The sequence below is a fragment of the Engystomops pustulosus genome, chromosome 8 (assembly GCF_040894005.1).
Source record: "Engystomops pustulosus chromosome 8, aEngPut4.maternal, whole genome shotgun sequence".
Lineage (NCBI taxonomy): Eukaryota > Metazoa > Chordata > Amphibia > Anura > Leptodactylidae > Engystomops > Engystomops pustulosus.
The window spans coordinates 27,776,200-28,032,589 of NC_092418.1; the positions used below are offsets into that span (position 1 = coordinate 27,776,200).

At 43.1% G+C, this 256,390-nt stretch overlaps 7 protein-coding genes across 19 annotated transcripts; 2 read left to right on the forward strand and 5 right to left on the reverse strand.

Moving 5' to 3' along the window:
- Positions 1–3,387: 3,387 nt before the first annotated feature.
- LOC140075020 (cytochrome P450 2W1-like) lies at positions 3,388–18,825 on the reverse strand. The gene is made up of 9 exons (XM_072120448.1): positions 18,646–18,825; positions 15,692–15,854; positions 13,796–13,945; positions 13,164–13,321; positions 11,633–11,806; positions 10,501–10,648; positions 9,309–9,493; positions 5,627–5,768; positions 3,388–3,739 (listed from the first exon to the last, which is right to left on the reverse strand). The coding sequence occupies exons 1-9, from the start codon at positions 18,823–18,825 to the stop codon at positions 3,552–3,554; spliced, it is 1,488 nt and encodes a 495-aa protein (XP_071976549.1). The 3' UTR covers positions 3,388–3,551.
- Positions 18,826–29,202: 10,377 nt separating this feature from the next.
- On the reverse strand, positions 29,203–36,484 carry LOC140075019 (cytochrome P450 2W1-like). Its single transcript, XM_072120447.1, has 9 exons — positions 36,254–36,484; positions 35,804–35,966; positions 34,864–35,013; positions 34,467–34,624; positions 33,178–33,360; positions 32,606–32,753; positions 31,671–31,855; positions 31,386–31,527; positions 29,203–30,318 (listed from the first exon to the last, which is right to left on the reverse strand). The coding sequence occupies exons 1-9, from the start codon at positions 36,431–36,433 to the stop codon at positions 30,131–30,133; spliced, it is 1,497 nt and encodes a 498-aa protein (XP_071976548.1). The 5' UTR covers positions 36,434–36,484; the 3' UTR covers positions 29,203–30,130.
- Positions 36,485–50,792: 14,308 nt separating this feature from the next.
- LOC140075021 (cytochrome P450 2K1-like) lies at positions 50,793–90,274 on the reverse strand. Of its 2 annotated transcripts, XM_072120450.1 has the most exons (10): positions 90,206–90,274; positions 80,993–81,061; positions 62,523–62,685; positions 61,235–61,384; positions 60,597–60,757; positions 59,552–59,725; positions 56,286–56,427; positions 53,631–53,818; positions 52,532–52,673; positions 50,793–51,199 (listed from the first exon to the last, which is right to left on the reverse strand). In XM_072120450.1, exons 1-10 carry the CDS (start codon positions 90,257–90,259, stop codon positions 51,012–51,014), a joined length of 1,431 nt encoding a protein of 476 aa, XP_071976551.1. In that variant the 5' UTR covers positions 90,260–90,274; the 3' UTR covers positions 50,793–51,011. The 2 variants fall into 2 exon arrangements, with proteins under 2 accessions (XP_071976551.1, XP_071976550.1); XM_072120449.1 differs by lacking the exons at positions 80,993–81,061; positions 90,206–90,274 and adding an exon at positions 66,216–66,447.
- Positions 89,491–94,328, forward strand: COX19 (cytochrome c oxidase assembly factor COX19). The gene is made up of 3 exons (XM_072120454.1): positions 89,491–89,654; positions 91,474–91,585; positions 94,041–94,328. The coding sequence occupies exons 1-3, from the start codon at positions 89,573–89,575 to the stop codon at positions 94,126–94,128; spliced, it is 282 nt and encodes a 93-aa protein (XP_071976555.1). The 5' UTR covers positions 89,491–89,572; the 3' UTR covers positions 94,129–94,328.
- Positions 94,329–105,954: 11,626 nt separating this feature from the next.
- On the forward strand, positions 105,955–193,558 carry ADAP1 (ArfGAP with dual PH domains 1). The gene is made up of 11 exons (XM_072120451.1): positions 105,955–106,278; positions 140,642–140,772; positions 149,003–149,094; positions 150,249–150,331; positions 182,032–182,144; positions 183,072–183,218; positions 183,905–183,988; positions 187,198–187,260; positions 187,378–187,449; positions 187,714–187,942; positions 190,280–193,558. The coding sequence occupies exons 1-11, from the start codon at positions 106,194–106,196 to the stop codon at positions 190,306–190,308; spliced, it is 1,128 nt and encodes a 375-aa protein (XP_071976552.1). The 5' UTR covers positions 105,955–106,193; the 3' UTR covers positions 190,309–193,558.
- Positions 193,559–195,015: 1,457 nt separating this feature from the next.
- On the reverse strand, positions 195,016–203,744 carry GET4 (guided entry of tail-anchored proteins factor 4). The gene is made up of 9 exons (XM_072120452.1): positions 203,489–203,744; positions 200,838–200,916; positions 200,324–200,405; positions 199,123–199,272; positions 198,839–198,977; positions 197,802–197,942; positions 197,060–197,135; positions 195,889–195,961; positions 195,016–195,768 (listed from the first exon to the last, which is right to left on the reverse strand). The coding sequence occupies exons 1-9, from the start codon at positions 203,638–203,640 to the stop codon at positions 195,677–195,679; spliced, it is 984 nt and encodes a 327-aa protein (XP_071976553.1). The 5' UTR covers positions 203,641–203,744; the 3' UTR covers positions 195,016–195,676.
- A 5,178-nt stretch (positions 203,745–208,922) lies between these two features.
- Positions 208,923–240,601, reverse strand: SUN1 (Sad1 and UNC84 domain containing 1). Of its 12 annotated transcripts, XM_072120455.1 has the most exons (23): positions 236,187–236,374; positions 232,072–232,168; positions 227,108–227,305; positions 225,686–225,873; positions 222,931–222,954; positions 221,997–222,206; positions 221,059–221,181; positions 219,936–220,019; positions 219,117–219,227; positions 217,963–218,061; positions 217,464–217,557; positions 217,172–217,230; positions 215,421–215,566; positions 214,876–215,109; positions 214,388–214,462; positions 214,262–214,302; positions 214,034–214,172; positions 213,713–213,958; positions 212,638–212,722; positions 211,566–211,681; positions 209,889–210,056; positions 209,714–209,806; positions 208,923–209,063 (listed from the first exon to the last, which is right to left on the reverse strand). In XM_072120455.1, exons 2-23 carry the CDS (start codon positions 232,146–232,148, stop codon positions 208,941–208,943), a joined length of 2,733 nt encoding a protein of 910 aa, XP_071976556.1. In that variant the 5' UTR covers positions 232,149–232,168; positions 236,187–236,374; the 3' UTR covers positions 208,923–208,940. The 12 variants fall into 12 exon arrangements, with proteins under 12 accessions (XP_071976556.1, XP_071976560.1, XP_071976559.1 ...); XM_072120459.1 differs by lacking the exons at positions 232,072–232,168; positions 236,187–236,374 and adding an exon at positions 240,474–240,601; XM_072120458.1 differs by lacking the exons at positions 232,072–232,168; positions 236,187–236,374 and adding an exon at positions 240,298–240,467.
- Positions 240,602–256,390: the final 15,789 nt, after the last annotated feature.

Sequence of the window (256,390 nt, forward strand, 5' to 3'; positions counted from 1 at the left end):
GGCAAACTTTTACCATTTAGGGATATTATTTCAGCGCTTCTTGCGCATCTGTTTACATTCCCCTCACCCGGCATATCCTAAACTTATAAGAACGCTACTACACTTGATCTTATACAAAAGGTTCTTAGAAGTGCTGTTTGGGGAGTAGCCTAGAGACAGGGGCTTGGATTGGCGAAAGCTCGCCTGGCAGCGGAACGCCAGCTCCATGCGCATCATGCGCTTCTTGCGCATCTGTTTACATTCCCCTCACCCGCCATATCCCAAACTTATGAGAACGCTACTACACTTAACTTGGTGCAGGCTGGGACCGAGTCTGACCCTGGGGCTGGTCATATACTGCCGACGCAGAGAATTGCGGGGCCTACCTCGGTCCAGGTCTCAAAGGCCTACTATACCTCCTCCCACCCCTCCTCCACCTCCTCCTCCTCCGAATTACCATCCGTGGGCATGGCGCCATCAGTCGGTAGCTCTAGGCACAGCAGCAGTGCCGTCGCTAAGCGACAGCAGGCGGTGCTGAAACTGCTGAGCCTAGGCGATAAAAGGCACACCGCCCAAGAGCTATTACAGGGCATTCCACATCAAAGTTGTTAACTTTGTCGCCACCCTGCTGTGTAATCCCCAAAATATACTTGCAAACTTTTACCATTTAGGGATATTATTTCAGCGCTTCTTGCGCATCTGTTTACATTCCCCTCACCCGGCATATCCTAAACTTATAAGAACGCTACTACACTTGATCTTATACAAAAGGTTCTTAGAAGTGCTGTTTGGGGAGTAGCCTAGAGACAGGGGCTTGGATTGGCGAAAGCTCGCCTGGCAGCGGAGCGCCAGCTCCATGCCAAGATCCAACTAACATAGTTTTAACTGCAGCACCTTTAATCTACTACTAGTTCACTGCCTCCATACATCGTCCCCTTATCAAACGAGCTGTGTCAGGCAGAATTTTGGGTTGTTTTCATGGCTTCCATGTTAACTTTGTCGCCACCCTGCTGTGTAATCCACAAAATATACTGGCAAACTTTTATCATGTACCGATATTATTTGAGCGCTTCTTGCTCACCTCCTTTGGTTCCTCTCTGCCACCCATTGGTTTGAAGCCTGAGTCCATTTAGGGTATGTCGCCATGACACTCTCTAGCCTGCTGCCGCTGCCTCTGCATGCCGTCCCCTATAGTGTCAGGGTCAATTATTGGATGTTTTAGATGCTATCTAGCTTCATTCTGTCACTCTGTCATGGCCATGCTGTTGCCCATAATTTTGGCATAATGGTGCGATTATGCAGCCTCAGAGGCATCCATGCATGCTGCCCCTGCTGTTTCCTGTCCATTTCCGTGGTGTTTCCATCCTTTTCTGAGGTTCCCAGGTGTTTGGCCAAGCTTCCCTGTGCAGAGCCTTGGTCCCCTTGAAAAATGCTCGAGTCTCCCATTGACTTCAATGGGGTTCGTTATTCGAGACGAGCACTCGAGCATCGGGAAAAGTTCGTCTCGAATAACGAGTACCCGAGCATTTTAGTGTTCGCTCATCTCTAATAACGACGCATAAAGACACAAGTGCCATTTAAAGGGGAAAAAAAAGTAAAATTTTGGATCAAGTCACATCTTCAGAACTAAAAGTATTCATATTTTGCAATGAAAGGCATCTTGACCTCGCTCAATAAATCAACCATTACAAAATCTTCTGGTAAACGATGAATTGGATTTTAAAATAACATTTTAAAACTCAAAAAAGAAAAAGGATTGAAAAGAATAGTGTTCATTTACAAATCAGTGATAAATATTTCTAGTTTCATGGATTCTAAACTACTAATCACTAATCCAAAGTAAAGGATACCAGTAGATGATCAATCGGTGTGGGACACCCGACAACCCCACCCATCAACTGTGTGTTGGACCCCACCAATCTGATGTTGAGGACCTAGTCTCTGGATTTTTTATCAATATTTTTAGCCCAAAAAACCACCGTGATACCATTTTGTGTTGCTTAAATATGACATCTATTTATTTTTTTTTTACTATTCATGGGGGGGGGGGGGTCATTTACTAAGGAGCCGATTTGTGTTTTCCCGACGTGTTATCCGAATATTTCCGATTTGCACCGATTTTCCCTGAATTGCCCCGTGATTTTGGTGCACGCAATCGGATTGTGGCGCATCGGCGCTGGCGTGCAAACGACAGAAATCTGGGGACGTGGCCGTAAAAAAAAAACCCGACGGATTCGGAAAAACCACTGCATTTTTTTTTTAAAAGTGTCACTTGACACATGCTTACCTGCACCCACGTTAGGACGGTGAACTCCAGTGCATTTAGATGAACTTCAGCGCAGTAGCGACACCTGGTGGACGTCGGGGGAACTACCTTAGTGAACCCAGCCGGACCTGAATCCTTCGCAGAGAACGCGCTGCTGGATCGCGAAAGGACCGGGTAAGTAAATCTGCCCCATGGAGTTTTATGGGGACTCGTGTTTTGTTTTTTACTATTCATGAAGTTATATAGGGATTTGTGTTTTGTGAGATAAGCTAAAGTATGGTATTTCTTGTTACCATACTAGTATACATAAAGCTTATTACATTTCTCAGTGCCAAGTGACTAAAAAGCAGCAAATCTGGCATTGTTTTTAACAGTTTTTTATTAGAAAATGACATTTTTCTAAATATCTATAAGCAATTTGTTTTAAACGAGTTGTCTAATTTGGTCCCAGTGTGGGGCCTAAACAATGGACATACTATTGGCATGACTGTCTAATGGTCACAGTTGACTATGGCACTGAAGCAGTGAAATGACTGTGATCAGCTATACAAACAAATATGCTGAAAAATAAAAAGTAAGGAAATAGCTACAAAAAAGAAAACAATATTTTCAAAGAGTTTTTATTGAGCAAAAATAAGCATAGTAGAACATAAAATATTACAAAGATGAGGTATTTCGTTATTTTTATTACCATATAGAATAAAAGAAACATTTCATAGATATGGCCTGGTGAATGCTGAATAGTTACCATATTTTTCGCACTATAAGGCACACCGGATTATAAAGCGCACCATCAATAAGTGCCTGCTTAAATGTCTAGATTCATTTATAAGGCGCACCGGATTATAAGGCGCACCTGATTATAAGGATGAATGACCAGCAGGTGGCAGACCTGTGCACAATTCAAGGCAGCTGTTGTCTGTAAGTACGGTTCATATATAAGGCAGGACTATAAAGCGCACCCTTGATTTCTGAGAAAATCAAAGGATTTTTGTGCGCCTTATAAAAATACGGTAACATATAATAATAATAATAATAATAATAATAATAATAATAATGATAATAATAGCAATTGCAAAATCATAATTTTTTTTTTCTCATTTTCACAGTTTTTCAATGTATTGTATGTACCGTACTCCAAAATATTGCATTAAAATACTAATAGTCCTGCAAAAAACACAAAATAAAGTTATGGACAAAGACAAAGAAAACACATTAAAATGTTTGTACATAGTAGAAATAAACCAGAAGCTGAGTTGCAGTACCCTGGCACTGCCACAACTCATTGGATGGAGCTATCTGCTTCTTACTGCCTGGGAACTGCACAAACTTTGTAACTTTTAGCTCTCATGGTGAAGGTCACTTCTGGAGTGAGATCCAAGTCTTCTGTGCTCACTCCCGATGGAGGTGTGAATGTGAACTTCTGCAGCAATCCTGTGATGAAGATAAATAGCTCCATCCTGGCCAGGCTTTCTCCAGCGCACACTCTGCGTCCTGAGTATAGAGAAAATTTTTTTTAGGATTTTTTAATCTAACATATAAAGCTGTATGTGTGTGTATGTTCGCTAAAGGAATCTGCACCGTTGTGTTTATAATCACCAAATTTTGCACAGCCGCTCTCTGTGACTCAGTGAACGTCAAAGACTCAGTTTAGAGCCAAAATTTTCACCCCACGCTTTCCAAAATCCACCTATTAACCACCATATACAGGAGCTATTGTCTGTTGCTGCTGCTGTGGCAGTTAGCAACTAATCACAGCTCTGTTTCGATTTTGCCACAGGTCATTAATATGAGCTCTGAGCTTTGATTGGTTACTATAAGTTACAAAAAGTATAAAAAAGTTGTGTGAGGTAATATATAGCGATAGAGACAGAGAGAGACAGACAGAGAAAGACAGAGATAGAGACGGAGACAGACAGAGAAACAGACAAAGAGAGGCACACAGACAGAGAGACAAAAAGAAAGACAGACAGAAATACAGAGAGAGAGAGAAAGAGATATAGATAGATAATATTTTTGTTAAAGGGGTATTCTCACGAAGACAAGTTTCTTATATGTACTTAGGATAACAAAATAACACTTTCTCTAATTCACTGTTATCAACAAAAAATGCAGCATTTCACAGATATAAGTCCATCCTGTCTCTATCAGTCCTGCTGTGTACAATTTTATTTGCCCCTAGACACAACCCTGTAACTTCTGACTTAGGGTCGGGGAAGCCATCTTGGATTTGTGTGTGACAGCCATGCTGCTGAGTTTTTGTGCCTTTCTGCTCTGAGCTTGTAGCCATGCTCCCTGGCAGTCCTAGCACAGTGCGCACACTGATACACAGACACTCCCTCACTTCCTGCCAGCAAGCACATTTTGAGGAGAAAGAAGCTACAAACTACAAGGAGTTAATTGATCTGGGGGAAGGGGGAGGCAGGCACATATCTGTGAGATGTAGAAGTGCTGACAGTGTAAAAGTCTGTCATGCCTCTGTGTAATAGGCATCACGCATTATGCATCTCATCATCTCTGATCTGTCCCATCTCCGTTTCTATGTGTCACTGTGTTAGTACAATGTCAGAAGCCAGATGAAAGTGTATATAAACCTGTACATTGATAAACTAACCACATTGTCACCCCACAGAACTAGATGGATCATGAAGATTCTGCTTAGAGAGGCCCACACCCTGGGATTTTGCACTGAGCAGCTGAGGGAGTGATAGGAGCTAAAACAGCAATAAAACTGAGTAACATTGTAAAGTAAGAAGGGTTAAAATGATCTTTATTGTGTTAACATCACTAGTGAATTGAAATGTGAGAATGTTCTTTCATGTGAAAACCCTTTTAACCCGTTTTGTTGCAGCTAAGAGAAGTTATTTACTATCCTGGGCAACACTGGGGGCTATAGCTAGTCGTTCTATAAAAATACATCAGAATATTGCACTACCAGGTGAAACATATGTCTACAGTTGTATTATTACCAACAGTATTTATAAATTTCATAAGCTCCCTCTAGTGGCGACATCAGTCTACCAGAATAACTTAAATAGAATATTTCCGCTAGGGAGTTGGATAAGGTCAGGTTTAGGATAGATTCACAGGAACTTTCAAAATCTAAATATTTTTTTTATAAGAATCACCCAGTGTGGACATCCATTTTTATGCACCTAGTCTCTGCAAAAGCAAACATCCTATTTATAAAAAAGAGTTGCATATACTTTTTCTTAAATTACAGACAGCACACAGCAATGGTTCACTTCAAGGCACACACAGAACCTCATTCACAGTAATCAGCATTCCCTATTATTCCCTATACACAGATAGGACTAAGTGGGTTTAGTGAGGACCCTCAAACACGCTAACATTTTCCTTAAATTACAGTGGTCTACTCACCTTTGGAGAATGGAAAAAATGCATCTTTCTTCAAAAAGTTCCCATCAGCATCCAAGAAATGATTGGGGTTAAACCTTTTGGGAGTCTCCCATTGGGTTTCATCGTTGAGAACAGACGAGAAGAGGGGAATCACTGTGGTGCCCTATTAAATAATAACAGATATGTAATACAGGCGGTCCCCGACTTACATACAACTCATAGTTACAGACAGACCCCTCTGACCTCTGGTGAAGCTCTCTGGATGTTACTATAGTCCTAGACTGCAATGATCAGCTGTAAGGAGTCTGTAATGAAGCTTTATTGATAATCCTTTTCCCTTTACAGCAAAAAATGCTTAAACTCCAATTGTCACAGGGGCCAAACATTTTATTGTCTGGATCTACAATTATAAAATATGCAGTTTCGACCTACATACAAATTCAACTTAAGAACAAACCTCCAGACCCTATCTTGTACGTAACCCCGGGACTGCCTGTACCTTCCAAAGCCTTAGGACAGGGTCACATGGTCCAACAAATACATGCGACTGAAATCTGAGCCATTAACTGTGCACCAAAAGCTGATGTATCGGGTGACCATGGGGTTGCCCCATTTTGTTGCTATGAATGTGCTTTCAAATAAACAAATATATCCCTAAGACAAAATTATGCTGCCCCAGTTTTATCAATGTATCTGATGCTTAAGGAAAATCTAAAAGATTCTTTGTACCATTTCAGCCAGTAGTCAAATTGATGAAAGTTGAAAGTCCTCAGATGTTGATACCTTATATTGTCCAACACACCTCAGATTTCCATCCCAAACACAAAAAAACTCCATTGTCCACATTCAAGCAATAAGATTCGACCACATTTGCTCCAACACTACAAATTGAAAGCTTCCCATAAACAATTTGTAGGGTTATCATCCAAGTACCATCAGATTCCGAGAAGTCAGCTCCTCCAATACAAGACAAAAAGAGCAAACCACGGAGCCTCCCTTGTTTTCACCTAGAACCAACATCTGGAAGTGCTAAGAGGAACTGTATGTACCATATGTCCTACTGAAGGCCTCTATGTGGGTAACACAGGGAAGCAACTGAGAACAAGGATGAACTCTCATCATCACACCATGAAACAAAAGAAGACCGATCTACCTGTGTCAAAACACCTTTGCAGCCCTGACCCCAAAGTCCTTGTATTTAAAGGTAATTTCAAATCCCAGAGAGAAAGAAGGATCTGGGATTACAAGTTTATGATAACATTTGACACTCTCAGAACAAGAATGAATGAGACTTTTTATGACTCCGAAGGAATCTGCTCCTCAGACCTAGTGGGGTCATCACTGACATGGACCAGATCTAAATCGAGGGACAATAAAAACCATCTCACTCCCTAGTGTTACAATATTTACTGATAATAGTGTTTACTCTTCTCTTCTTACATTGATTGTTCTGTTTCTTATCACTTGATTAATCTACCATGGTCTCACTGGGGGTCACTTACTAAGGGCCCGATTCGCGTTTTCCCGACGTGTTACCCGAATATTTCCGATTTGCGCCGATTTTCCCTGAATTGCCCCGGGATTTTGGCGCACACGATCGGTTTGTGGTGCATCGGGGCTGGCATGCACGCGACGGAAATCGGGGGGCGTGGCCGAACGGTAACGCGAGGGATTCGGAAAAACCGCCGCATTTAAAAAAAAAAAAATTGGTCACACGGGCCGTACTCACATGCACATGAAGACGATGAACTCCGGGGCACCTCGGCGGACTTCGGTGCAGCAGCGCCACCTGGTGGACATCGGGCACAGGACCTTCATGAATCGCCGGAAGACCCGAACGCTCGTCAGAGAAGCCGCCGCTGGAACGCGAATGGACCGGGTAAGTAAATGTGCCCCACTGTGTCCATTTGTGTATAAATTTATGTTCTATTCAGATGTTGTCTTATACCAGGCCTGAAGAAGTAGTCTCAAAAGTTTGCAATAGTCATCATTTTTTTTTAGTTAGCCAAGGTATCAACAACTGAGGAATCCTTACTTTCATCCATAATGCTGAATTATAAATTAGGCGTAATTGAAGGCAAGCTTTGCACCATTTATTTCCTGTGAAGCCACATCCTGTGAAGCCACAACCCTTAATAAATGTGGCCCAAGCATTGAAGACTTTTAAAAAAAAATAATACAACCAACGTAAGGTTTGATAAATCTTCCCCAATATACATTGTTGATTACGCGGGATTTATCATAGGCATAGTATGCCAGCGCATGATGTAAAGCCCGCCTAGTGCATGCACCAGATATATCCAGAAGCTCCGGCCTCCTGATATATCATGCAGACAGATGCGCTGCCGTGCCATTCTACACTATCTCCTGATTTCCTGGGCAGGAATACCCAGTGCTGGCCCACTCCCACGGCTAGGGATGGCCCGTTCTCATCCCTCCACGGCCGCTTGAGGGGGGAAATAGTCACATTTCCTGACCGTACACTAGGAATTGCAACTATTTCAAAGTATGTATGCCAGAAAACTGGAATACCAGCACTGATGGATCCCCCCATTCTGTTTATATACATGAGCAATTCACATTCCTTTCTATTCTAATGTAGGCTGTACGTTCAGTACCATCAGAAGTAATATTTCCCATAACATTTACATGATATATTTGTATACATGTCCATGTAGCATATGTATGCTGTATTTTACATTATCTATGTATAATTTGAAGCATAAACAACTTTCAAAAAACTTGTGTGTGCATATGAGGAGCAACACTGTTTTTTGTATTTTGTTATTTTCATGTCCTATCAGGGTTTAAGACATAGCTGCTGTGACTCATTATTCCCTCCCCTATGTAATGTTGAAAAGACAAGATGAAAAGAAGATGAAACTCACCCTCAAGTAATATCCTTAGAATGGACAGGATTGTGAAACATGGATTTATATTCCAGGATTGTATCTGGACTGAGTGCTACAGCGGAGTGTTCTCTCCCTGCTGTGCTGTGAGAATTGTCCGCTGACCTGTTCCACAACCCCAACTCTCTCCTGCTATTACTACGTAACAGATAATCTGTATGGTATGTACACATCTCTGTATATATCAACCCCCAGGGGCATTGATGTAGCAGGGCCCAGTAGCAGGCTTCCTACCCCTCAGAAAATAAACATATTTGAATACTCTAAAATTTATACACTCTTACCCACATGTAAATACTCATACGCACACAATTATTCACTTACACAGATCTGTCCCAGTAGCTGCTGACCACATGGGGGAAGTAGATGACAGGAATTAGAGATGGAAGATTCCTAGTCCTGTTGTTCTGCTGTCCCTTCCCTCACCTTATCTTATCTGAGCTTCTGTACTGTTATATACTGTGCATATTATGATGTACAATGTGCAGAATTATATATATATATAATGGTTCACATCCTCCATTCTTTAGTGTGGAAGGTCGAATGCCAGGGCCCCATGACACTGCGGGCCTCAAAGCAGCTGCTATGGATGCTATCACTGTAGTTAACCCCTTTCACCCCCTTTAAATGGTACTGCCCCACTACAGTATATATTGCTGTGAAGTAAAAAGATGAAACCTAATAACTCTCTTAGTTTTCATCTCTGTGAATGTTGTTAGAGGCTCTACGGCCTCCATGGCTAAGGCGGAACGAGGAGCTAACTGCACTCAAAGTAAAACTTTTCACAATCATACCTTTGGTAGAAAGTAATCTCTGAAATGGACATCTGTAGGTGTGGAGTGTGGTAAATACTGGAGGATATTGGCAAAGCGCTGAACTTCATGGACTACGGCCAAGCAGTATGGAAGGACTTTCTGGTCGTCCCATCGAGGAGGTCGCTCGAGTCCAATCACATTTTCAATTTCATCTTGAGCTTTTTCTGAAAATACAATATAAATATATAATATAATGATGGAGGCAGGTTTCATACTATTACATTGATCTGATCACAGAAAAGAGAAAAAATAAGTATAGTGGGACATGTATCTTTATTTCTGCTGATTTTATTATTTAATTTTTGTTATTTCTTTCAACTTTTCATTACGACTTTTGATTCATCGATTCTCAGGTACATCTTTATCTGCATCTTGTGCATTGTGCTTGTATCTTTGAGTATTTTCCAGATGCAACTTTTGACTTATGTATCATTTTGTTTTTCTATTTTTGGGACTTTTTTGGTGCAAATCTGCACCTGGCCTGTGACGGGTCCACTATTGTTGTACAGCTGCACAGCTACTTACCACACAAGGGTGTTATACTGCGTATGGAAGGATGTGGCTTTTTTCCCTTGGACTCTGTTTAAACATGTGCAACAACCCTGCCAATGCGTAGTGTAGGTAGTTGTTGCTAATAGTGCTCTCTCCATGTTAGGAGCTGTCTAGGGAGACTGATCACCTCTCTAGTAACGTTGTACATGTTACTATGGGGGACATGTATCTTTTTTACCTCATCAGTCATTCATTCCTGACCATAAAATGGCCGCAGATGGAGGATCATGTGATCTCTATCTGTCCATGAGCAATCGCCGTGCCAGGACCTTGATCTTTTATTCATGAATACTATCATAAGGTCCTGGCAGGGCAAATGTTCATGGACAGATACAGATCACATGATCCTCCATCTGCGGCCATTTTATGGTCAGGAATCTCTGGCTGATGAGGTAAAAGACAGGAGGTTTCACTTTACATATCAGGAAAGTGGAACAGAACCTTACATACATGTATATTAGTAACTTACCTCATATCCTGCCCCTCACACTTACACAAATTACAAAATACATGAGGTAAAGTGGGCAACCCCTAAAGCCGGAGCAGGGTAGCTATGCTTTATTTTCTTATTGTCACCCTTTCTCCGTTGGGTTTTCTGTGGACTAAGTTTTTAACTTACTCTGTATATCCGGATGTTTCATCATGAGCAGAATACCCCACTGTATGGTGGTGGACGTGGTCTCCGTCCCACCGAGCATAAGGTCAAACGCAGAAGCCAAAAAGTTCTTTTCTGTAAAGATTTTCTCTTTTCCTTCTGTTACAGATTCCTATATGACGAAGACATATAAAAATAGAAAAACATATGAATTAACTGCGTGACGACAACGGTTGGGGATTGTATATATGTGTGTTGCTCTACATACTCAGCACTCCCCCAGAAGAAGCCCATCATACGAAACAAGTGTCGGGGTCGTGCACATGCTCTTGGTCTGTATATAGTGACGGGTTTTCCCTCATCTTACCTTTTCTGTATTTGGGATATACGGGTTACCCCTACCTACTGTAGGGCTCCCGGCTATACATTTGTACCTTTGTGTGTTAACTCCCTGCTGCTGTTACAGGTGTGTGTGGATTCATTATGGTCCACACTCAGACTTGGCAGCTTTCTTGAGTTTGGGATAACTTTGCTCATTTGTCTGTCCCTTTATATCTGCCTTTATTTTAATTTCCTTTATGGATAAAGATGTATTAAGCGCACAGTAACTAATAAAGTATATAATTCTTGTAATCTATTATATGTGCTTTGCTTGTTTTTTTGCACATAGGGAGTAGGTAATCTACTATGCTAGACAAAAGGGTCACCGAATCCTATAATAATTGGGCAACTGGGCACGTCCACACCATGTGCCAAAAGTCTGCATACGGGGCTCTGCAATTAATGCGTTCTGGGGTGGGAATGTGTCCCATCTTGTGCAATCTCTCCGGAGTGCGGTAGCATTGATGGGCGATAAAGAGCTGTATTAGTTTGTTATTGGCGGAGGGTGACACCGATGTTGGGGACTTCAGGCCTGACACATACATTTCCTCTGTCAGGGAGGGGATTAGAGTCTTCCATTTGCGTCGCATCACTTTCGCTGTAATCAAGTGGGAGTATAGATATCAGACCGGGTAAGTAAATGTGCCCCAATATGTCAAAGGTTGTCTCTTTTCCAAGCACAATTTTTTTTTCCCGAGCAAACGCAGTAAAACAATACGATGGAAATTTGTCTTTTACTTTTTGCATTAACTGGCTTGCTATTTAGCCTCTTTACCCTTTTATCTTTTTGCACAAAGGCTTCGATGTACGTCCTAAATGAATCTTCACATTTTGCTTCTTCCGATTCCTTGAAGAGAACCTTTAAGATTGCATTAAGTTGATTAATCCTATCCATAACAAGTCCGGGTTCTTTAAAGAAATACTTCAGCTTTGGGAAGACGTTGTAGTACTAAAATAGAAGAACATAAAATTAAATATGCAATGAACTAGTATCTGTCACCCAAATCACAACTGAAACAATGTGCGATGCGATACTGATACATTATGGGGGAGATTTATCAGTGCTTCTATGGTGTAGAAGTGCTTAAATAATCCCAATTTCTTGTGTGGTGCATGCCCTATGTCTGTGCACTTCCTACAAACCTGCGAACATTCATTCACCGTTTTTTACAAAAAAAATGAGTATGAGAGGAGATAGGTAAGAGAAAGATTGTTGTCGTCACTTTTGCAAAGTTTATTGAAAATTTTCAATTTTATTATTGTATAAAGAAAGTACCAATCTTGTAGATTCTAGTCATACAGCCCTGTAATAAATATTTTTAGGTACGCTGTGTGGCATTGTAGTAGCAGTCAGTGGGGAGATTGATTAATCTGTCTACTACAGAATTCTGTCATAATATGCACTAAAAAGTGTCTGCACCACATTTGTAAAAGGTTTTAGACAGTTGTCTGCCATTCTCATGAATAGTTTGACAAAGGGGCATGGCCTATAAAACGGGGCATAGTCTTGCGGCAAAAAGATTCGTGCACCAAAAATACTTCTGACCCAACAGAATTTTGTCCTAATTTTCTGGCATAAATTAAGCCAACTAATAAGAGGTACAGAGTATGACAGATACTCTGACAGATTTATCATCAGGCATTATGGATCTTGTGTAGAATAAGACCGGCTAGACTAGTTCTGCACTGTCTAACCCTAGGACAATTTTCATAAATCTGCAATGTCTTTTCTGCTGGATGGCCTTGTACCTGCATGTGCCATCCGTGCCACATTGTGATCATCACAGTAACACACATAATTCCATTATGTACTCACAAGTGTTGATCATTTAGATTTAGATAAAGTCTAATAACCCCCCTCTTCCAAGGATACAAGACTCAGAGGGAACATACAATAAATACAAAATGCCAGGTACAGTTAGTCTTTACCTCTTATCTGTTATTATTGTGTTGTTTAAAATGTACAGGTGGTCCCCTACTTAAGAACACCTGACTTACAGACAACCCCTAGTTACAAAAGGACTACTGGATGTTGTTAATTTACTGTACTTTAGCCTTAGGCTACAATAAACAGCAATAACAGTTATTAAAGGTGTCTGTAATGAAGCTTAATTGTTAATCCTGGTTCTTATGGCAACCCAACATTTTTAAATCCAGTTGTCACAGAAACCCAAAAAATTTTGGCTGGGGTGAAAATGATAAAATATACAGTTCTGACTTATATACAAATTCAACCAAAGAACAATCCTACAGAACCTATGTTGTACGTTAACCCGGGGACTGCCTGTATATGGTGTGTACTTTACCTTAGCACCGTGGGTACCAGTATTGACAACAATGTCATCCATGATGGTTATAATCTTCTGGAACGTTGGGTTATCGTAGTCAAAACGTCTCCCGAATAACATCCCAAAAGTTATGTTAGGAGGGGCAAGATAGAAGACTTTCTTATCAAAAGGTTTACCTAGAATGTAGAATAAGTAATAATGTTACCCATTGGCTGAGCTGAATGCTCCGATCATGTATGTCTGCATAGAGAGAATGCACTCGGAGTAAAATTTTTGTTGTGCCAGCCCCACTCCATTTTCAGGTGTGACTTTGGCACCTTTCCTGGGACATGACTGACACATGAAGTGCCCTACTGACATATGAAATTGCTCAGCAATGGAGCTTTGAAGATTTGCCCACTTTTTATACTCTGGGCGGTCTTCTCATTTTGAGAGAGAATACTGGACATTCTCGGAAAATTGGCAAGTATGCCAAAAGCTACGGTCGTATAAGGTCATCTTCTGCCAACATATCACACTAGAAGGGTTAGTTTTCACTATTACAGAAGGTTGCACCTATCAGTTATTATGTAGAAATATTTCAAATCTTTCACAGACCAGTCTTATGTCTAAAGTCAGAAACCTGTCCAGTTGTATCTAATACCACTCACCATTATAAGACTGGATTTTTGCATTCAGGTACTGTAGCTCCTCAATAATTCTGCCTTCAATGGGTTTCTTCCCCATCCCAAGATCTCTAAATATGGAAAGTGTAAATCTTCGGGTCACCTTCCATAACTCCCCATTGGAGAAAAGCACTCCTAAAAGTGAACAACAAATGTTATCATATATTTTACACATATTCCGGGCTTTTACCTTCCACTTCCACTTTTGTTCAACTCAATGGGGCTCATTTAATAAGGGTCCGTCGGACACATTTTTGTCAGGATTCCCAACGATTTCCATTTTGCGCTGAATTGCCCCAGGATTTTGGCGCATGCGATCGGATTTTGGCGTATCGTCGGTGGCTTACACACGACAGAAATTGGGGGGCGGGCCATCGGACAACCTGACGGATTCGGACAACGCGCAGAATTTAACATTTAGAATTGTGTCGCAAGACACGCACTTACATGCACCGGGAAGAAGCAGGTGAACTCCGGCGGACCTCAGTGCAGAAGCGACGGATGCAGGAACTTGGGCGCACGAGCTTAGTGAATCACACCGGACCCGAATCCTCGCCGGATAACGCACCGCGGGATCGCTACAGAACCGGGTAAGTAAATCTGCCCCATTATTCTCATCTTACTAGTCTTGTCTACACACAATTTTCGAATCTACCTACACCCCACAAAAATATCAAAAACCTTCACCAAACCTACACCTCCATTATTATACTTTTAAGATACTAAGAACCTTAAAAGTTCTTAGGATGAAGGATTGTAAATCAAGCACACTAACATAATGGTGTGTGCCCCCTCTGGCGGTATCAGCTCTTCTTTTAGCTTCTTATGCACTTGTTTTTATAAAAAAAAAGGCTTTAAAAAAATACAAATCAGCCAGAGGGGCTTCAGAGTCAATGAACAGCTATGGAGCCTGGAACCCCTCAGGTTCATTTGCATAATTGTTTTTTTTGTAGAAACATGGGCATAAGAAGTTAAAAGAAGATCGGATCCTGACAGAGGAAGCACACATCTATATGTCTGTGTGCTTGGTTTACAATTCTTCATCCTGGTGGTAGATTCCCTTTAAGCTCTTCTGCATCCATACTATTGTACTTGGCCTGGTGTAACAGGCCAGTGTACAACCCCAGCCCAGACTCTACCCAGGGTTGAAATGGCCTAGCCCAGATTATACCCCAGGTATAATAAACACAAATTTTATCATTTAAATGAGCGTTCCGGTGCTCAGTCGGAACGTGAGCCACATTCAACATGCAAAGTCAGACAGAAATGCGTCACACACCCAATGTTAAAGGTTTACCAAAAAAACCCTGTTCACATTGCATTTACACAAAACAGTGTAAACATAATGGGGCACATTTACTTACACGTCCTATCGGGATCCCCAAGGTGCATTGTCCGACAAGGATTCGGAGCTGCCGTGATTCAATAAGATTGTGCATCCAATTTCCTGCATGTGTCGCTTCCACGCTCAGGTCCACTGGAGTTCACCTACTTCTTCCCAATGTATGTGAGTGCATTGTCTTGCGACACAATTTAGAATTTCTGTGCATAGTCAGAATCAGTCGGGTTGTCCGACGGCCAAGCCCCCCGATTTGTGTCGCATGAAAGTCCAATCACGTGCACCAAAAATCCCAGTTAAATGCGGTGCAAAACTGTAAGTCAGGAAACCCGATGAAAATGTGGTCCGCGGACCCTTAGTAAATGTGCCCCATTGTTCAAATTGTGTTTACGTAAATGCTGTGTAATTGTCCTCTTGATGTAAACCCTGACACTATCTTCAGGTTAGAAAATTACTCTATAGCGCCGTACATCAAAAGGGCCTTGTATCTAATGACCTCTCCCAGAGATTTCAGATTGAAATTAATTGATGGAGTAAATTACCATGATTCATCTGGAAGTCATCAGCAATAGGCAATGCAGCACGATTTCCAAAATCATAATTGGCCGAGACCAGAGCTTCTCTATTGGCTTCATACCCAACCAGAACCACTGCTTTAGTAGAGCCAAAATGGAAGGTGAAGAATGGACCATATTTGTTTGCAAGCTGAAAAACAATATTTTAGGGGAATTTTTTATAATTAACTATATTGTAGACATACAAACATATACATTAAGAGTAAAGCAACATCTTACCACCCACCTCTAACCACCTCTGATGAAGAGCACTAAACAACCCCAGCCACTTAAAAAGGCAACAAATATTTTCCACTTTTTGATCAACCTTACCATCACAGAAATCGTACACCAAATGTGTTCATAGAGAAACATGTATTCACTGTACACCAGCGTATGATTTAAACTCCACCCCTCTGCCGCGCCAGATATACCACAAGGATCTGGCCTCCTGATATATCCGATGGCTGCCTACACTGTTGCACAATTGTACGTCAGGCCCTGTCTGGTGTTTGATTGCGCTGTAACCTTCGCTTGAACGAGCACAACCTATAGTTAGTAGGAACTTTAATTATTTCAGGGCATGTATGCCACATACCTCCCCCATAGCATCTAATTTCATATTAATATAACTTGCCATGTGGATAAGTTTATACAATTTACACATTACAGAAAAACAGTTGTTCGTTGTGCACAACTTGCCTCCTGAGGAGCTACTCAGGGCACAAGACCGGTCTATACAGTTTTAGAGAAATCCAAAGGAATACAGAAAGAAATATTTCACTATGGCCGGAGCTCTCAATATTATTCTTCTCCCTCGTTATTTTTTCTTTAACCACCAGACAGTGAACGGCACCAATCCGTAGTTCCTCCTGCTGAAAGTGTGTCACCATTCAGACTAGCACCATCGCACTTTCTTTATCCTCCTTTAATTCTTTTGTACAGAACTTTAACTGGATGAAATATGCAGGCAGATGGTGTGGTACGTTCCAACAAAATGAAAATTTATTCAAGTACATCATACTCACAAAAGTCAGTTTAAAATGTGCATATCACAATTCAAATAGAGGGACGCTAGCTTTCTTGCCCGCCCGACCCAGGGTTTCGCCAGCAAGGCTTCTTCCGGGGCGTTGCAACAAGTAAGCTAAGCCCTGGAAGAAGCCTCGCTTGCAAAACCCTGGGTCAGGTGGACAAGAAAGCTGCACCCGGAAGAAGCCTCGCTGGCAAAACCCTAGGTTGGGCGGACAAGAAAGCTACACTCTGGAAGAAGCCTGGCTGGCGAAACCCTGGGTCGGGTGGACAAGTAAGCAACGCCCTGGAAGAAGCCTGGCTGGCGAAACCCTGGGTCAGGTGGACAAGAAAGCTACACCCGGAAGAAGCCTCGCTGGAAAAAACCCTGGGTTGGGTGGACAAGAAAGCTACACCCGGATAAAAGCCTGGCTGGCAAAACCCTGGGTTGGGCGGACAAGAAAGCTACACCCGGAAGAAGCCTCGCTAGCGAAACCCTGGGTCGGGCGGACAAGAAAGCTACACCTGGAAGAAGCCTCGCTGGCGAAACCCTGGGTCGGGCGTACAAGAAAGCTAGCGTCCCACTATTTGAATTGTGATATGCGCATTTCTAACTGACTTTTGTGAGTATGATGTACTTGAATAAATTTTCATTTTGTTAGAACGTACCACACCATCTGCCTGCATATTTCTTCCAGTTAAAGTTCTGTACAAAAGAATTAAAGGAGGATAATGAAAGTGCGATGGTGCTAGTCTGAATGGTGGCATACTTTCAGCAGGAGGAACTACGGATTGGTGCCGTTCACTGTCTGGTGGTTAAAGACAGAATAACGAGGGAGAAGAATAATATTTGGAGCTCCGGCCATAGTGAAAAATTTCTTTCTCTATTCCTTTGAATTTACAAATTATCAGTTTCTAAATTTTTGGGTAACCATCTTGCCATTGAGTTGCTAGCAATTTCTCAGCCTGTAATGAAATCTTCCGTGTACCCAGCTTGACCCAGTGAGCCCAGGAACAAGGGGCAGGGTTGTTGTGATATGAAGTAGGAAATGCAATAAATGAAATACAAAAACCCAAAAATCTTTGTTTAGTCGGACATTGACACAACTTAAAAATTTCTGATGGCTCCTGTAGCATAATGTAGACAAGAGGCATCCAATGAATCCTCATACAACCAATCTACCAAAAACAACTGAAATGAGATATCCTATGGATATCTAGTGGAATGGTTAGTATGGTCTCCAGAATTTCCTTTGAGGTCATCGAGGAGATAGCTCCTTAGTTTTGCTCTCACTTCCATATGGGAACCAATAACAGTTTCATGACCAGGCCATAGCATTTGCCCAATAACTGAGCCCTAGGTGATTGGCACAAAAATGTAAGCCATCCATAAGTCACCTCTGAACCCCATCATCTCTTCCCATGTCATGGCAGGTGTCATATATTAATTATAAAGAACCTACTTGTCCTCGTGGACAAAAGACATAATCACTGCCCCTAGTCCCACACTTTCGCCAATATTTGAATATTACTAGAGAGCAGAGAGTTTGTATGTTCTCTGTGTGTTTGCGTGGGTTTCCTCCGGGTCCTCCGGTTTCCTCCCACCCTCTAAAACATACTGGTAGGTTGATTAGATTGTGAGCCCCATTGGGAACAGGGACCAATTTGTCATGCTTTGTGCAGCGCTGCGTAATCTGTAGGCGTTAAATAAATAAAGAATTATTATTTATTATTATTAGAGACTAGGGCAATGGGGGCAGTAATACTTCTCAACAATGGAAATAACATTTACCTAGATATCTTTATTTAGAAAGATGGTTTCCCCTTAAATCTGTGTACAACCCTTTGAATAGTAGGTCATATTTACAATAGTAGGTCACTTACGGACAAGTGAAATTGTTTCATTGGCCATCAATAATAAAATGATTATTTACCTCCATGAAAGTCAGGTCCTGTCTGTCTACATCCAGTATATGCAGGTTACCAATAATGGGGAGCGGGGTTGGTCCAGGTGGGAAATGATAATTCTTTCTTTTTGTAAAGCTGATTAGGATCTTCATGATCATCATGATAACGGTGCCTAGAAGGAAAAGGGTCACTGATTCTGAAGCCATGGTGGTCCTACTGGTGTTGCAGTTAACCTTCAGTTTCTAGTAGAGTTTTCCTCTCAATTTCCTTTTGTTTTCTATATAAATATATATCTATATATATACATATATACAGTGATGTCTTCACCCAGTGCAAAGGTCAGTTCTATAAATCCGAGAGATATCATTGGTTGGCAGAAGTATAAACATTTGTGTAATAAACTCTATTTTTCAGCCAAGATGTTGCTCAATACACTGAAGTGCAAAATACAGAATAATCCTATTGTATAAACCAGGGTATAAAAACAAACACCATGAAGTGGATATGAATTTTCACTATTTGGGAAAGACTATAACCCTTCCAACTGATGGATGTCACATCTCAAGAAGTCTAGTACCCATAGTTTGTAATATTTAAGTAGGCATTCAGTCCCTACTTCACCTTGCTTGTTGGTAAAATATTTAAAATTTTTGACATCTGAAATAAAAAGGAAATTTTTTTAGGAACCTTGCTGCTCGCTGACTGGAACTGACTTAGGTTCAGGCAGGAAGCATGCCGGCTCTCACTGGACCGTGCTCTGACACCTCTCCGCCCTCCAAGAACCTGAGTATTATGGCTGCCACCACCCGTCATATATAGGCTGACAAGACAATTAGGATACCTCATCCACACATATATAATAGAGTCACAAACTAAGCAATCAATGTAGAGAACGTCACTTCAGGGTTATGGGGGGTCATTTATCATTATTTTTCTTCCTGTTTTTTCTGTCTTTTTGAGACATTTTTTGGCGCATTGCATTTTTTGCGCCTTTTGGGGGACATTTTGAAATTTTTTTTTCATCAGTAAGACACATTTATCTTTTATTCCAGATGTGCTAAATGTCGTAAATGACATTTATCATTTCAAATTGTCTCAAATTTGCTATGTTTATAGGCGCAAAAAACTTCAGACTAGACCATACTTAGGCTGCATTCACACTACCGCAAGGGGGACGTATATACGGCCGACGTATATACGGCCAATATACGTCCCCCATAGACGGAAATGGGCGCGGACGCGCGACGCATACGGCACTGTGCACCATGTATCCCTATGGAGAGGGGCGGGGGTGAGCAGCGCTCTCCCCCTCCTCCTCTCCCCGCGCGCTGCCGTGTGCCCGCCGTGCTATGGTACGGCGGGCACTGGTCCTGTGAATCCAGCCTTAAGGAAAACTTAGAAAATGGATAGAATTGACTTGAGACATTTTGCGACGTTTTTGTGACATTTGTAACAAATGTCTCAAAAAATGAGACATTTAACACAAGGAAAAAGTGAGATTGATAAATTACCAAAGAAGCAGACAGAAAAAAGACAGGCAAAAAGTAGCCAAAATAAACAGAGATAAGAAAAATTACCCCCATGGAATCGTTAGAACACAAGAAGGCTCTTACTAAATGAAAGTTTAATATCAAAAGGACAGTGCTTACAAATAAAAAGGGTTATTATACAAAAAACAGTGACAAATTAAATAGAAATAAACATACAATGCAAAACAATAACAGTTTCGTAATATGAAAAGGGATAAAGAAAACCAAACTTTTTAAGATTGGTGCCTGGAGAAGTAGAAAGGCCTGATCAAACAGTCCACCTGGGACCCCCAAAGAATGACTATCATCTAACTAGATTCTAAGATTCACTGAGAAGCCCCCCTGCTTGTGATAACACCAGGAGGATTGGCATATGATAATTGCCTTGCATATAAAAAAGCCCTTGTCCAAACTTCCATGCATGGCTATTCCCCTGGTCTCTGGTCCTTAATTCATTTACTAAAGAGTAAGAAATGTGCGAACCACAATTATTGTAGGATACTTAATGAGAACTGGAGAGAGATCATTAGAATTAAAGAACATCTACCACCAGGATGAAGGACTGTATGCAAATGAGTCTGAGGTCCTCCAGGCTGCATTGACACCTAAGGAGCCTGGAGCCCCTCAGGCTCATTTACATACAGTCCTTCATCCTGGTGGAAGAAATCCTTTAAGACAATTATATCACATACATTTGTTTTGGGGGGGGGGGTGGCAAAAATTTTAATAGATCACCAACCTACATCCAATATGTATCAATTCCCATATTCTGGGTTGTATGTAGAGCAAATATTGGCATATTATTTGGCATAATTCAAATAATATTTCATAGCTTTTTCATATTTTGCCAACTCCCAAATTTTGGACAGAAAGTAAGCCAAAGTTCCCATAGTTCTCAAAATTGTATTAAAGAAAATATCAGCTCATGCTGCAAAAACTGACACCTTACAAGGCACCATATACCAAAGTATAAAAAAAGCCAAAGGTGTATAGACTTTTTTTTTTACTTTTGGAAATTTTTTAGAGGTATTCAGCCAAAACAAAAATTATATAGATTTGGTATCTCTGTGATTGTATTGTCTTGATGTCACGTTTGTGCCGTAAGACTGAAGAGACGTTGAAATTCTTTGTGTATCACCTTGGTTTAGTTGCTGGGCTGTTGATTGAATTGGCCACATGTATCTTCTCTCCAGCCTTGCTTTGGGTCAGCAATAGTTAACACTCTGTGAGCGGCAGCACTTCCTGTTTTCTTTTTGCCTCTTGCTGGTTAAAAGTTTGCTTTAACGGCTCTATTTACTGTATTTCTGGTTATTCAATTTTGGCTCTCGTTTTCTGACTATCCCTTTGTATCTGTGAGTTTGTGTCTTATATGCTGTGTTGTCCTGTTGTGACCTGGACCACTGATTACTCTTTTGTGTTATTTGTCTGTTTGCCATGTTTCGTGTTTCTACTTTGGTGTGGGGAGGGACTGTCTTTGTGGTTGTCCCATATTGCTTAGGATATATAGAAAGTAAGCAGATCGGGAATGTGGGGGGCTGGAGCTTAGGGCTCTCAGTCCTCTCTTGTCTGTCCCCCGACAATCTAATCTAATCTAATCTTTGCCCACTTTTTTGATCAATTCCACTGCATTTTTTAGATTTCACAGAACATTAAATGGTGCCAGAAAGAAATACAATTTCTCCTGCAAATAGTGCACATATGGCTACTTCAACAAGAAAATGTAAAAAAAAAAAAAATTATGTCTTTTGGAATGTAGGAAGTAAAAAACGGAAATGCAAAAACGTAAAAGGTCCTGGTCTTGAAGGAGTTAATAAATGTATTCCACTGTATCTATCTGGCCAATTCTACTTAAGTCTTCATTTGTATCTTTATATGATGTTGCTGCCAATACCAATGTTAGCAAACAAACAAAAAGAATATCAGATAAGTAAAAATGATAATCAGATGACTCTTGATGATCTTTCCGCATCCCTTACATGTTGTGCCATGATACTTACTCACTAGATTACACAATACTGTCAACTGATCAAAACAGCAAACAGATGCAGTGGGGCAAATAAGTATTCAATCCCAAGCCAATTATTCAAGTTTTTCCACTTACAAAGAATGCAAAAGTGTGTTATTTTTATTGTACATACACTTAAACTGTGAGAGACAGAATCTAAAAATACAAATCCAGAAAATCACATTCTATGATTTTTCAATAATTAATTAACATTTTATTGCATGACATAAGTATTTGATCCTATAGAAAAACAGAACTTAAAATTTGGTACAGAAACTGATTACAGAGGTGAGACGTTTTCTGGATTTCTTGACCAAGTTTGCCCACACTGCAACAGGGATTTGGCTCAGTCCTCCATACAGATCTTCTACAGATCTTTCAGGTTAGACAAAATTGAGTCTCAGCTCCCTCCAGAGATTTATATCTGGTTCAGGTCTGGAGACAGGATAGACCACTCCAGGATGTCAAGGTCGGAGGTGGTGGACCCACTGAACCGCCGTGAGCGATGATGTAAGCCGACACCTGGGTGCAAAGTATAAGTGGCACCTGGTATTCACCGGAGCCCGCCGCAAAATGGGTTGGATTTGCTGCGGCGGGATACCACCAGGTCGCTCCACAGGCATGGTAGTGGTCAAGGCGAGGTACATAATCAGCAGGCTGAATCAGAGTCATAAACAGGCAGGAGGTCAGGACAGGCGGCACAGGATCGGATTCGGGGACGTAGCTGAAGGTCAAGACAGGTGACAGAGAATCAAGGTCAGCAACAGAAACGGAGGTCACAATGGATAATCACAGGAATCACAATATAAAGCGTTTTCTACTCTATGAGCCACAGGGGGTTACAGGAAGAGGCTGGCTATTTAACCAATCAGTATCTGGCCCTTTTAATCTCACAGAGCCTGTGTGCAAGCAACGGCCACATGAGACGCTGCTGGAGCAAGAAGAGGTGAAACTTGTGTGGTGCCGCTACACTGGGGAACACAGGTGCACCTGTGACTCAAGACATGGGTCGAAGAAGCACCCGCGACACAGGACCTTGAAATGCTTCATACGGAGACGCTCCTTTGTTGCCCTGGATTCATATTTTTGGTTATTGGCATACTGGAAGACCCAAATTCCTGACCTTTCTCAGAATCATCCTTACCCCACAAGGTGAGATCTTGCATGGTGCCCCAGGCCGGGGAAGAATGACGGTCTTCTAGTGTTTATTCTATTTTCTAACAACTGTCCCAACAGTTGTCGTCTTCTCACTACTTGCCTATTGTCCTGTAGCCCATCCAAGCCTTGTGTAGGCCTACAATTTTGTCCCTGGTGTTCTTAGACATCTCTTTTGCTCTTGCCTTTGGTGGAGAGGTTGTGGTATGATTGATTGAGTGTGTGGGCAGAAAACAAGTTCAAAAAGGTGCAATTTATACAGGTAATGAGTGCAGAGTGGGAGGAGCTTCTTAAGAAAATACTGACAGAACAGAGACACAATTCTTGCTCATTGGTTCGGGATCAAATACTTATTTCATGCAATAAAATTCTAATTAATCGTTTAAAAATCATACAGATTTTCTGGATTTTTTTCATATTCTGTCTCTCACAGTTAATAAGAAGAATAACAATTACATACGTCTCAAATTTTTTTTAGGTGAGAACCTTGCAAAATCGGCCCTGGATCAAACACCTATTTCCTCCACTGTATAATTTAGGTTGCCAAAGGACATTCGAAAGTGACAAAAATATCAATTCGACAAAAGGGTTCATCCAATTTTTTTTATATATATTAGAGAGCTGTATAAGGGTTTGTTTTTGGCAGGACAATTTGTACTTCTATGTGGCAGTTATGTCATTTGGAAGTTGAGCATGGAAAAACAAAAAAAAAGGTGTGTGTCCTGAAAGCCATTTTAGGTCATATCCTTAAAGTGTTAAAAGATCTATAGAGATCTACAAACCATGAACCGCTCCCTCTGTATGTGTCATTGTTTAGTGCTATGTACTCATTCTTTTGTTGTGTACTGTCGTGGTGCTTTGTGTAATACCAAAGGTTTTGCTATAGATAATTCTTCCTCAAACTCTGACCTCATTGCATCAATTGACTTTACATGAGGTCAACACTCTATTCCTGTTAATATGTGGAAAAAACACTTTGGAAAGTATTTTATATTCTTAATCTGTAATCTTTAAAAACCCCAGTAAGGACACACTTTCCTTAAAATAAAAAAAAGTATTCCCCTAATACAAGGGTTCACAACCCATGCCCAGCGGGTCACATGCGGCCTGCACTCAACTGCCTGGAAACACCAATGACAGCTTCCATCACTGATGATGCAGGGGGTCTCCAGCATTAGTTTCTGCTCTTGGGTCTCCATTATTAGTGTCTGTTCTGGGAGTTTCATGTACTAGTGTCTGTTCTGGGGTCTACAGTTTGACATGTCTGAGGGTCTTCGATATTATGCTCTGGGATTTATGATATTATAGTCTGCTCTGCGGGTCACCGATATTATCTTCTGCTCTGAAGGTCTTCAGTATTATTTTTATCTACTCTGGGGGTCTCCTGTATTATACATATGCTCAGAGGTCTCCAGTATTATAGTCAGTTCTGGGGGTCTCCCGGATTACACATGTCTTGCTTGGGGTCATCAGTTTTACAAAACCGGTGGTCTCCAGTATTATAGTCTTCTCTGGGGTCTCTGGTATTCTAATCTGCTTTTGGGGTCTTTGATATTACATTCTGCTCTGGGGTCTCCAGTATTATAGTCTGCTCTGGGGGTCTCCAGCATTACACATGTGTGCTCTGGGGTCTCCAGTATTATAGTCTGCTCTGGGGGTCTCCAGCATTACACATGTGTGCTCTGGGGTCTCCAGTATTATAGTCTGCTCTGGGGGTCTCCAGCATTACACATGTGTGCTCTGGGGTCTCCAGTTTTACATGTTAAGGGTTTTTTTTGGTATTTTAGCTTGCTCTTGCGCCTTTGATATTATATTGAAGAAAAAAACATGTATTCCAGCACTCCAATGGATGGTGAAATAAAAGTCCTTTGTATTATGACATTAAAATTCCATAGTGCACACAAGATCTATCTTTAATGTCATAATTAAAAGGACTTTTATGTCACCATCCTTTGGAGTGCTGGAATACATGTTTTTTTCTTCAATATAATATCAAAGGCACCTGCTTCAGGCGGAGTCAGGAGGGCTGAGTTCAAGGACTTGCTGTTAAGGTCTCCAGTAATATTATCACAGTGGCTGAGTGAGTAGCACTTCTGCCTTGCAGCGTTGGGGTCCTGGGTTCAAATCCCACCCAGGTCAACATCTGCAAAGTTTGTGTGTTCTCTCCGTGTTTGCATGGGTTTCTTCTGGGAGTACTCCGGTTTCCTCCCACACTCCAAAACATACTGTTAGCTTGTTTAGATTGTGAGCCCCATGGGGACAGGGACCAATTTGACATGCTTTGTGAAGCTCTGTGTGCGCTATATAAATAAAGAATTTATACCAGCACTTACTGTAAATCCAGTAAGTCATAGATAATTACCAAAGGAGTCTCTTTCTTTTTCTTTCTAGATGCCATTTCAGCTTCTCCCAACCACGACTCGTCTTTGCAGATTTAGCAACAGAAGTTTTTTATTTTCCCCACTTAATCATCATCTCCTCCACCTTCTTATCACAAACTTAATACTATTTATTGTTCCCCTAGAAATAACTATTATTTCCTCACTGTAGCCAATATAGTCACAGTGCCCTCCACACAGAATCTAAAATAGTCAGAGTACCTCCATACTTGCTAATATAGTCAATTTACTAAGGGTCCGCGGACCGCATCTTCGTCGGGTTTCCCGACGATTTCCATCTTGCGCTGCATTTAACAGGGGGTTTTGACGCGCGCGATCGGATTTTGGCGCAATCGCACAAACTTTAGTGCGATGAATCGCAGCAGATGTGGATTCCGACGGACAACCCACCTTGGGGATCGCACAGGGACTAGGTAAGTAAATGTGCCCCAATGTGTCTCCACACAGTACCTAGTATAGTATAGTGCTTTCGCACAGTAGCCAATAATCACAGTACAGACCCACAGCAGTCAATAGTCACAATGCCACCACACAGTAGCCAGTGATAATTGTACCAGCCCTACAGTAGCCAGTAGTCACAGTAACAGCCCCACAGTAAGCAACTGTCACAGTGCTTGCCCTCAGTGTCCAGTAGTCATAGTGCTTGCCTCCAGGAGTCATTAGTCACAGTACCTGCTCCAGTAGCCAGTAGTCACAGTACATGCCCCACAGTAGCCACAGTGCTTGCCTCACAGTAACCATTACTCAAAGTGCTTGTCCCACAGATGCCAGTAGTCCCAATATTTTCCCCCAGTAACCAGAAGTCACAGTGCTGCCTCCAGTTGTCAGTAGTCATAGTGCTTGCCTCACAGCACCTAGTACAGTATTAAAGTCCACAAACAGACATGTTTCATGTAGCAACAGAATCCCATCTTTATTAATTCATTAATAAACATATAGAAAACCAACACCACAAGAAAGGTAAAAACAATTAAAAAACATGTACGCAAATGTAGTAGACCCAATAATGCTTGAATAGTCACCTAATACAACCCTATACTCAATACACTGTAACAACCCAATATAGAAAAACATACAAAAAGAATATAAATGGTATAGTCATAAGGGCCACTGTAATTCAAATGTATCCCAATACAAGATCAAAAATATATAAGTAAGGATGGGCAAATGTATAAAAAATCTACGGAGAACAAAACCCAAGAACAACTATATGGAGCAGGTTCGGCTAACAACAAAGAACATGCATGTTTGAAAGCTGAGAATACCAAATAGGAATCCAGACAAGCCTCAACAGTGTCAGGAAATGGGATTGAGGATGTCCCATGTGAATAGCCACATATAGTGGATTCCTCAAAGGTGATAGGTGTTGGAAAAGTCCTCTTCTCTAAATATCTGTATGGGCGATTGAGAAGGTAGTCAGCTGTGACCGGTATGCTGGTGAACACCATGTGGTAATGGCAGCACCGCGGCTATCATGTGTACTGCGCACACATGTGAACTATCACATCCTGGTCAAGAATCCAAATGTGAAGGTGATGATAGGAACGGACGTATGTTGTATGCAAAAAAGCACCCACTGAATAATACATATATATGATGCGAGAACCATTTAACTTGGACCAAGATGTATAGGTAAATTATCATATACTAAAAAATACCCCCATGTCTAAGTAGACAGTAGTGCTTGCTTCACACTAACCATTAGTCACAGTGCTTGGCCCGCAGAAGCCAGTAGTTCCAATGTTTCCCCCCCAGAACCCAGAAGCCACAGTGCCTGCCTCCAGTTGTCAGTACTCAAAGTCCTTGCCCCACAGTAGCTAGTAGTAACAGTGCTAGCTCCACAGTAGCCAGTAGTAACAGTGCTAGCCACATAGTAGCCAGTAGTCACAGTGTGTGCCACAGTAGCCAATGGTTACAGTTCCTGACCCCAGTAGCCATGGTGCCATCAGAGTAATCTGTAGTCATGGCGCCTTCACCCATTAGCCTGCAGTCACAGTGCTAACCCCCAGTAGTCTTAGTGCTTGCCTCTCAGAGGCCAGAAGTCACAGTGCCTGCCCCCAGTAGTCATAGCACCTGCCCCCAGCAGCCTGTAGTCATAGTGGGTGCCTGTCCACAGGACACACATGCCTCTAGTAATGATACCTGCCCCAGTAACCTGTAGTCAAAGTGCCTTCCCAAGTAGGCTGTAGTCACGGTGCTGCACCAGTAGGCTGTAGTCACAGTGCTTGTACCCAATGGCCAATGGAAAATATATATATATTCTTCACTTGCAGCCCTCTTCTTTGACGGACATGCCAGCTTCAGGTTATCGCCAGCTTGAGGCCTCAGTAGCCTTTTACCTGGCACAAGTAGATGGATCATAACATGTCCCCTGTGCTGCATCTACTACCACACAAGCTACATATTCACAGTCTGTTTGATAGATAGAGAGCAGAGGAGCAGAGAGCTAAAAGCTCACAAGCTTTGATGCCACCAGTAAGAGGTAGGAGCCAATACTCTTCTCTGATTCTAACCTCCTCGGCGAGTTTGCTGTGATTTGCTGTTAGATGGCTTGCCAGAGCTGGAGACGAATAGCTGGATCCCACTCCTGCCCTGCTCTCAGGCATGAGGAAGTTGAGAGAGATGCAAGCTGTGTGACTTGCTGAAGAGAATTCCTGAGAGAGGGGTGAATACAGGGGTTGAGAGAGAAAAGGTCTTTCTTGCTGAAGAGAAATCAACTCTTTCATCATACCTCCCTCAGGAATTCCCTTTGGCAAGCAGCATCTCTCTCAATCATCTCAATCGTCTCTCTTTCTCATTCACCTCTCCCTCAGGAATTCTCTTTAGGGAGTCAGACAGCCTTTGGCGCTCTCAACTCCCTCATTCCTAAAGAGGGCCGGGACAACATTGTCAGTGTCAGTTACGGGGCAAGATAGTTGATTGTATGCTGGAGCACCAATAAAAGTCTTTTTTAGATGAAAAGTGGCTCTAATTCCATGGATAGAGACCTCAGCGTAACATGTATAAAGACATCTAAGATGTTTTGTGTGTTGTTTGTGGGGGGGGGGGGGGGTTGGCTGGTGACAGGTTCTCTTTTATAATTTTGCTTGCTTTCTCTTCTGTAGCTGCTTTTCAAATTCCCTAGAGGTTGTTTTTTTATACAGAAAAAATCTTTCAAATAAGCAGCCTGATGTCTCAGTATATGCCTCTAACCTGCTTTAAGTAGTTATAAACACTCATTTAAGATGTCTGCATTGAGCTTAAATGAGTATTTCTAAAATGTCAGGTTTCTTCTTTGCTTCTTTGACAGATTTCTGCTGCTTATTCCTAAAGATGGTAAAGGAGGAAGCTATAAAATCCCATGTGACAATGACATTTACATTGCTATTGTCTGCATTATTTTGTGGGTTGGTTTGATTATGCAGGAGGGAGATTTCTTTTTGGTGTACTCTGGAATACTTACAACTTTTTAACCACTTTCATTCCAAATTTTACACTACATTATAGCCACAATAATAACTTGTATAGTACTTTATTGCTTTTTTTTTTTTTACATAAGAAAGCGGTGTTTGTCTTTTTACATATTTTTGGATTTTGTTCATTCCCACTAGGACTAGAACAATGCCATTGCATTGTTCATTCTCTAAAGTGTTTGTCTTCCAGGGACGTTACTTGAAGTTGCTTTGTTTTGATGCAAAATTTGTACCACAAAATTTAATGTATATACTATAATCATGTACTGGTCTCTTCATATGGGAAAGAGACACCTGAAACCCAGTGGCGTAACTTGAAGCTGATGGGACCCAGTGCAAAATGTGTGCCAGGCCCCCAATTATGATTTAATGCTTATAGTACTAGTCTTCTCATATAGGAAAGGTACACCATATGGGCCCCCAACCCTCTTTGGCCCGCTTGCAACTAGACCCTCTTCCCACCCTCAAATTGATACCCCCTGCTGATACCCCCTGGGCCTGGGTGTGACTGCACGCTCTGTACACCCTACAACCTTCCTGCAGTCATCCCTCCTCTTCTGAAGTAACACTTTATAAGAGGTGCTAAACAATAGAGTAGACACGGCCAGTGGGGTAACTAGAAGCTGATGGGCCCCAGTGCAAAGTCTGTGCCAGGCCCCGACTATAATGTATGGTTTATAGTAATAGTCTTCTCATATAGGAAAGTGACACCTTATGGGCCCCCTAAGTCTTTGGGCCCAGATGCGACCGCACCCTCTGCACCCCTTCTAGTTACGCCCCTGGACACGGCGTTGTCAAGCTCCCCTAGGGCCACAATCTAAAGGAGCCGGTATAGCTGCTATCACAGTAGTTAATCCCCTAAACTCTATCAAGTTTAAGAGATGTGTCGATGATAAATGCAGTTTTTGTTAATAAACGTGGCGATAGATTTTCTTTAAAGGCCTGAATACAAATGGGATTTTTTTACGTAACTACTGCCTCGGTGTGGCACAAACTTTGTAACTCTTGGTTCTCATGGTGAAGACCACTTCTGGAGTGAGGTCCAAATCTTCTATAGTCACACCTGGTGGAGGTGTGAATGTGAACTTCTGCAACAATCCTGTGATGAAGATAAATAGCTCCATCCTGGCCAGGCTTTCTCCAGCGCACACTCTGCGTCCTGTATATAAATATTAGAGAGTTATAAATTATTTTTATAAAAACACATGCAAATGTGGATGGAGCACCGGGGAAGACTGCTATATAATGTATAGAATATGAACAGTATTCATAAATCTTGAGCTCCCTCTACTGGTAGCTCTTCTCTATCAGAATTATTTGACTCTGTTTCTGCCAGGTTTATGCTTAGAAGGCTTTAAGCTTTAAAGGGGTTTGACACTCTTTTACATAAGTTTCCTATGTGATCACGTGATTGAGTATTCCTTTAGTTTTGTCAGCAAACTCTCTGTAGATCTTTGTTTACATGTCTGAGCTCTGATGAATAGGAGGGGCTGAACAGTTAGGACTCATTCGTGCTCCCCCCCCCCCTCTCCCTGTGCCTGTCATTGAGAAGACTGTGAGAGGAAGAGGGACAGTGGGTGATGCCATGAGGATGGACTGAAGGAGTGAGAAACAGGAAGTTGTGTGTATATGCAGAGGGCAGCATGGTGAGAACAGGGAAAGGCTGAAGCTATCACAGGAGGCAAAGACAATAGTACATATACATGCAGAGACATGTCTAATGGAAGAGATTTATTGAAAAGTGGCCAACCCCTTTAATGATATCGGGCGCATGATCTTAGTGAATGGCGCCAGAGTGCATTATAGTTGGACAATGCACTTTCTGTGAACTCCTCGGACCAGGTAAGTAAATGTGTCCCTTTGTATTATGCAGTCTGAGTTTTACTTGGAAACACATAGCGAAACGGCCCTGGATCTGAATTATCATAAAAGACAAATATGTTGAACAGGGCTGGTGCCATCACTGGGCATACATGGGCAAGTGCCGGGTCCCAGATTTTCTGGGGAGGCTCACATAAGACTGTACATAAGGAATCCATGTTTTAGTTTCTTATTTTTAATGGGGCCATGTGAGTTCACTGCAAAGGGGACCACTGAGGCTCTGTCTCCCTGGAGCCTACTGAAACCTGGAGCCGACCCTGATCTTAAAGATGTGACTGCCATAACAAAAGCAATAATTTCTCATCAGCAGCGACAATGATTAGTTACTGCCATGTATCTACTCACCCTTGGAGAAAGGATAAAAAGCATCTTTCTTCAAAAAGTTGCCATCAGTATCCAAGAAATGATTGGGGTTAAATCGTTTTGGAGTCTCCCATTGGGTTTCGTCATTTAGAACAGATGAGAAGAGGGGAATCACTGTGGTGCCCTAAAGTATAATGTAATAAAATGAAATATGAAGCTATGTCCCTGATGACAGACAAGGGATGGCCATACTGGATTATCTTCTGATCGTAACAATTTGGAACATGTTCTTATCACAATATTATTTGCCAAATAAAAAAAAATTACCTTTGGTATGAAATAGTCTCTGAAATGGACGTCTGTTGGTGTCAAATGTGGTAAATACTGGAAGAGGTTGGCAACACGCTGAACTTCATGGACCATGGCCAAGCAGTATGGAAGGACTTTCTGGTCGTCCCATGTAGGAGGACGCTGGAGCCCGATCACATTTTCAATTTCATCTTGGACTCTTTCTGAAAAATACGAAAGGTTATATACAATATCCTGTCTGTGGTGGTTTTGCTTAACATGAGAGTGGCGCTAATTCTCAAGTCCACTCTCAAGGACATACTGCCATTACCAGAACATCAAATGATACAGTGATAAAAGTTTTCCCTTTCCCGAATATTTTAGTCTCCTTCATCTATTGCTGGTCTAACAACTCCCTTGGGTTGAAAGTCAGATAACACCCGGTACCGAGGTCCCCATATGTAAAGATCTCTTCATAAGCGGGCTAAGTGTAATTAGATCTCTCTACAAGGGGCCACAGTATATAGATCAATATTCATCACAGGGGTCACAGTATATGTCTGTATTCATTATTGAGTGTACTATAGATATATATATGAATTAGAGTGTTCTGTAAAAATGTAAAATCATTTGGTATACTGTATATATGTGTACAGTTACCCTGGTGTTGTGTTTCTGGTGCTGTATGTATTGAGCTCAGTCCTGGTGCTGTATTTCTGTGTGGTGGTTCTAGTGATGTATTTATGTACTGGGCTATTATAATTACTCATTGCAAGGAGTTTATTGTATTTGAATGATACTGTACATGCTTTAATTTAAGGATGGGGGTGGGTCAGTGTAAATGCTAAGTGCCCAATGCCCGCATACGGATCAAGGCTCCACAATATAGGCGCCGAATCTGCGTGGGAATGGGTTGGTACAACGCACTATACAAAGAAGCAATGTATCGGAGTTTGACAACGCCTTAAACTTACTCTGTATATGAGGATATTTCATCATGAGCAGAATAGCCCACTGTATGGTGGTGGATGTGGTCTCCGTCCCACCGAGCATAACATCAAATGCAGAAGCCAACAAATTCCTTTCTGTAAAGATTTTATCTTTTTCGTCTGCTACTACTTCCTAAAATAAAAGAAAAAACATATAAAAGTGATGTTATCTACATAGCAACAATATACATAGCGCTTAGAGATCACAAAATAGGGAGGGAATCATAAAATATTGCTCGGATTTCTCAATTTCTATACTTGTTTGCCATTTCACAGCAAGATCTTAACTCACCCCTCATTAGTGATAAATAGGAGGCTTGTCCCCCGCTGGTATATTAATAAATTTAGCTAAAAATAATCTGATGAGGAAGGAATATGTTTGTAATGTTCATAAATTCATTGTAACTTTTACCCAATAGGGAGACTGTAAAGACACCTGCTATTATATGATGAGAAATATGAGCATTTCCATTCTGTCTCCACCTAGTGTCTTAAAGCTATAATTACATCTATGTCTTTTCTATATTGATGAATATTTAATATTTAACTCTCTTTACCCTTTCATCTTTCTGCAGGAAAGCCTCAGTGTACGTCCTAAAAGAATCTTCACATTTGGCATCTTCAGATTCTTTTGCTTCCTTGAAGAGAACCTTCAGAATTTCATTAAGTTCATTAATCCTGTCCACAACAAGTCCGGGTTCTTTCAAGAATTTCTTCAGCTGTGGGAAGATATTGTAGTACTGAAAGAGAAGAACACACAATAAATCAGATAAATGACGAGCAAAAAAATTGAAAAATTACGATCCTGTACTCCTGTATATGTGACTATATTTATACATGAAAATAGGATAAATCTACTTGTAGCATTATTATCATATGTGCATGAGCTGGGATGATACAATCCTACTATACCACCTGCTAAAATGGTGCAAAGTCTGTGCCAGGCCCCCGACTAAAATGTATGGTTTATAGAACTAGTCTTCTCATATGGGAAAGTGACACCTTATGGGCCCCCTAAGGCTTTTGGGCCAAGTTGCGACCGCACTCTCTGCACCCCCTCAAGTTAAAGGAGTGTTCCCATTCTGGTAAATGAATGTTATTGCTTGTATGATGAAAAATGATACAATTTTCCAATATACTTTCTGTATCAATTCCTCAGGTTTTTTCTAGAACTCTGATCTGAAATAGGTTGAGCATGTGATACAATCATTTTCTGATAGAATCTTTTGGAAAGGAAAAAAAAAGCTAAGCCCAATGCAAAATATATGTGAAAGGCATATGATATTAGTGGTTGAATAGCGCCGGTATAATATTAAGCGTGCGCTCACGGTGTAATATGAGTGGGCAGCATGATGGCTCAGTGGGCAGCACTTCTGCCTTGCAGCACTGGACTCCTGGGTTCTAGTCCCACCCAGGTCAACATCTGCAAAGAGTTTGTATGTTCTCTCCGTGTTTGCGTGGGTTTCCTCCGGGTCCTCCGGTTTCCTCCCACACTCCAAAACATACTGGTAGGCTGATTAGATTGTGAGCCCAATGGGGACAGGGACCAATTTGTCATGCTTTGAGCAGTGCTGCATCATCTGTGTGCGCCATATAAATAAAGAATTATTATTATATATAACATATAATATTGTATTATCAAACTCACCATATATGAACGCCCACACATCATTCTAATTGAGAACCTCACTGATAGGTGGATAGTTGAAGTATATATTTACCTCTAGACCCTATAGAACTGGTGTGACCTCTATCACCATAACAGGTAACTACTGGGTCCTACCATCACAGGGAATGCCAGCCCATTACCAAGATTTATCATTATTTTCAATAGGGTACACTTCACCTTTGCAGCCGGAGTACCAGTATTGACAACAATGTCATCCATGATGGAGATCACCCTCTGGAACGTTGGGTTATCGTAGTCAAATCGTCTTCCAAATAACATCCGGAATGTTATGTTAGGAGCAGCAAGATATAACACTTTCTTATCAAAGGGTTTACCTAGAATGTACAATAGGGAATATTACTACTCATTTCTGGGCCATATCAATCTAATGTAACCTAATTCTAACCTATAGCCTATACCTACGGTCATGTATAGTCAGCATCTACCACCATATTATGCTAGAACCAATAGCTTTGCTGATCACTAACCCTGAACTAGAATCCAACTACTACACTTTTGGAGAATTCATGTAAAACTAGAACCAACAAAACCAGTTGTATCTGATTCCACTCACCATTATAAGACTGGATTGCTGCATTCAGGTACTGTAGCTCCTCGATAATTCTGGCTTCAATGGGTTTCTTCCCCATCCCAAGATCTCTTAATATGGAAAGTGTAAATCTTCGTGTCACCTTCCATAATTCCCCATTGGAGAAAATCACTCCTAGAAGAGAACAACAAATTATATTAAATTTGCACAGAGGTAAAATGTGGCACTATATGGGTAGGGGGGTGCATGTGTCAGTAGACGCTCACATTATGGGTGCATGTGTCAGTAGACGCTCACATTATGGGTGCATTCATCAGTAGACTCTCACATTATGGGTGCATATATCAGTAGACGCTCACATTATGGGTGCATTCATCAGTAGATGCTCACATAATGGGTACATGTGTCAGTACATGCTCACATTATGGGTGCATGTGTCACTAGACGCTCACATTATGGGTGCATGTGTCAGTAGATGCTCACATTATGGGTGCATGTGTCAGTAGACGCTCACATTATGGGTGCATGTGTCAGTAGACGCTCACATTATGGGTGCATGTGTCAGTAGACGCTCACATTATGGGTGCATGTGTCAGTAGACGCTCACATTATGGGTGCATGTGTCAGTAGACGCTCACATTATGGGTGCATGTGTCAGTAGACGCTCACATTATGGGTGCATGTGTCAGTAGACGCTCACATTATAGGTGCATGTGTCAGTAGACGCTCACATTATGGGTGCATGTATCAGTAGACGCTCACATTATGGGTGCATGTGTCAGTAGACGCTCACATTATGGGTGCATGTGTCAGTAGACGCTCACATTATGGGTGCATGTGTCAGTAGACGCTCACAGTATGGGTGCATGTGTCAGTAGACGCTCACCTTATGGGTGAATCTTTTTCCCCCTATATCTCAGAAACTAATAATTTGAGGTTAGAATGACATGATGGAGTTAATTACCATGATTCTGCTGAAAATCATCAGAAATAGGGATAGGACCACGATGTCCAAAATCATAATTGGCCGCGACCAGAGCTTCTTTATTGGCTTCGTACCCAACCAGAACGACAGTTTTTAAGTGGCCAAAATGGAAGGTGAAGACCGGACCATATTTCTTTGCAAGCTAGAAAACAAAAAAGATAAATATTCCTGGCTGAATGATGACCCGCCTATGTGTTATGCATATGAATTAGTCCTTCTATACATAATTATCATACGATAATTCAAGAAAAAGCCCCTAACAATTATATATTAAGTACTAATAGATCAAAATCTAAATAAATAAATCTCATCCATAGGGACTTGATAGGATCATCTTGATCAACTCTAAAAAGTTTGCTGTGTCGATGAATACGAAGAACAATTAGAACAAACTAATTGTGGTCATCAAAACTGAAATTATTATTTTACCTCCATTAAGGTCAAGTCTTGTCTTCGTATATCCAGCAGATGCACGTTACCTATAATGGGCAGAGGGGTTGGTCCTGGTGGGAAATTATAATTTTTTCTTTTGGTGAAGCTAATCACAATCTTCATGATCATCATGACGACCGTGCATAGAAGGAAAAGGGTCACCGACTCTGAAGCCATGGTGGTCCTCCTGGCGTCCTCCAGTCAATGTAAGGGCTCTCACAGGTAAGGTCTCATCTTTATATACGAAACCTTCACAGCTGGACTCCACCCAGAGCAAACTAAAAATCTTCATTTGTTGTGCTCTTCTAATAGTTATGAATTACATGGACAGTTGCCAAAAAATACTAACTAACTAACTATTACTCAATATGCAAATCTATACTAAATCTGCCAATATTCTAGGCCACATAGTATAATGCTAGGTGTATTCATAAGCATATAACTAGTAACTGTAAGGTCCTTATTCACATGAGGTCAATATGTGCCAAAACATAAACTGCATTGAAAAGTAAATTATGCCAGCTCAAACTGAAAGGCTTCCTTACAATGTTGTATTAGGGACGCCCTTTGTGTGCTAGCGTATGATGAAAGTCCCAATCCTCTGGATACATCAGAAGACCCCCAGCTTTCTATGGCACAGCTTTGGTCCAGCTTCATCCCTCTCCTCTTTCAGTAGTGGCAAACAGTACTACTAAATTATTAGATTTGTATCCTTCCTTTTCCCTATCCCCCTGTAAACTGAGCTATAGAATTCTTCTACAATGTATTATGAGCTGCTGTGAAAAATCTTCTCCCACGTAGTATTGTCATCTGGATATAAATTACTGTAAATTATCTTCCCCCTACACTGTGCAGTGGACTGGCTGCTGTAGATGATCTTTCCTCACATTATGTGATTTTGCAGTGATCATGCACAGAATTGATATCTTATGCAGAGGATTATGGATATAGTTCTATCTAACCCTTCAGAATACTATTTTATCTTTCTTGCTAAGTAAAAGTGTTAGATGTTCACGTCGCTTAACGATAAAGTGGTCACCTTAGGTGCAGATTAGTCATAAACTAGTTAATGTCATATCTCTTCAAATCTCTTAAAGCACCGAAAAGGTGAAGGTTAGATTTAACCAAAAGATCTGTGGGTCTGAAGTACTGCAAGAACATATTCTGCTCAGATGAGACTAAAATTGGTATGCAATAATGCACATCATGTTTAGACATCAAGAGACACTGCATATCACCCCAAAAACACTATACCAACAGTGAAGATTGGAGATAGGAACATCATGGTGTGGGGTTGCCTTTCAGTGTTTTCCGACAGAAAACTTTCATATAATGGAAGGAGAGATGAATAAACTTGATAAAAAGCCATTCACCAGTATGATGAAGAGGGTGGAAACTTCAGCAAGACAATGGGGCACATTTACTTACCCGATCCTGTCGCGTTCCCCGATCCGGACGGTCCGACAAAGATGAAGTCTGGCGCTATTCACGTAGCTCGTGCGCCCGAGATCCTGCATGTGTCGCTTCCCCGCTGAGGTCCACCGGATTTCACCTTGTTCTTCCCGATGCTTGTAAGTGCGTGTCTTGCGACACAATTTGAATTTTAAATCCCGAGCGTAGTCCGAATCCGTCAGTTTGTCCGACGGCCACGCCCCCGATTTGCGTTGCATGCGCCCAAAACCCCTGTTAAATGCGGCGCAACACGGAAATCGTCGGGAAACCCGACTAAAATGCGGTCCACAGACCCTTAGTAAATGAGCCCCAATGACCTCAAACGCGCAATACCTGCAATACACAACTGCACCTTGGGTTAGGTCTGCTGCTGCTTGTTAGATAATGTTAGCCATGTTTTTTTATTAAATAAAAATTACTGCACAATATAATTGTTTTAACTGATGGATCATACGGCGTGCAGTAATGGAGTGATGGGTCCATAACACACGGATCTTTTTTGGAACATATTGTTGGAACATGTGATTTCTAATTTGGACTTTGCTGTGCAATCTGACCATGTCATGAGGACACAGAGTACATCAATATGATAATCTCGAATATTTATCAAGCTGTTTATGACAAAAATCTGCTTTAAATGGCACCAAATAGCTCTAAAACGCCTTGCATCCCATCCATTAAGGGTTTTAGACAGTTTTTAGAATCTAGTTTTAGAATAAGCAACTCCGTTAAACGGGGAACTGTCTAAATTACGCCATAAACTAAGCCAACTAATTGGAGATGAACAGTTAGAATAGACAGTCTTATTCTATGATTTTAAGAGGTTGGCCATTCTTTTACATAAGTTGCCCATGTGCCTTTAAATGATTATTCAGCATTCCTTCTGCTTATTTTAGTGCTGCCTACAAACTCTCCGTGGATCCTTGTTTACATTTCTAAACACTGCTGAATAGGAGAAGCTGAAGCAGGAGAGTTATGACTCAGTCTGCTCTACTTTCCGCCCTCTCCATGTGTCAATGAGAAGGACTGTAAGAGACAGAGGCACAGTGGGTAATGCCTAAGCGGCGGACTAAAGTAGGGCAGCATGGTGAGAACAGGGAAAGGCTGAAGCTATCAAAGGAGGCAAGGGTACACACATCTCTGATGGAACAGATTTGTTAAAATCCAGCAACATTGATACATTTATCCCGATGTCTTCTCCGGTGGGTTTTATAATTCAGTGGTTGTACCCTTTATGGTCTTATAATTACTTTATTAAATCTGCACATTGACAGGTGAGTAAGCTGAAGCACGTCAGGCCAGACATATTACATACTTAAAGATAGTACATTGCGTGCAAAAGCAATATATGCATGGTAATAACAGTTTCAACATATTGTAGGAAAAGAGAAAAAACTTATCACTTATGAGTCACTCTGCCACTGACTCTGCCCCCTGCCCCCATTGTGTCCAGAGAGGACATAGCAGCTCTCTGCAGCATCACTGTTCTCCTGCTTATGCTCTGTGGAGAGGCCGGCAGGTGCAATCTGATGATGTCATCATGTCTCCCGGCATCAGTGCACACAGACAGCGGCAACAGAGGAAAATGAGAGGGGCAACAATTTGAGGGGGAGATGAGGGGCCAGAGTAAGAGCAGGAGATGAGGGGCCACAGTATGAGGGGGAGATGAGTAGCCACAATATGAGGGGGAGATGAGGGGCCGAAATATGAGGGGAAGATGAGAGGCTACTATATGAGGGAGAGATGAGAGGGGGCAACAATATGAGGGGGAGATGAGAGGCCACAATATAAGGTGAATATTAGAGGAGCCACAAAATGAGGAGGAGATAGGAAGGGTCACAAAATGAGGGGAGATGAGAGGGCCCACAATATGAGGAGGAGATGAAATGCCACAATATGAGGTGGAGGTGGGGGGCCACAATATAAAGGAGATATGAGGGGGCAAAAATATAAGGGGGATTGATGGGGCTACAATATGAGAGGGAGATGAGGGAGCAGAAATTTATGGGGAGATAGATGGGGTTAGGGTTTGATGGGCATTTGAGGGGGATATGGGAGTGGTGACAATATGAGGGGGAAATGAAGGGTCACAATATGAGGAGGATATGACAGGGGCAACAATTTGAGTGGGAGATGAGGAGCCACAATATGAGGCTCAGATCAACGGGTCACAATAATGAGGGGGACATGAGAGGCTACAATATGAGGGAGAGATGGGAGGGGGTAACAATATGAGGTGGATATTAGAGGGGTCATAATATGCAGGGGAGATGTAAGGCCACAATATAAGGAAGAGATGAGAGGGGGCAACAATTTGAGTGGGAGATGAGGGGCCACAGTATGAGGGGGCACAATATTAGGGGAAGATGAGGGGCCACTATATTAGAGGGATCTGGTGGAGGACCTACCTTATGCTGGACCCTAAATCCAAGTACACACTATGCAATTGATTCGCGTTTTAAAATGCGTTTCAAGCAGAACAAGTGTTTGTTTTTTTTTAACATGAAAACCCATGTTGCTTCTTACCAAACATCAGCATGTAGCTCTACACACATCTTTGTTCACTGAGGAGATCCAGCTGTGCTTAAAATCCATTTTAAAACACAATTCATTTGCGTCTTGTGAACATGGTTTTGGGCTGAGTTCACACTATGGCCCAGATTTATAAAACTAGCTCCTGCCTTTTCAGGCGTACTCATAAAGTGTACAAGGTATGTATGGTGGCTGGACTGTGTCTGTCACTATATAAAATTCTGCACATAATGGGGGGTTCTGGTGCACCACATTTATGTTGAAAGTCCAACAGAATTGTGGTGCACACACATTAAACTCAGTTTAATTTAAGTACAATTGGCGCGGGCAGGGTGTGCCATATTATTGAATACTGTGCACCAGTGTTTAATAATCTGGTGCACCCTGCACATTAGTGAGGCAAATTGCATTATAAATTTAATGATAAAGCTGGGCCTAAAGCTCCTGCACCAGTTTTCTGTCTGACACATTCTTTTCAGTGCAAACTGCTAGCACATGTATTCAAGAAGGGTCCGAGACACATTTGTGTTGCAGCTATACTATACTGCACTGAAATGGGCGTCCGGTGCTTGGTCGGACCGTGTGCCACGTTTATCATGCAAAGTCCGAAGTGTGCCGCACACACTATATGATAAAGGGGCACCAAAAAAAAAGCGGTGCACTCTGCAAGCCATTTCAAAACTCAATAATAATGCTATGTGTGAATGTGCACTAAGAATGTACAAGTAATATTTCCATGTATCAGTAGATGGGCCCACAGAATCAATTTCACTGATGAGCCCTAGGACCCTCAGTCCGACCTTGGATACAGAGTCCCTTGTTCCTTCCCATATCAGCGTAGCAAAGACCAAAGAGATTGTGTATGAGTAGGAGTAGAGGTAGACTAGCACAGTTTGGCATGGAACACAACCCAGATTCAAGGAGTATATCACCTACACAAAGTAGGGGAATGTGGATCAAGTTGTGTGGACAACAAGTCAGGTAGGTCAGGGTTGTGGGGAAAGTGGGCATGGGGAAAGCCATGATCAACACAGAAGAAAATGCAAAATTGCTTCAAGATTTAACCGGTTCTCGACCGCCCGCCTTGTATTCACGGCGGCGGTCGCGTTCCGATGCATGGAGAGGGCTCGCGGGCCGAGCCGTCTCCATAGCCGGTAAGTCTCTGCTGCATATTGCAGTAAAGGCTTACCGGTAACACCCGCGATCTGTGCTGATCTTTCCGAGGATCGCCGCTCCCCGTGACGTCAGCGGGGAGCGGCGATCCGTCGCCATGGTAGCTTCGGGTCTCACGAAGACCCGAAGCTACTTCGGGTTAACCCATTCATTACAATGTGCTATCAGCACATTGTAATGTATGAGGAGTAAAATCCCCATATACTGCCATACTATAGTATGGCAGTATATGGTAGGATCGATCAGACAACCTAGGGTTAAAGTACCCTAGGGAGTCTGAAAAATAGTAAAAATTAAAATTAAAAAAAAGTTTAAAAAAAAAAATTATAATAAAAAAACCTAAAAATTCAAATCACCCCCCTTTCCCTAGAACTGATATAAATATAAATAAACAGTAAAAAACATAAACACATTAGGTATCGCCGCGTCCGAAAATGCCCGATCTATCAAAATATAATAACGGTTTTTCACTGTGTTTAACCCCGTAACGGAAAATCGCATCCAAAATCAAAACTGGCACTTTTTTGCCATTTAAAAATTTTTTTAAAATTCTATAAAAAGTGATCAAAAGGTCGTACAGTCCTAAAAATAATATCATTGAAAACATCATCAAAAGTCGCAAAAGATGACACCACCCTCAACTCCATACAACGAAGTATGGAAAAGTTATAAGCACAAGAAGACGGCAAAATAAAAAAAAAATTTTTGTTCATGAGGTTTTAATTTTTGTAAATGTATGAAAACATTATAAAACCTATACAAATTTGGTATCCCTGTAATCGTACTGACCCAAAGAATAAATTAGATGCATCATTTGTGCCGTGAAGTGAAAGCCGTAATATCCAAGCCCACAAGAATACGACACAAATGCGTTTTTTCACCATTTTCACTGCATTTGGAATTTTTTTCCCGCTTCCCAATACATGGCATGGAATATTCAATGCAATCACTATGAAGTGCAATTTGTTACGCAAAAAACGAGCTGTCACATAGCTTTTTATGTGTAAAAATAAAAAAGTTATAGGGAGAGGCGATGGGTCAGAACCCTGGATGGATGTTTTCGGAGACCACCAAAAGGCTCCAAGGAGCATTGGTGCGATTAAGCTCTAGTTCCATCAAGAAAAGGTTGAGTACAAGGTGGCGATGGCAGCCCAGTAATATGATGCAAAACTGGGCAGCCCGGTGCCTATATCAGATTTGTTCAAAGTCAAGCACTTAATGCGGAGCCCCTATGTGTGCCAGATGAAGGACTGCGTAATACATCAGAGCCAATCAAAGAATTACCTCGGGAGAGGGAAAGGAATAGTTTGGAATCGATAGAGAAGAAGGGGGAACACATTCATCTTCAAGATGTTGATTGTGCCAAACAGACGGACAGTCTGGACCATTTCTTGAGGTCCTACTCATTAGAACCCGAACAGACGGACATAGTTTAGGCTGAACAAAAATCCAGGGTCTGCAGGGATGTATGTTCCCAGATAGTGAACAGCGGTATTTGCCCTTTTAAAGGGAAAGGCAGATTGTAGATGATTCTGTTCCTCAGAGGGAAGGTTTAGAAGTTCAGGTCTGTGTGTATTAACTTTAAAGTTACTCAATGCACCATGATTACAGAATTCACCTATAATTGACGGGAGAGATACTCTCAGGGAAGTGACAAGGGAAAAGGTTGTCCGTGAAAAGTGTAAGTTTGCACGCTTTGTTAGTCCCTGAATGTCTGGACTCCTTTGCCTAGAGGTACAAAAAAGGTTACAAAGGGCAACCCTGCCTTGTTCCATTGGCAATGCAAAATGGGCCTGAGAGGGTACTGTTGAGCAGTAGGATTGTGGTAGAGAGCCATTATGCCCTTGAAGATTTTTGGGCCCTATTTTGCTTAGAACTGCTTTTAGGAAGATCCATCTTCAGTTGGATTCAGTTATGTTGGCCTTTACGGTCCGTGCCGGGAACAGAGTCCCCCTCGCCACTGCTTTAAATGTCTGGAGAAGCATAGGTGACAATTTCTCTCTGGACAGCTTAAAGAACCATCAGGACCAGGGCTTTTCCTGTTTTAAGATCCTTAATGATTTGTTGAAGTTCTGTTCTAGAGAGTCTGCCGCCCCTAGGAGGGGCAATCCGTGGCAAGATGGCAGACGCCTATGCGCCGCCATCTTTTTGAAGCCGCTGGCAGCATTGCCGGCAGCGAATGGCAGGTGTTACCAGTAATCCTTTGCTGCAATATGCAGCAAAGACATACCAGCTATGGAGTGGGCTCGGCCCACTGAGGCAATATACAGCAACCTACCATCGGATCTACCTTATTAGGTAGATCCCAGATGGTAGATTTCCTTTAAGCAACCACAGGACAAGAAACTACAAAACCAGTGTAACAGGAGTGGGAGCAGAAAGAAATAATACGGCTATCAATAATGCTAATACTCAGAGGTTTCTCAAGGACAAGAGAGAAACTGGTAAAGTTCAGGTTGGCTGGGTTGATTTCATTCGTATTTTGGCGGTTGTGTAGTCAACGAGGTAGTTTGGGACAGTCAGGTAGAGAGATCATAGGTAGCTTGAGGGTGCCAAGAAAATTTGGAAGGTCCCCTAATGATCGTAACACTGCCTGTCTTTCCAGCATTGCGTGCTATCTGTTGGAAAGGGTTTCCCCATCTGTATAACATACTCATTTCTCTGAACACGGTGAGTAGAGGCTTGAGGGCCTCACAAAGTTGTAGCATGTGTCTCGCCAGGTCGGGTAGGATAGCAAGGGGAGAGTCCTTACGTGATAATGGTTCCCCCTCTCTGGCGCATAACAGGATTGTCTCTTTATCCTTGAAGGAGTGGATGAGACATATGGTATCACGTGGTCTTGCTGGGTCAGTGGCTTTTGGGCCCAGGGATCTCTGAATGCAATCAGTTTCGATGGGACGGCTGGGCGGTCACCTTAGCAGGGATGAGAAAAAGTCTTGATCGCAGGCTTCTAGATGTAAATGGTCAATCGCCTCTGTGAGGCCTTGAATCCTGAGATTGTTGCGCCGATGCCTGTTTTCAATATCATCTATGTGGGTCAAAAAATCAGAAATCTGCATGGCTTGTACCTGTATGACATGGCAATGCTCATCCAGAAGGCAGAATGCATGATCTCGGGCTTCCTCTACCAAAAATACTCTAGAGCCTACATGGTGCAAGTCTAGCTTTATTGCTGCCATATCTCTTTTGAGAGGCTTCCAACTTGTGCAGGAGAGCCTCCAAGTCCCACTTTATGGGGATAGCTCTAAGGTGAGCCTGCCAGTCCTGTTCCTGCCCCCACTTGGCTGTGCATGTGAAAGTGAGCCTTGGGAGGGCATTAGAGAGTGATAGGCCCCGGCCAAGGGTCAAAGGGGGGGGGGGTCACTGGTGTGGAAGCAGGGCTAAATATCAATAAGAGAGAGAAGTCTAGCAGTGGAGACAGGGAGTTTGCAGCACCTGGGGTCCCGGGGCAGTCATGGCGTGGCTGGGATAGCAGGAGGGGGCGAGATCCTACCCAAAGTAGGCAAGGTCCTCGTGCTGCAGTCACTGGAGCTGCCACCACAGGGGCTGGTAGTGGTAGGTACGCCAGTTCCTCCACTTCCTCATGTGTTCGCTGTCCGGATGGTGTTGATACCAGAGCTCCGTGTTGCGGCATTTACAGGGCCAAGTAATTGACTCCCTGTGAGTCGCTGTATGCGTGATCTGCCATCTTTGATTCTGGTTCAGGAACTAGCAGGGAAGTCGAGATAAGTCTCCATTGAGCCTTGCAGCCCACCCCGGGCAGCCCAGTGTCTGGAGCTGTTTCTCTAATAGGAAAAAATTACAAGGGATGAGCAGTCCTGTGGCTGTGGTTTGAGTGAGCAGATGATGGAGCTTGGGCTCAGGTGCATCTCTACTCCACTTGACCTAATTTCTCACACCAGCACCATAACTCTTTGGCCTGTAGGGCAGCCAGTCCTACCCATAGAAGACCAATAAGACAAGGATTCTACTTTATTACAAACAGGATCTGAATACCACCATCCAAGGTGTCAGCACATTACTGCCCATACTGGGCTGACCATTCACATGACATCTCACAGAACTACCTGCAAGAGTTGATTGGGGACGTATATCGGCCGTGTATACATCAGCCATATATACATCCCCCATACGTTCCTCTGAATGTAGCCTTAGCAAGAGATGGGTCCAGTGCAGTGCAATGGACACATCTCTGCTACTTCCCATACTTGCACTTTGCTTCATTGAAGCAGATATAGAATACTAAACCACCAGTCCATAAATATCTGTGACCACAGTGTATAATGTTTGATTGCCATTGGTGCCAAATAACTACTAATGACATATCCTATGGATATAGGGCAGTGATGGCGAACCTTTCAGAGACTGAGTGCCCAAACTACAACCAAAATCCACTTATTTACCGTGAAGTGCCAACACGGCATTTCAAGCAGTAACTTATTGCTACCTGTTCTTCCACATCTTTCAATTGTATCGGCCGCCTAATGCCACTACTACAGTTGAAAGAAAAAGGGCAAATAGCTTCTCTCCAGGGTCTCTCTGTACATGAAGAATGGTGGGTCTAGCAGGATGACCTCCATAGATAATGCAGTTCTGTCAACACCTTCTCATTTTTCCCGCAGTTCCAAACAGCCAATGAAGTGTCGCTTATAAATAGCACTGAGAGCAGAGTCTCTTAAGTTGCTTGAGACTGCAGAAAGATTTGGTGAACTCTGTCCTGCAGTGATGGCCTGAGTGCCCACAGAAAGGGCTCCGAGTGCCACCTCTGGCACCCGTGCCATAGGTTCGCCACCACTGATATAGGGGGTAGGAATACTCCTCATATAAAGTTTACGGTCAGATAACTATTAGATCTAGTCGGTGGAATTGTCTGCGTAATTTCTTGTTTCTCTATTTTCCATTGCTGCCAATACTAACATCAATGAAAAAAATTAATTCCGTCTTATCAGATTACTCTGGCAAATCTACAAAATTCTCTTAGATGTTGTGCCATGATGCTTATTGACAAACTGGTGCAATGCGGCGATAAGCTCAGCAAGCAACAGCGTTTCATGATGTTCCAGGGCAATGTGATTACAAAACTTAGAAAAAATGTAATATAGTAATTTTATTTTAAAAAGTTGTATTTCATAAAAAGCATCCACCTTATAACAGTGGTCTGGTTTTCTTAAGACACGCAGAAAAACTCTGGGAAATGGTCTAGTTATCCATAGAAGGAACATAATTAAATCATGGAAGTTCTGTCAAGATCAAGTAATTTGTGACTTAAAATAAGTTACATTTCTGTTTCAGCACGATAAAGTGAAAACTGAATTCCTTGAAAGCATTGCTAAGTGACTCGGTGACCTACTGCCAATTCACACCTAATTAAAGATATGTCCAAACTCTGCCCTAATAGTACATGGTTTTCCTAAATTAGACTCTTATTGACTACAGGCCTAATGCTCATATTTCATATTGTCCTAGATGAGTCATAACCATGGCTCATAATGTTTTGATTAAGACAAGTTCCAAGGATGAATGATCTTCAAAGGACTTGAATTGAGGAGTCAAGAAAACCTTGACGTAGATAGCAAATGTCTTCTGTTCCCATTGAGATGGTTGGGATGGAACACCTATTGTGACCATCTAGGCCAGTGATGGAAAACCTTTTAGATATCGGGTGCCCAAACTTCAACCAAAACCTACTTATTTACCATCAAGTGCCAACTTGACAATTTAAACAGTAACTTATTGCTCTCTTTTGTTCCACAACAGTCAATTGTATCAGCCCCCTGAGGACACCAATACAGTTGAAAGCAGGAAGGCAAATTCAGACATCATTGTTCTCTCCTGGGTCTCTCTGTACAGGAAGAATTGTGGGGCCAGTAGTAGGACCTCCAAAAATATTCTACGTCACAGGATACGTCACTTTAAGAGTGCCAAGACCTCCATCTCAATTGTCTAGGACTGCAGGAAGATTTAAGTCCTGTCTGGTGAACTTTGTCTTGGGGCGACAGCCTGGGTGCCCACAGAAAGGGCCATAGGTTCGCCATCACTGAACTAGGCTAATCCTGCCCATACACATAAGAGTGTGATTGGCCAAAATTCAAACAATCCGTAATCTAAGGTTCCTAAATAGTGTTAATTGCCATGGAACTTATTTACAAGGGTAGTCCTCAAAGGGAATCTGTCAGAAAGTTTGGGACCAAATCAGGGTTCAAATATAGATGAGCCAACCCGTTTAGGTTTGGTTTTGCCAAGGTTGGGTTCACCCCCACCGTAGAAAACTATCCCAAGGAATCTACCATCAGAAGTAGGTCTGATGGTAGGTTGCTCCTTCCTTGCTCTACCCTAATCTTTAATTTGTTAATCCTAGCCTCTAACCTAACATTTTGAAAACTTTAATAAAGTAATATGTAAATAATTTGTAGAAGCCAATGAGGCGTGGAGTAGCCATGGCGGCACAGGCTGCTCCATGACACAGTAACCTTTGCAGCCCCACCTCCTAGCTGGCTGTCATCTTCCTTGCAGCTATTCGCAATGTTTCGCTGAGCAACTGCCCATGCTCCCGTCCCGGGTTGAGAAAAGAGGCGGGCGTGCATAGTGCAGAGTGCACATCTTTTTTTCTCAACCCGGCACAGAAGCATGCGCAGTACCTCCATAGAAAGCCGGCAGCACAGCTGGACCGCAGGACATTGCGCTACTGGGGCTTGGAGTAGCTTGTCTTTCTGTCTATCCTTCCTTTAAAATTTTAAACTGTCTAGCCCAGTATTACAGTTCGGTCCAGAAACATTTGAGTCAGCATTTTCTAGTTTTACTTCTGTACAGTGACTCAAAGGGGAAGATTTATCACTGCTTCTACACCAGTTTTCTAGTGTAGAAGCAGTGAATTATTCGCAAATTCTTGCGCAGTTCTAGAATTTGCAATTCAAATTGCAGAAAATGCCACCTCCAATCCCCCATGGGATGTGCCGGCTAATAGAGGGTGCAGGCCCCGTACCTGCATTCTTTTGAGAATCCAGCAAACTTTTGTTCATTGGGTTTCATACAAAACTATGCCTGGTCAGAAATGGCGTAGTTTTCCCTGGTAGCCGCGACTCCCGTCGGGTATATCAAGAGGTCTAAGCGTCTTGAAGTATCTGGCCAGACGTGGGGAGTCATGGGCAACGTCAAACTAAAGCATTTTAAAACACAATCCCTTCATTTCAGGGGCTCAGAAGTAATTCAACAAATTAATGGTAAATAAAATGTTAATTTCTAATACTTGAAGACCCTTTGTTGGCAATGACTGCCTGAAGCCTTGGACTCGTGGACACCACCAGACATAGCTGTGTCTCCTCCTTTGGCCTTTACTGCAGAGGTTCTCAGTTGTTGTGTGTTTGAGGCCTCAATTACCTCAGAATGAATCCTGCTACTTCTGTCCTGTGTCACATCATTAATAACCATTAGTGACCCAGAGCCACTGGCAGCCGTGCCACGGCCATCACACTACCTCCGCTGTGTGCATACAGATGATGGGAGCCTTCTGAGAGCGACAATAATGACAGAGATGGTGGCACCCACGTGCCGTCTTTTAAATGTTGGCGGGACTTCCAACGGTATCGGAAGAGTAAATTTTAGCACCAATTGCGGGTATTACCGTAGTGGTGGGTGTTTGCTGCAACCCCCCATCTCAGTATGAAGAGGGCTCATACAGCCCCCAAACCTCTGCCTCCCAAAATTTCAGATCAAAATCTAAAAATTATTATTCCCACATTGTGAACACCGTATTGGAAAGAAGTGTCTTAATTGACCCTTTTTGCCATGTTGCCTCCCATTAACCCCTGGCAGAGCAAAATGGCCATAATTCCCTGTTTCGTCTGACTTTGATGTCATGTGTATGTATGATGTGCATTTATGCTCTGGCAGTATTACTACTTACACATCAGAATAAGGATTTTTGAAAAAATTTCCAAACACAGTTTTTGGATGCTTTGTGTGTGTTCTGGAATTATTCCATGACTGTTGATATCATTGTTTCATCATTCATGATATCAGAACCCTGAAGTCATCAATAATTTGTTTTGTCGTGATTAAATAACTCTATAATAACCATCACTACATGTCCATAGGGGACCCTGTAGAGGTCCTCAGTTTTTTTCCTGGTACACTGATATTTCCATGTTCCAACACTATGGTTTTCTGTGTCACAGAAAAAGCTGAAATATACATAATATGGCCATCTCACCATCTTTCCACCCCCTATACTACAGCTGCGTTTTGTGGCTTGGAAATTAGTCCGTTAGCGTACCCATGTATAACAGGAGCCTTCCATAGGGATAGAGACAATGCTACCTACCAATTGTAAGATTTTTTTTATTGTTGTTGGTATTTTCATGAGTCCGGAATGGGGTGACCTTTATGAAGCTGTTTAGGCATTTTTGGCTGAATTTTTTTCCACTTTTCTGCCACATTTCCAATGTTTTTAAGGGGAACTTGGAGCCGGCCCTACAGCAGGTGGCCAATGGTTTAGTTATTTTATGGGACATAAAATCCAGCAGGATCTAACAGTTTACTTTGGGAATCGTTGCTGCTTTACAATATATGGCTGTGGTAGTTATAGCCACAGAACAGCATATTTTATTGGATTAAGTGTGGACAGTGATTGGTGCAAGATGAGTGTGGTGCCAGCTCTGGAAGGATTTGTGTCGGACACAATCCTGTTGGAGGGTTTTAGAAGAAGATTTGTGGGATTGCAGTCTTTGAGTTAGTAACTAGAGTAAGCAAACCCATAGTTTTAGGTTGGGTTTGGCATTCACATTTAACCACGTGACCCAGACATATTCCCAGATTGGCGGCCGAACAGCTGGCACATTGACGCCCCTTGCTACTAGCCATGGCCTTGATAGGCCAGGGGGTGTCACTCCGGCAATCCGGGAATAGAGCAGTTATTTCTTGTCAGATTCTCTCATCACTCTCTTGTTCTTCTTAGCTCCAGGTGGCCCTGCCCTGGGCCCTGATGCCAGTGTCATGACCCCCAGCACAGCTGTTCATGTCACATTAGAAGACATGTGTGATGAAGTGGAGAGAAGAGGAGCCATGAGGGGTGAGCATTTATTTTTATAAGGTTTTTTTCGTGGTCTGAGGTCTGTATCATTATTTCATGTCTACCCTAGGGGGTCTCATTATTCCTTTTTCATCTCCATTGTTAATTATTTGTCTTCACAGGAGGTTAAAATTGTAACTTTTGGTCTAGGATCTACGTTAATATTTATTGTCTAGTCTGGGGTCAAAAATATTGTAATTTTTTCGTTTTGTTACACATCTACTAAAAACCAGTGGCATAAAGATTCTAAAGAACACAAAGCCGAGCTTACAATAAAATTATTACACTCGAGAAATTAGGAGCACAGTCAGGTTTTCATTTTTAGGTGGAGATATACTTTAATCAACAAAACTATATACGTATAATACTGCGCTATTGAAACTATAAAATGTTACTGAAACTATGTTTTATCCTGTGATATGTAAAAGTGAGATATAAAAAACTGTAAAAAAAATGAAAAGTGTTAAAAAATATAATGACCAAACACTATAGTCTTTGTTTCTTTGAGCTATCTCGGTTGTTCGCCATACATTAATAGTTTGGCTTGGCACATGTCATGTAGGGTTGAGGAACTAATGTAAACCCAACGGCCGGCTTAAGATTCAGGTCTTCTCTGGAAACTCCAGGTGGTGGATAAAAAGTGAATGCTTGGAGAAGTCCGGTGAAGAACAGGAAAACTTCCATCTTTGCCAAGCTTTCACCAGCACAGGCTCTTCTCCCTGTAGAGAGTGGTAGTAATGATATGTACCATGACATGTACTGGTATATAATAGAATATAATGGAATATGAAAACATTCATTCTATAGAGTAGAGACAATTGGGCAGATTTATCATGCTGTCTGAAAGTCAGAATATTCCTAGTTGCCCATGGCAACCAATGAGAGCTCAGCTTTCATTTTACCAGTGCTCATGAATATTTTAAAGAGGAGCTGTGATTGGTTGCCATGGACAACTAGGAATATTCTGACTTTCAGACAGCTTGATAAATCTGCCCCAATGTGGCCACTGTTGATATCTGGGGAAACTTTAGAAGTAAATTAACTGGTGGATGCCTATGCCCCTGTCACTGTACCAGATTTGGTTAAGTGCCTAGGACTGAGCAGAAGGTAAGAGGGAAGTTAATAAAGGTAAGTGGAGAAGAAAACAATTTACTTTTTAAAAGGTCCCAGTAAAAATCTATTGATTTATGCAAAGTCTGTTAAAAAGTTACCATTTGTAAACTACAATAAGCTGACCCTAGTATAAGCCAAGGCCGCTATTTTTACCACAGATAACTGGGAAAACTTATAGTATAAGCCGAGGTTGGGAAACACATTGGTCACAGCCACCAAGAGTAATGTAATGCCCAGTAGCCTCCCCAGTAATGAAATGCCCTGTAGTAGTCCCCCTAATGATGAAATACCCTACAGCCCCCTAATAATTAAATGCCCTGCAGCCCCTCGGTGTGTAAAACAACAAACTTCCATACTCACCTTCCAATGCTCCATGCGGCATTCTTTCTTCTTCTCTCCTCTTAATTACGCTGCAGCCCCCTATTCATTAAATGCCCTGCAGCCCCCCTATTAATGAAATGCCCTGCAGACCCCCTATTAATGAAATTCCCTGCAGACCCCCTATTAATGAAATGCCCTGCAGAAGCCCCCCTAGTAATGAAATACCCTACAGCCCCCCAAAGGAAATGCTGTCCACCTATTAATTCAATGCTCTGCAGTCCCCCACTTAATGAAATGCACTGCAGCCCCTTGATGTGTAAAACAATAAACTTCCATACTCACCTTCCAATGTTCCCTGCGGTTCCTTTTCTGCCTGCCAACGCACACTATGACTTAAGAAGCGGTGACATCACCACTTCATGGTGTGCGCTGGCAGGACACTCGCTCTGTTACGATTGAAGAGAAGAAAAAAAAGAGCTGTGCGGAGCATCGGAAGGTAAGTATGGATTTTTTTTGTACTCTTGTATATAAGCCAAAGTTGGGTTTTCCAGGACTTTTTTTGTGCTAAAAAACTCGGCTTATATAAGGTAGTCATCATAATTTGTTTAATTACTAACCTGCTGAGAAAGGCATAAATGCATCGTTACGCACAAATTTCCCATCTTTATCCAAAAAGTGATTTGGATTAAATTCATATGGAGTTTCCCATTGAGTCTTGTCAAAGAGAACTGATGTCAGCGATGGAATAACCTCTGTGCCCTGTAAACAATACTCTCATTATCATTATGATCATCATTACCATCCTTCACTATATACAGTTCACTTTCAAATTAATTAATAACTGGGGTGGTAGAAGACCACTTTTTTTTTCAATTTTATCTTTTTTTTTTATCCCACAATATACCCACTGTAACTTTGTAATCACAAATCAGTTTTCTATCAGATGAGACAGCTGTCTGTCACATTAACGGACCGTTTACACGCAACAACTATGTTGATTATGGTCTAAAGGAACCGAAATAGGTAAGAAAATCTGCATGTGTAAAAGAATTGTTACATTGAGGAATCAGCGCTCAATGTTCACCCTGTTTCTTGTAATATTTCTACTATCATACCAACATGTTTCCTGTGACTTCTCTTTCTCATCCAGCTCTTATGAGGTCTTGTATACTAATCAAATGGTCTACAAATCCTTACTCTGTATCCAAGATGTCACTGTTGAATGTGTTAGGTGAGCATGTGAGGAATGTGCATGTTACAGTTCCTGTGATAAACTGTATGGGTCAAGAAATGTGCAAGTCTTTATGGGAAGTGTAAACTGTATGGGTCAGGAAATGTGCAAGTCTTTATGGGAAGTGTAAACTGTATGGGTCAGGAAATGTGCAAGTCTTTATGGGAAGTGTAAACTGTATGGGTCAGGAAATGTGCAAGTCTTTATGGGAAGTGTAAACTGTATGGGTCAGGAAATGTGCAAGTCTTTATGGGAAGTGTAAACTGTATGGGTCAGGAAATGTGCAAGTCTTTATGGGAAGTGTGAACTGTATGGGTCAAGAAATGTGCAAGTCTTTATGGGAAGTGTAGTCTATTAAATTTCACAAACAGTGAAATGTCTATTACATTTTTCAGAAACTGCTGGTAATAACATTAATTTTATAATAATGGGCCTCTAATTCTACTAAGAAGGACACTACATGATCTTTTTTTTGCTTAACTTACTTTTGGAATGCAATAGCCCCGAAAATTGATATCAGTTGGAGGTGCGCGTGACAGGTTCAGTGGAACAATATTGGCAAACCTCTGTACTTCATGTACTACAGCATCAGTATAAGGCATTTTCCTGCGATCCTCTATTGTCGGCAACTGTCCTGGCTTAATGTGTGTCTTAATTTCGTCTTGTACTTTCTCTGGAAGACAAAAACATAACACATTTGCTACATAATGGTCTATTTAAACATCTTCCTAACAGAATGAAGGTTTTAAAGGGTTTTTTTGGACTAAAAATACTAATAACATATCCTCAGAATAGGTAGTCAATATCACTTATTGTTAGGGGTCCCAGACCCAGCAAGATACAATGGTGGTGGACATCTAGACTTTTAAATAAAGTAAGTGGAACAAAGTTCTTAAACCTGGTACTAACATGAAATATTTTTGGCCATAAGGTGTGTATTAATATCAAAAGTCAATATAAAGTTACCGTATATTCCGGCATATAAGACGACTTTTGAAGAAAGAAAAATCTTCTGTCTAGTCTGGGGTCGTGTTATACGCTGGTAATCCCGACCGCCAGTCGTGTATTCGGTCGTGTCGCGCTGCATGGAGAGGGCTCACGGGCTGAGCCCTCTCCATAGCCGGTAAGTCTTTGCTGCATATTGCAGCAAAGGCTTACCGGTAACACCCGCGATCGGTGCCAGCACCAATCGCGGGTGTTTTTACAGTGATGGCTGCCGGCATGGGCGCCGCCATCTTACCTGGGATCGCCGCTCCCCGTGACATCATCGGGGGCGGCGATCCATCTCCATGGTAGCCTCGGGTCTACCGAAGACCCGAGGCTATTTCGTTTTAACCCCTTCGTTACAATGTGCTGATAGCACATTGTAATGAATGAGGAGGAAAATCCCCATATACTGCCATACTGTAGTATGGCAGTATATGATAGGATCGACCAGACAACCTAGGGTTAAAGTACCCTAGGGAGTCTGAAAAATAGTAAAAATAAAAAAAAAAAAAAGTAAAAAAAAAAAAAAATTACCTAAAAAACCCTAAAATTTCAAATCACCCCCCTTTCCCTAGAACTGACATAAATATAAATAAACAGTAAAAATCATAAACACATCAGGTATTGACGCGTCCGAAAATGCCCGATCTATCAAAATATGATAACGTTTTTTCAATGCGTTTAACCCCGTTACGGAAAATAGCGCCCAAAGTCGAAAATGGCACTTTTTTGCCATTTTGAAAAATATAAAAAATTCTATAAAAAGTGATCAAAAGGTCGTACAGTCCTAAATATGATATCATTGAAAATATTATCAAATTTCGCAAAAAATGACACCACCCACAGCTCCGTACACCAAAGTATAAAAAAGTTATTAGAGTACATGGCATGGAATATTTAATAAAATAAAAATTTAAGGTACAGTATGGTAACATTTACAGTAAAATGGACGATGCTAATGTTGTTGTTGTATGCCTTATGTTTATGAGCGACAGTTTTCCTGCTATATACCTGCATGTCATAAGAATTTAAATTAAAAAAAGGACCATGTTAAATTCAAATCAGTTTTTTTTTTTATTTTTACCGGTGTTTTGTATGCGTTGGAAAAGGGGTAGTCTTATACAGCGAATATATCTTAAACTCTATATTTTAACAGGAAAGTAGGGGGGTCGTCTTATACACCAGGTCGTCTTATACGCCGGAATATACGGTATTTCCTAAGATCTATTTATCCCCGGGACCTTCTGCTTTCTCCTTTATGGCTCATTTTACACTACCATTCCTTCCTTATATTCCTTCCCTCCGTTATAAAGGTAAATAACGGAGGTTTAACTTTTCAATGTAAATTCGTTAAGTTCCGTTAAGGCAGGGATCCGTTAACCATGCATTTTTTGGATGGAAAAAATTACGGAGGCTGTCGGACTTTTCCTCAGTTTAAAAAAAATTGCATGGATAAAGGATCCATCAGAAACTGACCATAATGGATGAAATAAAATTTACATTGATGTCGATGGGATTTTTAACTGATTTTTACATTAAACCTCCGTTAATTCTCCATTCTTCACTTTTTTAACTAAGGGAAAGAACAGTACAGTCAGTCCCCGGGTTACGTACAAGATAGGGTCCGTCGGCTTGTTCTTAAGTTGAATTTGTATGTAAGTCGAAACTGTATATTTTATAATTGTAGTTCCAAACAAAAACATTTTTTTGCCCCAGATTTTCAAAATTTGAGCTGAAACGGGACCAAAGATTATCAATAAAACTTCATTACAGACACCTTACAGCTGATTATTTCAGTATGGGACTAAAGTAAAACATCCAGAGAGCTTCCCCAGAGGTTCCATTGGGCAGAGGGATCCGTCTGTAACTATGGGTCATCTGTAAGTCAGGTGTCCTTAAGTAGGGGACCGCCTGTAATGTGAATTTAGCCTTTTTGCTTTGGCATCCATGTCTATAGCATGAATTTTAAATATTCCTCGAAAAAAAAAAATATTTTTTTTTATGTTTTCGCTTCTTTATATTGTAATGATGGATATTTATCTATGTATGTCTAAATTTAGAAAAAAAATTGTAAAGAATTAACATGGTAGCTATAAGCTATACATACAATTTTCAACAATCATCATCAACAATTATTATCTAGCAACATTTACTCTGAATCTCAGGGTACTTCATCATCAATAAAATTCCCCAGCGGATGGTCGTGGATGTAGTTTCAGTTCCAGCAGCGAAGAGATCCAGAACTGAAGCAAGGAGATTTTGTTCATCAAAATATGTCTCTGTTTTTGTTGACTCCTGAAAAACATAACATGTATAATCTGTAAAATAAATTGCTTTACATAGTTGGTTGTACCAGTACCAATAAAAAGGACTATAATTTTTTTTATCGGACTTCCATATCAGGCGAATTTGCTGGATTTTACATTCACATCAAGTGCAGATAATTCCCACCCTAAGGTTCTCTATATAATGGGAGTCCCATGAGTCAGGACACATTTGACCACATTTGATTCCTTTACAAATATATGGAATAACTGTCAATAAGCTCCTGTATAAATTGAGATTGTGCTTAAAGGGAACCTATCATCAGGAATTGGCCTAATAAACCACTACCAGAATGTTGTCAAGGAGTTGAACAGCCTCTAGATCAAGGGTCAGGAACCTTTTTGGCTGAGAGAGCCATGAGCGCCACATATTTTAAAATGTTATTCCGTAAGAGCCTTACAATATGCACATGCCTCCCAGTAGATAGGTAGCCCCAGCACATGCCCCCCAGTAGATAGCTAGCCACAGCAAAATAAAAAAAGAATATTCACCTACCTGCGCTCCCATGCAGCCAGCTCCTCATCGCTCCCACACTCTTCTCTTTGACCCAGGATTCGGCAATGGCGCCAGGGTCACACAAAGGACGTAGGCAGCGGTAACATTGCTGCCTGTGTCCATTGATCAGTTTAAGACGCACAGAAGCCATCACTATTTATTAAAGATCTGTCTGAGAGACAGATGCAGCCAACAAAAGAGCCATATCTGGCTCCCAAGCCATAGGTTCCCTACCCCTACTCTAGATCATGTTTCTTTCTTGACCCAACTTGGTGGCGTCATCCAGAAAATCAACTAAGATGTAGGTTAGATGTATAAAGTCAGGAAGGCGGAGAGTTTAATATTGAAGTCAAGGAGGCGGCGGACTTCAGGAAATCTGATCAATGATATCTGAATGATGTCTCAGGAACATCAATTGTGAAGGGGGGACAATGGAGGGGACATTCTAATGCAGGGAGAGCTTGACTTCAGTGTTAAATTCTCCGCCTCCTTGACTTCATAAAACCAATTAACATCTCACTTCAAAGTTGATTTTCTGGGTGATGCCACCACACCAGGCCATGAAAGAAACATAGGGGAACATTTACTTACATTCCCGTTGTAGTTCACGCCCGATATCCTGCAGTTCACCATCTATTTAGTGGTGCATGTAAGTGCTTGGGCTTGCGCCACAATTTGAAAGTTAAATCCTGCGCTCAGTCCGAATCAGTTGGATGATTATATGGCACGCTAACTAAATTGTGTCGCATGGAAGCCAGCGCAGCTGCGCCAAAAAAGGATTACGCGTGACACAATCCCACCGCAGACACATCTTAAATAGCTGTGAAAGCCGTGTAATCCCCGAAAAAGATGCACAGTCCCACAAAAGTGCACAGCGCGACCCTTAGTAAATGAGCCCCATAATCTAGATGCTGCTCAGCTACTTGATAACATACTGCTAGTGGTTTATTAGGCCAATTTCTGATGACAGGTTCCCTTTAAACTCACTCCTATTGCTTCATATGACTGTTTGTACTGTGTAATGTAATATTATATTTGTATATCTCCCCTATGATTTGCAAAGAATATGATAGCGCAATATAAAAAAAAGATTATTAATATTATTGTTATTCACACAAATAACAGAGGAGTTTACTAGCGTTCAGACTCTCCTTGGCTGTAGTCACTGATTTTGGCTGATCCATAATAAAAAAGAGCAAAGAAAACAGCAAACACAGCATAAACTGCAAGTATTTATTAACCAAAGTTACTCATTTACAAATAATTTTGCAAGATGGATATCAAGCTTATAACTTTATTTGGATCTTTTTTTAGATGTTCTACCCTGCAACTGCTGGATTGGTATGTTATTACAAGAGTGGTTCGGATAGAAGTAAAAGTTGTTTTTTTTTTCCGTAGAGGGATTTTTTCACACAGTATTGACGTTTTCACATTATTCCGTGATCGTCTCTGCTACATAATGGGGAAAAAAGAACTTAGCACATCATATATCAATATGAGGCACGGAGTTCAGTCCCCAGTAGAGTGATGGTTCAGTGTCACGGCACTGACACGTCTGTGATCACGGAATAATATGAAATCGGCCTATAGCAAATAAATAACTAGAGGTCCAACCACTGGGAACCCTGGTGATTGATAGAATAGGGACCACACGTTCCAATAACCTGCCCCATTGGCAATGCTGATGCTAGAATGTGCCATCCTGTTAGATGTCCTGGAAGTTCCATTAGAGTCAAGGGTGCATATGGTGGAACTCCATTATTCTGAACTTTAGTATGATCATGGCAATACCAAAATTGTTTATCCAATTCCAGCTGCTGATGCTCTAATTTTTCTATAATCGTGTGACATACTGTTAGAGTAACATTAATGTACTGTGTATTTATTATGCTTATATTATAATATCATTATACTTTGATTATATTTACAGATTATAATGCTATACATAACAAAACAAATAATACTGACTGAACTAATTCTACAAGTTATATTATGATGACATACTATTTAAAAAAAATACTTGGATAACAAGCCATGGGATATGGACCCATTGTGCCACCACAATGCTTTAACTTGGTTAAAATCCTATGGGTATTTCAGGTGACCCGGTCAGTATTCACCCTCTAAACCCCATATGGGTATGTGGGCTCTACTGGTACATCATGGAGTAGTCCTGGTACTGGAAGAAGCTGGCACAGTCAGCAAACATCGGTGAAAAACAGCAGGAATCAGGCAGAGAGTAGTCAAAGACAGGCTCGGGTCGGGGCAGAAGTTTGTTGGGAATCCAAGGTACAAGCCAGAGGTCAGGGCAGATAAAGGTCACACAGAATGTAAAAAAACAGAAAACAGAAATTGTAGAACAGAAGGAGAATGGTCCAGCAAAGATTACAGGAAAGAATACTTTAGCATAGATGAATACAAAGTACTAGCAAGCTTGGAACTGTAACAAACAGGCACCTATAAGGCTTAGGGTTTTTGATAGGAATATATATGGGCACATTGGCTTTTTCAAATCACAATCAAATGTTTGGAACCAGGGTGCCAGATGCCAGCACAGAAGAAACCGCCAATCTTAGAACATTAAAGAAACATGACTCACCTGTTCTTGCTTCATTAGATAAGCATCAATATATCCCCCAATGTCATTTGCATCAAACTCTTGTCTGCATTTTTTTATACATTTCAGAATAAAAGAATGTAGATCTTTTATGTTCTGCGCAACTTTGTTTTGTAGGCCAAAGATTGATCCAATAAATGGGTAATAATTAAACAGCTGCAAAAACAAAAGGTACAGACGTTCAATCCAATAAACATCACAACTAAATATAAAGGATAAAGGTATAATGCAAAATGAATTTATATAATTTTATAGTTGATACGGCAGCACCCTTGACTTTTATCCAGAAATGTCTAACATTTGCATTAGTTATGTGTTTTTCATCAATGTAAGTAAGGGTTTCCTCTGGATTCTTAGAACTTTTTACCAGATTTCAAAAAGCATAGTGATGGGTCCCATTTGTTTCCTGTGAAACTGGTCTCCATGTGTATGTAGTTGACACGGATTGTCTATAAAATAAGACACTGATTTTAGTAGCCCCATGATGTGAGTGGGGCGTTCCAGTTAGGGTCCAATATTGAGGTTAAAGTCTTTGATAGCAATTCTAACTCTCTGGATAGTGATACTGGGGGATATTTATCATATGCTGGCACTCGTGCGCCAGTGTAAGATTGGCCCGCTGCACCGCTGCTTCAGCTTCAGCTTTTTGATGTATCAGGCAGGCAGCTGTGCAGCACGTGAAAAGTCGGCGGCAGCAGCGAGTGCACCGGGACACTAACTCCCTGCATTGGCCCACTCCCGGGTGGCTGATACCTCCGCTTGGCCAGCCACGCCCCCCCTCCCATCCATAAACCCCCCTCTCCCTTCCCGTCCCTGCACGCCCCCCTCCTTCCCATCCCTGCACGACCCCCCCCCACGAGCATGAAGGTGGAGGATTAGGGCAAATAATCGCAAGTGCTAGCAATAAGGTAGCATTTGCGATTATTTCAGGGCCTCTACGCCACTGATGTGGCCCAGAGGCCCTGATAAATACGCCCCACTAACTCCATACTTATGAGGCTCGATATTAATCTAAATGTTTTCTTACCATCACTTTGGGTGTTCCAACCAGTTTCGCATTCTCATCTAACATTCTGATTAATTTTTCAAACGTCGGGTCATCATACTCAAATCTTTTCCCAAAAACAATGGAGCAGATTATGTTGGATATTGCACTGTTTGTTAAAATGTGTGTGTTAAATGGTTTGCCTAGATGGGGGGAAAATAAAAATCATAAAAATATGCACAAAATTAGCTTAAAAATAAATTAAAATGTCATAGAAATTTGTAACTACTGAACTGGAAAAGTACCACAAAACCTTAGCCTTGAGCTAGACTACATAAAGTCAATGAGGCAGGTAGCTGGCAAAGAAGCACTGAAATAACTGCTTATTTTTTTGCACTGCATGTGGATATGGAGGGGGCATAGAAGGGCACTGCCCCAAAGGGGGTGGACATACATGAGACATTCATACTTTTCAAAAACCTTTTTTACCCAAAACTATGCCAGGTCGGAGCTGGCGTAGTGTTGCCCAGCGGCTGCACCACCTGGAGTATACATCAAGAAGCCTAAACCTCTTGATGTATGGAGCAGGACACCGTGGGGGTTTGGCCTTCAGTGCCAGCGTATGATAAATTCCCCTCTATGTGACACAGGCTTGGAGATTAATATAAGATTTATGTTACCATTGTAAGATTTAAAACTTTCTATATAGGGATGTAATTCTTCTTGGATTTTGACTTCCACAGATTTCTTCCCCATTCCGAAGTCTCGAAGTGTTGATAGTGTGAACCTCCTCATAGATTTCCATATTTCTCCATTGGCAAAGATTATACCTTAAATATAGTTAATATAAGAAAAAAGGACATTATGATAAGGTGAAGCAATGGATTCATCAGCCATGTACATTACATAGAGAAAATAAATTACAATATACAAGAGTAGAAAAGACTGCCATGAGCTGAGATGCTGTCGTCTCATACACGGGGCCATGGAAGCCACAGCCAAGCTGTTGAAACAACAACTAGAACACTTGATTGGTTTGCATTAGCCATATGTACATAAATAATCTCCATCTACTGACAAATTCTCCTCTTCCCCTTAGACTCAACCAAGCTATAGTAGAGTATGTGAGGAGGGGGACAGTTCTATGGCTATTGTGGCACCTAGAGCAGTAGCTCAAATAAACATCCAGCTATGTATAGTGTGGAGCTACATCTAAACCAGCATCAGGATTGAACATGATGCAGACCTTGTGGGCCACATAAAACGAATGATGGGCCAGACAGACATGTATGAAGTATGTGAAGTAGAGGAAGCCAAAGATCTAGAATAAGTCTTTCTTTAGCCGAAATACTAAACAGTCTGAGCATTAGCATTATGATGTGAAGTCTTTAATAAAAACTAGATCATTGATGGAACGTTCACAATGGTGGATCCTTCCTTCTTGTCTACATTGACCATCCAAATAGCCTTCGGATTATCCATGCACTGGATGGAATCAGCGGATGAAGTTAGAGAATCCAAGAGAAACCAAGAAGTAGATGAGAAAGCCAAAAAGGAAGTAAAAAGGAAAGTGCAGAATGAAGATGATTGTAACGTTGAAAGAGGAAGGAAACATAAAGCAAAGGAAAATAATGAAAAATAATGATTCATTTAGAAGGAGATATTGCTAAAGAAGATAGGGGAGATAAGAGAGAGAATGAGGAAAAGAGAAAATTTAAGAATGTCATTATAATTATATGTTAAAATATAAGAAGAATAGGAAGAACAGAAGAGAAGAAAAGGCAAATGAATGAGAAAGAAAATAGTTAGTAGAATAGAAGACATTTGTTTTTTTTGTGTGGATCATCATTTAGCAGAACCAGTAATAGTCAACAGAATATCTAGAGGTAGATTGTAAAGTATTCGCTCTGCTAACAGGTAGTGAGTAGTAAGATTTATTCAATACACAATATTCAGTGTAATAGATACCATGTTCATTTGATATTATATCAAAGATTGGAGAACTTGCTCTTTCTCCAAAGTCATCCGCCCGCGTGACCAGCGCCTCTTTCACGGCCTTGTAACCGGAAAGTATCACCATTTTCTTAGGTCCGAAGTGCAGAGTAAAGACTTCACCATATTTCTCAGATAGCTACAAAACAAAATGTGTTAACCTTAGCTCACATATTCAGAGGACTGTATCAATGTAGCGCAGGGTCCACCAACGTAAAGTCAACACTATACAACGCAAGTTTTTAGATGCACCAGATTTATCACTGTGATATTAAATTCTGGTGCCGTTTAAAACGGTCATGTTCTATTTTGCACCACCTTTGAGTTGGTCTAAAATTGTGCGCCACAGTCTTATTTTTTGGATGGCCTATTTTCCACCCAACCATGCCTTCTTTTCTGAAAACCACTCCTTCCTTAACTGGCCATTCCCCCTCTGTCGGACAAGGCGGAAAAGTGAAGAAAAGAGGTCTAAAAGCCTTGATAAATGTGGCAGAAAACATTTTTGGGTGCTAATTACACCAGAAATCTGAAAAAAATGGCTTAATAATTAATAATAATAATAATTCCTTTATTTACTGTATATAGCGCATACAGATTAAACAGCGCTGCACAGAGCTTGCCAAATCGGTCCCTGTCCCCAATGGGGCTCACAATCTAATCAACCTACCAGTATGTATGTTTTGGAGTGTGGGAGGAAACCGGAGGACCCGGAGGAAACCCACACAAGCACAGAGAGAACAGATAAAGTCTTTGCAGAAGTTGACCTGGATGGGAATTGAACCCAGGACCCTGCGCTGCAAGTAGTGCTAACCACCGAACCGCCGTGCTGCCGATGCATTCCCCAATAATATTTACCACTTTCTGACGACCTGATGTCTACAAATATTTGGTCAGTAAGTTGGCAGTGACTTCTAAATTGTGCCCATTACACTACACTACAAGAAGCGGTCTTACTCTATCCTACTCTAGATTTGGAACCTTTCCTGGTTTTAGACCAATTTCTTAAGATTTCAGCTAAGGTCACCATGATGTTATTAATCCATGATAATGATTATATAGCCATTAATGACATCTAAATTCCATGAATCTGCGCTTTTCAGAATCATCAAACAGGTAACTAGCCTGTAATATAACTGTACTGTGTTATTGCATTAGGCCAATTTTGTAAGCCCTGCCTAGTTAGTGGAAGATATGCCACATGTGCAGCCTTCAGGGAACCTGTCAGCAATGTAGACTGTTGCCATCTAGAAAGTATAAAAAACTATAATATCTACTAAATTGTATTTAAGAGGAAGTATAAATGTTTCCGATGGCTACCATGTAGGAGCCTAAGATGCATAAAGATGGCACTCAAGCACTATCCGGGTTTATAAAGCTAAAATATGTGCCCTGGTAGAGATTAAAACAGTTTTCAATTATTGGTGGCAATGAGACTGGTGATCCCCAGGCTTTAGAAATCCATGTCCCCCACCTATATAATGAATGTGGGTTGAGGAAGTCGATCGCATTTAGGCATTCCCCTGCCTTTTCCCAATGGCTCCAGGTGGCTCCTTAGCACCGGGCGATATCTTTAGAGATAAGTCTTAAATTACATACACATGCTATCATGAGGCACACCAACCGCCCTTCTTTCCCCTCCCTTTTTTTGTTGCCCTTCTTCCCTGCTGTGACCTTATATTCTTGGTATTTTGTTTAATGTTTCTCTTTTGTAGAGCTGGATGCCTACTTGAACATATTTTGCTCTTCTTCCATATCTTATTATGGGGCTGCAACCCAAACAATGGCGCATCTTGTGGGCCTCCTGCTCTTCTAGTTATTTTGTTATGTACATTTCAATAAAGATATCGAACCATAAAACAGTTTTCTAAAAAAAACATTTATAACTATTGACTGTTGCTTTGACTTCGGTGGTCGTTAATAGAAAATAAAAGATACAGTGGAGTTCACATCGGCACTGTTTTCAGTCCCACATTAACCACCCACTGGCTGCTGTCCAGATCAGAACCAGATACAAATAACCTAGTGAAATCGATGCCGCAGGGTGTGGTAGAGACTTAGAGACAACAACACAGGAGAAAATCCGGAACAAATGCAAACTATACCAAACCACCACAGTCAAATGATACAGCTGAGCAAGCAATTTTCTCCAGAAAAGGAGACCCTTGCTTAATCTAGCTTTATGGTCCTAGGGACCTAGCTAAAACAATTGTATAAGCAGTCACCAAGGAGTAAATGGAAATGACTGTAGGTCAGTCTACTGTGCATGTGCAATTTATTGTATACACAGACAGCACATGGGCTAAAAGTATAACCATGTACATGCCATATATGCCATCATTGCCTGACAAGAAGGCTTGATTATGCACAACCATCTCTCCCATGACTACAGCTACAACATCTCGGGAATGTGAATCCCATCTGCATGTTTTTGGCATTTATTACTTATTCTAAGGAAATGCAAGCAGGTATGAACTGGCCCACATGATAGGCCAGACCCTGCATTAGTAGTGCTGGACAGGGTATTCTTAATTTACTTCATACACATGCAGTATCTCAACCATCCCATGTAAGCTGTCCAATGGTTGCCCTCAATATTGAATTTTACAGATGGGCCCTTGGTGATCTCAGTCTGACACTAAATGTAAGCAATGCCTAAGATGGACTCCATGTTACATTCCTACAATAACAAGAATATGGTTTTATTGGGCACCATGACCCCAAACCCAACCCAACTGAATAGATGTTCCTATGCTTGGGAATTAGATTCCTCGAATGAGGAATTACCGTCATCCAAGCATTTATTCAGAATACTATATTTTGGGTCAGAAAGGGATATTTTTTTCCCACTTTGGGCCAATTGGCACCATCCATATGGGAATTTTTGGCTCTACTGGATCAACACTGTAATATGATAGGCTAGACCTGATGGATCTGTTTCTATATTTAAAGGACATGAGGTACTCGGCAGAACCTCTCTCGGCTCTACCGTGATTTAATTTTTTTATGCTCCTGGTCCTGCATTGTCCTGCCTGGCACTGCCTACAGAGCCGGATGCACAAGGAATGTGTAATCATTGTGCATGCGCCAGATTTGAAAAGAACCGGTGGCGTCACCAGTTCTCTGCAAGCTCTATAAGTGGTGCCAAGTAGGACAATGCAGAATCGGGGGTGTGCACAAATTAAATTCTGGCAGAGCCGCAAGAGACTCTACCGAGCGCTTCAGCCTAATTTGCATAATTTAAAAAAGTGATCTTCTACCAAATGCGGCCGTTCCATCACATAACAAGCACTGATTACAGTACAGGGGATCTGAGTACTAATAATCTATGTCTCAGGGCCGGCTTCAGGTTTTAGTGGGCCCCTTTACAGTGAACTCATGTGCCAGCATTAAAAATTCAGAAACTAAAACAGTCTCCTGTTCCCTAAAATATTCCATAATTCATCATACCAAACAGCCCCCTCATGGTTATTTTACATACAGCCTCCTCACCCCCATTTAATTCTTATATACAGCCTTATGTGCCCCCCACCCCAGCAGCCCTGTGCCCTGACACTTGCTCGGATATGCCCAGCACTTGCGCCGGCCCTGCTATGTCTAGAGGTACATCTTTTGCCAATAATCTAAACTGCTCCATCTTGACTTCTATACATAGTAAATATGTAATCCTACCTCCATCAGTGATTGGTAGGGCTTATTCAGGTCAACCAGGTGGAGGTTACCAATAAATGGGAGAGGTGTAGGTCCGGGAGGCATATTTGCTGTTTTCTTCTTAGATCCATTGATCCAATAGATTAGAAATGCGATACAAACTGAAATAAATAGTAATACATCGACTCTAGACAAAAAGTATGCAATAAAAGCCATAGTGAAGTACTGTCAAGAGTCCGCTCTGAATGTGCTCTGGGTGTTATATTTATACACATGGACTTAATTCTCCTCAATGTGTTAATCTTTACTAGGGCACAAATAACCTATAATAAACTGATTGGACCTTTGCCATTCAACACAGTGACTTGTTCTTGTTTTTGATTGTACAACCTTTGTTTTACATACATTATATTATGTTTTACCCCATTTCAACCGACTCAATTTTGGCCAAAGTGTTTTATAATGTAGTGTGTGTCCGATAAAGTTATATGATTTGCAATTATTATCTTATCTCTTTAGTAGTTGTACCAATGCCATGGTGTAAAGTTCACACGGTAATGTTAGGAGATTCAAATAATGTTATACTCGATACCGAGTTGTAGTATTATAACCTCTACATCTCTTATTCCCTATGGCATCATACTTTGTGTATTATAGGTTTTGTGTATCACATTTTTTGTGATCCGTTTTTATTCTCCAATTAGAGGTTTATTTTCTACTATTTTTTTCACATGATTATGGGGGCTGGCATCTTGCCTACCGTACTACTACTACTACTGCTACTACTACTGTAGTAACTGCATTTACTGATATAATTTACACCAGCCTCATGACCATTAGCCGAAGTCAACTCATTGTAAATTTTGAAAGAATAGCTTCCCTTTAAAGGAAATCTGCCATCAGAAGCGGCGATAAATCTCTCCCAATATATACAATTTACATAATATACAGCATCACACTACTTTTACACACTCACCTATCCTGCAGACATATTGGGGCACATTTACTTACCTGGTCCAGTCGCACGTTCTCCAACGAGGATTCAGGTCTGCCGGGATTCACTAAGGTCTGTGCGCCCGATGTCCAGGTGTCCAGGTGTCGCCGCTGCGCCGAGGTCCGCCAGAGTTCACCTGCTTCTTTCCAGTGCATGTAAGTGCTTGATCTTGCAACACATTTTGGTTTTTCCGAATCCGTCGGGTTGTCCGACGGCCACGCCCCCGATTTCTGTCGCGGAGCCGATGTGCCAAAATCCAATCGCGTGCGCCAAAATCCCAGGGCATTTCTGGGCAAATCGGAAATCGTCGGGTAATTGCGACAAAAGTGCGTGATTTGGACCCTTAGTAAATGAGCCCCATCGTCAATAGGGGGCATCACCTGTGCCGTCCCAGGCAAATATTTGAGGAGAAGCAAACCTGGGAGCAGGACTGGTGGAATATGTGCGGGAGACAGGAGGAAGCCATCTGAATGTTCCTGCTTTCTCCTCTTCTGACTCTCTATACTTTGCTCCAGCAATGTGCCTCCCATCACCATCAGTCTCTTTATATATATATATATATAGAAGCACAGAGGTAACCTCATCCCCATAGTGAGCACCCACTCCAGGGCCTGCTCCAAGCCTTCTCCAGGCTGCAGGCATTGGCCACTTTGGTCATGAGGTGACCACTGTTAATGAATTCATATTGTAGGATTGGTTCTTGTGCTGTATCATCTTATTGTAGTAAGAATCAAATCATTTTAATTGATTGCAGACCATAATCTTCATGCAGCCCAGCACCCATGGTACCTTCAATCCACCACGGGGCATTGTCCATGTAGTCACCTAGTTTTCACCCTTAAAGTTCTGTACATGAATCAGTTTTTTTGGAGGTATCTACCCGCTCGCTGTCACTGGAATAGTCCCAGTTTTGTAGTGCTTTTGTCTTGGTACAACAAGGAGAGGTCTGGGCAGGCGAAACAGTTTTGGATACAGTAAATGGGAAAGGGTTAGGTTAGGCAGAACAGGCTCAGGCATGTTTGTATAGTTAAAAATTATACAATTTTCTCAATATACTTTCAGGATCAATTCCTCACAGCTTGCTGTCATTCTATAGGAAACTTCTAGGTATACATCCAGTTGATAGAAATCTATCCATGGTCACACAGGTGCACGGCTTGTTATATCCCTGGTTACGAGGTGTCACACAGGTGTATGGCTTGTTATATCCCTGGTCATGTGATGTCACAGAGGTGCATGGCTTGTTAAATCCCTGGCTATGTGATGTCACACAGGTGCACGACTTGTTATATCCCTGGTCATGTGATGTCACACGGGTGCAAGGCTTGTTATGTCCCTGGTCATGTGATTTCACACAGGTGAACAGTTCGTTATATCCCTGGTCATGTGTTGTCACACAGGTGCACAGCTTGTTATATTCCTCATCATGTGATGTAAAACAGGTGCACAGCTTGTTATATTCCTCATTATGTGATGTCACACAGGTGCACGGCTTGTTGAAGCCCTGGTCATGTGATGTCACACAGGTGCACGGCTTGTTATACTCCTGGTTACTTGATTTCACACAGGTGCACGGCTTGTTATATCCCTGGTCATGTGATGTCACACAGGTGCACGGCTTGTTATATCCCTGGTCATGTGATGTCACACAAGTGCACAGTTTCTTAAAACCCTGGTCATGTGATGTCCCAAAGGTGCACAGTTCGTTATATCCCTGGTCATGTGCACAGCATGTTTTGACCTAAATGAAGGTATTTTCCAAAAATAGTCAAAAGTTTCTAAATCGCACTTCCATTTTGTTTTAACCCATTTGAAAAGCTTAAAGGGTTAATAGACTTAATAGAAGTTGTTTTACATACGTTGAGGGGTGTATTTTATATAGTGGGGTAATTTATGGGGTTTTAATTTTATTTAGGCTTTTCAAAATCACTTGAAAGCTGAGTTGGCCCTCGAAATGTGAGTTTTGGAGATTTTAATAAAAATTTGAAAAATCGCACCTAAGATTCTAAGCCTCATAACATCCTAGAAAAAGGAGAGTACGGATAAAATACCATACTAACATAAAGCAGACATTCCAGAAATTTTAGTTATGTAGCTTTTGGAGTAGTTTTACTACCTGCTTGGAATGCAGAACATTTCAAACTTTGAAAATGAAGATTTTTTTCCCAAATTTTGCTAAATTTTCATTTTTTTCAAGAATGAAACACAAAACTTATCACTTAAATGTTACCACTATCATGAAGTACAATGGGGCAGATTTACTTACCCGGTCCATTCGCGATCCAGCGGCGCGTTCTCTGCGGTGGATTCGGGTCTTCCGGCGATTCACTAAGGTAGTTCCTCCGACGTCCACCAGGTGGCGCTGCTGTGCTGAAGTCCGCCGAGGTCCGCTGGAGTGCACGATCCATTGCCTGGTGAAGGTAAGCACTTGTCCAGCGACACTTTTTTTTAAAAAAAACCTGTCGGGTTTTGTACAGCCATGCCTCCTGATTTCCGACACGTGCATGTCGACGCGCCACAATATAATAATAATAATAATCTTTATTTATATAGCGCCATCATATTCCGTAGTGCTTTACAAATCATAGGGGACAGATACAAATATAAAATAAAACATGACAGAGCACAAACATTCGTATGGAACAAGAGGAGTGAGGTCCCTGCTGGCAAGAGCTTACAGTTTATGAGAAGGAGTGGGGAAACACAAGAGGTAAAAGAATATATAATGGTCAAGCCATTCTTCTTAAGGGAATAGAATAAAATATTATAAATGGGATTGCTGTCGCTTGAACCAATCATCAGCTGTCATCTTATATACAAGGTCCTGGGTGAATGGGACCGCAGAGAAGTATGGTCCCTGCTGGTTGCTGGATAACAGATGGGAGGAGGACACAGGATGGGTTAGTAGAAGAGTTAAAACTTCATGCAGTTAATGAGTGTTATAGGCTTGCCTAAAGAAATGGGTTTTAAGAGCACGTTTGAAACTTTGGAGGTTAGGTATTAGTCTGATAGTCTGGGGCAGAGCATTCCATAGAATGGGTGCAGCTCTAGAGAAGTCTTGAAGACGCGAGTGGGAGGTCAATCGAGTCTGATCATTGAGCTGAAAACAAGCGTCGGTGATAAGGGGTTAAAATAGGGTAAAATACATCTTTTTGTCATGTGGGCCTTGTATTCCAAAAAGCATTATTATTTTCCTCTTTTTCTATCCACTTTTTGTTTCTGCAAAAAAAATTTGCTTCAAATATTTTCAGAAATATCTACAAAGAGTGGATTAATATGTATGTATTACTATAGGGTGAACATTCCTACAACGAAAAAGATGACCATCTAAATGTTCCCTTTAAAAAGTAAACTTTGCCTTAAGAGTTTTCTGAGGTTAAGTTGGCAGCTTCCGTAACCTCTACTCCTTTTAATTCTTTACATATGAAGGTAGCAAAACACCTGGCAAGTAATACGGGACACGGGACAAAAAATCTTTGAACTCATAACAGGATAAGGTTCACACAATGTTAGTGGGTAAGAGAGCTGAGGCCTCCAGCTTGTAATTTTCCGTATCACAAGCCAAGTTTCCCGAATGTAATGTTATGGTAGCTGAATGTAAAGAAATCAGCAGTTTAGGTGAGAACTCAAAAAATTATAATAATTACCATGAGGTTCAAGATTCTGGGGAGAACCAGACTTTGCTAGAAACATAGGAAATCTCCAACACCTCTGAATACGGTTTATCTTCGGTGTCATTTAGAATATATGTCTATAGGTGGTGTACGGCAGTGGCTGGAATGGTCATCGATAGCATGTACAGTATATTCCAGCTAGGTTTTTCACCTATACATGGGAAGGGTTGGCCATTGATGATTAACCCAGGTTCTGGGACAACCTTATTGCACCTGGACCAAGGCTTTCATTAACCTATCTGCACCATGGGAGGGGTCTCACTAGATAGACCTGGAGGTTGTGTTGAGTGAAGTTTACCAAGAGGTACAGACTGCCACTGTGGTTTTTTTTGTGAATTTATTAGGTTAGATAGGGAAAGCTATGGTGTTAGCTAGTGCTCAGACAAGCATGTCTTTAGTTTGTATTTTGTTTTGTTTCTTGTTACGATCTTGTATATAGTTGGGTGTCATGGTTGCTCCTGCCACCACACCTAAATGATCACACAGCTCCCTACAACTACTGGGTTTCAAAGCTGGACATGTGGCACGAACTGGCGCTGTACGCCTTGGAGGTTCTTGCCTGCCCTGCCGCTAGCGTGTTGTCCGAGCGGGTTTTCAGTGCAGCTGGTGGCATCATCACCAATAAGCATACACGCCTGTCGACTGACAGCGCTGACAGGCTGACGCTTATCAAGATGAATAAAGCCTGGATTTCTCCGGATTTTCATTCTCCACCAGGTGAAGGAAGCTCAACCTGAATAATGTATGCACTCCTCCTCCTCATTGTCCTCCTTCTCCTCCTCTTTGTACACTAAAGCAGAGGAAACTGGCTATTTTTTGCCACGGCCAACTGGCTCTAGCTATAGTACTCTATGTATTTAATTTTTCTGGAGGGCCACCTACCCGGTCCTCTGTTTTAAACAATTTTTAGGAGTGCCACATACAGGCACTCAATCTATTTAATTTTTCTGGAGGACCACCTACCTGCTCCTCTGGTTTGTAAACTTTTTTGGACTGCCACATACAGGCACTATCCAAATTAAATTATCTCCATAGCAGCCTCCACATGTCGTCTTTTTAGCTGCCTCCACACGTTGTCTCCATTGCTACCTCCACACGTCATCGCCATAGCTGCCTCCAAAAGTCATCCATATAGCTGCCTCCATACATGGTCTCCTTATCAAATGAACTGTGTCAGGCAGAATTTTGGGTTGTTTTCATGGCTTCCACATCAAACTTGTTAACTTTGTCGCCACCCTGCTGTGTAATCCACAAAATATACTGGCAAACTTTTATCATTTACCGATATTATTTCAGCGCTTCTTGCGCATCTGTTTACATTCCCCTCACCCGCCATAACCCAAACTTATAAGAACGCTACTACACTTGATCTTATACAAAAGGTTCTTAGAAGTGCTGTTTGGGGAGTAGCCGAGAGACAGGGGCTTGGATAGGCGAAAGCTCGCCTGGCAGCGGAGCGCCAGCTCCATCCCAAGATCCAACTAACATAGTTTTAACTGCAGCACTTTAATCTACTACTAGTTCACTGCCTCCATACATCGTCCCCTTATCAAACGAGCTGTGTCAGGCAGAATTTTCAGGTGTTTCACCAGATACATAGTGGAACTCGGCCCATCTGTCGCCGCCATGCTGGAGACCTGAAGTTGCAATCATAGCAGCGCAATATGGATGTGCAACGCCCTCGCCGATGCAAGGCGGAGGAGTGGTTGCAAATACGTCCCACCATGTAGCTTGCAGCCTGTGTAGGGTCTTGTCAGCCCCACAGCATGTCACTACATCACACTACATAGTCCTTATAGGACACAGGGGAACATTGCAGTGGTAGATCCTGCCTGGTAAGGCAGGAGTTAAGTGTTTTGTGTGATGTAAGATGTGTCATCCAATCACATGTATTACACTCTGTTTCTGTGAGCTGAGAGGTAATTGGAGGAGTAGCCACCACCTGACCAGTGGGAGTAACAAAAACCCTGGCCAGGAATGTTCTAGAGGACACTTGTAGAGAGCAGTCAGACCTAGGAGTCTGCAGAAGCAGACTGGAGTTACTCCAGTACAGACTCTGTGCAGCTAGCATACCAGACCAGAGCAGGAAGAGCCTAGCCCCTGCCTGAAGAGTGGAACGAATAGCTAGTATAGTGAGGAAAGGGGTATCATCCTACCTTTAAGGGTGATACCTGAAGCAATCCAGGATAAAGCTGAAGCATCCTTCCAGGACACAGCTACCTCCCAGCCTGCCCTCTGCATCCAGGCTGATGATCCCTCCTGTGGCTCCCTCCAACTACATCTCCAGCACTCCACCATCCTGTTAAGGCACGTTGCTGCGGTTCCTGTCGGTTCCAATAAAGAACTGTAAGTTGTTTTTGTTCAACGTATGCCTCCGTCTGGTCCCTGCTACTACGGCTGTCACCATCACGGGCACCCTGTCCACCACACAGAGACCCATACTCTAGACACCAAAGGGTTGCCCCAGGGAGATCTGCTATAGCAGCTTCTCCCTCATCATTTCTTGCCAACACCACCCTGCTGGAGGCCTGCCAGGCTGTAGGACAGCCCTCCGGTTCCCCATACCAAGCACCGTGACAATAGCGTGCCTAGGCCGCAACCGCCAGCCACTCAGGTACTGCGGGCCCCGGCTGACTCCAGGCCCCGAGAAAAGGCTAGGCCCCGGTGGGGGATGTTGCAAGTGGCGTCACGAACAGGATATATACTTCTTTGCCTTATTCTGGCACTATAGACTGTACTTTATTACAAAAACTGTGCTGCCTAACCCTGTTGCCATTCGGGTTTAGGCCCAAGTGATTGTGTGCATTACTACTTTGAACTGTGTTATACTGCTGCCACGTGCTGTCGAGCTCCGCTCCAGCACTCAAGAGGTTAAACCCAACAAAGAACTTTGTCAGCTCTGCTACATCCAGCGCTGCCGCGCCTGAAGCATTTTACCTCACGAAACTGTGGCGCAACAAGTAATTCCTCCAGCCCGCCAAAACCTTCACTGGCGGGAAAACCCAGAGGCATTGCTAAGCTCCGCCCTCTGCGCATATGGCGCGAATCCTGCCTCAGCGTGCTGTGGCGCAGCAGAAAATTCAGCCCGCCACAGCTCCTGGCGGGAAAGACTCGAACTCCGCCCTCTGGCGCGAAACTCTCCCGCGCTGCAACGCCAGTGAGAGCCCACGAGGTACCTCAGAGTCAGCGCAGCCGCCATCCAGCGAGGTTAATCGGCGATCTTGGATTTCTCCACGTGCTGTCTCCTGTCCTGCCGACATGCTGTACAGCCGCCAAAATGAGGAACCAAGTGTCACATGGTCTGTCCCCGAGCCTCGGGCACCTTCATCTGCTGCACCGCTTACTGCGGTCTCCTGTACGCAGTCTCCAATGGCGGATTCTCCACAACGGCTGCCTCCTCCGATTCCGGACCTCCAGAGGACCACTGCGGATGTGAGTACCGTGGCCCCCAGGGCCTATATCACAGTGGCGGTCACTATATCTCCCTTAGCCCCGGCTACAAAAGGGACTCTCTTAAAGGGGCCTGACCCCTTATCTAATGCTGCTGATCGTCCTGTGGAGTATCCAGGACCACCTGCTAAGAGGCCCAGGCTGTCCGGTGAGAACGCCCTGCCAGCTACCGAGGTTACCACCGCCAGCGCAACAGTGCCCCCAAGAGCTACAGGTCAGTCCAGGAACAACAATCCTTCAGCTGTCAGCAGTGAAGAAGTTACAGCTCCTGCGGTCATCATCATGCGCTCCACAGCGTCCCCAGCTACAGAAGGTCAGCCAGAGAAGTGCCTGTCTCCTTCCTTTGCTGAGATGCCTGCCGCCGCAGGTGACCTCCCTGCTGTTCCAGCTCCAGCTTCTGGGTGTTCCATGTCAGCAGTTCCAGTGTCTACCACCAGATGTCTTCAGGTGACAGATCTCAACACTGCTTTCTTCACCCAGGCTGATGATGTCCCTGCTGCAGTTCCTGCTCCCATGCCTGCAGCCATTGCTCTTGAGCAGCAAGATTAACCCCTGAAGGGCTGTAGCCCACTTCAGGTACTGTGAATATTGTACATATGTATATTTATTACTGCTATCCCATTTGGGAGAAGTGCCCCTATTCCACAAGAGCCAGAGACTTTCCTGGGACTCTCACCCTTATTTATCTCAGTCAAGAGATTCTCCTTGAACTGCCCACTGTCATGTGCTATGAAAGCACCCCTTCCTCTGCCACAGCAGAGATTCCTACAAAGGACTCTGTCCCTCTAGACAAAGAGGAGACCCTTTGCTTCTTTTATTGCACTTTTCCCCACATCAAGGGCTGTACCCAGAAGATGGACTTTGCCATTAAAGACCTTCTGTGAGACTTTTGCCAGATACTACAAGGAAAAGTTGCTATTTCATTGCTATTGTCTTGCACTTAATGCCTTCCTTTTAGGTATGGACATTATGCATGCACTTTTATGTAGCCTACCTATGCAACGTTTGTAACGTTTAAGATGTGTACCTATTGGGCTCCTAAGCCAATGTGAGTTTGCAAAATGTTTGCACACTGTCAATTTATGCCAGTAGTTTGCACTAACCTTTTATAGGCTTTGCAGATTGTAAGGTGGCTGTGTCGGATCGTCCAATATGTAAACCCTGACCGCTATCTTATGCCTCAAACGGAAGTTTGTAAGTGGGGGTAAACTGCGGGTCCTTAGGGGACCGGGGTTGTGACAGAGATAGCACCTGGATGCCACTCATACAAGGGTAAGAATGTCAGTCGGCAGGTACTTATACATTTATATAATGTCTCATTGGGGCACATTTACTTACCCGGCCCATTCGCGATCCAGCGGCGCGTTCTCTGCACAGGATTCGGGTCCGGCTGGGATTTAAGATGGTAGTTCCTCCGCCGTCCACCAGGTGGCGCTGCAGCGCCGAAAATAATCTTAACGCCCCGGAATGCACCATCCCATAGAAGGTGAAGGTGAGCGCTCCCCAAGCGACACATTTTCGGTTTTTAAATGCGGCGGTTTTTCCGAATACGTCGGGTTTTCGTTCGGCCACGCCCCCCCGATTTCTGTCGCGCGCATGCCGGCCCCGATGCGCCACAATCCGATCGCGTGCGCCAAAAACCCGGGGCAATTCATGTACAAGCGGCGCAAATCGGAAATATTCGGGTAACACGACGGGAAAACGCGAATCGGGCCCTTAGTAAATGACCCCCATTGTGTCACATATGCCAATGTAATGCATTTATACACTATATATTTGTCGCTAGGGAAGAAGTGTTTATATAACAAATATACAGGCCCTGGTGCAAGGAGTGGATTACAGTACATGACACCACACCTTTCCTACTGTACAGTTTGGTTTAATGGCGTTACCGACCAACTGTCGCATTTACATGTCCTTGTCTTAGTCCGACACCAACCCAGGTGCCTGTCTCCAGGACCATGGGCGGTTTGTCCCTACAGATCATGTAGCCTGCACTTCACAGAAGTGCCCCTATCTACCTCTGCGCCCCAATAAGTCTGTAGTCGAGCTGAGGGCGGCTCTTTCAATTGCCCCGGGGGTATGCAACACCCTCGCCGATGTAGCTTGCAGCCTGTGTAGGGTCTAGTCAGCCCCACAGCATGTCACTACATCACACTACATAGTCCTTATAGGACACAGGGGAACATTGCAGTGGTAGATCCTGCCTGGTAAGGCAGGAGTTAAGTGTTTTGTGTGATGTAAGATGTGTCATCCAATCACATGTATTACACTCTGTTTCTGTGAGCTGAGAGGTAATTGGAGGAGTAGCCACCACCTGACCAGTGGGAGTAACAAAAACCCTGGCCAGGAATGTTCTAGAGGACACTTGTAGAGAGCAGTCAGACCTAGGAGTCTGCAGAAGCAGACTGGAGTTACTCCAGTACAGACTCTGTGCAGCTAGCATACCAGACCAGAGCAGGAAGAGCCTAGCCCCTGCCTGAAGAGTGGAACGAATAGCTAGTATAGTGAGGAAAGGGGTATCATCCTACCTTTAAGGGTGAAACCTGAAGCAACCCAGGACAAGCTGAAGCATCCTTCCAGGACACAGCTACCTCCCAGCCTGCCCTCTGCATCCAGGCTGGCGCTCTACATCCTGTGGCTCCCTCCAACTGCATCTCAGCACTCCACTACTCTGATAAAGGCATGTTGCTGCGGTTCCTGTCGGTTCCAATAAAGAACTGTAAGTTGTTTTGGTTCAACGTCTGCCTCCGTCTGGTCCCTGCTACTACGGCTGTCACCATCACGGGCACCCTGTCCACCACACAGAGACCCATACTCTAGACATCAAAGGGTTGCCCCAAGGAGATCCGCTATCGCAGCCTCTCCCTCATCATTTCTTGCCAACAGCACCCTGCTGGAGACCTGCCAGGCTGTAGGACAGCCCTCCGGTTCCCCATACCAAGCACCGTGACAATAGCGTGCCTAGGCCGCAACCGCCAGCCATTCAGGTACTGCGGGCCCCGGCTGACTCCAGGCCCCCGAGAAAAGGCTAGGCCCCGGTGGGGGTTGTTGAAGATGCCCAATACTGTCGCTCTTAATCATAGAACCATTTCCGTAAAAACAATTAAAAATAAAACCACTATGCTATTCCATTATTCCTAGGTGAAATATTCAACCGACCCGGCCTGCTTTGAAAATTATAATTTTTTCAAAGTAAACGCTTCTGTCCCCCAGGCCCATTTTGGGTGGGGAGGAACTGAGAGACAGGGGCTTGGACAGGCGAAAGCTCGCCTGGCAGCGGACCGCCAGCTCCATCCCAAGATTAGGCAGCCTCAGAGGCATCCATGCATGCTGCCCCTGCTGTTTCCTGTCCATTTTGCCTCCACGATCCTCCACAGCGTCCACCAATGTCTCATTTCAACTCTCTATACCCCAGACGCTAGAGCACGAGAGGATATGCAGCACATCATCCCCTTATCAAACGAGCTGTGTCAGGCAGAATTTTCAGGTGTTTCACCAGATACATAATGGAACTCGGCCCATCTGTCGCCGCCATGCTGGAGACCTGAAGTTGCAATCATAGCAGCGCAATATGAATGCCCCATACTGTCGCTCTTAATCATGGAAGTCGTCTCCATGGCTGCCTCCACATGTCGTCCCCTTATCAAAAGAGCTGTGTCAGGCTCATTTTTTGGGTGTTTCACCAGATACGTTATGGAACTTGGTCACTATGTCGCCACCATGCTGTGTTATCGACTAAATATACTGTCAACCTTTTGTTCACATAGGAAATCATTTCAGCACTTCTTGCTAACCTCCTTTGGTGAAGCCTGAGTCCATTTAGGGTATGTCACCATGACACTCTCTAGCCTGCCGCCGCTGCCTCTGCATGCCGTCCCCTATAGTGTCAGGGTCAATTATTGCATGTTTTAGATGCTATCTAGCCTCATTCGGTCACTCTGCCATGGCCATGCTGTTGCCCATAATTTTGGCATAATGGTGCGATTAAGCAGCCTCAGAGGCATCCATGCATGCTGCCCCTGCTGTTTCCTGTCCATTTCTGTGGTGTTTCCATCCTTTTCTGAGGTTCCCAGGTGTTTGGCCAAGCTTCCCTGTGCAGAGCCTTGGTCCTCTTGAAAAATGCTCGAGTCTCCCATTGACTTCAATGGGGCTCGTTATTCGAGACGAGCACTCGAGCATTGGGAAAAGTTTGTCTCGAATAACGAGTACCTGAGCATTTTACTGCTCGCTCATCTCTAGTAGGTTTCCTTTAACAAAGTATATTGCATATATGGCAAAATATATACACGTTATACAATATATACATTCACTATTATTTCCTGAACCATATACTTATGAAATTTGTCTCAAAGATTTAGCCATGTTTTAATTATCTCTGAATAAAATTGAAAACGATTCCTAAATCCCCGTTATAAGGTTTTCCCAACTGATAAATTAAAAAATTTTTTTTCATACTAAAGGTATTGATAATGGATATAGCAGTAATGAACAGCAATAGCAATTCAACACTGGCTTGTGTCTGCTGAATACTTACTAGAAGCTGCAGCACCTGTGTGGGAGTATCTCTCCTTCCTCCTCCTACACCAATGATGGCTAACCTTTTAGAGCCGGGGTGCCCAAACTTCAACTAAAAGCCACTCATTTATTGCAAAGTGACAGCACAGCAATTTAAGCAGTAATGTATTTCTCCTTTTTCTTTGACAATTTTCAATCATTCAGCCTCCTAAGGACACCAACACAGTTGAAAGGAGGAGGGCAAATTCACCTATCATTGTAGGAAGATTCTCCAGGAAGATTCTTTAAGTCCTGTCTGGTGAACTTCATGCTGGGGCGATGGCCTGTTTGCCCATAGAAAGGGCTCAGAGTGCCGCCTCTGGCACCAGTGCCATAGATTCGCCACCACTGTCCTACACTCTCCATAGACTTATAAGGGCAGCAGCTGAACCTTGATCTCAGTAAAGGGAGTAAAAAAAAATTCCTCTCTTCGGTTCAGTGTAGGAAGTATGAGAGGAGACTGACCATGGGAGAAGGTAGCACTCTACACTTAAAGACCCCAACGTTCAGGCAATTTTGGCAAAGCATTTTAAGGGTATTTTTTTTCATTTTAATTTGTACTATTAGTTTTGAAAGTTAAAAATTTTGGCAGGTGAGAGGAAATTTTTGAGTGCTTATGCATTGTTGCACATGCCTACTGTATCAACTTTCTAAAATAGCCTAAAAATGAATAGATTAGAAAAATTTACTCCAAATTGTCCATCCTTAGGTGTCATGTATATCCTACGTTTTCATGACCCTGGGAAAAGGTTGAAACCTTGAATCAAAACCCCGGATACCAGCAAATTGTGTATCTGCTGAGTCATTCCAGAGCAGGACAGGTTCAAGGAGCTTCTCTCATTTATTAATCCTTTATTTGTCCATATCTAAAGTTGAGTCATGATGAGAATATTATTTGGATTTGTTTTTTTATTTTACTTTAAAGTATTTACTGTGTTTTATATGTCTACATGTTTTTCTCAATTCCGAAAAATGTTATTATATTTGTTACTTCTTTGTAAAATTTCTTAGTCAATGGTAATTCCCTGGATTCTACACCATTGACTTTGATACTATCTATTTTATTATTTACTACAGGACACCTAACTTACAGATACAGACGACCCCAAGTTAAAGACGGACCCCTCTGCCCGCTGTGACCTCTGGTGAAGCTCTCTGGATGTTACTATAGTCCCAGGCTGCAATGATCAGCTGTAAGGCGTCTGTAATGAAGATTTATTGATAATCCTTGGTCCAATCACAGCAAAAAAATTTTAAACTCCAATTGTCACTGAGGCAAAAAATGTTTTTTGTCCGGATCTACAATTATAGTAGTATTATTGTGCAGTGTCATTTATTACAGGGTAATATTTTCTTAATTTTTGGTGTCATTGTGAGCAAATCATTTATTTTATTATACGCGATTTTATTAAGAATTATTACAGTGTAATTTTTACATTTACCATCTGCATTCTTGTTTGCGCTATTTTGGCTTATTGCACTAGTGCTACCAGTAGTAGTATCCATATTATTCTTCCATTTGTAAATGTTCTTTAGAAGTGTTGATGTTATTTTTAGGGATTTAGTTTTAGTTCTAGTATTAGCATGTGCAATATTATGTTATGGTGACTTATTATGTAATACTGAATTATTATTGGTTTACATATGATTAGATAGTATGAGTGCTGTACTACTAAAAGTTTGTGTGTTTAATATGCAGTGTAAGTGTTTTATTAGCATAGCTTACACGCCGTTATGAAATATGTGGATTTTATTATATGATATTATCATGCCATTAGTATTAGTTTTATTATAGTGTGTGTGCATACTAAAGTGTGAAGTTCAATTCACGTTAGTCTACATATTACAGCACGTTTATTGGTGTCATTTGATTGTATTATATTAGTTTTATGTTCCATTTTGCTATGTTAATCTGTGTAGCACTTTGCCGTGTTATACCTCATTTTATAACTGCTAATTTTAGCATTCAGTTTTAATATTTAAGTAAATATTTCACAAATGTGCTTATTGCACAACATCAATGTTGTATTGAGCTGACAGAATAATAAATTACCCCATTTTAAAAACTAGACCCCTTATAGGAGATCTACCATTTGATTTGATGCATTATGCAGCAAACATACCTTGAGAATGTTGTAGCGACACTGATGCAGAAACATATCTTGTTTAATTTCCTGAGCTGGGTGGTTTCGCTGAAAAAACAATAAAAAAATTGTTAGGCTCCTTTTGCCCGGATCAGCATTTCTCCTCTTGCACTGCTTCAGAGAATGATGTAATCACTGTGTTATTCCTGACAGGCAGAAGTAATCAATCTCTGCACCATCCCCCAGCTGCTGTGTATAAATCACCCAGCTTAGGTTGACAAGTCCTGTCTGGACAGGTCAGGAAGCTCCTATAATGTGTTTATGAACGACAAGCAGCATGCAACCCAGCTTTCCCAAGGTCCTGGGGGTAACAACTGCTGGGAGCCTCATCGATCACGAGAACGGGTGTTCTGCTCTCAATATTAGACTAAAGCATGTGTCCTGCTACTCCATTCAATACTATGGGAGAGTCGGAAATTGACAAATACATGGCTCAACTATCTATTATTCACTCCCATCAGGGTGCATAGGGGGCATAGCAATAGACTTTGGTACAACTCCTTCAAAGCTAGAATTTGAGACGACAGGTCCTTAAGAATAGCCTCTGCACAGCATGTTTGGGGGGCTAATGCTTTTTGCTGATACGTATCTTTGGAATAACACACTGTACAACATATGCCAACTAAACCTGTTGTGATTTATCAAGGGCATCCAAGCATTGTGTACAACTACCATATAATATTACAGTCCCTTGTATAATCTTACGGCGAGGTGTGGAATTTATGGCAAATTGTTCTACAACATTTTTCTTATTGTCTGACCAAGGTAAATACAAGATCTGTGGGAGTCTGGCACAGCACACTAGGCATACAGTACATAGCATGCCCATCAACGCCTTGTACATCTCCAGGCTAAACAGACTATTATTACATACTGAATGATTTTCTGGCTGGTACCACGGGTATTACTATTACTGGTACTTATAATGGTAATCAAATATTTTGATATGTTTTATTTGCTCTCCCAGGTTTAGTGTGAAATTTTCTGAGATTGAAGGAAATCTACCATTTGCTTTTATGCATATCTTGTTTAATACCTGAGCTGAGTGGTTTGGCTAAAATAACAATTATAAAATTATGATAATGAGGCTCTGTTGCTCCGTGGCTGGCTCGGCGCTTCTCCTTTTACCCTAATTATGCACTGCTACAGAGAATGATGTAATCACTGTGTTGTCCCAGACAGGCAGAAGTAATCAATCGCTGCACCATCCCCCAGATGCTGTGTATGAGTCATCCAGCACAGGTTGAGCTGAGGTTAGCTCATTAACATAATATTAGAAGGAGGGAGGCCATGGATAACAAATATGATGTGGATCTATATATCTGTTCTGACATATATACCTCCAATGAATGCACAAATGAAGCTTCAGAAGAGACTCACCAAGATTGGGCAGTACTGTTACACTGTAAGTTTTATGGTCTGGCTCACAATATGTGACAAATATTGATGAGCAGACCTGTTAAAATTCGCCCAAACCCAAATTTCACAAATCTGTTTGATACGAAACCCGGACCTGAACCCCCATACATTGACACTCGCCAGCGAATTTAAATTGCTGCATCCGCGTGACCCGGTACTAACATGCCAGTGATGCTGCACGCTGCCTTTTTTGAGGGGTCGTCACTTCCGATGACCCTATCAAGGAGCGACGGTCGACCTAAAATTTGCTGCAGCAAATTAACTTCCACTGCCATAGTTAATGTCTGCAATTGGTTCTGGGAGGGGGGAGGTAGGTCGAGTCGAGCCCGGATACAAACTTCTATTGAAGTTCAGCGTCATGTCTGGGGGACTCGAACCAGCAAAGTAAGGTACAAACTTTGTGGTTTGGGTCCATTCAACACTAGTGACAATGATAATATTTGGAATTTAGACCACACTTTTTATATTTTACAGCTTCAACCAAGTGCTGTGCTTTGGACTATATTGAAATTCCTATAAAGTCCACAAAGAGGAAACTTTTTGCCACTGGTCATAAAAAAAAAACATGGGGGAGATTTATCTGAGTTTCTGAGGTAAACCTGTTCTAGTTGCCTATGGAAACCAATCAGAGATCAGCTTTAATTTTATCAACGGCTGTGGCAAAATGAAAGCTGAGCTCTGATTGGTTGCTAAGGGCAACTAGAACAGTTCTGATCTAAGAGACTTATGATAAATCTCTCTCCATGTGTCCATGATTATATCAAATCTGGAGGAGCTTGTAGGGTGGAGGGTGAATCATCATCATATTGCAGGCCATTGTAAATGCTGCTACTGGCCTTTCCCCCTGATATAAGGGTTCGGTGGATTACACATTGCTACCAAAACACTGTTATTCCCGGTTCCTTGTTATAAAGTTTTGTAATGTTTTTGTGAACACTATTTATTACTGTAGTGTTATGTTCTTGTAAGACTATGATAGGTTCTGAAAAGACTGGGATGTAGGACCCCTTTAAGAGTCTGGATACAGAAGGAAACATGTGGACAAAGTATGTGCAAGTCCGGGAGTGTGTGAACAGGGCGTGCTACACTTACCTAGAACACGGGTAGCCCGGTACACCCTGCACACACAATAGGGCCACACCATGGGCACACACGGGGCACAGGCTCTATCACAACTTCCCTTTTGCTGTTTGTCTACTAATTATATTTGTATAATGTTTGATTCAAGTCACATGCCTTGTTTAACCCTTTAGTAATACATTTTGGTGGAAATATTTATTATCTTACTTGATACATGTACCATGTTTGCCCGGCCGCATCTTTATCCTTTTACTTCATGATAATATATGGAAGTGCTTACTCCATGTTTTGGCCTCTTTTCACTGTGGACTATTGTTCCTATTTTTTATGTATGGATGGTGCAGCAATTGACTACTTCTGTCTTTCAGGGACAACACAGTATTATCTGTTTATGCTTTGCAGGACAAGGCTGAAGCAGTCCATAAGTAGGGTAAAAGGAGAATCGCCGAGCAGCCACAGGAGCAACAGAGCCTCATTATAATAATTTTATAATTGTTTTTTCAGCAAAACCACTCGGTTCAGGGATTAAGTAAGATATATTTATGCATCAGTGTATCTACAGCATTCTCAAGGTATGTTTGGTTCATAATACATAAAAGCAAATGGTAGATTTCCTTTAAAAGAAAAAAAACATGGCCCCCTAAAATTCAAATATGACCAGCAACCTATCAAAGGAGGGCAAACTGTGGTGAAGAATGCTTAAAATTGCACCTAAAAGTCTCTCATTTCCAACTCCACCCATTTGTTATCTCCTGGTTTACATGTCTACTACATATCCAGCTATATATGCTAGCTGAGGCCAGTGATTGATACATCATAACAGCAGAAAAAAATTACAGAATGGAACTACTAAAGAAAATTGTAAAAATATATTTTATTTATAATATGGGATTTGTTCCCAGTTAACTACATCCATGTGGGGTCATGATCACAGGGGAGGAATATCAACGCACAAACTGGTATGAACTGTGTCCTAGTGAAAGTGTTTGGTTTTTTTGCACAATTACTAGGGGCCCTCTAGAGAGGATTACTTTTTCATGTGCCATTGATAGGTAACTTCAGTGCAGTGAGTGTGCACTGAATTACAATCAAACAAATATCTGCAGTAAATGCACATACCATGGGTCCTGGGCTGCGTGATTATTATAGCCCCTACAAGTCTAGAAATCACTTTATATGGTACTAGAATCAATGGAGGGTGCGCCCCTTCTGCCGGCTTTCAATCTATGGGTTCAGGAACTTTGGATGACCTCAAATTTGGTCATTATAAACGCGACATTGCAGATTCCTTTAGCGGACCTAAATACATACACACAAACACTCAGCTTTATATATTATATTCCATAAAATCCAGTATGGCTTTAACAGGCACAGACATCATAAAAAAAAAGGTGTAATGGTGAGCTGGCTGTCCTATTTTTAGTAACTTTTGCCGATTTGCTTTATAAAAATCTGCATCTCACGTCAATTTGCGCACAGAAACGTTCCACATTACTCGTGTAGTAACTATCACTTTCATTAAAAATTTCTTATATTCCACAAGAACTTTTGTATGGAAAATAGGCTGTAATCTAGGTCAGTGAGCAGGGGCCTTTTGGGGCGCGTTCACACATTGCGTCACGTTTTTTGATGTTGTTTTGACACATTCCAAAGGCTTCAGCCTTGATCACTCGATAAGGTTACATTGCGTTTCCACTGCATCTTCTCAAACGCAATGTAACCTCTGCATGTGATCAAGGCTAAAGCCTTTGGAATGAGTAAAAACCACATAAAAAAACATGACGTGATGCAACGCATCGTGTGAAAGCGCCCTGATTCATTCTAACACCACAGTGTGGGTGCTCTCCTTTGGCCTCTGCGTCTTTGATGGCAGATTCCTATGAGCCTATATGTTGCTTTTCATATGGAGGGGGCAGACCGTTCCTCAGAAATTACCTCCAAATTATGGATTTATTCAGATCACCATATTTTTGTTCCTTGTGTACAAGAGACAACACAATGACCCATAGTAATGCACACTGCAAGGCATATTTACTGTATCCACTACGCAAGCAAATGTTTGAGGGGGAGGCATAGTAGACACAATTAAAAACTGCATTTTTAATTGGCAAGGTCAGACAGGTGCTGGTAGTGGGAGATTCGATTATTAGGGGAACACACAGGGCAATCTGTCACAAAGACCGTGCATACCGTACAGTGTGTTGTTTGCCGGGTGCTCGGGTTCGGCATGTTGCGGATCGGGTTGACGGATTACTGGGAGGGGCTGGTGAGGAACCAGCGGTCATGGTCCACATGACAAAGTAAGAGGTAGGTGGAAGGTCCTTAAAAATGATTTCAGGGATTTAGGCCATAAGCTCAGGGCAAGGACCTCAAAGGTAATTTTCTCCGAAATACTGCCTGTACCACGTGCCACACCAGAAAGGCAGCGGGAGATCAAGGAGGTAAATAAGTGGCTCAAAAGTTGGTGTAGGAAGGAGGGTTTTGGGTTCATGGAGAACTGGGCTGACTTTTCTGTCGGCTACAGGCTCTACAGTAGGGATGGGCTGCACCTCAATGGGGAGGGGGCCGCTGTTTTAGGGGAAAAAATGGCTAGAAGGTTGGAGGAGTGTTTAAACTAGAGACCTGGGGGGAGGGCAACTACACTTGTGCAGGGTAAATAGACAGTGTACATAGAGAGCTGGGAAGAGTCATAGTCCATGGGGGAGGGAGGGGGGCTGGAATGAGATTGGGGAATAAGGACAAAAGGAATACGGACAGGGAAAACCTTATAAAGTGTCTGTACACAAATGCCAGAAGCCTCACAAACAAAATGGAGGAACTGGAACTCTTGATGTTGGAGCGGAAATATGATATAGTGGGTATCAGCGAGACATGGCTGGACAGTAGCTATGACTGGGCTGTTGCTATAGATGGTTATAGTCTTTTTTAGAAAAGATCGTATAAATAAAAAAGGGGGAGGGGTTTGTTTATATGTGAATTCTTGCCTCAAGCCCGTCCTGCGAGATGACATCAGTAACGCAAATGCAAATGTGGAGTCCCTATGGGAGGAGATAAGGGGAGGGAAAAAGAATAATAAAATTTTACTGGGGGTTTGTTAAAGGCTCCAAATATAATGGAGGCAGCAGAGGAAATGCTGATAAGTGAAATGGATGCGGCTTCAAAGCACGGTGAAGTACTTATCATGGGGGACTTCAATTACCCAGATATTGACTGGGGGGCAGAAATCTGCAGGTCCTTCAAAGGTAGAAGGTTCTTGTCAACAACAAAAGACAATTACCTGTCGCAACTAGTCCTGGAGCCAACAAGAGGGGGGGCACTGCTGGACCTTATCCTAATCAACAGGCCTGATAGGGTATCAAAACTACAGGTTGGGGGGAACCTGGGGAATAGTGATCATAATATCATTGATTTTGTATTACGCTTTACTAAGAGCGTTAGTGAAGGGGCAACCAACACTCTAAACTTCAGGAGGGCAAATTTTCAGCAACTATGGGAAGACCTTAAAGGTCTTTGAGACTGGGATAATGTTCTCAAAGACAAAAGCCCCCCCAAAAATGGGACATTTTGTCATATATTCTGAAAAAGTCCTGTGAGAAACACATACCTTATGGGAAAAAGCATAAAACGAACAAGAAAAAGCCTATGAGGCTAACTAGTCTTGTAAGGAAAGCAATAAGCAAGAAAGATAAAGCATTTAAGGTGCTAAAACGTGAAGGTAGGGATGAGGCATTACAGGATTATAGAGATAAAAATAAATCCTGTAAAAAGCAGATAATTCCGCAAAAATAGAGACTGAGAGAAATATTGCCAGGGAGAGCAAAAATAATCCCAAATTATTTTTCAAGTATATAAATGATAAGAAACTAAAAGCAGAGAGTGTGGGTCCCCTTAGAAATAACATGGGGGTCATGGTGGAAGGAGATGAGGAAAGGGCCAATCTACTGAATGTCGCCTTCTCAACTGTCTTTACCCAGGAAAATCCCCTGGTGGAAGACACAATGAGGAATAATGTAAATTCTTTTTGGAATATCAACAGTTTAACCCAGGAAGAGGTACGGCGCCGCCTCGCAACCACTAAGATAGATAAATCACCGGGGCCAGATGGCATACACCCCCGGGTTCTGCATGAATTATGTACGGTGATAGACAGACCTTTATTTTTAATATTTGAAGATTCACTGAGGACTGGTTATGTTCCACAGGACTGGCGCATAGCAAATGTGGTACCAATATACAAAAAAGGATCAAATAGTGATCCTGGAAACTACATACCCGTGAGTCTAACTTCTGTAGTGGGGAAAATATTTGAGGGGTTTGTTAGAGATGCTATCCTGGAGTATCTCACTGTGCACAACCTTATAACCCAGCGTCAGCATGGGTTTATGAGAGATCGGTCCTGTCAGACTAATCTGATTGGTTTCTACGAGGAGGTAAGTTCAAGACTGGATCTGGGGGACGCTGTGGATGTTGTATATCTGGACTTTTCAAAGGCATTTGACACCGTGCCACATAAAAGGTTGGTATATAAAATGAGACTGCTGGGAATAGGAGAAAATCTGTGTATTTGGGTAAGTAATTGGCTTAGTGATAGAAAACAGAGGGTCGTCATTAATGGCACATTCTCAGATTGGGTTGAGGTTACTAGTGGAGTGCCACAGGGGTCAGTATTGGGGCCACTTCTTTTTAATATTTTTATTAATGACCTTGTAGTGGGTTTACACAGTCAAGTTTCAATATTTGCAGATGATACTAAGCTGTGTAAAGTAATAAAAACTGAGGTCGATAGTTTAGCATTACAGAGGGATTTGTGGAAGCTTGAGGGATGGGCAGAGAAATGGTTGATGAGGTTTAATGTAGATAAATGTAAAGTTATGCACTTGGGCCATGGAAACAAAAAGTATAATTATGTTCTAAACGGTCAATTACTTAGTAAAACTGGAGCTGAAAAGGACTTGGGGGTATTGGTGGATGGTAAACCTAATTTTAGTGACCAGAGCCAGGCGGCGGCTGCTAAAGCAGATAAAATTATGGGATGTATCAAGAGAGGAATAGATTCTCATGATAAAGTTTTGTCCTTATACAAATCCCTGGTCAGACCACACATGGAATATTGTGTACAGTTTTGGGCACCAGTGTATAAAAAGGATATAGTAGAGCTGGAACGGGTGCAGAGGAGAGCAACCAGGATTATAAGGGGAATGGGGGGATTAGAATACAATGACAGATTAAAAAAATTGGGATTATTCAGTTTAGAAAAAAGACGACTGAGGGGAGACCTCATTACAATGTACAAATACCTGAACGGACAGTACAAGGATCTCTCCAAAGATCTTTTTATACCTCGGCCTGTGACCAGGACAAGGGGGCATCCTCTACGCCTAGAGGAGATGCGATTTTACCATCAACATAGACAAAGGTTCTTTACTGTAAGCGCAGTGAGACTATGGAACTCTCTGCCGCAGGAGGTTGTTATGGCCGACTCTATGTACATGTTCAAGGTTATGGGGATAAAACATTTATTTAATTGGACTTGATGGACTTGCGTCTTTTTCCAGCCTTATATACCATGATAGTTCTTGAAAACTTGTACAACCTTTGGCAAATAAACCAAAAAATAAACCTAAAATACTGCATGCTCCCCAATGCGAGACATGCAAAAAAAACTGTGGTGTGAACAGCAACATTCAGTCCTAGGGTCCACTTCAACTACACCAAAAAAAATTACTCCCAAATCTGAGTTTTCCCGCCAAAACCGAACTACAGGACACAGTGGTGGTACAGCGACATCTAGTGGTCACAATTAGTAATTACAGAAATAAAAATGTGTCATTATTTATAGCACTATTTTTCGTTTTCTCTGAAAAAAAAATCCCGAAACAGCTAGGTCTGACATCGTCCTGTAATTAGATTTCAGTAATACGAGCGGACGCCTAGGCACTATGGAAGAGCATTGGAGCCGGTCCCAGAGGGCGTGACGCATGCGTACAAGGGGTGACTAAGCGCCTAAGCGGCCATATTGGAAGAGGTAACAGGAAGCGAAGTGACGAATTCGCCGCAAACATGTCCACTGCTATGAACTTCGGGATCAAAAGCTTTAAACCTCGGCCTCCAGAAAAGGGCTCTTTTCCTCTGGATCATTTGGGTGAGTCGTGTGAGTGACCTGCACGGCTGGTGTGTGCTTATATGGAGGTCACCCTTGTATAAATTGCATGAATTGCACTACAGCTCCCTCTAGTGGCGTGATACGATGCCGCATGGAGGGGCAATAGCTCATCAGTACAGTACATGCAATGTATCTTATTTTATGCATTGATGAAGCATGACTAATGCATGGTACAGAATATAAACATCATTTTCTTATATAGTGGAAAATACATTGTTATACCCCCCCCCCCCCCTTTATTGCTGTGATGCCACCTGGTGGTGACGGGCAGCAGGGGTGTTACTATTAATTGCACTGTACCCCCCATTAGCCCTTACACTACATAATGTACCCCCTATTGTGTAATGCCACCTGCTATGCCCCACACACTGTATAATGCCCCCTTCTTTGATGCCCTCTTCTTTGATGCCCTCCATTAAAAATGCCCCCTTCCCTCTATTCTTATTAGTACCCCTCCTTCCTGGAGCTGACCCCTTTTGTTTCTATTTTGCTGTGAAAATGAAATGCATGAAAAAAAAACGAATACCCACATTTTTTACATTCCCCTGCGGATGTCTTCTCCTCTTCTGCCTCCTCTGCCACATCAGAGGCTATTGCTTACATTTCCCTGCATAACCAAAGCGTTCAACTATATTTGCACCTGATGGGCGCTGATACAGTTTAAAGGGGTTGTCCACTTTCTGTAAATAACTGATATGGTGTGTAAAGAGAAGTTGTACAATTTTCCAATTTACTTTCTGTATTTTGTAGTTCTCTGCTTGCTGTCCTGCTATAGAAAGTTCATGTGTTTACTTCCAGTGAATAGAAATCTGTCCATGGTGATGTGTTAGACACTCAGGTGCACAAGCCATTATTATCACATGGCCCTGATTACTCTCTGTAATACTAACAGCTCCTGCACCTGCGTGTCCATCACATGACCATTGACAGATTTCTATCAACGGGAAGCAAACATAGAAGCTTTCTATAGCAGGACAGCAAGCAGAGATCTAGAAAACCTTGAGGAATTGATACAGGAAGTAGATGGGAAAATTTTGTACAAACAATATCAATTTTTTGCTGAAAGTGGACAACCCCTTTAATGACCGGCACATACCTTCTGCCAGGCTCACTTGAAAATCCAAAAATGTTGGGAGGCAGTCATAGAGTAGGCAATGTGAACCAAGAGGTTATCCCTGGACCGGTGAACACATGGGCCTGGAGACAGGTACCATATTTTTCAGACCTTTTTAGTGCATTTTCACATTGTTAAAACTTGTGCTTTTTCGTCTGGTTTTAATTGCGCAAATTCGGAAAACCGGACAAAAATGCATGCGTTTTTTAATGCATGCATTTTTAACGATATGAAAACGCATTACCTAAAAATGGCCCAAAAACAGCCTAAAAATGCTATGTGTGGCATCACCCTTATAGTCCAGTGCGCCTTATATATGAACTGTACTTTCAGACAACAGATGCCTTGTACTGTGCACAGGTCTGCCACCTCCATTCATCCTTATAATCTGGTGCGCTTTATATATGAACCTAGACGTTTTAGCAGGCATTTATTGATGGTGCGCCTTATAGTCTGAAAATCATTTTATTACCAAATCTATTCAGTTTTTTAAATTTTATTTTAGGATTATGAGCATATTTGTTGCCATTTGTTTCTATAAGTAGGCAATATATTGAAATAAATAAAAATAATATTGGGCAACACAAGATAGCTGAGCAAATCCGTGCTGTCAGTGGTTACCTCGGTGAGGCCAGCGTTTTCCTCCATGGTCACATTTTTTTTAAATGAGCTCTCTCTTTGCAGGGGAATGTAAGCCATTCAAAGAAATTTTCATGAAATGTTTGCGGGAGAACAACTTCCAGAGTAATCTTTGCCGGGAAGAATCAAAGGAATATTTGGAATGTCGGATGGAAAGGTATGTTTAGAGTAGCAGAGAGTTAGATTTGTCTATATGCCAATATTAAAATAAAAATTATTAAAAAAAGCTCCAGTGGCCTTTGCAATTCTTCCTACATGTGACGAAATGTGGCCTAGTCCTTCAAAAGCGTCAGTAGTCATAATGTCTTTGTGGCTACTGCTATTTAAAGGGAACCAAAGATAGGTTACTTAAGCCCATCACATCTGTATTACAAGATTGCCTTTCTGCCTTTTGTAAGCATTTGCATTACAATATAATTGTGCGTTATAACTTACCTTGCCCCCTGACAGAACCCTCTGTGTAGTCCCAGGGGTTGGGTTTTGGTTTGGATGTATTTCAAAAAACAAACTTTGTTTGTGACTTGCTCACTCCACAGCTCTCATTCCCCACCTTTCTGCTCCTGTGCAGCTCCTCCCTCCTGCTTCATCGTGAGCTGACAGCATTGCAAGAGGGAGGAGCTGTACAGGAGCGCAAAGTTGGGGGCCAAGAGCTGAGCAGTCTGCAAGGCTATGTGACTTTCTGTTTATATGGACCATCTTTTGGCCATATTTCTCTGTGCAGGGACCTGGACTTCCTTTATCTCCAATGCTAGTAGAACCTTCTTGCCAAGGGGACTATTGTCCTACACTGAAGACAGTACAGAATGGTAGTCCCAAAGGGAGATGGGGACTCCTAGTATCAGGGATTAGTAAGATTTTTGAAGTCCAGGTCCCTGCACAGTGTCCAGAAAACACGGCAGACACAAGTTCAGTATCGCCCAGACCAAACCTGGCCTTGTGCTAACCAATGCCCTCAACACTGAACAGTTATTTAGTAAAGAAGCCACTTGTTACAAATGACACTATTCCTGGTCATAGAAGGTGTTATTGCAGCCATCATCAAATCCATACCCTTTTATTTTAACCATTTACGCCACATTCTATAGACAGGGGCCCTTTAAGAGCTAAAATCTTTAATAAAGTTGTTTTGTGGTTTGGTGAATATGATATTTTTGGTGGGTTCCTGGATTAAATAGAGAAGTCACGCACCTCTAGTCTTACGATCCATTGCTATATTTAGACGTTCTGCGTTGCTGCTCCACTACAGATGTCACGTCCCACATTTAGCAGAAGTGTTACTTGAAGTTTCAGTAGTAATGGCCATTCCCTGGAAGACATTGCAACATTTAACTAATCATATGTTCAATAATTTCTCCAAAATAAAATTGTCATTTTCAATTCTACAATTTTTTTTTTGGTGCATTCTCCAGTAACTCCAATTAATTCCCTCTGCCAAATTAGCATTTTTTTAATGTTAAGCAAGTTATATTTTTTCATTTAAATAAGCTTTCCAGGCTCCCGGTTCCAATGAACAGCAGTGCCGTGTGTGCCTGGCCCTGGAAAGTCATCAGAGTGCTGAAATCTAGGACAGCACCATTGTTGGCACCAGGAGCCTGGAATGCCCCTTTAACCCTTACCCTACTAAGGACATATCTGATAGGTCCTCACTGGGTGGCATCTCTTTGGCTGAGGATATATAAAATATCTCCTAGATTCTTGGAGCCCTAACTTTGGATCCCTTGTATCTGGAATCTCTATTTTTTTTATCTGAAAGAAAAATCCTCTTTCATATGAATCTAAAACTGTGTTTCTAGGTGCCAGGGATATGGAGATATACATTTTAAGTGAGAATTAGAAATGCATTTAGGAGTTTATAAAGTGGGGCAAGTGTCTGATTTTAGAAAATATGTTTGAGGGGGTCTAGTATAATTCTTTACGCTGTAATTCCTGTTTTATCTGTGCATGTAAAAATTGCTTCAAAATTTCCAGAAAACTTGGCAGGGAAAGGGTTAAACGAAAAAAAGAGATAAATACTTCTCATAAGAAAAGTGCACTTTTATTTTGGTTACCGCAGGGGATCTTCCAGAACTTGTGGAACACACAATCTTTGCATATGTGACTTCATTGACCATTATAAAAAAAGGAAGTGCAATATCTAAATATTTCCCCTCTCCAAAGTGTGTCCCAGAAAATGTACATAACATGATATGACAGAGGTAGGGAGTTAACTGTGGAATGTGGAAACTTGGCTGCCCGTTTCTTCTGCAACCAAAACAATGGGGAATCTTTATTTCACACGCACGTTGCGGGGACGTATATACGGCACAAATTTGCCACCGATTATACGTCCCCATAGATGCCTATCGTGCCCAGCAGCGATATGGTGAGCACACACAAGTCCTGAAATAAGATTTAACAAAATTTTCCTGCTTCCTGTATAAACTAACCAATCACAGCACAGATTTTATTGTACCATAGCCATTTAGGAAATAAAAGCTGAGCTATGATTGGTTGCTATGGATGACTATCCCAGCGTTTCTATGGACACTCTAGACAAGTGAGGCCTAGTCTTTTTAAGATTAAAAAAAAATAAAAAAATTTCCTGGATACTGACTCTCTATTTTATCTTGCAGACAATTAATGGCAAAGGAGCCCTTGGAAAAACTCGGCTTCAAGGATCTCACAGATGAAAAGGCCACAGAAGAGCAAAATAAATTATAGCGGTTTTCTACGGACTATTGTCTCTGGTCAGAGATGTTTGGAAATTTCTCTTCTGAGGAGTATGGACAATATTTCCCTGTTCTCCATTTTATAGGCTGTATATATTCTGTATTTATACCATCAGTGGATGTGGAATATGGGAAGACAACTTGAATGATCTGATCCACTATAATAAGTAATAAATATGTCGATTGTACTGATGTAATCTCAATGATCTCTGTGCCGTCACTGTCTATGTACCATTTATAATCTAGATCACAGCTGTGTCTGCCTCATCCAGGACCTCAGTGGAACAGAAAATTCTGAAGACTACTAAATTCTTTAACAAAATCACATTTTTGTTCTATTTTACTTGCTTTATTGCTTTGGTCATTTATGCAAAACATGGTGAAGGATCATTGATGCTGTGGATAGGTGATAACATTCTGATTGTTGGCCCCCCAATGATCAGGAAAAATGGGCAGGTCAAGTGTGTGTCCTAGAAATTGGCAAATACAGTGGGGGAGATTTATCAAAAGTGTCTAAGAGGAAAACTGTTCTAGTTGCTCTTAGAAACCGAGAAATCAGAGATCATTTTAATTTTTGCACAGAAGTTTATAAAATGAACGCCGAGTTCTAATTGGTTTCCATGAGCAGGGGCAGACTGGGAATTTAAAGTGGACCTGGAAATAAATTTAAAAGTAGTCACAGTGTTGCCTCCAAATACAGTAATGATGCCCCCATGTTCCGGTAGCCAGTGCTGCCCCCCAAGTAGTCACAGTGCTGCTCCCAAGTAATCACAGTTCTGCCTCCATGCCCCAGAAACCAATGTAGTCCGTGCTGCCTGCCCCCATACCCCAGTAGTCACAGTGCTGCCTTGAGTAGCCAATAAATACAAAAAAAAAAATACTTGCCTAACTGTTAGTGCGTCTTCTTCAGATCATTGGCGCATGCTGCAAATGAGGACGTCAGCCTGTGCTGGGTGAAAGGCCTGTGGCCGGAACTGACTCGGCGCAGGCTGATGTCATCGAGCAAAGGAGCACAGCCCTGAATTAGTGTATAGAGCGGGTGGCAAATAAAATTTCTCCCCTCCTCCCCCAGGCCCAGCTGCCCACGCGGGGCACGGTGCATAGGGGCCAAAACGGCTCTGTACACAAGTATGATTTCACACACTTTCAGTGCTGTAACGTCACAGTGTCTATAGCTTTGCAGAACTGCTGAAAGATTCCTTGAAAATTACCCAAGAACTGGAACAAACATGTTAATTTCCTGCTGTAATAAAGGCTAAAGCCATACTTTATATATAATCTCTTCAATAATGAATGCATTATTTCTTATTTATTGAATTTATTTCTTTTGTATCATTTGGTTTTGCTTTTTTAGTTTTTGTCGGCAACTAGAAAATATATATGGATTCATACAGCACGGAAGTACAGGACTGGAGAAATCACACGTTAGTGTGAATGTAGGCTAAATAGCATTGCTACTGGGTAGAGTGAGTGGCCAGGGTTTCAGTCTTACTGCACTCTCTGGATGGGTTTTCCTTTGTTGAATACTTTCAAAAGCAGCGCCACAACTGAATGTGGCTGGTGCCGGTATTGCAGCTCAGCGCTATATAAATGAATAGAGCTTTAGTAGTTATACTAGGCACTACCCATGGTCAGCTGTGGAGCTTGGAAGAATGCTAGCGCTAAGAGGCTGGTCTGTGCGCAGCTGGAGATATCTATAGACTTTGGATCATCAGTTATTTATGGCAGGGAGGAAACAAAAGCCATAGAGCAAAAACACAGATTTAACAAATCTAGAACGGATGAAAAAGAAATAAACCAGTCTAATCCCTTTTCCTCTGCTATATGATAAATCTCCTCCGCTTGATGCTCCACTCTTCATTTTTATTAAAATATGAGCTTTTTATTCCTCCTGTTAACATGATGTTCTAGAATAAGAGGCGCATAAATAAAGACTACGGATGCAGGATGCGATTTGGAGGAAGCCACAGGGACGTCTTTCTGGCATTACTGTTTCATGAAGCCAGGAGTGAAATAAAAGCTGACACTCGGGCTGCGTTCAGACATGGGGGCACATTTACTTACCGGTCTTGTCGCGGTCCTCGATCCGGGCAGTCTGACGAAGATGAAATCTGGCGCGATTTACCAAGATCGTGCACCCGATATCCTGCATGTGTCGCTTCCCTGCCGGGATCCGCCGGAGTTCACCATCTTCCTCCCGGTGCTTGTAAGTGCATGTCTTCCGACACAATTTTGAATGTTAAATCCTGTGCGTTTTCCGAATCTGTCGGATCGCCGTTGGCCCGCCCTCCCGATTTGTGTCTCATGAAACCCGGCGCCGATGCGCCAAAATCTGATCACGTGGGCCAAAAACCTTTTCTAAAACGCTACATGTGACACCACTCATATTACATTGTGTTAACATTGCAGTAACAAAACAATGTTAACACCTTCAGTTTTTCAGATGCAGTTTTCGATGTCCAAACCAGGAGTGGAGTGAAAAATGATGAGAAGCAGCAAGCTTCCATTATATTTTCTCACTCCACACCTACTTTTGGCTTTGAAAACTGCATTCGAAAAACTGAATGTGTGAACACAATTTAACGGTGCATTCACACGTGGCGGTAACGCATGCGTTACCAAACACAACATAACAGCCGAGCAGAGGATACGTGCCTAATTACAATACTGTCAAAAGTTACAAAACACATGTGTGAATGCAGCCTTAGGGCGCGGTCACACTTGACGTTTTGGCTGCGTTTACAAGCGCTGACCAGACCGCACCCACCGCAAAACACAGGCGGCTCGTTCCCGATCACAGGCGTTTCCATTGAAACGTCGATGCGATCGGGCCACGGCCCGTCCCGATGGGTGTGGTTTGGTCTGCATTTGGTCCGGTTTGGTCTGCGACTGCGCCCTTAGAGTGTGGTTGCATGTACCACAGCGCACGTGTTCTGCTTGTGCTTTGAACGTGCAGAACTTGCATTGCACTCTGTCTCATGGTAATCAATGGGCCTTTTCAGACTTGCATTTTTTTTCACGCACATTTATTTTAACACGCGTTTAAATCTCAGCATGCTCTACTTTTGCAAGTCACACGTGTGAAAAATGTACCATACAAGTCTATGGAGACGCATCAAAAACGCATTGCACTCTGAGACACATGCAAGTGCAATGCGTTTTTCACACATCAATTGCCATAGAAAAGATAGAGCTCAGTCCTGAGTCTTTTTCACACGCGTTATCTGCACATGAAAAACGCATTGAAATTGCATTGAAAATGCGCGTGAAAAATTGAGACACTGAACAAACTGTGACTGAAAACTGATTGCACTCTGATGCAAAATGTCAGTTTTTCACTGACCAAACCCTGATCGCATCCTGATCAAACTCTGACGTGATCTGCAACGCAAGTGTGGTCACATGTGGCGTTTTGACCAGCAAATTGGTCTATTTCCAAGGACCGAACTTGTTCATGAACAAGTAGCCCAATGCCGCACACACAGCGAATTTGACAGAACAATCCAATCCATCAGGGGCGTAACTAAGAGAGGTAGGGCCCCATAGCAGACTTCTGAATGGGCCCCCTATCCGCTTAAAAATATACATATTACACTCATATACACACACACACACATTTATATACCTATATACATAACATACAGTTCTTCACTCATACACATACATTTATACACTCTTCCAAACACATATAGAGCACACACATCACATATACACACATATATACACCTATAGAGCATATACACACACACAAACAGTGCCATATACAGACATACAGCATATATACACACATGCAGTATATATACACCATATACACATCACGGATACACACATACATGTTATATACATATAATTCTATACAATGTGCAGTATAATATACACTCACCGGCCACTTTATTAGGTACACCATGCTAGTAACGGGTTGGACCCCCTTTTGCCTTCAGAACTGCCTCAATTCTTCGTGGCATAGATTCAACAAGGTGCTGGAAGCTCCTCAGAGATTTTGGTCCATATTGACATGATGGCATCACACAGTTGCCGCAGATTTGTCGGCTGCACATCCATGATGCGAATCTCCCGTTCCACCACATCCCAAAGATGCTCTATTGGATTGAGATCTGGTGACTGTGGAGGCCATTTGAGTCCAGTGACCTCATTGTCATGTTCAAGAAACCAGTCTGAGATGATTCCAGCTTTATGACATGGCGCATTATCCTGCTGAAAGTAGCCATCAGATGTTACAGGGTACATTGTGGTCATAAAAGGATGGACATGGTCAGCAACAATACTCAGGGAGGCTGTGGCGTTGCAACGATGCTCAATTGGTTCCAAGGGGCCCAAAGAGTGCCAAGAAAATATTCCCCACACCATGACACCACCACCACCAGCCTGAACCGTTGATACAAGGCAGGATGGATCCATGCTTTCATGTTGTTGACGCCAAATTCTGACCCTACCATCCGAATGTCACAGCAGAAATCGAGACTCATCAGACCAGGCAACGTTTTTCCAATCTTCTACTGTCCAATTTGATGAGCTTGTGCAAATTGTAGCCTCAGTTTCCTGTTCTTAGCTGAAAGGAGTGGCACCCGGTGTGGTCTTCTGCTGCTGTAGCCCATCTGCCTCAAAGTTCGACGAACTGTGCGTTCAGAGATGCTCTTCTGCCTACCTTGGTTGTAACGGGTGGGTGATTTGAGTCACTGTTGCCTTTCTATCAGCTCGAACCAGGCTGCTGTTAAAGATATTACACTGGACTCAGACGCCATCTTACGTATTGTCGGACATTTTAAAGATTCAGCATTATTTCACATAACTTTGTGTAGTGGTAACTAAGTTTGGGTGTTTCCCTCAGCACACAAAGAACTTAGAGCTCACTAGCACCACCTAGTGGAAGGTATCCAGGTGGACATCTGGACATTTGGTTTATGTGAAGTTTCAGTATTTGCATGTAGCCAATAGTATTAGACTCCTTTGTGTGCTTACATCCAATAGTGTTACATTTCCTGGGTGAGAACACCCAATTATAGTTGTTGCTTTCCTACTTACACGCCTTATGTAAAGTACCTTATGGTTTTCTATAAATGTGTCAGTCCCACAATAAAGTAACAGTCTTGTTGCTAACTTCCTGCAAGGACAGGTCTTGTCTTTTCTTCAAGTTAGTCACCTTACAATGATTAGGGGTTTGAGCCCCAGATATAAATCTATAAGAATTGGCGTCCCTGGGTGGGCATACTTTTATGGACATCTAACCATCGAGGTGATCTCCGCAAGAGTCCAGGCGGCCAGTGACCAGAACTGACAATGAGCGCTCGTCGGGGTAAGTCAAGTCTATTTTTGTCTACCTTGACTGTAGTTCTGTTTCACTGGCTGAAAGGGACTGGGTAAGGTCATCTCCTTGTGTGATAATATGTACTTTGCCTTATATGTCCATATATAATAGTATGTTCACTTTAATTGTGATAAAGGATCTCTTGTAAGGTGATTGACTGACAGAGACTGGACGTGACTATGTATGTTGTAGAAAAAGGTCTGCAGTGCCCTCTTGTGAATTGTTGATGTAGTTCAGAAAGTTTGCGATGGTGTTGAGATTTTTGTTCATGTAAGCGCGGATAGAATCTGGAAGTTTGCAGAGACAAATTCTGGCCAAATTTACGTATCGTTCCTTCGGGATTGATGCGGCCCGTGATGCGGAAAGGACAGTAGAGGCAGGAAGGACACTGACGGGAATTTTACAGTTGAGCGTTATCTCCTTGATTTCTGAAATATTGTGTGAAGGTCTCTAATTTGTACTTACTGATAGGTAGCGGGGTAGTCTGGAGCTGTATGTACGGAGGATATCTATAGCCCTTGAACAAAATCAGGTATTCCACAGATTCCACAAAATGGGTAGTGAGCAAAGTAAGACTGTAGCTGGACACTGCAGACCTAAAAAGGCAACTGACATAGTGTCACACAGGAAAGGTAAAGAATGGGTAAAAGGAAGTTATGAGGTATTGAAGTTTTTGGGTATGTTAGATGATCCCCTGAGTGTGCAAAGGTGGGAGACAGCACTTGATGAAAATGGTGGCTGGCTCAAAGACAAAAAGTGGCACACCCAGGCAGAAGGTTGTTTTGATGTAAGTAGAGAGTTAATGACAAAGGAAAGTGGATAGGGTTGATTACTGGAGACTTAGACCAGTGACTATGGACGGACCAGGACAGAGGGACAGGAATCCTAGAGAGTGCTCATTAAAAAAAAAAAAAATCTTTTGGAATGCAGACCAGCACCCTCTTAGACTCCACCCCCGTATCTGGGGGGTTAGAGAAGATGACACGCCCTACCATCTTTTAGTGGTGGCCATCTTAAGACAGTATATTCCCTTCAAGTCCCTGAAAGTTAATTGCCTATAACTCTACACTGTAGGCTGGTTGTAGGATAGCAGCTGAGTCACCCTTGAGGCGTCTTTGCGGATGTTTGAGATAAATGCCGGCAGGTGAATATTTTCACCAATTTCAAACATTTGCTAAGGGTCTTGAGTGTGCAATGCTGTTTGTTTGTTTATTTTATTTTAAAACTTATTTGATTCTGACAATTGCAGAAAAATTACTAGAAAAAGTGTTGCAATGTCTCTGGTACCTGCTTTCTGGAGTTGAAAGAGTTAATCAGGGGGAGATCTCTGTGCAGCTGGGCTTTGCTTTGTCTTATCTATGTCTGTGAGAAGTGGCCTTGAAGCACACAGAAAGCATCTGTGTTGAGTGGGGGAGACAGAGCTGACAATCTAAAAGACTTAAAGGAATTTGCTTGTGATAAGAATACAAAGAGACACACTCTAGGAAACGTAGACGGCCCCAACAGGGCGGGACAAGGAGGTGGTAATGGACAAGGATGTCAGCAAGAACAGTCCCCCTCTTCTGAAAGCCCCCCCCAAATAGTTAGTGCCTTTCATTGTAGAACTCTTCCCTGTTGGCAAATGTTTTCCTCTCTGTGCCCCTACATGAGGATTACCAGTACCTATTTGCCTTTACCAGTGTAGTATTCCAGTATATCTGATGTAGACTCCCACAAGGGGGGTAAAACTCCCCCAGCCAGTACTCCATACTACACAGCCCTATAGGGAGTAGACTGGCAGACTAGCCCCTTACTGGATGTTCTCCTTTTCAGTATGCGGAGGACCTACTGTTTTTGTTTGCCAGGATGCATTTATTGACCTTATGTGTCCTCTGTTCCAGAAGGGTTGTAAAGTTTCCTGAGACAAGCTCCAGTACTGCCAGGAGAAGGTGGTCTTCCTAGGCCACTGCTTCTCAGCCACAGGCAGATACCTGACAGAGGGAAGAAAGCTGGCAGTCCAGAATGTGCCCCTGCCCTGAGGCCCTAAGCCTCTTTACATGTTTCTAGGACTGGCCAGCTCCTGCAGCCTGGGATAAGGTCTGCTGCCTCGAGCCTGATGTTGCCCCTCTGACTGCATTGCCTCTTCTCCATTTGCCCTTAGTCAGGAGGCAATTGATGCATTCTATAGCCTTAAGCTGACAAATCCTGTCTGCACCGGCCCTAGGTACATCCCACTGGATAAAACTTTTGTTTTATTTTGCACTGAGTATCTAGGCCACAGGTGTCGAGTCCAGGAACGTGGTGGCCTCCCCAGTGGCCCACTATTAGGCCCGGTTAGACTCAGTCGTGAGGGGAGCCTCTCATGTGTCAGCAATCTGCTCAGCAAGGCCAGTGAGCTCATCCTAGACCCTAGATCACTCAGTTACAGTGCAAACCCCACATACCTTGCACAGTGTCCTCACCCAAGTACAGCCCAAGCATCTGAGCAAAGGCCAGACAGCTCAGACTCCAGTGTGCACTCCTGATGCCCCAGGATACACTGATAAGGTGCACAGCTCTGAATCCTTCATTCTATCACCAGTCTTCCAGGATTCAGAGGGGGGGGGGGGGGGGGGGGGGGGAGAGAAGGGTGATTAACCCAGATGTTGAGTTTTTTCTCATAGATGGCTCCAGGTCTGCGGGAGAGGACAGACGGTTCTACACTGGATATGCAGTGGTCAGTGGCGCACATGAGGTAGTACAAGCAGAACCACTCCCTCCACACAGGTCAGCGCAGGAGGTGAAGTGACGGCACTCAGGGAAGCGCTACAGCTGGTGGAAGGTAAAAGGGCGAACATCTATACTGAAGGTATAGTTCTGGGGTCTAAACACGACTATGAACCCATATGGAAGGCTAGAGATTTCCTGACCTCTGCAGGGAACCCCTCTAAGCATGGCACGCTGGTTATAGAGCTCATGGATGCTCTCTTACGTCCACAAGAGGTGAGGATAGTAAAAGTAAAAGCACACACAATTTGGTAACTCCACAAGCCAAGGGCAAGTATGTGGCTGACGGGATGGCGAAGGCAGCTGCACAGATGGAGCCCGGAGACTGTCCTGAAGTCTCAGCTGTGAGTTCTGAGCTAAAAGTTTGATCCACAGGTGTTCCAGTCCCTGGTGGCCCGAGAGTCATCAGAAGTGAAGGAGGTGTGGAAGAGAGCTGGAGCCCAGATGCCGATGGGACCTGGATGCTGGGAGAGAGGGTGTGCCTGCCCAGAGCCCTGCACCCGACAGTAAGTCAAGTAGCCTGCGGACACATACACATCCAAAATGGCCATGCTAGTGCTCATAAACCACCAGTGGTTTGCCCCGGGCATTACTACCCCTGTCACTAGACTAGTGAAAGCCTTTATAGTCTGTGCCTGCCACAACCCGGGTAAGGTGGTAAAGACCCCACGGAAGGTGACACCCAAGCCGCTGTATTCCTTCCAAAGACTGCAGATGGATTTTATCCAGCTACCAAAAGTGGCACATAGGAATACGTGCCTGTGTGCATTGATCTCTTTCCAGGGTGGCCAGAAGCTTCTCCCATGACCAAGGCTACTGCCAGAGCTGCAGCCAAGAAGTTGGTGAGTGAGATTTTTCTGCAGGTTTGGACTTCCAGAGACCATAGAGTCCGGTCGCAGAACCCACTTCACTGGACAGATCCAGACAGAGACCTCAGGATACATAACCTGAAGCCTGGAGACTACGTGGTGGTAAAGAGACACCAGAGAGACAGTCTGGAGCCTCGCAACGACGGTCCTTTCCAAGTCCTGCTGACCAGTGCCATGTCTGTGAAGCTAGAGGGAAGTCGGCACGCTTCCCACACTTACTGTTGCAAACTTACTTATTCTTCTTGCTAGCTGGTCTCTTCTGACTGACTGTATGCTCAGGGACACCCCAACCATGACTATCACTGTATCTATAGGGGTGACCAGGATGCCCCCAGGGTAGGAGACTTTACCTACGGTTGGTGCAACAAGACAATGACCTTCTATAACACTGACAGCACAGGTAACCCTGTATTAGCAGTGTCTGATGTGTACTGGATTTGTGGGGATAGGAGAGTCAGGTCAGGCCTAGAGGCTGGGAAGGTGAGTGTACGGTGATAAAACTTGTGCATTCCTTCCTCGTGATCCCCAGGGATAAGTTTGATCGGACACATAAAGTAAAGGTAGAGAATCCCAAAGGATTCTGGAGGTCTGAGAGAGAAGCCCCTAGATGACAACGTTTATATAGATACAGTGGGAGCACCAAGGGGGGTCCCAGATGAGTACAAGGCCCACAATCAGATATGGGCAGGTCTAGAGTCCATTATTCCCCAGATAGCTATGAGTAAAGATGTTGGTTGGGTTAACTGGTTGTATTGTAATCAACAGAGATTTGTGATTGTATCCGAGATGCTTCCCAGAACCGCACGGCTTTGGACATGATCCTTGCTGAGAAGGGAGGAGTCTGTAAGATGGTGGGAGTGGCTTGTCGCACATATATCCCAGATGACATCACCCCCTATGGATCCATTACCCATGCACTTGAAGAGATTGAAGGACTGTCCAGGGAACTCGAGAGAAACTCTGGGGTGGACACTTTGTCCTTCACTTTGTAGTTGGGGGGACTGGAAGGGTTTCCTTTAAGTGGGGGTGATATTGGGGATTGTGATTTTGCTCTCGTCACTTATTGTGTTTTGTGTGGTCCCCCTCATCAAGTCCACCATGTCCCAGATGGCCGTCCAGGCGGTAAGAACCATGACAGGAGAGGTCCCGGTGTGGAGGATACCGTCTTGTTGAAGAACCAGCCTGTTAATAAACCCATAAACTATGGAAACACAATGATGTAATTTGAGTATGCAGGCCTGTAACCCCCGAGTGACTGGCCTCCAGGGGATCTGGTGAAGAGTTAACAAGTCCAGCAGGTAAGGGTTTAGCCTACCTGTGGGTACCTGGAGTTTGAGGAGGTCACCCTGGACAAAAGTTACAGGCCATGCAAAGCTCAAAAGGGGGGAATTGTTAAAGATATTACACTGGACTCAGACGCCATCTTACCTATTGTCGGACATTTTAAAGATTCAGCATTATTTCACATAACTTTGTGTAGTGATAACTAAGTTTGGGTGTTTCCATCAGCACACAAAGGACTTAGAGCTCACTAGCACCACCTAGTGGAAGGTATCCAGGTGAACATCTGGACATTTGGTTTATGTGAAGTTTCAGTATTTGCATGTAGCCAATAGTATTAGACTCCTTTGTGTGCTTACATCCAATAGTGTTACATTTCCTGGGTGAGAACACCCAATTATAGTTGTTGCTTTCCTACTTACACGCCTTATGTAAAGTACCTTATGGTTTTCTATAAATGTGTCAGTCCCACAATAAAGTAACAGTCTTATTGCTAACTTCCTGCAAGGACAGGTCTTGTCTTTTCTTCAAGTTAGTCAAATTCCAGCGCTGGACACAGACTCATTTAATTTGAAAGTCACCTTACAATGATTAGGGGTTTGAGCCCCAGATATAAATCTATAAGACTGCCCATTCTCCTCTGACCTCTGGCATCGACAAGGCATTTCCGCCCACAGAACTGCCACTCACTGGATGTTTTTTCTTTTTCGGACCAGTCTCTGAAAACCCTAGAGATGGTTGTGCGTGAAAATCCCAGTAGATCAGCAGTTTCTGAAATACTCAGACCAGCCCTTCTGGCACCAACAACCATGCCACGTTCAAAGGCACTCAAATCACCTTTCTTCCCCATACTGATGCTCGGTTTGAACTGCAGGAGATTGTCTTGACCATGACTACATGCCTAAATGCAAAGAGTTGCCGCCATGTGATTGGCTGATTAGAAATTAAGTGTTAATGAGCAGTTGGACAGGTGTACCTAATAAAGTGGCCGGTGAGTGTATATATAATGATGCCCATCCTCCGTTATTTAGTGTTGGATTGGATGCCAGGGCCCTCTGACACTGCGGTCCCCATAGTGGCTGCTACCACTGTAGTTACACCCCTGCATGACCGGCCACAATGCAGAGGATGGGACTCCAAGTATCATAGTGAGAAAGGATGCAAGGAGCACCTTCTTTGCCTGTCGTTACAGTTGCTCGGGAATATGATTTGGTGCTGTTATTTTACAGAGAAGAAGGGACTCCTTGCATCATATATGCTGCTATTTTTTAAATGTAAATAAGATGTAAATATGGATTATCTGCCTGGACTGCAGAGTACAGTATAACACAAGTCATTTGGGTTTTACCATTGCCACCTCTGCAGCGTGGTCTGTGTGTTATGACTATGTCTTGCGGGGCAGTGACAATTTTTGACCTGAATCTGGCTAGGTGGCATAAGGAGGACACACAGGGTGGGTTGCAGGTAGGAGCACGCTCAGCTGTGTGTAGGAAGTCCCCGCTCCTTATAAGGTCATAGCTATGAGGTCATTGCTTCTATTGTACTACAGTAGTGAGGGATGAGGAAAGCCCGGCCGATGCCTGCAGCGCGCACTGCGCCCGCCAGGCGGCGCCCCCGAGCGGCGCATCTCCTCATGACTTTCTTACTATTTGGAGGAATGCGGAACCAGAATAAGTGACGGGTCTCGGAGAAGCAGAGTCCAGTGTGAATGAGGAGAAAGGAGGAGCACAGACTGCGAGAGCCACCTGCAGCCATGAGGACGAGGTGAAGCCCCTCCAGCCCCTGTCCGCACCGCGCACACAGCATCCACACAGCAGGATCTCCGGGCTGAGCACCATGGCGGAAGAGAGGAACCGGAGAGCCCTGCTGGAGCTGGCCGCCAAGCCCGACAACACGGCCTGCGCCGACTGCGGGGCTCCAGGTGAGGGCGCTGCACCTGGGGGGTAGGGGAGTATCAGTGCTGCTGCAGAACCTCTTCACAATATGACTGGCATGTGGGTTATAGGTTGGCAAGGGTGTATATTTCTGTATAAGTCATAGGTTGACATGTGGGTTATGTCTATAGGATGTTATAGGCTGGCATAAGTCATGGTATCATAGACTGGCATCTGTATCTACTGAGAAGTCATAGACTGAAATGTATCTATCTATACCTGCTGAGAAGTCATAGACTGGCATGTATCTATCTGTATCTACTGAGAAGTCATAGACTGGCATGTATCTATCTGTATCTACTGAGAAGTCATAGACTGGCATGTATCTATCTGTATCTACTGAGAAGTCATAGACTGGCATGTATCTATCTGTATCTACTGAGAAGTCATAGACTGGCATGTATCTATCTATACTTACTGAGAAGTCATAGACTGGCATGTATCTATCTATACTTACTGAGAAGTCATATACTGGCATGTATCTATATACACCTGCTGAGAAGTCATATACTGGCATGTATCTATCTATACCTGCTGAGAAGTCATAGACTGGCATGTATCTATCTCTACCTGCTGAGAAGTCATAGACTGGCATGTATCTATCTATACCTGCTGAGAAGTCATAGACTGGCATGTATCTATCTATACCTGCTGAGAAGTCATAGACTGGCATGTATCTATCTCTACCTGCTGAGAAGTCATAGACTGGCATGTGTCTATCTATACCTGCTGAGAAGTCATAGACTGGCATGTATCTATCTATACCTGCTGAGAAGTCATAGACTGAAATGTATCTATCTCTACCTGCTGAGAAGTCATAGACTGGCATGTATCTATCTATACCTGCTGAGAAGTCATAGACTGGCATGTATCTATCTGTTTCTACTGAGAAGTCATAGACTGGCATGTGTCTATCTATACCTGCTGAGAAGTCATAGACTGGCATGTATCTATCTGTATCTACTGAGAAGTCATAGACTGGCATGTATCTATCTGTATCTACTGAGAAGTCATAGACTGGCATGTATCTATCTGTTTCTACTGAGAAGTCATAGACTGGCATGTATCTATCTGTTTCTACTGAGAAGTCATAGACTGGCATGTATCTATCTCTACCTGCTGAGAAGTCATAGACTGGCATGTGTCTATCTATACCTGCTGAGAAGTCATAGACTGGCATGTATCTATCTATACCTGCTGAGAAGTCATAGACTGAAATGTATCTATCTCTACCTGCTGAGAAGTCATAGACTGGCATGTATCTATCTATACCTGCTGAGAAGTCATAGACTGGCATGTATCTATCTGTTTCTACTGAGAAGTCATAGACTGGCATGTGTCTATCTATACCTGCTGAGAAGTCATAGACTGGCATGTATCTATCTGTATCTACTGAGAAGTCATAGACTGGCATGTATCTATCTGTATCTACTGAGAAGTCATAGACTGGCATGTATCTATCTATACTTACTGAGAAGTCATAGACTGGCATGTATCTATCTATACTTACTGAGAAGTCATATACTGGCATGTATCTATATACACCTGCTGAGAAGTCATATACTGGCATGTATCTATCTATACCTGCTGAGAAGTCATAGACTGGCATGTATCTATCTCTACCTGCTGAGAAGTCATAGACTGGCATGTATCTATCTATACCTGCTGAGAAGTCATAGACTGGCATGTATCTATCTCTACCTGCTGAGAAGTCATAGACTGGCATGTGTCTATCTATACCTGCTGAGAAGTCATAGACTGGCATGTATCTATCTATACCTGCTGAGAAGTCATAGACTGAAATGTATCTATCTCTACCTGCTGAGAAGTCATAGACTGGCATGTATCTATCTATACCTGCTGAGAAGTCATAGACTGGCATGTATCTATCTATACCTGCTGAGAAGTCATAGACTGGCATGTGTCTATCTATACCTGCTGAGAAGTCATAGACTGGCATGTATCTATCTGTATCTACTGAGAAGTCATAGACTGAAATGTATCTATCTCTACCTGCTGAGAAGTCATAGACTGGCATGTATCTATCTGTACCTGCTGAGAAGTCATAGACTGAAATGTATCTATCTGTACCTGCTGAGAAGTCATAGACTGGCATGTATCTATCTGTACCTGCTGAGAAGTCATAGACTGGCATGTATCTATCTGTACCTGCTGAGAAGTCATAGACTGGCATGTATCTATCTATACCTGCTGAGAAGTCATAGACTGAAATGTATCTATCTGTACCTGCTGAGAAGTCATAGACTGGCATGTATCTATCTGTACCTGCTGAGAAGCCATAGACTGGCATGTATCTATCTGTTTCTACTGAGAAGTCATAGACTGAAATGTATCTATCTATACCTGCTGAGAAGTCATAGACTGGCATGTATCTATCTGTACCTGCTGAGAAGTCATAGACTGGCATGTATCTATCTGTACCTGCTGAGAAGTCATAGACTGGCATGTATCTATCTATACCTGCTGAGAAGTCATAGACTGAAATGTATCTATCTGTACCTGCTGAGAAGTCATAGACTGGCATGTATCTATCTGTACCTGCTGAGAAGCCATAGACTGGCATGTATCTATCTGTTTCTACTGAGAAGTCATAGACTGAAATGTATCTATCTATACCTGCTGAGAAGTCATAGACTGAAATGTATCTATCTGTATCTACTGAGAAGTCATAGACTGGCATGTATCTATCTGTATCTACTGAGAAGTCATAGACTGGCATGTATCTATCTGTATCTACTGAGAAGTCATAGACTGGCATGTATCTATCTATACTTACTGAGAAGTCATAGACTGGCATGTATCTATCTGTATCTACTGAGAAGTCATAGACTGGCATGTATCTATCTGTATCTACTGAGAAGTCATAGACTGGCATGTATCTATCTATACTTACTGAGAAGTCATATACTGGCATGTATCTATCTATACCTGCTGAGAAGTCATAGACTGGCATGTATCTATCTCTACCTGCTGAGAAGTCATAGACTGGCATGTATCTATCTATACCTGCTGAGAAGTCATAGACTGAAATGTATCTATCTATACCTGCTGAGAAGTCATAGACTGAAATGTATCTATCTATACCTGCTGAGAAGTCATAGACTGAAATGTATCTATCTCTACCTGCTGAGAAGTCATAGACTGGCATGTATCTATCTATACCTGCTGAGAAGTCATAGACTGAAATGTATCTATCTGTACCTGCTGAGAAGTCATAGACTGGCATGTATCTATCTATACCTGCTGAGAAGTCATAGACTGGCATGTATCTATCTATACCTGCTGAGAAGTCATAGACTGGCATGTGTCTATCTATACCTGCTGAGAAGTCATAGACTGGCATGTATCTATCTGTATCTACTGAGAAGTCATAGACTGAAATGTATCTATCTCTACCTGCTGAGAAGTCATAGACTGGCATGTGTCTATCTCTACCTGCTGAGAAGTCATAGACTGGCATGTATCTATCTCTACCTGCTGAGAAGTCATAGACTGGCGTGTATCTATCTCTACCTGCTGAGAAGTCATAGACTGGCATGTATCTATCTCTACCTGCTGAGAAGCCATAGACTGGCATGTGTCTATCTCTACCTGCTGAGAAGCCATAGACTGGCATGTATCTATCTGTACCTGCTGAGAAGTCATAGACTGGCATGTATCTATCTCTACCTGCTGAGAAGTCATAGACTGGCATGTATCTATCTCTACCTGCTGAGAAGTCATAGACTGGCGTGTATCTATCTCTACCTGCTGAGAAGTCATAGACTGGCATGTATCTATCTCTACCTGCTGAGAAGCCATAGACTGGCATGTATCTATCTGTACCCGCTGAGAAGTCATAGACTGGCATGTATCTATCTGTACCCGCTGAGAAGTCATAGACTGGCGTGTATCTATCTCTACCTGCTGAGAAGTCATAGACTGGCATGTATCTATCTCTACCTGCTGATACTGGCATGTATCTGCTGAGAAGTCTTGTACACCTGTCATGTAATAGGTTGGCATGTATCTATACCTGCAGAGAAGTAATAGCTGGGCACATTAGTAGGTGATATGTAGACACATGTGACTGATAGCATATAACTCTACCTGTGGAGGAGACACAGATGTGATGTAGTTAACCTGCAGAGTTGCCATAGGCAAGAATGTTCCTTCAGATAATTCAAATACAGAGATACTGTATACATATCTATCATCTATACATGATACATTAGGGAGACTTCTTAAAGGGGTCCTCTCACTACCACCACTGATTGCAAATCTTTGGATCCTTTATTAGTTGTCACTTTACTAATTCCAGCATAGCTGGAAATTGTCCCTGAACAATCATTACTTGGTTTAGACACCCAATATGTCAATTAGTCACCATAGTGCCATGTGGGTGGTGCCCGGCTGTCTACTGCTTGGGGCATTTTCACTAAGATTTTGGTCTGAAAAATAGATAATCAGAACTAATAATACTCTGGCCGAAGCGGAAGTTTAATGAGTTGAATAACAGAGAAAAATTTTATATGTATCGGATCAAATCATGTAGTTAAAGTGGCTGTGCTGTAATAGACAGTTATCCCTCATCTGAAGGTAAGAGAATAGGTGTATGATTATGCTGGTGGTCCAACTTCTGGAGTATAGTGGGCTGAACGTTTCCTGAAGTTCCCCAAACTGATAGAGTACAAACCTTCCTTTCAGTCGCTCTAAAGGTCCTGTAGTAGTGAGTAGATTTGAGTTTGGGGGTACCACTTGTTATGTTGCCTAATTTTGGTTCCCCTTTCTCCTAAACACTAGGGCAGTGGTGGCGAACCTATGGCACTGGTGCCAGAGGTGGCACTCAGAGCCCTTTCTGTGGGCACCCGGGCCATCACCCCAGCACACCAGACAGGACTCAAAGAATCTTCCTGCAGTTCCAAGCAACTTAAAAGATACTGCTTTCAGTCATATTTTGATACTTACTTTGCTACTTTGGACTGTAGAAAGAGGGAGAATGAGTAGACAGGTCCGGATTATCTTTGGAGGACCTCCTGCTGGCCCCACGATTCTCTGTGTACAGAGGGACCCTGGAAAGAAGCTACAATTATGCAAATTTTCCATCTTTCTACTGTGTTGCTGTCCTCAGGAGGCAAATATGATTGAAAGTTGTTGAACAGGGAGCAATAAGTTACTGCTTTAATTTTTAGTTGGCACTCGGCCGCTAAAAGGTTCGCCATCACTGCACTAGGGGATACTGTAGGTCCAGGGGTGAACTAAATCTGGTTGCTGCCTGAGACAAGTTATAGAATTGGGCCCAGTAATATACTAGGTTATTTTTTAGTGAGTGGGTTCTCCATGCAGCATATTACACCAATGTTGACATTGGGTGTGAAAAGTCACTTTTTTAAGAGTCAGGTCCTGCTTTGTAGCAGGTGACTGCGCCCCTAATGCTGTCCCCCATTTTGCTGGAGTTGGTGCTGCCTGAGGCAAAAGGCTCAACTCGCCTCATAGCTGGTGCACCCCTTTGTTGGTCAGAGCACCAGTAATCAGGCACTTCCTATAAAGTATAAGTTTTCTTATTGATAGCCTCTGATCTGCAACCCATTTTCATGAAAACCCCCTCAAATTTAGAAATATCGCAGCTTTACTTTTCCTCGGTAGGAACAGACTCTACATACAACCCCCCCCTGTGTAGTCTGCTCCTGCCATCATAAATTCTTGCACCAAATAAATACGGTATCCAAAAAAGTACAGATGACTTGAAAGGGGGTATGACCACAGGATCAGACTACGTAAGGACTGTTCGTAGTCTGTTACCGTGGAGACAAATAAAAATTTCAATAATAACAGTCCAGTAGGACCTCGGTTCTGGAGGATATTTTTGTGTTATTATTCACGTCCTTGTGTGTATTAGGTGTGTTTTTTTTTTTAAATAAATTTTTATTGTTTTGTAATATTCACATTGTGACCTCATCTTTGCATCGATGGCCACTTTGACTCATCTCATCCTACCCCACAGGAAACATTTGGTGAATTGGCTTTACTATAATCTTTACATCTGTGCTGTATGTGTTCTCCGATACTGCAGGTGATTTCCCCTTTAAGTATCCAGTTACCATCTGTCTCTGGGTTTCCAGCCGTCCTCCTTAGGAGTTGTGACAGTGTTATTCCTGCTTCACGTTGACCCACTTTACCGTATAATTACTCTTGTTATATGTCTGAATGGGAATACCTGCTGTGTGATTTCTTATTTGGTTCCGGAGAGAGAGATTTAGAGGCCGTCGTCACCCAAAATAGACAAAAATGGGAAATCAATATAAAATAATTTCATTAAAATGGCACCAAATAAACTACTATCATTAAAATATTTTCCAAAGTCATGTGAAAATGAGCAGAGAAGAGTCACATTTCTCCTGAGATGAGTCGAGTTTAGAGGTTGCAGGGGGAGTGACACTTCAGATGCCCCAGTTCTATAGCACCTGTGTCATACTAAAGATAAGAATCTCATCATTCAGATCACATTAGGCTTGTGGTTCCGTGATCTACAGAACTGGAGGTTAGGGCAGTTAAAGAAATAGGCAGGAACTGGATCTTTATCTGCAGCTCACATTTCTAACTATGTCTTTAACTTTGGTTCTGTAGAACCACAAGCCCAATGCGATCTGAAGGATCGAGATTCTTATCTTTAATATGAGACCATGATTCTAGGTCCTATAGAACTGAAGATAGGGGTGTCTGAGGTGACATTAACTCTTTATCTTCTAAACTTGACTCATCTAAGGCAAATATGACTCTTCTCTGCTCATTTTCACATGAGTTTGAAGGAGATTTTCTATATTAAATGGGTGAAATTTCAAAGGATTTGGTTGTTCTTGGTATTACAGCTCAGCTGGTTTTGCTTGGATACATTGTATGTATTATGGAGATATAAATGTGTTAGATACTATGTACCCAGCCACTCCTTGTCAGTGTAGCGCACATACAACTAGCAGGTAGATGCAGCTAAGGAGTTACACAAAGCAGCTACAGATCTCTGGATATTAATGACCTGACATATTCTCCAGGACTTTGCTGTGTAACTTCCTGTGACCTCTCGCCTGCACGTTTGGCTCCATCACCTTCTTCTTTCACACTTGATAACCCAATTTCTTCATGATTTTACAAGCGTCACATTAATGAAGATATTCCCTAGAAATCCTGGCTGTATACAGCGCTGCACCCACCCGAGGGACCGCGCTCCTGCCAATGCTGCATATTATCTATACTGCATTATATAGTCACCTACTGCTCAGGGATTATACATGGCTGCATGCTTCTTACATTCAAGACTCATTTTATAAATCCCATAAAAAATCAATACACCCCCACATGCCTCCTAGTCTAATGTGATGGAATCAAAAGTAGTAGTGTAGTGTAGGCCACAGATTCGGACCCCAAAAATCAATTTGCACCAATAACTGCTTACCAGATCCCAAAATGTATCCATACATCAGACCCAAGGAATCGAGAACTCCACCCCCACTGAGCCTATGTTCAAAACCAGATCTTCAGATCAAGAGCCCCCCAATCAGATTTTTGGATAACCCCTCCCCCCTAGAAAATATATTTAAATAAAGACCACCAGGTCAGATGTTTAGATAAAACCCCCCAGGTGAGATATTTAAATAAAGACCCCCAAGTGAGATGTTTAGATAAAGACCCCTTAGATCGGATGATTAGATAAAGACCCCCAGGTGAGATGTTTATAAAAAAGACCCCCAGGTCGGATGTTTATATAAAGACCCCCAGGTCGGATGTTTATATAAAGACCCCCAGGTGAGATGTTTATATAAAGACCCCCAGGTGAGATGTTTGGATAAAGACCCCCAGATCCGATATTAAGATAAAGACCCCCAGGTCCGATATTAAGATAAAGACCCCCATGTCGGATGTTAAGATAAAGATCCCCAGGTCGGATGTTCAGGTAAAGACCCCCAGCGTCTGGAGCATCTTCCCATGTCCAGGATTTTCTCGGACTACACACGTGTGACATATGTACATATAGAAACGTTACAATTCTGCTGTACATTCTGCTCACTGCTTCCTGCAGAAACCATTGTTACTGCCAGAAACCCTTCCCACCACCCGCACAGAAAGGGGAAGCGGCATTTCCTAACGTGTAAATGAAGATTAATCAATGCTTTCAAGTATTTCATGGAAATTACAGGAAATCCACCATCAAAACCCATCATGATAAACCAGGGACATTTACTCATAGGTCCAGGCACCATGACTGTGGTAACCTTCTTATATTTGTGATCCATGAGATCTATTCTTTTAAAATCAACTTTGATAATTATGCTAATGAGCCAGAAGGGCTGCTGGGGATGTTACTAGAACCTCTTTGTGCTGTAGCTTCACGGGCTCTTACACTTTGCAGAAGCACTTCCCCCTCATACTGCATGAGATCACAGCAGGCCCAAGGCGGCATAAGTGCTGAGGGAGCAAAAGGGGAGGGTGAGACACTATAACATGTGTAGCCAGTGAAGCTACCGCATGGAGGAACTCTGGTAACACCCCCAGAGCCCTTCTGGCTCGTTGACATAATTTTAAAAGTTGATTTTAGAAACAATAATAAGAAAAGTACAACAGTCCTGGTGCCTGGATCTATGAGTAAGTGTCTCTGGATTATCATGATGGATTCTGATAGTAGATTTACTATTACATGATGTATACATTGTGGGTTATCTGTGACTCTGCCCTGGAAAGCTGATTTTTTTTTTATACCTTTGTGTATTAGCAGTGTTGAAAACTGGTTCTGTATTAGAGAATTATGTGTGCACTGGAGTTGTGTCCTCACACTGCTGTGCTCTTAGTTCTCTGCGTTGAGCTGCTCTGCAGCTTCACCCTTCTGAATGAAGCTGTAGCCGGCTGCTATAGAGATCACCTATAGGAGATGGGCCGCGGTGCACAGCAGTGTCCACACACACATGGTCAAACTCCCAATAGGACCCTGGGACATGATAGTTTTGACTTGTGGACCAGATGACGATATCTGGGGTTCTGAATAAGACTCTGGGTGAACCCCCCCCATATCTTTTTAGTTTCTGAGCCGTGATATCCATGAATATAGAGCCGTCTCATCACATCCCGGCGTATTGTACATCAATCACTTGTGATATAAGTGGCACTTGAGGATGAGTCGGATAAGAAACTACTTTCACAGCGTGGTGTGAAATTGTGGTAAGCCTTCAAGTGGGCCGGAAATCTCACGCAGCTAAGTTTTTACTAAAATATTATCTTTTCATCAAGGTATCAGCAAGCCGAGTGCAAGATGTATGAGCTGCACTCACTATAGCAGTGTGGGCACTCACCCAGTACAGTGGAAAATACCCTACTTAGGGTCAATTGAGTTCAGAGTATCACACAGACCCATAGTAAAGCAGCAGGCATTAGCATAGCCGTTGTGGGCAATGCGGGCTGGCAAATCATGTAAGACAATTGTCTCCTACGGCTCTCCGTACATTACCTCCACCAATATATAAATGTTAACCCTTTGCCCTACACCTCCCTGAGGGACCCAGCTCCTGCCCTGCAAATTATCTACACTACATCATATAAGTCTCTTACTTATTAAAGCAGGGGTGCACCCGCCATGAGGCAAGTTGAGCCTCTCGCCTAAGGCAGCACGATGGCGGGGGCAGCATCAGCAACACAGTCACCGGCCACAAAGCAGGACCTGACACTTAAAAATAATGTTTCTTCAAATCTGGTGTCAGCATGGGTGTGGGACAATGTATGGAGAGCCCGCTTACTAAAAAAAAAAATAAACTTGATATATTACAACTGGCAGGTGCAAAGGGGGGGGACCCCATTGTATAGCTCACCTAAAGCATCGGAAAGTTCACCCCTGCCTTAAAGGTTTTTAAACTACCAGCAACCTCAGGTAGGAGAGGATATTTCCTTGCTAGAATTCCCTCCTTCATGTGAAATCTCCCCCGTTTACCTATAAAAATCTCCTCCAAAGTCATATAAAAAAAAAGCGGAGGAGTCATTTTTTGCCTGGGATGAGTCAAGTTAAGAGGCTGCAGGTGGAGTGACACTTCAGATGCCCCTATCTTTGGTTCTATAGAACCTAGAAACATGCTGGTGTCATTTTAAAGTTAAGAATCTCACCTTTTAGGTTGGATTAGGATTGTTCTTCTGTGAGCTACAGATCTGCATATACAGGCATTGAAAGACACATTTGGAAATGCAAACTGCAGATAAAGATCCAGTTCTTGCCCAATTCTTTAACTACTTGCATTTCTGGTTCTGTATCTCACATCTAAACATTTGCAGCTTTGCATTTGGCCGCAACCCTTGATAATTACATTTCCTTCTTGTCAGTAAATGTTATCAGGACATTCATCAGATAGGGAGGGATATGGAACTGGAGATGGGCTCATCTTATGGGGGCCAGGTCTGTGATGTGTCCTATTTTGTCCTGGATTTGCCATCCAGGCTTTTTATAGATAAAGAGCTTTTCTTTTTATGAACATCCATTATTTATGTATATGCTATATGCACGTCCTCAGCAATAGGATTCCTTTGGGAAATAAAGGTACTTTATAGTCTCTACTTTATATGCACAATTCTTAAAGGGCCTGCGCAGCATATGTGAAAACATGGCTGCTTTCTTACAAAAAATAGCCCCACTCCTTCCTACAGGTTAGGTGTGGTATTGCAGCTTAGCCTCATTTACTTTAGTGGAGCTACTACACTACTGTGCAGTAGTGCACACAACCTGTACATAGGGGTAGTGCTGTTTTTGGATTAAGTATATTTCTGCCGCTTGCAGCATCATATTGCTATCCTCTGCCTCCTGCAGATAAGAGATGGCAGGGAGAAACTTTCCTAAAGCAGAAGCCAGGAAACAGGCTAAATCTGAATCTGCATCGGGAAGCAAAATCCGTTTTAAGAGACAGTGGCCTCTTCCTCTTTACCAAGCAAAGCACCATATAGAGAAATGTGGTCATTCTTGTATTACAAGTCAGTTGTCAGTCATAATATAAATAATAATCTTTATATATATAAAGCGCCACCATCTTCCATAGACGTGTACAAATATGATATTACAGGGGGCCCCACTCACAAGAGCTTACAGTCTATGAGGATGAGGGAGTGACACAAGAGTTTAAATTTAAATTGTCATAAATGGTCGGATTCTGGAGATGTTTCTGAGATGCATCCGACAAGAGTGAGCAAGAGATTGAATATACAATGAAAAGGAGAGGTCAGAGTCCAGCACAACCCCAAGACAGTGGGCCTGCTGCCTCAGGTTTATGGTGATCCCATAGACAGAGATGGAGAGATCAGGCTTAGGTAAGTTAGTAGATGGTGGAAAGACAAGAAGTTCAGTCTTAGAAGACGTTTGTGATATGCAAATGAGACATGAGTCAACTTCTGAATAGAAGTGTCAGGTTTTCTCTAGGCTGCCAGTGAATCCTGCCTCCTTCTTTTGATTGACAGCCCAGTGTCCCTTTAACTCTCAGCCTGAGCAGACAGGAAGTCCTCTCCCTGTCCACTTCCTGTCATCACCAGAATGCTGTCCCTGTGAGCACTGTGTGGGAAACTGCAGATCTTATCACATTTCATGAATCTTGTAATGGACAAGTCCGAAAGGCGGTAGGTGGATCTACACACAAGTGGGCGGAAACAACATTTTGTGGAACGATTTTACTGAGGGGAGGCAGATTTAAAGGAAACCTACCATGAGGAATCTACCATCACAAGTAGATCTGATGGTAGATTCCTCCTGCCTCTGCCTTAATCTGTGATATAATAATCCTGGGACCTAACCTAACTTGTTAAAAACTTTATTTTAGTAATATGTTAATTAACTGCATTAACTGGGGCGTGTACTAGCCCGGCCGGGCACTGGGAGCTAAGGCTACTCCACTCCCCAGTAGCTTCTGCAGTTAATTTACATATTATTAAAATAAAGTATTTAACAAGTTAGGTTTGGTTCCAAGATTCTTAAATGACAGATTAGGGCAGAGGCAGCAGGAGGAATCTACCATCACATCTACTTCTTATAGTAGATTCCTCATGGTAGGTTTCCTTTAAGCTAGGACACCTGCATTTCACTTTTCAACAAAGACACAGTAGGCTCTGAGTAAGGTTTATTGTGCCTGTTCTAGATGACGGGTTCCTAATCCGTATGCATTGAGCTCTTATGCTCCCTCTAGTGGTGGCAGGTATGATTTCATAATTAAGCATTATCTCTATGCAGGTGATTTGGAGTTCTACTAAGAGAAACATTGCAGCTATAAAACATTAATATTAAATATTAAGAAACCAGCACAGAAAATTTGACCCGTTTAGATGAAAAGAAATGGTTTTAATGACGGCCATTTATTTTACGGCTCTCCAGCATCTCCTTCACTACTACACACATCTGTGGATGCAGTATGCAGCTTAGTAGAAAGGCTTTATTTTTTTAGTTGGTGTAATGGGATCTGTAATGGCCATAGATATAAGCTTTTCATTTTATTACTCTATAAATTAAGCGGAGTTTTATGGCCGAAGCGGCGGAGCTGCAGGAAGAGCAGATCCCTTATTATGTGCTAACACTTCGTTCAAGCTGAGATATTTTTTTTTTTTTTTGCTTAATTCCATTTTGCTATTTATTTCTGTAAATTCCCTTTGTTGTCCCTTAGGAACATCTAAGGGGAACGTCAAATCTCCTTCTATTACGCATAAAATTAAGATGGGACCAGATTTTCATAAAACATTTATGGCCTCCACAGCCGGGGAGCACATTCTATTAATGGTGTATCCGACATAGTTAAAGATCAGTGAGACGATGTATAGTATGAAGGTATTTTATATACCGTATATACTTGAGTATAAGCCGACCCAAGTATAAGCCTAGGCCCCTAATTTTACCACAAAAACTGGTAAAACCTATATTTTTCTTTTACTCGAGTATAAGCCGAGTTTGGGGTTTCAGCACATTTTTTTTGTGATGAAAAACTAGGCTTATACTCGAGTGTATATGGTATTTTATTATTATTAAAATCTGATGGAAGGGGTTGTACCAAGTTGGGAATTTTCCATATATATGACTGCAGCTGGTGACTCCTTTTCTTGTCGTTACATGACCCTATTAAAAGGGAATTTTCCGATTTTACAGATAAAAATTAGAAAAAATGTAACAAAAAAAATAAAGTAGACCCCATAAGGAAATAATTGAATGATTTGAGAATTGAGGAAACACGTTTAAATGCATCTTATTGGGATTTCCAGGGGATTTGTGGTATATCCCTAATGAATAACCTTACAAGACTATAGAGGGATTGGCCTGATCTTCTTGTGGTGCAGTCATAAAAGCCTCTTATTGACACAGCCTGGGAGAATGAAGACATACAATGTATCGGAGACATTAGAACAATTGTCCATTAAACACAATGTATCACTGATTCATGAGGTTGTTATACAGAGAAATGCAGCAGTGTATTCTGATACTTTGTGCTAGCTTTATTCTCTCCTCTATGCTCCAGATTACCGTATATAAATATCTATCCCCGTCCTAGGACACGTAAGGGCTGCACATCCACTTAGTGTAATAGTAATGATATGACATCTCTGGGTCACATAGACAGTGAAGAGAAGACAGATTGTACAACCTCCCTAAACTGCTGGTCCTGAATCATCCAGATTTCAGCAGGACAGCGAATGTATGCGAATGACTTGACTAAGGGTAACAGTGAGGCCGCGTTCGCACGTTGCGTTTTGGTTGCGATTTGAAGCACATTACAACTGCTGAGGAGAGGGGATTTGCCTCATTACATTACTGTTAACATTTGCGTCTACAAAACGCATTGCAAACACGATGTTAACGTATGTGTTAAAGGAAATGTACCACCACGATAGAGGATTGTAAGCCAAGCACACTGACATACTGGTGTGTGCCCACTCCGGCAGAAGCTGCTCTTCTTGTAGCTTTGTATGCCTTTGTTTTTAAGAAAAAGAGCTTTTAAAACTTATGCAGATGAGCCTGCAGGGCTCCAAGCTCCATTGACATCTATAGAGTCTGGAGCCCTGCAGGCTCATTTGCATAATTAGCATTATTGTTAAAACAAGGTCCTAAGAAGCTAAAAGAAAAGCTGAACCTGCCAGAGGGGGCACTCACCAGTATGTCAGTGTGATTGGTTTACAATTCTTAAACTTGGTGGTAGATGTCCTTTAAAAATGTGTCGACACACATATTTTGTTAACACATGTGTTAACATCACTTTAACAAATGTTATTCGGCTAATCTCCTCAGCTGTTGTAATACGTTTTAAAACACAATGAAAACGCAACCAAAACGCAGTGTGTGCACACGCCCTAAGGAGAGAGGGGACGCACAATGTTGTAAAATACCCAATTACTGTGTTCATAGGGGAGATAAGCGGCTGCCATAGGGACCTCTTCCTCTCCTTATCCCATTTGGTATTGTCAGGATCTGGGGGTGCCGGTTGTTGGTCATGACATATACTCCAAGGTTATCAGTCCAAATGTTGGGTTTTTGGTCAGTTTTTAAGCATGCGTTTTCAGTCCGTTAAAAACGCATCCAGGGATATAACAAGCCCTGGACCTGTGTGACATCACATAACCGGGGATATAACGAGCCCTGCACCTGTATGACATCACATGACCAGGGATATAAGGAGCCCTGCACCTGTGTGACATCACATTATCATCCACAGGAAGTAAACAATGAAGCTTCCTATAGAAAGACAGCAAGCAGAGATCTAGAAACCGGATACATTAAGAATATTGGAAAATGTATAGAACTTTCAAACAATATTAATCTGAAAGTGGACAAACCCTTTAAGTGCAGGTCTGAGCATGTCTGCTTATAATAAGACGTGACTTCCGCTTCGCCGGTGACTTCATGGATAAACCCAGGATGTCCACAATGCAGTATAACAAATGATGATGGCAGCGGGACCCCTCATCCATACACATCTAGTCAGACCTGACCAGCTAGTGGCCCGTAGCTGTTTGCTTATAGAGCGCAGTGTGTGGGCAGCGAACTGAATTGTGTCGCAGTCAGCGGTGGAATTAATGTAAGACCCGGCGGCCGCTCTCTCCAGCAAAGGTCAGAGCAAAGCAATTTCAAGACAAAGAGATTTAATTAAAAGCAAAGCGGCTCTCTTACAAATTGCTGGCCTCAACGAAAGCCGCCGACTGTGCCGAGCCTACCCAACCCGAGCCTAATAACATTTTTAGTGTCTTTTAATTGCTTAACTACGGCAGGTGTGCTGTCATCTGAAAATGGGAATTATGGGTAATCGTCATTGCATATGGGCAGGAATTAGTGTATATCAAAGGGGTATTCCGCAATTGTTATTATTGAACTGCATAGTATATGAGATGAATATCAGATTGACAGAGTCCCAGATTATTGAAGTGGCTGCAGCTTCTCTAGTGAGCATTGCCTGCACCGACCAGCGACGTCACGTCCATTCATTGTATGGCCCTTTAGCAGTAAATGATGCCTCACTGCAGTACCAAGAGCCGCCACAATACACTGCACAATGCTGCACTTAGTACGGACTCTAGAGACTATATCGCTATGATCAGGAAAAAAAAAAATCTTGGCCCATTCCAATAAAGAGAGTAAGAATCATTGTCCTTTTTCTGAGCTGTTTTCAGGATATTAATGTCCTTTCTGCTTGGCCAAGCCTCCCCCTGATTTCTCTTCAGCCAGTCAAATACAGCCAGCATCTTTCTCAACCCCCGTCATCCACCCCTTCCTCAGGAATTCTCTTAAAGGACACCTGTCATCAGGTCTGTGTCACTTGTCCTGTCACCACTACCTGTTGGAGCAGCTCACAAGGATCCCATCACAGCCTTTATCTAGTTATTTCATACATTATTCATTGTAAAATCATCTATTCTTTATCATGTAAATGAGGCTGGTCACATGGTCAGAGGCAGTGATGTCACCGCTGTTACCCCTCCCCTCTCCTCCCCCTGCTCATGTCTGTGTGTAATGTATAGTAAAGCATGGCTAGTGTGAGTGCTGTACCTGCTGACATGCTGCATCCTCCTAATATACAGGTGAGAGACACAGACATGAGCTACACATGAATCTGACATGTCCTGCTGTAACATGGCTGCCTGGAGCTGCTGTATCTCTCCTAAACACACACACACATGCACACACAGGCTGCAGGGGGCGTGGCCACCAGCACCAGGAAGCACATCATTGTACAGCCTCACATCATTATACAGGCTGTCAGTCAAGCACTGGGGGTGTGGCTGTGCCTCCCACTCATGAATAGAGTGGACAGCTTGAATATGCTAATGCTTCATTGGACATTTCACAGGTCATTTGCATACAGCTTTAGGACCTCATTGCTTAGGTTTACAGGCATGTAGAGGGACAATGAAGGGATAGAGGCAATGCTCTCTAATGGCAGTTTATGAAAATATATTTAGTTTAGGAGGGTTATTTTGCATGACGGGTTCTCTTTAAGTGAGTCACAGAGCTCCTGTATGAAGGATGTAGCAGAGCCCAGTTGGATGAGCTGAAGAGAAAGCTGGAGGTGCGGCTAAGCTAGAAGACAATTAATATGCATACATTGTGAGTCAACTTTATGAACGGAGTGTGGATTTTTAAAGGCATGGAGAATAACAGTATAGGAATAGTTGTACTGCTGTACAACTGAAGTTTTCAGAGATATGTTTAGTTTGTTGGGCCAGTTTTACTAACAGGGGTCCTTTTAAGGCCTAGAACTTTTGGTTTTGTTTTGAATTCTAGGAAACATGTATGTGTTCTCAATAGGGATACATAGTATCTTGTGTAAAAACAAAAGGATCAGGCATGTTGAAATCCAACAGGTCTCATCTGCCATCAACCACACTTCTGCCATCTAATGTATATGGGCCACCTACATTTTCAGCACTAGGAGCTGCTTACTAAAGTAACCAGCTCCTAGTGCCGATAAATTGGGTGACAGGTCCTCTTTATAGGAAACCTACCATCACGGAGCTACCTACCAAGGTAGATCGGGTGACAGGTTCATCTAATGTATAGCAGCCCTGTTGTTTTTTTTCGCTTATAGTTTAGTGCCCCAGAATATTATAAATCATTTACCTGATATATTTATATATATATAATTTTCTTAAGAGGCTACTGGGGCGTGGAGTAGCCACTCCGTGGAGAGGGAGCTACCACTACTCCATGCCCCATTAGTCTCCTTGAATCCCTCCTACCCTCCTGTCTTCAGCTCCTACTTGTCTGTGAACCTGGAGTTCTGCGCATGCGCTGTGGCTCCGGCTTTGGTGCCAAAACCGCAAAGTTTATTAGGCAAATTTCTGACGACGGGTTCCCTTTAACACTGAACCTCAAAAACATGAGCAAACAAGGTGATTCTGTTCAAATTCACAAAAACTTTTAACCTAATTCTGCCCAGAACTTTTAAACTACAATCAATTCTTGTTATTGTGTTTACCTAATTTAATATACAGACCGTCCAATCCACTTACGAAGTTTAACATAAGCGAGATTAGTTTGCTGTCAATAATTAATAATGCCGACTCAATCCTAAATCCTAACTTACACCATTCCCCATTATCACCGTCCTGTCTGTGTATTCATTATGGGCCAAATATTCATCCCTCCCCATTGTAGATTAATGGACTGCCACTTATTCAATTAAGAAGTAGGATTTAATTACAGAACACACATCACTGTAGGAGACGCTTCGCTCTTATTAATGGCCGAGCATTTACATATTTGTTTCTGATAATGAGTCTAACCAAGATGGCAAAGTCAACAGTCTTAAGATTTCATTACAGCCGAGGCGTTATGCTGACTCCACTTCCGCGTTGCCGCTGTTTCGGCACGTGTGAATCTGTTAATGAAGATCGCACCTACAACGATCTTGTTGTTTAACCTTTCAAGGAAAAGGTGAAGTGTGAACGCAGACGTTAGATGACTTGCGGAGACGGCAAGAAAGGATTCAATATGGGAAGGGAATATTTTTGTAATTTTATCAAATTTGGGGGAGATACTAGATAAACTTATGTGTAAGGATTTTGGGGGAATTTTGGTGCTTGTTGGCTCATTAGTAATGTAATAAGTCAGTTCAGAAATCTTGAAAAAACTCCCCCTTGTAGGGTAAACAAAAGGAAAGCTTCTAAAAGGATACTTAAAGGGGTTGTCCTACGAAGAAAGCTAGGTCCTATCCATAGGATAGGACCTAACTTGATGATTGGTGGGGGTCTTAGTAATGGGACCCCCACGGATCACGAGAACGGGGGTCAGATGTACACCCATTGCTGCCCCAAGGTGAGCAAAGCTGCCAGTCACACATGTGTGGGCTGCTCTGTTAATCTCTATGGAGCTGACACAGATTTCCAAGCGTTGTACTCATGATCCTTGGGGACCCCCACGGATGGGCAAGTTAGGCCCTATGCCATTGATAGGGGCTAATTTGCTTTGTGGGAATATCCCTTTAAAGGAAATTTACCAATAAAATCTATTATGATAAACTAGGGGTTGCAGGTACCATGACTGTGGTAATCCTCTTATATTTGTTACAACCTCCTTCCTTCTAAAATCAACTTCTATAATTATGCTAATAAACCTTAAGGGTTCCTGTGGGTGTTACCAGAGCCAGTACTTGCTGTAGCTTTAAAGGCTACACTGTCTCCCCCTTCCCGTGCTCCCTCAGCACTTCCCCCTCCTTCTGCTTGATGTAATCTCACTGCAGAATAGGAAGTTTCAGCACACAGTGGGAGGGGGAAGTGCTCCTTCTCAATGTAACAGCCCCTGAAGCTTCAGCATGGTGGGGCTTATCAGCATAATTTTAAGTTGCTTTTAGAAGGAAGGAGCCCATGGATAACAATACAATACAAGTCACGATGCCTGGACCTATGAGTGTCTCTAGTTTATCATGATGGATGTTGATGAAAGATTTCCTTCAAAGGAAATCTCCCACATGGGTGCAGTGCCTCTAAACCAAGCACACTTGAGTGCCTCCTGAAACAGGATCTTTTCTTCCTTTTGCTGCTTTGCTTCTTTTAAGAAACCCGTCTTTTAAAATTATGTAAATGAGACCCACGACTCCATCATGCTCTATTTATTTATAGCTCCATTCGGTTCTCTGACTGGGGAGGGAGGAGTCAAACACAAATGCAGAATCGATGTGTGATTAATTATCAGACGATGGATCAATAAAGGGGCTTCGCTGACAGAGCCAGAAGCCCCTGAGGCTCATTTGCATAATTTTAAACGATGGTTTTCTCAAAAACTAAGCTATTAGAAGCAAAAAGAAGACCATACCTTGTTTCAGGAAACACACCCCAGCATGTGTATGTGCTTGGTGTAGAAGCATTGCATTTATGGGGGAGATTTCCTTCAACCTGCTCCGGGTCTCAATTCCAGCATTGCAGTTGTCTTCGAGGCTTTGTCACGGTTTAGTCAGAAGTCCTGGGGGTCACAATCAGTGACCTCATATGACTCCAGGAAGTTACTTGTGACAAAGGCTCCACGTTCTAGGTCAGACCATCAGTACCAAAGTCTGGGACCCTAGAGGTTGCTTCCATGGATAAGCAACAACTTTTTCAGATGGAATTACCCCTGTAACAATAGAATGTGGACAAATAAGGCAGTCACTTAATTTTTCGTAAGGCTATAGGAGGATGATTGATGGTACCAGAAAGTGTAACACAAATACCAAGAGAAATATCAGTCTTACCACCTCCGGTGTAAATTCTTCAAGTGCAAAATTGCAGGTAAAATGTTGTGTTATCTTGGTCTTTGACTCCTCTAGAATCTGGTTGTCGTCTGTAGTGATTCTAGAGACGTCACTAGTAGCTTGAAGATTATGTTAACAAAGGGAATCTGGAGAGGCTGCTGGATACTGTAACTAGTGAGCAGGGATTACTATAAGAATTCTGGAGAACTAAGAGCAGAAAGTCCAGTTCATGTTACTCTCGTGAAATAGTATCAGCCTCCAGGCAGCCGCCCAGTAACACCCAGATCTGCAGATCGGATCCAGATGGCCTCGTGCCATGAAGGTAGGTTACATCTGAGAGTAATGAACATGATCTACAGATTGTGGGTTGACATTACAGCAGAATTTGTATAATGGCACAATCAAATTTTCATTTAAGGTGGAATTGCTCTCTGCAACTAGATGCAGTTGAGTTGCGTTGAGGACAGAAAAATATTACAGTATTCTTGGTAAAATATTCTTTTCTGACCCTAAAGTACAGAACTTACTAAAAAATTAATCTAGATTAATCTAAAAATTAATTCTACTTAGGCAGATCCGTCGTGGTAGGTTTCCTTCAACATAGTTTACTTATTAAGGTAGATCCGGTGGTAGGTGCATCTAACTAATGTAAGGATAGCCCTTTTTAGGGCTAATCTTTTAGTCCCCTTTATCTTTTTTAATCTTTAATTGTGATAATATGCTAATTTACCAAAGAGGCTACTGGGGCGTGGAGTAGCTGGAGCTGAGGCTACACGGCACGGCTACTCCACCGGTAGCCTCCTTGATCCTCCTACCCAGATATCTTCAGTTTGCAGCTAAGAGGAGCTGTGCGCCCTCGTCTGGGAAGCCGGCGTTCTGCGCATGAGCAGTAGCTCTTGCTTCAGACTCGAGACCACGCAGCCGGCGGCCTGCGTTCTGCACAGAACACTGGCTTCGCGGACAAGGGTGCGCAGCTACAAGATATCTGGGTAGGAGGATCAAGGAGGCTACTGAAGCGTGGAGTAGCCGCGCCGTGTAGCCTCAGCTCCGGCTACTCCACGCCCCCGTAGCCTCTTTGGTAAATTTAGTATATTATCTCAGTTAAAGATTAAAAAAGATGAAGGGGACTAAAGGATCCTTACATAGATTAGAGGCACCTACCACCGGATCAGCCTTAATAGGTAGATCCATGGTGGTAGGTTTCCTTTAAAAACTTTTTTTGTGCATTCCAAAACCAGACAATACTAGGTGATGATATAACTTGCCGGGATCATGTGAAACTATAAATAGGCACAAATATAGTTCTATAGTCCTGCTAAAAAAAGTGATAGTAAATTGATACACTTACCTGGGTGTAGAGGCTTCGAGGGTCTGTGCAATGAAAATGTTTTTGAGACAAGAAAAGTAGCTTTGTTAGTCCCCACACTATACAGCATCCTGTAATAAGGACATCTACCAGCAGGATGTAAACCAAGCGCACTTACATGCTGTTGTGCGCCCCCTCTGGCAAGATATATGCACTTTTAAAACTTATGCAAATGAGCCCAAGGGGCTCCGGTCTCCATAGGTGTTGATGGAGTCTGGAGCATAAATTTTTTGCATACATTTTTAAGGGGTTTTTTTTCTTAATATAGGCATAGGAAGCTTAAAGAAGAGCGGGTCTTGCCAGAAGGAGCACACACCAATGTCAGTGTGCTTGGTTTACAAGCCTTCATCCTGGCGGTAGATGTCATTTAAAGGGGTTTTCCCATCTGGGCATTTCCCTTTAATTTAATTAATCTGCCATATACATTCATTTTTTCAATTGGATGTTTTTACAAAAACAAATACTGTATGAAGATAATTTCCCATAAATGTCACTATGTTGTCCCTTAGAAACAAGATAGCTTTACTTGGATACGACCACCCCAACACTCTTCCGGCAGTGACCAGGTATGCAATGTTGAGGTGCCCGATCACCTGGATTTAGCGTTCAATACCACAGGACGGCTGTGGGTTATGGAGTAACTCCAGAACTTTTCATATGCAAAAACAATGTGGTTGTATCCAAGTACAATGATCTTGTTTCTAAAGTACAACATGGCTACATTTATTTTATAATATCCAATTAAAGAAATGTATGTATATGGCCGATGAATTAAATTGAGTGTGAATACCCAGATGAGAATATCCCTTCCGCGTACTTACCTTTTACATGCCTAGCACAGGCATTCCCTGGAAAGTTCCTTATCAGATCACAAGGGTGGACCTAGTGCATTATTCTTGCTCTACGACCCCAGATAAGCTGCACTCACCAGGAGGCCATGCTGTTATAGGCACATGAGTGATGCTTCCTGTAAGTTACTCACAAGGCAATTACTGTAGGCGATTGGCCTTTGTTTGGCTCGGCGACCTTACTGAGGACTGTATACTGGTCATGACTCAGCCTTGACTGATACACACAGCAAATAGTCTAAGTTTATTTAATTTTCCTGGAAGACGTTGAGACTCTGAGACTGCTGGCATGGTGCATGAATCATAATGTTCCTTGAAGCTGGAATTACATTTCCTCTACAAGGAATTAATAAGAAGGGACAAAAAATTTCACCATAGAAATGCAAGACCAATCCCAGGAGGTCTTAGCTTTAGGTCGCAGCTGCAGGTAGGTTTTGGTGCTTATGGGTAACCAAATTCCCAACTGGTCCATAAGAAGACACATTGAAGTTCAGAAATTTTAAAGGGGTGTTCCAGTTTCCAGTCTGTATTCATAGAAACTGTTGAGGTGCCCGACCACCCGGATTTAGTGTTCAATACCACAGGACAGCTGTGGATTATGCAGTAACTCCATAACATTTCATATGCAAAAACAATGTGGTCGTATCCAAGGACAATGATCTTGTTTCTAAAGTGTCTTCTTATGGACATTTTTGAAAAAGACATGGGGGCGGGTTATTTATCATTGGGTTTTTTTGTTGTAAAAAAAAAGGCTCAGAAAAGTTTTTTTGGACTTTTCGTTTCTTAAAAGTCTCTATTTCCGCCTCTTCATTAATCTGGCGTAAACATAGAACAACCACTAGTGCGACGCCGTGCAAATCCACATTCATGACCTGGGACTTTTTATGCATTTTGAGACTTTTTTTGGGACTTTTGGAAAATAAAAAATCCCAGACAGAAAGTAGAGAATAAGAACATTTATTAAAGAGCCAAAGCCACTTAAAGTAATCTGATGAGCAGCGCAGCTCCAAAAATAGACATAGAACCGCCCCAAGGAGCCACCTAATGATAAATAGCCCCCTTACTGGGGTTCATTTACTAAGGGTCCGAATCGCACATTTTAGTTGGGTTTCCCAACGATATCCATTTTGTGCCGAATTCCCCCGGGATTTTGGCGCACGCAATCGGATTTTGGTGCACCGGTGCCGGCTTTCACGCGACAGAAATCGGGGGGCGTGGCCGTCGGACAACCAAACGGAGTAAAAAAAACCACCGAATTTAAAAAAGAATTTGTGTCGCAAGATCAGCACTTACGTGCACCGGGGCGAAGAAGGTGAACTCCGGCGGAGCTCGGCGCAGCAGCGACACCTCGTGGATAGTGAATCACCGGCAGACCCGAATCCTCGTCGGAGAACGCGCTTCTGGATCGCGAATGGACCGGGTAAGTAAATGTGCCCCAGTATCTTTATTATTCTCTTATTGACACATTAGAAACTGCAATAGAGAAATATCTGGATACATGGATGTTGCTGTATTTGCTCTTACAATAAGTTTACTAAGGTAAGTAGTTCTGTCTGGTGGTGTAACCCAGCGTCTGCCTGGGCGTCCTCGGAGCGGACAGCTGACAGACGGACAGATATAACTGCATGGTCTGCCATAGGTCTGCTGCCTCTCCCCGCTCATGGGCTGCTGTCACTGCGGGAGATGCTTCACTGCTTCACTGCCGACTCCTCAAATCCCTCCAGGGCCCTGTCAGCGCCGCACTGGGTCAAAGGAACAAGTCAACTTTTCTGGAGAGAGAACGCTGCAAAGAAAAGAATTTATTAGCTTAGGAATTTTTTGCTTCTTAACCCATTCAGTAAAGATGACAAAATTAACTAACTTCCCAAAAAAACCATGTATTTTACAATCTATGGGATGAATGAGGTGTTCATTGGTTACAGGTAATCTGTCAGCAGGTAAATATTTCAGCCCTTGGGATCTTTGTAACCATAGGTTTGCATGTGTTGTTAGTGGCAACAGGGCTGTGAAAATGCATTCGTATTCAGGATTGTAGCTGGACTTGGGGCACATCCTTACACTGTTGTGCTCTTAGCTTTGTTCACTGAATGACTAATACAGAATCCTGCTACAGCTTTTACTTAGAGTACATGGATGGGACTGTGAAGTTAATCAGTGGAGACTAGTGCACAGTAATGTGAGGACACTCCCCTAGTACTTCAAGTCCAGCTACAATCCTGGAGTATAAATAGATTTTTCACAGTCCTGCTGCTATTAACACACCACACACACACAAAGTTATGATTACACAGATCTCCAGGGACAATACCTTACACTGGCTACAGCTGTGCACAGTTAAACCTTCTGATAGCCTTCGTTTAGTGCGAAAGTGTATGAATGGAGTGATGATCTTGTATCTCACACAACTTTGGGCCTTCCCTTAGGCAATTCAATCCCTGTGCTAATGTAATTACATGGTGACACGCCGTTCCGAGGTCTGTTGCATTTGCATTCAGCGGCTTCTGTCCTCCCTTTCCAGGTATTATGTTATGTATTCACGCCCTAGCTTCTTATACAGGACACAGTCTAATGAGTTCCGAATTTGTGAATCTCATTCTTTTATTAGGCATTTTCTGAAGCAGTTGTTTACTAGTTTCAGGACTACAACTCCCAGCATGGTTTGTACATCTTTCCAGTAAAGCAGAAGTTTTCCCATTAGGGATCCAGAGTCCATCCGGACCCCAGTGTCTGAATACCCCAGGACACTTAGCATTCTCAGAGAGTGGAGCGCTTCCGGCCGTGAACAGCGCCCGGGCCGGGTCCCACCGGATCACATGGTTCTTGTTATTGCTGTGAATACAGACACCAGCTGCCATTGTTCAGTGTTTCTACATCAATAGATATTGTCAAAGAGTTTCCTGAATTGTTGCCTAGAATTGTGAATGTTTCAGCATTCATTAACCCTTTGGGATATGTAATCAGACTTTTTAAAGAGGGTTTTACTGCATCAGACAAATTTCTGAGATTTGTGATTTAGTGCGCAGCTCATTATATCCCTGGTCATGTGATGTCACAAAGGTGCACGGCTTGTTATATCCCTGGTCATGTGATGTCACAAAGGTGCACAGCTTGTTATATCCCTGGTCATGTGATGTCACACAGGTGCACGGCCCATTATATACCTGGTCATGTGACATCACATGACACGTTTAATGAATAGTGTTGTACGTGAATGGGATTGTATAATATTACACGCTGGGTGAGGTTACCTCGGGAGGGGCTGCACAGTTGGAGTGGGGCTCCTTGGGCCTAGCAAAGAAAATGATCCCTACTACCCCTAGTAGTAGCTTTCAAACCTGGACTTTTAAGACCTATTATTGTAATATAAGTGACTGGACCCACCAGTGGATTCTCAGCTATTCTGATGGGCCACTCCACGTCTATTAGGGGGCATGGTTTCCTGCAGTCCAAAATTTTTTGATATATTGCAGAAGAAATTGACGCATGTGAACCACGTCCTAAAAATATTTCCCATATGCCCCCAAACTTGGCTATGTCCGTCCTGTAAGACCAGACTGATGTTGTCACAGTCTGTGCTGCGCTGTATTATATGTTGGTGCAATCAGAGCCACGGATTGTTTAGACGTCCTGTGGAAAGGGTTACACACACCATACATTTCCTATATGCAGAATACTATATTATTGTCTTGTCTGCTATTCTATGTGATGGAGTAGTGGAGGCCGCAGCCGGTTTTATTAGCAGGCGACACTGTTATTTGTTACTTGAGCCTCTCCTTAGCCCCGGCCTTCCAGCTCAGAGATGGAAATTATTGTTGTTTTTTATGTCTGTATTAGCAGATCAATGGAAAAACAATTATAGAGACTTTTTTATGGATCTTCTTCCTCCAGTAGAGAAACTAAATGACATTGGCAATTGACTTAATCTACAAGAAGCAGCCGCTATCGTGTCCTGGGTGCAATCTCCACAACCTTTTACACTTGTTTGTGTGACCCAGGATGAAATAGATATCCTTATCCATGTATCGCACCATGTGACCCGTCTACTGGGCCTCATTACTTACAACATAGTTTCAGGGGTGTATATAACCCCCTATTGAGAAAAAAACTGTAAATTCAGTAAGTATTCAGTGGCTTTCACTTTTTTTAAATTTTTTATGTTTAGGCCTTGTGCTCATATCAAATAACTTTATAAGGCTACATTCACATGGTATATTTGCACTCCATTGTAACAATGTTCCCTCCTCCTACCTGAAAGCAGGTGGAGGAGGGAAGATCGGCAGAAGGCAGCGACTTACTGCTGTGGATATTTAGGGGTGTCTCCATCTATGGATATTTATATCCCTTGGGCAATACCCATAGACTTTGCTCAACGGAGGTCGGGGATGGATGTCATACAGTGGCATCCGTCCCCCCTAGGTTTTAATAGCTTTGGCTGAGCATATGCTTTTTCAATATCAACGCAAGTCAATGCAAGTCAATGCAAGTACAGAAACTGTTCAGCGTACATGTGATATAGACGCAATAAAGAAATTGAACAACAAACGAAGACAATACATTGTCATAATCCTGTATAATGCAGAAGGAAAAAAGGGCGGTCAGAATACATGTAACAGCTATGTATTATGAAAGAGCATGGAAAGGAATGAAGGAGCAGAGGAAAAAAGAAAAAGGAGTAAGGGGAGTGGGGGGTGAAGGGAAAGGTCGGATGTGCAGTCCCTGGGCATGATGGGGATAGGGCCTCACAAATAGCTTACAGGATAGAGGCCATAACTGCCATCAACAGAGGAGGCCCTGTGCGTGTAAAGCCAATGTGGCAGGTCTGCTCCTTCCTTGGAGGCAGACCACTTAGACCAGGTACAAAATAATTTGTTGGGACAGCCAGCTTCATCAGCCAGTATCTCTGCCATCCTCCTTAAGTAGTTCATCTGTGTTACCCGTTCCATAAGGGTAGGGCAGGAGGTGGATTTCCAGTGACGAGGAATCACCAGGAAATGACAAAGGAGACTTTTCTTAAGGGAGGACATTAAGGCCAGGATCATGGAGAAAAGGACGATTTCCGGCACAAATCCCCGGCAGAGTTGAGTCTACTATGTCTTTTCATGTCATCTTTCCTGCAATTTATACTGAGATGTAGGAGGACAGAAGTTGCCTCTATCTGCCAGTATGTCTATGGACACTTTCAGCTCAGAATGGCCCCTAGAGATCAGAGACAGGGTTGTGTGGAGGAACAGACCCGGAAAAGGTTACAAAAAATGTTGCATTGAATTTTCCTGAGGGCACAGTGGACTTCATCATTGTCAAATGGAAAATGTTTGGAACAATTGGGAGTATTCTAAATGCTGGCCGCCCCAATTAAAAGGGTTATCCAATCATATGAAGTACCACGTCAAGATTTTCCCTCTACATGTTAGAAGATAACTTGCTGATCGGCCAATGTCCCAGTGGTGGACATAGAGATGAATTAAGCAACAGACACATGTGTGATCAGCTGCTCTGTTGATTTGGAGGTGCAACAGACCCCCATTCTTGTGATCCGTGGAGATTAGCAAGTTGTGGAAAAGGGAAAACTTGGTGTCTCTGGACAACACCTCGTAAGTGTTTGGAGAAGTAGAGCTTTAGTAACTGAGGTGATCAAGAAGCTAATGATCACTTTTTGGTGGAGCTTCAAAGATCCTGTTTACAGAAATATTCAGAAGGTCGACCATCAGCGGATCTCAAAGTGGCAAAGTGGTCTCTATCTAGTATAAGACAATAAGATCCATACTGGAGTAAGTGAAAGAACATCCACCTAAAGATCTCACAGATTATCTGGTTCCATGAAACCAAGGTTAAACTTTTTGGCCTTTATTCTAAGCGACATGTCTAAGGGAAACTTGCCCAAAACCATCCCCATGGTGGCTACGATTACGCAGTTTTTTTACCTTTTAAGGAGAAATTTGTAGCCAGGTATCTCTTGCTGTTCCCCGGCATTTCTGCATTATCTCCAACGTGAGAGTACACCGGTGCGATAAATGGGCCGCTTCCGTTATCGAGCAGCTCAGGATGGGATGTGACAACACTAATTGGCGAGGACATGAGGGATGTTGTGCATGTCATCCATTCTATCCTATTTGACCGCTAGATTCATTCCTGGCAGTCAGATGGCTCCTTGGAAGACTCATTTATCCCAAACGCATTAAGAGCGGAAGTTCCTGGTGACTACTCCGCTATAATATGAGCGCAAGCAAATTGCCTTCAGGCCCCAGATATCACTGCATCACTTTTATCTCTCTGAAGCTATTGACTTTTATGTCTACGAGACGATTTCATGTGTTTACTGGAGATGAATCGCCGTATTTTAGAATCTTAATGTCGGAGGATCCATCATCTTTCCGCTCTTGATAGAGTCATGATCTTGACATTGCACATTGATTATGGCAGATTGCAGCTCATCGATCTTCACGGTGATCTTGCAGATGATGCTGAGAGTTTTCTGGGGGTTATGTGTTTCTTGAGTTTTGTCTAGCTTTTAACCCTTTGTGGTGTACCATATCAAGGGGATGGGTAAGCTTGGAGATATCTGCAGTGGATGATACACTTTGTTAGAAGAGTCCTATAAAGCCTCTGCTCACACTCACCAATTCTGATGGAGTACCACCACATGTGAAACTAAGGCCGTGGTCACACGTTCCGCTATCGTTGGATTCATTACGCGATGCTAGCACAGGGGGCGGGCCTCGGACCAATTGCACATGCGCTTCCAGAGACCCGCCCCCTGTTCACTAGCGCCGCGTTATGAACCCAACGCTAGCGGAACGTGTGACCACCGCCTAAGTGTTATAGTTCCATTGATTGCACTAATGCATGGATACTGCAGGGGCGTGGTCAGTGGTGTAATGAAATTCTACAAAGCAGTTCAAGCAGAGAACTAAGAGCACAGCAGTGTCAGGGCACCCCCCCCCCCCCCCCCTTCCTCTCCCATGTGTCACCAGGTTTAACCCAATAAACTACTAGTACTCTAAGGTTGTGTATGAAATGTCCATTCTAGAATTCCCTCTTTTATGTGAAATCTTATCTGTTTACCTATATGAAAAATATCCCCCAAAACCAGGCAAATATGACTCTTCTCACCTCATTTTCACATGAGATGAGTCAAGTTTAGTGGCTGCAGGGGTAGTGTCACTTCATATGCCCCTATTTCTGTTCTGTAGTACCTAGAAACATGTTTTTCTGTGGTTTTAATCATAAGGATCTAATCTTTCAGATCACATAAGGCTCATGGTTCTGTGAGGTACAGAACTGGGCATACAGGCAGTTAAGTAATAGGCAGGAAGTGGATCGTTATCTGAAGATTGCATTTCCTACTATGTGTTTGGCTGTCTGTATCTCTGGTTCTGTAGATCACAAGGCCATAAATCGTATGTGATGTAAAAGAGGAAATCTTTATCTTTAATGTGACACAAAATCATGTTTCTAGATCCTAGAGCAGTGGTGGCGAACCTATGGCACGGGTGCCAGAGGTGGCACTCAGAGCCCTCTAAATGGGCACCCGCGCCATCACCTCAGGGTAGAGTTTGCAAAACAGGACTCAAGGTCTCTTGCAGTCCCAGGCAGCCCAGGACCCTAGAAGGAAGCTACAATGATAGTCCAAACTTTCTTCTCCTTTCTACTCTATTGGTGTCCTCAGGTGCCTATACAATTTAAACATGTGAAAGAGCAGGGAGTAATAAGTTACTGCTTAAATTGTTGCATTGGCACTTTGCGTGGGATACGTGGGATTTCGTTATAGTTTGGGCACTCGGTGTTTAAAAGGTTTGCCATCACTGTCCTAGAGGATAGAAGATGGGGGCTTCTGAAGTGACACTCCCTCTGCAATTACTAAACTTGACTCATCTCATGTGAAAATGAGGTGAAAAGAGTAATTTTTTCAAGATTTTTTTTAATAAGTAAACAGGTGAGATTTCACATAAGAGGGACTTCTAGAAAGGAAATTTTGTACCCTACTTTAGGGTGGCTAGAATTTAGTGGGGTAAAACCTGGTAACAGGTTCTCTGTAAAGCAGGTGTGCATAGTCAAAGCTGCTGACCTTTTCCATTTAAGGTTTAATTGTTTCGGGTGAAATGACTTTATAATCCCATTCAGATGTGTGTTTAAACTGCCTAATGACTAATCCTTCGAGTGAATTGGTTTGCATATTAATGTCACATTAAATTCTCAGATTCTCATACGAATCTTAATTCAGGTATAATCGCTGTGGCTGCGCCCATCTTGGAATCTTTTAGTCTTCATTCAAAGTAAATGACATGAATTTTAAAGGAAGGGGATCCTAATAGCAGTGACTTATCAGATCTATTCCACACACTGTCCTCTCAGGGAGGAATCTATTGGAATTCTAGGCAGAGACCAAGATGTCCTGACCCACATCAGGTAAAGCTGATACAACTAAAAGGGAAAATGGTACGTAGTGTCCTATGTGCAGGCAGCATGTTATAGAGCAGGAGGAGCTGAGAAGATTCTATGTAGTGTCCTATGTGCAGGCAGCATGTTATAGAGCAGGGGGAGCCGAGCAGATTGTACACAGTGTCCAATCTTTAGGCAGCATGTTATAGATCAGGAGGAGCTGAGAAGATTCTATGTAGTGTCCTATGTGCAGGCAGCATGTTATAGAGCAGGAGGAGCTGAGCAGATTGTACATAGTGTCCTATGTGCAGGCAGCATGTTATAGAGCAGGAGGAGTTAAGCAGATTGTATATTGTGGCCTATTTGAGGCAATGGGGCACATTTACTTACCCGTTCCTGTCGCGATCCTGCGGAGCGTTGTCCGACGAGAATTGGGGTCTGCCGGCATTCACTAAAGTCATGCGCCCGATATCCAGCAGGTGTCGCTGGTCCACCGGATTTCACCTTCGTCTTCCCGGTGCATGTAAGTGCTTGATCTTGCGACACAAATCGCTTTTTAAATTCCGCTGTTTTTCTGAATCCACGCCCCCCCCCCATTTCTGTCGCGTGAAAGCCGGCGCCAATGCGCCACAATCCGATCGCGTGTGCCAAAATTCCGGGCCAATTCAGTTCAAATCGGAAATATTCGGGAAACCGAAAGTGCGGCGATCGGACCCTTAGTAAATGAGGGTCTGTGGGTTAGCAGATCAGATTGTATATAGTGTCCTACCTGCAGGCAGCATGGTATAGAATTGGAAGAGCTGAGAGGAAGCATGTAATAGAGCAGGTGGACCTGAGCAGATTATACATAGTGTCCTATCTGCAGGCAGCACGTTATAGAGCAGGAGGAGCTGAGCTCAGCTTCTCCTGCTCAATAACATGATGTCTGCAGAAAGAACAGCACATATGACCTGCTCAGCTCTTCCAGCTCTATAACATGCTTCCTGCAGATAGGACAATACATATAATCTGCTCAGTTTCTCCTACTCTGAGCAGATTGTACATAGTGTCCTATCTGCAGGCAGCATGTTGTAGAGCAGGAGGAGCTGAGCAGATTTTACATAGTGTACTACGTGTAGGCAGCATGTTATAGAGCAGGAAGAGTACACTGCAGTTCATATTGATGGGTACAGCTTGTTATATCTCCAATTCCCACCATGAACTTCCAGCAATAGAGCTGTTTCTTGACATAGATGTTTAAACAACAACCATCACAGCATCTGAGAGATAATATTTTGGGGGCTCTTTCATCCCCATCTGGTTGGTTAGAGACAATCTTCAACCCATGGTTTAAGACTGCATTAGAAAGTCATTAGATAAACATAGCATGAGTTCAGTGAAACCACCATGGAAAATGTTTGCTCCAATCCTGAAATAAGTTTCCATAAAAAAGGCTTTGTTGTTATTGAGAATATTCCTGGAGCCGGTGAACCTTGGACGAGTGAGCTCTAATCTGGATTGACTTTGTGATAGAAAATCACTGTGTGTTATTAATCAGATTTTTCTAGCCAGACATGGTTAATCAGCTTTTTTAGACTAACTTTGCTAATCAGATTTGTTACAAAATTGTTGTTAATCTGATTTTTGTTAAAGACATTGTTGATCTGATTTATTCATCTCATTATTTTTTATTTAAAAAGTAAAAAAAATAAAGAAGATGGGGAGATTGAATAGGGTTACATGGGTTGGATATACAAAAGAACAGTGATGAGGTCACACATGAGTTGCGTTTACAATCACAATGCCCCAACACGGGTCGGACCTCAAACGTATCGAATATGCAGTTCGATGGAAAAGCATGCGATCGGTAACTAGCAAGTGTCACATGTGAACTCACCCTCAGGCCTGGTGCACACGGCCGCGCTCACAGCCGACATTGAACTCTATCGTGCACAGTCACCGTGTCTAACTGCACCAAGACCAAGCCGGGTCGGCCGCAACACAGTTGACAGATCAAGTGCTGTTCTCACCCAGATTTGCAGCATGGCCGCACTGCTCCTATAGAGATTGGAGAGGTGAGGAGATCCCCCACCTGCCAAAAAATTGCACAAATTTCACCCTGTTTGTGGCCTGTATCTGCACACTGTAATTGTGCATGAGGCCTAACATACCTGCCAAACGCCTGGATCCAACTGGACAATCCCAGATTTCGGGCTCTGCCCCGATCTCCCATCCGGCTGGGGGCGAGCAAAATAAGAGTGGGAGCTGCTTTAGGGTGAGTTGGTGGGGGGGGGGGGGGGAGGGGGACAAAATTAGAGGTGGAGCCAGAGGGGGCATAATAAGAGGGGGAGCTGCTGGATGGGGGACAAAATAAAAGGGGGAGCTGCTAGGGTAATAATAAGAGAGGAAGCTGCTGGGAAGGCACAATAAGAGGGGGATTTAATATGAGGGGGGAGACGAAGGGTAGTAAGGGGGTGGAGTTAGGGATGGAGTAAAAGGCGTATTGCGCTCCACATATTTTATCCTTCTTTCTCTGCTATGAAAATTGTGAGGTATGATTAGGCTACATGCACACGACTGTGTGTCCCTTATGGGCCGAAAACAGGGGAAAGAGATTTGACTGCATGTGAGCCCCCCTCCCCCCTCTCACCATGCCCATGTCCATAGGAAATGAGCCACCGGGCTGCAAGAATAGGTCCTGCTGTATTATTTGGCGCATAGCTGCTGTTTTTTTTGGCTAGCCCATGGCTCCTGAATAGACAGTTGTGTGCATGAGGCTTTTTATTCAGACATTGTAAATCAGATTTTTTAGCCAGGCTTTATTAATTAGATTTTTTTTAGTTGAGAATTGTTAATCAAATTTCTTTAGGCAGTAATAACTTTTATTTATTGTAAGAAGCCATAACTAAAAACCGGATTAATGATCCCTATTACAGCAGACATAATTGTCACAGATTTTTATTATATATAATGTGAATCATTCCCATAACCGGATCTCAGCTCGTATAATAAGACAGCTGGGACAGCTATGGTGTGGGGCTGTACGTAGCCGTGTGTTCATCTGCAAGCATTATCTACACTGTACAGTTCATCTTACTTAAAAAGTTTGCATTTTTAATTTTCTCTTTCTTGAGTGGGTGGATTTCGTACCCATATGTTCTAGAGTATGTCAGATGATATCTGTCTTTTTTTAGTTGGTTGTGGAGCTGTTACATTCTAGCAAATGCATCAGCAGGAAGTTTTCAAGCGCAATCACTAAATCTGCCATTCTTAAAGGGATCTTGTCTCTTGTACATGGACGTTGACATTGCAGGGTCTTGTTTCCTAGGTTAAACGACCAACCCAAAGAACATACAGGGGAAGATTTATCAGACTGTTTGCAACTGAATTCTGTGGCAATTTGCATTAAAAATGACAAAAACGAAACGGTTTTGGTACCGAAAGGGGCGTGGCTTCTGTTTAAAGGGGGACGTGGCCTATACCCGACTTCCACTGGTATTTAACTTGTGGAACTGAAAAACAGAAAAAAGGAAACACGCTATCTTTTAACAAATAAAAGAATTCTTTCTTCTTAAAGGTCATCTACCACCTGAATTAAAGACTGTATGCAAATGAGCCTGAGGGGGACCAAGCTCCATTAACATCTATGGAGCATGGAGCCTCTCAGGCTCATTTGCATACAGTCCTTCATACTGGTGGTAGATGCTCTTTAAGTTCCGTCCTCCTCACTATTATCTAACTTTGAGATACTTTTGAAAAATCGTGTAATAGCCCCCCTATTTATTACTTACCTACCAAACATTTAGCAAGGCATGGGGGACAAATGGAAGGGAGTATAGCTTCACAATCAGACTACAATGGATTTGTTTGTAGTCTGTTACTATGGAGACACAAAATAACTTATTTTCCTTGAGTCTTCCGTAAACTTCAATATACATCACAGGGGGATGATAAAACAATTGATGGATTGTTCACTTGGGTCGAGCTGCAGCTGTACTTGCTTGAGATATTACTGTATTACCGTACCTAAAATAATCCAATTTTTTTGTTTTGTTTGTTGTCACCTTCACAGATCCAGACTGGGCTTCCTACACTATTGGGGTATTCATTTGCCTGAATTGCTCGGGAATTCACCGCAACATCCCTCAGATCAGCCGAGTGAAGTCTGTCCGCTTAGACCCATGGGACGATGTGCAGATCGAAGTAGGCAAACTTTAGTTTATGTTTTTACTCTGTCTGTTAATGATCTTTTCTAGTGCTAATTTGCCATTCCAAGACGTGTGTATAGAAGTGAACATATGCATTGGCCTGACAATTCTGAGCTTCTTGTTTAAAATTCATAAAAGTATTACCATATATACTCGAGTATAAGCCTAGTTTTTCAGCACAAAAAAACATGCTGAGAACCCAAACTTGGCCTATACTTAAGTAAAAAAAATATAGGTTTTACCAGGTTTTTGTGGTAAAATTAGGGGCCTCGGCTTATACTTGGGTCAGCTTATACTCGAGTATATATGGGTAGTTTTTTTACATAGAGAAATCCTGCAGAAGCCCAGTGTATATGTCTATTTTGTTCCTTGCTCTGAAGTTATAAATATTGTAGCCCCCTATGATTGTTGGCTGTTTACCAAGTGACAGCGATACCGTCTGAATCTAACGTCCTTAGGGCTCTTTCACATTGGCGTTGTTTTTCACGTCCGTGGTTCCATGATTTCCACAGATGCCTCAGAAAGCCATTGATTTCTATGGGTGTTTTCACATTGGCTTGTATTTTCACTGATCCGGATTTTTTTTCACAGATACGGATCACAGTAGGCAATAGAAGTCTATGGCTTATTTACTAAGCATCCCGCGGCCGCATTTTCATCGGGTTTCCCAACTTTTCGGGGATCGCCATGGGGATTGTGTTGCACGCGATCGAATTGTGTCGCAATCGCGACGGCTTTCACGCAACACAAATCAAGGGGCGGGCCGTCAGACGATCCAAAGAATTCGACAATGCGCGGTATTTAACATTTAATAATTGTGTCGCAAGACAAGCACTTACATGCACCGGGAAGAAGAAGGTGAACTCTGTCTGACCTGAGCGGGGAAGCGACACATGCAGGATATCGGGCGCATGCTTGTAGTGAATCGCGGCAGACTTCATCCTCGTTGGACAGTCCGTATCGGGGACCGAACAGGGACCCTATGGGTCCGCAAAAAAAAAAAGATGTTTTTTGAAAAATGACGGGTTTTTTTCAATGATGAGGCACAAAAAGCAGGTGTGATGTTTTCGAAGCAATGTTAAACACGGAGACAAAACAGAAGAAAAACGGAGACACAACAGAGACAAAACGCAACGGATGCGCAACAGAAGCTGAGCATCAACCTCAGTGTGAAAGAGCCCTTAACATGCACACTAGGCACTGTAAATTTTTAATTTGTTTTTAACCCCTTCCCGACATTTGACGTACTATTACTGCATGGCGGGAGGTGCGTTCCCGCAAAATGCAGTAATAGTACGTCAAGCTTCTGGCGCAGGCTCCTGAACGGAGCCGGCGCCAGAAGCAGTACGTCAAGCTTCTGGCGCAGGCTCCTGAACGGAGCCGGCGCCAGAAGCTGCGGGTGTCGGCTATATATTATAGCCGACACCTGCCTCTAACACCCGCGATCGGAGATTTCTCCGATCGCGGGTGTTAACCCCTAACACGCCGCAGTCGCGCTGACCGCGGCGTGTCAGGGGCATTTAGCTTGAATCGGACCCACCCGCGGTGCTTACCGGGGGGGTCCCGCTGCTCTGATCGCAGCCCCGGGACTGCTGGTGCCCGGGGCTGCGCGATCCTCCTTCCAGGAGCCGGGTGCGTGCCTTCTGGCAGGACCCGGCTGTGACACACTGAGCATGCGCAGCATGCTCAGTGTGTCACATAATACAGTGTAATACATCTGCATTACACTGTATTAGGTGAAGAATAGCTTGAACAAGTGATCAGTGGATCACTTGTTCAAGCTAACCTGTAAAAAAATAAGCCCTTATATGTCCAAATTGCCAAAAAAAAAAAGATTGTATAGCCATTATAAAGTGACAATGCATAATCTGCTCTGAATGGCGCAGCTCCCCTCCATGCCCTGGCGTGTGCCCATAGAGCAGGTTACTACCACATATGGGGTATGGTTATACACGGAAGGGATTGGGTATCAAATTTTGTGGAGCGTTTTGGTATTTTATCCACTGAGAATTTGTACATTTTATGAAAAACACATTAATTTAGTAAAAAAAAAAAAAATTCAAAATTGCATCCGATTTTTGTTTCAACCCCTGTAAACCAATTAAAGGGTTAACAAACTTCATAAAAGTTGTTTTACGTACGTTGAGGGGTGTAGTTTCTATAATGGGGTAATTTATGGGGTTTTACTTTTATTTAGGCCTCTCAAAGTGACTTGAAACCTGAGCAGGTCCCTCAATAGCAGGATTTTGCTTTTTTTATGAAAATGTGAAAAATTGCACCTAACGTTCAAAGCCCCATAACAGCTTACAAAAATGATAGTATGTATAAAAAAACCATGGAGGCATAAAGTAGACATTTGGTGAATGTTAGTTATTACATTTTCTGGTGTTATGACTCATGTGTGGAAAAAGTAGAACATTTTGAATTTCAAAAATTGAGAATTTTTCCAAATTTTCACCAAATATCTGATTTTCTCATAAATAAATGCAAAACATACCACCAAAATTTTGTAACTAACATGAAGTACAATGTGTCACGAGAAAACAATTTCAAAATCACTTGGATACGTTGAAGCGTTCCAAAGTTATAACCATTTATAGTGACACAGGGCAGATTTGAAAAAATGGGCCGTGTCAGGAAGGTGAAAAGTGGCTTCAGCGTTAAGGAGTTAAAAGGGGAACAAATCACTTCCTATAGGTATTACGGATTGAAATACAAAATTTGTACATTTGTGTAAATTGTACAGGCATCTTTATAATGGCCAGATATACATCAGCAGATCCCGCGTTACTTTGTTGTTTGCTCTCCATGATGTCATCAGGGAGCGACGATCAGTTGCCATGACAGCCTTAAGTCTTCATAAGACTCCATGGCTTGTGTTTGCTAAAGATCTGTAACATATCTTCATCAAGTTAAAAAAAAAAAGTTCAAAAAAATAAGGAGTGAAAAAACCCTTAAATGTTCAAATAAACCTCCTGCCCTTAGAAATGATATGAAAAACGTTTTTTTATTTTTTTAAATGTATTAAAACACAATAACAGATTAACACAATAGTAGATTTGGTATCGCTGTGATTGTAGCAACCCAATGAATAAAGGAGAAAAACTGAGCCCACAAGATAATGGCACTAATACGTTTTTTCACCAATTTTTACTGCATTTGGAATTTTTTTACCACTTCCCAGTACATGGCATGGAATAATAAATGCGGTCACTACATATTATTTATATAGCGCACATAAATTTCGCAGCGCTGCACAGAGCTTGCAAGGTCAGTCCCTGTCCCCAATGGGGCTACAACCTACCAGTATGTTTTTGGAGTGTGGGAGGAAACCAGAGGACCAGGAGGAAACCCATGCAAACATGGAGAGAACATACAAACTTTTTGCAGATGTTGACCTGGATGGGACTTGAACCAAAGACACCAGCGCTCCAAGACCATAGTGCTAACCACTGAGCCTCCGTGCTGCTTTATTATAGTGGTGTCTACCTGGAGAGACTCAGTGTCCCGACTACCAGCTGTTCTCTCCCTATCGCTACGTTGTTGGGCCTACCATCAAATGTGTATGATCGGTTTCATTTGGCATCTGTCATATACCGACTGTAGAAGTGTCCTCCTCTCCACATTGAAAACACATTGACATTGGCCGAATTGTCCGTGCATGTGTATAGGGAGGTTGGATGCAGCAATAAGATGTACAGGCAGTCCCTGGGTTACTTACAAGATAGGGTCCGGAGGTTTGTTCTTAAGTTGAATTTGTATGTAAGTCGAAACTGTATATTTTATCATTGTAGATCCAGACAAAAAAAAATTTGGCCCCAGTGACAATTGGAGTTTAAACATTTTTTTGCTGTAATGGGACCAAGGATTATCAATAAAGCTTCATTACAGATACCTTACAGCTGATCATTGTAGTCTGGGACTATAATAAAGCTTCCTGACAGCTTCACCAGAGGTCAGAGGGGTCTGTCTGTAACTATGGTTTGTCTGTAAGTCGGGTGTCCTTAAGTAGGGGATCGCCTGTATATCTCCAGATGAGGAACCCATTATCAGTCATATGATGAGAATGATCCCTTCTCCGGTAGCCAGAAGCAGCTTGAGAAGATAAGACAGTAAGCAGATGTTCTCCAGGAGTATCACCCCTCCAGCCGCCTCCTTCTCCTGATATGTTTTCACACTGCGCTGCTTAATGATAACATCTACAACGTCTAAAAGCCTCGGTGAAATCTCGACAGGCGATGACTTTCTGATGCGTTTCTCTAGAAATGGTGACATGACTGATCAGACACCTCTGTCTGCAGCGCGCGAGGAAGAAAAGTCTTCCTTCAGCTATTTGATCATCCTCAAGACGCAGTCACGGGAGACTTTTCACGTAATGAAGTCAAGTGTTTGCAGATCTGAGCCACGAAATCTGTTAGGTGCTGTCTTTTTAATAAAAATTTTCCGGCAGTGTCTTGCCCATGTTACTAGATAGACTCTGTACAGTAATATTAGGCCATGTTTTGATGTAGAAGTGTGAGATCTAGAGGAAACCTTAGCCCTCAAGTCTTTGAGACGGATTCTTCTTACCCAGTGGTTGATGGTTGTCTGACGGTTCCCTTGGCCAAAATTTACGGACAATTTATGGCCTCTGTAAATCTTGATATAGTCACCTTAAGCTACCTAGATACATAGATGGATGCCATAGCTGTCTTAAAGATATTATCCAGGGAGAGGAAGTTGCAAGGTTCCTGACCAGACTTGGTGTCATCAGAAATAAACAGGTCGGGTCCAACAGACACTTCCCAGACCCCTTAACGGGTTGGGCTCTATACAGAACCTAAGATTGCAAAAGGTTGAAATCCAACATGTCAGTTACACTTCCTTCAGCCATCAAGGAACAGAGACTTCAAAGGTTGGACCACCTGATCACCGGAGGTCCATCCCAAGGTTAGAAGACTTTTCTAACACAACATTCTAACACTAGATTTATCCACTAAATTACTAACCACTTCAGGTAGGATATAAAATGTCCTTTCTCGAATTCCCTCTTTTATGGGAAATTTCGATAATGTATTCATTTACATAATTTGTAAAATGCTCACAATGATCCATCACAGCCTTTATCTAGTCAATTCATACATTAATCATTATAAAATCCTCTTTTTGGTCAGTTTTCCAAAATCATGGGAAACTGACCATAGAAGAGTCATATTTACCTGAGATGAAGCAAGTTCAGAGGCTACAGGGGGAAGTGTTGTTTAAGACGCCCCTATCTTTGGTTCTATCGACCTAGAAACCCGCTGTTGGTGTCTCAGTTAAGAATCTCATCCTTACGATCGCATAAGGCTTGTGACTTCTGTGATCTAAAGAACTAGAGATACAGAAAGTGAAAAAAATGGACTTTCATCTGCAGCTCACATGTCCAGCTAGGTATTTAGTTCTGGTTGTGTAGATTCGTATCTATATCATGCCACTGTGTACCGTGTTTCTAGGCTCTATAGTATGTGAAGTGACACTCACTGTGAAGCCTTCTAAACTTGACTCATCTCAGGCAAAATATGACTATCTTTATAAGTAACCAGGGGAGATTTCACATAATTATGGATCTATACCAGACCTGAATGAGCTGGTAGTTTAATGAAGTAAAAACTGGTGATAGATTCTCTTAAAGAAGATTATGTGATGGGTGCTCCTGTGACCCATATCCCGGGTCGCAGACGCGTTCGTGTGCCTCCCTGTGCTCCTGGAGCTTCACTCACCTTCCCTGGCTGCAGTACACGCCGGCTTGATAAGATTTAAAGGGCCAGCACGCCGATAATTGCCGCTGGCCTGCCGCCACCCCTGATAAATTGCCAGCCCCTTCCTGTGTCCTCTGCCGGATCTTTGAGCCTCTTGCCTTAGAGAAAGCTTTTTCCCTATGTCCTGTGCGTTTTATAGTGATTTCCCATTGTGACCTCAATTCCGTTTCTGACTTTGCTCTTGTGCTGCCTGTCCTGACCTTTCCGCTACGTCCCCGACTCTGATCCCGTGCTGCCTGTCCTGACCTCCTGCCTGTCCCCGACTCCATCTCTGCCTCACGATTCTGCACCTCGCCTTGGCCACCACCCTGGACTAAGTCGCGCCTTTGGAGCATTGCATTGGGCTCTGGTGAAAATTGGGTACCACTTAGACTCCGGTCCCAGGTGTCGGCTTACGTCATCGTCCGTGGTGGTTCAGTGGGTCCACTACTCCTGAATCCTGACAGACTACTCGTATGTGTAAACTTTATGACGTGGATGTGACTTTGGACTCAAGACAATTCTACACCGGGAGGCAAGTTTTATGTTTTTAGGTTGAGTGTTGCTTTGGATCTTGGGTCATTCCTTAATCTGAGGTTACGGCTTCAGGTTATTTTTAAAATGAAGGATTTTGATAAATGTTGAAATGATGTTCTTGATAGGATTAAAGGGTCAACACTGAGATCACCATTGACTTAAAGAAGAAAAAGAAGCCCATTCCTCTCCTCTACAGACACAAGATCTTAATATAGAAGCCGGTGATGCTCTTTGTTGTTATTGTATCATGTAATGGTTCTCTGACTGGTGTTTGTTTTATTACTATGTACTTTGACCATCTTACAATATGCAACTTTTAACTGTTTTACTCCCTTTTAGGTTATAGTAAGTATCAGTAACAACCTTGTTTCATTAGAGGAGAGCCTAATAATAGTGTGGTCTGCTTCTAAAACACCAAAAATTTTGTAATAATTTGTGGAAAAGCTGAGAGCTACTGTTCAGTTCCCCTGTAATTATTACACACTTTTTTTCAATGGATTCAGTAATGTTCTGCTATTTTGGGTCCTTCAGTTTGAGAGGTAATGTTTAAAACATTAGAGGATAGTAAAGAAACTTCTCGTTTAGTATTCAATAGCAAATTATTAAACAAAAAAAAAACTGTTTTAAAGGAACTCTCCAGTCATAGCTGGTACAGCGCTAGAAAGGAAGGAGCAGGACTCATTTTCATTGCCTTCCTAGAACATAGAACCATGTTCCTCCCTTCTGGCCCTGAACAAGGTATAATTCACTGAATCAGCTGTGACTGGAGTGTTCCTTTAAGGCTTCACAGATTAGTCTTAGTATACAGACAGGCCCCTACTTAAGAACACCCGATTTACAAACGACCCCTAGTTACAAACGGACCTCTGGTAATGGGTAATTTACTGTACTTTAGCCTTTAGGCTACTATAAACAGCTATAACAGTTATCAAAGGTGTCTGCAATGAAGCTTTATCCTGGTTCTGATGACGACTCATCATTTTGAAAATCCAATTATCACAGAGACCAAAAAAAATTGGCTGGGGTTACAAAATATACGGTTCCGACTTGCAAATTCAACTTAAAGAGAACCCGTCATGCAAAATAACCCCCCTAATCTAAATAGATTTTCATAAACTGCCATTAGAAGCATTGCCTCTATCCCTTCATTGTCTCTCTACATGCCTGTAAACCTAAGCAATGAGGTCCTAAAGCTGTATGCAAATGACCTGTGAAATGTCCAATGAAGCATTAGCATATTCAAGCTGTCCACTCTATTCATGAGTGGGAGGCACAGCCACACCCCCAGTGCTTGACTGACAGCCTGTATAATGATGTGAGGCTGTATAATGATGTGCTTCCTGGTGCTGGCGCCCCCTGCAGCCTGTGTGTGTATAGGAGAGATACAACAGCTCCAGGCAGCCATGTTATAGCAGAACATATCAGGTACTTGTGTATCTGATGTCTGTGTCTCACACATGTGCATTAGGAGGATGCAGCATGTCAGCAGATGCAGCACACACTGGCAATGATTTACTATACATTACACACAGACATGAGCAGGGGGAGGAGAGGGGAGGGGTAATAGGAGTGACATCACTGCCTCTGACCATGTGACCAGACTCATTTACATAATAAAGAATAGATGATTTTATAATGATTGATGTATGAATTGACTAGATAAAGGCTGGGATGGATCCTTGTGATCTGCTCCAACAGGTAGTAGTGACAGGACAAGTGACAGAGACCTGATGACAGGTGTCCTTTAAGAACAAACCTAAAGAACCTCTCCTGTGCTGCCTGTACTCCCTTATTATATATTCATCATCAATTTGCATAAATAAAAGAGGCTCTCTAGGGATATGCATTCTTGCCTCAACTATTGGGATTGTCCTAAAATTGATGCCTTTGGCCTTAACATCACTCATGTTGCCTTTTCTTTTTTTTCAGTACATGTCATGTCTGGGAAATAAAGTAGCACAAGCAAAGTTTGAGTCTAAAGTGCCAGCATTTTATTACAAGCCAACAGCATCTGACTGCCAGTGAGTAATGTAATACATTTACTTTTTACTTTGTGTAATGTATTTATGCTCAAAGGAAATCTACCCTCAGAATCCATCCTGATAAACCAGGGACACTTACTCAGAGATCCAGGCACCGGGACTGTGGTAATCTTCTTTATATTTCTTATCCATGGCCTCCTTCCTTCTAAAATCAACTTTTAATATTATGCTAAAGAGTCAGAAGGATTCTGGCTACTGCATGGAGAGGCTATGGTACTAATGCTCATATACTTTCTGGCTCATTAGCTTAATTATAAAAGTTGATTTTAGAAGGACGGAGGCCATGGATAACAAAAAGTAAGAATATTACCACAGTCACAGTGCTTGGATCTATGAGTAAGTGTCCCTGGTTTATCATGATGGATCTTGATGGTAGATTTCCTTTAAACCATAATGATTCTTTACTTTTTTTTTACATAAATGGTCAAAAAATGTGTCATTATATCTGATTACAGAAAACTTCCTCTTTCTCCACTTATCAGGCTCCTTTCCTCCTCCCCCTGCCTCCTGCCCTGATCACTGATACAGGGTAGTCTATGCATTGAAGTAGAAAGAGGGAGCAGCCGCGGCTGGAGAGACACAGACGCTGATAGTATCTCCTCAGTGTTAGATTCACAGCAGTACAGCTTGGTATAATGTCCTCCATGCTCCTGCTGCTTCATTGTCTATGTAGAGTGATAGCGGAGTAACACCTCCTTGCAAAGTTGCTGTTGTTAAAAACAAGGCTTGTGGTATATCATTAGGATATGTCACCCATGTCTGATCTCCTCTGCTGCGACTCAACCCAGCCCTTATCTCCACTGCTAAAGCGATGGCTCCACACAGCTTACCCAGGGCAACTGTATGGTTGGCCCATCATAGTCTATGGTGGCAGATTCTAGCAATGGTTATTTTTTCATTCCCCTAGCTGAAATAATGTACATTTTCCCTGAAGGCTGTTATTAAAGACCACCTGAGATAAGGTATAGGAAGTTCTCTCCACCATGATGGGGACAATAGTCACTCCATGAACTCATTGAATGTTTAGTGACTTATCGATCTCCTGCTGTCCTAGTAACACGTGTGAGCAGATAAGGCGTCATGGGCGACGTGTCTAATGTGCCCGCTGAATGAGTTGTCCTTTGTGCTTGCAGAGTTCTCCGCGAGCAGTGGATTAGAGCCAAGTACGAGAGGAAAGAGTTCATCTACATTGAGAAGCAGGAGCCGTATTCTGCAGGTATGGATTTGCTATCCGCCTAGAGCTCGCTCCTAATCCTTACACCGCCTGGAGGGAAATAAAACAGAATGCAGCACATCACACCGGGCCGCTCCGCCAATCCTCCAGGATCAAACCATGCTTTATAAATATTACAGACAGTTCCACTCTGATGTCTACTTTTAGGCTATTAATGCCCTTGGTTGGCTGGGGAAATTCGTGCCAGTCAGAGTTTGTTTTAGTGTTTTTTTTATATTGTTTGGTTTTGCACACTTTGACTCTTAAAGGGACAATACTTTTTTTTAATATATTAACGCAGCATTTTTGACAGGGACACATTGGGGATCAGTGATATTAGACACATTGGGATCTAGAGCCTGACGGACTCACAGGTACCTCTGTAATAAGTAGCACATTGTAGGTGGAGGCTCTGTTACACACGTTGCATTTTTACTCATAGGTGGGATTAATTATGACCCCCTCCCACTTTACTCGTGTAAAGTACTGCGTCCTGCTGCGCTGCTGGACAATTCTATGCGAGAAACATGCTATGACCTGCGGTGCCCGTCACGTCCCCCGCACCCCTCATGTCATGATGGTGGTGTTAGGGGGAAAATAATTGTAATTCCTGAAGGTGCTCAAGTAATTTTGACTATTTCAACCCCCCCCCCCCCCCCCTATAAACTTTATAGTATGTGATGCCCATTCTAAAAAGTACCATACAGAAAGGAATCTTCTAACCACAGGTACCAACAATAATTAGGTAGGTTCCTGTCACACATTTGTAAATAAGGAGCCCACAACTCAGCCTCCCCGGCTGTATACTTATGGTATAGAGACTAAAGATGGAGAGGATAACCACAGCACACATCCAGCTATCAGAGATGCTTCTGACTCTATCTAGGCATGAGATACTGTGCTGAGGCATCATGAGATTGATAGCAGGAAGAGGATTCAGACCAAATGTACAAATCTTTCTCAAAGTAGTGCAAAATGTAAGTGAAGAATGTATAAAATAAGTGCCAATTGTTATATACAGTCAGGTATTGTATGTTTTCACTAGAGGTCTTCTAAAATGTGAAAAAAAACTCATCTCAGGTCATCTTCAAGTGTTCTGAAGGCTGTTGGGAAGTGTAGGAGTAAACCCTCAATAGCTTTGGTGATAACCATAGCCTAGTCCCTGCAGATAAGCCAGAAGATAAGCCATAAGCCCATGCTCTGCTGGTTTATATACTATTACCCCTACATCCTTGGAAATAAGTGTCTCTTTGGAAGGATTACTTAGCTTTGGGAAGACTATTCTCCTTCCAATGCCGTATATTTCAGTATTCATCCTACGCTCTGAGCAGTGTGCAGGTATTTTCACTGATTTAAACCCAAGCTGCTTCCTGGTTTTATTATTTGCACTCCAGGGTTATCTATTGCGGTATTAGACTTTGGTCATGAAGTCAACTCGTGTGTAGAATCTAATCATAGTAGAGCATACACCCATAACATGAACGCTTCACCCTGCATTTTCGATGCATTTTATCACAACTTCATAGTGATCACATTTTCACAGTAAATACCAAGGTCCTGTATGGGTGTTTTCAGTACACAGCAGCTAATACCTACCTAGAAGTGGTCCAAGAAAAGCCACCGGTGACATAGCTGCTATAGCCACTTTCTATGTATTGGGCTATGTGGCCTCATACTGACTCCTGCTACATCACAAAGGTGTTGACTTGATTTCCAAATTCTCCTTGCCTTGGTTCAATGAGGACCCAACAAAAAACCTTCAGAACTTATTGGCACCAGGTACCACTACCATTCAGAAGTTTTGAGCTGAAATTGCTTTAGCAAGAATCCTTAATTATATTAGGTTGGGGATTATAGTGCTATGGCCAAGAGTAGAAGCTGCATTTCTCACAAAAGTGATTAGACTCCTCACGTTTTTAGAGGTGTTTTTTATTATGTATTTTCAAGGGACAATACTGAAGATTTGACACTTAAATGCAATGTAAAGTAGTTACAGTAGTGTGCATTTGGTGTGCCTCAAAATAGCTGAAAACATGGCCATTCATGTCTAAATAGCTAGCGACAAAAGTGAGTACACCCCTGTGAAAATGGGCAAATTGTGTCCAAACTATCAAAATTTTGTATGGCACTAGAGATGAGCGGATCTGACGTTTACGGTTCAGACATATTGCCGGTTGGCGGACAACCAGCCAGTCCGGCACATTGACGTCCCAAGCAACTAACCATGGCTACGATTGTCCAACGGTGGCCTGAACCCCGGACTTGAACCCAAACATTAGGTCCACTCATCTTTATTTTTCAACACTGACTTAACTCTCTTGGTTATAAAGTTCACTAGAGCTTCACAGGTTACAGCCACTGGGATCCTCTTCTACCCTTCATGAAGATATCAGGGAGCTGGTGGATTGACATCGCCATGACTTTAGGCAACTCCTCATCGGATTCTGTCCACATATGCTTGACACCATCTGAACCAAATAAGTTTATCTTGGTCTCATCTATTAACCCATGTTCCTGGTCTGCTTGTCTTCAGCAAACTGTTTGTGTCAGTTAAAGTTGTCCAGACATTCCAGTTATTTGCAAATTGATCTATCTTCTTAGGCTTCTTTATAAAGATCCTGTAGAGATTTCTGTGCCATGTGGTGCCATTTTGAACTTCTACTGACTTGTACTTACCTCCCAACCATCCCGGATCCAGTGGGACAGTGCAGGTTTTCTGGCTCTGGTACACATCGGGCATCCTCCGGACACTGACAGAGCTGTTTATGGTGGTAATCTAGAGAGTCGGCAGCTCCCTGCACTATCACTGGTCCGCTGCACCTGCTGTGTGTAGCAGAGCCGGCAGGTGCTTTGTGATGATGTCATCTGCATGTCTGCTTCACTGCTACCCACTGGAGAAGGAGAGGAGAGAGGAGCTGCTGTAGGGGGACAGGGAAAATTGAGTGCCTGTGTTTATTATTTTACTGTTGGGACACAATACCAGGGGAAGCTGCTGGGGGCCAGATAAGAGGAAGAGCTGCTATGGATGATGAATAAGAGGGGGAGCTGCCTGGGGGCACAATAAGAGGGGGAGCTGCTAAAGATGCAGAATAAGAAAGGAGCTGTTTGGGGACACAAAAAGATGGGAAGCTGCTGGAGGTCTGGGGGTGCAGAATTAGAGAGGGAGCTGTTATAGATGAATAAGAGGGGGAGCTGCTTGGGGGTACAATAAGAGGGGGAGCTGCTGGAGGAGGCAGAATAAGATGGTAAGCTGCTAGGGAAGCAGAATAATAGGGGAAGCTGCAGGGGGCACAATAAGAGGGGGAGAAGCTGGGGGACGTTTGCCAGTATGAGAAATGTATACCACCAAATTTAACCCACCTGCTCCCTATTCACACCTGAGAGCTCGTAACACTAATGGGCACTATATGGCCATTTTTACTTAGGAGTGTAATGCCATCAAAAGATTAAATAAAATATTTCCAATTATGTAAGGGGTGTACATGCAATATCCAGGGCTGCAAAATTGTGCACATCCGCTGACATAAATGCAAAATTGCTCTGAGATGGTGTGAAATACAAAATGAAGAAGCAGACAGTGGTGAACCACAGAGGCCGAGCCGCCTGGTGGCAGAGGGTCTGTGTCTGATTTGCTTCCCTTTAGTCATAACTCTGTATCCAGTGCTCAGTGTGGTGCATTCACATACGTCTGTTAAACCCAGATATTGTCCCCTTCACCAACCCAGATTGCGTGCAAATACATTATTTTGCAATGCAGCTACGTGACCGGTGTGGTCCCGGGCTGTATTCAAGCATATGGATCCCCTGAGAGGTACATAGATAAAATGTATCTAGATTTTGGTATCCAACGCCTTCACCTGGGGTGGTCCTAACCCTCTGGATCACCAGACATACGAGCAGGAGGAGGAGGTGGCTACATGTAGACTCGCAGAACTCCCCTCCACATTCATTATTCATACTTCCTGCTCCATATCAATTCTATCTGCTGGTAAAGCGGAAAGCACTGAGCAGGCACAATGTACCCGGTTTAATAATTTATCCATATATTTATTTGGAATGCCCTTCTTCAGCAGAACAGGCTCCTTTTATGTTATGCTGCGCATTTTCCAAACCAGCAGAGGGGATAGAATTAAATTTGTTGTAACAATTATTTATGCATGAATCGGTGCCATTGATGATAAGGACGTGGCACTGCAAAGCCTTCTGTTACAATGCCGTAATTGTCTCCTGGCATCCAATACATGTACTGCAAATGAATCAAGGCAGGACTGGCAGGGGACTTGGGGATAAAGTGTCCCCGCTGTCCCATTATCAGTCAAGTTCTGCTGCAAGTGGATTCTGGTTTCTGCAAATTAATGTTCTTCTTTGTAGAATGTGTATAGAATTTTCCCATATACTTTCTGTGCTCTTTGTGGTTATCAGGGTCTCTGCTTGCAGTCACTGCATGCTTCCTGTGGTCATGATGGAGGCTAGGGAACCCTATAGAGAACGGCCCTTCCACTCACCTTCCGCTCACCTTTAATATTCTTTGATGCGTATGTGAACAGGACCATACCCTTTAAATGTCCATATTTACAATAATGCCTCTTGTACAGCTATACCATTTGAAAGCCCATGATGGACATCCTATAGCTCAGCTGTGGTCTGGAGAGACCTCTTTGTTACAAGGAAGAGGCTTGGATAGAACCAGGGTCACAGTTTAATACAAAAATTAATTTCTATGTTATTTAAACAAATTAAAGGGGTTGTGCGGGTTTGGAAAATTCATGGTGTATGGCTGAAGAGGGTATGAATATAATCAAGAGCAGATACTCACCCTATTCAGCTCTCCTGTTCATTACAGAGGCTGGCATTGATATGGCATTGATATCTGCATGCCTGTTACAGCAGCAGTTGCAGGCTGTAGTGGGTGTGCACACTGTCGACCTGAGGTCACCTCTCTCTCCACAGCATAATGAAAGTGGTGGTGAGGGTGAATATGTATTCATATGTGCCCCTTTTTGGTATTCCAATTTACTAAACACTTAATTATTAGAAAATATAATCCCACATAAAATATCAAATATCTTATTCCCCTTCCCCTATACTAAGAATTTTTCAAGGTTTTTTTGTAAACTAACCATATGAATTATTGTTTTGCAATATGGTTTTTAAAAAAATGTCCGTATCCGTCAGAAGGTCATTTAGAAATACACCAAGCAATGAAGAAAGGGAGAGGATAGCGGTATAATAATATTAATATGACAACATAATCTGCGGTCACAGCTTGAGGAGCCTTTCATTCCTAGAACTGTTCACCTTGACATATAAAATCAGTCAAGCACACACTTTTATTCTATTACAAACCGAAGGTTAAAGAGAAAAAAAAAAGCTAAAAAAATAAAGAAATCCGCTGACCTGGCACCCGACAAACACGTTGCTGAAAACATTTTAAAATTCCATTTTGCTGAGAATAGATGTAATGTTGTAGAGGGGCCCAATTATCCTGTCAGAGGAACATGCAAATGATCTCTATCTCACCTTCACCAGGCTGGATGCCACACAGAAAACAAACCACGAGTGGGGGAGGACTCCTCCGTACACTCCAAGGGAATTATAGAGATTCTAATCAGATCTCCGGAACTCTAAAGACGGAACGAGACCACCTTGTGCCTCAAGGTTGAGGCTAGTGACATAACTACAGGGGTCAGTGACATGTAAAGACCCTTGTATTTCAGAAACAAAGTAAAAGAATTACATTTCTGAATACCCCAAAAAGTAATGGGTAAGGGGGGGGGGAGCCTAACTTTTAGACTATATCCTGAACATGGCCGCTATCTTGCAAGCCACCACATTGGATCATGTGAAAGTTTTTCCAATGGGAAGGTGGTCATGTGAGATATCAAAGAAGACGAGAATTGTCTCGGAGATGGATTTCCATAATCAGATTTGCAATATCTCATGAGATTCAATAGATATCAACACATAGATTCTCCGTAGAGTCTCATGTGGTTCATAACAATTGGATCGCCTTCAGCTCTGTGTTCAGCACCAGGGACAACACATCACAGAGCTGTGCATCGCAGGGAACGTTTCCAGTTGTTGATAACTTTTGAACTACAAGAGATTATGGTCTGATATGCAACATGAGGCTTTCCAATGAGGCTTTCAAGATGGTGACCATGTTATAGACTAAGAGATAGACCCCCTCACCCATTACATTCTGGGGGATTCAGATATGTAATTTTCCCTTTTGTTTCTTTTCCTCAGCATTTTTTAGATCTCTGTTTGCTGTCAGTGAAAGGATTCAATGTTGTTCATATACAGAGCATGAAACCTCTGTGGACCATATAACGATTTTGACGTTCCCATCATTTATCCCAATCTGGATCAGAGTATTGGTCTTTAACTTACAGTGAATAACTCCTTGTCTAAAAGGGCATGTTACTATAGCATCAGTCCATAAGCTCTTACAGAGAGGGAGTACCACTGGTTTGGACCATCTTTGATACTGGGTGGTGAAAACAGTAGTGAATTATAAACGAATACAAGACTTGTAGGGGCTATAATATTCATATAATATTCATACAGCCCAGGGCCCATGGCAGTCTAATTTCACCCATGGGTGTAGACATTCCCACTTCTACCATATCCATATACAGGTGGTCCCCGACCTAGGGACACCCGACTTACAGATGAACCCTAGTTACAGACAGACTCCTCTGCCCCCTGTGACCTCTGGTGAAGCTCTCTGAATGCTTTACTTTAGTCCCAGGCTGCAATGATCAGCTGTAAAGTGTCTGTAATGAAGCTTTATTGATAATCCTTGGTCTCATTACAGCAAAAAAATGTGAAAATCCAATTGTCACTGGGACAAAAAAATTTGTCTTGAGTCACAATTACAAAATATACAGTTCTGACTTACATACAAATTCAACTTAAGAAAATAAAGATCTTGTACCTAACCTAGGGACTGCATGTACAGTTATAGATATACGGTTGATATTTCAGATCTAGAAGAATATGGACCTTTCCATTCCGAGTGTTGTTAGGTTGCACAATTCCAGTATACGCTGTAACACAGACCCCCCCTGCCCTTGTCTCCCAGAAGGATACAAAACACCATTTATCTGGCATTTTCTTGTCTTTCACAAGAGAGACAATTGCGAGTGGGGCATTGTCTTGTTACACACTGACATGTTGTTCTAAACCCGAACACAAACTTCTACGACACAAAGGAAATGCTGTAAACAGAGCGGCATGAACGAGGAGTGCACGAGTGACCGCCAAGAATCAGCCCAGTGTTCCTGCCATCCATGTGTTATGTAACCAGCATAGTCTTGTGTAGTGGGCGCTCATGCTGTAATGTATAATAAATATTTAATACCCTATAGGACACGGCTGGAACATTCCACAACTGAAACACAATAGAAATAACAATATTTTGTATGCCATATTTAACCACAATTTGCAGTCATGCTGAATAAAGGATTCATTATTGAAATGTTTCCTCAGGGGTGGGACCAAATGCATCTGCGATGCCAGCAACTACGGTATATGACTATTTCACTTGCCTGGTAAGAGCCTCACCTATTGGACATTCCCTAGTTCAGATTTTGTAAGTCCTATAGAGTTGGGGTGCAGAATGTAGCTACCTCTTTATTAAGGGAACCTGTCACCTCATTAATCCTCATAAAGCCACCCAGTGTCACTCACTACTTTGTCCTTGTGTTTGTAAGTCTTCATGACTTGTTTTTCTCACCCAAGATCTGGCTGTTTGAAAATCTCACGCGTGCATGGTGCTTAAGATCTCCCAACAGCTGGAGAGCGAAAGAGGCAGGGGTGGGAAGTGCTGGATGCCAGCTGGAGGTGCGAGAGAGTGGGCAGAGCAAACGGTAGTCAGGAGGCGGGGCTGCCTGACTACTTGATGGAGCTCTCCCACCTCCTTGACTGCAACTTAGCCAAGAATAAAAGTACTTTTTTTTAAAGCATGCTGTGGCTGTGGAAAGCAATTAAAACATGTAATAAGAGACTTGAAAACATAAGGACAAGGTACTGTAGGTGGTTTTATGGGGGCTTGAAGAGGTGACAGGTTCCCTTTAAGATCTATGAAGACTGTGGTGGCCACAGTGCCTCCAAATGGTGAGTGTCCCATGGATGCATCTTGGATTTATCTGGGATCTGGATCTATATATTGTTGACCTATCCTTAGGGGAGATCATTATTATCAGATCATTGGTCTAACATGTGGCTCCTCCACCATTAGCGTTTTTTTAGGGAGACCACAGCTTCCAGATGTAGGAATATGTTGTTTGGACGTTGTTCTTGGCACTGCAACTAGCACATCTGCCTTGCAGCACTGGGGTCCTGGGTTCGAATCCCACCCAGGTCAACATCTGCAAAGAGTTTGTATGTTCTCTCCGTGTTTGCGTGGGTTTCCTCCGGGTACTCCGGTTTCCTCCCACACTTCAAAACATACTGTTAGGTTGTTTAGATTGTGAGCCCCATGGGGACAGGGACCAATTTGACATGCTTGTGCAGCGCTACGTAATCTGTGTGCGCTATATAAATAAAGAATTATTATTATTATTATTATTAACCCATTTGACTTGACTTGAATGGGACAGAACTCCACCAAGGTCGTATAATTGGGTTACTGGGATCGGGTGTCAACTGGAAAACTGCTGCTCTTGCACCTGATATTGTTAGTGTTGCTAGTGTTTTTTTCTTGAGTTTTCTTTAGCGTCACGTTGAAATCGGTATCGATATTTTCTGTCCTTGCCCTTATGTCACTTTATTGTCTCCAATTGCTCCTTGACACCTTCATAACCCAGACTAGAGATCTCACACGGACAAAGGGTCTTCTTCTGAAGACGCCAGGGAATTACAGCATTACTGCACAGCATGAGAAAAAAATAATAACCGGAGTGATTGTAGGGGAGGGAAGAATAAGTGAAGTCAAGTGGAAAAGTACACAAGGAGACAAGCTGAACAGGGCCGAGTGGCTGAATGTTAGGAGAGCATGAAATTAAGACAGCTCTGAGTCAGGCGTCAAGACGTTCCCATTCCTTTCAATGTGGCTGATAAAAGTCATGAATAAATTCACTCTTTGATCTGAAATTTAGATGACTCCAAATGTGAGTACTGCTGGGCTGATAGGCGTCCTGGAGATTCCCCACAAGGATCTTTACATAGCTTTTATAAAAGCGAGGTTGCCTGTCTTGTAACGATATTCCCAAATTATCAGGATCGTGTTTGGAATAGAATGAGGTTACCTCCATATCTCCCGGCCACAGATCTTCTTCATGGGATAGTACAGCTATTTAAATGAGACCCATATATAAAGTACAATGCTTCTTGTCTTAGCACACATTGGGGCACATTTACTGAATGACTACTGAATGACTGTGTTCGATGGAACACGACTCTTTGGAAGACCTAAGATATATTGAGCTGTGTGATCTTTATTCACCCATGGCAAAATAAGGTGAAATGTTTCAGCTCATCCATAGAGCCATTATCAAGAATGGTATGCTTGATAATGGCTCTATGGATGAGCTGAAACTTTGCACCTTATTTTGCCATGGGTGAATAAAGATCACCTTTATACTTACCGGAGTGCTGCCTCATTGCATTATTTTGGATATCTGGCCTTACAAACCGGTGGATTGGGTTTGTTGGAGACGTGCACCCACCATTGGACTTGATCCATTATACTCGCTGTGCTGCTCCACAATCGGGCTGATTGTTATTGAGCTGTGTAATGCTTCTTTTCTCCTGTGGAGGCACTGCAGGGAAATAAAACACATGCTGCCAGTCTTTTTAACTAATTACAAAACGAAAAGGGAAGTTTTGTATCGGTAGTGATACACTTCATTTTGTTCTAGAAAATATAGTCGATTACTAATAGTGTGTGTTCTTTCTTGGCCTAAAGCCATAAATCTCTCATTTTCCACCCATACCCTACAGATCTGCACAGTGCCTGGGACATAATGGCCACCTTTCTTAGTTCTTGAGCGGGTGTAAATCCTCACATCTCTCCGGCCTAAATGCTTCATGTCTGAAACTGAATTGGGTTCTTTATCACAAAGCAATAGATTTACCAGCGCCGGGAACACGGATTTGATTGACATTTTCCTTTGCGGTAAACGTCCCAGATCTATTTTCCCGTGATTCATCTTCTCTAAACTGTTTTAGTTCACCAGTAAAACTGAAATAATTGTAAGCGCCGCTCTTCATTCCCGGTCTGTCAAGCCTGCAAGCTACACGTCTTTATGTCAGGGTCGTAGGATTCTGGCTGGATGGAAAACAACAAGAATTTTAGTTTTGCCAAAGGATCACTGTGTTCTTTTATTTTTCCTTAAAGTAGAACTTTCTGCAAACATTTTATTCTCTGGCCATTAGCAATGTACATGACGCCAATTACTGTGAAGGTCTTGTACTTATGGGTGCTTACTTTATCTTGTCACATGACTAATAATTTGACTCCACAAGTGACACCGTTCTTTCACGTGGACAGGAAGTCAGCTTATCTTTTCATTCCTATGAGAACCTTGATGTAAATCTCTCAACTCCGCACAATCAATCTCCCCAAAATCAACAGGTTCAGCTAACATTGGTCCAATTTGTATGGTTAAGTTTGCTTATCCTCTTCCCAATCCAGTGTTGTGCTGGCCTAATAGTCTTCTGGTCCACCTGCTTGGCCAGAAGTGTCTGGGGTCACCTGACCTGCTTCGGAGGTGCCTAGGACATCACTTCTTTTACTTCACAACGTGCCAATGAGGCCATTGAAGGGTCAAAGTGGTTCCCATTACCCCCAGGATTTCCGGTCCGGTTGGCTGGAGGTTGACTTCCGGTTGGCTGGAGGTGCTGAAGACTGGGAGACCACCAAGGAGGCAGGACCATATGAATCCTTTTTGTTTTTTTTAGGTACCCTGGGTCCTACCGCCAGGAATATTTCCAGGGTTCTTGTAATTCATAAGATTAACTAATAAGTAGAATTCCTAATTATTGGTGGAGCAGGTTGGCCATGCTTCCTGCTCCAGCTAATATCCATGACATAATTGGAATTAGAGGATCATAGCTTTTGCGTATCTCTTTAACCTGCTACTCCATCAATTGTAGTGAACAGGACCCCCAATTTTGTGAAATGTGGGGTCCCAACTAAGAATAGGGGATAGTGGTTAAAAATGGGCCTACTCTGTGCTACAAATAGAGTGGGTTTCTGATTTTATACTAATATACTGTAGGAATAATGGAGGGCGCACTGTCTGATAGCCCGGGTGTAGTCAGTTAATAGGATAGTCGTGTCTGTTATTGTAAGACATCAGGGAAGAGTTTGCCTGCAGACGGGATTGACGCTGCAGTATAGAAAACATTTGGAGACAGGGAGCTCATGTTTAGACTATTGAGAAGACACGGCAGTGCCCTTGGCAGAGAGTTGTCCCAGACGTCTCAAACCATAAGGAGGATATAACAACTGACCGCCATCATCTGGATTCCTGGCAGCACAAACATGTGGTACGTCTAGTAAATGATCACAGCCAGGCTCCTGTGTGCGGAGGGTCTACTATATTTAGCTTGTTATATATAGACATCTAATGTTACATTTGTTAGGTATTTAAACACAATAACATGATGCCTGCAGATAATAACTATATATAATCTGCTCAGCTCCTCCTGCTCTATAACATGCTGCCTGCAGATAATAACTATATATAATCTGCTCAGCTCCTCCTGCTCTATAACATGCTGCCTGCAGATAATAACTATATATAATCTGTTTAGCTCCTCCTGCTCTATAGCATGCTGCCTGCAGATAATAACTATATATAATCTGCTCAGCTCCTCCTGCTCTATAACATGCTGCCTGCAGATAATAACTATATATAATCTGCTCAGCTCCTCCTGCTCTATAACATGCTGCCTGCAGATAATAACTATATATAATCTGCTCAGCTCCTCCTGCATTATAACATTCTGCCTAAAGATAGGACACTGTGTACAATCTGCTTAGCTCCACCTGCTCTATAACATGCTGCCTGAAGAGAGGGCACTATAAAATCTTCTCAGCTCCTCCTGTTCTATAACATGCGACCTGCAGATAGGACACTATGTGCAATCTGCTGAGCTCACCCTGCTCTATAACATATTGCCTGGAGATAGGACACTATGTACAATCTGCTCAGCTCATCCTGCTCTACAACATGCTCCCTGCAGATAGGACAGTATGTACAATCTACTCATCTATCCCTTTTCTATAAGACGCTGCTTGCAGATAGGACACTATGTACAATATGCTCAACTCCTCCTGCCCTATAACATGCTGTTGCACATAGGACATTATGTACAATTTACTCAGCTTCTCCTGCTCTATAACATGCTGCCTGCAGATTGGACACTATAAAATCTGCTCACTTTCTCCTTCTCTATGGAACATGGAGTAACTTGCAAATCCCTAGTACAGCCGGTCCCCTACTTAAGTACACCTGACTTACAGACGACCCCTAGTTACAAACGGACCTCTGGATTTTGGAAATTTACTATACTTTAGCCTTAGGCTACAATAATCAGCTATAACAGTTATTAAAGGTGGCTGTAATTAAGATTTATTGTTAATCCTGGTTCTTATGACAACCCAACATTTTTAAAATCCAATAGTCATAGAGACCCAAAAAATTTTTGCCTGGAGCTACAATTATAAAGTGTACAGCTCCGACTTACATACAAATTCAACTTAAGAACAAACCTACAGAACCTATCTTGTATGTAACCCTGGGACTGCATGTATTTTCCGTACTGCTCCTTTAAGCTGAGCCTGTGTGTTTCCTAGTGTTGATGGAAAACCTGTTGTTCTTTCAAGGATTGATCTACTCTGTAGAGAATATTGACCCTTTAAAGACTTCAGTGTTGACAAGGATCATTGGTCTTTTTTTCGATGCTAAAAGATTCAATTGTTAAGGCATTAAATTAGAAAGGTGTAATCTCCTCTCTCTGCATGAGACGGGCTGTTAATCATCCGTGCGCTGTCACCAGTGATGTGTGCCAGGGGGGCATGCTCCAGGATAGGATGATAGATGCCTCCAATAAAAGACACATTCTACTGCCACTGCCTTCTAGAATATGAGAACACCATTATCTCTGATGTAATCCAGTGAATATTGCAAATATATACCAAATACAACTGTAGTAGCCATAGCGGCTTCTATGAAACCCAAGGTGTTAGGGGATGAGTAAACACATTACAGTTCATATGTGGGGGATACGTAGCACTTTCTCCACAGTCCATCCCTCCATCTCTTAGGGAGTTCAATGTGTCTATCAGTCTGTGATACCTAGATTGCTAGTAGCAGCAGGACTGGGAAAAATCCATTTATATTCTAGGATTGACGCTGGACTAAACACCACTGTATTCTTGGGTCTCTGCATCCTAGCTCCTTCTAACATCACTAACGTAGAGCAGGGGGATTTGGCTGTGTTATGTTCTCACATACCAGTGTACAAAGTCCAGCTGCAATCCTTGAATAGAAATCCATTTGTTTTGCTGCAGCCGGCTGTGGCACGCATACAGGTATGGTTACACAGCTTAACAAATACTGTCTCCAGCATAACTTCTGCCAGAAGCTACAATTATGGCTGAAATTGGGGTTTAGTGCATACTTTCATGGGTGTGTATTCAGACTGGGAACATTTGCAAGGAGGTTCAATAGTATAGCTGTTTTCATGGAACTGTGAAGGCTGATAGATTGCTATGTTGTCTTTCTGAAAATGAGCAGAGGAGAGTCCTATTGTGCCAGAGAGGCTGTACCTAGAAATGTGTTTCTGGTGTCATATTAAAGATACAAGTCTCATCTTTTAGGTCACATCAGGTTTGTGGTTCTGCAAACTACAGAACAAGAGATACAGGCAGTTACAAAAAAGGCAGGAATTAAATTTTTTATCTGCAGCTCAGATGCCTTTGGCTGTTTCTCCAATGCTGTAGCTCACAGAACCACATGAGATTCTTATCTTTAATATGACACCAGAAGCTTGTTTCTAGCTACTGTTGAACGGATGATAGGCTGAAGCCCTGCAGCCTCTGAACTTGACTCATCTCAGCTCATTTTCACATTACTAATTAAGCGGGTGTTATTTCACTTAAAAGAGGGAATTTTAAGAAAGGACATTTTCATCTCCAACCTGAGGAGGCTGGTAGGGTAAAGGAAATCTACCACTACGGATCTACCTATTAAGGTAAATTCGATGGTAGGTGCATCTAACGTATGTAAGGATAGCCCGTTTTAGGGCTAATCCTTTAATCCCCTCCATTTTTGCTAATCTTTAATCAGGGTAATATGCAAATTTTCTAAAGAGGCTACTGGGGCGTGGAGTAGCTGGAGCTGAGGCTACACTGCGCGCCTACTCCACGTCCCAGTAACCTCTTTGATCCTCCTACCCAGACATCTTTGGTGCGCAGCTATAAGGAATTGCGCTCACTCATCCGCATGCGCAAAAATAAGGCCAACGGCTGCACGATCTCAGATCCAAAGCCAGAGCTACTGCGCATGTGCAGAACTCCAGCTTCGCAGACATGTGCGCACAACTCCTTGTAGATGCGCGCTGAAGATGTCTGGGTAGGAGGATCAAAGAGTCTACTGGGGCGTGGAGTAGCCGGGCCGTGTAGTCTCAGCTCCAGCTACTCCACGCCCCAGTAGCCTCTTTAGAAAATTTGCGTATCACCCAGATTAAAGATTAGCAAAAATAGAGGGGTTTAAAGGATTAGCCCTAAAACGGGCTATCCTTAGATACCTTAGATGCACCTACCACCGGATCTACCTTCATAGGTAGATCCGTAGTGATAGGTTTCTTTTAATGGGGTAAAATCTGGTGATAGGTTCCCTTCAAGCAAAAGTCAAAAAAGCTATCAAAACCTGTCCTTGCACTATAACATTTACCTCTATATTTGTGACTTAGATCTCTCCTTTTATCTACCTGCATTTTTTATCTTTATCCACTTTAAACACGTTGTATTACACTCCCAGTAAAATCCCAACAGATTTATTTTCTCGGAAGTCAAAAGCTGTTAATGCATATTCATTGTGACTTTTTTTGTTATTCATTTTTAAAGTCGGAATAAAACCGGCAGAATTATTCATGTTCGCACGTAGTGGATGTTGAGAGATACTTTAAAGGGATGCCACACACACTGGTATAATCGTGTATAAGGCTGCCGGACTCCATGCTGGTGCTGGAGAGCTAGCACTTGTATCTCAGCCGGTGACATCACCCGACCATCCGGGAGGGGGGGGGGGTGGGTGTGACTCATTCCATTTTCTATCTTCTTTCTGATTTTGCACCGAACATTGAGACATCTCGGAACAGCGAATTACATGCAGCATCCATCTGTGTTTCCAATTATAGGTTTACTGCAATATCAAGCAGGTTCTGGACATCCGCCTCAACCAGACGGGCTTAATGACCACAATGTAGTAACCAGAGCATGCATTAAAAGAAGAAATTTACTTCATATGAAGATGAGTGATGGGGTGCAGGGATGTGGCCGTACTGAATAATATAATATACCGGGCTTTATTACATACCAGACATTGTTCTCTGTCTGCAGAAAGATAAATCCGTGCATGTAATGAGCTGCCACTGCCGTAATATATATTCAGGGGTATAGTAAAAAAAAATGAGATGAACATTGGCTAATCTGAGCTATGAGCACCATTTTCTTTTGTATTATCATCTTTAGTAAAATCTACAAGCACAACATGCAATCCGAAGAGCCCATGATACTCCTGCGTGGAACCCATTTAAAGGGTAGACTACCCCCACCTACCAATAGAGGAAGTATAGGAGTTTAACGCATTTTGTGGAGGTCAGCATACTGTATGATTAGTTTGTATTCAGCTCCTGAGCTCCCCCTAGTGGTGGTTGCTGAAGACCAGAATTGTTGACATCTACCATATGAAGTGATCAACAGATGGGTGGCGGGCCAATATGGTGCATGCTTGGGTTCTGATTCTGATCTTCAGTTGTAGTCAATACTCCATGGTATCACAACTGTTAAAGGGCGCCCCCTATCTTTGAGTTGAATTTTTTAGGCTGCTCAAGCCTAAAAAATGAAGCCTTGCTTCATTTGAATAAAAAAAACTTAGCACTGCTAGATATTGCAATAAATTTTTTTATTTATATAGAAGTGTAGAAATCCAAAATTCCAAGTAGGACCTTCATCACACACGGATTGCACAGGGAGAGAGGTATAATAGCAAGAAGCTACCACAGGAAGTTGGTGTCTTCTATGGGGCTGCATACCATCTTTCTCCAGCCTCTTCACCACAGCTACTATACCTCTCTCCCTGTGCAATCCTTGCCTGATGAAGGTCCTACTTGGACCGAAACGTTATATTTACTTTGGATTGCTACACTTCTATACACTGCAATATCCGGGAATACCAAGTTATTTTATTCATACAAACTATTCGGATGACGAAGGGTTGTCATGGTAGTTTGTAATGTTTCATTGATAAATATCAGACGTTCCGTTCCCACTGGACTCCTACTGAAACGGTTTCTAGTCCAATTAAACCCTGCCAGTGCAGGATGTAATAGGATTAATAAGTAGAGACTGTAAACTGCAATACACATGTTTACTGCAAGTATTTTAGTCCTTCCTCTGGGGATTCATGGCATTAGGAAGGTCAAAGGTATAACAAGCACATACATGAACATCTAATTATGACTTTAAGCTGCTACCCACAATGCATGGTGTCCATAACTGCTTCTATAACCCAGTACCTGTTAAATATCCTACCAGAGATAACATTCCCCAACCCCAGGAGGCCCTGAAACACTTGATAGGAAAATGAACTGGAAGAAACTAGTTGCAATGAAGATATTTTTGGAAAGCATTAGCAATAATGGGCTCCTTACGTTTCATTCTGCTGTTTCATTCCAAATGCTGAGTGAGTGGCCACAGAGGATTACTGGAGTATCCATCCATTCTGACTTTTCTGATGAAAGGATAATCTCTCTGTTCTAAAATGTAATATGATTTTTGTTTAACATTGTACAGTAGATATTGGAGGTCATGTATTATGAAAAAGTCTCGGTTCTAGAAAAATATGTATAAACTGTCTCACGATCTCAGACATCCCTGGTTACTTCTGTAGCTGAAAATATTGTAGAATGGTTCATACTTGTATCGTACAATGATCACCGAGTCTTTAAATAAAGCCCAATATAAATCCGCAAAATGCAAAGTGGATAAACAAAGAGAAACCTAGTTAACATTGATATTTTGCATGAGCACCCCTTCAAAACTGCAGCAATTCCTCTTGATATACAAATTTTCAGTTTTTTTTTAAAGGAACTCAACAGGGAAGTTGTTCCAAACATCTTATAGAAGTTACCACAGATCTGTGGATGTAGTTTTCCTCCAATCCTTCCATCTGTTCTCAGAAGTGGATTATAATACAGGCAGTTTGGGCTGTAGCCCAAACCTTCTAGGAGGCCCATGGCCAACCTAACCACCCACCAAATTTAAAACTGAGAAGGACCTTCAGCCAAGAAATCCTCATACATATGTTCCTATTCTAAATACACATGTACACAAGAGTCATTTCAGGACCTTTAAAGGTCCTGAAACAGCAGGTCCTCCATTGCCCAAGAAGCTTGATTCTAGTACCAGAAGTGATTCCAGGCTTGTAGGGATATAATATTCTTCCAGCCCAGGGCCCATGGCAGTCATATTCTAGCCCTGGTAATGCCAGACAGAGTGAATGACGTTGAGATCAGGGCAATTTGGGGGCCATATCATCTCTTTCAGGACAATGGGTGGTGACTTTACCGTATATGTTATTAATAGTTGATAGATGCTGATTCTACCTCTGGGATCTGCTCCTATCTCAGGAATGGGGTCCACTAGTCCCCTTCCTGCAGTCCAGCAGAATGGAGAATTTGCCGGATATGCGTGGCCACTCTACATTCTTCTTACCTATGGAAGGGCTGAAAATAGCAGAGCATATAGACTCCATTTCCAGGACTCGTATACCCCAATGATGTGTCACGCATGCACAACCATCTCCCATTCACAACTCTGGGCAGCTACCATGAAAATAACCAAGTGAATAGACACCTTTTTCTTGACAACCAAAGACTTGAATGGAGATTGGCCGCGCATGCGCAGCAATCTCTTCATTAGGCTGGGCGGTGGTAGGGGATCAGCAGACGCCCCTTCCCGAATCCCAGAGAAAGTCATAAATACATGACTGAGGAATATACCTTTAAATATTGATACGATTTACACTTGCTTATTGTTGAATAAATCAGAATTTTGTTAATTGATAAAAAAAAAATCTATTAAGAAATCCATTCATACTTTGCAGCATTTTTCCACACACCTGCCAAAAAAAACCTTTTGCACAGCGCTGCAGGTTTTAGAGCGTTGTCATTGAGATACTCAGCATAGACTTTGACTTTCACAGACAGACGAGTGTCCTGGGTAATGAGTCCTCCTATGACCCCCTGTCTCTACCAACACCTGCTTCATCGGGAAAGACGACGTCTCCACGTCCACAGCAGACAGACGTCCCCACTTATTTAATAGACATCTGACCCTCATGAGTGAATGCTAATTACTGCCGAAAAGAAGACTATTAGAAGTTACTCTGTCAGTCATGAATCAAAGAGAGGAGGCCACCGGGGAGATGATGAATGAACTTCCCCGCTACAATTAAGTATTCAAACAAGTCTGTGATATTATCAGTTCCGACATTGATTCACACTCGTCAAAGCCTTCCGGACACTAGAACCGGCTCCAGTGATACAACATCGCCGCCCCACTATGCTTTTTGATAAAATAAGCATTGAAGACAACCCATAAGATTATTGCGGTGGACTATCAAGAGCTATCCCTCTTTGGTAACTCTTAGCCAAACTCTAGAAAAATAATTGACTACCAGAGCCATATTTATCGAAGCCTACCGAAATATTTTATGTCATAGGGCAGCAACAGATCATGTCCCCTCAAGTCATATATAGTTTAGATTAAAAAAAAAAAAAAAAAAAAAGGTTGTAATATATTTGGCTCAGAGGATACACTGGTCTCAGAGTTTGAGTCCAGCTATATTCATAAGTACAGCAGTTTGTGTACCATTAAAAAAATATATTATTTTTTGCTTTTTTGGCATTAGATTATTACAGATGTATTACAGATGTATTTGTATTCCTCTATATAAATGTTTCTCTTCTAGTTATATGGAAATATATTAGCACTGAAGGCACATAGGATAAGTGTGGTGGTATATCAAGATGCTTCCCATTAATTAAGCATCATAAAATTTTTGGGGGAAGATTTATCAGAAGTGTCTGAGTAAAACTGTACTAGTTGCCCTTGGAAAAAAATCAGAGCTCAGCTTTAATTCTACAAACAGCTGTTGGAAAATTAAAACCGAGCTCTGATTGGTTGCCATGGGCAACTATAACTGTTTGTCTCTCAGACACTTCTGTTAAATCTCCCCCATTGACTTCTATTACTGTAGAGTCATATTTACTGAAGCATACCGAAATATTTTATCTCATAGGACAACAACAGTTCATTTGCCCTTAAAAGATATGCGGTTTAGACTTTTTTGTTGTACTTAAAAAAAAAAAAAAAAAATTGATATTCGACTGCTAACAGTGCTCAGAGTATTCACTGGTCTCAGAGTTCGAGTCCAGCTGTATTCATAAGCGCAGCAGTTTGTTTATTGTATAAAATTCAGGTTTTTTTTTGCTTTTTCTGGCGTTAGATTATTACTGTTATCAGTATTCCTCTATATAAATGTTTCCCATCTACTTAAATGGAAATCTATTAGCACAAGGTCTCCGAGGCTAAGTATAACTGGCACAGATGATATATTTAGGGACATTTTGTAATATCTTCTCGACAGAGGCATCATTTTTGTTTGTTTGTTCCCGTATTTCTGACTGGTGAATGTAAAACGCTGTGGAATTGTTTGACACTAAGCAAGTAAATAATAATACCCAACTGCAAGCATCTGGTGCTTGTGCTGTCAGTCATCCTGCTGCTGCAGCCTGAGGCAAGTGCTGAAACGATGCCTTGTATGACTGAGCGATAATTTCAGCAATGAAAATGATTGCCTGGTGTGAGCTAATTCCATCAAATATTGTGTATGAAAGATTAGACACGAAGGATGGCCGCTTCTACGCCTGTTCTGTACTAACCTTTACTGTAGAGGTGGAGTCTTCTGTATTATTATATGCCCCACTTGTCCCTTATGTGGACTGCCCAGGTGCCGTAAGGGTCCCTGTTGCCTTTCCTGACAGCTATGTTTAAGTCATTCCTTGTATGCAAGAATTTGTATATATGCTCCTGTTAAAGGGATATGTACCCACACAGTCTGATGCAGGCAACGCAGATTAACCTACAATGATCTACACGCCCCTGAGGAACAGTGGGGAACCTCCAGGAGTTTCATTGGATGTTATTTTATGTTTTTTAAATGTATATGTGCAATATTTAAAGGGGGTTTTCCAATAATTACTATTTCGTGCTTCAGTTTTGCTACATAATGGAAGTATTCAAAGTGCTTTGTATTTTTCAAAAACAAATTAACTAATCAAAATAATTATTAGAAAGTCACTAAATTGTATTATTATTATAACCAGTTTCTGCTACAGAGCCATTTGAGCAAGTTCTTACATCCTCTATGATAAAAAATGCTCTACATTGTGTTATGTCCCTCGGTTATTTCTCTTGAAAATTTAATATATAAAGCTGAGTATGTGTGTATGTGTGTGCGTATGTGTATGCGTATGTGTGTGCGTATGTGTGTCCGCTAAAGGAATCTGCAGTCGCGTTAACAATCACTACATTTTGCACAGCCGTTTCCTGTGATTCGGGGAACATTGTAGACTACGTTTTGAGTCCAAATTTTCACCCTGTGCTTTCCAAAATCCACTTTATTAACCATTATATACAGGAGCCATTGTCTGCCGCTGCTGTGGCAGTTAGAAGCTGAGCTGTGATTGGTTAGAGAGAGACAGGGAGAGAGACAAACAGAGAGAGACAGACACAGACCTAAAGACAGAGACAGACAGAGAGAGAAAGAAAGACAGAGACAGACAGAGAGAGAAAGACAGGAAGAAAGACAGAGACAGACAGAGAGAGAAAGACAGAGAGAAAGACAGGCAGAAAGACAGAGACAGACAGAGAGAGAAAAACAGACAGATAAAGATAGAGAGACAGACAGAGAGAGAGAGATACACAGACATACAGAGAGACTGAGAGATAGATATAAAATATTTTTGTTAACACATTCTATTTTGTTATAGCTAAGAGCAGTTATTTACTATACCAGACAATGCCGGGGACTACCACTAGTATATGAATAAATTGATAAGTATGTGCTAAAGCCACTCACCTTGTTGCCATGACCTGAAAATGTCTAATCAGTGCTGAGATATCAGACTGTAGTTACTAAAAGTACTCCATAACGTCAGGGGGGATGAATGAAAACATCCCGTTTTTCAATTTTTTTTATATATATAATTCCAGGGAGAATAAATGAGGGACATCAAAAATAAGTATTTATGAAAACAAGTTGAGAAAAGTGATCTATAGACAGCTGCTGCAGAAATGACTTCCAGTACAGAGATTGGGGTTGTATGTTCTGTGCTTCAATCCCACCAGCCCCCATAATGTGTCAGGCATGTTTGATGGGTTAATAGACCTTTGTATAAAGTAGGTCAGGCTATCACTGCTAAATGTGTATGAAGTAGGGGCCGCACCATATAAGAAGAGAGCTCAGCTACACTACTTTAAATATTGATGACCTGGTCTGGGCACCCGCTGGCAGAACGTGGCAGCTGCTCAGTGACGCTGCTGGGAATCGGGGCATTGTGATGTGGGCATCAAAACCTATAGCAAGTAACCAAAGACAGAACATACTTTAAACCTCTTATATATACAGGTACACTCCCTGTTTGCCAAATGTTATATACCACCACATATCACCCTCCTACGGTAACATATACTGGAGATACAAACCATGTGTGTAAAGGAAATCATCCAATGGGTGGAGGATACGGTGGCAGGTACAATAATCTTTTATGCCTCCATATAAAATCAGAGGGTACTGTATTATGACCCCACACAACTTTGGGTTCTACAAATCTGCCAAATTATTGTGCTCGGCCAGGCTTCAACACGCCCCAGTAGCAGGTAATTTACATATTACTAAAACATAGGTTCTTACTAGTGTTCTAAACCCTAAACTATCTTTCTCTAATATCATAATACCTTCTAACGTTATCTAAACTTCATCTACCTAATATGCAAATGTTCCAGAGGGGCTACTGGGGTGTGGAGTAGCCTCTCCCGGCTGCTGGAGCAAAGGCTACTCCACGCCCCAGTAGCCTCTGCTGTCCCACCTCCTTCTGCAATGGCCTTTGAGCTACAGCTTGTGCACACGCCGCCGGCTTCTTCAATTTCTGCGTATGCGCAGTAGCCCCTTCAGTGTCTGCAACTTTCACGATATGCGAGTGCGCTCTGCTAACGCCCCAGTAACTCTGCTGAAAATTTGTGTATTAGGTAGATGAAGTTTAGATAAGGTTAGGAAGTATTATGGGATTAGGAAAAGATAGTTTAGGGTGCAGTCACACGTTGCAGTTAAAATTGTATCTCAATTAGTTTTGAGGTTTTATATGCAATTTTTTTAATTTAACAGGTGAAAGATATGAACTGAATGGGTGGATTTAATTTTGAAGGGGAAACCTGTTCTACAAATGTCTTTCACCTGTTAAATTAACAAAACTGCACCTATAAACACCCAAGGGTGCGGTCACACGTTGCAGTTAAAACTGTATCACAATTAGTTTTGGGTTGGTTTTAGGTGGTATTACTTATTTTAACAAGTGAAAGACATCAAATCCACAGGTGAATGACATTTGTGGAACAGCTTTCTCCTTCCAAATCAAATTCACCTGTCAGTTCATGTCGTTCACCTGTGAAATTGACAAAACTGCACCTAAAACCCCCTCAAAACTGATTGCGATGCAGTTTTAGCTGCAACGTGTGAACGCACCCTTAGAATGCTAGTAGAACCCTTGATAGATTCCTGATGGTAGTTTTCCTTTAATTGTCCTTAACCCCAATTATGGAAGCCTCTTGATACTGAACAGCTGCATAGGGATTACATACCCCACAGACATTGAGAATATCTGTTTCATTCTGGAGATCTTTATCAATCTTGTTTTTAACTGAGCCAAAAACAACAAATGTAGGGGATCTGAGGGACGTGAAGTATTGATGATGTTGGTGGCTCTTCATTTTGCACAGAGATGCAGCCAAGAGCAAGAGTCAGTGATGGACGATCAATTGCTCAGATAATGAAATGGAAGCTGGCAAGGAAACTAAGCACAGATGTATAGATGGGATAAAGCCACCAGATGTTATATATATGGGTCTACATTCTAACCTCCGGCTCTCCAGCTCCTGTGGAACTACAACCACCAGCATGCTTTCATAGCAGCGGCTGCCGGCTTGGCCTGGGTCATCGTTCTGCTTACCCTTTTCAGGACATGTAGTTTGACACAAAGAAATACTGGGGGTTACTTGTACCACCAGTAAAAATTCTGTCCATCCACATATACTTGACAACTTTCCAAGGAGACGCCTGAAAAATTCTGATACACTTGAGGCTCGCGTTGCTTTTGAATTGCGTTTAGAAACTCAATCCAGGCACAATGTGGAGGAGTAACTCCGAAACGCAGACGCGTTTAGACCTAAATGCTTTGGTTCGGGATTGCGCAACACGCAAAAAACATGTATCGCTAGTCCCTGCTTAGGCTGGCGGCACACTTGGTGTTTTTAACCCGTTTTTGGGCCGTTTTTAAGGAGTCCATTAAAAACCACATGGGTTTTTGACCAGTTTTGCCAATTATCTTAAAACGGGTCAAAAACTGATGCGTTTTCAAAAAAACGCATGTGCTTTTCAAAAATGCATTTTTTTTAATGGACTGCTTAAAAACAGCCCAAAAACGGGTTCAAAAGCCACGTGGGCTGTCGGCCTTAGTTATATGTTCGACAGTAACTTGCTTTTCTAAAGGCCTCAGAGTTCTTAAAGAGTAGACGCATCATGTTGCACACTCAAAAAGACACCATCACACTTTCGAAAGGGTGAGGTGTAGACTAAAAAAATTGACCAACCTAAAAATTTTAATGGTACACTGGTATCCTAGAACTCTGCTAATAAAAGTTGCCGTGTGTGGTGTAGAACTTTTGTGCACCCACTTACTGTCATCTATTTTCTTATCATATCCCATCACGTAACTTATAGTAGCAAGTTAAAATATCAGATTAAAATATCAATGTCTACATCTTTGGGACTGTATGGGAGCGTGGATGTATGGAAGAATCTTCTGGTGGGTGGATCTCAAGATTTGCCATATCATAAGAACGACCTACAATAATAGATAGTTGCTGCTTAGGCCCATTAAGGCATCGGCCTATTTGACAGCATATTAATTTGTAATACCGCCTTGTGGAAAGCATATAATGCTGAATGGGAGGAGAGGTTTCACATCTGACCGGGCCGATGTTCTCTTCTAGGCTCAGAACGTGATAATTATCTGCTCCGGCATTTGACAAAGTGATTTATGAGTCAAGCTGGCTTTGTCTGTAAATAAACTCAATGGGGATCGCCGCTGCTCACTGTGTAGAGCTAAGCATTGCTAGATGGCCAGTACATGGATCTTCTCAGCTTAGTGCCTGTACATAATTATGGCATCATGATGGCCCGGACGAGGGTAATACAGACATTCTGACATTTTGAATGAACCTGTTCAAGACATCACATCGGAATGTCTCATCTAACTATATGCAAATATGTTTTCCAGGATGGGACTAAGAAAATATTGCCTCTTAGTTACCTTGTAAGGTGGCCGCCATAACATCAAGCATAACTTTCAGGAAGCCTAATGACATGAGCCAAACCAGTATATCTATTCCAGAGGGAACCGAATCCCAACTGTAAAGTAGACGGCTCCGTTTTGACATGGTTGTGTCTCTTTAGTACAGCGTAGGGAACTGGTTTAGCTGAGTGAGATACTATTGACTGGGGTCAGGAAGTAAGAGCTATCCTTACAGAGACTTTGCCAATTAATGCCGCCTTGCACGTGTGTGGAGATTTATAGCCATTGATGCTCCCCTATCAGTTGTCTTAGTTTATGTTAGGAAAATGCTATGTTTTTTTTTATGTACGGTGCGGCCACTAATGGAGTCAGCCATGCCCTCTCTCTGCTAAGTCATGCCCCTTTCTGTAAAGCCACTCCTTCCCCTTTGGTCAGAACTGTCAAAAAAATTCCTAAAACAGTTTAAATTACTCGGGATTTTTGTGCCATAACTGTGGTGCAAATGCTTAATACTTCTCCACTTCTTGATTTTTTTATTTTTACTAGTATTCTCATGTGTAGGAAACTATTGAATTAAAGGGTCCCATTAGTCGCCCGCTAGTGTGCCAGGTTATTTTGAGATGGCAGTATCCTTAGGCACCATCTATCCTGATCCCGGCCCTGCGGACACCATTCATATACAATTTTAGTCTTTACCTATTATTATCACTGAAGTGTTTAAGCCTTTGCAATCGCCTACCTGGTGGCACAGGACACACGGGGTTAAGTAGATAAACACCGGCGCTGCTCCGGTATTGTGTCTGTAAGGTTGTTGCGATGGAACAAGAGCCGGCGCTGTCTGATGTGTTTGGATAGTTAAGAAGCAGCAGCGATTCTTGTCATGGAAAGGAATTGATCACTTGATTAATATCCTGTCTGGGGGTATTGATCGGTGAGGTCATCCATCATGAATTATTCACCATTCGTTCCCCTGCTACTGTAAATCACTTGTGGGGAGCGCACGGGCTGAGTCACTCTCTTAAAACCTCTTTTAATCATACGTAGCTAGCCTAAAGGGCAAAGCCAAATGAAATGCTGTGCCATGAATGGAAGCAGTTTTATTTTTCCCCTTGAATTTATGGGTCTGCTGATTCCTAGTTTGTATATAATGACCTCCCCCTGGACTAATAATAATCGGATTATCGAACCCCTCTATCCGCCTCCGGGTAGGGGTCCTGGCTACGTAATCCTCTGACGTGCATGGAAATTGTGTGGTCTGGAGTATATGGTAGGGGGGAGAGTTGTTTTACCAAGTAAATAAATATCATATTGCATTGGGACTAAATCGAGATTGGGGGGGATCTCTACCGGCCTATACTAGCAACATCAACATTGCGCCCAGGGTCATGCTCCTTCTCTATTCACCTGGATTACATGGGAGGGTTTTGTGGTGTTATCTTAAACCATCTGTCCATTAAAAGGTCGAACTTGTCCAATTTAGAACCAATTTAACTCATAGGGGGAGATTTATCATACGTTTCTGAGGTAAAACTGTTCTAGTTTCCCATGGAAACTGATCAAAGATCAGATTTAATTTTATAAACAACTGTGGGAAAATGAAAGATGAGCTCTGATTGGCTGCCATGGGCAACTAGAACAGTTCTGCTCTAAGAAACTTGTGATAAATGCCCCTCTATTATAGACTACAGTTTATGGGGATCAGTGAAAAATGGTTGCCAGACTGATGCAAATCGTCCATGGAAAACTGATAAAAACGTCAGTTTTTCACATCCAAGAATCGGCATGTTTTTGTTTAGGAAGCCGTAGGCTAGATTAACACTGCCGTTGCCCGGCGTACTGTAGCACGGCAGGCACACGGTGGCACGCGGGGAGAGGAGGTGGTGAGCGCTGCTCACCCCCTCCCTCTCCATAGGGATGTATGGCGCATGGCGCCGTAATACGGGAAAGGATAGGACATGTCCTATCTTTTTCCCGGGTACGGAGCGTACGGTACCACACGTGTGCTTCACCGTACTGCTCTTGTAGGGCGCCATGCACCCATTGCCGTCTATGGGGGACGTATATATCGGCCGTATATACGTCGGTAGTATATACGTCCCCCACCAAAAACATTGGGCCACATTTCTGAAAACTAGTGCAGTCTGTACTATGTGGAGTGTGCAGAGGGCGCCAGATTAATTAAAAGTGGCGCACGGTCTTCATGAATCTGCACTGCTCGGGTAGTGTGCACCAACTTTTTATTGGTAAACTGGCGCAAACGCTATAATAAATGTGGGCCATTGGATTGTCAGTCAATCTTCCTAAAATGATGAGAAACCACAACTGGCTATAGGCATGAGATCTTTGTGTATGTGATTTAGTGTTTGGGGAACATTGATTTTTACTTGTCTTTTTCTTCTGGCCGCCGGAGGATAAGGGGTGCCAATAAAGTCGGGCAGCCTCCTATCTCTCCGGAAATAAACAGGCTCCAGCACTGATCCAGTCATGCACGGTTATGGGGTTGGCTTTAAGCTTTCGTACCTGACACAAGTGACCGGCTTTATAGTTTCCAGGGCCGGAACGAGCTACGATTCTTGTGATTTTACATCACTGTAGTCATTCATTGCATGTTTATGTAAATTCACTCAAGCTGCTGTTACGGTGGCAGATGTGGATATCTATAAAATGTAAGGGCTGCTTGTAAAAATTAATGGTCCTAGTAATGATGGCACTTGCTTGTTACTACATGCTGCGATACTAATCAGTATAATTCATAATCAATATCATCCGAAATAAGCGGAGACCCCACTGCCTATAATGAGCTCCAATGTAATGGGTATACAGTATTATTCATTGCATTATGTCTTCTTTTGGTAAATATTACTTGTGTCTGACTATTATAACCTTATCCTGCCCTGTTATGTGTATATATATATATATATATATATATATATATATATATATATATATATATATACGGTAGGTGTCTTTAGGAAGGTAATACCTATACATTGCATGATACTGATCCACACAGTATAGTGACCTTTGCTTTTTGCATTATGCATTATTGACCATGTATATTCTTCACTCTGGAGGACCCTAAACACCCATGCATTATACAGACCTCCCATTTTATTTTATGAATAACTGTGTAATGCCTCAGTTGTCCTGTGGGGGTGCTGCTGGTTTATCACCATTGTGATTCCACCACAGTCGATCACTAGGGTTCCCAGTAAAAGCTGGGGGGGGGGGGGGGGACATTCTTATCTCTTCATATGTAACTCTGTTTTATACATATATATATATATATATATATATATATGTGTGTGATTTCCCTCAGTATATGGTGTCTGTACATTAGGCGTTTATCTTGGAGAACATATGGGTAAGGGAAGTATTTAATTTCTTTATAACTCATCACATTTGCATTACCATCCTTCCTATAGTCATCTCTGCCTGGTAATGACGACTCCTGAGTATGTGTCATACTGACTCATTAATATACATTATTACATTTCATGTTCATAAAACTAGACCCGTATTTTAACATCTTAATGTATTTTCCTGCAAATTCCTTAGATCGTGACCTCCTTGCATGAAGTGCAAAGGATGTGGTCTATTGAAGACCTTCTAAAAAAAATAGGGGGTACACCTTTTATAACTCCAAGTCCAAGTGCCGCAAAGGTTACACTGGATGTCCCTTTTATGTGCATAGAAACCTTTGGCTTTAGTGTGCTTTTTATTATTTTGAAAATACGGTAGATTAAGATATGTTTTGCAGAATTACTACTACTACTGCTGTGGTCAGTGTTGGACTGACCCACCAGAGAATCGGAGGATTCTCCGGTGGGCCCTGGCTCTAACCCACAACTGGACCCCAACCGTCCAAAGGTTGATGGAGGTTGAGTCCTCAAAACTATTCTAATTGTTGGGCCCAAGGAACCTCAGTCCAACATTGCCCGGGAGGGGCCGGGGGGGGGGATATGTTATCCTCATTTCGTACTCACACACATAAACTCCTGTTGTTCGCCCGACCCTCAGCCATTCTGTAAGCTCTTAGATGTTAGATCCTCCTTGTGCAATTTGCATTGCAGTATAAATCATGTACTTCATGCTTTAATTAACATTAATTAATATTAATAGAGCTCCCGTCGCCCTCTGTGTCATGGTGAGTGATTTTAATGTCATGATTTCCGCTCTTTACTCTGCGGCCTCTTATTAGAATGATGAAATTTTTCGGCAGGTAGAAGAATAGTTGCCAATCGAGGGGTGTGGGGGCAGAAAGACTTGTATAATAAGTCACTGATAAGAGAGCAATTGTTCCGTAGCCAGGGGAGACCAATTAAAAGTCTTATCTAGGCCGCTTCAATTATAATAATGCCGGACTGCGGTTCAGAGGATTCACTTTCTTTTTGGGAATTTTAATTCATTGGTTCATACATAACGGTAGCATCAATAATGTTACTTCTATATATGGCCACAGTATTTGAAGAGACCTTTGGACGTCACATTTCAAGAGTCCAGCTCCTGTAATGTATGATATTTCTGCTTTCACAACATCTTTGGGCAAGGAATCCCCCAATGGTGAAATAGAAGGGTAGATGACTCTCTGGGAGGGTGTTGTGGGCATGCTCTGTGACCTGTGCTGGGAGGGGGAGGAGATGAGCTGTGACCATCATACAGTGAATGGTGGATTCTATCCCGCGATCCTGCGTTGCGTTGTCCGACAAGGATTCGGGTCTGCCGGGATTCACGCCGTGCGCCCAATATCCACTAAGGTCGCTGCTGCGCCAAAGTCCGCCGGAGTTCACCTGCTTTTTCCCGGTGCATGTAAGTGCTGATCTTGCGACACAAATTCTTTTTTTAAATTCCACGTTTTTTCCGAATCTGTTGGGTTGTCCGACGGCCACGCCCCCACGATTTCTATTGCGTGAAAGCTGGCGCCGATGCAACACAATCTGGGGGCAATTCAATCGTGGGGCAATTCAGCGCAAATCGGAAATATTTGGGAAACCCGGCGAAATTGCGGCGTTCGGGCCCTTAGTAAATGAGCCCCTATGTCTTATCTGCATTCATCTGATCTGTCATTGGGGTTTATTGGGGTTCTGATAAGTCAAAGAAATTGTCTGAAGAGCCGGGCTCATTTATTGGAGAGTGAATGAGAATGCTGCCTGCAGTTGGACCAGACACAGCAGATTGAACTGTCTACTTCTGACTCTGATTGGGTCCTGGGTTTTACAGTCCAGATAAGTCATTAATAGTTTTGTGCCAGGAAAACCCCTTAAAGGGGTTGTTCAAACTAACTGATCAGTGATGACCCTCACTGATTGGATTGTTATCCTGGATTACTTAAATAGTTGGTACAACCCCTTTAAGGAACAGTAAATGTACTCCAAGGGACAGAAGGATATGGGACAGAGAAACGAACATGGAGATTCTCACATCCATTGTACACACATGGGATATAGAAGATTTACAAATACAAAATCAAACAAAATCCATTTATTGTGTATCTGTACCTTTAACCAGGTTTTACCCCTTTACACTACTCAGGGAGAGTAATAAATATCATTTCTTAATGTCCTGCAGATTAAGATCCGGTTCCTGCATATTTTTTAAGTGTGTATGTCCAGTTTAGTAGCTCACAGAACCGTAAGCTACTAGTATTCTGGATCTCTGCTTGCTGTCCCTCTATAGAAAGCTTCTATGTTTAATTCCAGTGGACAGAAATTTGACCATGGTCACACAGGTGCACGGCTCGTTAGTATCACAGACAGTAATAAGAGAAGTGTGATATAACGAGCCGTGCACCTGTGTGGCCATGGTCAGATTTCCATGAAGATTTCTATAGAATGACAGCAAGCAGAGATCTAGAAAACACTTAGAACTACAGAAAGTATATTGGAAAACTGTGTAACTTTTCATTATACAAACAAAAATATTTATTTGCACAAATGAGAACTGCCTTTCAGCATGTTTCTATGTAATATAGAACTGAGGATATGGGCTTCTGAAGTGACACTACCCCTGCAGCCTTTAAATTTTACTCTCTAGTCGTGTGAAAATGAGATGAGAACATTTATATTTGTCTGAATTCGGGAGGTAAACGGGTGAGATTTCACATAAAACGGGGAATTCTAGAAAGGACATTTGGTAGCTGAGCTGAGGTGGCTGTCACCATCATCCATGAAATTGACTCCTAGGTGAATAAGTCGCTCTGTATTCCGGACGGGTAGAGGGAGATGGGCACCACACTCCCTGGCACTGTCATCAACCTGCAGCTATAAATCTGCCCGCGAGACGCTGCCAGGCTCCTGCAGATTGCCCGCTGCTGCTGTGATCAGTGCCAGCTCTCATGGGCAAGAATAGGAGTCTGGTATTCAATCAAGATCATAGCAAATATCCCATAGATGTTAAGGAAAAACTTTTAATTTTAACCAATTGCATTTGCATTTAATAAATGTCATTTTTACTTTAGTCCCATTGTTTTTATATGGAGCTGTAATAAGGCGACATAACACTTTTATTGTGGGTTATGTAAAGTGGCTCCAAAGTTTGGACATTGTCCAGAAAGCAATGACAACAGCTTCTGTCCATTGTTGCAAAACTACAACTCCCACCAAGTCCTGTCCACTTGTAGTTGTTGCATTGCTGGGGGTAGTAGTAGCAGAGGGGCACATTGCGGACCCCTGCAGTAAACGCCATAATTGATCCCATTTTTATGCTATAAAGTGCGGGGAGCGGTAATAAGCTCTGTACATAAATCACGCTCTGACGCCGTCCTCCCCTTCAGGAATGATGGATCTGGAGACGGAAAAGCTGATCTTTTCTCTTTCCTTTCCTTGCAGGTTACAGAGAAGGATTACTATGGAAGAGGGGACGCGACAACGGGCAATTTCTCAGCAGGAAGTTTGTACTTTCGGAAAGGGAAGGAGCGCTGAAATACTTTAATAAGAATGATGTAAGCGGATCTTTATTCTATGCCCTAGTAGACAAGACTTAATCCGGAATATCTAGTAATAATTCCTTGTGATCTGTGCTTCTAAATACACAGCTACAATGCGGTATTACAGCTCTGCAGCTTGTCTTACATATCACCGGAGCTCACATAGACATTTATAGTCCGCATAAATCTGTCTGCCGCTCACAGACGCTTGGCACCCGGCTCGGTGAGCTAAAGGCTGGCAGCGTCACAGCGTAGGTACACTGCCATATCTGTGCGGTACATCACCTGTTTATATGGCACGTCACAAATAATATGGACAGAGAAGATGAATCTGCACTTGCAAAATGGTATTCTAAAGCACAATGACCCATACTGTGCCCTCATACAGTGGCACAAGATCCCGAGTTTGTAGGAATAATTGATCTCTACTGCCCTGTGCTCCCTTGAGTGTCCACTTGTTTTATGAGGGATATAAAGATATATTGCAGTAGATGTAGAGACATGTTGAGCACCCGTCTTTCTATATCTCTGATGGATTTAAAGACGGACGGATCCTTACAGGCGGGTGACGTCACTATGTACAGAAGTTCCTAGAAGGGCACTTCCCCTTCTGTCACTCGCATAAAGGGACAAAGGCTCATTGTTATTACATGAGTATTGAGCGACTACGACACCAGAGATCAGCGGTGCCAGGGCCCCACAGATATGTCATGTTATGTCTCTGCCGGTTACCATATGTGACATATATATAGCGCAGAGTATTGCCCCCACACCATTGATACAATCCATACACATAGATAGGATGGTAATATTGTGTTTCGTTATATTATATGTCTCCTAAGAGAACCTCACTTCATCTTTTCAGTCTCAAACAAGAATATGATCTGTAAGTGAATCTGCCCCCCCACCCCCAAATTTTATTGGTCTAAATGATTTTTACAGGCAAGAGAACCCAAAGCGATTATAAAGATCGAACATCTGAACGCAACCTTCCAGCCGGCCAAGATAGGAAACCCAAACGGCCTGCAGATCACATACCTGCGGGACAACAGCACTAGGAACATCTTCGTGTACCATGAAGATGGCAAGGTGAGTGATCCGGGAGGGAACCCGTCAGCTACAGGGTCATGTACTAACTAATCATATGGCTGTGTAGGTGACACTTTCTGTATCTGAAGCATTGCCTGTCCTGAAAACATGGATGCAGAGAAGCTTCTATTTTTAATTATATGCAAATGAGAATTTAAGTGCACTGTGGGCGTGGCTGCGAGATCTGGCTCTTAGGTAGAAAATTTGTACACGGCGCACAAGCAGGATAGATAAATACGATGCTGGGAGTCCTATTAAGTTTGGAAAATATGTCCACTATAATATTTATATCCTAGAAGTATCCCGGATCCATTACACTAAGACAAGCTCCTCTTTAATATCCTGCTGCCATGTCGGACGCCAGTGCAGCTGTCAGAGAAAGCAGAAGTCTGGAGACGTCAGTAATGGATCTTGATGGCTTTTGCCCTTTCATGTGACTAGTGATCAGCAGAACGAATCAGCGGCCATCCACCAGGCACCTGTCTAGGGTGCAGCCATGGGGAGGTGGCCGCTTCCTATAACAGCTCCCAAATGACAGAGCGCTGGTAACCCAGAGCTGGCCGACTGCTGCCACCTACTGGGCTAATGGGAGAAGTGCACGCTGTGATGTTTTTGTGTTTTCCGTTGTACTTGGAGCGATTTTTGCTTCGATCCTTGTTAATTTATGTCATTTGTTGCCATGGCAGGAAATCGTGGATTGGTTTAACGCTATCCGAGCAGCGCGGTTCCACTACTTACAAGTGGCTTATCCTATCGCAATGGATGTGGATGTAAGTTTCGAATTCGGTTTTGGTCAGAGCCCATTGGGTTGTTCTTGAAGCAATCATGCACACGCATTTCTATTCAACAGATACATTGATTTATATGGGTTTAGGCTGCGGTCACATGGTTTTAACATTGAATACAACAGCTGAGGAGAGGAGATTTCCCTAATTACACGCAGACTCACACACCTAGCTCACAACCCTGGCTATGAGCCACCTGCCCAGGCCAAAAAACTCAAAGCAGGTCCTATTCCTGCCCGTGTTTGGTGTCATTGGTAGTCACACACACACGGATGACACATGGGCCACAAAGAGTGAACTGCGGATCCCTTGTTTGAGGCCCGAGAAAACACACATTCGTATACACAAGGACTGGTGAAGACACTGCAATCCCTCTCCATATTCTCAGCCAAAGACACAATTTTGAGGGAGATTTATTAGAAGTGTCTGAGAGCAGAACTGTTCTAGTTGCCCATGACAACCAATCAGAGCTCAGCTTTCATTTTCCAGCAGCAGTTTTTAAAATTACAACTAAGCTCTGATTGGTTTCCATGGGCAACTTGAACAGTTTTACCTCAGACACCTCTGTTAAATCTCCCCCATTATGATTACAGTATGTGCAGCCCCGCACATACGATCTTTGCACAGATGGGAAGACCACTGGTCGCTTGGGTGTAAGACCCATAGTGTGAACACAGCTTGAGAATAGGCCATTACTATCAGATGGGAATGAGTCCAAGAGTTGGTACCACCTCAAATTTGCTATTTGTACAGTAGTAGCCTCCAATGCAGCAGCTACACAATGAAATGGGTGGTGGAAGCAGACAGCTCCATCTACAGCGTAGTGGCTATTCTAGGTTACTGCAGATAAACTCCCATTCACCTAATCGTCATCAGATCTCAGCCTCTAGACATGTTCACATGCAGAGTTTTGATGCTTTGAAATACACTTGAAATCCTCCACCCAGGTCACGCATTGGCCAACATTTATGAAAGCGTTTGCGCCAATTTTCTGTCTGACTTTGCACTGGAAAAATCTGCAAACTGCTTGTACATGTATTTATAAAGCGTCTGCGCCACTTTTGTGTTGCAGCTGCACTGTGTCCGCCGTGCCACCAAATTCTGTACCTAAAGGGGCGTTTCGGTGCTGAGTCAGACATGGCGCAACTCGACAAAATTGTGTCACACGCTCTATATTAAAAGTTGGTGCACACTTCCTGAGCAGTGCAAGGGGCCCCTGATTCATGAAGACAGGCAAACTGCACATAGTAGAGACTACACGAGTTTTTATAAATGTACCCTATTAAGTTAACATTGTGGCCCACATTTGTTATTAGTGAGGTAAAACTGCAGGTAGTGCACTAATGTACAGCGTGAGCCACATTCATGAAGACCACATCTCGGCCTTCGACTTCACGAATGTGGCGCACGCTGCAAGTGGCCAAATGCACCAACTGCATGCACCCAATTTTTTCTGATGCACTCAGTGTAAGGGGCGTGCGACACATAAATGTGGCAGCCAGAGCGAAAATGCACCTGAACGCCCCTTGCTGTGCGCACTACACTACTGTGACACACTACTAGCGCTGACACTTCATAAATACATCCGCAACCAGAATACGTACTAAATGTGTCTCCTGCGCGTTTACTAAACACTTGCAGTGTTGTCTCTATGTATAATTGGGGAGAGGTGAACCCATTCAATTGCGTTTCCAAACGCAATCACAACGCCACATGAGAATGCACGGTCTCCAGGTGAAATCAGCTGCAGGTCCACAAAATTCTCACGAAATCCACTTCAAAATACAGAGCGTTTGGTTCCATGAGCCTCTTTCTATGAATTTCCATTCAACGGAACTACAAAGCGCACTCTATACTTTCCAGGAGGAAATACAAGGAATTTAAGTGTAATAAAGAACATATAGCTGCAGCATAAAAACTCTAGAGACTCTGTATTTCTCTCCTGGAGACTGAACACACAGGGGACTTTCACGTTAAGGCTCAGGGGAGTCTCAGCTGATAACAGGGTCCAGAGTCCAGGGAAGCTGTCAGTGATATATGATATACAGCCTCACCAATCCAGCTGTCACACTAGTCACATAATCCTCTACCCCAGAGCTTGCAATCTACACGTACCAGTACACATAATGCAGGCAGGACCCTGGTCACATGTTGCAGCTTCTGTAAGGCCAAAGTATTAGAGGGCTTGCTCAGGTTTAGAAGACATGGCTGCTTTCTTCAGGGGCGGCACGGTGGCTGAGTGGGTATTACTTCTGCTTTGCAGCACTGGGGTCCTGAGTCAACATCTGCAAAGAGTTTGTATGTTCTCACCGTGTTTGCGTGGGTTTCCTCCGGGTACTCCAGTTTCCTCCCACACTCCAAAAACATAATGTTAGGTTGTTTAGATTGTGAGCCCCATGGGGACAGGGACCAATTTGACATGCTTTGTACAGCGCTGCGTAATCTGTGTGCACTATATAAATAAAGAATTATTATTATTATATTATTATTATGTGTAGAAGTGCAAAGAAATCCCATTCACTTCACTGAAGACCACAGAGCCATAGCTAACAATTTACCCATATACATTTCTAGGAGGGATAACAGAGGAATTTCACAGACATAAATTCTTAATGTAAGAAAAAAAAATTACCCTCCCTTAAAGGAAATCTACCATCAAGCATGAATAAAGCAGGGACACTTCTGGATCCAGGTGCCATGATGACTGTGGTAAGCTTCTTATATTTGTTATCCATGGCCTCCTGCCTTCTAAAATCAACTTTTACAATTATGCTAATGAGTCAGATGTGGTTGGGATGCGCTACCAGAGCCCTTCTGTAGTTTAACAGGCTACTACACTATCTCCTCCCTCTCTGCTCCCTCAGCACTTCCCCCGCCCTCTGCCTGATGTAATCTCACAGCAGCAGAGGAAGTTTCAATACATAGTGGGAGGGGGGAAGTGCTCCTGCACAGTATAAGAGCATGTGAAGCTACAGCACAGAGGTGCTCTGCTAACAACCCTCTGGCTCATTAACATACTTTTATAAGTAGATTTTAGGAGGAAGGAGGCCATAGATAACAAATATAAGAAGATTCCCACAGTCCCGGTGCCTGGATCTATGAGTAATGTCCCTGGTTTATCAGGATGGATTTTGATAGTAGATTTCCTGGAAGGTGGTAGGAAGGTTTCTACTAAATTTTTATTCTATTTTTAGTTGGTGCCAAAGCTGACTAGGAACTTTCTTAAAGAAGGATATATGGAAAAGACCGGTCCGAAGGTGAGGAAAATGGAACGATCTTCTAATTCTAGTAGAAAAAGTTATCAGGGGAATGGATCAGAACTGGATCTAAGGATAAGTCTACACATTGTCTGATGTACATGTCTCTGTTCCCAGCACACCGAGGGCTTCAAGAAGAGATGGTTCACCTTGGATGACAGGAGATTAATGTACTTCAAAGACCCCATGGTAAGAATGTGTGATGGATGGTACCAGCCGAGCCCCCCATTCTTGTACAAGAGGCCGGAGAATCACCTTCTACAATGGGGGGGTGGGGGCAGGCGTCACCCCTGGTGCTGTTGGTTATGCCGTGAATCTGGTGGCACTGTCCCTTTAAATCTTACAATGTCATTAATATTATGACTTTCCTGCATTGTGTGTATTTGGTCATGGTCCTGGTAGTGACAGCTGCCCCCACCTCCATCCTGATCCCCCTCTGTGGTCCCCCTGCAGGACGCCTTCGCCAGAGGAGAAGTGTTTATTGGGAGCACCGAGAACCACTACAAGGTGGAAGAAGGACTTCCTGCGTCCACACAGGGGAACCACTGGCAGTTCGGCATCACCATCACTACCCCCGACAGGAAGTTCCTGTTTACATGTGAGAGCGACACCGACCGCACAGATTGGATCTCTGCCTTCCAGAAAGTTCTCAATAAGCCCATGCTTCCCCAGGAGTATGCCGGTGAGAGCTCCTACGTGTACTTACTACCAAGTATCTGGTGGGGGATAGATCACTACTAACTCTTCTACCACTGCCGGAGGCCCTGTGTGGCTAAAGGGTTAATACCTTAGAAAACACACAGTGATGTCACAGTTCAGAGATAATACACACAGTGATGTCACAGTACAGGGATAATACACACAGTGATGTCACAGTACAGGGATAATACACCCAGTGATGTCACAGTACAGGGATAATACACACAGTGATGTCACAGTACAGGGATAATACACACAGTGATGTCACAGTACAGGGATAATACACACAGTGATGTCACAGTACAGGGGTAATACACAAAGTGATGTCACAGTACATGGATAATACACACAGTGATGTCACAGTTCAGAGATAATACACACAGTGATGTCACGGTACAGGGATAATACACACAGTGATGTCACAGTACAGGGATAATACACACAGTGATGTCACAGTACAGGGGTAATACACAAAGTGATGTCACAGTACAGGGGTAATACACAAAGTGATGTCACAGTACATGGATAATACACACAGTGATGTCACAGTTCAGGGATAATACACACAGTGATGTCACAGTACAGGGATAATACACACAGTGATGTCACAGTACGGGGATAATACACACAGTGATGTCACAGTACGGGGATAATACACACAGTGATGTCACAGTACGGGGATAATACACACAGCGATGTCACAGTACGGGGATAATACACACAGCGATGTCACAGTACGGGGATAATACACACAGTCATGTCACAGTACAGGGGTAATACACACAGCGATGTCACAGTACAGGAATAATACACACAGCGATGTCACAGTACAGGGATAATACACACAGTGATGTCACAGAACAGGAATAATACACACAGCGATGTCACAGTACGGGGATAATACACACAGCGATGTCACAGTACGGGGATAATACACACAGTCATGTCACAGTACGGGGATAATACACACAGTGATGTCACAGTGCAGGGATAATACACACAGTCATGTCACAGTACAGGGGTAATACACACAGCGATGTCACAGTACAGGGATAATACACACAGCGATGTCACAGTACAGGGGTAATACACACAGCGATGTCACAGTACAGGGATAATACACACAGCGATGTCACAGTACAGGGATAATACACACAGCGATGTCACAGTACAGGGATAATACACACAGCGATGTCACAGTACAGGGATAATACACACAGCGATGTCACAGTACAGAGATAATACACACAGCGATGTCACAGTACAGAGATAATACACACAGCGATGTCACAGTACAGGGATAATACACACAGCGATGTCACAGTACAGAGATAATACACACAGCGATGTCACAGTACAGGGATAATACACACAGCGATGTCACAGTACAGGAATAATACACACAGTGAGGTCACAGTACAGAGATAATACACACAGTGAGGTCACAGTGCAGGGAAAATACTACAGGAGTACTGTAGTGATACTGTACTGACATGGGAGGGAGCTGTGGACAGGAGTACTGTAGTGATACTGCACTGACAGGGGAGGGAGCTGTGGACAGGAGTACTGCAGTGATACTGCACTGACAGGGGAGGGAGCTGTGGACAGGAGTACTGTAGTGATACTGTACTGACATGGGAGGGAGCTGTGGACAGGAGTACTGTAGTGATACTGCACTGACAGGGGAGGGAGCTTTGGACAGGAGTACTGTAGTGATACTGCACTGACAGGGGAGGGAGCTTTGGACAGGAGTACTGTAGTGATACTGCACTGACAGGGGAGGGAGCTGTGGACAGGAGTACTGTAGTGATACTGCACTGACAGGGAGGAGGAGCTGTGGACAGGAGTACTGTAGTGATACTGTACTGACAGGGGAGGGAGCTGTGGACAGGAGTACTGTAGTGATACTGTACTGACAGGGGAGGGTGCTGTGGACAGGAGTACTGTAGTGATACTGTACTGACAGGGGAGGGAGCTGTGGACAGGAGTACTGTAGTGATACTGTACTGACAGGGGAGGGAGCTGTGGACAGGAGTACTGTAGCGATACTGCACTGACAGGGGAGGGAGCTGTGGACAGGAGTACTGTAGCGATACTGTACTGACAGGGGAGGGTGCTGTGGACAGGAGTACTGTAGTGATACTGTACTGACAGGGAGGAGGAGCTGTGGACAGGAGTACTGTAGTGATACTGCACTGACTGGGAGGGGGATCAGGAAATAACTGCGCTTATTCTATGGATGTGCCTGACATGTTTGCCTCGGGATGTGTCTGGAATTTTCACCCATTTTTTCTATACTTGTGTCTTTTTCTCTTTATAGTGGAAGCTCATTTCAAGCATAAACCATAGTGCGAGGTGTTTTCCACAACCGTCTATACAAATGCACCAGGTTTACAGCAGAAGGAAAGCGCATCCACAATGTGATGGGGAAAGGGGAATAACCCAGTAACTGTGAGCCAGATGAACCCTCACTTTCCACTACAGATGTTCAGCCAAGGACTGGGCCTGTCAGCATAATGTCTGTCTTCATGTCTCGTGCCATACTGTGTGTCCGCGCTGGTCAGGAGGTCGGCTATGGAGTCTAGGTCGGGGACTAGGTGAACATTCCTTGGTGTCCACTTCCGGCTTCCATCGTCTTCTTCTGATTAGATCTTGGTTGCACTTATTCATGAAATGTACTGGTTTTACCCCATGAGCTGGAGACACATTGGTCTTCCACCAAGACTTCTCCTTGTGTGATAAGAAGCAGGAGAGACCTTCTGTGAGATCGGAACCAAGATGACCTAAGGTCCTGAAGCTCCTCGTCTGATTTGTTTGCAATGACTACAGAGGGACACCGGTCCCTTCCATCCCTTAGGCACAATAAGCTTTTTACTCTCATGGTCCATGTTTTGTATCACCCTGAGGTACCTGGAGGAGATTCACCTGCATATTCACACGTCCTCCTGCACAACGCTTCTTCATCACGAGGGAGCGGTGGAAACCTTCAAGGAGTTTATAAGTTGTGGATACAACTTTTTAGGAATTTTTGGGGATCCCAGCTCATAACCCTCCACCAATCTTTTAGTCAAACGTGTCAACATGAAGCAACAATAGAAAAAGTTGTATATTATGCTGCTGCTGACGTGGATGAACTCATAGATGACAAGGAGACCATGTATACATCGTACAACGAGACCTCTACATATATCATTCTATGTCTCATTTTGTGGATTGTATACATCCAATCATAGACTGGCAGCCTCTTGGCAGGGCGGCGTGCTAGTATGGCTTGACCAAGTGGATGATGGGGATCCATCCTTATAGTTAATGTACATCTTTTAACGTTAAGTAATTTTTCTTGCTGATTCATAGGTTAAAAAGACAGATTTGGACAAACTCCTTATACACATATCCAAATATTAGTTCTGACCATTACTGTCACACTGGATTCTTGCAGCCACCACTGGATGGAGCTATTGAGCTCAATGTATACAGTGTTGCCAGATTCGGTGTATACAGTGCGCTCCACCTAGTGGTGACTTGTGGAGGTCTCTATAGGGAATTAAGGCCTATTACCAAAATTTATTGACTTTCATCCTCTGTAAAGATAAAGAAAGTAGTAGTAGCACAGAATTTGGGGAATTAGAAAATGGTGTTTAATGCATATTCACTTTAAGCGATTTCAACCTGTAGCACAGTCCATAAAATCTAGCCCGTAGCCATCCCCATCATCCGCTATGTATGGCTTAGTAGCACCAGCTACAATGACTCACATAAAGTATTGGGGGTCTATACAGGGGTAGTAATTGGGGGTCTTTGGATTTTACATGTTGTTTTCTATTTAATTATGTGCACATATTAGCATATTAATTAATTAATGAGCTGCTTTTCATCAGGTCACATGTTGACCGGGGGGAACATTCATGACAATTGTTTACTGAAAACTAGAATAATCACATAAGACACATATCAGCCGATACTAACAATGTATATATCTACAAGATTCCATGGTGTTCTTATGATTTGCAGCTATAAAAATATTTGTATAATATTAAGAGAAGGTCGGACACAGAACAAAGTCTTGGATGAGATCCATCACTGATATCCCTGTATACAAGATACAAAGACGTGCTGTAAACCCCTCCCCGTTGGTTTACTCTGAATTCCTGCTGCCAAACATGGCCGAATGCTATCTACAAGTTACATCTGTCCACCAGGGCCATGGTTATCCTATTGGTATGCAGCTCAAGTGCAGACCTCTATGTCACCACGGTGACAGACTACAAACTAGCAACAAGGGATCCTGTAGTCATATAACTCCAACTCTAAAGAGTAACACATGAGTAATACTGTTACCTGGTCTGTATACAATATGATGAGTAATTACTTTGTACAGCGCTACAGAATATGCTGGCGCTATATAAAAAAAGATGAAGCAGTGGCCCTTACATACAATAGTTATGCAATCTGTAGAGACTAATGCGAGAGATCAGTTGACAGCCTTAAAGGGAAGGGTATAGTAGTAACCCAGCACACACCAATATCTTAAAGGGAATTTGTTTCCTTATAGAAACTGGTAGTTTAGACTAAAGTGATAAGATTTTAGGCTAAAATTGGTCCGATACTTAAACTACTGGCCTACATGTACAAGGTGGCAAAATACCTAGTATGCTTAGACCAGAAGAAGTAATACATCAGGTCCCAAGGATTTTTAAATGTTGGGCATTCATATGCATATAGAATATTTAGTCCATTAAAGGGAGCCTGTCACCAGGAATATGATCTTTAGCTGGTAACAGATTCCAATAGCTTACGCTATGCTGTAAAAATGCCTTTGTCAGCACTCTAAATCATTTCAGTCATTTATAAAACATTATTTCACATTAACTGGCTCCCTGCCAGCGGCGTGCGGTGAGTCCCAGGGGAGGGGAGGAGCAGTTGCAGCAGGCAGGGACTCCAATCCTCCACGCCATCCCCCTCCCCACTCAATTCACATGACAGGAGGTGGAGAGGAAGCTGGAGGAGCGTAGAGGAGTGACACAGGCTGCAACTGCTCCTCTCCCAGGACTCAGTTAATGTGAAATAAAGTTTTATAAAGTACTGATATTTATTCAGAATGCTGACAAAGGCATTTTTAAAATCTGCATTTACGAGGCACCAGATGAACATCACATTCCCGGTGACAGGTTCACTTTAAATACAGACCATATTTTTTTAGTTTGAACTTGGGATCCAAACTCCAGGCTTCCTTGCAGGTCTATGCCCCCCTCCGCTATGGTCCATATTTATTGTGAGGGGATCTTATAGGCAGCTACCACACATATTGTATTGTGTCTCCTGCACCAGCTGACCCTCCCCTCCCCCTCTGTGCTTTTCTATTTTAGAAATCTTATTTACTACAATATCATTCCACTATCCGGTACATGTGAAGGCGCCCGGGGCCCGGCCGCAGGAGGCTGACCCTCTGTCTTGTACATAGCATGTTTACACCTCTGGACTGTGACGCAGGATTTGGGCTCAGCGTCTGTAAATTCTCATTCATTAGGCTGTATACATTTTGGTTGGTCACCAATCGTGGTACTAAATGTAATTCTGATCAATAAATTATTACACTAAACCTGCGTTTGGGCTCTAGTGGCCATGTCTGGTATTGCAACAACATTTACCAAAAAGCAGAAGACAACACTACAAGCTGCTCTCTACTGCACAGGACTCCTTGATTTCTATGGGACCTCCAGTGCTCCTGATAGTCCTAGTCTCTATAGGGGCAGCTCAGGGTGACTGGTGCCAGACACGTGTTTGTGAAACTTCCAAATTCAGATATTTATTCTCTATCCTGTATGCACGTTTTGCCAATTGCAGTTATATTAACTTTCTACATTTCTTTTTTCCAAACATCTAATCTCCATCATCTTAGGGATCTGGGCTAGCAGGATACATGAGCCGGGCTGTGGAGTTAGAGCTGGTGACCAGCTGGAGTCGGAGTCGTGATAAAATGCACCGACTCGGACTCCATAAATATATAATAAATTATTTTAAAAATGATGAAAATTCCTTTAAATGTCTGTTCTATTCCTGATCTAAGGATTTAAGGCGGGGGAGAACAGCGCATTGTCATATATTGTTCAACAGTAACCATCACCCTAAATGCACCAACAACTACAGTACAGCACATAACGCCACCTCAGAAATTGTAAATACCCCTGCAACCCAATACTGCATTCAGAGCAGATAGTAGTGGAGACCCCAGAGCAGATAATGAAAAATAGTGGAGACCCCAGAGCAGATAATGAAAATAATAGAGAAAGCTCAGAGAAGATGATGATAATACTGGAGATCCCCAGAGTAGATAATAAATAAATCCTCTCCTTTCCTGGCTCCTCCTCTGCTCCCTGCACCTTCTTCTCTCCTTGTGCTGCTCTGTGTCTCAGATGTATGCGCTGGCATCAGGGCTCGGAGCAGAGCCGCACCTGGAGCAGGAGTGGCACAGGGAGCAGTACGGTTGATAAGTACTTACCAGTCCTGGGTCCTGACCCCAGTGTACATACAAAGTCAGGACACCACAGAGCAGCAGGAGAGGACTTCTCAGCTGCACTCACTGCTACCCGGCCTCCAGCAACAATGAACACTGCTATCAGTTGTAGAAATGCCTACTGGACAGAAGGTTACTAGCTGAAACTTGAGGTGTTACAGGCTGCATGTTGCCGCATGGCCAAAGGTGGTGCATATCTGTTCCAGGCGAGTAGTTGAGATGAATATAGCTGCACTTTATGTACATGCTCAGTAGTGAATCTCCTCTGCTATAGATCAGAGGAAAAGGAGAAGGAATTCCTGCCCTCATCTTAGAGCTACTATAGTGACCAGGTCTGTGGAGTTGGAGTCTGTGACCATTTTGATGGAGCTGGAATCAAAGTCGGAGTTAGAGAAATTGAGTTGGAGTCGTAAGCCCCACAACCCTCTGAGCAAGCGGGATGTATGAGCAAGCAACCAGAAGAATCCATATGATGAACAGCAATCAATACGATTCTTACTACACCTCATACGACAGAAGAAGAGACAATCGCTGCCACAGACTGTAAGATACATTGGATGATTTATTCCATAGCACTGCATGTGTCTGCTCCGGTACCGCTCTGCTGTTATAAATTAAAAAAAAAAAAAGACAGTTTCGGTTCCATTGGGACGTCCCGGTACTGTACTGAGGGGAGGAGAAACGTACAAAACCACCGGATCCATAATAAATATTGCATATTAAAAGAAAGTCCAACGGAAATTAAATAAATTGAAAAGAGGTGTTTATATTGGATGTGCCGCTAACATACAAGACAATCGCACGAGGGGGGAGATTAGTCCCGAATCTTCATGATATTGGGGCTTGGCTGTGATATTAAGCTATGGGGTGGCGGAGGTTGTTCTGCTTGGCTGTCACACTGTAAGAAAACCATGTGCTTGCTTGGCATTTATAGAAAGAATAAAAAATATATATAGCAGAGGCGGGAGGGTCGGCCGAACATTCACTCTATTCACTATCCCCCCCTTCCCCCGTGACGTCATTTATTTAGAGCAAACACTTAATTCTTCCATCATCGGGAGCGGAGGACGGGCTCATGGCGGCCGCCCAACAAATGACTCTTCAGAGACTCGGATCATGGAATGAAGTCTTTAGGGCTCCAGTTTTTTTTTTGTTTTATTGTTCTGATTCATGCAGCTCCTAATCACATATTCTCTCTCGCGCTCAATCTAGCTCAATGGGACTGCTGTCATCATGGCCGTCTTCCACATCATCGTCCTCGTCACCCGCTCCCATGAGACTGTTTAACAGGTTACCTAGAAGAGGAAAAAAAAAAGTCTCATCAGCCATTACACCAATTCATCATGTGATCACTTTTTGCATTATGACCCACCCCTTTAAAAGCACTTTAGTACATAAGCTCAGCCAGGACTTACCTAATAATCCCCCATAAGAAGATGACTGTTTAGGAGGTACACCAAAGAAAATCTGTCCTATCCTGTCCAAATACTGGAAGAGAGAAGAACAAAGCAGAAGACAGAACTTCTATATGAACAGTTCAATAAACAATATGATGTAGAGAGCAACAAGAGCTCAAGTGTAAAAAGTGTACACTAGGGGGCGCCATGTGCTGGGCAGAAGGTGAAATATGTCAAAAAACCGTTTAAAGGTAACCTATCAGTAGAAATTAATCCAATTCATCACTAAAACCAGCATATGAGGCAGATACTGTGTATATTACATCCTGTGCTTCTTTTATAGTCCCGTGATGTGACATCATGCAAACAAAAAAAAAAAAAAGCCCTGAAGTCCAGCTCTCCTTGCCCTCTGCCCAGGGATGTCAATCCTGCTCTCTGGAAGATGGAGGCACTTTGTGGCAGGAAGTGACTTCAGCGCTGAGATCCCTCCTCTGTCCCTATACAACTTATTTCAGTGACATTGCTTGGATGAGGTCCCTACGCTGGGCCATAAAAGGAACAGGATCTGGAACTTCAACCACAGCAAAAACTTAAGAAGTACCAATCACAACAGAAATAATAATAATCTGTATTTATATAATGCCATCATATCCCGTAGCACTTTACAGAGTCTGGGGAACATATACAACTAAAATAAGACATTACAGAGTAGGAACAGTCATATGAAACAATAGACTGTGTAATAGGCGCCATTCCTCCCCCTCCGGTCCTTCCAGCACAGTTTGAATCTTTTCTCTAGTCTCCATCAATGCTCCTGCCATGGACCACCCAGCTGACTGGAGAGTGCCCAATAAGCACACAGTATGGCAATTAAGATCTCAACTTCCATGTGGGCGGTCCAGAAGTTTCTGTAGCGGTGTAGCTACAGCATTCGCAAGGTATGTTTGGTTCACAATGCTTGAAATCAAATGGTAGATTTTCTTTAAGTGCCAATTAGACAATACAGCAGGTCAAATCTCATTAGCCTGGACTCTTAACATTGTGAAGTGTTCTGCTCTTTTCTGTGATAATCTGTACAACATCAAAAAATACAGGAGCCTCTTATGTGTAAAATGACAGAAACTTCTTCACTACAGACTTGCTTAGTGAATCTCAGGAGACCCCCAAATCCTCCCGCTGCTGCACCTACCTCATTATACATAGGATCTCTTTTTAATGACGGCTGATACTGTTCACACAATACTGTAAATACGGTTAATTTCCCACTAGGAATAAGGAGAAAAATATCAGAATTAGCCAATGACTACAATACAACGTCACATCAATAAAGGACTGGACCTAATAACTGCCGCCCTGGATGTGGCTCGTCTGGGGTCACCTTCTGTTTTGGCAATGAGCTATCACTTCTCGATAAGAAATCCTTGGCTGCTTCACTTACCGATGACTGTATCTAAATAACAAGATGTTACTGCCTGCACCTGACTTATTCCAGCATATGTTACATTACAATTTACAGGTATAAGGATTTGGGGTTACCCCTTGTGTCCTCCTGGGGGGGGGAAGGTTCTACAGAATCAGTCTCCTTCCCCCTCTGGCAGCTGACACTTCTACTGTAGAAGCTCAGCAGCAGTATCCAGCCATGCACTGCAGAGGCTCTGCTCCTTTCCTGCCAAGCAGGACAGAAGACCATTTCTATTGGCTGATCAGCAGTAGTTGAGCTTAGAGGAACTTGCATTCTCCTACACACCTTGAACAGTAGGTGGCAGTAGATGTAAGCGGTAAAAACTTTCTCCAATCCATGCAGTGAATATGAGATTAAATGTAAGAAGAATCTCTTGCCAAACAGCCGACCCTCCTTCTAGCCTCATCCATGACCCTGTATTTCTGCCTATTATAAGTTTCCGTCCCCCAGCAGACACGGCTACACGTACCCCTCTACAGCCAGTAGTAGAAACCAAATGAAGTTTAATAGTGGCTGCACAAACGGAGGCCCCCTCTCTATTGACGGATGCTTCTCTGTGTACGTCGTGAAAACCACGGAAGCGCCCGTTTTATTTTTTAAACAAAGAAATCTGCAATGAGAAAGAAAACACATTAATGTCAGAAAATGTAAAAATAATAAGACCTGACATATTGAATTGGTGTTAAATAATCACTTAAGGACATTTCCAGCAAAAACATAAACCAGAGACACTTACTCAGATCCAGACAACGGAACCGTGGTAATCTTATCTGTGTTATCCTCCATTCCTTCTAGAATCGACTTTTAAAATTATGCTTATGAGCCAGAAGGGCTCTGGGAGAGTCTCTCTGTGCTGCAGATTCACAGGCTGTTACACTGTCTCCACCTTCCCCCTCAGCACTTGCTCAATCTCACACAGTGTGATGAAAGAAGTGTTCCTGCACAGTGTAACATCCTATGAAGCTGCAACAGAGTAGAGCTTTGGTAATATTCCCCCCAAAGCCTTTCAGGCTCCCTTGCAGGATTTTAAAAATGCATTTTAGAAGGAAGGAGGCCATGCATAACAAATATAAGAAGATTACCACAGTCACTGTGCCTGGATCTATGAGTCGCCCTGTTTATCATGATGGATTCTGATGGTAGATTTACTTTAATTGTTGGCCTATTGAATATGTGTTAATTAAGCACTTAAAGGAATTGTCCATCGGGAGATGCAGTCAGGACAGAACTGGAATGGGACTCGGTGATAAATAGCTTCTTTAAAGTGGTTGTCTGAAAGTAAATAAATTCGGCTGCTATACTTCAAAACCAGCGCCACCCCTGACTGTGGTTTGTACCGGTATTGCAGCTCGGCTGTGTAGAGAGGACTGAAGCTTAGTTGCAATACCTCACACCCTCCATGGTCAGGAGAGGAGCTGGTTTTGGAACAACCTTTACTGGGTGATTGGGTTTAACCACTGATAGATGAAGCAATAGAAGCAGAGGCTTAGGATATAAGGTACTTACTGCAGGACGGCCTGCACCACGAACATGTCTACCTCGCTCCGATAGCCGCGGGTGGAGGAATATTCTACCAGCATATTGGCGCAGCCTTCCCCATCAGACGAGTGCAGGAAGTGGTAGCGGGACTCATAGTAGTTTTGCTCTGAAAGAAGAGACAGTTTATCATCTGCTCATTCACCCCAAATCTTTACAACAATTAAAGAAGTAAAGTTTTGCAGCCGAGCTATGACACCAACCCCCCCCTCCCCAGTGGTAAGTCTTCCCTAGTGATCAGCAGCGCCCCCTACCTTTCCACAGTGTAATAGCCAGTAACTGATGCAGCTTTGGGTGACCTAATTTTCCTGATCCTCCAGTCGACCACTTAAGAGCTCGGGATACGAAGGCCACTCGCTCCGGGGAGTTCTGATCCATCAGACTGAACAACTTGGCCAAGTTTTCTGCAGAACCAAAAAGTTACAAACATGAGAAAAGGTCCAACGACAAAAACTGTGTGAGAGGAAACCAAAGGGAATCCATGATGATAAACACAAGTCTACACGTCTGAGCAGAATATATCAGGCTCTATAGCACCTACAACCATGGTACACGGCAGCATTAACTATATGACTCATCTTTAAGATCGCATCAGGCTTGGGAGCTACAGAACTGAAGACAAAGGCGGCTGAAGACATAGTTTAATATGCGAGCAGAAGATGAAGATCTGCCTATAGCCACAGGTTTGTGGCACACACAACCACAATGTGATCTGAAAGTTGAGATTTTTATATTTAATATATAATTTAATATTTAATATTCAAATTTCTAGGTGCTACAGAACCAAAGGTGGGCAAAAGAAGTGACAATCCTATTAGCTTCTAGGCAAAAAGTGACTCTTCTCTGCACATTATTACATGACTTTGGAGGAGATATTTTATAAGTCGAGATTTCAGAGGGAATTCTAAAAAGGACATATCGTAACTGAGGGGGTTAGTAGTTTAATGGGGTAAATCTGGCGGCAGGTCGGTGGCTTGAAGAAGTGATTTACAGCGTGAAACTGCCCATTGCCTACCATGTGGATGTGTCCACGGCATTGCCAAACTAATTCAATAAAGATTTTTCCTTGCATCATCTCAGTGAGCACTTTCATTCTCGACACAATACGGACATGTACCCTTTAATATTGTGCTCAAGTCCTTAAAGGGGTTTCCTTGGTACAATATAATGGGCTATAATGGGTAATTAATCATAAAACTATGACAGTGAGAAAGTAAATGTGAGCAGAGTCTGACATTATACTACTATGTGCGGAGCCGTCTGCTTCCGGCTCTATCCAGTGTATGGAAGTAGCTGCCATCAGCTGATTGACAGGTTTCTCACCCCCATCAATCTCATATTAATGACCAATCCTATGGATGTGATATCAAGATCTTTAAAGGAAAAGTGAGAACACAATTCGCTAACAGCAAATGTGATGAAATATAACGTAGCGCCCCCACCCCGCGCGCTCACCTAACAATTCATGTGTCACTTTGGCTTCGGACTTCTCCAGTGACTCCAGCACAAGCATGGACAGATCCGCTGCGCTGTTTTGCTGTAAGGGAAAAAGAAAAACCAGCGTGAAAATTGTGAAGCCAGAAATAGCTTCATCTGGGGTTACACAACCTTTATGGATTCAGATTATACATTGTGTAGCAAAAGGTGAAGAATTTTAGAAAGTTAAGAGATGCCCAAGTCACATGATATTGCTGAAAAATATGGCTGACCATTATAGATGAGCAAACCCAATGTTTCCGCCCTGGCCCGTGCGACCAGAACATATTGCCCCATTGGTGGCAGAACAGCCAATTTGGCAAATTGACCCCCCCAATGACTAGCCATGGGTGTCCCACCAGCCAACTATAGCCATGGCTAGCGGCAAGGGGTGTCAGTTTGGTGATATCTTGTACATTACAGCACTGCCTGCTGTACTGTCACACATAGGGAGCACAGGGATGACACCGATAGATGAGGAACAGGTTCTTACTTGACCGTGGCTGAAAAACAGCAGAGCCCCGGAATACATTAATTCTCTGGCTTCCGCGTGTTTGTTCTGAGACATATACCTGAAACAGAAGGAGAAACCGGATGAGAGAAGGATTCACACCAGAATGCAGGATGTCATAATAAAGTCACTTGTAGGTCCGGATCAGTCTCCTTCCCCCTCTGGAAGCTGACAATTTAATTTCTGCTTACTTCCTACTTGCATTCATTGAACATGATACTTACTAATCAGATTACACGTTCTAATAGGGGTTAGGCAGGTGCACCTGATGTCGGCCTGCTCCCATTTTACCAATCACAGGGGGTCCCCGCAGTCCCCGCTGCTCAGATGCTTAAATAGTCACTGTTAGCAGTGACCCACAGGAACCAAGTAAGTATGTGAACGGTAGAAAAAGGGAATCAGTAAAGTTAATGTTTAACCCATTCTGAGCCCCTTTATTGGGACTCTCTATGAGGTTACGGGATCCCACGCTCAGGTCTTGCTCACATTCAGGGCGTTTTGACAAGCGGCGTCCAAAAACAAGTTCCACCAGTTTAATAGATGAACAATCGCTGCACATTGGGGAAGTCTCCGCAATTAAAGAGTAAAAATACATTTCCAGGAATGAGAAACCGGAAGTGGTTGACATCAATCTGACTGCAATAAATCTCCATCGCTGCGCTCCCACATTTCAGTTACTGTTAGGGGGAACCTGTCAGATCTATGGGTGACGCGCCCGATGTTTTCTCGTGGATGTCACACTGTACCAACACTTAGAGAGAGAAAGATCAGGACATCCACACATTATACAATGAGCTATTGTCTCTAGGATACATTCTCAAGGTTCTTAGTTACATTGTATCAGCCACTAACCATTTCAGGGTGACCTTGTTTTGGTGGCTCCCTACGCTAATGGCTGCAGCATCACATGGCGTCCACCACCACTGAAGCACGGGCCAGAGGTGCTGGCAGACTAAGCCGTACCAGCACCGCACCACAGACACAGCAGGCGCCATGCAGTACTGCACTGTGTGAACAGGTCTTAAATGTTCAATATTCTATATCAGTGGTGGCGAACCTATGGCACGGGTGCCGGAGTTGGCACTCGGAGCCCTCTCTGTGGGCACCCAGGCCATCACCCATTCAGGACTCAAGACCTCCTCCTGCAGTCACAGGCAGCGCAGTACATGCCACGTTCAGCGTTATTTTACATTGACTTAAAGTACAGCAGGAGCAAGGAGGTGCTGACAGCTGGATTAATATTGTAGTCCCTTCTCCGGACCTGTGATTCATCTTGTAAATGGGACCTTAGAGGAAAACTACAATAATAATCCAAATTTCTCCTTCTTTCTGCTTTATTGGTGTCCACAGGTCGCCAATAGGTTTGAAACCTGTGAGTTACTTTAGTTACTTTTAAATTGGCCTTTGTGAAAAAGATGTGGCTTTTGGTTGTAGTTTCGGCACTCGGTACCCAAAAGGTTTGCCATTGGTGTTCTATATGGTCACAGAAACCGGCTGAGAGGAAGTAGGCGACCACTAATAAATATATATATACACACACAAATGGCCCAAATGGGGCGGAGTTCTGGTACCAGGATGCTGATGCCGCCCCTATTAATTTTGACCCACTAAAACAAGGTCACCGTGAAGTGATTAGTGGCTCATGCAGTTTGATCAAAATGTAACTAAGAACCTTGGGGGAGATTTATCAGAAGTGTCTAAGAGCAAAACTGTTCTCGTTGCCCGTAAAAACCAAAGCTCAGCTTTCATTCCATAAACAGCTGTGGGAAAATGAAAGCTGAGCTCTGATTGGTTGCCATGGGCGACTAGAACAGTTGTTCTCTTAGACACTTCTGATAAATCTCCCCGGTTGGGGGGGTCGGTTATTGTGCACATGGGGCTCGGAAAAGGACAATACTGATGACATACGGACTGGGGGTCCTGAGAATAGCGCACGTTCACAAGTGACATGGCATCGTACAGGATATTAGAGCCGTATTCAGACTGCATCACTGATCACTACAAAGCATCAGCCTCAGGCCAGGTCACAGCTGACCCTGGGGACGTGTAATAATAATGGGGACAGGGTAAAGGTCACCATGTAATATAGGGGTAGGTACCACACCCCCCGACCTACGGAACATTCACTTCAGTAAGACAGGACCGGCCTGAAGAGAATGGGGCGCAGGTTGGGCGTATTATCCCTGTCACTGCACAGTCTGGGGGGCTGGGGTCCTATTTTTGGGTACAGGTTAGAAAACATATAATGTAATGGTGCACGGCAATAGGCTGCAGTACACACTGTGCACAAGGGGCAGGGCTAAGGACCTGCAACATATGCTGAAGGTCCTTGAACCCTGAGGAATAAGAGCCCCCAGGACCAGGCTCCAGCCACTGACCAGCCCCATAGCAACTAGCAAGAGCCAACCAATCAGCGGAAAGGAAGTTGTCAAAACTCCAGCAGGCTAAAGGGTTAATCCACAACGCTTGACAGACGGACAAAGGGTGCTTCCAATCAAAACGCAGCATTCAAGGCTCCCCGCCTACTCCCCTAGCAACCAGAACGCCAGCAGCCAATCAGCCGGCACTTGAGAAAAGGGCCTTGGAAAGCTCTGGAACGTTGTAGTGAGAGAGGCCCCGCCCCCCGGCGTTACCTGAAGAATAAGGTGCGGTACATCTGGTGCGCCTCGTAGTAGTCGCCCTTCTCCACGCTGGCCCGCAGCTTGCCCTCCACGCGCTGGACGCCTCCCCGGTTCCGGGCGCTGCCTTTGGAGCCCTCCTGCTCCGCCATTGCAGCAGCCATCATAGAGACGTCACCTGAGCTGCGCAGATCGCCTCACACGCTCCGGCCCCCCCTCTGCGACGTACGGAAGCCGAGCACAGCCAAACGCACCCCGGCTGTCACGTGACGCGGACGGCGCCGCTGATTGGCTGTGGGCGGATACATAGTTACACGATAATACGAGGGGGTAGTAATACGTTACCTCATGTCTCCGGTGAGGAGCGGACGTGTGCACACAGCTAGTGTGGCGCTAAGGGTGATGTCACAAGCGGCGTTTTGAACCCGGTTTTGGTCCAGTCCGTCAAAAAAACGCATGCGTTTTTGACCAATTTTACTAAAGATGATTGGTAAAACCTGTCAAAAACTCATGCAGTTTTTGACGGACTGCTTAAAAACGGGTTCAAAACGCAACATGTGGCATCACCCTACGGCTTCTATACATATATGATATATATTATGACATGTAAAGAGCAAGGTGAATGTGTTTGAATAAAATATAAAATAAAATTTACTTGCCCATAAATAGTTTACGATTTTTCTGTGTTAAATTAAAGTTGCGTCCAATTCCTTTAAAAAAAAATTTATGCTGAAAATGAAGTCAAATCTTAGCGTAAAACAGTCCATGTGACCACACAAAACCGGATAAAGTTGCCCTCACAGTCTGTGAAATACAATGAATATGCGCATTGGCCACATGTACAAGAATCCCATGACATTGCGGAACAAATTAAAAAAAAACTGGTGTCTGAAATTTTTTGCCTGATTCGGGGTATTTTTGAGCTGCCGATTCCTTTTCCCCTAGCGGCGCTAGTTTCTGCGTCTCACAAGATGGGCCACATTAAGTGGGGCTAAGTGCTCCCACATATGATGCCCCCCCATGATTCACCTGATCTGTCAAGAGACCAGAGTTTAATGGATATGGGGGCCAGGGCTAGTGATGGTTTTTTCGCGAACAGCCGGCACAAAGAGCCGGCTCATTCATGTGAACGACCCGAGCCGATGGCTCACCACGGCCCCTTTAACCCGATAAAATCGGGTTAAAAGTGGAGTGGTGTGACTGACTGGCCTGCGGCTCCCTATTATATATTTAATAGGGAGCCGTTCAGGAGCCAGAAGAGCCGGCTCTTCTTAGTGAGCGGAGCCTAATGAGCCAACTCGCTAAGAAGAGCCGGAATTCCCATTACTAGCCGGGGCGCTTCTATGCCAGGTCTGACCTAGTGTAGATGTGCGCCATAGCCTGCGCCCAAACAATCCAATGTAAGGCCCGGCCCTGCCAAACTGGTGTAGGGGTGCACTGCAGACAGCTCCCCCTCTTATTCTGCCCCAGCAGTAAAATAATGAACACAGATACTCACCTCTCCTTGTAGGTAGCTCTGAAGTTGATATTATCAGGAAGGAGGCCATGGATAACAAATATAAGAAGGTTATCACAGTCACGGTGCCTGGGTCTATGAATGAGTGCATCATGATGGAGTGCCCCACTTCATAGTAATATATGGCGTACTGCGCTGGTTTAAGGCGAAAGATAGGACAGAAGATAGAAAGATGTGCCCATTGTCGTGTATGGGGGACATATATATACGTCCCCCATATGTTCATGTGAATGTAGCCTTAGTGTCCCTGGTGTAACCTGATGGATTTTCAAGAGATTTTCTTTAAAGGAACCAAACCATGTGAGCGGCCTGCAGCTCCTCTATCCGATACATTGGGGCACATTTACTAATGGTCCGAATCACGTTTTTCCGTCAGGTTTTGCCTGTTGTTCCTATTGCCTTGTTTTTCCTATTTGCCCCAGAATTTTGGTGTACGCGATCGGATTGTGGCGCATTGGCGCCTGCTTTCACGCGACAGAAAACGGGGGCGTGGCCATCGGAAAACCTGCGAAATTTTTTTTAAAAAATTTGTGTCGTAAAATTGCACTCACATACACCGAGACGTAGGAGCTGAACTCCGTGGACTTCAGCGCAGCAGCGACACCTCGTGGACATCGGGCGCACGACCTTAGTGAATCCCGGCAGAACCCGAATCAATGCCAGAGAACGCACCGCTGGATCATTACTGGACCAGGTAATTACATCTGCCCCATTTTGTAACATTGTATCCAGGATGATTGAATTGTGCATTAGTTACACTGTGCGTAATCTTGGTTTAGGTTCAGCCCTCCAGTGGCTGGGGGAGGTGTAACATATGGACAGATGTAGCGAGGTGTCTGTGACCGCTGTGGTCACCTTATAAAGCTGCACTGTCACTACCTGTACATGCGGCCATTGATTGGGTCAGGACAACTAAAGAAATCCAGAGACAACTTTATGTTCCGGGTGGTATAATGTGTTGTGTATCCAGTCTGGACATCTGCAGCATGTGGTAAATTTACCCTTATTGTGATGAATCAGTAGGTGGAGCTGCAGCCGCTCACTGTGCACACAGGGGTATTAGTCTGACTACCTGAGGGGTCTAGTAGTTTAGTGGGGTAGAACCTGGCATTAGGTTCTATTTACTAGGAGATGACCTCCGTATATTGATGGTTCCACCGTCCCTGCCAGTTTTTCTGCTAGAAATTCCAGTTTTTAGAGAAGTTCTCTGTGGCTGCAGCCAACATGAGGCTCACCCTGTCCTTCACAGACTGTGGTGATTGCAGAGTTATTCTAGCAGCATGGTGTACCCCATACAAACTATCCATCAAATGTTGAGCAATGGAGATTAGATCACCTATATACTCAAGTATAAGCAGAGGCCCCAAGATAAACAAAATAACGGCTCAGCCAGGCTCCAGGCAATGCATTTGAGGTCCTTTATTCGTGCAAAATTAGTGCAACATCCACGATGTGGGGAAACAGCAACAGCTTACGCATTTCGGGCGGGTTAACCGTCCTTAATCATAAGCATAGGCCCCCCCATTTTTGTCTAGGGTGGGAAATGCCTTGGACACAGCCTCCCGTGAGTGTGTGAGAGCGAGTGAGAATATATTATATATAGCTATTCATCCACCGCTCCAAGTATATAGGTAGCCAGCCATTGCCCCCCCCCCCCCCACTATATAGCTAGCCACCCCCCTGCCCCCCAGTATGTAGATAGTCAGCCCAAATGTGGAACATGACCATAAAACAAAGCTCTGTGTGCAGACTCATATGGAGGGCAGTGTGGTCCCAACACAAGATTGGAACCCAATTTCAATTCCTAGGAAAATGAAACCATTATACAGCTGTGTGCATCAGTCACCAGCAGGGGGCAGCATTACTCTGTGGAAATACTTGGAATCAGAAAACAATCCCAAATGGCGATTGTTCTAATTCTTCAGTCCAAACCACCAGACAAAATTCTGAGACTGGAAGGGTAATATTAATGACTGATAAGAAGATATTTTGGACAACTGTGCGCTTCTGATCTTGAGAGAACAGTTTGGGGATGATCTTCTATTCCAGAATGACCTAAGCATAAAGAAATAATGGGGTGCATTGAAACTGGAAGAAATAGGAACACTCCAAACCCCATTTTTTTTTATACACACACCAAATAGAATAATTTGGGAGAATTAACCTGTATGGAAAGTGAAGGATAGTCCAGCCCCACAGAAGGGCTGCAGTGGCTCATGTGCTGAATATGAACACGTCAGAGGGCTCAGTTTGGGAAGTGGTTTCCCTCCTTTCATTAAAACTAACATGCACCCTCGGTTGAGCCTGCGTGTTTATGGTCATGGTGAAGGGTCTGGATAAAATCGCTTCATATCTGCAGCCCGCTGAATAACAAGCCGAAAGATTACAGAAAAGTAGTAGACTGTTTATTTACCTCTCCAAATATTACATGCACTCAAAAAGTAAACTCTTTATTTAAAACATTTCAATATTTTATCAATATAGAGCAAAGCAAAAACAAAAAAATCCACATACCGAAAAAACAAAACAAAAATGCCTTTACAAAAATACATTGCACAGTCCTATGCGGAATTGTAAAAAATAAATATTTTTTTTTCTTTTTTATGCAATTTCTTTTGGGGGAAAATGAAAAAAAAAAAACTACCGGTATATAGGAGTCCCTTTATACCCCTATGCCCCTCCCCCCACCCCCCAGCGGTGTGGGGCCTATATAACAAGTTATTTCTGTACACCTCATGGCTAGGCCGTCGCCGCTTACAATCCTGGACTGTTGTGCAATATACATAGAAATTCTATTCAAAGAGCCAGTCAGCGGAGACCTCCGGGCAGAGCGGTGGGAACCTGAGGGCCAGGGCACGGCGAATTATGCGCCGCGTACCTCAAAAGCCGAGGCGCGGTCCCATCTTGTATAAAAAGGTCTCTATAAATATATACATAAAAAATAGCACGTTTCTTTTTGGCTAGCTTTCTCAAAATAATTTAAAATATACAAATAAAAGCTTACAGAAAGAAGGAGAAGAAGGGGACAAGATGGAGCAGAATTAGAAATGTGACAGAGGGAGCCCTCAGATCTATTCCACCAACATCCAAATACTATTTTGGCAAAATGAGCATCAATAAGAGTCCACCTCGACCAGAGGACCTTCAACGTTCCCTCTTGTGCACCATCTTTTCTGCCGAGGTCAGGAGGCTGCAGTAAAGCCACATAGTTACATTAACTCAGAATCGTACAGAACCCTATAGTGACCAGAGTCGTCTTCAAAAGACCCTAGATTATTTTTTCAGAGGAACCAATGTACCCAAAACTACACCATCAAATGTGTTGTCAGCCGGCCCATCACTATTCTCAACCATGGATCTATGGTTGTGCCTGGTATTGCAAGGCCAAGCTGTGCCATACACAACCCTTCCATATGTGCAGCATTGTAAGTAGTCAGCCATGTTTCTTTAACTATATGCCCTTCAGGAGTTCGGCCGGAGAGGACATCTCAAGGACATAACTGGGGCCCATACTTATAACATGTATTGTTGTGCTCATCCATACAAACTTTGGTTACTTCTACCAAGGTCTTCGGTAGCTGCGTCATACGCGTGCGACTATACAAAAGGTCTTGGATTCAATCCGTATTGGTAATCTGCAACCCACGTGATGTAGCGCGGTCCAGACCGGATACTGCGGCACCATTCAGTGGGCGATCTGGATTCCCGCTAACCCTGAGCGGTCAGCATACGGCATCTCATCGAGCTTGGAGAAAAGAGGAAAAAAGAAAAAGGGGAAAAAAGCAGCTGCTAAGTGCTTCCCGAATGGCAGGACTCGTAGATAAGTGTTCTTTGTTTTGGCCTTGTGGATTCTCTATGGATCCTTGCTCCCGCCCTCGTGTCTGATATGTTCCAGTGTTCCAGGTTTTTCAGTATTTACAATCATAAAAAGTGTTTATTTAGCGAATAACTTTATTGAGGGTTATTTGCCGGCGATCCATGCGCTCGGAAGCGGTACAGGCAAGTGTAGTTGGAATGGCCCCAATTGGACAGGATCCGCAGCTCCACAATCTGGAAAGACTTCCTGTTGTCTTCCTGCAGGATTAAGGAGGGAAAAAAAAAAATGCCAAACTTTATACACCGAATGCCACGGTACCATAGGCGCGAAAGGTTCTATTGGATATGAAGAATGGCAGCAATACCTATGGACTACACCCGGTCTTAAAGCACAAGTACAAAAATATATTAAAAAGTCTCCACTTCTACTCACTGGTGGGGGCCCTAGGGCACGCAACTCGGGTGCTCTTCTTATAACCTTGCCCTGAGCATGTGCTGCGTGAGAGGGATTGAATGGTTATAGCAGAGCAGTGTGTGCTGTGCTCATTTGTGACCAACAGGGAAGGTTTAATTGGTGTCAAATATATTTTTCCCCGTTATTTGGATGTCTAAATCTGGCCTATTCTATAGATCTCTGTATATTTATACATTGGGCAGCCCATCTACACAGCATATCCTTACTCTTCAAAGTAGAGTGTAGATTGACTGACTCTCATTAGGGGTCTCAGCAGTAGGACTCCCACTATAGCTACAGATCACATCAATTACTATAGTCAAAGGGACACTATCAGCATATGGCGGGTTATTTCACACCCGATGTAATAAATCAGTCCAAAACCCCCTGGGGTGCCGTGTTCGCCAACAAGCTAGAAATGGACCAACTACTGGAACAATAAAGCAAAAATTACCGTGACGTGGAATATCTGCAGGGGCTCTCCCTCTTCATTGTACGTGGACTGGACCAATAAGACGCCGTCTTCCTGATACTCATTTTCCAAGCCCTTTAAGTAGAGAAATGGGTCAGACGTATCAAAGAGAAGGAACAATGGTGAAGCGCAGGACATGCGCCACTCCTCTACTTACATAGATCGCAAAATCCTTTGGAGCGCTCGTGATGTTACCGGTCGGGGAGAGAGACTTTGGGATGTGCTCCAATGAGAAAGCCGTCGGAAAAATCTCCATGGAGAGCCGCACCACCAAGTATCCCTGAGCTCCTTTAAAGGCCCAGCAGTTCCCCGGGTACATGTCCGGCTGAAACAGGAAGACGTAAATCACTTGGTACCGTCCTCCAGCCTGGAGGGTGCTACAAGCAGGTACTTTACAGCAGATTTACTGCACAGCTAGTCATTTACATTCCCTAACAAGTAGATCAGCATAGCAGATTTCTAAAAAGGTTTCACAAAAATGTAATAAGCAAAAGTTTTTACGCAAGGAATTCTTAAACTAGATTAACCCCTTCATGACTGCAATACAGCCATATACATCCTATTCGCACATTGCCCTGTGCAGAAAGGACGCTGGAGTCAGTCACTGTCATGACGTTTAAAAACGGCTAAATCTCCTGAACCCTGGCACCTAAAGACACAATTAAACAGGAGAATTTCCCCTTTAATATGATCTAAGGATTGTATATGGAAGCTTCACAGAACCGAAGATATCCGCTCTTAAAATTTTTGTAAACATTTTTATACAGCTTTCCATTTCCGAGATTTCTGAATGTGACTTTAAAAATGGATACAAATGTACCTTTGTCCGACACAGGAACACTCATATGGATAATGGGCAAATCTTTTTTTATTGTATAAAAATTTGCATCGCCGAATACAGTGGAATCAAATGGGCAATGTGTTACGATGAGTTTTTAAAGACCATGAATATATCCAGTTCTCCGAAGCATTCATACACAATGCTTATATCATATTAAAGGGGAGATTCTTGTGTTTCTAGGTGCCAGGGTTCAGGAGATATAGGTGTTTGGAGTGTGCCCACCTCCAGCACGTCAGCTGAATGCAGAATGTAAAAAGCAGCAGGAGAGATTTTCACTTTGCAGCAGTTCATGCACCCTCTGCATCTGTGATGGAACGATGCTATACATACTCACAACACATTTTGGTAAGAGTTTATTCTAAGTTTATACTACTTGTAAAACTGGTAAATTTTCCAATTAATGTTTTTTCAAAACATTTGTAGTTATTTATTGGCTAATTTTATAAAGAAAAGAATATATAATTAATAAAACTATCCTACCAAGTCTCACATGTCATGGGGGAAAAAAAAAAAAAAAGGAAAAAATTGTTGTGATATGTTAAACTTTTACAGGCATACCGTCATTTAAAGAAGTGCACAGAAAAATTGACCTGTACATTTAGACATCAATGACCCTCGGTCTGGAAGAGTTTAAACAAAAACCCAAAGTCAATGGGTTGTATGCATCTTGTAGGACAAGTCCTCCAGCGTGAGATGGTCCACACACGCGAGGATCTGGATTATGAGATTTAAAGGGGTTGTCCAAAGGTTGATAAACATGGCTGATTTCCAAAAACCAGTGCCATACCAGGCCATGGTCTGTTCAGGTACTGCAGCTCAGCTATATGGAAATGAATGGAGCTTAGTTACAATACCGCAGGCTACCCAAAAAAAGGGCTGTGTTTTTCATCCCTTATACAAACCCTTTAACATTAATTACTAAAGACTTCTATTACAAGGAGCTGCATACGTAAACATGTTTTTCTAAGGATAGCAGCTGCATGTGCGACTCACCTGAATTACCACTCTGGGGGACTGAGATAAATACCACAATGGGATCCCAAACAGACTCACAAGTGCCGTCTTGGTCTCATAGGTTTCAGTGCAGCGAGTGCCCAGGATACTTCCACCTAGACAGATACAAAAATCGCTTACAGGCCTCTAGTCACACACATGGTATCTCAGTCTGGCGATTCACTCCCATCAAGACCTATTTTTTTTTTTTTTTTTTTAAATATAGTTTTGAAAAAATTTCCATGTCACCGACTATATAAAAACTGGTTACATGACGGTCATACCACAAGTTAAACCACCTGTCACACATCTTCCTGCATAAAAGGATTCGAGGGAATCTTAGACCATCATTTACAAAAAAAACTTTGGACATTTTGTAGGGCAGGAAATTTTAAGCCCTTTTGCAAATCTTGCTCCTTTCATTGCTATTCAGCAGCTTCCCCCTGCCATCAGCCTCTTTCAGTGACTCCTCAGATGGCCGTTTCTAGGCACTTCCCATGCACACTGGGCTGAATACAGAGTGACAATGTACCTGTGACACCCCCTCTCCCTGCTCTCAGCTGATTTCCTCATGGCTGCTTCCAGCACTCATGTTTGATATTTGACCACTGGTGGCCTTTTTCCGTATATGTTGTCTTTTAGAGGAATTAAAACAAATCCATTTAAACAAAGTGTTACTTTAGCTTTATACATTTTGGTTTGTTTCCTTTTGTGGTTTTATTTGATTTTGGGAACTATTTAATCTTGGGGAATGAGGAATAATTCCTAGGGACACCTGAAGCAAATTATATTTTTTTTGCTCAGAATGACGGTGACCCTTTCAGATTCTCAGCAATAAGCCGAATTATTATTTTGTGACTAAAATTAAACATCACACAGACATCCTGACTTCTGAGAGGAGGGAAAAGAGTGAACACCAAAAGCAATAATAATGAACATTGAGTGCGCCCTTCCCTTGCGTAGGAGAGGTTTACAGAAAATATTTTTTTTTCCTCTAACGCAGAGATTTGTGGTATAAACAAAATGTAACAAAACATTTTCAATAGTAACAAAAAATGAGAAGGTAACTCACCGCCAGACTCCAACGCAAAGTCCACCATGCCAGTGCGGTCCTGCGAGTACAGCTTCAGCGCATTATTCACGATAACACGAGCTTCCTGTACAGATAACAGTATAATCTCCTTGTTTTAGTAAAAACATCTGGAAAGATTGTGTTTATCAACATGTCAAGATGTTCTCTGCACCCTCCCCCAGCACAGGAGTAATAGGAAAGACTGAGTCAAAACTGACATATACTATGTTTTTTGGATTATAAAACGGACCAAAGATTTAGAAATCCTGAAAAATATACTTGATGCCATTTCCCTACTGGTCACAGACATGCACAACACACACAGGTCTGCTACATCCATTCACGCAGAGGGACACAGCTCTGCAACATCCATTCACGCACAGGCATAAAGCTCTGCAACATCCATTCACACAAGTGCACACAGCTCTGCTACATCCACTAATTCATACAAACGCACTCAACACTACGACACACACACAGCTCTTCTTCATACACAGTCGCAGCTCCTTCTCTGGCCCCATCCCCTTGGAATATGAAAGGGTCTAAGGAAGCACATGATCACATACCTCTGACATCACGAGTACTCATGTGAAATATTGGTGAAATATTACAACCTGGGACAACTGATGTCATTTTATAAGGCCCTAAAGCAGATCAGAGATCACCGCACAGAATGGCTGAGTGCAAGCCATAATTTTAACGTTTTTGGGGAGTATTGATATCAGATTACTCAGGGTATAATACCCAGCACCCCTGCAGTTCAGCTCTGAGGAGATGGCTCAGTGTAGCCGATAAACCATGTGAATTCAATAAATGGGATCTGATCTGTAATGTACATGTCTGACCACTATACAGAGAATGGCGCTGTCTGCTTTCTGTACCATTTCATGGGATCTAGTGGATATCAGACCCCACCCCATCCATATGGATCCTTAGAATACATCAATCAATATTTTTAGCTCTGAATAAAAAACCCCTTCCATTTGTGAACCTACAACTGCTTTACATTATATCATAACAAATGTACCCCATGATACAGTGACTGAACACTTAGACTGTAGCCATGGCCTCTTACCTGCTCGGTAATGCCGGCTATGCTTCCTCTCACCGTCTCTTCCATCATTTGCGATGTTGGGATCTTTCCGGTAATGGAGACCTGCTGCGAGATGTTCCTTAACAGACGGAGCTCCACTTCTTGCAGTCTGGCGTTGAAGTCTTCGTTGCTGACATAGTTGGCAGAAAGCCACTGCAGCAAGGCCTCTGGCAGGTTTGCTTTGCTTCCGAACATTGCGTGGATAGTCTCTCGCACCCTGGCATCCACCTAATGCACAGTAACCCAGTTACAGGGGAACGGTATACAGCATGCGCATGATATACGGCCCCCTGGGGTCTCTACCTTGTGGAGCAGGCAGTCCGGCAGATCACAGCTGGTCCTTACGGTCTGTTTGAGGAATTCTGCTTTGTACGCTTCAAACTCTTTCTCCAGACTCTCAATCCGGCTTCGTAAATGACTCTGATCCCCAATTCCAACTTCGCTGCACACAGATAGGAGAAAGGTAGAGATACGCTAAAGCCTTTACGTCCCCATTGATGGCTTAGGGCCGGTTATTAAATCCGCTTTTACCTTGCATTAGACTGTGCCCTTTTCCGGTCTTCCTCAACTGCCTGAAACGATGCAGAAATATGGTGAACATACATTTTATCCTAGAGGCTCCATTATTAGGCTGGGGGATAGCTCCAGTGTAGGTACCTCTGATAGTTTGCTCAGTAGGGCTTCTAAATGCAAGATCCGGGCTTCGTGACGACTGCTGACGGAATGGTCTTTCTAAAAAAAAAAAAAAAACAAGAACAAATGAAGTTGGAGATAAGAACCATCACTCTGGGGAGAGCCGAAATAGATTTGTCAAAGATCATAAAAAAAACAGCTATAGACTAAATGGAGCTTAAAGCGGAGTCTCACATTTGCGCATAGTCTGAAGATTTTCCATTGACCATAACTAGCCCATCCTTGGGATGCAATAGCACAGTCTGGCCACTACACAGTGTACGGAGCCACCTACACTGCAATGATGTCAGCTAAATCTGTGCAGGCTCCGGGTCTGAGAACAGTCATCTGAAACTAATGGCAAATCCTAAGGACAGGTCACAGATCATCAGCGCTCGGACAACCCCTTTAATCTAAACAATCTTCTACACATGGCTCAGCTACAGCACAAGATGAAAGGACAGAGCACTCACCGTGGACGCATCATGTACATCCGTCTGAATTTTGGCAAGGTGCTCGGCAAGGAGACCCGAAATCAAAGCCGACATCTGACCGGGGTCATTCATCTGACCGATCCGATTCTGGATTTCTATAACCAGGAGTTTCAGCTTGTTGTAATCTTCCACATAATGCTGCTGGTTGGCGGCCATTGACCCAAACTTCTGCTCCAGCTCTCTCATTCGGAGGTCAAACTGAAGCCTGGACTCCTGAAAATAAAATTTATTTTATTAAGATAGAAGCTGGTAAAGGAGGGTAGCGCTGCATTAGAGACAGGTGATCCTGGGAGGCTGGCGGATAGGCTAGTGGTCCTGTTCCCATCTACAGCTATGCATCATATCTAATAATGATAATAAATAATCTTTATTTATATAACCCAATCATATTCCATGATGCTTTACAAATTAAAATAACTGCTGATCCCCAAAGACAGTAATGCCTAGATGACAGTCACCTTTAGAAGTCTATAATAAACTCCGTGATTTGCCTATGGAGCACATCATTTGCGATGCAACGTTACCTCCTTGTCAGCGCTGGGTATGTGAACATCAGGCGTCGGCTTCAGCAGGGGAATAGGATCTTCAGCTGTTTGTGCTGTGTAGGTACTAGATCCGCTGAATAATGGTAGCATGGCCAGTAAGGAATCAAAGCCCCAAAGCCAGAGACCTAAAGACAAAACACAAAAATCCACAATCTTCAAGAAAAGCAATAGATTGGACCACTCTCCTGTAACTAAACTATCCAGCCCAAAGCAAAAGCGACCAACTCCCAGAATGTATGGTTTCTGATTGTGAATTTAGAGAAAAATGCAAGTTTTACGTATTAGAGCCACAAAATAGGGTCCCAGCATCATTGTTGTAAAGGAGGCTATGGTGGATAGTTTCTACAACCCCTTTATGTCATTGTGGTTCAGATAAGTTTCTAAAGTTATTCCCTGTCCGCAGGCCAGGGCTGTGATGGTGAACCTTCTAGAGCCGGAGTGCCCAAACTATAGCCAAAAACTCATTTATTTAACCAAAAAGTCATTTTATCAGCAGCAGATTGCTCCCTGCTCTTCCATAGCTTTTAATCGTATTGGCGTCTTAAGGGGGGGTGGGGGGAGGAGGGGGGTAAGTGGTGTTATCATTGTAGCTTCCCTCTAGGGTCCCCTTGAACAGAAAGAATTGTGGGGCAGAAGATCCAATGATGTTCCTCCTGCAGCCCAGGAAGTTTTGCTTTAAAATAATGCAGAAAGCGGCACCTCCTGGGGTACCCAGGAGGAGGCCTTCAGTCACTCTACCTCTCAGGCAAACTCAGTGCTGGGGTGACGGCCTGGGTGCCCACAGAGATGGCTCCGAGAGCCACTTATGCCACAGGTTCGCCACCCCTGGGCAAGGGGATATAACAAGGTGAAAAGTGAGGGGACGAATGCCAGGTTCCCCACTGTTTACATGAATGGAACCCCCAGCAATCCAAAGAATGGGGGTCATGTTCTCACTTATTAGCAGGCATGTGTCCTGCTGCTGCGTTTAATAGCATGGGGTATCTCCAGCACTCTCATATCATAGCACTCCCCAATTTCCAACACTCGCATACTATACATATACCACAGTGCATGTTCCCATAAGTCAGTGGTGGCGATCCTATGGCACGGGTGCCAGAGGCGGCACTGAGTCTTGTCTGGTGTGCTGGGGCAACGACCCAGGTGCCCACAAAAGGGGCTCAAAGAAACTTCCTGCAGTTCCAAGCAACTTAAAAGATGCTGCTTTCAGTCATATCTTGATACTGACTTCGCTAATTGGGACTGTAGGAAGAGGGAGAATTAGACAAGGTTGAATTATCTTTGGTGTACCCCCTGCTGGCCCCAAGATTCTCTGTGTACAGAGGAAAATGGAAAGAAGCTAAAATGATGAAAATTTTCCATCTTTCTACTGTGTTGCTGTCCTCAGGAGGCCAATATGATTGAAAGTTGTTGAACAGGGAGCAATAAGTTACGGCTTTAATTTTTGGTTGGCACCTTGCGAAAAAATAAACAAGATTTTGGTTGCAGTTTGGGCACTCGGCCTCTAAAAGGTTCGCCATCACTGCCATAAGTAAACCCTCATTCTCTGGATTGCTGGGGAGGAGGAGCGTTCAGTCTCGTGATCTGTGAGGGCCCGAGTAATCGGACCCTAACGGATCAACTGCTGATCTCCTGGCCTGTGGACAGTTCCAGGAGCTGTAAATCAGGCTGCGATGACAAGTGTAAAATGTCAGAAGATGAAGCACGACATGCAAAGCGACTGCACTTACCCAGGAGCAGCAGCAACGGGATCAGGAGGAGCAGCGCTCTGTAGATTTTTGGAAGGCATCTACAAGGAAGTACAAGCATTTAGGACAATATTCATAGAACCCAGGGTTCCCTATTCTACTATGGGCTGGACTGATGCATTACGACTAGTGCAAGACACCAGGATTCTCCAAGATGTTCGTCATGGCCCCAGCATCCGTTTTGCCCAGAATGTTCCAATATATAAAAATACTACTATCTGACATAACCATAAGTGTTTATGCGACATACACTTTTTTTCTACTAAATACCAACCTAGTTAGCAAAAATACGTTGAGCAAGGAGACCAGGGTAGTGAGCTGGTACCAGCCTGTGCCCAGCCACCAGAACATTCCAGATGCCGCCTTCCCTGCAGGAGATAGAGATGAAGGATTAGACGGACTGCGCACTGTGTAAACAGGGGTGAAAGCCGAGAGCTCATGCAGATGATGAATGCGCCGTGATAAATGGAAACCCAAGCATGCGAGAAGACCTGGAATGGGAAATATGTGCATCCCGATACCAGGTACAGAGGAGACAGAACTGACCAGCACGTCTATAGGAACACCATGCGGGTACATGGCATTCATATGTCACAGTACAACAAGTGCCTGAGGTGCGGACGTCATACAAGATGAACACAAAAAAAAAACACTAAAGATTATCAAGGAATATAAAAAGTAAAAAAAAACAAAAACAACAAATACGATGACCAGAAAGCAAGAAAGTGAAGCAATGCAGAGACCTTGCCAATGCGCAAAATCAAAATAATAACCTGGTGATACAATGGCCAACCAAAGAAACGACAACACCTTCCTGGATACAAACCATCCAGCAGCTCCAGCACTGCGCGCCGCTTGCACTAAAAAGTAACCTAAAAACACAAAGGAGACCGGGATTTACAAGGGTTTCATCGAGGAGTAAGCGCCCTTACGCAGGTTAGCGCTATATACATACAAGGTGAAGGTGCAAGAGGCGAGTGGTTAAAGGATTCATAGAAGCACACGATATATCCCCACACCTTCACTAAAGACAACGAAAGACACTTCTAAAAGGAACCTGCTACATTAAAAATGCTGTGACATCTGCAGGCAGCATGTTATAGAGCAGGAGGAGCGGAGCAAATTGTACATAGTGTCCTATCTGCAGGCAGCATGTTATAGAGCAGGAAGAGCTGAGCAGATTATAAACAGTGTCCTATGTGCAGGAAACATGTTATAGAGCAGGAGGAGCTGAGCAGAGTGGTTTTCTAAGAAAAGATTTAGAGCAAAATTTATAACTCTGCTACCTGGGTGCCTAGTGGGTGGGATTTAAAAGGCCATTATCCATATAAATATGCATATATATGGTAAAAGTGTCAAGGAGGAACATACCGAATCTTTTTTTACAAAACTAAAACCAACTCTATAATTTGCAGACTGGAGTGTATTGTCAATGTGGCAGGTTCCCTTTAATTTAATAGGTATTTCGTGTGCCAATCCTGCATACTGGGGCATCTGAGTGGAGGCGATGGGACCGTGTTGGGGCAGGTTTGTTGGCTGGAAGGCGAGATGCCTGGTCTGATACATTCCCGGGATAACACACAGAGCATGTGGCTGCATGCTGGGGGCAGAGGTCATGCACCTTCACATTCTGCCACTTCTACATCTACCCAGAAATGGCACAAGAGGCAAATCATTAGAGAACTTCTGAAGAGTTTATTATTAGCAGATCAGAGACGTGACAAGTGCTGGTGACTCCCTCTATGAGCTGAGGCTATGGTGGCAGGGGAAATCCAGAGACAAACTCATCAAACATGGAAGAATAAATACTAGATACGAAGGGACAGTTTCGGAAAATGGAAATGTAGATTTCGAGCTGAAGCACAGAGCACAGTGGGTGTTAGTGAGAGGGGAGGTCAAAAAGAAAACAAAAATGTGCAAAATGAACCTGTGTAGGAAAAGACGTGCCACAAGGACCCCGCCACCCGTCTAGCCCGTGAGGACCGTGTGTGCACAGTGAGGTGCTGCTCATGTTGTTGTCTCCCTTTACAGTCATCACCTGTTGGTTATCACAAGAATAGGTTAATACACCCCCCCACCGCCATATTACCAAATGTGGTGTTAGGAAAAAAAGAAAAAAAAAAAAACACACAAAATATCATAAAATAAAAATATAATATATGAAATAATGAAAAAAATCTGATAAAAAAACAAAAATAAAACAATATACTTTTTAAAAATCTACAGGTGTTCAGGAAGCAGAGATTTAGGGGCTGTTACAGGGGGTCCACACTTTGTAGATGCTCTACGTGCCTCGCTGTTGGCAGCAGACATGAAGAAGTGAAGTCATGATTTGTGTTAGGACCCCCCCTGCAGTCCACCCAGCTTTCTGGACCCCTAGGGGTGACCCCTCTCTTAGCTGATCAACAAGGGAAACCTCCACCTCCCCGATACAGATTGATGGACTTTACTGGGATAAATAACTATAAATGATAAAAGCTTCTGATAATTATCAGGGGTTGTGATTCACTAAATAATCCGGTATGGATTCTTCATCCCAAATCCTACATAACCCCTTTAAACCATTTCCTCTAATAGTGTGGTTAAAAAGAGATCATGCAGAGCACCCCAAAATATTTGGGAGGGCCATCTAAGCCCAAAACTGGAAAATAGCAACATGCTTAAAAATTCTCCGGGAACACATTCTCCTCGGGGAATATCCAGAGGATAAGTGTGACCAGTGACGTGCATTGGGGGTGATACTTACACAGGGTCTCTCCATTGATATGGAGATGTCCGTCCTCCGTTTGCAAGCCTTTCACATTCATACTTCCACAGAAATTCGAGTGAGCTGGAACATACATACGGGGAGAGTGAAAAATATAAAGCGGCCAGGTCTGGATTTGCATGACACCTAGGAAACGGAAATCTTGGCTACGTCGTGCATGGAATTTGTATGTGACCGTTGTACCCCAGATGAACGGAGCAGTCAGTCACACGTGCGTCCGGCCGCTTTATTCATCTCTATGGCAGTAATGGAGAAAGCCAAGTGCCGCACTCGGCAATCTCCCTTGGATCCATAGACAGTGATCAGAGCAGCAGGGCGCATGCACGACTAGCTGCTCCTTCCAACTGGGTTAATACAGTGATGCTGCAGACATGGTGCATATGATCTGCGGGGGTCCCATCATGGAGACTCTCACCAATCAGCTTGTTAGCCCCATTGCTGTGGGCTACCCCTTTAACAGTTACTAGAATACCCCGGGGAATAGGGACGATTACGGATAGTTCAGACAGCGGACCTACAGCATCATCCGATCTATGCTTCATTCACTGTAATGGCACCTAGGTCACAGCCGTACTGAACCTGCAACCAGGGTCGTCAAAGGAATAAGTATGTATCTTGCAGAAATTTTATAAGACCTTTTTCATCCAATGATAGCAAATATATTTTAGAGTGGTAAAGAATTAAAATATAGGATTAAAGTGCATTTTCATTAGGCAAATCCCAATTTAAAGGGGATGTCTAGAAATTCACATAGATGCTCTATACACCGAATAAGCCATCACTGTCTGATCAAGGGGGCAGCTGACACCCACAAGATGTTAGTGGCCCAACCTGAGGGAGGACCATCAATATTAATTCCCAGACAACCACTTTTAGCAAATGACATGATCTTTCCAGCAGAATTACATGATAGAGAAAGATAAGAGTATGTGGAAGAATACAAAAGTGCAACAAGGTATTATACAGAGTGACACACAGATAACCAGCGCATCCTTAGTACATCATCAGGACCAAGAATGGACGCACCAACACACAGAAAGAACAGCCCCGCTTTCCAAATGCCCTAAGCCAAGTGATAGAGAAGTCACCATCTTTTTGGTACCTTTCATCTCATAACCAAGCTTCAGCGTAACCATGTGAAAGAGACTGATGAGCAGCGCGGTCAGGGAGGACGCCGCGCTTCTGACCAGCACCGCCGCCTTGTGCACGGACGGAGGGAGTTCTCCTGACAAGAAAAATCACCCGGCTGAAACGCTACATGAAACATACGAGGGGCAGAGGAGGAAGAGCTTTCCTCACAGATTTCCAGTACTGTAGCCTGAGAGACAATGCAGACTACAATTTTGCAGACCAGTCTACCAATAAGCGTTTCCTCTAACGATAGAAGCTGCAAGAAAATTTGGCATAAATTATGAAGATAGACTATTTTTTTTATGCGTTTTTGCATTGTGAAAGTTTAATGGTAATAAAAACATCCCAAGAAAAAAAAAAAATAATAAAATCAACAAAACACATACCCAGAGAAAGCATAAAAATCAGATCCAAAAATCTGAAAAATTTACATTCCACTCCCATCCGCCATGATAATAGTTATACATACGGCTGTGCCACGGGGTATTTATATGTGTATATATATATATATATATATATATATATATATATATATACCCACATACAGTCCTGCTTAAAGAAAAAAAAATATTCATGACCAAGAAAAAAAAAAAGGAGAAAAAAAACCTCAATTAAAAAGGGAGATGGGCTTCATCGGCACACTGTTAGCAAAACTGAAACCTAAGGAGGTTTAATAAAACCATTCACTTGTCTATACGGATTTTGGAAACTCGCAAATACTGCTAGTAAAATGTGTTCTTCTCAGCATCAGTGGAAAGAACACATCGTGCATGTCTGGAACAGAATCGCTTTGCATATGGGTTTTGGAAAGGTTTGGGTAGTCAAACCTCCAAAGATTTGTATTTGAGGCAGAGGAGATACCCAAATCGCTAGACAACCCTGGCAATAGAAGGAGATGAGGAATCTTACTTGACTTGTGGCTGCGGTCGCGGGAGTAGACCTTTGTAGAGATTGTGTAGGAGGACACATCTGGCGCGCGGGAGGCCGAGTATGCGGTGAGGGCGTTACTCCTCTCGGACAGCATGCTGCAGTCATTGCACGTGTAGCCATTTACTAGGGTGGTTTGAGTTTCTGCGGTGAGAACGTCTCCATTTCCTTGAATCACCGTACTATCCAGGACTACAGAATGTTTGGGGGTAAAAAATAAAAACAATTTTATTAAGGCAATTTAGTTCTGGAAAGATTCCCCATCCAGACAGCAGCTGCATCACATTTTCCACCAATTCAGGGAAGCAATAAAGTTTAATAGTCAAGTAGCATCGGCTACTGGAGGCGTGGAGTAGTCTTAGACAGCTCTGGGGGTAAGGGTATTCCACGCCCCCAGTAGCCACTACAGACCCGCCTCTACACACACCGGGCCGTTCCTCTGGTGCGCTGCCGGTAGATGAATAGGAGCTACAAGCGCAGAGCTCGATTGCTGCCAGACGCACCAGAAGAACGTCCCGGAGCGCATAGAGGTGGGTCTGTAGTAACTACTAGGGGCGTGGCGTAGCCTTTGCCCCCGGAGCTGTCTGAGGACCCCAAATAGCCTCTGAAATTAATTTGCATATTTGAAGATAAGACAGAGCTGTGTCCCATGGCAGTGGCCAGGGAGGATGGTAAACTTTCATCTAATGTTTCTTTTAGTCGGAAAAAGTCTTATTATAAAAACACTTTGGCCAGGTGCACACTATGTGGACATGGGGGGGGGGGGTTCCTCATCACAGGTTCCTTTTAAACTATTTCGGCAGTACCTGCATCGCCACGGGGAAACTTTAAAAAAAATATATAATATACAAAAAGAAAAAAAAAAAAAAAGATTTTTTTCAATTTACAGAGAACGAGGACGTTACCTACGACTTACCTTTAGGATCGTCGTCATCAAGGCCTGCAAAGGGGGGGGGGGGAGGGAGAAGAAAATTAGAAAAGCGCTTGCATTTTTTTAAAAATTTCCTTTTCACGTGAACATTCAGCAGAAATGTTATATAAAAAAGGAAGAATTATAGAAGGAGCGGGCGCATGCTGAACGGGGTTGCTAAGCGACCATGATTAACAGAAAGGGAGCTGTGAAAATCACAGCAGTACCAGGTCCCCGTGCCCTCGACAAAATGATTATTCTCTATAGAGGAAAAGCGACTGCACTTTCAGCTAAAACATTGTTCTCCAGCATGAATCATTACTTCCCCGCTGCAGACGGGTCTCCAGAATTGGAGGGAACCCAATAGCCCCACCCTGGTGGCATAGTCCTCATACTGGAGGAGATTTTATATAGTGGGTACTGGGGCAAAATCACGTTTTATGTTGAGACACGGAGGCATCAGTAACGTCTGCCCCAATACAGACCCAACAGGGGGATTCAGTGTTACACGATAAGCCGATGCAGCAGAATATTAACACGCGTTACTATATAACCAGAGAGGCAATACATCAATATAGGATTTTTTAGACTTCTGCCAAAAGAAGTTACAAAGTAATCCCTCAAAACCGTTCAATCCGTAGTCCTTGGAAGACATAGGATGAGAGGTCGCATTAACGCCTCACCACGGGGCATAGCCGCGTGATGAGGCGCCATTACCCCCCCAAAATAATTGCCATGTGTAAAGTTGCGCTTGCCAATTATTCCCTGTAGCGCACAGGCTGAGCGGCCCAGCGCCGGGCCACTCAGCAGGACACGTGACACAGTGATCAGTGTCAGCAGCGCTCCGGAACGATAGCGCAGGCCCCGGGAGACCTGTGGACAGCAGGGCTGCTGCTCCCCGTCCTGCTCCATCTCTACCTTCCCGCAGCTGCCTGCGTTTATGTGATAACGACGGGACTTAAAAGCAAGGCCGGGTGAGGGTGCGCGCAGTGTAAATATGGTGAGAGGAGTATTTTTACCCTTCTGGAAAAATGTTAGTGCGACCTCTGCATAGGATACAGGAGCCTTTTAGAAATCAATCGTCCACAAATAATGATCTCATAGGTCACCTACCGGGAATCAACTGGCCATATATTAAAGGGGTTTTCCCACGAACCTAGTTAGGCCCTATCCACAGGATAAGGCCCAAATTTCTGATCAGTGGGGGTCAGCGATGCACTCGGCGATCTCAGTCAGCTCCATAGAGATTAATGCAGCAGAGTGGTCATGACTGGCCGTCTGCTCCGTTAGTCTGACGGAGCGACGAGGGGTCGCACTGAGACCCCCACTGATCGGCAAGCCTAACTTGCTTCGTGGGAAAACCCCTTTAGGTTCTGCACATATAATATTTCCTCTTAAAGAGAACCTATTACCAGGTTTTACCCCACTATTAACATATCCTCCTCAGGTAGAGCATGAAATGTCCTTTCTAGAATCTTTCATCTCTGTGGTTTACCTATAAAAAAATTTCTCCCCCATAGTCAGGCAAATATGACTCCTTTTTAAATGAAATGAGTCAAGTTTATTGGTTGCAGGGGGAGTGTCATCTCAGACACTTGCATCTTCTGTTCTGTTGGACCTAGAAACATGCTTCTAGAGTCATACTAAACAGTCTCCTTTCAGATCCCATCAGGATTATGGTTCTATTAGATACAGAAGGGAGATCCGGACATCCGGAGAGTTGGAAATGCAAGCACTCAGAACCATGAGCTGGATGCATTCTGAAAGACTAGATTCTCATCTTTAATATGCCACAAAAAGCAGGTTTCTAGGTGCTATAGAACTGAAGATCGGAGCTTCTGAGGCGACACTCCCCTATACAACATCTAAACTTGACTCCGCTGAAAATGGGATGAGAAGAGTCATATTTGTCCGACTTTGGGGGAGATCTTTTTATAGGTCCATGGAGGATATTTCACATAAAAGAGGGAATTATAGAAAGGACATTTAGTGGGGTTCGCATCCCTAATGGTTCTGCATAGAGCCACAAGAAGCCGCGACACTGAGCCGACCCCATCCAGCATGTACACACGTCTAGGAAATGTTAAAAATCCATCAGAGAATCCATCAGATCTGTCCTCAGCTACATCTACTTTATACAGAGGCTTTTAGAAAGTCTATGGTTTAGCCCAAGTCTTGCCAACCGTTTTTTTATTGCATAATAACAGAAAAAGAAAAAAATAATATCTCAAATATCAAGGTGACATACGGATGCCATCGCTACAAAGAGGGCGGTTGGTTTGGCTCCCAATCTGATGGAATCCATACGTATAGGCCATACACGTCTGACTGCCATGCAGCCCTACATTTCATTATGTGCACGCCTTATAGAGGTCAGACCTACTATTTAAGTTATCGAGACGAAGCTGAAAAGCCGTCCCCATTCACTGTCTACCAGAGACAACCCAGCGCTGTGCTCAGCAATGTCTATCCCTCCCATACTATTTATTGAATGAGCTGCAGAAGGCATTCTTGCTCTGCGGCTTCATTTGGATTGCTGTTGGCCCTAATCGCATCAGATTGCCCCCCCCCCCTCGTCTGTATTGTGTATAGCGGATAACTAAAAGGGGTTGTACCAACTATTTAACATCATCTTTCCTCCCACCGAATGCCAGGAGTGAAGATATCAGCTGATCACCACCATTGTACATCTTGCTACGGACCTTTATCATATAGGAAAGCATGCAAGTTCTCTTTTTTAAACTATATAATCCCCACTTACCCCATAGGTGATCCATTTCCGTCTGCTCCCGGATCGACGACTCATCCAAGACTGTGGACAACGTGGAGGTGTCAGTGACGTGTGTGCTGAAGCTGCTCTGGAAAGATACATTGCCCATCCCTTTCCTGGACAGACGCCGGCTGCTGGACGCGGACTGCATGCTGCTGTTATGTCGCTGTCTTCCAGACCTAATGCAAGAACAACATATTAAGTTCAAGTCTCCTTTGTGCTATAACATCTCATACCTAATCTGTCAGGGAGTACACTGCACTCCATTCAGGAGAAGAGAGCACCTATACCCCGCCGCCAGCACAAGGCGGGTGCAATCCCAGCAGTGACCACTAGAGCTGCTCCAATACAGCTATAAAAGTGGTAAGATCCCGAATTGTGAAGTTGTGGACCGGCGTTTCGAAAATTACTACAAGGTCCAGACGATGTGAACCAAAGTTGTTTAATTATTAAAAATGTGACACGTTTCTGCTCCGGACCGGAGCCTTCGCCAGGCATACAATAACATACAGTAGTACAGCATCATGATATAATGTATGTTATTTTATGCCTGACGAAAGTTCCGGTCCGGAGCAGAAACGCGTCGCATTTTTAATAATTAAAATTACATTGGTTCACATCGTCTGGACCTTGTAATAATTTTTTCGAATCGCCTGTCCACGAATTCACCCTTCGGTATCTTAGCAATTTTTGTTGCACGCCTACGGGATCCTGGTCCCTTGATGTGAGTGTGGCTTTTCAGGACTGGCTGCTCGACTCCACACTTGTGAAGTGCCCATTACAACTTACCATCAGGTGAGAGTCTATAGATCATTGTATCCATGAATATATGTGGTTAATCATACTACACGAGGTTGTGCTTCTTCGTTTCTCCTCTGCACTATAGTCTACAGGGAAACTCTGGTTCTACCCCTGAGCTCCCCCATCCCAGGTATTCTGATTCCAATACAGCTATAGAAATACATAAAGAGGTCGTAAACTCTTATCTCAATGACATCTTATCAGGGCAATAACTGGAAACGTGTGCGCAATTTTAAGTATTTACAGCCACAAACTGAAGGCATTTCACTCCAAGTAGGTTAGATAATATTTAACACTAAATCTACCATATGTGAGATTGTAAAATCGGGAACATGTCCAGCAGTTAACACCTCTCTGTCCCAGATCAGACAAACCTGAAAAGGGAAGATGTCACCTCTGGCACCCGTCTATAGGCTTGATTACATGAAAGGGGGGGGGGGGGGGAGGAGGGGGGAATTGGAGTTTTAAAGTAGATGACAAGCTGATGCAGGGGGAAGAATAGTCATGTCATAATTTTTACATGAAAAAAAAAAAACAATTCATATTTCAGGATTGCAGCTGGACTTGAGGATACACCCAAGAATCAATGCATAATCTTGTAGGGCGACTTACCTATTCACCGACATGTCGTTAGAAAAGCTTCCAGAATAGGAGGCGTTGGACTGGACGCTGCTGTTGAGCAGATCATCGGAGAAGCTGGTCGTCGGGGTCGCCAAGCGCAGGCTCCGCCGCGACATTCTTGGAGAATCGAACACGGGGTCTATTTTGTGCAAGTTCTCAAAGTCCAAGGCTTCCGAGGAATAACTGGAGCTACGAGAGTCAACAACATGGTATCCTTTAATATGTGATCCTAACAAAGCACCAGACACAGGAAAATCCAAGGATTATAACAACAACCGGCCCCCTGTGAACTCCTGCACAAACACAGTTCTATTAGGCCGTAAAATTATAACACAAAACTATCAAAACAGACTGGGTGGGGTTCCCAGAAAACTGTCAGATGTCCTCCTGCTGCCTGTAACTACACAGCCGGGCCCAAGATAAGTCTATACTGTAGTAAAGGTTACATAATACTGGAAAAACATGACCGATTTCTTCCCAAAACAGAGTAATCTTTGATCGTATGCATTTGACCGCGCTGCAGTACCAGATTCAGAGAAGAGTGGCGCCATAGCTAAAACAAACCACTGTTTTTCACATACTCCAAGGCCGGGGGGGGGGCAACACAACCGTGATCAGCCTATGGAAAATAGACAATGACAGGATTTCACGGACCAACCACAGAGCAGAGGACGAGACTCATAGCGATATAGGATGCAAAACCGATTACAGTTTGTCTCTGCTGTTTAGAGGAAAAGAAGGGATTCCTTGCATCATTCATTACTGTGTTGCTTGGAGTTCAGTCCGCTGCACTGTAGTTGGGCACTGAAATCCACCAGCATTACTCTCTGCATCCTTTAACCCCCGTTCTCTGCTCCCATACGGTTATACACAACCTAACTGCACATAGCCCCGGTCACCGGTAACTCCAAATGCCTGTATCTGCTGAACTGTGGCACCTAGAAACACAGTTCTGGTGTGGTCTAAAGTATGGTCTAAAGTGTGGTCTAAAGAATGATGACCTAGCAATCCTGATAACGGGGCATTAACAGAGTGCCTCTGTGCTGCAGCTTCCCAGGCTGTTACACTGTGCAGGAGCACTTGCCCGCTTCCCACCATGTGATTACATCAGGCAGACGGAGAAGGGAGGGCTTAGACAGTCTATAAGCCTGTGAAGCTACAGTATAGAGGGGCTCTGGTAACACTCCCCAGAGCCCTTCAAGCTCATTACTATAATTGTTAAAGTTAATTTTAAAAGGAGGTCCGGGATAAATATAAGCTGATTCCCACAGTCACGGTGCCTGGATCTATGAGTAATGACCCTGGTTTATCATGATGTGTTCCGGTGGATTTCCTTTAAGTGTGATGTGTGGAGCATGCACAAAGTGGGTGCCAGTTGTATTATACAGCAGACACCAGCCCATTCTAACAGGCTCAGAAGCCCAAAATGTCTTTTTACTTTTCGATCAGAATACACAAGAAACATGTAAAAGTATAGCTCCGTTCCGTTTGTAGCTACCATGTAGAAGTGAGCGATTACTTCCATGAGAGCTTAACCAGCAGTAAGCCTGTGAGTAATGGGGATACTGGTGATCAATTTATTCTGGACATACCCTTTAAGAAAAATTGGCAAGGCAAACTGAAAAAAATAAAATACTTGAAAAGGGTCAAGCGTTGTAGGAAAGTCCTGGTCCTGGTCAGAAAGTCCGTGCACAGCAGAACCAGCCGGAGAGAACGGCAGCGCTCCCAACACACTTCAGACTTGGCAGAGACATCTCCATGGAGGGAGAAGGTGAACAGATCCGGGTGTATAATCGGCCCATTGATGGAGACACTTGATGATACACTCGAGTATTTCACTTTTGCCAAGGAGCCTGTGTCTGTAGTAACATGTGGTCCATGCACAGCAGGCGCCAGCTGCCAGGGAACCCCCCCCCCGCACGTGTCAGAAGAGAGCCCGTTATTCCTGGGGCAGAGGGTCTGCGACAACGAAGCCGCATCATGATATATAACACGAAACGCGACTAGCGGCCACCCGAGGACATAACAGAAGTCATCAAGAGGAAGCAGGGACCGGGAGCAGCGCTCATTTCACTTTCCATTTACCAAGCCATTTACATAAAATTACTCTTTACTGAACACTCCCTTTAAAGGGAAATCTACCATCAAAATCCATTGCAATAATCAGGGACACTTATTCATAGATCCAGGCACCGTGACAGTGGGAATTTCTTATATTTGTCATACATGGCCGGCTTCCTTCTAAAATCAACTTTAACAAATATGCTAATGAGCCTGAAGGGTTCTTGGGGAATGTCTCGAGGGCCCCTCCGTGCTGTAGCTTCACAAGCCGTTAGCAGGAGCACCTCTTCCTTCTCACTGTGTGAGATCATAGCAGCCAGAGGGAGATGGAGACAGTGTATCAACTAGTGAAGCTACAGCATGGCTCTGGTAACACCCCCAGGAGCTCTTCAAGCTCATTAGCATAATTTTTTTTAAAGTGGATACTAGAAGGAAGGAGAGCATGGATAACAACAAGAAGATTACCACAATTACTGTGCCTGGATGTATGAGTAAGTGTCCCTGGTTTATCATGATGGGAAATTTCCTTTTTAGCACTTGCCCTGTGAATGCGTAAAAATTGCGAGACATCCTCTTTAAATCAACCACGTGTGAACATGGCCGTACTCCCTCCAGCCTCCACTGTCCTGATGAAGGGGCAGCCACAATGCAAATATCCCTCATATCAGCACAACACTTGGGATGTAGAGGCTCAGCGCTGGCTATGAGGGACACAAATATAATCTTACAATTGCGTTCGCCATTTAGCTGCTGTCTGAAGACCTTCCACACCCGATATGGCGGCAAGTGTATTATAGTAGCAAGTTGTGGTCGTAATTCTGTAATATCATACCCACATCGCTACAGTCTGGATCTGCTGTGAAGTCTAGGTTCAGAGATCTTAAAATTGGCCTTCCAAAATTAATAGGGCACCGCCGGTTTTTGAGTAATAATAGTGCTCAATTTTTAGTGAGTAGCACTACCAGACACCACCACCTGTGGCGGTCACAATTCCCCAATTCTCAACGAGGCCACGAAAAACGATCCCCCAAGACGTCTGTTTAGGGACAGGATTCCCAAATCCTAAACAGGATATATGAACGTCACGATCCTCGTGAACATCAAACCCAGCGAGGGCGGCTGCACGCACACAGCCGTCTACACTGGAGGAAGCGCCAATTACCGGAGAGTAGTCATAACTAAGCTCCTGCCACTGATCTGTCAGCAGTCAGAGGAGGGACGGGGCCTTCTGCTGCGATTTTCTTAAAATAATTTTTACTACAGACTACCGTTTTAATCCTTTATCATCGGTGGAAACAGGACACCGAGCCCCCTCCACGATGCCCGGTTTTTGTAGCGATGCCACACACACAACAGTCAGTAGTGTAATGAGTATTTTGGTTACCGCAGATTGGGCTCACCATAGGCCAGTCACCATTAGGCAGGGTGCTAGGTATAGCACCACCACCAATCATTGCCCTCTCCTGCGCCAGCGAAAGGCTGTTTCTGCAAATACCTTTAAGACTGGCAGAACATTTGTAAAAATTGTGAATGTGAATCCTACGTAATAAAATGGAAGAAAAATCCTCTGCTGACTTTATTCTAAGCCGAGGAGTTTACAATCTGTCAAACATAAGGTAAATTATGAGGAAACCTTTCCCACAGATGCCTCGTGTAGTAAACACGTCTGTTCTGCGTTTGTGCCTACATACTATCGCCGGGTGGGGTTACATGGAGCATCCAGGGCCAAAATACTAAACGTGTGACTCATCTGCTGCGGAGACAACGACTGCTGCGGACGAGACAGACAACACCATCAGCAGAACGTGTGTAAAAGAAGCACGTTTTAAAAAAATTGAATAAAAACATATTTACATATAAGGGAACCGGACACCTTATCAGACTACTTAGTGGGGCCTGATCTCCCCTCCCTCACTGACCAAAAAAAAGACATGTCACAGTACTCTACCCGGAGCGTGCTCCAACCAACCACATTACACCTACTACTACACATTCTCTCCATTCAAGAATTTGGGACTTCCACCACCCAAGTGTCCAGATAACAAACGTCAGATCACCTACTGGTATGAGAAAGTCTACAACATAGACGCAGGCGTAGCCCCATGAATACCATGTAGCACTTTTAACAGACTAGTTCAGCGATATAGGTTCAGTCCGGCAAATCCTGTAGCACACGGCACACGTTTTCTCAACCAAACTGACTCTTGGACAATGGACTTAAACATCCACCACCAGGATGAAGGACTGTAAACCAAGCACTTCCTTTAAAGTGCACCGGTCATCAAGAAGTAATTTTTAGCTAGTGACAGGTTCTAATAGCCTGTGCGATTCGGATTTTAAAAAAATGTCTATGTCAGCCTTCTGAAGCATTTCAGTACTTTATAAAACTTTATTTCACATTACCTGGCTTCCTGCCAGCAGTGTGTGGAGAGTCCCATTAAGGAGGGGGGGGGGGGCGGGGGCAGCTCTGGGGGACTACTGGGACTTGCCACTTGCTGATGACAGGGAGCCAGGCAAAAGATTTTATAAAGTACCGAAATGATTCAGAAGGCTGACAAAGGCATTTTTCTAAAATCAGCATATAGTGTATGAGAACCTGTCACCGTATAAATATTACATTCTTGGTGAAAGGTTGGCTTTAAGAGCCCTAGGATCTCCGGAGAACTGAAAGCCAACTAAGAAAGTTGCCCCTGACCTGGCAATCTCTGCAGCGGCATTACGTTTCACCGCAGCAGCTGTTGTCAATGCCAGAGTCTCACCTTTTCCAGTGCGTGTACGATTATAGCGCGGCTTATGCACATTGTCTGGAGCGTCTAATCCCAGGACGACAGATGTCACTCTCAGAGAGTACAATGATAGAACACTACAAGCCGGAGGGACGAGCAGAGTCTCACCTTAGAGAATAGGTGTACCCAGTGTTTTCGGGAACACACTGGGGAGGAGCGTACGTGTGAAGATGGGAATAATCCATTCTCCAGGTTTCAGATCATGCTGCAGCGGGTAAAAGAAGTGCAAGAGAAAAACAAAATCCAATATTACACTGTTATTGGACAAGCACACCCAGAGCCCGGCCGTACCAGTGTGAACAGTGGTGAGGAGGCAGCGTGGTGCACGGATGATGAACAATCACATCAGGAGGCCATCACTCAGACACTCAGCCCTTACTAACAGGCTAAGGGTGCAGTTTTAGATCGATTACACGTCCATTATTAATACTGGGAGGGAAAAACTGTAGCAGAAAACTGAATTTAAAGGGATCTCATCTGGGCATTGATATCTAATTTAATTCATCTGCTACATACATACATTTCTTCACAATGTGTTTAGATAATTTCCCATAAATATAGCCATGTTGTCCCCAAGAAATGAGATAGTTGTCCTTGGATGCGACCACCTCCGCTGCAGGGATTGCACAAGGAAATAAAAAGTTTTCGCATGTGAAACATCCCAGAGTTACTGCATGTTCCCGTACCCGTCCTGCGGCGATGAACGCTGAATCCAGGTGCTTGGGCAGAGCTCAATAGCGCATGTCTGGCCACTGCTGTCAGAGTGAGGGGGTGGTCGTATCCAATGATAGCAATCTTGTTTCTAATGGACCATATGACTACATTTATAGAAAAAGTACCCATTATATAAAATCCAATTGAAGATATAAATTTTATTATACTTAAATATGATTTTCCATCAGATGGCTGATGGCAAATCAGAAAGAAGTGTAGTATGTCCTGAGATAACCCCTATATAAAAAAGGGGTTGGCCAGTTATACTAAACTTGAAACAGGGTAGGATCATAAAAGAGTCACCCATATTAGTCTTCACCTGTGAAACTTTGGTGTGGGTCATGTGACATGTGTCCTCCTGAAGGAGGACATGTAGTCATTACTGTATGCACGCCCCCTCCACCATAACCACACCCACATCAGTGGTTGTAGGTAGGACATGTCCATGCCACACACCCACAACCACTGATATGGGGGTTATGACAGAGGGGGCGTGCATACAGTAATATCCATCCACAACAATGCAGCAGGACACATGTCACAGGAAGTCCTGCTGCCCGGTGGTCATGTGCTTTGCAGTTCCCAGTGGTAAAAGATAAACTGCAACAGTGCAAGTATAATATGGGTAACCTTTTACTTACCCTTCAAGATGAAGCATAATAGAGGCTAAAAATTCCTCCACTTTCCATTCTGATCATTTTTGATAACAAAAACCAGCGCCCCCACCACCTATGTAGTAGGTTTCGTTGTTTCAGTGCTTGCAACTTAATAGCAACAGTGCATTCTCCAGGACTAAAAGCAAATAACAGGATCAGATCCTGCCTGACCCTATCATTTCAGCTAAACCTCCAGGGACAAAACACAACACACCGAAATCAGCAGCGACGGGAAGGAGGCCTCTGCCCATGGCTGTACCGTCTCCCCGAGGCATAACTGCAACACACCCATCCTACCCTGAGTCATCACCAGAGCCGTCTCCTCCAGCCTCCCCGTCACACAGACACGTTCAAAAGAAAACACGGAACATGAATATTAAATGCATCAGCGTGAAATCTCAGAAAACGTCCCGCGCCGCCAGCTCCAGGGTCAGATCGCTTACACGTGCTCCGATACAAGCGCACAGGAGTCACACCCGTCTGGTGACCGATTATTAATAATATTACTACACAGCTGTCACAGACTAAATATACAGCGTTCCATGTAGTCATGTCCAGCGACTGGGTGGAGCGTCTCATGTTAGGGCTCCTTCACACAGCCATATTTTCACAGGATAGGGAATAACAAGGTGACCGGTGTGGGTCCGCTTACTGGGGGTCCCATGATCCGGAGGACGGGAATCCCATTCTCACTAGTAGAGCGGTAGGACAAACTGACTTGCTGCTCCATCCATTCGTGAAAACAGGAGAGCTCGAGATCCCCCATCTTGGTGAGGGTCCCGCCTGTCAGACCCGCACCCATAACCTTATTACCCCCCATCCTTTTAAACTTAAAATACACACACACACAAACACCACGGATCAGCAATAAGACAACCGCAGACCGCGCAATCTCACTATGCTAGTCAATTATGGTGATATGATGTAACAGTGATTACAGTATAAGCAGGGACTTGCACGCTCCGAGTCCCTTTCTCGGAACAACGACTGGCATCAGAAACTACTCTGAACAGAAATTTAACAGCTGAACTGAATTAACATCCCAAGTTCAGTTCAGTGATTTGGGCTAGGAAATCCTGAACGCGCACAGAGCTAGTTTCGCAGACAAAACTCACTCATGGGCAACCGGCTTGTACCCAGTCTTCAGCATAGATATCCAGGTAAGCAGGGGCCGAATTTCTCGCCTAAACACTGCATTCTCTCCTTAACCTGAAAAAAAGCCTGATTGCATTCCGTTTTTTTTGTCAGTTTCATTTAGTCTTTCTCACAGTAAAACTTTCTTCTCTCCAGACGTGTCGTCCTTCACATTCACCATCCACTGCACCACCAACATGCACCCTCAGCCAAACTCATGACAAAAAGGACCGTCTGTCTGGGCAAACATTCACCCAATGAAAAGTGAGTATCCTGTACATACACATATCTCTACATGTGTTTGTTTCCATGGCTACACATTCGTTTAGAGTAACCACCCCAGAGTGAGCCCCAGCGTCTGCCGGAAGCCACGACTTTCCCTTGTGACAGGGATCGCACCCTCCTCGAGGACACTCAGTGTTTCCATAGCTGGGAGGAGTGACCCCTCTCCATGTCCTACTACACAATCCAGAGCATTCAGCAGGGCAGCATCCAAATGGTTAATGGGGGAGAGGAGATTCCTAATCCAGGCTGACAGCCAGAGCAACTGTTCCTGGCAGGGGGTCCGCACTGCTGCTGGGGAGGGGGCACAGCCATACAGGACATCTGTGTACAGCGGTATACAGTGACACATGGTCCTCATTGTGCAGCCCTGACCTACAACTGTCTCTTCCACTGCCAGCAGCTACGGAGTTAACACTTTAAGTCCCCGGACACACCTGCATCAGGGCGGGTAGTCACACAGGTGTGTCCCCGGAAAGAAAATTCCTTTGATTTGAGATGAGACGCTATGAAATGTGTGCACTCAAATCACTGTCTCTGCCTCGGTGCAAGAGCTTACAGTCCACAAACCCCGTCACCGAAGTTATAGCTGCAGTCACATGTTACGATTTTGGAAAAAACATGCAGAAAATAAAAGTTCTTCAAACTTTCCCAAAAATAAACTGTCAATGGGGCTAGGACCACCTGCTGACCCATAGCACAACACTGCGGTCACCTGAGGTCATGTGACTACTAGGGATAGTAAATGGGGTCATGATGTCACCTACCAGGATCTCAAATCACTGCGGCATGTGTGACCCCCGCTGTCACCAGCCAACATGTGAATGTGACTGTCGCCGGGCGACACGAGCAGGTACAACCCTCCCAAATACTCAGAAGTATCTTCCCGTGGCCTCCGGTGCAGCACATTTCTCGCACACCTTGACACATCCCTCACAAGCAGCCGACACAGGATTTTACCATTTTTTCAAAAATTTGCAAAAACTCAGCCTCCCCCCACCCTGTACCTTTCCAATTTCTCTTTTTTTAAAGCAAATATACCAAGCAAACATCACCCCGTAGTCACCTGCTCCTTGGCACAAGGTTTAGTCAAAAAACGTTGCAAAATCGGACGCCCCTTTAAACGCAGATCCCAGCCCATGTCCTGAAGGGTCTGTACGTGACACCTCGGCCCGTCTACCCCTATATTATAGCAGACGCCTTCTGGGTACACGAGATAACAGCCAGCACATGTCCTGGATACACGAAACCTCACAACATGACAGCGCGGACCCTGGACGTGCGCCCCGTGCCCCCCTCTCGGGCCTCATTATCCTGGAGGATGCACTGAAGCTTTTAAGTAGCGGCGTAGCGACAACTATTAATAACTTGCAGGGTGGATGTGGAGGAATTGGCGTTACAAGCGCTGAATGGAGAAGCAAGAAGCGCACAGCAAACCTAGGGCTCCCGGCTCCTGAAGCCTCGGCAGATCATGTCCTCCAGGGGGGATCCTGGCGCAGCTATACGGCGGCTCCTCTCATCTCCGGCCGGGGGTGCGTGCAGAAGGGGGGAGGAGGAAGTTTGGAGTTTGACAGTGTTTTGCTATTCCACACCGCAAGATCCCAAAATGGCTTCCCTGCCTCAACAAAGCCTGAAGGATCAGCCTGGTGTGACCGCCCCCTCAGCTGTCCGTCTCAGCCTCACTTCAAAACCATTGGAGGACGGCAAAGCAAGCCTGATTAACCCCTTCCACGCCCCACAGAGCTGTCAGCGTCTCTCCTCCAGGACGGCAGAGAATCACTACATCTACTGGTGTATATTCCAAAATATTACTTTTATCTTCCAGATAGGAATATAAAATATGAACAGTCTAACATTTTATGTTCCGAGTCATACAATAATTTTTACAATATTCCCATTTCTGCATCAATTGATTTGTTTTTTTTTTCGTATTAATAAACAGTTACTTTAAATCATGTCCACAATACAGCCGCCGATTTTACAGAACGTAATACCAACCTTTCTTTACATGTAAAGACGAAAAGTAATGAACCATGACCGTTTTTGTCCGTTTTTCCCCAATTATCTTAATAGATAAACAGGTTGTTAGCTGCCAAACGCATGGTAAATGGTCAAAAACTGATGCGTTTTTAAACAGACTGAAAACGCATGCTTAAAAACGGACTAAAAACGCCAAGTATGGCGTCACCCTAAGGGCGTATACACACGGTGCGTTGCGTTTTTGACGCCTATTCTAATGATCAGTGCACCTGCGTGTCCATCACATGTACAGATTTCTATCCACTGGAAGTAAAGCTGTAAAACCTTTCTATAAAATGACAGCAAGCAGAGATGCCGAAGACCATGAGGAATATATAAAGTATATTGGCAACGTGTAAAACTTTTCTTGACGCCAAACCAGATCAAATTACTTGCTGAAAGTGGACGAACCCTTTAAGTTTGAAAATATCTTCTTCTATTGCATTCGGTCAAGACTGTTTAGCGTGACACATTATAGGGTTGCTACAAACCTGGCAAATGTTGTATGAACATATGATATATCATCCTAATTATAGAACGGACCCCTTCTGCATCTTATTAATCAGAAGCGCTCACAATCTACGTTATCTCACTCATGGCCATTTCATAAGGAAGAATATACAGACTTTGTTCGAGTATTACCCAGGTAAGAATCAAGATGGCCTCCCCCAGTCCCCAAAATATTAAATGCAGAAAAAGCTGCGTCTTACTGTCTTCTATGCAGCTGCTGTCAGGAGAAGTAGAGGAGAACCTTTGCCCAGTGGAATTACTGAGGCGCGTAACGCTCCATACACAAGTGCTGACCGGAGGCGCCAAAGTGAAGGGAAAGATAACAGATACAAACTGAGAAATCAGCCGCTCACAGGCAGGAATGTAGAGGCAGGGAGCGCTATCAGGGGCTGCAGGCCCCCAGCACACAGGAAACACTGCTCCGCCATCTGCAACGTACACTAATGGAAAAGCTGGGTGAGGATCCACATCATGCTGTACCCAGTACTGTACGATGATCAGAAGACTTACATAGCAGCAGGAAGGAGGAACAACTGCAGAAACTAGGTGAGGTGCCATTCAGGAGTTCGGAAAAGTTGAGTGACAGCCACTACTGCTTGCGTTACAGCTTGCCCTGGGGTTGTCAACAAGATTATCTAGACTATTGAATAATTAATTGAATTACACATACTAATGCATAGCAGCAGTAAGAGTCCAATGCTGATAAACCAGGTAGATGTGACGTTCCGGAACCCAGAAAAGCCGGGTACTACAAGCTCCTCCCAATAGATGCGGTCACCCAGCTTTCTACATACACTGGATGAGTAACTTGACAACAACAACATGAATGATGGATTACATCATGGCTTCATGTGCCATTCAGGGAGCTGGAAAAGTTGGGTGACAAAAAAAAACAGCTACCATTTCATCCATCGAGATAAGCTGTGAATGTTTTCTCCAGTACGGAATGACTGATCTTACAAGTTATATTAAAGCGAGCACCCGGAAAGAAGCTACATGAATAGGTTATCATGATGTTCAGGAATCAGGGAAAGCTGGATGAATATAATAATATAATTTAAACTACAACTAGTACCAATTGTCTAATCTGATTGAGGTGCAGCAGCAGAGAAGATGTACAACTACAGAAATAGGTTAACTACAGAAATAGGTTAACATGCAGTCTAGGAGTCTGGGAAAGCTGGGTGATGACAATTCTGCTTTCATTAAAGCTACATAGATGTAGTCTGCACACTTTCCCAGTACTGATGGTCTAAGCCGATTGAGGTCCAGCAGCAGGGAAGTACAACTACAGAATTAAGTTAACACGCCGTTCAGGAGTCTGGGAAAGCCAAGAAGCAATATGATTGTTATGAGAATGCGCATCAGTAAAAGATTTCCTCCAACTATAGCACCACACCTGGCCTGAGGCTGGGTGCATTACTGCAGCTCAGCTGTACTCACCTTACTGGAGCCAAGCTGCAGTACCAGTCACAACCTATAAGCAGGGGGTGGCGCTAGATATAAATGGACAGGTCATTCCACCTGCCCAAGGAAGCTGAGGCTTCAGCCTGCACATCCACACCAGAGCCAGCATCTCTTCCCACTGCTATTTCTAAACCATGTAGAAAATTTGACATTTACAAGTTCTGGAATATTTTCAGGAAAGAAAGTTTCATTACCCTGTAAATGCCAAACTTTCCCGACCCCCACCTTACGGAAAATTCCAAATACTAAAGAAGAAGCAGAAAGTAGGAAAGTACCGAGACTAATAATTCAGCTTCTACGATTTCTTATATTTCGCCTTTTATACGGTTCCCATGACGCGCCATCAGCGGACAGTAGGAGGCGCCACAGTTTTGTATATTTTTGTATTATTTCTTATTCCGCTCTAGGTGAAGGCTCCGCAGGGGTCACATGTAGAGAAGAATAGTACAAGCCGGAACAATAGAGATGCCAGGAATAATTCATCCCATACAGTTATTATCCCGGGGAAGGTTACAGTCCGGAAATTTATAAGGGGGGGCCAAGGAAAGGGGCGGCAAGTTATTATTGATCAACAACCTCGCAAAATATTGACAAGTTTTACTTAGAAGAAGCAGAAATAATAGAATGTATGTGAAGAAATCACCAAGGTAGATCCTGGAAACCCCTTTTAAATTAAAGGGGAGATTTCTGGGATTTTAAAAGGGGTTGTCTGGTCACTACAAGTTATCCTCTGGACATAGGATAGAGATAGCATATTGATTGATGGGACTCAATTTGAGAATGTTTAAATTACAATGGGTGGGGGGTGGGGGTCTGCTGTACCCCCAAATGAATGGAGCAGCAAGTCAGACATATGAGTGGTCACACCTCTAACAGTAACAGTATGGCGGCAGCAGTAGTAGTAGTAGAGCTCCATAGAGGAAGGTGCAGCTATTCATTCATTTGGGGTACAACAGACCCCCCCCCCCCCAATCTTTATGATCCCACCACTGGCACCCCCACCCATCAGAAATTGGTCCCTGGTGTGCAGACAACCCCTTTAATACCCATCACATAGACTCAGTATCCACAAATCCGGCACCTAGGCCAGGTATAGTTACCGCAGTGTACGGCTGTACTGCAGAGTGACCTGCAGTACCAGGCTCAGCCACTAGAGCTTGTACACTGCTAATCACTAAAAGCTAAACACATATGTGCTTAGAGTGAAGTTGTTCCTGATGCACTTGAAAGGAGTTTGAAAACACAATTCAATCGCGTTGTGTGAACATGGCCTTAGTCCTCCAACCAATCTTCATGAAAGCTCTTGAAATAAACTGCTGGATTTCAGGAGGTTTAGGCCCCAAATCAGTGGGTCCCCATACATTCATTGGTAATATACAATACCTGCACCCCTGGCCTACATATAGCCAGCACCCATGATGCTTGTTGCTTATCGGTTGCATCAACTTCTTTTCAATCTGCCATAAAACCCAGCAGATAAGCACTTCCATGAGTACGATATACTAGAACATCAATGGGAAGTTTTTGTGGAGTTCCCCTTTAAGGAGTTTACCTAATGGACCGTTTCTGATGGAGATCTCCTTTAAACAGATGGCGCTTCCAAACTTGTATATAGGCCCAACACTAGAAAGAGCTAGGATCATGTACACACGAGGCGGTCCCCTCCTCTCTGCTACACACGCCGGGCGGGATCCGTTCCGGTCTGTACTGTGTGCGTTACCCGCTTACCGTTACTCCGCGCACTCAAGCAGCCTCCCTCGGCTCTAGCTACCGTTTCACTGACGTCAGCAAGCTGGGCGGGGCTTTAACACGCATAAGCCGCGGGGGCATCACTTTCTATTGATAACGCTGACGTCATCACGCCGTCCGACGTTTCTCCTCCGAACGGTGATAGCTGTGTGCACTATGACCCTACATTAGGCTTGACATTGATATGAAATATAAGTAAGTTGTATATTAATTTAATGTAAAGATTTATATCCTACACAGTAATCGTGAATGGCTCTTAAACGTAGAAACTCAATTTGAAGTGGAACATCCACCTCCAGACGAAACCATCATACACTGAAGGTGTCCAAGCGGTAAACAGTAATAGATGTGTTACAAGGAGGGATTTGTGGTCGAGTTAAAGGATTAGTGGTGGAGGACAGCTCTTGTGAAACTGTGTGGTTAGACATGGTAGAGATACACCTTCTGTAACACTCAATCTCAGGTCCTGACTGTCACACCCCTCCGCCATTCATAGTTTTAGACAGTGTTCAGACAGAGCCGTCAGATAGTAAGCACCTTCATGATAACTAAAACATCCTTTAGAAAGGGCATGGCCGCCCAACCGGTCCCACAAGGTATTGTGTTGTACACGCTGCAGTGGGTTTTCCTGTAATTGATAAGTAATTCTACAACTTTCTTTTTCTGAATTGTAGAAAGAAACCAAATCCTAATTCCTTTGCCTTGACTTGGCTACCACTTATGGTATGTGAGATCATAAGCCTTCAAAGGTCCAAACGCCCCATGGTATTATCCGTATGCTGGGGGAGGTCTATCATACACTGGAGCTCCAGCGCCGTTGTATGATTGCGGCCACCCCCCCCCCCCCTTGTCGTGCCGGATACATCGAGAGGCTTAGGCCTCTCGATGTATCTGAAGGGCCTCGCAGCTGCTATGCAAAACAAAATTTTTTGTTTTTTTCAAAAGAACGCGGCACGGGGCGGGAACACCTCATGTCCGCTACCTCCACAGGCTGAGGCACCCCTTTATGCCTCCTCCACGCCCACATGGTGTGGAGGCGGCTTATCACTATTTTAATCGCAAATTCTTGCTCTAGCCAGAAATCTGGCGTATGAGCAATGATAATTCTGCCCCTCTGTATGCATGTAGAAAACTTAGGGAAAACTTAAGGTGCTCCCTCTTCCTACCTCAGTGCACAGACTACTGTGTATCAGTGAACTAAGGGTGAGTGATCAGTGCAGGAGGAGGAGGAAAGGCGCCTGATAAGTGGAGAAAGAGGAAGAGAGGATTATTTGATCCTACTTGCTCATATCTTTGGCTGCTCACACTTTGCACTCAGCACTTTACTTGTGCACTTTATTTTTGTGTATTGTATGTCATTATTGCTGTGTCTCTCTCACTTCATTTGATCTTTCCAACTATATTTATTTGTATTAATGAATTTTTTACATATGGTAGAGACATTGTTAGAGCCTATTGGCCCATTGATTTTTGTGATTTTTGGCACTCTGCACTTTATTTGTTTCTAAAGCATCAATTTGATATCAGTTTTGTGCATACATGTTGTATTGGCAGCCTTATTTAGTTATTTATTTTTTACTAGTTCTGTTTTGTTATTTATTTGAGGTATACCTTTTTGAGGAGAGTCCTATATTGTTATATCCCCTTTATTGGGTTTTAAATGTTTTTATTGTCTTTTTTGATGAATTAATAAATTGATTTTGCTTACACATCCGCTGTCTTTCCTTTCTTAAATTAACTATTAAGTTTTGGGATGTGATACTTATTTTTTTACCTTACCTTACAATCCCACATTTATCCACTCATGTGCACACATATAGAGCCATATACAAAGTTTTATATATATATATATATATATATATACACTCACTAGCCACTTTATTAGGTACACCTGTCCAACTGCTCGTTAACACTTAATTTCTAATCAGCCAATCACATGTCGGCAACTCAGTGCATTTAGGCATGTAGACATGGTCAAGACAATCCAACTAACACCAAAAAACGGAGGAACTTTAAATGTATAAAATATAATTCACTTTATTCAACATGATACATACATAATACAAACACCACTTTCAAGAGAGATTCCCGAAAGTAGAAAATATGAGGGGAATAGGCAGTGTCCCAGATGGATGTGGGACAGACACAGAGAACCCTTGGCCCCCCTATCCTACTACTACCTCACCAATGGTGCCAAAAGGAGATGTAAATGAAAAGATCATGTGTCCAAAAAGTAGGACAAATTTTGAAGGGCAGTGGACCTAAGTATTACTGTCGGTAACTGATCAACCGGCGGTACCATCCGGCACTAATGATCCATATCATGAAACAGGTCACACTTACCCAGGGGCATGGTGTAGTAGGCACTGAGGCAGGCCTCCTGACGAAGCATCTGTGCGAAACGCGCGTCGGGGTGTTCCTGCTGGCCCTCCCCTTGACTGCCTCAGTGCCTACTACACCATGCCCCTGGGTAAGTGTGACCTGTTTCATGATATGGATCATTAGTGCCGGATGGTACCGCCGGTTGATCAGTTACCGACAGTAATACTTAGGTCCACTGCCCTTCAAAATTTGTCCTACTTTTTGGACACATGATCTTTTCATTTACATCTCCTTTTGGCACCATTGGTGAGGTAGTAGTAGGATAGGGGGGCCAAGGGTTCTCTGTGTCTGTCCCACATCCATCTGGGACACTGCCTATTCCCCTCATATTTTCTACTTTCGGGAATCTCTCTTGAAAGTGGTGTTTGTATTATGTATGTATCATGTTGAATAAAGTGAATTATATTTTATACATTTAAAGTTCCTCCGTTTTTTGGTGTGAGTTGGATTGGATACTTGGAGGGCGGCATTGATCGCATATGGGGCTCTTTTTGTGTTTCATGGTCAAGACAATCTCCTGCAGTTCAAACCGAGCATCAGTATGGGGAAGGAAGGTGATTTGAGGCCTTTGAACGTGGCATGGTTGTTGGTGCCAGAAGGGCTGGTCTGAGTATTTCAGAAACTGCTGATCTACTGGGATTTTCACGCACAACCATCTCTAGGGTTTACAGAGAATGGTCCGAAAAAGAAAAAAACATCCAGTGAGCGGCAGTTCTGTGGGTGGAAATGCCTTGTTGATGCCAGAGGTCAGAGGAGAATGGGCAGACTGGTTCGAGCTGATAGAAAGGCAACAGTGACTCAAATCACCACCCGTTACAACCAAGGTAGGCAGAAGAGCATCTCTGAATGCACAGTACGTCGAACTTTGAGGCAGATGGGCTACAGCAGCAGAAGACCACACCGGGTGCCACTCCTTTCAGCTAAGAACAGGAAACTGTGGCTACAATTTGCACAAGCTCATCAAAATTGGACAGTAGAAGATTGGAAAAACGTTGCCTGGTCTGATGAGTCTCGATTTCTGCTGCGACATTCGGATGGTAGGGTCAGAGTTTGGCGTCAACAACATGAAAGCATGGATCCATCCTGCCTTGTATCAACGGTTCAGGCTGATGGTGGTGTCATGGTGTGGGGAATATTTTCTTGGCACTCTTTGGGCCCCTTGGTACCAATTGAGTATCGTTGCAACGCCACAGCCTACCTGAGTATTGTTGCTGACCATGTCCATCCCTTTATGACCACAATGTACCCTGTAACATCTGATGGCTACTTTCAGCAGGATAATGCGCCATGTCATAAAGCTTGAATCATCTCAGACTGGTTTCTTGAACATGACAATGAGGTCAAATGGCCTCCACAATCACCAGATCTCAACCCAATAGAGCATCTTTGGGATGTGGTGGAACGGGAGATTCGCATCATGGATGTGCAGCCGACAAATCTGCGGCAACTGTGTGATGCCTTCATGTCAATATGGACCAAAATCTCTGAGGAATGCTTCCAGCACCTTATTGAATCTATGCCATGAAGAATTGAGGCAGTTCTGAAGGCAAAAGGGGGTCCAACCCGTTACTAGCATGGTGTACCTAATAAAGTGGCCGGTGAGTGTATATATACATACACTTTATACACAAACAGCATAAATACATCACATATATGTTATATACATATTATGCTGTGGTGCACATCCTCCACTCTTTAGTTTGCCAGGTCGGATGGTGGGACCCCCTGACACTGCGGGCCCCGTAGCAGCTGCTATGGCTGCTACACCTGTAGTTACGCCCCTGTTTATACCTGTAGCTTGTGATGAGCAGTTAGAGTACTTCCTTATGCAGGTCTTGTACACCAGATAGAAGTATGCTGCTGTTTGTTTAGTATTACCATGTTACCGTAGTAGTGAGTGTAGCTTAGCAGGTGGGTGGTGGTGGTTGTTTCCTTGTCTTTCATTGAATCCGGGCTTACAATCTAACAGGTCTTTTCTTCAGTCCTCTCAAGCCTTCAGCATCGAGTCCCACCAATGAGGCTAGCGATGGAGAACGCCCTGTTACTGACGGTGTCCCTCCTCACGTTGATGGTAGGAGCAGTGGATGAGCTTCCTGGTGTTGATCGCAGTAAGTTTTTATACCTACTGTAAAGCGAGTTATGTAGAAAATTATGATAAGAATAAAATCATAATATTTAGACACTATGTTCAGCCCAATTCAGTCTCAGAGGTGGCGATAAAAGACACTGCAAATCTCGGGGAACCCCTTGTAGGAATCCCTGAGTCCTGCTCTTTTCCCTTAGGGCTTATTGTCACAGACCTTATGGGGGCAGTGATTTGGTTGCATAATTTGTGACCACATCACGGCCCCCATAGAGCACATGGCGGCCGCTTGTCTTCCTATGGAAGGAGGAGGGGTGAGGAGCAATCACCCCTCTTACTGCTGACCCCGTGCTCGCTGGATCTGGTCCAGGCTAGCCCACGACTGTGTGAATGCAGCCTTAAGATGTTGAAGTTCCATTCATTGGTGTAAGTTGAAGCTGATGGGCCCCAGTGCAAAGTTTGTGCCAGGGCCCCAACTATAATGTATGGTTTCTGGTACTAATCTTTTCATATAGGAAAGTGAGACCTTATGGACCACCAAAGCCTCTTGGGCCTGGTTGCAACCGCACCCCCTCAAGTTACGCCCCTGGTTACATTGGTCATGATCCTTTGGTCTCCATTGGTATCCATTAAAAGAAATCTACCATCAGAATCCAGCATAATAAACAAGGAAAACCTACTCATAGATCCAGGCACTGTGACTGTGTTAATCTTCTTATATTTATTATCAATGGCCTCCGTCCTTCAACTTTTTTGGTCTCACCCTCCCCCCTACTCCATCAGCACTGAGATTACAGTAGGAAGTCCTCACTGCACTAGCACTGAGGACGTAGGGGGAGGCTGAGACAGTGTAACCGTCTGTAAAACCAGATCACAGAGGGGCTAGGGTAGCCCTTCAGACTCATTAGCATAATTTTAAAAGTTGATTTTAGGAGGAAGGAGGCCATTAATAACAAATATATGAAGATTACCACAGTCACAGTGCCTGGATCTATGAGCTAGTGTTTGATTTTGGTGGTAGATTTCCTTTACGTTTCACGGCAGAGCATGACTATGGAAATACGTGATAGCTGTGTGCACTATGACCCTACATTAGGCTTGACATTGATATGAAATATAAGTAAGTTGTATATTAATTTAATGTAAAGATTTATATCCTACACAGTAATCGTGAATGGCTCTTAAACGTAGAAACTCAATTTGAAGTGGAACATCCACCTCCAGACGAAACCATCATACACTGAAGGTGTCCAAGCGGTAAACAGTAATAGATGTGTTACAAGGAGGGATTTGTGGTCGAGTTAAAGGATTAGTGGTGGAGGACAGCTCTTGTGAAACTGTGTGGTTAGACATGGTAGAGATACACCTTCTGTAACACTCAATCTCAGGTCCTGACTGTCACAGCCCTCCCCCCCACCCATTCATAGTTTTAGACAGTGTTCAGACAGAGCCGTCAGATAGTAAGCACCTTCATGATAACTAAAACATCCTTTAGAAAGGGCATGGCCGCCCAACCGGTCCCACAAGGTATTGTGTTGTACACGCTGCAGTGGGTTTTCCTGTAATTGATAAGTAATTCTACAACTTTCTTTTTCTGAATTGTAGAAAGAAACCAAATCCTAATTCCTTTGCCTTGACTTGGCTACCACTTATGGTATGTGAGATCATAAGCCTTCAAAGGTCCAAACGCCCCATGGTATTATCCGTATGCTGGGGGAGGTCTATCATACACTGGAGCTCCAGCGCCGTTGTATGATTGCGGCCACCCCCCCCCCCCCTTGTCGTGCCGGATACATCGAGAGGCTTAGGCCTCTCGATGTATCTGAAGGGCCTCGCAGCTGCTATGCAAAACAAAATTTTTTGTTTTTTTCAAAAGAACGCGGCACGGGGCGGGAACACCTCATGTCCGCTACCTCCACAGGCTGAGGCACCCCTTTATGCCTCCTCCACGCCCACATGGTGTGGAGGCGGCTTATCACTATTTTAATCGCAAATTCTTGCTCTAGCCAGAAATCTGGCGTATGAGCAATGATAATTCTGCCCCTCTGTATGCATGTAGAAAACTTAGGGAAAACTTAAGGTGCTCCCTCTTCCTACCTCAGTGCACAGACTACTGTGTATCAGTGAACTAAGGGTGAGTGATCAGTGCAGGAGGAGGAGGAAAGGCGCCTGATAAGTGGAGAAAGAGGAAGATTGCTGACATAGACATAGGAAATCTTCCATCAAAATTGCCCCAGGAGCCCCTTAGGCTCATTAGCATAAGTAAAGTAAATAATTAGAGTTGATTTTAGAAGTATTGAGGCCATGGATAACAAATATAAGAAGATTACCACAGTCACGGTGCCTGGATCTACGAGTAAGTGTCCCTGGTGTATCATGATGGATTGTGATGGTAGATTTCCTTTGATAAAATTTGCAGCTGTATTTTTTAATTTTTAATTAATGTTTGTGAAATTGCCCAAAATATGTTAAATGTATTAGTACATTATTGGTAGGAGAGACAGGATCTCCCCTACAAGACAAATACACCCAGTGTCTGGAGCAGCTGGATGTCCGCCTGACACTCACTTGACATCTGTGTGTGATGTTTGGGAGAAGCGACAGCCGTCCGGACAGCTGCCTGTTTATAAGGAGTGTGTTTGTATTGGAGAACCGTGTCCAGACAAAGGAATGATTGTGACTATATATAATAGTGAATAGATCGGGGTTCACATGTATCAATAAGTGGTACAAGTGGAACAGCACCTCAGTACATGTGGAACAGTACAAGATCCGGTGTGGCTGCCAGCGAGATGATCACTTGTACACTATCCATGTCCCCTGTAGATGCCATATGTTGAAGTCTGGTGATTCTAATTTCAAAAAGCATTGTGTCTGGTCTATGACATTATGTAATTTTTTGTCTAAATTGTGATTTGTGATTATTCTATACTGTTTAGATTGAGTTAGATTTCCCAAAGTTGAGTTGTGCTGTCCTTCAAAGATTCGGGTTATTGCCCAGGAGCCTTAGATGTCTGATAATATCCCTTTTTTCCTGAAATGAAGACGCCTATATTATATGCTGTATTGGGATCTAGAAGTTTTATAGGAAATCTACCATCAAATTCCATCATGATAAACCAGGGACACTTACTCATAGATCCAGGCACTGAGACTGTGGGATTCTTCTTATATTTATTCTAAAATCTTCTTATAATCTTCTTCTAAAATAAATTTTTACAATAATGGAAATGAGCCTGAAGGACCCTTGGAGGTATTACCAGAGACCCTCCATGCTGCAGCTTCATAGGCTGTTACAGTGTGCAAGAAGCACTTTCCCCCCCATTCCATCCCTTTCTGTGAGATTACATGAGGCAGAGGGAGTGGGAAGTGCTGAGGAAGCAGGAGGCGAGGGAGAGACAGTGTGAGCCAGTGACACCAGAGCACAGAGGGGCTCTGGTAAAAACCTAAGGAGCATAATTGTAAAAGTTGATTTTAGAAGGACGGAGGCCATGGATAACAAATATAAGAAGATTACCAGAGTCTCGCTGCCTGGATCTATGAGTCCCTGGTTTAGGCTATATTTACTCTGCCGTATCGGGGACGTATATACGGCCCACATATATGTCCCCCATAGACGGCAATGGGCGCACGGCACCCTACGGGAGTGGTACGGTGCAGCACACGTGTCCTATCTTCTCACGGCATACGGTGCCGTGCGCCATATATCCCGATGGAGAGGGCCGGGGGTGAGCAGCGCTGTGCTACGGTACGGTGGGCAATGGGTATCTGAATGTAGCCTTACCCTGCTTGATTATGATGGTAGATTTCCTTTAAAGGGGTTGTCCCATCATAGCAAGTTAGGCCCTATCCTGTGGAGCGCCATACTCAGCAACCTCAACATCAGCTCCATAGAGATGAACAGGGAAGAAAACACACATTAGACCCTGAAAATCTTTTGATCTTTGCTCAGTTACCTACTATAACCCTATACTGAGGTCACTGGCATTGGCCAAACCTTCCATATTTAGTGGAGCTGGCCAACTTAATTTCTTATATGATTTTGTCTATGGGGGCTTTCTACATGATGATGTAAGGGAAATAAGGATTGGGCATGGGGATACGATGTCACCAGAGGCGTTGGGAGCGGCTTACACCTCACTTCCCATTCATATAAACACCTTACGTGTATTTATGGGTTTTCATGAAGAACAACCCAACCTCAATTAGAAGGAGAGGGCGCAACCCTTGTAGGAACATAACTGAGGTGAATTATTGGTAATTATTGTCTATAGGGGCGGCCATGTTTAAGTGGCAACAATCACCTTCCTAGGGCCCAGTTATTCGGTACAACTATTTCTAGACAAAGTAATAAAAGGGTCATAATAAAATGAATAAATTGTAACCCATGCTACTATTTTACAGGGAAGTGATATAGGATATGAGGACATGTATGGCGCAATGTATGGAATATATGGCGGTCTTGAATCACATTGTTTTCTTCACAGAGAAAGGCAAGATAGAGATGTCATGGCGTCTATAGAGTAACCGCTGTTTATGTTTTCTCCTCAGGAATGTACTGTGAAACCTGCATAGCAACTGTACAAGGTATGTACTTCTCCGCCTCACACGCCGTCGTTGATGTGGAGGCGCAATCCGTGTGTCTAATGGCTGTGACTGACATATCTTACAGAGCTGAGGAAAGCTGTCAGGGCGCACAGCGGAGCGCTCCGCCAGGCGAAGATCAAAGCTGAAATGGGGAAGGTGTGCGAGAGTCTCACCACTCATGATGAAAAGAGTTTAGTCAGGACGAGGGCGGCCTGTAAACATATGCTAGGTAAGTGTTCCTAATAGGCATTATTTAAAGAAAAGAAACAAGTAAAAGTGTACAGACAATAAAGGCACAATATCCATGTCCAAGAAGTAATCACTGCTCCATTCACTTAAAGGGGTTGTTCAGGATTGCTCATTTGTTAAAGGAAACCTGTCATCAGAAATTATCTTACCAGTATGTTATCCAGCAGCTTTACACATCATGGCCCTGCATGGTTCCATCATCCACAAAATCAACTTTGAAATGAGATGTAAATGGAGTGTATGAAGTCAAGGAGGCGGAGAGTTTAACACTGAAGTCAAGCTCTCTCCACCATTGAACACCTTCTTCTTTGATTTACATCATGCACTGGAGTCCTGGAGATCTGGGTACAAGAACAGCAATTACAATAAAGGAGGCGTTGTAAGGCAGGGAGAACTTGAATTCAGTGTAAAACTCTCCGCCTCCTTGACTTTATACAATCAATTTACATGTCCCTTCAAAGTTGATTTTCTGGATGATACTGCCACACTGGACCGTAAAAGAAACATGATCTAGAAGGTTTTTGACAACACAATAGTAGTGGTTTATTAGATCAATTTCTACTGACAGGTTCCCTTTAAAGGGCATCTATCACCAGGATGAAGGACTGTATGCAAATGATCCTGAGGGGCTCCAGGCTCTATAGGTATTAACGGAGCCTGGAGCCCCTCAGGCTCATTTGCATACAGTCTTTCATCCTGGTGGTAGATGTCTTTAATTACTGGCCACAGGTTGTGTAAATATAACACAGGACTTACCTCTGGTCTAGCAGGCTCATCCAATTACTGCCAGTCTATGTTAGTATACAGAGGCTTAAAGGAAACAAAATCAAGCATGATAAAATTATAGACCCAGGCACCGTGACTGTGGTTATCTTATATTTGCAATCCATGGCCTCCTTACTTCTAAAATCAACTCTTAAAATTATTCTAATGAGCCTGAGGAGCTCTGGTGAGCTTTACTAGAACCCATTGATGATGTAGCTTCACAGACTGCTATACTGTCTCCCCCTGCTCCCTCAGCACTTCCTCCACCCACTGCCTGCTGTAATCTCACACAGTGGAAGGGGGGAAGTGCTCCTGCACAGTCAAACAGCCCGTGAAGCTCTGGTAACGTGCTGTAGAATAACTGGGACCACAAGAAGTGAGGTTCACAAATACCCCATGTGAACATAGTGGTGGTCTAGTCTGCCGGCTTTCAGTTCGAACGTCTTGGAAGGGCGTCTCTATAGGGCACTATGAAAGCTGGTTGGTGGTTTTGGTGGCCATGACCCGCCTATAGAAATTTCGGGCCCCAGACTAGCTCCCAAACCGCACCAACATTATTCACATGCGACGCAAAGACCCCCTTTCTTGTGATTCCTGGTGGTCCCTACGAATAATCCCTCCATAATCAGACACTTACAAATTTCATTAGTGGCAAAATACAAGAGATAACACTAGAGATAACCTACGACTAGACATAGACTGCAACCTTTTACACACAACCACTAGAGTCACAACAAAACCAGAGAAACCTGCTGTGACTAGTGACAGACGCCCTGTGGGTATGACAAGAATACCCATAACATCCCAGCGCTGCCAGACCCGTCTCCACCTGCAGCAATGTCATCTCATTCATCACTCATATGACCACTGCAGCCAAATTACATGTAAACACGCCAGTTGTCATGTGAGCAATACATAATTACATATTTTTTATTTTATACCATTATCTACTGGTCACCAGTTTTATTTAATTTACAGAAAACCTCTTTAATCGCATCCCCTATCCATAGGAAGACCCCCTTTGCTAGCCAATACAGAGAGACAATATACTCTATAGCTTTTAAACTTGACTCTTCTCAGGCAAAATATGACTCTCCTGTGGAAATAAGGTTTAAAAATAAATTTTCTTAATAAACAACATAAAGGAAATCAAAATCCATCAAGATAATCTGGAGACACTTACTCCTAGATGCAAGCACAACAACTGTAGTAATCTTCTTATATGTGTTATCCATGGCCTCCTTCTAAATTCAACTTTTACAAAAATTATGCTAATGAGCCAGAAGGGCTCTAGGGTTGTTACCAGAGCCACTCTGTGCTTTACAGGCTGTTACATTGTGCAGGAGCACTTCACCCTCCCACTGTGTGAGATTACATCAGGCAGAGGGAGGGTGGGAGATACTGAGCATTGAGAGGCTCTGGTAACACTCTCAGAGCCCTTTGGGTTCATTAGCATAATTGTAAAAGTTGATTTTTAGGACCTATATGGAGCTGACGCAGATTGCTTGCTTTGACCAAATGTAAATTTGCTAACACCCCTATAAGTAGACCAAACATTCCCAACATTATTATGATTTTTTCTTATTCTGTGTGTGTAACAGATGTATATGGGGATAAATTTGAAGAAGTTTTCTTAATGGAGAAGGAAGACACGCTTGAGGCCCATTTATGTTACCTTTATACCAAAGTATGCACCGGGGTGAAAAGAAAAACCTTTCAGGTAAGTGAACCTTACAGACAATGCTTCCGGACAGATGTCACCTCAGAGGTCCCAAGTTCTATAGGAGCAGTGGGGTAACTAGAAGCTGCTGGGCCCCAGTGCAAAGTCTGTGCCAGGCCCCCGACTATAATGTATGGTTTATATTACTAGTCTTCTCTCATGGGAAAGTGACACCATAAGGGCCCCCTACACCTCTTAGGCCCTGGTGCGACCGCAACCTCTGCACCCCCTCAAGTTACGCCCCTGTATAGGAGTTGCATAGCACAGCGGTCAGGTTTCTCAAGCACTCCCATTTACTGTCTAGATACTCAAACGCTGTGCTCAGTAATTTCAGAAAGTCCCATCAGATGTTGTTGGATGATAGATTGGGCTTGTTGGATGTCATGATATTCTAAACCGTTACCAGATGTGTGTCAGCATCTACATGTGATATTGTAGCTGTACAGACACCATTAACTTTTAAAACCGAAAGATCCATGGAATTTTTCTATGTATCGGTCCTTATACCGCCATGTAGTCACTCATTTATTACATGTGATAAGAATACCCGAATATACCACCACTCATGAAACAATCTACACAGGTTCACACCAGGGCACTATGTCTGTGCCATATAGAGGTGAAGTCAGGGGCCCCCTGCAGACCTCGCAGTAGTAAAACGGAAGGGCTAATTATCAGCCTTCACTATCAGTAATCTGTGAAGAGAACAGAAAGTGATGGGATTAGCTGCCGGTAATGACTGTGACGTGTCCACGTAATCCCATCTCTCTCAGCTTTCAGGTCCAGTTTACTTTACATACAAGATTAGAAGCTGGTGAGTGGAATTATCTTCACTGAAGCGGCAGAGAGGGAAACGCTGCTCAGTGAGCGTCGCCTCTACAGACCGGTTTCAGTTCATTTAAAAGCAGCAACCCCCCATGTACCTAAGTGACCTACTCAGTGTTAGGTGTTGTCCCTGGAGATCAGTGTAACCATATCTGTGTGTGTTAGTAGCTGCAGGACTGTGAAAAATGTATTTATATTTCAGGATTGTAGCTGGACTTTGTACATTGAGTGCACATCCTCACACTGCTGTGCTCTTACTGTAGCTTTATGAATTGGAGCTACTCCACAGTCCCTCCCCTCTGTGTTAAAGTTGGAGCAGGCTTCTGGTTGGATACTACAGCAGTGTGAGGACAGACCCTTGTGAATTAGTACCAGTGTGCACTGATAATACTGACCTAGGGGGTTGAGTGTGGTGCAGTATAGTGGATGAACTAGTGGCCACCATTACATGTTACCCCAAAGTTTCATCCTGGGGCAGACTGTCAAAGGTTTACAATGTGAGAAGTTTCGGGGTTGACCATTGGTGGTCCTGTTTCTAAGTATTCGCTTTGAATGAGATCACAAAGGAATTTTTTTTCTTGTTATTTTAGGACCAGAAGCAGAATTTTGATGATAAGATAATTGAGGAGTTTGTCAAAAAACATGGGGATCGCGTCCGTCGCTCCAAGCCAACAGCCAACAGCGAAAGTCTCCAAATCACAAAGGAAGAACTTTAGGAATAACTCATTTTGTTATCACTTCCTGGTAGATAATGTTATACCTGTACTGTATGAAAGCTGCGCTGTTATATACATCACCTGTCCGTTGCCTCATGTACTTATGTAGTCAGCACATTGTACGCACTGGGGCATATTCACTAAGGATTCTTAAAGGGGTTGTTCACGTCCCAGAAGATAATTGATAGTTTGTTTGATGAAAAGTTAAATTTTCCATAAAAACTTTTTGTATCAATTCCTCACAGCTTCCAAGATCTCTGCTTTCTGTCTTTCTATAGGAAACTTCATCATTTACTTCCTGTAGATAAACACTGGTCCACGGCACGGATTGCCGATTAAAACACACAGTGTAATCATAGTCGTGTGATGCTAATGAGCCATACACCTGTGTGACATCACATGACCAGGGATTGAGCCATGCACCTGTGTGACATCACATGACCAGGGATATAATGAGCCATGCACCTGTGTGACATTACATGACAAGGGATATTACGAGCCGTGCACCTGTGTGACATCACATGACCAGGGATATAACAAGCTGTGCACCTGTGTGACATCACATGACCATGGACCAGTGTACAGGAAGTAAAATTGATACAGAAAGTATATTGGAAAATGTAATAAACAAACAATATTACAACCTTCCCTCAAAGTTCACTGTGGACAAGTTTTACGCAGTGTTTCCTGAGTTATCACTATCAACAAAATTTAGAGCAACCCCCTTTTTTCACCCAGCCAAAATCGGGCTGCAAACTGGATGTTGGTGTGCGGCCTTATACTGTGCCAGACTTATCATCTAGCATCAGCGATGTATCTGGTGCCAATTAATGGGAACTCGTCCCTAGACATAGCCGCTACATATACTGGCATACACTACCCCTCCTCCCAACGTTTGAATGAAATAAAGTGAAGTCACAGAATGTCCCTTTTAAGCCTTTTGGTATATTTTGGAACCCTCCAGCTGTAGATGTGGTTCAGTAATATAAACTGAAGCAGATGTTGGTTTCTTAGAATCCAGTTGTTTCTGTTGCCATAAAATAATTGAATGAGGTTCTTTGCAGGATAATAAAAGCTGCGCTACAATCAGACTAAGGCTGCATTCACATGGACATGTATTTCTCCAGTCCTGTATCTACAGGCTGTATTTCTGTATAAATACGTGACGTTTTTCATCCGTATGCAGCACGTATGTAACCCGTATTTTATACATGCCCATAGACTTTTAGGGCATACAGAACTGAAATACGGGAGAAAATAGGACATGCTCTATATTTTTATACGGCCAGTATACGGTACGTACACTCCAGTGTCAAAAACGGCAATATAAATGGTTGAACGTATTGTCCATTGAAATGAATGTGGCCGTATGTAACCTGTAAAAAAACGGGACGTATACGGCCGTTTTTATACGTCCGTGTGAATGTAGCCTAAAAAAGGAGACATTACCCCAATACAGAAAGTGGAAGGATGCTAATAGAAAGCCAACTGAGCTGCATCATCACATCCGTATATAATAGTGTATACCCCGGCTCTGATAACTGGAGGGATTATACATCAGAGCGGACACTTGTTTCATGACTAAGGGTTAAAGCACACAAACCCCACACTATGGGGCGGGGTCATGGCTGAACACTGCTCCAGGGACGTGGTCTGAGCACTATAGTTATAAATGATGCAAGGAGCAATCACAAACCCTCCAGTTTTTAGAGGGGCACTGTTGTCCTGCGGGGAAGCAGGGACTCCTCAGAGCAGTGTTCAGTCTGTAAATACATTGCGTATATTAATCCTCCCACCATTCAGCATGTACCCATTTACATCAGAGATCAGTCAGCTACTTCTAATATCAGGGTAAAGAAAGCGTAACTAAGGTCTTATGCACACAACCGTTTTTCAGGGGCCTGTAAAAAGGTCACTCACCGTTCCCCCTCCTCTCTCCATAGACTGCTATGTAATCTGACACCACCATGAGTTTCTGTCTGGTTACTAGCAAGAGAAATTGCATCAGAAATTGAGAAAAGCAGAAAGGGATGATGATAAGAGCCAAAGGAAGTTTCTATTATTCGTTTGAACTACTGATTTATGCAAAGCTTGCAGAAGTTACTCACCCTGTAATATGACAAGAACCCCACTTGTGTGCTGGGATTGATTGAAGCCAGATATTCACATTTAAAGTTTCTGGTAGCTGCCTGCACTCCCATGGTATTAGTTGTAGAGGGGTAAAATTCTATATTTGCCCACAAACTAGGTGACAGAAATGGTATCAGTACATAACTATAGCTCTTACACACTGTGCAGTGTAAGGCTGTGTTCACATTCCAGCTTTTTGCCCTCTGTTGTAAGGATACATCTGTTGCATTTCTGACATGTCCTTACTACAGAGGGCTGAACCTGAACCTCCCCCTGATAGAGGGACGAGTGAACATCAGGGTCAGGGATGTTCAGCGTTTTTCCCCCAGTGATGTCACTGTCCCAATATGTCCCAAACATCAATGGGTACCCCTCACAGCATATGCTCAGTGGAGGCCGGGGAGGGGTGCAATAGAGTTGCATTGGTCTCCCATTGCCT

Bases quoted from the DNA above. Each gene is read 5' to 3' on its own strand.
- LOC140075021 (XM_072120449.1), bottom strand. From the start codon at position 66,410: ATGGCTTTTATTGCATACTTTTTGTCTAGAGTCGATGTATTACTATTT. The intron at 52,674-53,630 runs GTAAGTTAAGCA...TATTGTTTACAG, and splicing joins GGGGCTATTGCATTCCAAAA to GGCACAGAGGTTATTCCATC. The intron at 51,200-52,531 runs GTTAGTAATTAA...CACTCTCTACAG, and splicing joins ATTTATGCCTTTCTCAGCAG to GGAGAAGAGCCTGTGCTGGT.
- SUN1 (XM_072120455.1), bottom strand. From the start codon at position 232,148: ATGGATTATTCCCATCTTCACACGTACGCTCCTCCCCAGTGTGTTCCC. The intron at 227,306-232,071 runs GTGAGACTCTGC...TGACTCTCGTAG, and splicing joins GGGTACACCTATTCTCTAAG to CTCCAGTTATTCCTCGGAAG. The intron at 214,303-214,387 runs GTACCTACACTG...GCATCGTTTCAG, and splicing joins TACTGAGCAAACTATCAGAG to GCAGTTGAGGAAGACCGGAA.
- LOC140075019 (XM_072120447.1), bottom strand. From the start codon at position 36,433: ATGGCTTCAGAGTCGGTGACCCTTTTCCTTCTATGCACGGTCGTCATG. The intron at 35,967-36,253 runs GTAAAATAATAA...TTTGTTTTCTAG, and splicing joins AAGACTTGACCTTAATGGAG to CTTGCAAAGAAATATGGTCC. The intron at 33,361-34,466 runs GTGAAGTGTACC...CTTCTCTTTCAG, and splicing joins CTGGTACTCCGGCTGCAAAG to TACTACAATATCTTCCCACA.
- LOC140075020 (XM_072120448.1), bottom strand. From the start codon at position 18,825: ATGGCTTCAGAATCAGTGACCCTTTTCCTTCTAGGCACCGTTATCATG. The intron at 11,807-13,163 runs GTAAAGTACACA...CTTCTATTTTAG, and splicing joins CTGGTACCCACGGTGCTAAG to TACTACAACGTCTTCCCAAA. The intron at 5,769-9,308 runs GTATGATTGTGA...ATTATTTAATAG, and splicing joins GAGATTACTTTCTACCAAAG to GGCACCACAGTGATTCCCCT.
- ADAP1 (XM_072120451.1), top strand. From the start codon at position 106,194: ATGGCGGAAGAGAGGAACCGGAGAGCCCTGCTGGAGCTGGCCGCCAAG. The intron at 183,989-187,197 runs GTAAGTTTCGAA...TTCTATTTTTAG, and splicing joins CTATCGCAATGGATGTGGAT to TTGGTGCCAAAGCTGACTAG. The intron at 187,261-187,377 runs GTGAGGAAAATG...CTCTGTTCCCAG, and splicing joins TGGAAAAGACCGGTCCGAAG to CACACCGAGGGCTTCAAGAA.
- GET4 (XM_072120452.1), bottom strand. From the start codon at position 203,640: ATGATGGCTGCTGCAATGGCGGAGCAGGAGGGCTCCAAAGGCAGCGCC. The intron at 200,917-203,488 runs GTAACGCCGGGG...CTTCTGTTTCAG, and splicing joins TACCGCACCTTATTCTTCAG to GTATATGTCTCAGAACAAAC. The intron at 197,943-198,838 runs GTAAGTACCTTA...TTCTCATTGCAG, and splicing joins GTGGTGCAGGCCGTCCTGCA to ATTTCTTTGTTTAAAAAATA.
- COX19 (XM_072120454.1), top strand. From the start codon at position 89,573: ATGTCCACTGCTATGAACTTCGGGATCAAAAGCTTTAAACCTCGGCCT. The intron at 89,655-91,473 runs GTGAGTCGTGTG...CTCTCTTTGCAG, and splicing joins TTTTCCTCTGGATCATTTGG to GGGAATGTAAGCCATTCAAA. The intron at 91,586-94,040 runs GTATGTTTAGAG...TTTATCTTGCAG, and splicing joins TTGGAATGTCGGATGGAAAG to ACAATTAATGGCAAAGGAGC.